This window comes from Manacus candei, unplaced genomic scaffold (assembly GCF_025592945.1).
Source record: "Manacus candei isolate 608988 ecotype Guabito, Panama unplaced genomic scaffold, ASM2559294v1 h1tg000124l, whole genome shotgun sequence".
NCBI classification, from domain to species: domain Eukaryota; kingdom Metazoa; phylum Chordata; class Aves; order Passeriformes; family Pipridae; genus Manacus; species Manacus candei.
In genome coordinates, this window is record NW_026138172.1 from 1,669,083 (window position 1) to 1,957,440 (window position 288,358).

Sequence of the window (288,358 nt, forward strand, 5' to 3'; positions counted from 1 at the left end):
TTATTATATATTTCTATGCACATGGAAACATAACAGTTGCTGAAACATTTAATGAGACCTGTGTATGATCCTTTCTAAAGCTTCTCCGGACAGTGGCGACCTCAAATAAAACCTAGACTTAGCACTAACACTGACAAAGCGCACCAGATGTGCCTTTCCTCACAAGCCACAGGTGGGGGGCCATGCTGACCAGGTGATATGGCAAAGGGTGATGTTGTAGAGGTGTTGTTGCTGGAGAGCAAAGGGATGAATCCCGAGGTGGTGGCACACGGCGCTCTCGGTCAGCGCTGCCCTTTTCCAGGCACTGGGACGCCCCGCGAGGCTGGCAAACACCCTCCCTCCAGGAGGGGAACTCCCTCAGTGTTGGCTGGGAGAAGAAATTCAAGTCTTTTCCCTGTGTCCTTCGAGAAAACAAGAATCTCTCAGTTTGTGTTTATGAGAAGATTTCACATTTGATTCCAGCTGGAGGGAGAAAGAGAGAGAAAAAACACACCCTTCCCTTAGCCAGGCTGGAGGTTGTCTGCACACACAGGCTGGGACTGTGGGTTATCCCACAATGGTTTGAGTGTGCCCCACTTCCCAGCCCTGCCGAGAAAGCCTCAGTCCCAGGGGAAAGCAGCACATCCCAGGGCATGAAGGCCTTGGAGGTGGGCAAAGCGTGAGGTCTGGCTGAGACAGGCTTAGTGCTGCTCCGTTTGGCACAGCTAAGGATAAGGTTCCCCTTTGGCTGGCCAGGAGGGGCTGTTGCCTGCTGAGCACCTTCAGCGTGTAGCTGGGCTGTGATAATACACATACTTGCAAAGTCTGCTCGGGCCTTTCATCACCAGTTATTAGCTTCATGAAGGCCAAGGCATTTTTGAGCAGAATCAAAAGTCCTAGAAAGAGTACCAAAGCACAAAGTTGTTCAAGACCTGAACTATTTCTGAGGGAAGAGGCTGAGTTCAGGCCATTACAGACAGTGGATGCCAAGTCTGGATCCAGACACAGCTTTCTTGGGAAAAGCTCAGGTCTGAGACTGCAATCTCTTCCCTGAAGAATATAAGGGTGAGATACACAGTTCAAATTTTGCCACACCTTTTGTGTTCATAAATGTGAAGCTCCAGGTGAGCTTCACAAATTCTGTTCAAATCAACCAGAAACTACCGAGGTGGAGACGCAGGACAAGAGCCAGTGGTCCAACTGGCCTTAAAGCCCTCTTTAGCTTTGAAGGACAGGATCTGCTTTGGAAATGAATGGGAACCCAGATGGGAAAAAGATGGGAACCAAAATGAGAACAAACTATGCAGGAGTGTGAGAAAGCAGGAGGATCCAATAAATGTTGTCCTCTCCAGCTAGCTTCAGTTGTCTTTAACATGCTGCTGTGAGCAAGATACCTGGAAAACACTCTTTCCCTTCTCCTCCTGCCTCCCCACCATCCCTACATCCCTCCTGGGTAAGAAGAGAGCATCTGTTACAGCAGTCTGGTCTGCACCAGTGGGTGGGTAGGTGGTTTCCTACAACACCAGCTGTGGGCTCCGGTAGGATTATGTTTAAACTCCTTGATGTTATTTTCTTTACCTTCTGTTGTTATCCTACATTCTGCTGGGGCTTGTGACAAGGGCAGGGAAGGGGGCAGGACAATTAGAGTCAGAGCAGTAATGATCATGATAAGATGAAGAACCGATGTTGAATGCAATTCCCATTTCTCATTACTATGCTACTGTAGCTATGGTTTGGCTCTCCTCCTGGCCTTGGCAAACACGATCCACTTCTCCTGCTTCTCCTGTTGGCAGGGCTCCCATCCTCCTCTTGGCTCCTACAGCCAAACTCCTGGCTGGCTGCAGTAATCCCACATAATATTTCACGCAAATTTATATGAAGCCCGTTACAAAGCTCAGCAAGGAGACACTGTTTCTTTTTCTTGATACAATTAATCATTTGTAGCTCTGCTCCAAAGACCAGCCTGTCTCCCGTGTAACTGCTCCCTTCTGTCCAAGGGTAAGAAAGCGCAGTACCCTGGGAGGGCAGGGAGAAACTCAGCTTTCCCTCCCTTTCCCACACAGCCCCAGGTGAAATGACCCTCCTGCAAAGCCCCTCTGCCTCCTTCCTACCTGTGTCCCCCACCGAGGCTGGCAGGACTACTTTCCCACAGTCCACCCTCCCTCCCTGCAGCCCAGGTTGCTCCCCTGGCTGCAGGATGTCTTGGAGAACATGCTCCAGCTGCTCCCGTTTCCCAGCCCGCACTGGGAATATTGCACCGGATTGCTCTTGCCTCCCTTGGTTCCCATTGCTTTGTACTGCCTGGTTAGTCTTCTGGTACAACTTCTCCTTCCCCCCTCCTCTCCTCCTGCTCTTTTGAACTATTTCTAGAGTTGTGGCTGGGTTTTGTTTTGTTTCTGTGGCTAAACAGAAGACCCAAGTATCTGAGCTTGTCAATCCAGGACCTCACACTAGTACTGAAATTCAGAGAAACAGAAAAAAATGGATCTCTTTTCGGCTTGTAACTGTGGGTGTCCATCTCTTCACTTGGCATTTTCTCGCATGAGTCCAGCTGACACATCTCCCTGTTTCTCCTCCGTCTCCTTGTCTCAAGTATGGCATCAAGAAAATAATTAAGAAATAAGTGCTTAGCAAAACCTATATCCCTCTTCTTAGCATGAGACACAGAAGGGGGTTGAAAGATGCAATCTGATTTGGTATCTTTTTTTTACTATTCCTGCAAAATTTGGGGTAGTCTGCTTTAATAAGATATAGTAAAGGAAAAAGTAGTTTAATTATGTGTTTAATAATTCTAAAGACAAATGCTAGAGGAACTGGCTTTAGTTATTTTTTAAGCTAAGTACCCAGAAGGTTCCATTTTCCCTCCCAGAGCAAACTCAGGCCATGTGTGGTAAAAGAAGGAAACTAAATAAGAAGCTGACCTTTTTCTCTTCTTTCCCACTCCACAGATTCATTATGGGAATATTCTCTATTCTCTAAAGCAGAACCACTGATTGCTGTTAAGTGAAATACTCTTGCCCAATAGCTGCAGTTCCTGTCTTCAAAGCATATTTACAAGTTCCCAAGGAATTTGGGGAACAAATTTATTATACTCCAGGAATATTTTCCAGTTGTCACAGGCTTACCTGCCAGAAAAGTATTTCCTCCCAGCAGACAGGAATCTTTCACTGGTTCTCCAAGTTGATGCATTTTAGGATCTTATTTGCAACCTGAGATAAGATCTATAACCAAACCGATAGGAAGTGAGGTTGCAGTCACACCTGGAAGGTAACATCATTTCTGAAGGTTAAATTTGCATGACAGCTTTCTCACACCTTTTTTTTTTTTTTTTTTGAAACAGTCATTTCCCTATAAATTGATTCAGTATCTGAACAGCTGAACAGGCAGCCGTGCTTGGTAGCATTTATTTAGAAATTGTGGCATCATGGTGAATAAAAGGGGGGATGCAACAGCCTGTGGAAGAAAGCGCTGATATGAATTTGATGTTTAGTAACATTTCATCCTCTGATCGGGAAATCTCCAAACCATTGGCTTCCAGAGGATGAGATAGCACACAAAGGGAAAGGTTACACCTGGAAGAAATATGTACCTGTTCATATTTTTTTTTTGTAAGTAAATAATACTGTAAAGTGCCAGAGACAAGATACTGGGCCTGATATTTTGGCCAGTCCCATTTTCTTATTGCCAAAGCTACAAAATCACTGGGGAGTGTGTGTGTGTCTGTGTGTGTGTTGTTTCAGCTTTTGATTGTTTTGGTTTTATTTGTTTGGGGATTTTTGGGGTTGGGTTGTACATTGGGGGTTTTTTTAGTCAGCAGCAAAATACTTTTCTGTCAGTTGAATTTTTTTTTTGCTATTGAACCTATATTTCATTCACAACATTTTCAAATTTTACTAATTTGCATTAAAAATAAAAGTGATAACTCCTTTTCAGCTTCTTTCATGTCTTTGTGGAGCACTTTTTACCACCTTCAGGAGTGGTCTACACTGGAGATTTCTATTTGAACAGTTAAGGTAGAGAAGTGAATTTTCAGGACCGTTTTCATAAAAGAGGAAGGAATTGAAACTAAGATAGACTTATATACAGTGTTGTATATTTTCCCTGTCATGTTTTTGGAGGATAGCAGTTTCTTAGCACTCTTTTAGTAAAAAAATGCCCCAATCTTTTACTTTAGACTTAGACTCAAACAAAGTTAGGATTGAAATTATTATTACAGGACCTTGAATCAGCCAGAAGTTTGAGGGAGACTTGCTTATATATTTTTCTTAAAGCAAGAATTGCCCCAGAACACCAGAAGGAATTCCAAAACTCCAGAGCTGGGATTTATGAGAACCTAAACTAAAGCAGGGATCTTTTTACAATACAGAGCATTAAGATCTTCAGGGTAATTTGAATGAAAAGAAAGGAATTTGGCAATAATTCTCCCTGCCCATTGTACAAGGTGACTATTTCCCTCAGTTTTGCTTATGGCACAACATTATTTTGATGTGCAACCTCTCCTTCCTGGAATACAGTGGCTCCAGACAGACTTCTGTGGGTCCCAGAACAGCACCTTTCTTTCCATCACCTGGGAGTCCTGGCACTGTGCCTGTTCCCTGATTCTCAGCAGTCCATGATTTTCTCAGTGACTTGGAGTTGATGTTTGCAGTCCCCAAATCAAGATGTGTCTGTTCAGGCTCTCCCAGGGAAGGAACAATCTTCCCATTTTCCCTCTTGTCCAGCAGCCAGGGCAGGGAAAAGAGGCAGTTCTCCTTTCTCTTGCCCAACCACTCCGTCTGAGAGATATGCACCAAGGAAGGCTGTCTTCTATCTGGAAATAATAAGTTGCTAACAAACAAAATCAGACTCTCCTGTCACAAGAGAGTCATGCTCATTTTTTACTCTTTTAAAATAGTATGCTCTATATAGAACCCAGTCTGGTGTCTCACCCGCTTCCTTCAGCTTCTAACCAAAGTATCCAGCTCCAAGTATTCAGATCTTTGCAAGATAACTGCCTGGAAACTGTTTTATATATTGGAAAGTTCTTCAAGAGAGAAAATGGCACCGGTGCCTGTGTCCTCCTGCCCGGTGTCAGATGAAAAATTGCCATGACAAGCTCTGGCTCCTGCTTTCCTACCCCTTGGCCCTGAAACCTGCCAGTACACTTTCAAGGGTGAATTACAAGATGTCTGGTCTTCACGAAAGAGTTTTAAAGATACTGTTATGATATTTGAGATTTTTTTCTTCTTGTGTGGCAAAGGGGAAAGGTAGCATTGCACAAGGATCTGTTGATCTCTCAGCTGGAAAGGAGCAGTAATTGTCTTTGAACACCATGGTTGGGGCTCCAGATTCCTGGAGAGTGAATGTTGCCAGATGTGCTTGACCTGGACCATGTATAGGGAAACTGGGGAGGGACTCCTGAATGTAAACCAGTCAGTACAGTGTGAGAGGAAGTAGTTAGCCCAGCCTCTATTTTTGAGCCAACTGTGTGTGATTTCAGGGCTACCCAGAGACTTAGCTTGAGTGTTGTCTTCCGTACATCAAAGATGTGAATCCTGACTGGATGATAGGGAGAGCCATTGCCTGCAATATGATACACAAATCCACTTCAGACAGGCCAGGAAGCCCATCTGTTTGCTTAACTTTTCATGTAAAGCAGTTGGGAGGAAGAGCTTTGATTTGACTGTAGTTTTATTTGTTTACGTATTTGCTCATATCTATAGAAAATAAGTACAAATGATGTGAAAAAATTCAGTCTTCTGGTAACAGAAGTTATCAGAATAGTCTTTCAAAGACCAGTGTGTAGCAACAGTAGCAATACCACCAAGAATTCACCCTGAAACATAACCCACCACTGTTTGTTTCTAGCAAGTTACTTTTACAAACTGCACTTTCTCCTTCTTCTGCCCTCTTCCTTCCCTGAGGCCATCTTTTCCCAAGACATAAGCTAAGCTTTGCCAAGTTTCCAGGATGGTCATAAACAGGATAATGGGGAAGACTGGAGGCAGGAACACACAGTACCTCTCCAAGGAGAGAAAAGCACAGGAGAGCTGATGTGCTTTCACAGGCTGTATCTGATGTCAGGTCATTCAATGTGGAGGGACCATGGTAGTTCAGGAAATGGAGGGGAGTTTCAGTGGAGTTTTGAAGAGCAAACTTCTGGCAGTGCTTTTCAATACAAAGCTCTTTTTAGGGAAGCATATCGCCAGCTACAGTTTTGTGCTACCCCTTTTTCAATATTCTGGGAGCCACAGGCTCTGTGTGTGACTTTGAGCAGTTCATGTCATGCTGTAATGTTTTAATATCCCATCTGTCTCTGGACACTGGCAGAAAATTCCTCTGGGCACAAGCTCTGGCAGTTTGAGATGCTAATTCTCCCATGGATGACCCATCCCAACACAGGGAATTGCTACTCTGAGGCAGAGGTAAAAGAATGAGCTACAAGTTGCCTTGCATCGTCTTCACTGGTAATCTGTTGTACTCAGGAGAAGGAAAGCTTCCATTAATATGCTGGACCCTGAAATGAGTAGTCTGAGCCATAGACATATGTCCTGTCCCACCTTTTCCTCTGCTTGGCAGCAAACCTGCCAGATGGCCATGGCAGGAATGAAACCATGATGCACGTGGGTCTGTGCCTTGGATAAACCAAGCAGTGGCAGCTGGTTGCTGCACTGAACACACCACCACAGTCATAAAATTTTAATGAAAAAACACGCTTTTCTTTATATCAGCACCATTTTGAAGAGCTCTTGGGGAAAAACAGAAAAGGTTATTGCTGTATTTCCAGTAAGAAAAAAAAAAAGGAGTTCACATTTGCTGAGATGTAACAGGATTTTGGCCAGAAAAGAGGCTGTAGTTATTTTCACAATTTTACTTGTACAGACACCCAGGTACAGATGCTTTCATGGAAACTCTGGCTGCATAACAGAATTAATTTTCTCTGAGTCCTGAAACTATTTCTGGGAGCTTTCAGAAACTTACAGGAAGTACCTTTCCTTTTTATTTATGTACAGATTTATTGTTTTTTTTGTGTATCAAACGAATAAATGGAGACATTTTACTTTGTTTTTACTAGATTTCACACTAAGAAAGAAGGTGCAGTGGAGGGGAGAAAAATCTTGGCTTACCTAGTTCAAAAACAAGGCTCACGGCAACCCAAAACGCTCTTTCTAGAAAATCTGGCCTTAAGAGCAGTGGTCTCCTCTGAGACTGCCTGGGCTACAGCTTGTGTTGTGGCAAAGCAAACAAACAAACAAAGAGTAAAGTAAGGATGAGAGGATCCCCTGAGACTGGGGTCTTTCGCTGTCTCTTCCAGGAGTAACGAATGTGGTGACCACACAGACTTGGAAAGCCCTGCGATGCTCGAAGCTGCTGCTGGCTTCCGAGCAGGCAGAGCGAAGGTTTATCTGGGATTCACTGAGAGTGTCAGGCAGTCAATTAGAGGGGTTTCAAGGCAATCCAGGAGTTTTTATTTCTTACACAAACACAGGGGGGAAAAAATGTAACAGCTGCTCTTTACTCTCACCGGTGGTATGGAAGCAGAGACTTGAATTATACAAGAGAGTCCTGAGAAACTCCTGGAAAGGCCCTCTCTCCAGCTTAGGTGTCCAGGTCTGCTGTTTGGAGACCCTTTTATGAGTATGAACTCAATTCTCAGCAGCAGAGGGGAAACTCCTGTTCATCTGGCCTGTTGGAGGTGACCATATATCCAGAGGTACTTTCCCATACACCTGGGTGGTCTCAGTCTCCCTGAAAGGAAGAACTCTACTGAGAAATGACACCTGAGGTACGTGGAGCACATGTTGGCCAGTGTAGTGATACAAGGTCTCCAAACACATGCTGTGTTCCACTGATCATGGCCCTTTGTTCTGTTTTCTCCTTGAATTCTCTCAGCTTGTTCTCGGGGATCTGTAATTAAGGCTGTAAGGACTTACTGGAGCAAGTTCTTCCAAGCTACGCATGGAATAACAGGAAGAGCTGTTTACTAGGCAAAGGACACCTAATCCTGTCCTCTGTGCCTACCAGGGAAGACAAGACAGATCCTTTTGACTGCATCTTGTGTCTACAGCACTGGTTCCCCCTTTGCTGCCAGCAAATTACTTGGGTATGGCCTCTGTTTCCCTATTTAAGTTCCTTCTTTTCTGCTTCATTGCCTCCCTTGAGAGGGTATTAGCAAAGCTTTAAATATCATACACAGGCTTTGGATGTTTCTTTATAATTAATCAAGACCTCCACATGTGCTGTTCATGACAGTAAAATATATTATCCTTTTCTTAGCATGTGGAGGGTTCTATGGTATTTGAGGTAGTTGTGAGAATGGTTAGAAGTGCTTCATGCTGTAGAATTCAAATAGTTATCTAAGGACAGCAGAAAGAGAAGATTTCTGTCTCTGATGCCACCATCGACTGGTACCTTTCATGAGCAGCAAATACATTTTTCAAACCACTATAAAGAATAAAAAGTCAAATCTGATAAACTTTAAAAAAAAAAAAAAGAAAGAAAGCCAGCATTAGAAACATGCCATGAGAGAAATCCAATTCCCTTGGAAGCAGGCAATAGTATGATAAAGAGGGAAAAGTATATGAAAAATGGAGAAAACTAAATTAAGTCACTAATGACTAAAAGAAAACCCAACCCTAGAGCTGAAACAAAAGGAGGCTGCATGCTGAAAACTGTACAAGTTAGAAGAGGAATTAAAACAAAGCCAAACAATAACTTTGCAGTCTTCTCTACCAGCACAGAGCTTGTCCTGACCACAATGCTCTGTGCCTGGTGGGAATGCAGAACAATGGAGAGCTTTGAAGATTAATGGTTGTTAAAGTCAGAAGGGACTTGTTGGACTTTCCACAGAAAATAAGTCATCGATCCTCAGCCAGCAAGAGGCCACAAAATGCCACTCAATATCAAGCCTAAAATATAAAGACTTAGGCCTTAGATTTGTTCTGTTTTCAACTAACTGTAGGTTTCCTGAAGGAAACTAGATAGCTAGATATAGGAAATTTACAATAACCAGAACTGCTATTTATGAAGTGAATCATAATGACTAATCCTGAATCCATTAGGCTGGCTTTAGTCCTTTTTTCCCAATTGCAAATGGAAAAGATGTTTTTTTGTTTTGGTTTGGGTTTTATTTGGGGTCAGAAATATTTGGCTTTCAGAAGAAAATCAAAGTTGCAGACAGTCATAAAATTTTGAGGCCAGATTCGAGACAGTATTTTGAAGAACTTCTTTTCCTCTAACAGATTCACCTCACTAATTGCTGAGCTCAGATGAAGATCAGCTAAATCTTAGCTTAGAGGTAGCTAATTATTCATGTCTACTGTGAATAGTGGATCTTTGCTCTGAAAGTAATAAGGAATAGTGGATCTTTGCATTACTGTTTTATGTTGCCATCAGGAACACCCTCTAATTTTAGAACAAGGTGATAGAATTACATACATGCTTTCAGCTCCCAAGGGCTTGGGAGAGAAGGAGAGTTTGGTCATCATAAATCTGAGAAAGGACAGAAACAACCCACAGAAATCAGCTTTCTCAGCTTAATCAAAACCTATTTCCCTGAGGAAGGCCTATATGAAATGCTGAGGAAAATCTCAGCAGTGTAGACACCCTGAGCCAAATATTCTCCCATTCTTGCTCCTTCTTCGTCCTGAGGGAAGTGTGTGCTTAAGAGGGCTGGCTGTACTGAGCTGTGGATAGCCATGGCCGTGGTTAAGCTGTGTAGTGATTTGCAGAGCAGCAGGTTTTACATGCTGGGTGATAACCAGCAGCAAGCAGTTCATTGTTGGGTGCTGTGGAGGATGAGGAGCAGCTGTAACTGTGGCGGGATTCTTGAAGGAGGAGCTGATGTTCACCCCTAGTAAGAGGCTCAATGCTCTCCTCTCTGTCTCTAATCAAAGGTCCAGTGCACAGCAGAGTCACTTTTTCTGCAGTGTTCCTATGACTTTCTGCTCTCTGGACCAGCTGGATGCAAAAAAAGAATGGCTTATGTTATCTGGCATACATCCATTGTCCACTTCCAAGAGTCCATCTCAAATGTGGATGATTTTCTCTGAAAAGTGGGATGTAAGTTTTATCCTAAATCAGATGCACAAGGCCGGTGTCCACAGTACACAGCCTTGCTGCAAGTTGGAAAGGAAACCAACTTTTATTTCTCAGAGCTTGCTGCCTGGCATAACATCTTGACTTGTTCCACATGTTCCCTACACTATAAACAGAGGCCTGAGTAACCTGAAGCAGTGTCACAAATTAAAATAAGAAATACCACTTTAATTAAAACACTAGAGTGAATTTGTTCAATAATTAGCAGTTGGATTTGTCAGGAAGGTGGTGGAGTCTGCTGTGTGTGTTCAGAAAGGGACCACAGGCTAACATATACACTGTCTCCCTTGAGGGCATGAAGTAAATTGATTAAACAGTGCCACAGGTCATGCCAAGATTTATAGCCAAGGTCTCTAATGTGTTTTTTGAATGAAAGAGTAAAACCCCTATGGTTTTCACTTCAAAATTTTTGGCAAGCTCCCTATTGACTCCACTCACATGCCAGCATGGTGGGCAGTACTGGGAGGGCACTTTATTCTAAGGTACTAAAAACTGTGATTAGGCAATGATTTATGGCTTTCCTTAAACTCTGAAGTGACTTTTTTTTAATAGGAGTATTTTTGGCTGGGCTAATTGAAGTAAAAGTTGACTGATTTATGATTTAATTTACAAAATCTTTTGCCACACCTTTAATGATGAAACCTCCTTCTTTTTTTTTTTTTTTTTCCACTGAGGCATATTTTCCATTACTGTTATGCCAGTATGGCATTAAAAAAGCAGTTACCATCTCAAACATCACTGAAAGACTCCATTTCTTCTTGGAAGCTGTTTAAATTATATATTTAAACTCATCTTTCCTCACCTCCCTCTCCCTTGAAACTGTGAAAGAAGTTATTCCTACAGCATTTTTGAAGCTTGCATGAAGCCTTAACTTCTGTCTTGCATAGAGCAAGTCAGTGAGATTAAGGCTTGCTTTATTCTTTTCTTTATAAAATGTGTGAGCTCCTCATGCTATGGTACATACACCCAGGGGGGTGAAATCACCCAAGAGCAACCTTTTAATACACCACTTCAAGCTGCTGTGGAGGCATAACAGAACTCTTTCTTCTCCAAAGCCAGTTTAGCATGGTCTGAGCTATTGTCATTTAGGGATTTCACAGTGGTTTGTCTGAAGCAAGAGGAGGGCACAGGCAGGACACCAGGCTGAAATCTGCCAGTCCCTTTGGCCTACAAGTGAAGCTCTGAGAAGTCAGGCTTGGTATGGCAAGTGCTCTCCTGGAGAGGGACAGCGACTCATCCCTATCCGTGCCTTTTCCTGAGAGCTGAAGTAATGGAGGATGACATGGAATGAAGGATGCAAACACCAAAATCTCCTGCTCTCCTACTTCAGCTTTGTCAAGTCTACGGCTTTTGAAAAATCTACCCAAACCTTTTGGAAACCAACCCAGTTTTAACTATGCTGCAGGCATTTCAGACATCACGTGGTGCAATTTTACTGTTTTGAAGACTTTTCACTTCTTACTACACATCATCGTTGCTGCTGTAACCTTCAACATTCACCACCCAGCCAAACAGCCACAGGGATCCCCACTTTACAGAGAGTTCTACTTTCTAGTTTTAGTGGATTTTTAGTTTTAGTGAATTTTTTGGTTATGTTTTGTGCTGCCAATAAGATGGCATTTGAAACAGATTTCAGTGTTGGATGATACATATAGTAGCAGCAGTAAAATTAACTGAATAATTAAAAAAGTCAGAGCAACTCTGGTCAAGTAAGGCTCTCCTAGTTGTACGCAGAACAACTGATAATATTTTGAACAGCACATTAGTCAATATATGTAGACAAAAGACACCAATCATAGAGACACCCTCAGATGATAATCTGATGTTTTACAGTGATTACTTTCATGTACTTGCTACTTTCAGTGGTTTCTGGCTATTTCATTACAGAACAGTATTAAAAACATGAGAAAGGGAAGGACAATCAAAAAGGTTTAAAAACAAAGCTATAAAACTTGTTGGTTGACTCCTCTAAGGAAAGCTCCAAAGCTGTAAAAAATTAGCCCAGGGGAGTATTGAAACAGGGATTTATGGCAGAATGCCTTGCAGAGCTTGTCAAAAGTCACAAAAATCAGTAAACAGATCTGTGACAAGACAATGATCAGCATTTGGAGAAAGACAAGAGAACTCAGAGATTTGACTCTCAAAAATTCACATTCGTCAGACAAATTCTCATAGTCAGAATTTACCATGAGCCTGCAAATGAAACTAATTTCTTTTTGATGATTCAGACAGACAGGTAATAAAGCCACAAGGTAATAGAAGTTAAATAACTGAAATTGTAGACTAACTCACACTGAAGCATAATATCAACTAAAATTAAGAATGCAGCCCTCTATATGATGATGTGTATTTGGAGAAGAGCCTGGTTCCAAATATTTTTCTGTCTTCTGCACCTTTATATGCCTGCGACTGTTCTTTGGAAAACAGAGCATCCACCTGTGTGCACAGAAAGTTCCACTTCTGGACAGCACTAATGAGGCACTGTGGCAGTAAAGCATAAAAACTGAACTGCCTGGGAATATTTCCGGAGTTGAACAGCACAAATGGAATTAGTAGATTTAATAGTTATTTCTGGTGGACAAAAGTGATCCTGATGCTTTAGGGGGACCTGAAGGCACACATAGCAGTGCAAGATACTGCAGGAGCTTTACTAAGCAGTGCTCATTGGCTACTGACTTGACTGGAAAAAAATAATGTCTGGAAAATTATATCATGTTCAATCTGACTGTTAATTCCTGCTTTTGTGACACTTGCTCTGGAAAAGAACATGTGAGGACACTCCACAATCACAAAGCATCAGTGTGAAATTTTTGGAAGCAGCTGTGGGAGGCTCTAGCACATCAGAACAGCTCCAGGTCTGACCCTGAGTGAGACTCTCAGTCTGTGTTCACTTTGCAGGTATCCATGTATCCTTATGGTGAGTTTCTTTGCTGTAGTTGTTATGGCCTCAGAAAGGTAAAACTCAAAAAAACCCTGACCTGAACAACTTAAAGACCTGTCTGGCTCATCAGTGTTAGTGAGATTTAAAAATCAGATTGTCTGGAAAGAGGAGTCTCAATTACTACACAGTTACGTGGGGAAAGAAAGTCAACAAATCTTCAAAGCCTATATCCCTTAATTGGCAACCTCAGAAAGTGCATCAAGGATAAAGAACAGGAATGTCTTACTGTATGCATGCAGGTAGTTAACTCTCTTAATTTGATAATTACTGACCCATTATCTCAAACTTGGCATTATTTACAAAATTTGACTTTAGGAAGTAACATGCCTTGAAGATTTTTGCTTCAGTCATTCTTAAACTTCTTCACAGAGAAAGAATAATCAGAATAATCTCTTTTATCCTTGTGTGTGTGTGTGTGTGTAAGAATTCAAGAACTAGGGGGTCAAACCCCATTTCTTTATGGCATGAGTGTAAGTTTTGAAAATTTCACTATCAGAAAATGAATGTATGAGCATCTGAAAAATAATAATAGGATGGGCTTTGGAACTTGACTAGAGCAGATATTCCCTTCACCTGTTATATTTAACAAAACAAGATTCACTTTAAAGTACTATGTTTACCTGCTGCTTCTCTTTAGAGATTATCCTAAATGATTGCAGATGTGGGATGTAGGAGAAAAAGGGAAGACAGAGGAGCAGCATTGTGAGTGTCAACCAAAAAGGGACCACATAGTTCATAAAACCATGTAGTGCTGTTGGGTAGAAAACTTGAGTATGATCTTTCAGACATTGGTGGCAGAATTCCCATTAGTTTTTATGCTGTTCTGACTTCACTCTTTCTAGTCAACAGCTATGCTCAGATCTCAAATTTTCAACATAAATTTTGCCCCAATTTTATTTGGTAATTTTGAAAGATTGTAAGAACCAGTTTCGTACCTATAAGTCATAGTTTTCTAGTTACAGAGGAACAAAGAATGATCTTTTTTTCTATCGTATTTTTTTTAAACAAAAACCTGCTTGCTACAAGTCTAAATAAAGGTCTTGCTACAATATCAGAAAGAATACAAAGAGAGAGAAAAAATGGAGAATTCTGATCATAGGATTTTTTTCTTACTGATGATGGAGAGAGCTGATGATCAGTCAGTATTTTCATAGGACTTTACCTCCAGAGAGTGGAACAATTCACATGTTTTCCACTCAAAAAATTCAGTTTAGTCTTCGAAGGAAAAATTTATGTGAAGTAAATGGAAGTGTTCATAATAAAGTCATAACGATATTTTTTAATACATTTTTTTTAAAATACAACTCAGTGAAAGGAAATCTGAAATATTTGCTGAAAATCTCTTAAAAATTTCAGAGAAACCAAAAATAATTTCCCTTTTATCTGCACTTTTCACGGCAGAAAAGTCACCTCCAGCTAGAGGCTCTTTGAGCATACGTGCAGCTACAGTGATGCACATCACCAACACGTATATTTGGGCAGGCACAGGCAGATTTAGCCTTGGGTAAGACACACATCCACATCAGAGGGGCCCAAGAATGCACAGAGCATTTGGGTAGTACTGCAGAGCGAGAATTACAGTTCCTGCAGTCTCTGGATAAATTCACACAAAGTGGTGTTTGATGGCACTTTGGCTGATAAACCTTATCAGTGCCATGTTTACCTTAGAAACTTTCTGCAGGATACCTACAAGCCTGTGGTTACAGTGGATAGAAACTACTTTCTCACTTGGACTTTTATTGGTCCTTGGAGTGTACTGATTCTGATTTTTTTCTTTCTTCTTTTTGGTGTGGGTCCTACTTGCACTGCTGAAAAGAGTCTGCCCAGATGCTGTCAAACAGGTGTGCAGTGAAGGGAAAGCCCAACAGGTAGCACACAACAGAGTAGGCATCTCTGTGTATTTGCAAGCAAGTGAAATCTATACTAAGACTTCTTTGTCTTAACAGGCAGCTCTTCTGTAAAGGCTTTTCTAATTTTCAGGGGGAGGATTAATTCAGCAATAGTTTTTAGTCCTGTTGTTTCCATGCTTTATCTGTGAAATGAGAAGTTGCTTGAAATCTAGACCTCGCTTGAAATATTGTAGCAAAATACTATTTATTAAAAGGTCTTGCTGCTGAAAAAACTCAGTGTTCCCTGTTACTATTAGTAGTAATCCTGATGACAGTAGGGAGCAAGACAGGCCCAAACAGGGCAATTTAGCAATCTAGGAATTTTGTGATGCTTTAATTTGTACAGGGCCCATTTGTCACAGGGGATGAAAGATTTGAGTTGAACCTGCCTTTGTATTTAAAGAGGGACAGCTAATTTCCCATCTCTAGGCAGATGGGACTCAGAAAAGAGGAATGGGAATGGTCTCAGGAATAGACAAAAGATCAAGCAGGGGATGGCTCAATACGGAGATGGGACAAGTGGGAATGGCTTAAAACTGATAGAGTAGGTTTAGATTGGATATCAGGAAGCAATTCTTTACTGTGAGGGTGGTGAGGCCCTGGCACAGGTTGCCCAGAGAAGCTGTGACTGTCCCATCCCTGGAAGTGTTCAAGGCCAGCCTGGATGGGGCTCTGAGCAACCTGGGATAGTGGAAGGTGTCCCTGCCCATGGCAGGGGGTTGGAACTGGGTGGCCTTTAAGGTCCCTTCCAACCCAAACCATTCTGTGATTTCCAGTTCAAACAGGAAGGAAAGCCATGGAGGGAAATGCTTTCTTGTTCCATAAACACACCCCCAGAACCAATTCCCTGTGCTCTTCTTACTCTTAGCAAAGCACCAGATCATGTACATCACTGTTAACTTTCACTGGTGGCCTTCGCTGTCGCATGAATTGTTCTTGCAGCTGAAGAAGTGAGAGATGTTTTAGTTAAAAACATGAACACATTGGCATAGTTGTATGGAGATAAACTAAAAACAAAAAAAAAAGTAGATTAAAAGCACTCTATGATGTCCCAGTGTGACAAAGAACACTTTTGATAAAAGATCTCTTCATGCCAGTCAATTACTAGAAGCTGCTCTTTTCTTATATAAGTCTCGGTGATCTTTCTCATGTAATTTCTGCATCATCCTCCCCACACTCTAAAGAAAGAATTTATGACTCCTATTCTCTATCTAGGAGAAAGGAGAACGTCCTCAAAGGAGCTTCAGAGTGGATTTTGGATAGGATCTTTAAGAAGGGCTCAGCTTTGAAAGTTAGATAGATGAGCACCTTTGAAAACGTTTCTGGGCAATCTGTGCATATTTTTGTGACTGTATATCACAAAAAAAAGGACTTGGCTTGAAATGAATTGACTACCATCGTGCAGAAAATCTTTAGCAGGACAAGGCAAAGAAAATAGGTAGTCTCCCAAGTCCAAAACCAATTGTCTTCTTTCCTGGTATTGTATCTGTCAAAGAAGCAGAACATTTAAAAACTTCTCTGTATGTGTATCTAGCTACCTGTATTTGTCTATGTCAAAAACATAGATTTATAAAATCCTTTCTAGAAAGTACGAATCAAATACATCTCTGCCATACTTCATAGATCTGACAGAGGTTGCACAATGAGGCACGATGAAGTTCAAAAAATATATTTTAAAATCGTTTTAAAGGGTTGGATTTTTTTTTTTTTTTACTTTATTTGTTTGTTTCCTCCAGATTTTAATACAGCCTGGAGATGTGTCAGCTCCTTGCATTTGTGCAATTTAAAGACTAAAAAAATTTCTAGGATTAGCGGGACACTCCCGGCTAGGTCAGAGCATGTTATTATGTGTCAAAGTCTGAAGCAGTGAGGAGCAGTAATTGCTGAGCTTTGACTGCATCCTGTCTATGCTTTGGGCGGTTCAGGGTGTGTATACGTGTGTTTGTTTTGTGCGTGTCTGTCATAACTTGCTTTAGGGATTCAACCAACCATTTGTCTGCAACCTGGCTTAGTAATAAGTAAGTCACGGGAAGGAGGGGGACCAGGAGGGAAAAGGTAAGACCCTACAGGGGCTTGAAAAATATAAACACTAGAAGGGAAAGAAATTACTTGGAGAGTTTACACTGTGGAGTAATAGGATTAAATTCAGCTGGGAAAACTGATGAGAAATAAGGAAAGTATTCCTGTCACTAAAGTGACATTTACAAACTGCTCTGGACAAAAGTGTTACTAAATGTACAGTGTGAAGCCAGTTTAAATAGATTGCATGATCTTCTTATACAGCCTTTATTATAATTATGGAGACCCACATTGAAACAGAGAGATTCAAGGCCTCTTTCTTTCTCACAGTCAAACTACTGTCCTGCAGTTGTGCAATTGCTACATCGTCCAGCTTTGCTTCACCATCCAGCCTTCACACATGGCATATTTGCCTGTCAATCCATCTATGGAAAAACACTGGCTGGTGTCCATCTCTTACCTCACATAAAAAAGGCTCTGTGGTCTAAATGTTTTCAAACACGCATGAGACGTAGAGTAAGTGCCCTGCAGGGTTGCTCTTCTGCTTGCCCCAGGGTTTTGTAATCCATCTATCTATGCCACAGGCCTTTTTCATCTGGGCAGCTGCACTCCTATGGCTGCTCCTGTCCCTTTCTTAGACCTTCTACAGTGATGGTCTCAGGGGACAAGCTGAAAGCATGTCTGTTCTATTTCATGAATATATACCACTGGATATTTTGATGGCCAGGGTGGTCCACCTCTTTGTTCATGCAATATCAAATAAACCAAAGGTTTCTGGTGAAGTTTGATGAACAAAAGAGCAGGCACAGTAGCTCAGCCAACTGGCCCAGTATCTTGTCTCAACCAGCAGTCAAACTGGATGCTGAAGGAAAAGTATAATAACACAAAGCAGTGACACTTCCTCAGAATACCCTCCCACGTCTCCAGCAATTCGTGGTGCAGAAGTTTCCCGAGCCAGAGGCAGTGGGGAATGCAGGAGCTCACAGCTTGTCCTGCAGAGACAGCCAGCAGAAGTGACAGTGATGCACCACAGCTCCCCAGACACTCTAATGGAAGTGAGCACTGAGGGAAGTAAGGAAGAGAAAACAGATATCTTTCCCTGCAGCATGCAAAATAAATAAAATCTGGGGAGGTAGATGAGGGGAAAAAATATGAGACTGTTTGCCTTCTTCAGTTCTACCATGAGATGTTTAAAATTTGTAGTATATTCACACATACAGTAATTGATTCTTTCTTCTACCATTCTGGATTTTATGCTATCTTTCCTGCACCTTCACACACAAGGGCAAGTGTACTCACATGCATAAGTTAAGCATATAAAGATTGCATTTCTTTCTCTGTGTCTAAACAGTGTTTTATCTGCATCATTCCCCCTCCCCCCCCCATTTCACAATGACACAGAACAGTAAGAAATTTTAATTGTCTTTTGCAAATAATACAATGTGCCTCCATGAAAACTAGACCAGAGGCAAGGGAAGGGTCACTCAGTGGAATTACAAAGTGGAACCTTCCATAGGTTTGCCTCCTTCAATTACAGACATTTGTCTCCAGATGTAACAGTCATGGAAAATTTCAAACCTAGATGATACCCAGGCTACCTGAATGAGCCAGGGCTAAAGTCTAGCTCTAAGTCACCAGGTGTGTGGAAAAAGGTGTTTCATGTCCCAGGTTGCACTTGCTACATGTCTATATTGAAACAGTGAAAGTCGACATCTGGAGTAATATCTTTGTAAATTAATGGAAATATCTAAAAGTACATCAGAAATGATACTAATATCCTTCTAACACAGGTCCTTGGGACTCATCTAGTTGTCATATTAGTAGACTGTGCCCTGAACTCATAAGTTCAGCCAGCCATGGCTAGAAAAAGCAGAAGAGACACTGTTAAATGTTTTGGAGAACCTCTTGATAGTTTTAATAAAGTGTGAAGTTAAGTATTGTTGAGGAGGAGAACTAGATACACTCTTACAGGTATGCTTGATGGGGAAAAAGTGCCCCAGCTGGAAACTGAGAATCCCTGAGATGCAGCCAAGACTGAGATAGGTCTGTCCTGATCTGGGGATGAGTAATTTTCAGGGCCTGACTGACTTGGCTGTCAAGTGTAGGGCAAAAGTTTTATTGAGATGATCAGGAGGAAAACTGACGCCAATCTAGGATGCAGAGTCAAATTTAATATGGATATTAACTCTGCCCACAACTTTGCTCAAAACCTTTTAATAGGTCAGTTGCAGAAAAAAGGAAAAGAAACAGTCAAACCTTACCACTTGTTTCTGCCTCCATTGGCTCCTTTGAGAGGGTGCATTCGACCTCGTCATACTGGGTGATTTCTTAGGAACTTTGCACTGAGTATAAGTAGATCCAGACGGTAGGTTTCAGGAGGGCAGGGGGAATGTCTTCTTATTCCTACTGTGCCAAGAACACTCCTACTGCCCAACCAGTAAAAATAACACCTAACAGGATCTTCGATTTCCCAACAAACTGATGTAGGAGCCTGGATATACACAAACCTTTGCTGCATGGCTCACCTGGATGCAACACCTTAGGATGACGTTGCCTGAATGGCCAACCTTTCTATGAGCATCTAGTTGACTGGTTGGACCCTATTTCTTAGTCAAACTAAGCTCAGAACCAGTCAATCATCACTGTAAGTATCTTTTCATGGTCTTTAAATTCACAGACATACATGGCATGATACAACAATGGCTAAATCAGCCCCAGCAAGCATTAACCCCTAAAACGTGTTGTTGTTTTGTTTAATTCTTTCTATGAAAGGGAAGTTAAGAAATTAGGAAACATCACAAAGAATTAGTGAGATTTCCTTATCTGTTGTCTAGACAAGAAGTTAAGACTAAAGCTGCATTTATTATCTGTTCAGTCCTCTTGTTTTAGGAACTGGACGTATCACTGCTATGCAATGTGTTTTCTTTCCATAAAATTATTTACCCAGATACAGACTTCCATATAGTAGGCAAAGTAATATCAGCCATTGTTTCTAATCTTCTATGTATGATGATGAACCTGAAGAAGCACAGATAATTTATTGATGCCTCCTTCATCCAGATGAAGAAGGAAGCAATTTTGCTTTTAAAGAATAAAGTGAAATTCCTCAAACCTCCTGCATTATGTACATCCTAGATTATTCAGAGCTCTTTAAATCAAAATTCAGATATACAACAGTGGGTACTTTATCGTAAGCATTAAATTATTCTGTCTGCACTGCATAATTTCTTACATTGCACTGATTAAACTCTCAAAGACTTGCCCAAGCATGCTTTGAACTTAATTAGTAGAAAACTTGAGAGGAATTCTCTTGAGGGGCAACCATTTGTTTGTCTCTTTCAAAGTCAGACTGAGGAATTAGAAGGAGATATATTGAAAGCATTGTGCTTAGAACAGGAAATGACCATGATATATGGTCATGACCATGATATATTGCCAATAACAGGCAACCTATTTCTGAGACACAGACACGTTGTGGAAATAGGGAGAGAGAAGGCAAGGTAGCAAATACTCTAATATGGCTTTCATTCTATCATTCCAGCTATAGTGCCACCTATCATTGATAACTCTCTTGTGCTTCAACACTCTGAACCAGTTTGCAAAGGGTTCTGTAGAGCTAGAGGTTTATTTCCTTTTTTATTTCTTTGGTAGAGAGAAAAGGAGGGAGACGATGGGGGCACAAAACAGCCTTAAAAATGCAGTCAGTGCAAAATGGATTGCTACTTTTGGAAAATGCCTAACTTATAAGTTCTATCTTTACAGTGATACCAGTTCAAGGGACGTGAAACATTGACCTAGCACAACGAAGTCTTTTAAGACTGGTTCCACACTTCAGCAAGTAATGAAGGCCAAGTATCATGCATCCAACTGGTAATTTTTTTGCTTCTGTGCATGTCAAAATACCAGATATGCCACTGGCACAGGCAGGGCAGGTTTGATAGCATCCGCAGGAAGGAGGCCACTTATTTTTTCATGCGTAATTTATCACCACAGGTATTTTTGCCTACCTATGTGTCCTCTGCTTAAACTCACGGTAGCACGTACATTTGCAGCTGGACGTGCTGTTGCTGTAGCAATCGTGCCCCACCCTTCAGTTCACTGGCAGATCCTGAAACAGGATGTCAGCATGAGTTGCCTCTCTGCAGAGCTTCTGTCTATCAGAAAGAGACAGTCTTGAGACACCCTGTGGGGCACTTTTTTAGAGGAACATGGGTAATTACTTAGGATATTTAAGTATAACATTAAATATTTACTTCTCCTGAGAAAACATTTAAAGTGGCAGTACTTTATACGATTCCTGCAAATACAAACTCACAAGCTTGGCCGGGACATTTTTCTCTCATTCTTCATAAAAGTAAAGTTCCACCTCTTATTTCACATATATCTGCATTTTTAGAGTTTATTGCTTCTCACTAGCCACCTTACCAAATTACTTTTTTTGTGTAGCAAAGAGAACAGTTCTGAAGCCCTCTTTTCATCCCAGTCTTGAACCTGTTTGACAAACCTCTGTGAGCTTTGGGGTGTTTTGCTTCTGATCCGCGTGACAAGCTTTTCGTTCTTTTTACTTTAGATGTAGACACACGCACCCTGTAATTACTGCTGTGCAGCTAATTTTGCCTTGCCTCACTGCTTTTGGCTTGCCTTATCATGAAGAGGCATGGGATGGAGCTGTAATGATTGCTGCAAAGGAGTTGTGATGCATTTGAAACACAACTTGAGGCTCCAAGTACGTGTGTATGTGCACACACCCCTTTACTCCAGACATAACTCACTGTTCTTTACAGGTCTAACCAAATATCACTGCACTCTCTTCCCACACACGCCAAGTACTTCCAGTTCAATGTGTTATCTGTGTACAGCTTCAGCTGTGAACAGCAATTCCCCCCCTTGTATTAGAGATTTTAATAACTGGTGTCTGTTGTGACAGGACGTCTGACAAGGAAGACTGTCATAGCACATCTATTATGTGCCTTCCTCTAACTAGGAAGATTTTCTTCCATCTATTTTTTTGGTGACTTGGCCTGTGTGGGAAGATTTAGGGAGTGTTGAGACATGGAAAGTTAAATCTCCAATTATCCAGAGGTCATGACAGTCAGCCAAATTGTGTGCTTCCCTTTCCACCTCTACACCCAGTGCACTGTCCTGCTGCTGACCCTGAAATGGAAAGACCACCCTCCTTCGAAACTGAAATCAAATCCTCAGAACTTGCTCATCCTTGGGCCTCTCCCAAAAGCTCCTGCTGCCAAGCATGCCTAATTCTTCAGTAGTTTCATAACCTGGTGGGCTTCTACTCTCTTGCGACCTGAGCTGAGGTCACTGCATTCATTTCCATTTACGAAGTTGTCTTATGTTTAAATCTATGTTGTCCCAGAGGCAAACGTGTGTCTGAGTTTTTCCCACTGCGTGTGCGCTGCCCTCCTCACACAGATGAGGTTTTTCTGGCAGTCTTCTGTCATGTTGTTATGCTTTGAATAATTATTTTTTTAAAACTCCTACAGTCCAAAGTTCACTTTTTTCCCTTCTCTCATGCTTTCCCCCCTCTCTCCTTCTTGACTCGATTGCCATCCTCAACCCCTCCAATTTTTCTCTGTGTTATTCTTGGCCTGTCTAGGTGCCAGTTGGGAGCTAAGTTAATTTAGGTACTTGTCTGCTTGACTGTCAGTTTCTATCAAGAGTAAAAAGAAAGGCAAGTTAATAAATTCCAAAAATATATCAGGCATGAAGCAGACTCTTATCCCATGCTGTTTATATGGCAGCAGGTGAAAAAAAGACCAATAAAAGAGAGGAAATACGGGCTTACACACACACACACACACACACACACACACACACACACACACGTGTGTGTGTGTGCACATGCTTTGAAAAGAAGGTGAAAGGCTGCCTGTTACTGTCAGGTGGCCAGCACAGAATTAGATGGTGGTCTAGGTCAGACTTTATGGGGCAGGTGTCCACATTACAGAAACCACAAACACCATTCACAGACTCCTTGGCAGCTGCCGTGCAAGGACTGACGCGCGCTCACCAGGTCAGGTGGGTCACTCGGTGAGAATTCCAGAATGGAAGCAGGGAGCAGGAGAGGACAAGTTTGCTGTGCTGCTGTTCAATCACCATTAATAAAAGACATGGCCTCCACACGCAACAGCCTGGCCTCTGCCAGGAAAATGAGAGCCATGGAATTGGGCTGCTCCTTAGAAGAGTGTGCTGTGGATTTGTGAAATTTGTAGTGAGCACTATTGTACTAGAAAGAAAAATGTCAAACAACACTATGAAAATTGGGCTTCTGGCATCTTGGGGATTTTGTCCAGTTTCCTTATGAAAGATAAGTTAAGCTTTGCCAAGATATTTTAGGTAGTTCAGCACACTGTATATCGGGATCCATTGTAAAAATGATACTCTAGGATGGCAAAGTTTAGGAATAAGATGGGTTTGGAGATGTCTAGAAATTTCCCTAGATTCTGATGCAAATAACACAGAATCACCTGAATGGGAGGAAGGGAAATCCTCCCTTACTTTCCTCTTGGTTTGCTTTACTGAGCTTCACACGTGTAATTTCCCTTTCTCTTCATCAGGAGAAGCTTAAACTCCTTCCTCCCAGGCTTCAGGGCATGGGATTTCTCAGGCTTAAAGAGAACCTCCTTCCCTCAGCAGATGTTTTATTTGTTTTTCTTCACTCATACCCTCTTTCCCTACTTTTGCTCCTGGAAAAGAGTGGAAAACTGTGCCTTTCCATACAGCTTTGGACCAACATGATCTTGGATGAGACTGTCACTCCTGCTCAAAGAAAAAGCTATGACTTCAGACAACCAAAAAAGCAGCATATTTTTGGTTTCTGAGTTCTTTTCCCCTTCCAATGTCTCCCTATTTATCTGGAGTTATCCTAGGCAACTGACTGACAAAACCATAGCCTTGCAAGTAAGTGAGAACATCTTAGTGATATCACTGCCAGTGCATTCAGCTTTTCAGGACTAAACTTCTGAACTGCACCAAGAATCCAAATTTCCAGTTGACTTAATTGAATGCAAGATCAGCATTTAACAGCTGAGTATTTACTGAAAAATTAAAGCCTTAATATGTGAGAAGAAGACTTCAAAGGTTTCGTGTCAGTAGTGGGTGGCAAAATATACATAATTAATTCATAGATCGCAACATGCCTTTCAGCAGCACTGAATATTATGTTTGATTATGTATTTTATCTGTTTATATGAGTATTTCTAACAATATAAATTAGACTTGTGTAATTATGTGTAATTACATACTTTTGTTTACAGATGTGACTGGGAGTTTCCCATAATCACTGCTACACTTTTGAAGTCACACATTAGTTGATAAGGATATAAAAGCTCCAATACCATCTGGAAGTTTTTATAGTTTAGCTTTCATTTAGACACTGGAGGGACCTTCTGAAAACATTACCATTTCGTTTAGTGTGCAGTGGACAATTGCATTCAAACCATGAAGAAAATGTACATTTGGGATTTTTATATATTAAACTCCTACTTACTATTAATATTCTGCTTAATGCTTAAAACCTGACAGGTGGGTAGTAATAGCCCCAAGGGCAAACCACAATCTAAATAATTCTTTTTTTTTTTTTCAATGTTGTCTTTCTGTTTATGTTTGTTTTAGCTTCTTTTTATTTGAATTCCTTAACTTTATTGATTTTTTCTTTCCAGTTCCCCAGCTATGTTCTATCTGGTCATGCTGATCCTTGTTTTTACCCATACCATGGCTTAAAAGTGAAGAAATGATGTTGTTAAAATCCTCCCTATTCCAAGTATTGCTGTTCAGAGGGGCTACACATTTCAAGCAGTTCATTAATAATACCTGTCTTGGTAAACAGGTATTATTATTATTTGCTCCAAAGGCAAAAGTGAAGGAACAACCACAGTGAATGCTGTCTTACCTCAAGAATACAAACTAACCTGGTTTTCTAAGGAAATGGACTTTTTTGCCCATCATACCCGTTTGACCATCTGCATCTTTCTAACAGTCTTTGAACCCCTGGGCTGAATCCATCAAGTAAACTTGACAAATGGTCTCATTATGGACATAATGGACAGTAAGCTACTTTTACTTGGGAAAGTTGATATTTTGGGGGTAGGAAGAAGGAAGATACCCCGACAGAGCCCTGAAGGAAAGACTCAACCTTCACTCACTGCCTTTGCTACATGTAGCAGTCAGTCCAGTGACCAGGAAAGCCATAGCATGACACTCTCACAGTACTTACCATCTCCAGCTGAAATAATGAAGCTCCCAAAAGTATGGAGGAGGTGAAAAGGGCTGAAGGTGTCATGGAGGTGGGTGGTTTGGCGAAGGCAGAACAAGTTACTGTCACTTTTGGAAACTTCAGGGGAGTGGAGAAAGCTGGGGTTACTGTGGTGTGAGGATATAGAACACGCAGAGTATGTATTAATAAGAATCTAAACTTCATCAGTACCAGTGCTCATAGACCAGCTACTGTTTCCAAGTTGTTGGGCCCCAGTTCATCACCACACTACGGTGGGTGATTGGCTTTATGCAACTTAATGACAATAGTGGCAGCAGTGGGACTGTTCACTGCTTGCAGGCATTCTGCAGAGCCCTGCTGGATTAGGGCTCCAAATGACCGCAACAAAGAGCTGGGATGTGTCCTACAGATAAAAGACATCAGTTCAGCATGTGTAAACAAGCACAGTGTCTCTTGCATTGAATTCCACTCTTATTCAACATATCGTTTACAGCACCAGACCTCATCCCTGCGGAGCAATTTCTTTCCCGCTTGGTCTGCTTCTGATTAGTGTGAAAGAATGACGTATAGAAATGACACTGTAATAAAGATGATGGATAGCCAGTGAAGCAGCTGAAGATTAGGAGAAAAGGAAGCTGACTACTGAAGGTTGGCTTAGCAAAATCCAAAAAAACAAAAACCACAAACAACAATATAAGGTTCTGACTGTGCATGCAAAAGCCACTTGAAATTCTCCTACTGGTATTCTTACTGGCGTGCCACTCAGAGCATGTAGAATAGTAATTTCCCAGTGGAAGCAGACTATTCAAAAGCATGTTAGGGGACTAAATGCCTTTTAGATCTGGCCTTTAGATCAAGCACTTACCCTGAAATGCCTTCATCTCCTCTGAAATTCATACTTCACAGGGAATAGGAAAAAAAGATGAAACAGCTTTGAAATAACCAAACAACATTCTCTTTAGATAAAGCTATTAGACTGGGGCATTAGTAAGTCTGTGGCTTCCTTAAGCTCATACATGGATTTTACAGACCAGGTTGAGTCAGTCCAGCGTGGGATGACTGGATGACTTTATATCCTTAATCAGATTTTGAGTGAATACTTATTTTCCTTCTGTTTGCACCTGAGGAAAAGCTTACAAGTGTTTGCACCGCCTTCTAAGCAAACAAGATGAATTGGGCAACAGCAGCCTGGAATACTTTACTGTACTTCTGATTCTGCAGGGATCTTTCCCACTTTTGCTGTCTTTCAAATAAGAGGTAGTTTTCATTTCATAAGGCAGTTAGCATGTCATTTTGAAAATGGGGCAGTGGAGCAGAAGACAGGAGGAGACCGGGATGAGAGTTGGGGGTGCCACAGAAATTTTTAGTTAAGGAGTCAAATAGCTCAGCTGTCCAAAAATTTCCCTAAAGATGTTCACTTCTTATGCCTGTGTGAGCTCCTACAGAAAGAAATGGAATGTGCCGTAGTTTTCCATAAAATGCTCCAAAGAGAGGATTGATCCACTGCTCTGTGCTGTGTTTGTCCTCTGGCTACAGTAGACTGCAATACTTTAAGACCACTGTCTGTTTATTGAGTTTCTTGATTCTGACATATATTCCCATAAATGGATTTGATACTAGGCTTTTCTGCAGAAGAATTGAAGATGATGGTAGCTCAGTTCAGGTTTTTTGCTCTTTTTAAACCTTTTCAATGTACAAAAATAACACAAAATCACTCTCAGTCTGCAATCTCTGGGTGTATTAAAGAACCAAGTGTGCCTGACCATGCAAGGCAAAGAACCACACACCACATTCAAAGGAAGGACACATGAAAGGAATAGGAAGCCTCAAACTATTTTAAATAAATCTTTTTGAAGAAAGTAGTTTAATTCCTGAGAAAGAAGGTGGATTGACAGCCCAAAGACTGACATCTGATCAACAGGGTAAGGTATCAGGCATTGATTTTTCAACTGTACCATGAAAGTATGCCACTGGCCAATTTACCTCCTCTGTGAGCAGCAAGTCTTTCTCCAATGGAAAGACTGTAGCTAAGATATCATCTATTTATTCTTGCACTTTCTCTTCAGTTTTCTTATGACAATGCAATCTGTTGTGCTAATGATATTAATGCTAAGGAAAAAAAAGGCCTGTCTTTAGAGTGGTTTTGCCAGCTTTTATTTCAGATAGTTTACTGGATCATCATCATAGATTGCTGCTTTTGAGTCATTAGTTTATCTGAACTTAATTAAAACATGTTAATTTAGGTCCCTTCTGTTCAACCAGTTAGCTCCTAGTCCCACAGCTGTAATAAGTTTTGACATTTTAGTGGGGTTTTGTGCAGTTCACAAATTTTCTGTAATTTCTTATTATGCACTCTAAATAGCTGAGGCATTGCTTAAAGGTTGTTAGTGGTTTCTCTGTTATGATTTTGAAATCAAAACCAGTGCCAACCAATGTGTCATGTGTCTCAGCACATGTAAGCAGTCCCTGAAGCAAATTGATCTTCACACTCTAGCACACATGAACAGTGTTACAACAGCCCTTGAACAGCACGCCAGCTGGGAACAACCCACTGCTTCTGGAGCAGTACTTCAATGACAGACTGATGTGTATGCCCCATTGAAATAAAAAGTTATTTATAAAGACACAGATTTTTCAGAGCTGTTATAGAACAGCTGAGGGTGAAAAAAAATCATTAACAATTTCATGAAGAATAAATCAAAAAACCCTTTGAATGATTCTATACATCAATAATGAGTAATTTTAATGACTAATTTTTTGTTGTAGCCAAAACGTCACTGGCATTCATGGAAATTCACCTCATGAGGCTCATGGCTGTTAAAATTTTGCCATCATCATTACTGGTTTTGTTCATATGCAGAAGTGGTCAAAAGTGAAAAGACCAGCCTACTCTAACTTCTAATTTAAAAATAGATTTTGCACTACCCAGACACTAACCACTCTTTTGTTTCTTTCTCCCCCTACTGGGTGGTTGTAAAAGGTCCCCGGGGTGGGGAGTGGTTTTCTTCTGTTCTTTGATCCGGGAAAGTCTGAAGTGAATGGAAAGTTTATCAAGGTGTCAGAAGTGTGAAACTGCGTTGAAGATAAAAGTCAAGAGACTATTGACCTTACTGTACTCCAAGTTCTGCCCCGTGACCTAAAACATACTCCTCTAAAGCGCTTCAAAGACTTTTTATCTCACTGATCACGCATTGGGTTTCCAATACAATTTAGATCTACTATCTGAGAAGACAAAATTAGATTTACAGGTTCTGTCATAACAAACTGGAGCAGAACAAGTGGGAGAATAAAGATCATTGAGAAAAACCCCAAATGTGCCTTCCCTTTCAGGAAGGTTTGTGTTACATCCTTCTATCAGTGCCTTGCTCCTTAGTCCAGCCTATTTTTGAAAGTGGCGGGAAGAAGAAAGTTTGAAGATTTTTCTGGAGTAGCTACTGCAAATTTGATCCTAACCTCACAAGGAAGTTTACTCCTATAAACCATCCCTCTCAACTCTGAACAACCAGAAAGGCTGAAAGCCTTGAATAAACTGTAAAGTTGTTGAAACAAATGTTTCAGTGGTTCTTTGAGCTCTACCTCTAAATCTTTGTCAGGTCATTCATTATCACTGCTTCCCCACTTATGAGAACAGAATGAAACAGATCCCAATGGCTAAATCAAATTATGTGAACCTTAGTGACACATTCTGTCTCATTTTCCTTCAGGGAATATTGAATGTATCACTGGAAAAGACACAGAAACACCATGATTTTGGAAAATAGAGGGGAGTTTTTCACATTTTATCTGTCCCATAACAACATTAAAATTTGACACTGCGCCTCCTGTACTGATTAAATGCTGTTGAAAACAGAGGGGTCTTATTTAAAAAAGGTCCTACCTCTCTTTAAGGAAAGTCAAGGGTGTCAGGGCTGAGGCCACCAGCCTGAAATTTTCAGAGAGAAGGATCCTGACACTGAGGTGCTCAACCTCTACCAATACCTAAGTGACATCTCATCTGTATAGTGACAAGTACTTGACAGCTTTGATGTCACCAGCAGCTAGCTGCTTAAGAACCTGCTTGTTTGACAGTATGGAACCTGCTTTAGTATCTTAGGCATGATCCTATGCTTCACATTTTTTACAACCTTGGCTGATGACTACTGGCAAAAGTTCTATGCTTTCAGTAAGGGAGGTGGAAAGGGTCATAATTTGGTCATCAACATTTGATGCATCCCAGAAGAGGACATAAAAAGGTATCATGCTAGGAGTGATGTGTTGTTGTTGGCTGTCCTTGTTCCCAGCTGTGATTGAAATGGATTCAGCATTTTAGGAGTGAGAATAAAAAAGTAAATTAAACCTTCTAGCTGTTTTTTTAATCTGGTTTTTAAAAAATTATGAACTACTGTGATTTTCGGTCTAAGAAGAGACTATTTTGTCTGTTTGATCACTTTGAGTAACTGTCAGTGAGATTTCTTTCAGTGCAAAAAAGACCATGGTAAATGTCTTCTTTACATACTTAGATTTTAAAAAAATCAGACACCTTTCTCCCATTCTGAACTCCATGGTTCTCACCATCTAGATGTAACTCGTGGGCAGAAAAGCAGCCAACAATCTAAAGCACGAAAACATAATCCATTCTTTCCACATCTTCTAAAGCCCAACCTTCTCCAGAATTCTTCACTTTGCCTGTCTCTGCAGTGCTGTGTAAGTACTATGTGAAAGCAGAAAGTCTTGTTTTTCATTAGTGTCCAATGCACTTCTCTGTGTTTTTTTTTGTTTTAACATATTTTTAATATGTTCCTGATGAAAAATACCAAGTCAGGAGTGATGGTCAGGCAGGCCAGTTCTCTAGGAAGACCACTTCTAGTTTTTGCATTTCAAGGTTGTCTGAAATGATAGCCTGAGTATATCCCCCTTATCTCGACTTCTCCACATAAATCCTTTTACTCCTTCTGTCCCCTCAGCAAACATGCTCAGTAAAGGATCAGACAACCTTGTCACAGCTGTGTCTAGCACTCAAATTCCAACCTTGCTGCACACGTCCCAGAAGGTGGGTTTGCACCTATAACCACCTCTTTGAGGAAGAAGTTTGGTAATTCCTCTGGTTTCTTCAAAGGAAGCAATCCACGACAGTGGCTTAAAGGAAAACGCATTTGTTCAGATGGAACCAAGTTTGAGGTCACTAATTGACTTCACATAGACCAAACAGGCAAGTCCTTCAGACACACCAGTCATCAAGTTGTCAACAACATTTGAACAATCTACCAGGACCTCAAGTAAGGAGTAAGGGTGAAAAGCTCTACACCAGTGTGGAAGTCTCATTGCTGACTACCTAGTATGCTACAGGGTGGCTGGGATTGTATGGACTGGTCAAGTCACAGGACTAAGAGTTCAGTTGGGGCAAGAAACTGATTTATCTCAATTATTTGAAGTCAGTGTAGAGTAGAAACATGGTTCATAAATCCTCAGAAACTAGAAGAGTGTAAGAGACAAGGATCTGTTGCAGTGGCTACAGGTCTAAAAGATGATACATTTTTTCAGAAGGGTAAGAGTTCAATTCTTTAAATATTCAATTGACTGTTGTCTCTTCAGATCACTTATCTTTGGCTGGGAATCAAGAAGGACTATGCAAAATGGTTAAAAAAACGCTATCCTGGGTTGCATTGTCTTTCCCATGTTGCCTTTCCCTCTGAGGGATCCTATGATGTATACTTTCATGTGAAATCACTTGGTCCAGTTTCTGGGATGAACTGGAGCAGGAAGCTGTTTCTGTGTAGGTCAGATTTTACTTCTTAACTATTTTTTATATCATAAATGCAGATAAATCTGTGCAATTCTTAAAGAATTAGTTCTACTTAATTTTTTTTTTCGGTAGAGAAGTGAGCTCAGTGGGACTACATGCACTACATAAAATCCTATCTGAACATTCAAAAAAACCCAAGTTCAATTAAAACTTTGAGTGAGCTTTAGGTAGAATCGTCACAATTACAATGGTAACATCCTGGGCTCTTTGGTTGAGAGATATTATAAATTGTGGTCAGTACTTGAAATATTCCATTATAATCAAAAGAATGAACCCACAGGAAGCTTTATTGTATTAATAACATCCCTGGGCAATAATCTTGGTGGTTAGTACCACCCACTCAAAACCTTCTCTACAGTATACTGTGGTTTGCTTAAAAGGCCAAAGGATGACATGCACTTGGTTGGTTTGTTGGATCTGAAGAGATTCTGCAGTGAAGTGGACGCATAATAAACTTGTTTGAAATTTTGGACTTGAATCACAGAAGAAAAAACACTTCAGTTTGAGTATTGTATATGGAGTTAGTATGCAGAAATAACTTTCATTTCCCACCTCATCTGCCCACCCAAAATCCCCTCCTTCTAGTCTGGGGAAGGTAAACAGATTTATTTTTTTTTAATGCCAGTAGTTCATCTTGTCTCGCTTGCATGACAGCAGATGTGCTGGGAAGGCAGTAGCCTTGAGGAGCAGAAACTCAGGTTGGGTAGGAGAATGGATGTGTCCAAGCTACAAAGACATTCTCAAGGCTTTTCAGCTTGGGGCTTCTTTTTAATCCAGTGCATGTTGAGTTGAAGGAGGGGGAGTCAGGAGACTTCACATGGGGACAGGGAACACTGCTGGGTTACATTTGGAGTTTGATAGCAATGCTGCCTTCAGTGTACTGACTGGCAATGCCCTTTGAGGCCCGTTTTTTGCTCTGTAACCTTCTGTGCAAGGTGCAGGGACGTCACAAAGTAGGTAACCAACTATATCACAAAGTGAGAGGTGGATGAGATTCTTGGGGCTGTCCAGTACAGGGCCAGGATTTGGGCTACTGTGATCCTTGTATGTCCCTTCCAACTCAGGATATTCTATGATTCTAGGTGCTTACAGAGGTACTTGGGCAAGTACAGGCCTATTTGTATGAGAACCAGAGTCTAAAAGCTTTTCTAATCTCACTCTCCATCACTGAAACTTGTCTAGTGCGAATTGTGCCAACAAAGGAGCTCTGCTCTTCTTGCCTCCTCTGGTGTGCAAATTCCCCCTGCTAACCTCTTCCACCACCCACTGTGTTTTCTATTTCACCATTGAAAGCAAGACATACTCAAACTAGAAATAAAACAGCAGGAATCAGTGGCAACACTAGATATCTCACTGCCCATCTGTCTGCCTCTGCAAGTATTCACTTTGCACCCCAGACAAAGTCAGGCAAAAATGGTCCAACAGCCCAAAAAATGTTCTGGGAAAAGAGAGTCTCAGCAAAAGACAGTAGGACACAGACTGAAAATGTGTTTGTGCATTGTCACAGTGACACTTCTGAGAAGAAGGCAGTGGTGCAGGCCAAAGATCCTCAAAGCAAGAGAGCATTGTCTAGCGAAGGCACAGCATGGCAAGAATAAACACATGGAACTCCAGCTCTTGTCAAGACAGCTACTAATTTCTTCAAGACGAGGATATTCCTTCTTTAAAATGAAACCAAAATGTTGTAGTTGATGTCACAGAATCATAGAATGTCGAAGGTTGAAAGGGATCATCTCATTTCAAAGATCATCTTGTTCCAACCCTTCTACCATGGGCATGGACACCTTCCACTATCCGAGGTTGCTCAGAGCCCCATCCAATCTGGCCTTTGACACTTCTAGGGGTGGGACAGCCACAGTTCCTCTGGGCAACCTGTGCCAGGGCCTCCCCACCCTCACAGGGAAAAATTTCTTCCTAATATCTAACCTAAATTTCCCCTCTTTCAGTTTGAACCCTTTACTCCTTGTCCTGTTACTGCAGTTCCTGCTGGTGAGTCCTTCTCTGGCTTCCCTGTAGCCCCTTCAGGTACTGGAAGGTGCTGTGAGGTCTCCACACAACCTTCTCTTTTCCAGGCTGAACAACCACAACTTTCTAAGCCCGTCTCCACAGGGGAGGTGCCCCAGTCCTCTTATCAACTTCATGACCTCCTCTGAACTTGCTCCAACAGTTCCATGTCCTTCTTATTCTGGGGACACCAGAACTGTGAGCAGCACTCCAGGTGGGGTTTCACAAGAGCAGAGTAGAGGGGGAGAATCACCTTCTTCCACCTGCTGGCCACACTCTTTTGGATGCAGGCCAGGACACAGTTGGTTTCTGGGCTGTGAGCACACACTACCAGTTCATGTTGAGTTTTTCATCAACCATTAGACCAGCCCCAAGACCTTCTCCACAGGGCTGCTCTCAATCCCTTCTCCATCCAACCTGTAGGTATGTCTGGGCTTGCCATGACCCAGGTGCAGGACCTTGCACTTGGCTCTGTTGAACGTCATGAGGTTGGCATCAGCCCACCTCTCCAGCCTGTCCACGTCCCTCTGGATCCACCCCTTCTCCCTAGAGTGTTGACTGCACCACACATTTTGGTGTCACCAGCAAACTTGCTGAGGCTGTCATTGATCCCACCTGTCTGTGTGGGACAATGATATTAAATGGTATCAACCCAAGTCCTGACCCCTAAGGGACACCCCTCATCACTGGTCTCCACATGATGAGTTAACAACTAGTTTCTATCACTTTTAGTTTTTTCTGACTTTCTCATCTCTTTTCAGTAGCTTGCCTGTTGGAAGAATGTAAAGATATTAAAAAATCAGCTGCAAGTAATTTCTCCATGTTAAAAACAAATAGAAATTCTGAAATTAATCCCAAGGCAGCAGCAGGCTATGAACTAAGAGCTAGTTCAAAGCCGGATCTCTATCTGTTAATACAGCCAGTTCAGCCAAAATAAATCTTTATCTTCACCAGATGCTACATGTGGCTTAAGTATTCCCACACATCTGCATTAGAATAATGTTCAGAGAGAAGATAAGTCCTTTCTTGGACAATATAAATGTAATATTTATGAGCTGGTCTTAAGATGATCCTTGATTTTCCACTCTTTTACACAATACTCTGGCCTTTCAGGGATTAGCACATTCAACATAGGTGGGGTCATCTGCTATACAAACTTGACTGTTGTGCCCAAATTATTTCTAATCATGAGCCAGACAGGTTACACTGTGCCAGCTGACATACACAAGTGTAGTTGAGTGAAGCAACGTGACAGAACCAAGACTCACCATTTTGGTGTATTAGTCACTTTTTCTTGAAGTGTTTCATGCATTGAGACTTCTAAGTTGTTCTTATTTTTGATACAGAAGGAAAAAGTTTCTGATTTACTTAAAGGCCCAGTCCTCAGTGTTCTATTTTCTTATTATAATCTTAAATTGAATGGAGAGCAATTCTCTTCAGGCCACCATAGTTTAATAAATGAAAAATACAAAGTCTGAAGGCATTCTTAATTGGCTCACAACCTTAGAAAATTAGTCCTCAAAACATATTTTCTTTAAATCACTGGTTTCTTAAGAAAGGAATGTTACTTGCAGGACAGAGGGAATGAGGCGAGAACCTGGGAAAAACTGTGTTGGTTTTGACGATGGGAGAGGGAGAGCTGGAATAGCATTCATATGTAGCCAATAAGAGTATCCAGGACTTCTTGTTCATTTCTGTCTGCCCTACTAGTCCAGGGCCTTCCTTTTCAAGGTGGGAACACACCGTTGGTGTTTGCTGCTTCACCCCAGATTTTAGTATGTTAACACTTATCCACCACAGGGGCATGGAAAATTATCTCTAGTTGGATGTGGAAGGCAAGAAATGATGAAAGAAGCTGAAGCTGAGGTAAAAAAGACCTGATTGTGTGTTAGTGTTAATGCCAGAGACACTACACAGAAGAAAGACACAGTGTCTGAATAACATGAGCTTTGTAACCAACTTTAATTCTGTGTATGGAGCTGGAAGGTGGAATTTAGAGACAATCTAAAAAGAAAACCCAGAAAACCAGCAATTTTGACTGACAGCATTAGCAGTGAATGAAAATCCCCAACCCTTCTGCAAGATGTGGTGACTGGAAAAAGTAAATATTAATGGAAAAGTTAGAATGAAGGACTTCAGGGAAAAGAGGCAGTTGTCATCTATCCAAAATGTCTGTTGAGTACTCTGAAAATGCAAGTTTCAGAGTCCCCAAGCAAGACTTCCAAGCCTCTGGAATGGCCCAAGCCACATGAATGTTAGGGAAGTGTACAAAACCACTGCTTTCCTTTGGCCCATTCACCTAGAGTTGTTAGAGTTTCCTGCCTAGAGAAAAAGAATCTGCAACAGGGAATTCAGGAAAAATAGTTGCCTGGAACCACTATAGTTTTTTTCCTTAAACTGTAATGATGCCCAATTCACCAAAAAAGAATGAAAGTGTTTTAATCAACAGCAGTGGATTTCACTGACACCAACACCAGCCAACACAAAAATCATGCACTTATGAGGAATCCTTCATAAATAAAAATAAGATATGCCCCCACAGCAATAATGAAATGGAAATAAACATTTAATTCTGTCTTTTGCACTCATAAAATGCTGTCTTTCTATGAATTTCACTTCCTGCCTTTGTTTTATATTTTTACATGCTTAAATATGAGGCCACGTTCTCACAAATGTGGCTCAAGAAAAAGCTGGATGAAAAAGGGGCTAAGGGAGAGAAGAGGGGAGATATAGACTGCAAGAAAATAAGGTACCAAACCCTACATTTTTACTGAACAGACTTATTTCCAAGAAGTTTTTCACATCAACATATTATTCAAGGAGACAGTGCAGGATTGCTGGTCGTGAAACCCGTTTGTAAATCACACACAGGCAAGACAGGGAATGGTGACTCCGGTTTGCTGAAAATGTTGTCTTCTACAGCTCTTCCCTTTATCCAATAAAGTTCAGTGAAAACAGGGAATGAAAGGGACCATCTGTCAGAGATTCATAGAATGTGCCGAGTTGGAAGGGACCTACACTTGGTGATTGCTTTTTTGGTGATTCTTATTCCCTCCTCATCATTGCATGGACAGCTTGCCTGGATACTCTGTCCTCTGTTCCCTGAACTATCCCTGTAGCTTTCACTTTATTTAATTTCTATACCAACTTCCTTTTCCTTCTCCTCTACCATTCTCCCCTTCCTGCCTTCCTGATGCTACGTCTCCCACAGATTGTGCTTCAGGCAGGCCAGAAACTACTTTGGAAATATCCTCCCAGTCCCGCTCCCACAAGGAGTTAAACACAATGCTAAGGGGAGAACTTCAATTTTAAATTTAAAATTCTGTGGCATTCTGTCTGCTTCGGCCAAAGCTCCTGAATGAAAAAGTTTGTTCAGAGGATGAGGGTTAGCCTGTGATAGCTTTTGATTTCTTGCTGGGGAATGCATAAACTCGGGCTGAAATGGGAAGCTGCAAAAACGTGGCAGCAAAAATGCACCTCTGCAAAAATCATGTGTTCACTGAAGGGGAAACGAGGGGATTGCCAGGAGGTCCCAACAGCCTATTGATACGCAGTCAAACTTTTCACCCTTGCCGTTCCACCACACCCTATTTTAAATCCCCACTCAGATTATTTTTATTTTTTTTTTAATAGCTCATGATTTCGTTGGGCCTGCAGCTCACGGGGACTGGGTTGCCACTAAAAACACACAGCTAAACACAAGCGGGTAGAATTCAAAGGAACGAAGCAGATATATTTATTTATCATTTATTAAAGGGCTCTGAATACAGATTAATGTTCCTTACTCGATACTTTTTTTATTGTTTCACCTGCTATACAGTGGGAATTGAAAAGGCTGACCGGTCATCTAATCTGGCTGTAGCTGCTTGAAGTGTCTGAGGATTCTCTGAGGAAATATAAACTAAGAAACCACCCACAGTAATACTTCCCAGCTGCCCTCTGAAGGTCAAGGCTCCCTGTGAGGTTGCTCCAGGCTCTCCCAAGTCCCAAGTAAGCAGCTTCCCGTGCACCCGATGACAATCACCCCTTCTGCTGATGTTTGCCTGGTTGGATCAGAGAAGGAGGCACAGATATATCCTGCCATTCATGCAATGAGCCAAAAGTCTTATCCTACACCCCCCAAAACTGCCCTTCAACTCATCCATTACTTTTTTATACGTATGTATATTTTTGATGAATCCTCTTCTCGTTCTGTATGTTGACCATCTGGAGGCCAGAAGCAGCAAGCTCAAATATGTTTTTTCCACTCATCCCAGCAGGCACAAGCAGCACACAGGGCAATATTTACAAAATCCCAAGTGGTGCGCTTTGTTGGGAGTATTTTGTTAATTATCCTGTTATGTTCTTGCATCTTTCCTCCAGGCTCTCACTCTTTTTTTGTTTTCAGATCTGTCCTACATAGTTAGATGATGATGGCTCCTCTATTGAGTCTTTCTAAGACTACAGTGAACCTTATTTTTTCTATTTTCTGGGCCTTCTCTCCTATGAAAGCCTGTGTTGCACTGTTCCTAAGGCCAGAGTGAGATGCACTCTATTTGGTAGGGGAATCCGATTTTTAGTATAATATTAAAGGCTCTGCATGCAGCCATTGTTTTGATCCTGAGAACTCAGTCTGTGTAGAAAAAAAAGGTCAGATTAATATTTCATTCCACAGTGAAACATTTGCCCCACCAAAACCAGCCTGCAGACACATTGCCCTCTGGGCACACATGAAGTCTGTATACTATTTTTATCTCCTGTTTTCAAGTGCCAGCTGTCACCTAGTAGCTGACCTTGAAATTGGCAGAACATTCTTGGCTTTGTCTGGAGAGGAATCATCCATGTCATGATCAGGCTTCCAATGGTGAACAGTATTTCTTAATTAGAATAAGGAAATATCATCAATTAAAATCATTAGACCCCATTCCACTACGGAAAAAGTTTGGCTGGTAGAACTGCATGTTGCATATCACATGCTAGCAAAGCCAGGATTTTTGTTAGAAGCAAGCAGTCCCCTTTTCCTTTTGTTCTGGGACTACAGAATCTTATATTAGGCAAACAAGTTTTACAGAAAAAAATTTAAAACTATAGCATAAAAACTAATTAAATGTCACTTTTGGGTTCAACATATTCTATAAGAACAAATTGATCTATGGACACTTATGCTCAACTGGGAAATTACAATTTTTATTTTTTTTTTTTAGTACGACAGAAAAAAAAATCTCTTGTGAACTTTTGAACTTTTAACTTTTTTTTCAATAAAATATCTAAGTTAACAGGGGAAAAATAAAGTTTCTAAATAAAGTCTTCCCCTAGGACGGCATTTTTGTCTTGCCAAATTAAACCAACCAAAACTTTTGTTTCTCTAGCAATTTAGCTTCCCAAGAAAAATACACCTGCAGCTATCAGGAGCTTTGCTTGAGCCTTCAGACCTTCTTTTTATGAACAACATTAGAGGGCACTTCTGCATTGTGGTAGGTTTTCAGTCAAAGGAAGGGACAAGCCTGACCTTACCAGCTGAAACGCTCTGGAATTCAGAGGGAACCTGAGATCTGCTCCAGCCTTACAGATTAGTAACTTATTCTGCAGGCAGCCTCTTTGATCCCATCAAAGCTGATCCTGGAGGAAGGCATGACCTGTTGTGGGGGAAGGTGGGACCTGGTGCTTTATAAGTAGGTCAGTGATCGTGGGGGGGTGAGTCTGAGTCTTGGGCTCAAGTCCTGCCTCACATTCCTGTGCCCCTGCACTGAAGTGGCCCTTGTGAGCTCCCACCCAGGGCTTCACTGATTTCAAGTCTTTCAACATTTGGTGCTTTCGCAGCTTCATTTGACGAAGGCAGATGACTAAGTTATAATCTCTGCTTTCACTGATAAAAAAGACACCAAAACCCCATTTCCAACCAGGGTGATTATAGAGCAAAGCTTGAAAAGGAGACCTAAAAGATTAAAAATCAGAAGGTCATTGGGAGGGGAAGTGAAAACTCAAGCTATGTTTATTTAATTATTTTAGAAATACCATGACTTTTAAACTAATTTCCTCATTTTGAGGGTGCTGACTCACGTTTTACGAAAGTTTCAGGTTAGCAATGCTGACGTAAGCAAGCAAAATTTATCAGTGTAATTAAATAGCTCTAGTTTACCCAAAACCCTCTAAGTAGCCTTTTCAAAATGTGCTTTTCTTCAATGATACGACGTCTTCGAAAGAGTCACACAAAATTATCAACACATGCACAGAGGGCTCACTCAGTTTATTTTTCCATTTCCTGTTCTTCAAGACCTGATCTATAGAACTGAGTTCCTGAACCCAAACTGCTGGGGAAATGTCACTGCAATTTACTCTAAGCCACTATATCCCCATTAGGAGGCAGGATTTCACAATATGACTCAAGAGCAATCTTCAGTGTTTGTTATTGTAAAGACTAATTAGGCAAAGCATGCTTGGTTTAGGCATCAAATTCCCCTGTTTGCTTTGAACCTCCCATTTCTCACTCATAGTGCTGGGGAAAGGCTGTAGGAACCGTTTGAGTATTTTCTCCCAACCTCACCTCAGAGGTGAACAAAGTGAAGACATGAACAAAGACAGACCATAGAGAGGCCATTGTGAAAATGTCAGTCATTCCTTTCTGGAGTGAACGACCATGACCTCTTCATGGTCAACTCAAAATCTAGGCCTAAAATTCAGTTTGCACAGTTGTATTCAAGAAAAAGCAGTTTCTTACCAGAAATTCTTTGTGAACCATTCAAACCACTCTTAACACTTAACCTTTCCTCTAACACTGCAGCTACACTTTCAAATCAGAGAATCACAGAATGGCCTGGGTTGGAAAGGACCTTAAAGACCATCCAGTTCCAACCCCCTGCCATGGGCAGGGACACCTTCCACTAGCCCAGGTTGCTCAGAGCCCCATCCAACCTGGTCTTGGACACTTCCAGGGATGGGGCAGCCACAGCTTCTCTGGGCAACCTGTGCCAGGGCCTCTCCACCCTCACAGGAAAGAATTTCTTCCCAATGTCTCATCTAAATCTCTCATCTTTTAGCTTTAAACCATTCTCCCTTGTCCTATCACTGTGTGCCCATGTACAAAGTTGCTCAAATCAGGAGCCCTCACAGATTCCCAGGGGGATGTGTTTTCTTGTGTGCTACCTCATTTGTTGTTGGGGACTGCATCCCACCATGCATCACTTGTACCACATCCATCTCATAAAGAGAGAGCTCAGTTTGCGTGGCAGGTCTGTGAGTCTGTGACATATCCAGGGCAGAGGTACAAGTTTCACTGTGGTAATGATGATTCAGGTTTAAGATTTTTCCTGTCCTGGTCTTGAAGCCATCATTCCATCATTTAGAAAAATTTGGAAAGCACAGTGAGGCAGAGGTATGAAGTCTCTCTTAGAAAGAGGTCAACTCCAAAGACCTTACTGTGTAACTGGTGCCTGCATTCACCCAGGAGACAGAAGTCCTACAGAAGTAAGACACAAGCAGCAGTCCTGCAGAAGAATGGGGCACCTGTTATGGCCAAGCACAGAAGTGAACAACAACCTTGTAGCTGTGTCACTAACGTTTCCTGGTACAATGCACACACCTCTGAAGGAGCATGAACACTTGTGCATCTGTTCATGTCCTCCCCTCCTCCCCGTTCAGAGACTTGTCTGCTCCTCATCTTGTCAGCCACTCTCTTCAAGTTTCAACCGTCTGATTCATGCAACAAAAAATCTCCCCACAGAAAACCTATTGGCTGAACCGCTTTGTTTTTCTAGAGCAGTGCAAACAGTTATTGCAAGGAGAATTTTAGGAAGATTGTGCCTGGCAAGGAAAACTCGCTAAATAAATACATGATGTTAATTATCCTTTGCCTATTCCAAGTGAGCATTTCAAAGTGCTTTGCAAACCATTAATTAAGTTGCAATTTAGTACTGTGAGGTAGTTAAATATTATTAACACTGTTTTCTGCAATTGGGAAAGTATGACACAGAGGGTGAAATGACCTGGATGAAGCCTGTCAGCAGCTGACCTGAACCCCAAACCTACCAACTGCAGCTCACCAGCTGCCTGTTCCATTAGGCCTTCGTATTGTGAAAAGACGTGATTACCTCGCAGACAATGATGAAAACATGAAAATTTGAAAGCACACGAAAATTTGACCAGCAGACCCAGAAACCATGTGGCTTTCACCCACATAGCAGAAGTACGTCTGGCAGAAGATTCCTGTGCTGCTTACGTGGCCTTGTGCCATATGTTTCCCAAACCCTGGAGCAGTTCTTGACTGCAGCCTCTGTAGTTCATTACAGACCTGATTCTGCTCTGCCCAGACTCACATCTGGTGCCAGGTTTCAGCAACAGGCTGGCTCTGTGCTTCTGACAAATTGTTGTGCCCCTTTCTCTGAAATGGCTCTACCTTTTTCAGGTGCCTCACTCAGCCTTTCTCTCCATGCTTCCAGTGAACCCATCCTTCTGAAGAAGTGGCCATGGTGAAGTGTCTCAGCTGAAATAGTTGCTGGTGCCAGAAACCAAGGCACTGAGGGATGATGCTGAGAGATGCTCCCAGGACCATCTGTGGCCACTGAGTCACAAACAAAGGACGTGAGGCCCAAAGATGAAGACTCTTTGGAAATGGGTACTAAACCCTGCTTCCCAAAAGCAGAAATTGGGTAGTAGGACTGTTTCACCCACTTCCATAAGAACCATGTTTCATTATCTGCTTTAAGTCCTTCCTTAGACACTGCATCTCCCATCAGATGCTCCATTAGTTCCTATAATCTAACACCCCCTTAGGCATTCTTCTTCCTTTGTTTAATCACCTGAAGTCTATTCTCAATGGAAACTCTAAATTAATGAAAGAAAAATAGGACAGAAAAAGTTAAGAATGAGACATTCAATGCTGAGCTCATCTGTTCAATAGACATTTATAGCAAAGACAAGGCTGCGGAGCTACTGCTGTATTCTCCCATCCTTCTTTACCCCTCTTGGCTTATACCATTTTGAATTATATGGATATAGGAAGATTTGGATTAATTTGGTATATGCATTATACCATTTTGGTACAAATTAATTTTTACTCCTTTTAAGAGATTCCTTTAAGAGACGCATAACCCCTGTGGCACCTTGAAGCCACTCATGATCTACTGGGCAAGAGCTTTCTGAAAAGTCAGCACTCCTTTTTGAGGCAAGTCCATGGAGCAGCAGTGCAGTCAGCCCCAGCTGCCAACAGCCCTGAGCTGTGCCCAAAGGATGGCATTTTCCATGGACCTTATAGACTCTGTGATTCAGTCTATAATCCTTCGTTCCACCGTGGGGGAAATTTGTTGTCTGCGCACCAGCAGCTGCAGATCACCTAAATAATGCCCGGGGGATGCTTATGAAATCCAGAGGTGAAAATATGAATTTGCTTAAGTGTGTTTCTACACTGCTGTATGCCATTATTTACACATTTCTGTGCAGGGACAGGAGCTGGACTTCGATGATCATTCTGGGTCCCTTCCAGTTCGCAGTATTCTATTATTCTGTGGTCTCTCCTTCTCATGTGCACCTAGACGGGTGACATGGCAGACGTACAGATGTGGGAGCCACTAGATGGGGCTGCAGGAGGAAGAAGACAGATGTGGGATCTTAGGCAATCCGTCAGGATAAAGCCAAGCTGTGTGTTTAGTATCCTGGCCTGTGTGGGATCTTTATTGGAAAAGATCAACCATAATAGCAGTGTGCAGCACCTGTGCTCTCACCACGGGAAGGGAAGGAAGCATGCTTTCCAAGCCAAAACGCACAGTATTCTACCAGGAAAAAAAAACATTGTATCCCTTCAATTGTAAACTCTGGGTGAATGTGCTTATACATTCAGAGCATGAGGCAGATGGTAACAAACCACATGCTTGTGGATTATCCCACTTTTTCCACATTTGCATTCTCAAAACCACTTTTGGTGCCCGTGGTTTAACCTCTGTTTCCCTAACTCCTGTTTATGAGTTGAGTGGTCACATGTCATCATGTTGAGTGGGAAAGTGTGTACAGGGGATAAGGAGGTAGAAGTGGTTCCATATGGTGAAAGAATCGAGTATGCCAAAGTATTAAAAAAATATAGGAAGAGAGAAAAGCAGGAGCAAAATCTTTTGAGGAGATCAGGAATCCAAAATGCTTGTGACCTCATATGAAGAAAACAGTTGTCTGCATCTGAAAGGGAAACTTATGATTTGAAATGCTGATAATACAGGCTTCAGTGTCTGGAGCAGGGGTGAAGGTTAAATGGATTTACCTGCCTCTGTTCTATGCCTAATTCAGGATGAAGGATGAAAGATTCCAGGTCAGAGGATGGGAGGCCACTGAGAGACCCTGAAACTGCAAGCTTCAGTTCTTCTTCCAATTGTAAACTGTTGATCAGAATGAAAAAAAGTGCATCAGAAATTTTAGCTCTGTTCACAATAGTATTATGAAGTTGCTGGCATGGTATTAAGTATGTGCTTGTGGTTTCTAGAGACAATTCTTCTAGCAAAGTCAGAGTCCTTATGCTTCAGGGAAAGGCGAACAAAACACAACAGATGCACTCTATTGAGTGGGTAGCAAGGGTCAAATTTATTATAACAGTAGATAATAGATGAAATACCACGAAAGTATGGAAAAAAAACCCCAAACCAATGAGAAATTTTTTTTTTTTTTTTTTAATCCCAACTCTAAATAAAAAGCAGACAACAGTAAAAAATCCCTCATTGATGGGTGGGAATATAGTGTATTCTGTCCTGCCAAGACCAGTTTTGGAACCCCTTTTGCCACCAGAATACCTTACCAGTCCTGGTAGTTTTATTTAGAAAGCCAAACCAAAGAAAGATGACTGAGAATTCAAACCCAAAGCATACTTCTACGATGTAAGCATTCACTGGTGTTGTGTGCTGTAAAAATTTGATAAATTAAAGGATGTTTCAGTTACCAAAAGTGACTGAGAAATCCAAACTTTTTATTATATACCATGAAGCAATTTGAGAAGTCAAGATTTTTAGAAGTAGGGACCCTTCTGAAAATCAAGTGTGTCTGACAGACTTCCAGCTGAGCACCCAAAAGGTAAAGCATTTCTGAATATTTAGGTGAAAGGACTTTGGTTTTCAGGATCAATTACATAATTATAAACCAGTCCCAAAACAAGGTTCAGAGACCAGATCAACTGGAATTTATACAGTTCATTATTGGTGGCCCTGAGGGTTGCAGTCTTGAGTTGGGAATGGTTTTAGAAGCGAGACTAAGAAAAGCTGCATGTGGTTCAAAAGCTTAACTGTCTTCAAGGGTAAGCAGAATTTGTGATAGTCTTTGCCAATAAAGCAGATGATGCATAGACATCGAGGTGAAATTCCAATTTCTTTTTGCCATCAGCTTCAGTGTGGCCAGGATTCAAACCCAGTTATTTTAGGGACATGTCCAATACTCATTTTATCTCCTCAAAGACTTCCATTGACTTAAATGGGGAGATGGATCGTGCTCTCAGGAGTCAGTTAACTCATAATCACAGCTCAGGAAAAAGTGCTTTGTTATTTCAGAAGTGGAAGTAGAGCAGATTAGACTGGAGGAGGGAGAAAGCAGAACGACAGTCAGAGGTCAAGACTACTCCAGTCAACACCAGGGTGGCAAAACCAAGCCTGCCTCATCACTGTGAAAGAAAATTGTATTTCTCATAGCAGGTCTGAAACTTTCCCTGAGGCGGATTTAAACCTGCAAATAGTGCAGAAACACTTTCCATCCAACAAGACATCCTATTACAAACCTGTTCTATATTCTGTAAGGCTGGTGGTGGGTGGCTTTCAGTTGACTTCCTCCCCACACACACTCGCTGGCCTTTGCTGCCAAGTCAGAAAGACGAAAAATCATATATACTTGCATTCACCAAGTGATCTCCAAAGCAACTTAATATTGGTTCAAGTCTTCCTTGTCTTATAAATTGGATTCTTTCTGTAGATTGTTTACCTACCACTTCTAGTGTGTCTCCAATAAATTAAATTCTGCTGAAGTGGTAAAATATACGAAAGATATATTGAATGGTCTGCAGGCTGCACAGAGAAGCCATTATTTTAAGAGGAAGTAGGAAAGGCAATCATAAAATTTTGAAAAATTATGCAATAACTTTGTAGTTATTGCCCATCTGTATTCATTACAATGATCTACTTCACAGGCATATAAATAGAACTGGCAAGTAAAAGATGTGCTGTTTGCCTCCAGACGTGGCACTAGACTTCAGCAAATGAAATTCAGTTGAAGACTTTAGAAAAGGTGCTGGAGGTGTTCATCAACAGATGGGATCTAATCACCTCTCTCTCCCACCCCCCCCCCATTGTACATTCCCCCATGCTTGTTCTTAACTCCACTCAGGACACCTTGTAAGAAAGATGAAAAAATTTAATTACTTCATTTGCAGGGAAACCCTGATACACAACATGACTTCATTCTCACAAGGCAACAAGTCTCATAAATCACACCTACTGAGTGCACCCATTAGAGCTCCAGTATGACAACGTCATGCCTAATACTCTCCAAACAAGGACCACACAAAACTAAGACTGTAAAATTGCTGTTGACTCACAGCAGCTTTTATAACATGCACTCAGCTTGAAAAGACTTAACTTATATGGGTTTTAATCGTGTTTGGGCATAGGAGACTTCTCACTGATTCAAGACAACATATGTTTAAAAAATAAGAAAAAGCAGAATATATTTGACAGAGCTCTTTCCCTTGCAGTTCCCACAGAGAAACACGGTCAGAGTAAGAGAAAAATGACTGTTTCATTTTGTGAAGAAAGAGGATTCTGAGAAGTGTTGCTTCCTAAAGTTGGAAATCCCAAAAGGTTATTTCGCGTGTCACCATAGGTAGGGAAAGGTGTAGGGAAGGGGGTGTTCCTAGGTTAGATACTCAACTGATGTATATCTCACGAAGCCATGGAAGCAGTCAGAGCTACACATCCTTGTTTGGGAGTCCCAGTGCTGCAAGATGATGTGGCTTAATCCCAGCTGGCAGCTCAGCCCCACACAGACACTCACTTCCTCCTGCTCCAGTGGGATGAGGCAGAGAGTCGGGAGAGTAAAAGTGAGAAAACTTACGGGTTGAGATGAAGACAGTTTAAAGGTAAAGCAAAAGAGGTGCATGCAAGCAAAGCAAAACAAGGAATTCATTCACCACTTCCCATGGGCAGGCAGGTGTTCAGCCATCCCCAGGAAAGCAGGGCTCCATCATGTGTAGCAGTGACTTGGGAAGACAAACGTCATCACTCCACATCTCCCCTTTCCTTCTTTTTCCCTCACTTTATATACTGAGCATGATGTCATATGGTCTGGAATATCCCTCTGGGCAGCTGGGGTCAGCTGTCCTGGCTGTGTCCCCTCCAACTCCCTGTGTCCCCTCCAACACCTCAGCCTCGCTGGTGGTGTGGGGTGAGAAGCAGAAAAGGCCTTGACACTGTGTGAGCCCTGCTCTGCAAGAACTAAAATATCCCTGAGTTACCAGCACTGTTTCCAGCACAAATCCAAAACACAGCCCCGTACCAGCTACTATGAAGAAAATGAACTCCATCCTAGCCAAAACCAGCACACGAGAGCACATTCTGCCCCCATTCTGTCCCACTGTGGGCAATCTGCACTGTAATGGCCCCCTCATACCAAAGGCGAGCAGAGGCACAGCTGCACTGGGAAGCTGCAGCGCTGTGCTGACAGAGAGGAGCGGGGCCCAGCCAGAGAGCTGACTGATGCTCTTCACAAAGTCAGACAAACTGCTGAAGTGACACCCTGGGTATTCGAAAATATCCTGGCAGACCTGCCCCGTGGAGCCTGGAGCCTCCAGTGCAGAGGCTGTCCCTGCAGGATCCCGCATGAACAAAGGGTTTGGACGGGGCTTGCAAGTGTATCCAAAGATTTTTATACGCTTCAGAGCAGGGCTCCCATTGCTTCCCTCCAAAAATGTGACATGCATCACTGTATTTCACTGAGAATCTCTTATTTCTTTGCACAATAGCTTTTTTTTCCCCCGCCCTCCCTACGGCTACAAATGAGACTGGGGGGATGAATCTTACACGCTGTCCAATGGACTTCCTTGCATTTGGAAGGCAAACCCAAGAGTTTTATGTAATTGGGATAACATGCAAACCAATTGAAATTACAATGGTGTGTCAGAGTATATTCCTTAAGTATTCAAACCACAGCAAAAAAAACCCCAAAACCACCAACAACAAATTCCCTCCCCTAAACTGCAAGGGACAGACTAAAACCCACAAAAGCTGGGAAACCTGGTAAGGTCTGACTGAAAGCTTGTCCTTACTTCACCCCTGAGGAAAAGAGTAGAGAGTGTAGATAATATTGTCTGCTTTTTGGTGGACCCTAAATACATAGGAAAGTTATTAAGTTTCACAAACTAAATAGGAACTCGCCACCATATCCTCCCTCCCATTCTCGCACAACCACTCCTCTAACTCACATGCTTGCAGGGCAGCTGCTTGCTTTCTGTCCAGGACCTTCCTCGTTACAGGCACCAGCCTTGGCTCCTCTATCCTGTTCTAAAAGTTTTTGGTTAGCACTTGCTATGCTTTCCTCTCTCCTTGCTCTCACCGAAAGAGGTTCTGATAGCACCAACACAAGAAAAAAAAAACAACAAAAAAAAGTACAGAGAACAGCTCTGGATGTGTGATTTTCCTCAGGAAAAGTGCTAATTTTGACTTTTCTTTCTCTACCTAGCTACCCCTTTTCATGAAAATTCACACACACTTGTCTTCACATCCACCCCACTGCTGAATTGATCTGAAATAGAGTAACTAGTTCAAAAGTTATTGGGAAGGATGGATGAACCTACTGTATGCTCACAGAAATATTATTTCTATAGAAAACCAACCTAAACTTAACCCTATCACAGACGCTTTTAAGACCAGTATTAAATGAACCAAAACTTTGCAGTTATCCACAGAGGGACTTCTAAGTCAACTCTGCAGGCACGGTGTGTTTTGTTTCCATGTAAGATTCACATAACTGAAGTTATTCACCTGTGTAAGCCTCATCAAAGTTTCTCTGAGTCTTCTGAGGTTGGCTACAGTGAAGAAGGGATTAGATTCCTTCAGGAATCTAAGAATACATTAATATGTGCATGCATCTGCCTCGTGCAGGTGCACGTGAGGAGAACCTAGTCCTTACTTCTGCAGGTTCCAAGTTCTTCACCACCGTTTTCTACAAATCATATTTTCTATCCTGTAATGTAGGAAAGTAGTTCCATTTATGTTGGTCATCTGAAGAGCTGAAGGCTCCCAAAGATCAGGGTCCTAATAAAGTAACCAGTTTCTTTGGCTTTTGGGAGCATTTAATTACTTATGTACATTTGAGAAATTAGCATCACAGGCCTCAGCTAAGGACTAAGGAGAAATTCATGGAAAACAAAGGAGCTGGATTCAGTTCCAGATTTCAGATTAATGCCCTAGTTCCATCCTTTTCCATCCATCCTTTAATGATCTATAAAGTAAATAGCTGAAAGTGAAAAGAAAACCCCCCAACCAAATATATAGGAAGAAGAGATAAAATATAGAAAGATTTCTATTTTACTTGTAAGTTTGCCAGTCCTGTGTTGCCTATAGTTTAGACTCAGCAGGATGCTGAGGACATTTTAAATCGCCCTCATTAGAGAGGTCTTGAATAAGGCAAAGCAGAGAGGCCTTGGAGAAGACAAAATCACTTTTTGTCTCCTCAACCCCTCCCACTATTTAAAAATTAATGAAAATCAGATTTTAAGTTTCAAAAAAACCCCAGACTAACATTATTAGAGTATATTTTTTCCATGGTGCTATCTTCTGCAGGAGGAGCAGCAGGCTGTACGGATGGAAGCAGCTTCAAACTCAGCTTGAAGCTGGGGAACAGAAGTGTCCCTGAAAACAAAGAAACATAAATTAAATTTAAAAAGCAACATTTCACTTGCTTTATGGGTTGGCATGAGCCTGAAGGCTCACGATTTGAGACATTAAAACCGTGGGTGCACTCCATGAAAGACAACCCAAAACTTCTGACACCGAAGCATAATGGTTAGAGCTGTTCAAATATTCCATCTGCTTTGCTCTGTTTTTAAATGAGTACATGAGAAATACTTTGGGGGTTTTGTGCCTTTTTTTTCCCCCTCAGAGCAAGAGAGGGTATTGTTTAGCTGTTAGACAACAGAGTTGGGCAACCTAAGGACACGTGGAATAAATAATGCAGAAATTGGTATTAAGCCACTTATATCACATGTGGTCTTATCTATAATCAGCTCTACCTCAAAAAAAAGCTGTCAGGTAGCTTCCAGGTTTGGAAAATTAGTGAAAAAGAAAGGATTTCTTCATTTAGAGAAGAAGTAAATAACAAAAGAGAAGAGTATACAGTATCACATATGCTCTTTAAAGGGAGAACAGTCATGTTCAGGGAAGTTTAAATGTGAGTTACTTAAATATGGTGAAAATAAATACTTTTTAGCAGAACATGCAGCAACGTATGTGAAACAAAGAATTTAGCAAGATGTAAACAAGTTATATATATATATATATGAATAATAATATGAATAACAATCCTATCAGTTATTTATTGATACAAGGGCTAGTGGTACATTTTTGGGGATTGGAGAGCTGGATAAACCTGATTAGTTTTTCACATGTTTAGAAAATTTAAAAGCCACAAGAGATGACTGAATCTTCTCCTGCATAGTTTTGCTTATTGTGACCCAAATCCCCTCATACTGAGCCCAGACACTTGAGCTGTAAAGTTTCTGTTCCCAAGGGATCAGTCTGAATGTGGTGAGTGGAGACCAGGAGAGCCTGAATTGCCACCAGTGCCTGAGGCCCTTGCAAAGACAAGGAGGTGAGGACTGAAACTGTTATCAAAGTGTAGCTGAAGTGCTAAACCACAAAATTGGAGTAATTGGATTCCATCTCTTTGGGCGTTTGCCCTTCAAAAATGTTCACGTAAAAGGGACTGGGGAAAGATATGTAGCAGAAATATGTTATTTACTAAGAGCTCAGTGCTTATTGGGATTTTAGGAGGGTTCTCAAGACAAACATATTCTGCAGGGATTTGGTCCTGGCTGTTGTTTGTGTACCATACCCAGAGCTCCTGGAAGATCGGAAACAAGGATATTCCTTAAGACTCTGCTTTTTACCTGCACCTTGCCCCACTTTTTATGTTCTGTAGCCTCAGTAGATATTTTTAACTCTACCCTGAAAGAGCTGCATTTTTTAGCAACCCCTACATGCAAACAGGGAAAGGAGAGAAATCATCACTAATCCTTATCTAGACAGAAGAAAGCACTCCAACATGCTTGCTGTGCTGTAAATGAATGTATAAATATTCTGGGAGGTACCATGCCACTGTTGCTGACACCAAAGTTTAACAATATTAAATCAGATTCCTAGATCCCAAGCCTGGCTGAAAAATAATTAGCTCCTAAAAGGTCTTCCAATGCTGTATTTGGGGCTCAACATTACTGCTTTTTCTCATTAAGCCTTTTGAAATAATTTTTTCAAGCTATTTTTTTTGCACGAGGAACATTGATTACATACTCATATATATATTGTTACCTGTAACAACAACAATAAACCAAGAAGTAAAGAGATGATGCTAGAAGCAGCATTGTTGCCTAATTCCTCTAAAACAGGAACTTCTTTCTGAGTGTCAGACACTCCTTCAGAGAGCAAAGCCCTTTCCATCCATCAAGGAGCACATAAAAAAAGCGAGGGAGATACACTATTTGTCACAGTACACCCTCTTGAAATGAGTTTTGTACTACTTAAAACACTTTCAATTGAAAATAGTTGATATTTAAAATATAGACCAGTTTTCAATTGATCACAACAGCACCACTAAGCTTGGTGCCATCTGCAAATTTGCTGAGGGTGCACTAGATCCCTTTATCTCTGCCATTAATGAAGATATTACAGAATCACAGATTACAACCTGGGGTCATAAGGAGAAAGATTACAAGCATACTCACTGAAAAGTGCTATGTAATTAGAATAATATTTGCTCCACTAGGAAATCACATCTAAAGTGGAAGAAAATGCTTGTGCATATTTGTTGAAGCACTTGTGCAAAAGTCTTAGAAACAGGAAAGAGAAAACAATGAAACCACATGATTTGCAGGCTGACTCAATGGACTGTACAGAATAGGTGTCTTCTGAAGAGAATGCCCAGAACTGCAGTGCCCAGACCAGTTTTCTCCCAGCATGTCTTCACAGCCAGCAACGTGATGAATTAGGTGAGAGTCAACATTTTTTTAGCAGATAAGAGTGAAAAACTGTCAGTTTAATCCATAAAGAAGTGGTTTTCACATTTGAACCATTGCATTGGGTTTGTGTGGCACAGTTTTGGTAGTGTGGGGATTTACAGGGGTGGTTTCTCTGAGATGCTGCTGGAAGCTTCCTCCGTGTCCAACACAGCCAATGCCAGGTGGCTCCAGGATGGATCTGCCACTGGCCAAGGTTGAGTCAATCAGGGATGGTTGTAATGCCTCTGGGATGATGCATTTAAGAAGGAGGAGTAAAACAGCGGCACATTTTGTGGCTGGAGAGAGGTGAGAGAATATGTGAGAGGAACAGCTCTGCAGCCCCCCAGGTCAGTGAGGAAGGAGGGGCAGGAGGTGCTCCAGGCACCAGAGCTGGGGTTCTCCTGCAGCCCCTGGTGCAGCCCATGGTGAGGCAGCAGAGATCCACCTGCAGCCTGTGGAGGACCCTACACTGGAGCAGGTGGATGGCCAAAGGAGGCTGTGACCCTGTGGGAAGCCCACTGTGGAGCTGGCTCCTGGCAGGACCTGTGGACCCACGGAAAGAGGAGCCCGCAGTGGAGTAGGTTTGCTGGCAAGGACTTGTGACCCCATGGGGGACCGGTACTTGGAACAGCCTGTTTCTGAGCAACAGCATCCTGTGGGAGTGATCCACACTGAAGCAGCTTGTGTAGAACTGCAGTTCATGGGAAGGACTCATATTGGAGAAGTTTGTGGAGGGCCGTCTCCCTTGCGCGGGACCACACACTGGAGTAGGGGAAGAGTCCTTCTCTTGAGGAGGAAGGAGTGGAAGAGACTGACCACCAAACACTTTCCCCACTTCACTGCACTACTGTGGGAGAGGAGGTAGATCAAATTGGTAGTAAATTAAACTAGTTTTGTCTCCAAGTCTAGAGTGTGACGTTAATTTGTGAGTGATCTCTCCCTGCCCGCAAGCCCTTCATTGTGTTTTCTCTCCTCTACCCAGCTGAGGGGGAACTTTGGTGGACACCTGGCATCCAGACAGGGTCAACCCACCACAACCATTTTCTCTGTGTTTGCAGCATTCCTAGTGGACTGCTACAAGTCATGTCAGAGTGTGGGAAGGAATATTGGTACCCCATTGTATTCAGTAGAAGATTTACAGCAAGACTCACCCATTTTTCCCTTGGCGTGCATTATGACTTCCCGACACTCTGGAATCGCCCTTCTCTGGGACTCTCCCTAACCACTTTTGCAGTGTACAAGGGCTGTGTTGTTCCCCTTAAAATGATATTGGGTAGCCCAGTAATGAGCTGTGGATAGAGCCCCTAGCAAGTCTGTCTTTTAGACTGCTTGTAAATGTCCCTTATTTCTATCACACTCCATCCATTCTGCCTGCCCTGGCTTTGTCAACTCTTCTGTCTGACTCAGAAGAGTCCTCTGCCTGGTTTTCCTTTGGTGGTCACTAGAGAGTTAGAGACACAAGACCGGGACTGAGCCACATCCGAGAAGTCCTTACTAAAAAGCTCCAAACTCCATCTGCTTCTGGAAAGTTTTGCCTTGTTGACAAATGCAGAGATATATGTTCCCCTTGGAGTAACATAACCTCACTCTTCTTGCAAATGGTTGCAGGACAATGAGAGAAGTATCTAGGGACTTGTCTCTAGAATTGAACCACCCTTCAAAGTCTAAAAGTGCATGCCTGAAGAAGGGAAAAAGTCCTGGCAGACAAACTTTAAGTATGAGTGAGTTTGTAAAACCTCATGAATAGCCCTGAAATATTTTTGGCCCTTTGGCTACAAAAAAGAACCCTCTGCATGTTAAATGGTAGATGTTTGCGTGTCTAATATGTCCTATATGTTAGATGGTAGATCATCCTCACAGACATACATCTATCACCTCCTGTTTAATACCACACAGAGATACCACACTTCATTTCTGCGGGCTATGGGAAAAACAGCTGAAAAAACCCTACCTGTTTAAATCCTACAGATTGTTATAGGGATATTTTCTGATACCTCTGACTACACTCCACCTTTCAGAGAAAGGGTGGGATTCTTCTCATCAGGATTTAAAAGCAAGGTGCCCAGCTGAAACACCTTTTGCCTTTGTGTCAACAGACAGACATATATATCCCAGAGCCCTCTTAGCCCCAACGTGTATTCTAAGCACCTGTTGAGTGACCATTTCTCTTCAAGGAGCACAGAAAGACTTGAGACAACCACTCTAGAAAAGATTATTGGCATAAAAAATGGCAAAAGTTAGGTCAGACAAAGCTTGTCTTTAATGCGTGATGTTGCTTGTGTATTATATATTACAGCGTAGCTCATCTCCTGCTGGAAGAGGCTGTGGCATTTTTTTACCCAACCAGTAATCCTTCCAAGGTGGATTTTATGTTGCCGGGAGGGCATTATCAAGATGGGATCTGCCTTCTACTAGAGACCTCTGACCAGAGGGTAGAAGGACCAGCTGTACAGAGCACAGCAGGAGAACAGTCACCAAAGTTAATCATTCAATCAATAGTACCTGAGAAGGCCCCTCCAACAGGAGAAGGAAACTAATAGTGGAAATAGTGACCTTGCTACTACCTCTCTGGAAGGCACTTGCCAGTGCCCCTGATTTCAGGTGACACGACTTTCTAAGAGTAGATTTGGTCACCCTTGCCATGCTCTGCACAGTCGTGTTGATTTGAGGACTGGTGCAGAGTGCAGGGAGTGCCCCACTGGGAACTCCGGGGACTTTTTGTCCAATAAACCAATTTAATAAGGTACAAGTCAGTTCAACCTGCCTAAGTAACCAGCTCAGTTGTCAGACTGGTGAAGGATTAAAAAGAGCCAGAAAAAACCATTTGCAGTAAAGGGCTGTCAAAGTTTGAAAAGATCCAAATACTTACAAGACTGACAGTCTTCTTTTATTCTCAGTCATATCAATGGTAGTAAGGGCTGCAGGATCCAGCTCTGTGAAGGCAATAGCGTTTTTAATGCTCAATTATTTTTTTTAGAGAGATTAAAGAGCTTGGTCTTTCTCTCCCTATGTAAAATTGTGCTTCATCCATCATGCCAATAGCATCATATTAATAAATATACCCCGGTGCCTGGTGTTTTCCACTGCAATTGGCAAGTACACTTAGAAAGAAGTGAAATGAAAATTTCAGGAATTTCCAATCGGGCTTAGCAAGTTGTGAAAAAAGAGTGATGACTGCTATCAATGTAAAGAGTTATGAGCTGCCTGGTTCTTCTGTTTTATGGAACAGCTTAGCCATAGAGCACACCTACTTCACTGCCACTGTGGCCTGGTCCTGGCCATGGCCTTAATTTTTCTGAGGATGTTATTCATAAATGTTCTCTTAATCAAGCTCAGGCCCAGAATTCTACTGTAGAGGCCAAACTAATTGCCAGGATACATGAGAAGCCAAACCCTAGAAGGTAAAGCTAAAATTTGTGTGTCCTGGCTCAGAGATACCACTATGTTTCAAACCTGAAATAAAAAGTGGGTTTTACATTTCTTAAATAGTTGATTTTTCCACTTCAACAATTAGAACTCTGTGCTTTTCAAAGAATTCACACTGTGGATAAGTACATATCCTTCATTTTTTAATTTAACCACAACAAAAATCTCTCTTTTTAAAGGAACTTTTTTTTTTTTTTTTTTTTTTTTAATGAGAAAGAAGTAAGGATTTATTCCAAAATTATCCCTGGCCAGTGTGCTTGGTTACCACACTGAAACAGACAGCAGTTTTCTGGGTGAAATGGCACTGCCCTGAGTGCCAAGACCCACATGGAAGGTGTGCCAAGGACTGTGAAGATTTTTATGTCTCTCTTGCCATCATAAACACGAATGTTATATCTTTCAACTAGGCAACTGGTATGTTCCCCATTGATTACACCCTTTAATTGAGAAAGGGAGAGATGAATGATTTTCTGTATTCTTTTCACATGTAAAAGCTTCTACAGGATTAGCAATCTCTTGATTCTAGATCAAAACACAGGCTCCAACACAAAGTGCTGTAAGATTTCATAGTATCTTAATAGTACATTAATAATATAACAAAATAATATAATAAAATTCTTATACTGGATTAATCTCACCCACCACTAAGGAACTGAAATACTATTCAATAAGCAACATTACAACAACACTGTTTTTTTTATGTTCAGGCTCTGCTAGCTCTCACTTCGTGACAATGGGAAACCTTTCCCACATGTAAGAAGAGGTGAGATGAAGAGACATGAGATTCAGTGTCTGGACAGAGAATCTGATGAACTTGAAAGCCTACACACTTTTTGTAAAATCACATGGTTTTGTAAAAGAAGGCCAGAGCTCCCAGCAAACAATTCACCAGGTCCCTGAGTGCATCTCCCCACCTCGAAAAGTTTTGCTCCCTGGGCTCACAGCCAGCTCTGATGCAGCACAGTTGAATTACCCACTGGTTCAGATGGTTATGAAAGAGCAGCTTTGGAGAAAAAACTGTCAGAGCTGTGGGGCTCTGACCTTCCTTTGCCCTGAGGCCCTTTGCCACTCACCTGACTTATGTTGCTGGTACAGCTATGCCCAATTTATCACCCTTTTAATTTTGGCCCTTAACCGAGCCCACTGATTTTACTTTTAGCTTGTTCTCATACTCACCTCATCATTACAGACTTTTTGGCTGGCTGTGGTTACTGCCACTGGGTTTGGGTAGGGTGGGGCAGCTCCCTTGGTGAGGTCTGTGCCCCTGCCTACCTTGCTGTGAGTCCCGGCTCCCTGAAGAGCAGCCTGTCTTTGCTGCTCCGTGATGCCTTACATCACTTCATCCTTTGATCACCATGGTTATAAAGTACTGCTATGAGAGTGTATAGGATTCTGTGACCTTTAGTAAATGAATATTACTGATGCAATAGGAATCCTGACCTGTCATCAGGAAAGATACGCTATCCAGCAAACTGCTCTGCAGATACATTAGATAGATATTTTCATCCTAAGGGAATTATTCCCACCCACTCCGTTCCTCCACAAGGTAAACATGAAAAGTTTTGCTTGTCCTCTGGAGCCCTGAAGAAGACTCTTTTGTGTTGGGCAGATAGTTCAGGACTCTAAAGGCTGGGTTGGGTGAGGGAAAGCTGAAAGAGCTTAGTCAATGAAGGAAAAAGCTGCAAAAAAACCCCACCAAAACCCAGCAGAGAACAACAAAAAACATAATTCAATTTCCTTTAATATCAAAGCCAAAAGGAATTTTGCCATAGACTTGACTAAGAACTCTTGAATGTAGAAGCATGTTCTCATCAGCAGTTCTTAATTCATCCTTGCCTGTATTCCAGAGCAGTCATTTAACATTTTGACACTAGCTGCAGGATTGGATATGGTTGAGTATCAGAAGCCATTTGAGGAAGGCATTAGTTAGACTTCCTGCATGTCAGGAGCAGGCTGTGTCTGAGTTAGATCCAAAGCACTCATACTGAATGTTATGTTCTTCTACAAAAAAGTCCACTCAAGGCAGCACTGCTTTCCACTGCTGTCTTTATCTTAAGAAGGGATGTCCAAGCCTAAAATCTAAGTTCTGCAGTGATTTTAGATACATGAATATTTAAATTGCAGATACCCTTCCCACAAAGGGTCTAGAGATAACCAAAATTCCATTTTAGTGTCTTAAACCGTTGTCACATCAGACTTGCTCTCAGCAGCAAAACCAGGCTTCTCCTTTTCTGCTGCCACCTCAAACCCACCCTACCACTACTACAGGGTCATAATAAAACAGAGGAACTAAACTGGGGAAAAGCTGCAGATTGAAAATAATTCATCAGGGGAAAAAAGAGTTGGCTAAAAAGGATAAATCGAGAAAGTCCACAAGTAATTGTACCAGACTGATTGACAGGGCAGTCAGGGAATGGAAATGAGCAGTTGGAAGGAAGGGCAAGGAATGGTCTAAATTGATTTTGTCAATGAGAAAAATGCCCATGGAACTGTAACGTGACAGTTGACATTGACTTCTTCAAGGCTTACAACTTCAGGCACCATTTTCAAAATAAATCTACAGATCCCTGTTTTCTTAAGGGGGTCAGAAATGTCACTCATTTGCCACAGAAGTAAAAGCATATATTTGTGCTCACTATGCAAATTGTGATAAAGCATTTAAACAATCATTTTACCTCTTTCTGTTTTTACAAGATAGAGTATCATAGAATTATAGAATATCCTGAATTGGAAGGGGCCCACAAGGATCATCCAAAGATGCTTGAGAACGACTTACAAAATTCTAATCTCTGCTTTAATTCAAAACATTTGTGGATATCATCAGTAGACTGGTACTGCTGTGGAGTATTGTATGCAATATACATAATTTCCATGTACATTTTCAACATTAGACACTACAAACAGCATGGTTGAATGGAAAATTGAAAAGTCACATTGCTTTTGGCTATTGCAGTTAAAGATTCTGGCGGACAGCTCAAAATTCAAACTACAGTAAAATGAATGTGTTTTCCATGAGAATTCTGCTAGGTAAGCTCAAACACTCAGGAAAAGTGTACAACAAGGGAACTGAAATACACTTTTGAAGTTAAATGGAGAGCTATATGACAGATTACGGTTTGTTTTATTCATTCAAGTCTAGAAACATACATAATACTATAATTGATGACTATGAAAAACACTTTTGTGTTTTCTTACCCAGATATCTAGATCATTTGGGCATGGAAAAGCTGGGTGGGGAATTGCATGAGATCAGGGAAGAAGAAAGGAAATCTCATGAGCATAGAGCAATGAGGATTGCTGCTTATGGTATTTTGGCAGTTTCTCAGCCCAGAAGCACACAGCAAATGAAAAACAGCAACAACAAGCTCCAGATATGGTTGGGAATTAACTGAACTGCCAAGAACAGGGCAGTTTCTGGGACCCTACACACAGATACAGAGGGCTTATGGCATACCACCTTCCACTCAGCTGCTCGTGTAATTGTACAGGGGTGGTGTTTACTGCTTACTCATGCTGGCAGAAAGACCTTATTTATTGCAAGCATTATACAAGAGGGTTTGGAGTGTGCTGTGGAACAGAGGAAACTTGCAGCTGCAACCGAGGAATCCCCTAGAGAAAGCTCCAAAAAAGTGAAGCTTGAAAAGAATAGCTGGACTCAGTCCTTACTGTGGCTATTGAAAAGACAGAAGTCAGTGAGCAGGTTTGCCTCAACCTGAAACACAGAGTCTGTTCAAAAAGGGTGGGAGCTTTAGCTGCACACAAACACTTTCCTGACCCATATCACTGAAGTCTAACAAACAAACTAATCATTTGCAAAAGCAGAGTCTGCTTGTTCGTTGTCTACTCTAACCTTTTGCATCACTCCAGCACTGATTTAATTAGCTTCAGTTGCTTTCCCTCTGACACAATCTTCGGTCATGTTGGAAAGGGCACTTTGAGCATAAACATTCTCATGTGTTTATTGTTTTACACTTGTCCTGCATTGAGTAGAAATCATTACAAGAACTATAGGACAAGGAGACTCAGGATCTGAGGGTGTCTCCTGGCGATGTAGTAGCTTTCTAGTTTGGTCTTCAGGATCTGCCATGGATCTCTTGATAAATATTCTTTGCAGAAGGAGTTGGTATAAAAGGAATTTGCCCTTGCATTGGGTCTTATTCTAAAGTGGCACAGGTTGGCACAGCCCCAAGATGTCAGATGGAGTTACCAGATGTGCAGGAGCCCAGTGGGTTTTCAAGCAGTACATTAAAAAAACCCCTCCCACTAACAAGGTGAGATCATAGGCTGGCATAGTCTCAGAAGGTAAAAGATGTAAAAGACCAAGCTGACGTGTTACAACATGTTACAATGAATAATAGAATGCCCTATGTAGAGTGCAGCCAGTAAACACACACTAGATGTATGGACAGACCACTGGCAGCTGTTCTGCCTCTACCACCAAAAACCGTCAGCAGAACAACAGCTCTTGGTCTCAGGGATCAGCAAGACTAGGGCTGCTCTGTGAGTCAGAATGAGCCCAGAGCCACGGACAACCCCAGCTCAGGCAGTGATGGTGCCCTCACCCACCTGAGCACAGTTCCAGAGGTCTGAACCCCCCCAGTCAGAGCAAGGTGCTGTTAACAGGGTCCATCAACAGCCTAAGGCAAGGAAAGACAAGGTGATGAGTCCTGCACCTGGGATTGGTCTGGTGAGACCCCCCCCTGCAGAGCTGCCTCCAGTTCTGGGGGCACAGGAGGGGCATGGAGCTGTTGGAGCGAGTCCAGAGGAGGCACCAAGATGATCAGAGGGATGGAGCAGCTCTGCTGTGAGGAAAGGCTGAGAGAGTTGGGATTGTTCAGCCTGGAGAAGAGAAGTTTTGGGGTGACCTAATTGTGGCCTTCCAGTACCTGAAGGGAGCCCACAAGGAAGATGGAGAGGGACTATTTACAAGGGTCTGGAGTGCCAGGACAGGGGAGAATGGCTTCAAACTAAAGGAGAATAGGTTTAGACTAGATATTAGGAAGAAATTACTCACTATGAGGGTGGTAAGGCCCTGGCCCAGGTTGCCCAGAGAAGCTGTGGCTGCCCCATCCCTGGAAGTGTTCAAGGCCAGGTTGGATGGGGCTCTGAGCAACCTGGGATAGTGGAAGATGTCCCTGCCCATGGTAGGGGGGGTGGAATGAGATGATCTTTAAGATCCCTTCTAACACAAACCATTCTATGATTCTGTATCCAAACCCATTCAAAATTAGCAAGATAAGATCAGAAGCAGGAGTGTAGAGGAAGCTTCCTAGAGCATTCATCTAGAGCCCTTCAATCAAGTCCCATGAGTAAACAAGCACAGCCAGGACTGGACACACAGTAGGACTGGGAGTTTAGGCAGAGCTGCTAGGACAATAGGCAGCAGGAAGGCTGGTGGAACACTTTGGTACCCTCTGGGCATGGATCCTTGGATTACAGCAGTAGACAAATCTTCCTGTGAAACTGTGATAGAAACCTAAAGCAAGCCAGTAAAAATATACTTCTGAAAATTTGTCCCTCTCTCCAAAAAGGACAAGATGTTCTGCTCCTAGGTTTGATGACAGATTGATAGTTTAGAATAACTTTAAAAAAATGGTTAATTTGAAAATTGTACACACAGCTAAAACCACATCAGTTTTGGGCTATGCCCAGTCAATCAGCACATAAATGGCATGGAGCAGCAGACAGGGACTGTGTGCATTTAATCTAGCCTTCTAGTGTTTGGCACTTTTCATTTTATAAAACAAATCCAGTACAACTTGATGGAATAGTCATTTGATGACACTTTACAACCATTTCTATTATTTGGATCTAAATGGAAGCTTTTTGTGAGCAGCCAGTACAGCTTCTTCAGATGACAAAACAAATCACCTCTTATCGCTAATTTTTGATGCACAGTAAGTCAATTTATTATTAAATAAAACTTCAGTGCTCTCTTCTGATATAGCTACCAAATCTAAGAGTCACTTGGATTTGAATGAGAAATATTCTCCTTCACATTGTCCTTCAAAGACAAAATTGTTATGGCATATTTCAGGCAAAGAGATTGTCATATATGCTACTTCTGGTAGGTGATTGCAACACTTTCAAACAAAGACATCAAAATCAATGGAGCAAGGAGAGAGAGAGAAATAATCTCTTAACCATTATTGCAATATAATATTAATCTGAAATTATTGAAGGCATAACTCAGAAGAGCTAAATTAAAGGATGCATACTGCCTTTGAGAGTGCATTGTGTAAGAAACAAACCCGAAGTCACTTAATGCAGAACATCAGGTTTTGCTTCCATCCTGGAAAGGATTCTGTGAACCAGGACAGATCTCAGGACATTAATAGAGATCTGTGCAGCAGAAGCCTGGTCACCATGCAAAACACCACTGAAATATTTATTTTATGTTTTCTGGAAGGAACTATGCTTCACCCTGCTGAAATGGATCATAGTTTGGCAGCAGGTGTTTGCATCATCTGGGGCATCATATTGCAACCAGATCGAACAGCAACACACAACATGTGACTCTTGATTGAACCCAAGGCTACAAAGCAAAAGACAAAGAGCTGCTCTTGGCTCCCAAAATCTCCTCTCAGAGATACCTGAACAGAAGTAGCAGAAAATTTGACTAAGTAGTAGGTTGTTTTTTTTTTTTTGGTGATTGACAAATCTAAACATTGAGATCATATCAGCTTTGGTGAAAAATTTCACAGATTTTAGAATAGGAATTCTGGACAAAACAAGCAAAACCAGCCCCTATTCAGGAGATGTGTGCCCAGATCTCTAATCTGTTTTCGGGCAAGGACATTATGCCACATTGCAATGTCAAATTAGACCCCCCAAATTACAGGGTAGCAAGGAATCAACTGCCATAGCTTCTGTGAAATAATTTTCTCCGACTGACTACAAAGTCCTCCTCACAACTGTAGTAGTTTCTATGCTTACTTAGCTATCAGGTACTTGGGGATCGCTCTTGGGGAAAAAAAAATTCAGTTTGTTCTGGGTGAAACTAAATCAGAAACATGAGCTCAGGGCTAACCCAACGGCAGCACAGCTGAGGGCAGCCCCTTTGGGTGATATTGGGGAGCAGCTCCCAGGCTACTTTACTGGGAGGCAGCAGCCAGGACTGGACCCCTTCCTCTGAGAGACACTTTAAACTGAAGCTCTAAGTACCTGGACTCTGCCTGAGCTACTGCTCCAGTTTAGACATTTTCTTTTCCAAGTTAATTTTTAGACACCCAGTTTGTGAAAAACTGTCTTCCCTCTCCCTGAATTTAAGACCCTAAAGACAGAAACGATCAGCCAGATTTTAATTTCCAAAGGGATTCTACCTTGCAGGCATTATATAACTCTGTGGTGATTTGGTAGTGTATCTCTTCTACTATCAGAATATTGATATGGTGTGTGTGGGGGGAAATGTCATTGCTGTTTTGTTCATTAATTTAATGAATTAATAAATTAACTGTTCAGCAATTTTTCTATGAGCTGACATGGTGCAATTTTAAACACAGTCCGTTTGAATAATAAACATGCTTATTGTTTTGGAGACAGAGCAAATCAGGTTGTCAGACTGTTCTGTATGGGACATTAAGGAGGTATCTTCTATCCTGTAGTCATCCAGCATTGGTGTGTTTCTAGGAGTACTCACAAGCTGTGGTTGTTTCCAAAAGAACCACAGAGTTTTTGTGTTATTTCTAAGCCATTTCTAAGCAAGTGACAACTTTAAACATTCTGTTTCTCCTGAGGTAAGAATAGGTACATTTTCTTCAAACAAACAACATCTGGAAGCTTTTCCCCACCTTTGAATAGGTCTGCCTGAACAAATTTCATCTTGATTCAATAAAAAAGCCAATATACCAACAATTTATGGGAAAAGAATAAAAACCTTAACACTGTTGGGTTTTATGCTTTCTTACAGTAAATCACCACCAAACCCCCATAGCAGTCTTAGTGAGGCATGGTTTACAGCAGGTTAGCCCTTCAGCCATTTATGTGTGTGATTCCTTCTGCTTGTGGGATATATTCATCCCTTTGACGGGACCAGAATACAATTATTTGAAATATTATAAACACGCTGTGTCCCTCTCCACTCATGAAATCTGAGACTACGGTGGTCAAGATGCCCTGCCATGCAGAAGATTTAAAGTGGAATTGGCATTTGATCTGAATTGTCCTGCCTCCTGGTGGATCTCTTTATTCCCCTCCATTACTATGCTTTTGTGCTGTCAGATCTAATGAAAACAAATTGTATTTGTCTCTTAGGAATGCTTTGGAAATTTCAAGCCTTTTGCCAGTATAGGAAAACCACGTTCTACCCAACTTTACGTTTGTCTCTTTCATGTTCTTTTTTCCCCATCTTGTTTTGGAATTGGCATGTTTTACTTTACATGGCCCTGTCAGACACAATGACCAAGACTGCTTTGCCTTCTTTCATTGCCAGTTCCTGCAGCTGGTTGAATTTTGTACTTCTACTGAATGCCTGGCCTAGAGTCCAAAGACCCACTGTTAACCCTCCCCTGAGTGGAATAGAGTTAATTACTAGTCCTGCAGAATAACAGGAAACCCACAGAATTTCTTACAATAAGAAATCATAATAATTTTACCATCTGAGGAAGTTTTTTGAGCTGTCCAAAGGCAGGATTTCTGATGTAAGGCCACCAGGTATTCACGGTTTTTATTTAATTAAAAACTGTAAAAGCTTTTACTCCACTGGCTCTGGGCATGAGAAAATCTAAATTACCCATGCTTTGAAAATACAGAAAGATCAAATGAATTTCAGGTTGTCATGGAAGCAGGTGGTTGTGGCAATAGCAGACCTCTGTAGTTGCAGATAATTAACCTTAATTACTCTGACGTACTGTTGCCGAAAATATTTGGTTACCTATGATGCTTGCAGTGCATAAGATGGACAACTGGGCTCACTTTGAGCTGTGTGGTTTGATAGCTAAACATGTTTCACTGGTAGACTTGACACAGAAATTTGATAGTCTGATAGCATTTTAGCAGGGTGCTCAGTCTAACAATCCACCTCCTGGCATCCCTGCATCTGAACGCCCTGAGCTCTACATGTTGAGGCATATTATTCAGGGAAAAAAAAAATAAAGTGGTAGTTTCATTTATTATTCTTGAGATTTTTTGCCAACAAATATACACTACACATCACCTAATTCTTCTTCTTTACTAGCCTGGCAGAATGAAGAGGAAAACAAGTTTTCCAAGTTCCAAATACCAACATGAAAAGCCTGGCAACAACCCCCCTTTTTTACTTCAGTATGAAAAAAATGAATTTCACATTTAAAGAATAATGGGATAGTGACACAGGAACAACAAAAGTCACACAGCTCCCAGCTAAGACCAACAGCTTTCCTACTGCCATTCTGAAGATCTAATTATTTCTTTTCCCCCTTTTCCTCCTTTGCATAATACTCCATTTCAAAGGCTGGCATGTCAGTCTAACCCCCAAATTTTTATGGATTGTGCAGAATTGAAACACTACTTTTATGTGAAATAAAGATGTTTCAGAGAATAAAGTTTAAACTACATTTTTAGTACCCAATTTCTTTCTTTTTCTGTGGTGGGTGGGGACCAGTAACAGAAAAAAAGAGTTTGGGATTCAGGTCACATTCCTGATACTGAGTTTAGACAAAAGATGGAACCCCTACTAATGTTAGTGGAGTATTTTAGGTGCTTGGTCTCTGTTTATGTCTTCCTCTGCTTTCTAAAGAGTTCAGAGGAATGACTGAGATTGTGATTTGTGCTGCATTCTGTAATTTGACCTGAGATTATTACACCCCAGGTCACACTCACCTCTTCTCCTGAGGACCCTTATTAAAACTTTTTGTGTTTTCCTGCAAAATAAGCAGTTTCTGAGCCACTCCTGCTGGGTGCCAAGATAAGTCATTCCTTCACATGGTCACAATGCAATTGTCAGTTGTAATATTCAGGCCCCCAAAATACCAAAACTAATCTACAACTTTAATCATTGTGAGAGGAGGATCAGCCTTGTCTTGGAGTTTCTATCAATCTTTTCATGTGTTTCAGCACATTCCCCAGATAGTTCTTATGAATTTGTAAAGAATATGGTAAGTCTCAGGAACGGATTAACTCAAGACTTTCTTTTAAAAGCTGCACTATTAATTATTAATATGCTATTGTTTTTATATTATGGTAAACTCTAGTTAAAGGTTTCAAGTTCTGAAATCAAATCCAAATATGGGAAGAGTATTAGAAAGATTCTACTAAAAGCCTTGACTAGAGCAGAAAAGTTATCTGCCACTCACTATTGGCAATGAACAGAGCTGACAGCTGTCTGCTGTTTAGATGAACATATTGAAAATAAAACATATTTGCAACTATGTTCTGGAATATTGCCTATGACTTGCCTTTCCTTCTGCTTGCAGTGAAATTATCTTCAGTGTTGGTTGTGATGTTATTTTCCAAGCTAGGCAAAGTTCAGAAGGATAAATGCTAAATAATGGTGAAAAAATACCCCAAACACAGCAACTGGTCATGGAGTAGAAGCCATAAACTAAAACACAAGAAGTTCCACCTCAACATCAGGGAAAACTTCTTTACACTGAGGGTGGCAGAGCACTAGAACAGGCTCCCCAGGGGGCTCGTGGAGTCTCCCTCTCTGGAGACATTCCAGACCCACCTGGACACTATTCTGTGATTCTGTGATCCCGTAAAATACACTCAAGAAACTACACTACTACAGAATTCATTTTGACCTTTGATACTTTCATGGGAAGGTAACACGCAGTATTGTAGCCAACCACTCCTGTGGTAGCACCAAGTATTTTATATAAGGGAAGATCATTATCACTCTAGGTCACTAAGACCAAGTCTTTTACTTTATTGCTCACACATTTCTTCCATGGAAACAAATGGACTTAGAATATGAAGAACTGGCTGTAGAATTTGAGCCTCATTTAGTTCTTCTCCCTCCTGGTTCCCCAAATTCCTGATACTCTAATCCACAGGACAGCTTTTCAGTGATGATCTAGATTTCCATACTATTTACAGAAAGGGGAAAAACTGAACAGTTTAAACTCTTGAGTCTAAGTTCTGCCATAAGCAAAGATGTCTCAATTTGCAGCATAAATTATTCCATAATACCAGAATATCTTAAAGTAGATGTCACTTTGAAATGAAAGACATCTACATCCCAGAATAGCTGGTGTACCTTTAAAATGGAATCGTTCCTTGAAAGAAAAGCTCCCTAAGCCACAATGGCTCAGAAACTCTTTTTGATGCATGTCAGAGAGTGTAGCATCTCTGGGACAAGAAACTTGTCATTTTCTAATGTTGTAGAGAAGCAGGGAATAGCAGCTTTTGGAATGACGTAAAATGGTGTGGTAATTGAATCCTGAAGCAAGTAGTAGTTATGCAGATAAAATGACTTGTGTTGGGTACAGCACTGCCCATTTTTGTTTCTTTCATATGAGTGTCCATATGAACACAATTCGCTGTCACAAACATTTTCAAGAAATTTTGAGGAATGCTGAGAGTATTCATAAGAAGCAAACTCCTAATTCTAGCAGATTGAATGAATTCAGAATACTCATTCAGCACAGACCTACTTGAGACCAAACAAAGCTATGTCATTCATGCATCCAACTAAAACTGCACAACAAAGATTAAATTTAATTTTTTATCAGGGAGCAACTATCTAAACCATTTATAGACGTGACTTTACAGTCCAAACAAGAAACAAACAAACTGAAGGACATTCAAAATTTCTCATGGATGTACCACAAACATTAAGAAAGAGGAAATTAGGTTAATAATGATTGTTCACAAAGGAATAACACATTACAGCAAGGTTTTGATTCAGACAAATAGGAGAATTTGAGGTTGAGAAAAAGAATCATGCAGAGTGATGCAAAGAAAGCCTAGCTTCCAGCAGCCTTGTGTTTCATGGTTGAATTTCTTGGTGTTTAGAGGGAAGGACTCACAACACATCCCTTCCCTCAAAAAAGGCTTTTTCTAACCACTGGCAGGAGACTTGGTGCAAAATTCCTGGGGTTAAGACTTCTGCTCCATGACTGTGCTCCACTCATGATTTCTTGTCTGAACTTAAAGGGCCCTGGAAAACATAGAATCACAGAATGGCCTGGGTTGGAAAAGACCTTTAAGATCATCTTGTTCCAACCCCCCTGCCATGGGCAGGGGCACCTTCCACTATCCCAGGTTGCTCAGAGCCTCATCCAACCTGGACTTGAACACTTCCAGGGATGGAGCATCCACAGCTTCTCTGAGCAACTACTGGATGAAAACACACACATATTTTTGAAGGTGAACTTGGATGCACACCGCTGAACAGTGCACAGAATAGGAGAGACCTGATTCAGATGATATCCCTCATGGGGATGCTTAGGGCCCAGGTAGACTTCAGCTGCTCTCAGGCACATGGTGGGATTCTTGGGGTGCTCTGTGTGGGACCAGGAGTTGGACTCAATGGTCCTGATGGCTCCCTTCCTACTCGGGATATTCCATGACTCTGTAATTCTATATTTCCTTGACACAGTTCTCATTTGTGCTGACATACAGTCCTCCACGAACCCTCCATATGTTAGTGACATTTCTTTTTCAGGACAACTCATTCTAAGAAAGAGGTGAAGTAAGGTGCAAAAAAATGTGTATTTCAAGCAGACAAATTTATGGATCTGAACTCTGAGTTGGCATTGCCACAAACCTGGGAATGAGCTATTACTGCTCATGGGAGAGACAGTGTTGATTTTCTGTTAGGCATTTCCAAGCATTAATGTTCCAGGCAGGAGACTCTTTCATAGTTATTCATTAGGTTGGCTGCTTCTTGGGAGGGCAGTTAATCCCTCCTTCACCTCCATGTTCCCTGTCTTGCTCTCAGCCTCCCATGGAGCTGTCTCCAGCCAGCCAGGATGCTCTGCCTGGGTGTTACCAGATGAAAACTCACAGAATTCATCCACATACTTTCCCATAAGTGTAGAAAAGAGCAGGCATGATGGAATGGTTGCAAGATTACAGCTTGAGAGAGGGAGAGCAGTGTTGGAGCAGTGTTGCTCGTGGAGGTGGTTAGTAGCATGTTTTCTACCACCTGCAAGAGTCATGCAGGGTATCCTGCTGGACAGGTTCCATTTTCTTTAATATGTCCTTCCATAACAAATTTATAAGGCCACCAGAGGCCTGTTAGTCGGAAACAAATCTCAAATCATTATGATGCTACAGCTATTTGCTCTTTATTATGGAAATAAATCAAAAGCAGGCCTTCAGCAAAAAGACCCTGGCTGGAATAACCACTGCTGGGTTCCTGAAGATGCCAATGCCCCAATGTCTTTAGCATTTCAGTGTATGTTTTGGCCACTGGAGGCTCAGTTTTTCAATTAAGGATCAAAAAACCAGCTTTGAGTAAATTTCCCAACCTAGACAATGAGGTTCTTGTTCTTCATGAAAAAAAAAAAATGTATTTATTTAAGCTTTAAATTTGTGTTCATATTTACTTTTAAAGAGTGCAGTGTAGCTGTAACTGGGCTGCATCATGTCTAAGAAAAAGAATTATGGGAGCCTGATTGAAAACAGAGCAAGAGGTTCATGTGAAGATGCTGACAATTATGTATCCATAGGACAAGTGGCCCCAAGGAGAGCAGAAGTTCAACTGAGCTGTAAGTGAGGGTTCTTTTGTTTTCTGCTGTCTTGCTGGCTGGGCTAAGAAAACACATTCCTTGATCTACCCCGATCTCTAGCTCCTTACAGCCTATAAGGATTGCTTTGTATCCTTGTCACTGACAAATAGGCAAAAAAAGAGGGAGGGTTTGTGTTTTTTTCAGCAGATAATGGGGCATCAGGAAGAGCCAACCTATCAGTCGGAAAAGTAAGTATATTCAAAAATCCACACTGGGACAGCTCTTCAGCTTCATGTGCTGCATTCAGGAATAGAAAGTTTTCACTGTAGTTTATGTAGTTCCTGGTGAAGCAAACCAGGTTTTAGTTACTTCTGCTGTACTAAATACAGGCCTCCTCCCTTCAGAGGAATGTTAATAGTGCACTATGAACTGTAAACCATTTTACCTGATTTTTTTTACCTTTTCAGGATGATTCTTTCAGTTTGCAGAGACACCTCTGGTCCCCCTCCGAGCTTTTATCAATCTGCAGCAGTAAAATTGAAGCAATCATCTCCCCTTTTTCACTTTTTATGTTAAAGTTTTTTTTCCGGTCATTTTCCAGCAAGAGCAGGAAAGCTGCAATGCCAAGGGAACACTGGTCAAAAGTGGAAGAGACAGAAGCTAATTTATTTATGGTTATTATGAAAGTCCCCATGATATCAATGAGTGTAATACAGCAGAATTAGGAAAGAATATTTTTCCCCTCCACTTTAAACTCAAGAAATCTGAGTATGCAAATGCTTACCAGAACCAAGTGAAAACACAAATAATTGTGTGTAAGATTAGTAAGCCCATTAACTCTTTCCTAACCTGAAATATTCTGTTTATAAACAAAATACTTCACTTGGCTTTGGTAGCAAGTATTGCAAGACACCACTGAAATGGGATTTCAAGCCTGCTTTGAAGCAACTACTGATATCTCAAGTATCTGAACATATAAAGTATAATTCTCATTTGCAGACGCTCAGGAATTCCAGGTTCTTTACATACTTTCCAAGTGAAAAGTTCCAGTATCCATATGAAATAAATAAAGAGATTGTTGCTGTGGAGAAGTCAGTGGTGGGTGATTAGAAGTAGAAAGAAAAATGCGATTATCTGTGTCATTGGTTGCGCGTTGTCTAACTGCGACAGTTAATGGGACAGGCAGGTTAATGTGTACCTTGCTGCACTTTTAGAAACAAGAGCCCAGTGAAGAGATGCTAAGGAGACTGGAGCACTGAAGATGCTAAAACATAACCAAGGAAGGTTGGAGTTTGGACTGTAGAGACAAGATTCCTTTCAATACAGATTTTTTTTTTCAAAGGAGCTTGCTAAAGTCTTTTATTATTTAGTATAGAATAGTAATTAATACTTTTTTTAGAATATTGAAAAAACTGTGCCTTTCAAGACTGTCTGCTAGGCAGAATACTCATTGTATTTGTACAGCACACTTTAATTATGAGGAAATTCCCTTCCCTACTTACTGTGTCCTCTTGCTTCCCAAGTCACCCTAATTTACTTAGCTTTTTTGGAATGGTGGATCATTTGTTAGGAAAAAAAAGAAGATAAAATTCTATATTACATTGAAGGATATTCTGTGGTTCTGTGATTCTGTGATACTCTGTATCCATAGTGTGACTTTAAAGGCGAAAACTGAACAAGGTCAAAGAAGTAAATTCATTGCATTAGAGTTCAATTCGCTGCAAGAAAACTACATACATGGACTCAGTGCAGCTTAAAAGTGATGGCAAGCAGGAATTCTCAGTCAATGAGGACAGGAAAGTGAGCATTAAACAGACACTTGGTTTCTATAGTAGTTTGCATTTTCTTGATATATTGTACCTGATTTTTTTCAAAAATTTCTACAATTGATATTCAAAATATTTTTGGACTTTGCAAGTTTTATTCATGTAGGATGTACTCTAATGAATTATCAGATACTGACTGCTTTATCCTCTCTTGTTCTCTTTTCCTAAACATAAATACAAGTAACTTATTTAGATATAATTCTAATTTTCATTATATTCTGTTGATTCGTAATGATTTAAATCCTACTTCTTTACTTACTAATTTAATATTACTCATTGCTCTAAATCATTACTCTGTTGGTTGAGGTGAGTAAACTGTGTTCTATGCAATAATTGCTGAATAGTTATTTATAATTAAATAGTAAGTCTAATTTAATGAGAAGAAGCCTCAAGGAAACAGATACACTTTCTTTCTGAGGGGTAAATAAGAATAAGTTCAATCTTGGGTTATTTTCTAGTCGTGGTCCTGATTTAAACATGTGAACATTCTGATTGTGAACAGCCTTATAGGTTTTACTGTAAAGCTGTTTTTTTCCCCTTCCTCTTAATTACATGACTATCATATAGGTATCATTTAGGCATCTTGGAAATAAGGAAAAAAAGATGAGAAAAGTAAGGAAATACCTGACAAGAACACTTTATAATCTGGAAAGAGAGGAAGGATTTTTTGCTGTTGTCTGGTGGCTTGCAAGTCTACAAATTCCTCACGAGAGAAAGAGGAGGGGCAGGCACTGATCTCTTCTCTGGTGACCAGTGACAGGACCCAAGAGAATGGCCTGAAATTGTGTCAGGGGAGGGTTAGGTTGGATATTAGAAAAAGGTTCTTCCCCCAGAGGGTGGTTGGGCACTGAACAGGCTCCCCAGGGCAGTGGGCACAGCACCAAGGCTGCCAGAGCTCAAGGAGTGTTTGGACAACGCTCTCAGGGACAGGGTGGGATTGTTGGGGATGGTCCTGTGCAGGGCCAGGAATTGGACTCAATGATCCTTGTAGGTCCCTTCCAACTCAGCATAATCTGTGATTCTGTAGCTATGGAAGATTGGGCTCAGTGTCCTCCTGGGTGGTTCCTCCAGATGCTCTGTGAAGATGTTCTGATCCCATCTGACTGTGGAGTTGGCTGCTGTCTCCCACTGAGTTATAGAGGACAGAAGGTTTGCTGAATACATCTGATGAGCAGCTTGACTTCTGCTTCTTTCAACCATGCAGGTTTTTGTCTGGGGAGTCACGCTGCCAGCACGTTGAGGGCCAGAGACTGGGAGTTCAAGAACTCGGGCTTCGTTTGAGCCTGGACACCTGACATGGCTCTCTTGGTTAGTCTGATGGTCTGGCAAGTCATGGTTACCAAAGCAGCTCATCCTCTGTGTATTTCTAGTGCAGCTTCATGTATTGCTAAGAATGTTTTGGACCCAGCACCCTCTTAAAGCCTTTTTAGGGGCAGAAGAGTGCTAATACATCAAGGGCTATCAATACAGCTATTAAATAAACTATCAAAATTCTTTGAACCAATTCAATGTCCATACATTCAGGTTTCACCGTGTACTGACAGATGACTGCACAGTGACCAGGTTGAAAAATTGGAAGCTGTCAGCCTCAGAATATAAGCAAAAAAAGAAGGGTTTTTAAACAAGATTTTTTTTTTTCCTGGAAAGCTAACAGAGTATTAACATGATTTGAATTTTATTTCAAAAGTTGCTTAAAACAAAATTGCTTCCCAATGTCTGAAATACAGACTTTTGGGGAAATCTAAGTGAAATCATCTCAGTCTGCTACCAAACTAATTGGTTTGATTTTTTTCACACTGTGCAGACACATAACAAAAAGAGAAAGATCTCAATTTAAAAAAAAAAACAAGCTGACTTTTATATGATCACATTTGATAATTTGAGTAGTTCCTGTTATAAACGGAGGTGCTTTTTGGTTCTCCTGAATGGCTTTGAACATGAAAGAGATTATGGGTTGAGCCACAGTGACATGCAGACCTTGCTCCATCTGTGTTCTGTTCAGTCTAAGCTCCATGCCTATGACTTACGTTTATAATATCTCTTACTCGTTTGCATTTTAAATAAGATCAAACTCTAGTTTTTGTACTACAGACACACAAAATTAACTCTGAGAATTTGCATGGATTTGGTGTTAAATGCATTATGTTTCCATTTAGCCTGACACCAGGCCAGGTGCCTGATGGCGCTCCTAAGCAGAGATAGGCTAGATTGGATCAGGGTTGTCCACATTTCAGGGCTCTGGGGAGGAGAAAATAGTTGTTTGCTGAAAGTGAGAGACATCTGTAATTCAGAAGAACTACGTTTGTCCCAATAGTTTGGGGTCAGGCAAGCAGTATTGCAGCTCCCCAAGTGAACCATGAACAGCAGTTCAAGCACACTTTTTAAGCTTTTTCCTGTAAGTACAGCTGTAGTAATGAATCACTCAACAAGGGGTAGCACTTTAACAAAATAAGCCTCCACATTTCACTGCTAATAGACCCTTGCCTATGTCTCTTCATGCAAAACAGCATCATCTCCAGCCAATAATGTTCCGGCACATATGTCCTGTGAAGTCACCTGTGGTGTGACTTAAGTAGCTCTGTATATGGAGTTTGTACAGCTATGGAGCACTCCCAGCAGGCTTCAAGTACCATGAATCACAAGTCACAATTGCATGAGGTCACTTGGGTATTCAGAATAGGAATGATATCCTTATAATAGGGGCTATAAAGTTTCCAGCCAAAACATTTCCTTATTCCAACTAGCAACTATGCAACGATTACTTGCTTATTTAAATGGGGTAAGAGAGCAACAAATAAACAAACAAAGAGATGAGAGATTATCTGTATTAGCTGGTAAGATTTTTGACACAGATACTCCGGCCAAATTTTTAGTGTACCAAGCCCTTTAATCCCTCTATAGATTGCTATTGGATATTTGCTCTCTGTACTTCATTAAAAAAAAAATACTCTATGTGGCCAACTGAATGGATTACTTCTTTTCTCTCACTTTCCCTCTCACTCTATAAAAGATTAAAGTTTGGGACAACGCTGGTGGGATTGGCACCTATTTCTTCCAAGCAACAATTTGTTTGGAAGTGGATGCTTAGAGAACTGAAGTCAACCCTTTAAGTGCCCAGTTTGGGACATCTTATGCAATGTCCTAGAAAGCCAATTCTCATTCTATAACCATAAACATGTAACCTGCAAATTTTACTTATACATTTGAAAACATACAAATTATTCCTGGAACCCTCCTTTTCAACATCCCCTGCTCCCACTCTTTGTATAATTGCTCTTGAGAAACAGAATAGTTTTTTAGATGACCCAATCTTTTGCTCAACTACCAGCCAATGCAGTCTGGCAGCAAGATGCATTCTTCAAGTTGAAATTGTCCAAGTGTGAATAATGAGCCCAAAAGTGTTTTGCTTCAGAGGTGATTTTTTAGTTGTGTATATGTAAAGAAGAATAAAAATCCTGGCTGTGAACCCAGTGAATAATTTCTTCAGAGTTTTTTTCTAACCTAATCATAGTTTTATAGACAAAAGAGCCTTGCAGACATTCAGGGCTATATACCTAGATGTTCCTGCTCATAGAATTGGTCTCTTTCCTTGGCAACATAGTCATGGAATGACACAAAGCAGACCTTCTTTTCGCAATCTAGAGGGACATGTTAATTATTTATACCTCTCCTTAATGGACCACCATCATGATCAAGCTATGAACCAAGCTGTGAAAACACCATTGACTCATATTAAACTCATGTTTAGACAGTGGAAGATGTAATTTTTAATAAGCCTTGCCCCGTCTGTGTTTTTCATTTAATAATGTCGCTTTTCATTTATTAATGTAGCCATAAGTCTACGCTTGGAGCTGTAGAAGCTGTGCTCTGTGTAAATTCAAGTGAAACACTGCCTCCACAAGCAACATTTCTTAAACTAATTTTTTTTGGTTTTGAAATAATAAAGTATTTCCAAGAAAATACAAAACACAGTTGGTTATCATCTAAAAAAGGCTTCCACTCTGGATTTATGGCTTATTCTGAGTATGAAACAGTGCTGGCAAAGGCAGCTTGTAAGAGAAGGACAGGATGTGAAAAATGTCCCTTTCATTACAAATGGACTTGTCTGCCTTCTAGCTGTGGAATGCTAACAGTGAGAACAATTGGGGTCCCTCTGGTCACTGTTCAGACAGGGACAGATGAATGGAAGCAGCAAAGAATTTCCTGAGTGAGGAGGAATGAATTCATAGTTGTGAGAAACAGGGAGTATAAATTTGGAAATTGGAAATATGACCTAAACACCTGTTTTCAAGCCCAAATCTCATTAAGAATGGAAGCTGGAGGGAAGAGATGCAATAAATGGGGAGAAATTCTGATTCACTGCAATAATTTCAAAGACAAGTCCAGGATGGGAAAACTATCTAAGTAAAACTTTGTCTCACATGAGGTCAAACAGTAAAAAATCCCCTTACCTTCGCTCTTGGAATATTGCCCCACTTGGACAATCCTAGGACTGTAAAAGCTGGAATAGGGCAGGCTGGTAAAGCTTAGGCAAAAGCCTCAAAAATGTCACTATAATAAAAGTATTTTAGCTTCATGACTTTAGCAGACCTACCTCAAAGCAATTTTAAATTAATTTGCCTTCCCTATTGGTAAAATCAATGCATTGCAGCAGAGAATTTCCTGCCCTTCTGCAGCTGGTGTGACAAAGCAAATTTCAAAACCGGGGTATGTGCCATAAAGGCCTGGATGGCAGAGGTTACAGGCTGCCTGATGAGCCTTGGACTTGGTTAAAAGAAAGGCATCTTGGTTTATTCAGTGTAGCTGTGAATGAGTGCATCAGTTTGGATAATAAAAGTATATACCTGAAACTTAGCTTGAAAGTTAGACTTCATATCCCTTGTCATATCTCTGAGGTGTAAAACTCCCAGGCAAAGCCCTTCTTTGGAAAGCTCTTCATGTTGAAAACCCAGCGAGGGCAAACAATACCTCAGGTTTGATACTCAGGGTGCTCTCGAGTTGATACCTGGACGTATTTTTAGAAATGTGCATTGGGTCTGGTTGGGATGGAGTTAGTTTTCTTCCTAGCAGCTTGTATGGTGCTGTGGTTTGGCCTGGGGACTTGAACAGTGTTGATAACACACCAGTGCTTTAGCTGTTGCTGAACAGCCTCAAGGGCTGTGTCTCTCATTCTGCACCCCCTCTGAGGAGGTTGGGGGAACAAAATCAGAACAAGTGACCCAAACCAGCAGAAGGGATCGTCCCCACTATATGACATCATGCTCAGCAATAAAACTGGTGGTGGGGGAGTTTTTCCAAAATAGCCATTTTTCTGAGACTGTCTGCACATGACTCTGCTGGTGGTGACTACTTTTTCACCACTTGTTTCCCTTTCCACTTTCCCCCACTCCCTCAATTATTTAATAAACTGCTTTTCTCTTGACCCACAAGGTGTGTGTGGGAGGATTGTCACTTTCTCTGTCCTGATTCTCTCCCTCATCCTCCTTTGGAGGACTGAGAGAGACTGGGTGGGGGGTGACCTATTAGCTCGGGTTAACCCATCCCAAAATGCAAAGTTGATAAAAGCTTCTTTTAATGGTATTGAATTACTTGATGCATAAAATTTGGTTTGTCTGGGCTTTTATTGATTTAAAGTAATTTTAGACAATGAGCTAAATATAAGACTGTAAGGTGAGAACTGCTTTAAGAATACCTGGAGTAACTTCATCAAAAGTTCACCTGCTTCTGGATTTTTGAGGATGTTTAGGAATGATTTCCATAGATGTCATTAATGCTGTTATTGCTGTGCATCTAGATGATGTCAGGGGCTGACTCATGAATGACAACATTAAGTGCAAAATGCTTCCTTTCATTGTAAGTTTGAAACAGTGACATTTCCAGTGCCGAGTTTCAGTCTGAATATGCAACTTATTGAGCTGGACAGCCAAGTCCTCCTCTTACCCACAGAACTGACAAAGCAGGGATAACACTCGTGCAAGTCACCTCTTTTTTCAGTACATTTTGCTGATGACCTGGATGAAGGTGTTTCAAAGACAGTAGGGCAACCCCATCCATCAGGTGGAATCAATTTTCTTACCTGAACCAGATTAGAGGTGACCAGTTCCTTCCCTCATGGCCAGTCTCACAGCTTGTGTGATCCCACTCAGATTTCGGCCCTCTGATATTAGCAACATCAACAACAATCTCTCCTCTTTAAATCAGAATTAAAACTTTTATTTTTGTTTTTATTTTATTTGAAGAACAACAAAGAACACGTGCCAGCAGTGGATAAGACACGGGCCAAAGTCTACAGGCTTCTGGCACTGTGGCCCTGCTTCTTCCAGCTGAGGAGTAATAATTTGACACCTCTGAAGCAGCAGGACCTCATACCCCGACAACTGCAGCCTTGTTCTACAGCTCTAAGACATTCGAACACATGACAAAAATCACAGTCAGCAACATCCATAGTGGATTTTTTTCCCACCTTAGCAGTTCTTTCTTTCCTCTGATGTGGGCTTGGAGATATACTCTGTGGTATCACTGTTAAGCTTTTCATTTATTTTTCCATGCTTACCTACACAGAATGAAACACTCCCTTTTAGACGCCAGTCCAAATTATTCAAGAATACTTTTGACAGCTGCCAAGTAATTTAGAATGATACCTTCTTAACACCTTCTCAAAACAGGCCTGGCAACCCAGAAGAGTAAAGTTCCCCCAACTTTTAACCATTCTGTACATGCTAAATTTACCAAAACTATCAATTTTATTGAAGCACAGGTTTTTTAATTCTTAGTTGAGTGAACGGGCTTCGTGTTACTCTGGGCTAGAATACACATTGCTATTTACAAATTACTATAATTTTCTTGTCACCATGAAAATCCACACTTTGGTTGATAAGGCCTGAACACAATGTGGAGTGTTTTAAAGGGTATAATTGCTTTCAGAGGATGACCCATTAAAACGCTTGATGGGTTCTGCAACAAATGTGGAAGTTACTGAACTGGTCGAACGAAAGTCTTGCTTTAAAGGGTCTGATGGCACCACTTTTACAGTTACAGTGTGACAAATTCAAAATCACCTGATTAGTTTAATTCACCTTCCTATTTGGGTTACCCCTCATTTTAGGATTCATTTTCCCTGCATCAGTCCAGAGCAATCTACTAAAAATAAGGTGGGATTGTGGCTGACTCCTTTTGCAATCCTGAGAAGAGGTCCATGGGTAAAGCAGGAAAAACCTGGCATGTGTTCAGAATTAAGGCTGTCACAGAGGGTGGCTCACTATCAATAAATATTAATAAAATGTGTAACTTCAAATGGAGCCCCCCGAATGATCCAGTTAGAGGGCACATAGCCAGGAATGCTTTTAGGTATGTGGTCTTCTTTTAGTGCATGTGGCTATGAGCAGAAACCCTTGGGGACATGGGTATTTGATTCAGGAAACAACCCCAAACTGGGGAAAAAAAAAAGCTGCATCACTTACCTAAAACAATATGCTCCTGTGAAATGTATGGACATATAATACCTAGGCAGCATAAACCATGTGTTCATCATTATGGATAAATACATCTCTCAGCACTAGACATTTTAGAAACTAGATTAAAAAAGAAAGCCCCAAGCAGTGTTAAAAAAAAAAAAAAAAGCTGAAACAAAGCAAAACAAAAAACCCAGGAAGAACCTGCCAGTGCTGCAGCAATTAACTCTTCTACCTCATCCCTCACTTGTAAGCCCCAAGAAGTAAGAAAATTAATTTAAATAATATATATATATATCTTTATGTATATATTATATATATAGTAATGAGAAGCAGGGCCAGGCAGGCTTAGGTTTAATTTTTGGAGTAGACATTGCCTGTTGAGCCAGCCTCTCCCCTGAAGGAAGCTGACAGTTGACATGGAGGTGTTAGAAGAGTGAGACAGTAGCTTGTACTTCAGGCCATGTCCTGAGAGCCTCAAATCCTGTTCTCAAACAGGAACACAAGCTTTCATTATTGCAAAGGATGTTACAACCAGAAATTCACTCCAAAGTGACCAGTACTCCCAGCCTATGAGTAGCAACAGCTACAGAAAAACCAGGGGCAGAAACTTTGATTGCCCTGTTTGACCAGACGGGACAGATTGCTGGTATCTGCTGATGGCCTGTTCCCCTTCCCTGTCCCACAGGGAGTGTGCTTGTTAGAAATCGTGTTTCAAGCACTCCTTGTGGCACAGGGATCTCTAAAGAGCTCTGCAGAACAGCTGAACCAGGCTGACATTTGACTTCATGGAGCAGAGGAGTCAGGATGAGGCAAGGCCTGGGGATAGCCGGGCGACAGTGACACAGCTCCCCTCCTTATTCCGTCCTCCACCACCAAGTCAGCATGGCACTCCTGGCCATGGTGTGATCAGATGTTTTAAAGGCACACTGGGATCATGAATATTAGCAAGTTGGGATTTGCCTCCCTTTCTAATCTCGAAGTTGCAATACCTAATCAGATTGCTCCTCTCGTTCAAGGACCCACAGGGTCTGACTGAAGAGGCTCTTCACTGCCACAGTCTCCCTGGAACACTGCCTACTTTTCCAATAACTACGGAACTGACAAAAGCCAATCCAGGGCTTTTGTCCTTTCATTATGCCAAATATTTTTTGTTTCTTTGATTTTTAAACTGACACCTGTCCTAGTCTGTGGCTACTCATCTTTCAAGGTTGTGGTTAGGTGTTCTTATCCTGAGATCCAGGATGCATCACAGCTTGCCTTTAACTGGATAGCGTGTTCTTTGCTATATGCTTCCAGATGCTGCATTCCTGTTGACTGCAACTGGATAGGCTCTTCATGAAAAACCACTGATTTCAGTAATATTAGGAATCAATTATTTTTTTTACACACATTCTTCTTTCTCTAGGGCTGATCACTCACTGTGACCACACACACACACCAAAACCTGGCACAAGGTGGTAGTGGAGAGAAGGGAAAGAGGACGGCAAAAGTATTTAGAGGAATTGTAGAGATCAAATATTTCATGTCTTTTCCATGTGGAAAACTCATAGCAGACTGGAAATTAAGAGTCCAGCAATATGAATGGTGAATGTGATATATGACTTTCAAATTAATGTGAAAAGTTTGAAAAGCTTGAACCAAAAAAAAGGCATTGATTAAGAAGTAGAGTGGGAGTCCATATAATGGACATTCCCAAGAAGTGACTTTGGCATAGGATGAGAAGCATGATTACAGAGAGCTAGGAAATGAAATCTAAATCCTTATAGCTGCAATTGGAATAAGAACTTCATGACCTTAAAATTGAAATCACTTTTTAAAAGAACATAAAGGGGAAGTAGGAGAGAGGGGGGAAAGGACAAACCACACCCAGCAGAAGAAGGGGAGTGTCTCAGCAATGCTTTGAGCTGCTTTCCCTAAATAGTCAGCACCTTGGAACAGCTATATACTGCCTGAAACTGTGACAAGATAAAGCATATAATCTTCACAGAAGTCCAGGTAAATCTGTGTGAATTAGAAACCTCTTGTATTTCAGTAACCAAAGAAGGAGTTAGGGAATAGGGATATCTGAGGCTCATGGTACATTTCTTAGTCTTCTTGAAAAAAAATAACCTGATAAGGGTTCACATCATAGAATATAGAATCCTCAAGGTTGGAAAAGACCTTCAGAATCATCAAGCCCAACCTCTGACCAAACACTATCATGCCAAACAAACCACTGATTGCCACACATTTCTCGAACACTTCCAGGGATGGCCATCCCACCACCTCGCTGGGCAGACCGTTCATCGTGTGCAAGCATTGCTCAGTGCTCCTCCAGCAAGAAACAGGCAAAGCTGAAATAACTTATGGACCTTCTATCCTCTGGTTTTCAATACAGAAATGCTGTCAGAGATGAAAAATGAAAGCAGGGGACTTTGCACTGGGAGTAGGACACAACGAAATTAATCTTCTTCCGTTCATCTGATGATTAATTCACTGGCTTGGGATAGGTCCCAAGAAAACTGTAGCACTTGCTTAAACCAACTATTTCAGAGCAGAACTGCTGAGCAGGTGCTACCAGAATTACTTTTGATATAGCTGTAAATTAGCTGTAACTAGTTAGCTTGAGAACAGCTCACGATGTAGTACTGGCATGCCAGAGCCCCTGATGAACTAGAAAGAGATTATTTAAACAAAATGGTTTTTTTTGTTTTATTTTAAATTTTTTTTCCCAACCTGTGCCACAATCCTGGCCAATGCAGATGCCCTGATAGCAGCGTGGTCACTATAGGTAATAAAGTGCAACTACACCCAGTGCATTCTGTGAAGTGCATGTTGTTTAGCTGGTCCCTTAGATGCTCACATCTTTGAATATGACTGTAAATGTGTAATTTACAGCGACATACATTGTAAATGTATAAATACATGAAAATGTCTCCAGTGTCTGTGGACAATCAGCACCGTTTTTCGTGCTGAGTCCTCGTTCCAGCACTGACAGAACATGTGTGAGTCCTTGATTCAAAGAGCTCTAATGACCTTGAGGTTCATGGGTGCAGAAGAAGGCTGGACAAATGTATTGAGGAGAACTCTGAACTGGACAAAGTGCATCAGACTCAGGACTTAACTTAAGGCTGGGAAAGCACATGGAGAAAGTATAGTACAATTTGATTTTGGCTTGGCTAGTTAGGCATCTGTTTATGGCCAGTATTTGAGACTAGTACCTTGCTAGAAGCCAAGGTCTCAGATGACCTTTAGTACAGCCATTCTTAAGCAGTCAGATGAACATAAAAAGCAACGTGGATTCTCTGGAAAGGATAACATTATTTTGTAGACAATGCTCAGAGACATGGAATGCAACTTGAGACTGAATGGACTTCATGCAGGAACAGTCCTCAAATGCAGGACCTCATGGGCATCAGGAGCTTCACTGGTTCCCCACACCCCTGTGCAAAATAGATAAGAATATGCTGATTAAACACCTAATGTTCTGAATTACACTAAGCAGATGAATACATTTAATAAATTATTGATTCGTGGCTTTGACATCTGAAAGGAACATTTAAAATGGTTATGGAAGTGCTTTTTACTTCTGGATAAAAAATACTAAAAGGTCTGACTGAAATATTTGAGGAGTTTGCTTTGTATTAATATTTAAAGGCTGGATTCTTATCCCAAACTTTTTGGATATTTTTGGGCAGAGGATTGTATGTGAACAAGTTTTCCCATGTGGTTTATAGGACTCATGCTTGGCAGTGTCAAAATTACCACAGAAGAGCTTTTTCTCATGGCATTTTGGCTTCTGGTCACAATCATAGCCTGGAAGTCAAGAGGCATGGGAAATTAAAATAGGAGGGGAAACAGTTAACTAGAATTCTGTGAAAAGACTTTGGATTCACTGGAAATCAGGGGAAGGTCAGTCCTGATTGCATCCAGATCCATTCTCCCCTGCCTAATAAATTATAGGATTAGATCAACAAAGTTCAGCATACAAAAGGACACTAAAACGTCTCAGACCTTTTGGTTTGCTAGCTGAGGACTTTTTGCCCATTCTGTAGCCTCTAAGTCAGCTGAGACAAATGGTTAACTCCCCAGTTAATGGAATCCTTATTTATTCTCTTGGAAACTATGTCGAAATTAATAGTTTTTAGTGCCTTGATGCTTTTTTCTCCTGATATTTAGCAATATTAGTTAATTTCATTATTGTTTATTCTAGTTACTCCTCTGAACTCCTTCTGGTTTTATGGATTTAGCTTGTTAAGGCTCTCTAAAGTGGGGAGAACATGCCTCATGCCCAATTAAAAAATGGCATAAAATGAATATTTGACATGCTGTGGACTACACATAGAATCTGAGACAAATCAGGCAATAGAACCCAGTTGCCCAGTTTTTGGACAAGTATTTTAACTCCAAGGTTATCCATGTGCTGTTAGGAGTAGAGCTATCCAGTTTGGTCCAAACAGTTGTTCAAAACCCCTTCTGATTTGGGAATCAGTGGCTCGGAAATGAGGTGTTCTGAGCTCTCCCAGTGTATCCTCAGCCCAGGAGCATTCCTTCCCCCCGTGCTGCCCCTTCAGGGCCTGGTCCCTCTGTGTGGAGATACACAGCTGCTGGTTCTTCACCAACCCTGCTCCACTCTCAGCACCCTCTAACCTGTTGATAATCCCTTTGGAGTGCATCCTTAAATTCTACATGTTTTCCTGAGAGAAGATTCACTTTATCCTTAGTGCCGATTCTCTTTGTTTATTCAAAGATTGCCACAGAGCAGCTTTTCAGGGCTCAGATCATTTTGAGTCTTCCTTTTTTGATCCCCACCTCTGCCTTTTACTGAGAAGGAAAACAACCTTATGCTAGAAAGAGCATAAGAGGTAGTTCAACCTTCAAGTTTAATGAAAACTTGAAATAAGAAGTGTGAAAGCTTCAGCCACGTAACCCAGGTCACTTGGTAAGCTTGAGCATTCCATCTGAGGTAGGAGGCCTTATCAGAAGGGATTATGTTCTCTGTTCATCAGCACCCCTGGCACTCGGATATGGTTGTACTTGTTTCAATAAATCAGTCACTGAAGAAGTGAGATATCTGTTTTTGTATGGTGGGAGCTAATTTTAGAGAAGTGGATTTTAGGTTTGGGAAAGCAGGAAAGCATAGATCTGATTCAGATTCACGTTTACTGCCACAAGTTCGTAATCTGAAAGTCCAGCAAAGAACAGTTGATTTCACTTTCAAGCATTATCATCGATTTCATTCTGTAGAGGGTAATGTTTTATTAGTATTTAGAAAAGGAAAAAGCCAACCAAGGGACAGAGTCAGTATTTGCCTCTTCTAAAAAAAAAAAAGTATAATTCATATTATGTTAGGGAGAGCTAACTTACATGAAATATTTAAATTCCATAAAGATGATTAAAATATACTGAGTTCACCTCATATATGAGTTGAAAGACAGTGACAACTAAAGGAGCATTTCAGTAGACCAGATTTTGGGCCGTATCCAAGGGTTTCTGCTCAGCATAATGAGCTAATGAGATCCTGTTCAGCCCTGTCCTTTCCCACATGAGAAACAGCATCTTTCTGTCACATCCCCAAGCTGTTAAAATCAGCGTAAGCTCCTGACTGAGAACTTCATCGGCCCAGAAGAAAGGGAAGTGGTGGTACAGCTATGTAATGACAATTTTCCTTGGGACATCTTTAGCCCTTTTGATTAGTGTTTGTCTGTCTTCCGGATTTATTGCAACAACCATCTTTTAGAAAAGATTTTCAGGGTCATGGGATATTGCTCACAGGATACAGGTGAGATAAGTGGATCTTCTCTGTTGGGGAGAAGGTGTGGAAGAGGGAGGGTTTCTATACACTTTGTTTTGGTCTTGAGCCCTGTGGCAGTTGGAATTATTGGTGTACGGGAAGCACTGTCTAAGCGAGATTTTAGTCTTTGACATGGCATTGGGAGTTTGGGAGAGGCATCCCTTTAAACTGTTTTACTGTAAATCAAATATTTGTATATGGAAATAGCATTTGATTAGAAACTGTCTACTTTTCTTCAGCAGACATATGGGCTCTGGTTTCAGAGCATCCGTCTTAATATGTTTATCTTCAGAGACATCCAGAAAGTTTTACCACAGAAAAGTGATATGCAGAGATTAAATGACTTTCCCAAAGTCATATAGGAAGTCTGTGGCAGAGCAAGGAAATGAATCCACATCTTCTGAATCCTTGGCTACTATCTTAGCCCCCCCCCCTTTTTTTTTTCCCTGCAAAGCAAATCTTATGTTAGAATTTAAATTTCTGGGTGTGCCTCAAGTCTCACTGGGAGTCCAGCTCCATACATTTAGTAGGGTCACTGTGAATTTTCTCCAAAGCTCTTCTGACTCAGAAAGTGGAAAAATAAAGTAGGTCTTTTATGTAACTGTGTCAAGAGGCAACTTAGACAGCAGCCAAGCCTTTCAAGGAAAGTGGATTTCCCTTGTGTGTTCTGGCTTATAAATCCTGTCTCTTTTATTTTAGGAGTATAATTGTTGCACCTTCCAAAACAACACACAAGAAGCCAACTGCAACAGTCAGTGTCTTGTGTGCCTGTAATGATCTTGGCCAATGCAAGGGAAGAGGAGTTGGTATAAAATTAATGAAAAGGAAAGATAGAAAAACCAAAGCAAATGGGTTTAATCCCTACAAATAACTAACTTTTGGCAAGACATCATCTGTTGGGTATACTTAAATGAGTCATTTTGTCTCTATGATCTCTCTAATCAAAGGGGAGAATTGAACCCTTCCAGATGCCGATTAGTCCTCCTGAGATAGGTTTCTAAAATAAGTGTGATGAGTCATTTTCTAGAGACTCTTGTCTCCCTTTACTGACTGTAGAGGACCTTACAGTAGATACGTGCCTTTGACACAAGAGAAAAGCCAAACATTATTTCTCTTGTGTTGGTGCCAGTTGCAAAGCTCTTCCTAAATTGTAGATAAAGTGGTTAAGGCATCTTCCTATTTCTTTGCTCTGATTTGCTCCAGTCACAATTTCATTTGGATACATTGCCTAAGATTTGGGGGAAAAAAAAAAGTGATGCAGGAGTGCTCAAAAACTTTAAAGTATGCAGGAGATATTTTCCTATACATAAACATCACTTCTTGACTCTGCGTACAGTTAAAATTCCCCATGAAAATAAAGTCTCTTAAACCACTTAGTTGTATTTCTTCTTCAGTCAGGAAACTGATAAACGTTAAGTAAAATCAGAATCTTCCTTGGAAAATCTTGTAGAACATTTTACTTCTCCAGAAAATCCTGTTTGCCACTTATCAATACAGGGAAAGAACATCAAAACTCATAAATAGATGAGGTGTTCCGTCCTGTTACCAGGACATCAGTGGCCAAATGTTTCTGCTGCCTAATGTAAATAATTTCTTATAGGCAAACGAAAAGAAGTAGTTGCCTCTAATTTCCTTTCAGTTTCCAGGTCAGCTTTCACCCAACATCATCTTTTAGGGTATCCATTTAGGACATTTTCCACCTCAGAATCTTTCTTCAGCTGTGTGATCAGAGAAGAAATGTTTTACTGTTATGTGGCTCAATGTCTAGCCCAGATATTTCTGAGGACTACATATATATTAATAATTAATTAATATTAATATAGATTAATAGGTATGTATTAATTTTATCAATAGTTCTCTATATTAGTATGTCAAAAATAAAATTTTTATTAAAATAAACCCCAGGAATCAAATAGATCTACTTCTCCTTTGAGTTCGAGTTCCTTCCTAATTTAGAAATCTTGCCAGTCAAATGACCAGCATTACACTGGTGCACATGTGATGCAGGAGAACCAGGTTGTGAATTTGAAATATGAGATTCACATACCAGCAGATGCATGTACACACATAGCTAAAGAAGAAGCAAATTCTACAAACATGAAGCAAATGACAAACCTAAGTGATAACAGTACCCACAATGCAAAAGCCTAATTGTTGCAACACTGAGAACCAATTTCTATCCTGTGACATTTGGAGTCTCATTCCTGCTTTGAAAGTCTACATGTTTTTGTAGGGATTTAACATCAGATTAAACTTCGAGGAAACTTCTGCAGAAGCACGCTTAGAAAGAATGTCATTATTTCACTTTAAATTCCAGAAAAAAAAGAAAATCATACTTTTTCCATAATGAGTGTGTGTAACTGTAGAATAATCACATAGTTCTTTGCTACTAGTTGTTTAATAACCCTATTTTCCTACAGAACTCTTTCTGTCTATTTTTTTACATTACTTACATTTTTGTACTTCATTTCTTAGCTGTTCTACTGGGCTGGTGCAGGTTCTTGCACCTGAGCAGCACTGGGAGCCACTGGGCTGCCCATGCTGACTGATGAACTCATCAGTCAAGCTGTTGACTCCAAAACATCCTCCAGCCTCAGGATTCCCTCCTGGCAGCACAGGAGCTGAGCTCACGTCGTTGGGCAAAGACAAAACAGGAACCTGGCTTAAAATAGTAGATGATGACATATAGATTGTCTGGATTTTATTTTTAACTGGGTCAACCTTGTGCCAGTGAAAGTAATGGCTGAGATGTCCATTTAAAGTCATAAAGTGATTTGGGCTTGCTGGTGGGCTCTATCTTCCTCCAGTCTGTGCCGGGGTAACCCAGACCAGAGCTAATTCCAACTCTGACCTCCATTCTTTCTCCTTACACTTTTCCATAGGTTACTTTGACCATATCTGCTACTGTCTTTGCAGTGTCCCTCAGTCCCAGCTCGTCTCTTCTGCCTGCTGATCCTGCCCAGACTGTCTCCCAAATCCCATCTTCTACCTCCTGCTAATTCAGCACAGCACTCTCACAAAAATAAATGAAGGCACTTCCTTTTCCATTGCAGGGTCTTTTGGGGTAAAGAACTCCCAGTTATTTGGTTTGCAGCACTGGGGGTCACTGGGAGATGGAACTGAAATGTTCTAATGCTGAATGGGGTCTGGTAAATCCTCAAGCTTGGTGAAGAAAAAGCTGTTGTATACAATACATACAATGCACCTGGGTTTTCTTCATTAGCAAAGCAACAGGCTTATGCTCTTTTTCAATGAAAATACAGTAATTATCATTACTTTAGACAATAGACATTAAAGTGTGACAACTAAAGCAAAGTGAAGTTTTTACTTGCAGGAACAGATAATTTACGCCTAAAAATATCGAAAAAATTGTCCAAGGAGATCTCATAAGTCTTAATAATATTGATTTTTAAGAGAGACTGGAACACTAAGAAATTCTAGAGGTTTGATAAGAAACAACCACTGATAACAGTTGAAAATTTGATTGGGTGAACCAGGACTAGATAAGCCTGACACTGACCTTAAGCAAAATCATAGAGAGGCTGCTATGTGACACTATCCCAAAGAAATGAAGAAATTGTAACATCAAGTGGAAAGATATGCTGTCGTAAGAAGGTTGTGTTTGTTTTCTGATTATTTCCTTTCTTTTCAAGACTGAAGTGTTGATGGTTACAGATAGTTGTGCAGATACAATGCTTTTAGTACTCTGTAAAGCATTTGATGTAGTCCTGTGTGACTTGTTTTTACATCTGAAAAATGTATAGAAAATGCTACTGAAAGTGAACATCAATGTAGCTCATGTAAATAGATCAAAGGTTAACAGATTGCAGCAGTGTTTGTGAAAAATGGGATCATCATCCAATACTGTTCCATAGGCTCTTTTTCCTGGCTGACTGCCAGTCAGTGTCTTTATCAAAGATATCAAAGATTATCAGTAAAATAAAAAATATGTGTATTAACAGGTATTGGAACTGCAAGTGGTACCGTAAAGAGATCATATTAACCTGGATACAAATTAACACAGATCACAGGGTAAACTTGGATTACTAAAACAGGTGCATTTTGAAACCCTGTGATGGAAAAATGGAGAACATACTTCTGAAATAGCCACGTGAATACTGCAAATTAGTACCTCTGAAAAGCATGAGAATTCTAACAAATGGTCATTTGTGAGTTCTAGTGAAGTATTAAAATGTCTTTGTAGACATAATTTCTGGTTACAAAATGAGGAGACAACAGAGTAGAAAAATAAGAGGAATATTGCCCCTCTGTCTGGCACCAGGGAGAGTTTTTTGGGAGTCATCTATCCAGTTTGATGTCTACTCTGCCAAAAGAATGTAGAAAAACTGGCAAGTGTTTAGAAAGAGCTATGAAAATGACCTGAGATTACAAATACTGGTTTAGAAATATCACAACCTGAAAGTAATTTCAGATAACAGATAGCTTTCAAATCCAACAGAAGACAAAGATTCCATCAGAAACAAGATTCAGTGACTAGAACTGCAGTTAGACATAATCCAGACTAGGAGTTTGCCTTTTTAGCGGGGTGACAAATCAGACATCGGGATTATGGTGCTTTGTCTTTCAGCTGAGAGCTCAAAATTCAACCCAGATCTGAACACATGGGATCAGTCAGCTGGAGCTCTGGGCTTGAAGAAGGAATTTCTGGGTGAGACACTGTAGCCTGTACTATGTAGGAGTCAGTACATTTTATAATTTTCCTGTGCAGCTTTTGATACCTCTGAAAAACTCAGTTTACTCGTGGAAAACAGGACCGGAGTTCTTGTGTCTCTAGAAGAGATGTGGCCATCCACTGAAGTGCAGTCTGCAGAACAAGAGATGTGCAAGATTTATATGAGGAAGGCGCCCAACTAGATCGTTTAAACTCACTACATCTGTGGCAGACCTGAATGAGGTTTTAATATACATCAAACTGGTTCCGTAGGCAGTTATATACTGTGAAGCCAAAACATTTCCTTTCTTCCCCCTTTCCCTCCTCCCAAGCCCTAAGGCTTTTCATTTACGGTAGAAAAATGGAGCCAGTAAATCTATACTGTTCTATAAACAGGGCAGCACAATGTGTGTTAAAATTCTGGGCAATTTCTTGTAATCATATGTACTTAAGGAAAGTTTACATGACCATTATGGGCTGCTCTTGGGCAATGGCTCTTAGTCAGCCTATAGTGATTAGCACATTGGTGCTGCCAGGACAAAATTCTGTCAGCACCACAAGAAGCAATTTCGTCAGGTTTCTTTTTACACAGGCTTGTGGCTCACACTGGCCCTGCAGCCTACTAGACTTTTTTTTTTTTACTTTTCCCTAGCCATGCAGTCTGACTCTTCAGATGGAAATTAAAGCAATTTCAAGAATGAGGAGTTCTATCCTGTTTCTAAAAATAGCCCTGATCTTCAGCAGGGGATGTGATTCCTTAGCCATGTGCAACAAAGATGACCTCTTTGTCAGGTCTAGCCTGCAGCAGGAGGTGTCTGCTCCTGGTCTACTTTTACATTGGTTCAAAAATAAACAGCAAGTTCCTCTGGCTGGTCTCCCTTGCCAAGGGCAGGCAAGGAACATTCTGTACAAGGAAGCACTCACAACCGTTCGAGGGGCCAGCTCTAATGAAGTTAATTGATGCACCAAGGACGTGTGTTAAGCATTAATGCACTGCTAACATGTTCATGAGTTGCACAGCTACATATTATGTTAGTGCACAGTAAACACAGAACTGTACATTTGGGGTATCCTACGGACGTGAGTTGAAAGAGAATGCATTTATTTTTGCAAAATGGAGTCTTTGTGCTCGGATCTGAAACTTATGTAACATGCCAGGGACACCAGAATATATAACTTTTCTAAAAACAGTTGAATAAACCAGAAATGTGTGTGATATTTTACAGGAAAAAAAAATCCCAAATAAAAAAAGGGTCACTTGAGTCCTATATGAATTACATCTTTTGGAAAAACAAAACAGGGAAGGGAAAATTTTAAAGTAAAAGTAGCATGAAAGTCATTGCAGTAGGAGCATGGTGGAAAATTAACCCCTTTTTTAACAATTTTAGTATCCAGGGATTAGAAAACTACATTGCAGTGCAGGCACATTGGGAGAATGGAATTTGAGGTAAAGAACTGGAGTCCACAGCCCCATTCCAGCAACACAGAAGACTTAGATGGAGTAAAGAAAAATGCACATTAAAGCATGTTTTCTTTATGAGAGAGATGTGCAGTATGGAACAACGATCTGGATGGATATCTTTGGTCTTGTAACAGCACATGCACTCTGGAAATGAGTGAAGTGCAAACACTTACACACTTCACACTGTCCCAGCTGTATCACCACATTGGGATTAATGAATTCAGGGACACAGAATAACACTGCTGATAATGTCAGCTTTAGAGCCATCATTTGGGTTTAGAAGAGAAACATCAGAGGAGAGACAGTGCCGTGTCTCTCTGTAATGGCCTTCCCCCAGCACATTATCAGTGACATACAGTGCGAAGGCCTCCATAACACCAGAAAAGAGACACAATAGCTCCAGAGACAGAGTAGAATTTAAAGTCAGGGACGTATTTCACACATTAGAGGCATTTAAAGTGAGTGATAACACTAATAGTGTATTTCTGTTGCTGGCTTCTGTGATTAAAGCTCATCTCCACACACACAGAGGCACAAAGAGGCAAAGGCAGGCAGAGGAACCCAGCTAATACTCTGGCATGGCTACTATCCCAGGAGACATCAGTGGCTCATCCCCACACACATGAAGGAGCAGAGAGGCACAACAGCAGGTGGATGCACCCCAAAAATCTAGTCAGAGAAGTGAACCCTCACCCTGGTCCCTTCAAGGGCTGCCATAGGGGATTATCAGCCCTATCATCCACCAGTGACACCCAGCAAGATGAATCACCCAGAGCATCCCTCTGGGCTTCCTCACAGACTGAGGGAGTCACAGCCTGGGGCTATGGGGCACTTTACAGGATGCAGGGGAAGTGCATCTCGTGTTTGTACAAAATTTACTATGGGCTGTTTAGTGGAGGAAACAAAAACTGGGAAAGGGAGAGATCAAGGTGGTTTGGGAAGGAGGAGGTGTGGAAACTAGGGGAAAAGGGGGACAAAAGAGGCTGAAGAAGTGTAAGCTGTTCCTAGTCAATTCTGTTGTCCGTGCACTCTGCCTGACCAGCCCAGTCTGTCCTGCCTTCCCAATTCTGTGGGCATGTGGGCGTACAGAGATCCAAGGGGCAACCACTGAGAGGATACCGTGGGCCCATGTCAGAGGGACTGCTTGGTACTTCTTATGATGAGAAGCAAGATCAACTTTTCCCATGAGGAACAGGTTATCTTTGCTTTAACAGTGTTAAAATCTAATCTAAATAATTGAAGAACCTAATTTTCTTGAGTTATATTTGAGTAAAGAACTTGACCATGGGCTTTAATTGACAAGATATGGAGAAGCACCCTGTGGTAGTTTAGTCTAAGCCTTCCTTGGTGACCAGTTTGTAACCAAGGAAGTGCCCAGATTTACCCGGTATTCCCTACAATTTTTACATAAGAAGAAAGGAGGAGAGGCCTTTGCCCTCTTTCCTTCTGGCAGCTTTGGAGGTGCAGGTTCCCTGCTGTTGAGTCTGTCGGGTTGGGGAGTGAGGCCTGGTCAGGCCTTGCCGACCTTGGGAGACGGAGGTTGCCGGCGGTCGCTCCAGTGTGACTCTCCATTGTCCCAAGGAGAGTAGTAAGATATTCTTTGCTAATTCTTTTAGTTGCTAGATCTTGGGCTACTGATAGGGATATATATATTTTATTTTGGTTTTGTTCCCTTTTTTTCCCTTCCCTTTCCCTTTTCCTTGTGAAATTGTATATATATTTCAATTGTATATAACTGTAATATAAGTGTAAATATATTTTTATATATTGCTTTAGCTGTCTCTCTCTCGTTTCGGTTTTTCTTGGTTGTTTTTTTCCCTCTTCTCCCTGAGGTTTTGGAGGGGGGGGACGACTTCTTGTGGTAAGGTTTGGAGACTTGGCAGGGAGCCAACTTCAAACCATATCAACCCAGAAGAGTGAATGTGACTGTAGGTACATTATTCAGTGATCTGATGGGTCCAGCTAAGTACATTTTTCTAAAAAAAAACCCAAACAACCAGATTCTGGACCACTGGGCCCGTCATGTGAGAAACATTCAGCAATAAATGTTGGTGTCGTGATTCAGACCTTTGTATGAAGAGACTGGTAGAATGAGTCCCTTCCCTGCCACAGTCTTCTAGCGTGACCTTAGTTCTGCTGTTTAATTTCTCCACACCATGGTTTTCCCATTTGTAAATACTCACAGGAATTTTTTAGAGCCTAAAAGACTGTATGGCAAAGTGCTAAAAGCTGTGCCACTGTGAATGACACAAGTGGGTAGGTGAAAGGCCAGTCTACAGAGAAAGCAAATTCTTCACTAGTGAACTTATTAGAGGGAGGTGTTTGGGCAAGTTGGACAGATAGAAAACTAAGTTCTTCATTGTTGATTATTATTTTATCAAGTTTCTGATTAGTTTTTGTTCACTCAGGGGTTCTGTTTTTCTCTGTGTTTCCTGTCTTCTCTTTCCCATTTGTTCTGGCACTGAAGTCGCCATTAGACAGGCATTTGAGCCAGAGAATCCCAAATCTGAACTGCTTCAAAGACTGGAAGATGAGGGATGAAAACAGAGTTTTGGCTCCCAAAATGTAAGGTCAGCTGGGGATTCAAATTCCACTGAGTTTGGGATTGTGTGATTGTGAGATTCCAGTTCAAGCCCATCTCTCCAGTCATAAGGTGGAATTCATGACATTAAAATTCTTTCCACAGCACGAAAGGGATGTCATCATAAACACTGTATTATGACTTCCCTACAGGTTGCTGCAAAAGAGGAAACTAACCCAGGAACAGCAGAGACATTTAAAAAACATCATGACCTTTCAGTAACAGAAAACATGGGAAAATCTAAGTCTTAAAGAAACTAATTTGATTCTGGTTTGGCACTCAGTGCAAATCGCTGCATAAAGAGAAGTTTAGGCCAGGGATTTCTGTGCTGCCTCCTTAACTGCAGACACAGTTTTGCATATACATGCTCTAAATCCCAGATCTTCATGTTCCCTAAACCAGGCACTGATGCTTGTAAAGTGTAGGGATTAATTAGGAGAGTGTCATTGTGAGAAAGGCAACCACAATAACACCCAAGCTCTGAATGTGGACATGGGAAAAATAACAAAGCAGAAACAAAAACAAAGAAAGAAATAGAGTCTGTATTGGAGCCTTTCTAAAAATCATATGCGAGAATCCAGATGGAGAGAGTTCTGGCTGCTGCTCATTCCTAACATGATCAGCAGATAGATGAGTGGCTTGGAGACGTGAGAAGGGAGCTACATAAAGTGCCAGACAGCTAGCTGGGATTTCAAGGAGTGTTTGTGGTAAACCACACTTCAGATCTTTTCTTGCTGTGGCTTGAGTGCTGTCTTAGAGACCATGAATGGAAACTTAAGGACCAAATATTTTGGGCCTGGTCATGATTTCATGATAGTGATCCCATTTTCCAACTTGTAAGCCATTTCCCTCTTAAATCTTGTGAGCATCATTGGATCAAAAAAACCCCAAGTCAGTCTCACTGGCTCATAGCATGCAGACCAAGGTATTAGTAAAGGAAAGAGCTATCAGGTATTCTTCTCTCTCCAAGCTTTAAACTTTTCTTGTAATCATCTTTCAGTTCTCCTCTGCCTGAACTACTCCAGGTTTTGAGCTGGGGAAGCTTTCTTTCTCTTTGTATTTCCCTCCCTGCTGCTACTGATAATGCACTCAGCCTCCCATCATCTTCTCCAAGTGGACATTTTATGTTTCAGTCTGTGAGGTTCCACCCAGGCTTGTCCAAGTGGTTTAGGCTACTTCCTCTACCTATTCCCCACTGATGTTTTGTAAAGAGTCAGTGAATGACAAACCTGGTAAAATTCCTGCTGTGAACATGTATGGTCAGGCTTTTGCGGATGAAAGCAGTGGTTTACTATTCTCAGAGTTGTTGGAGTCTAGAATTAAAAGGATGAAAGCCAAAAAGGACATGCAGTGGCTATGCCATCCAAACCACCTCAATGAACTTTTTTTGGTTTCAGGTGTGTTGACTCAAATTACCATTTAAGAGGTAACAGTGTTATCTCCCTTCCTTTCTGTATTTTCTGGAATATCTAATACTGCTCCCATAGACCATAAAGGACCCATGCCTTGCTACACACTCTGTCCCAGGTTCTCAGCACAAGAACAAGATCTGGAAAGGATTATTTGATGTTCTGATTTGCATCAGAACCTGAACTAACCCAGAAAGTGAGGATCCAACTGGCCTGCAGCTTATGCTTTTTTAATCTGTTAAAAAAACATATATCAAATGGGAAACACCAGTAAAGGCAAGGTTCCCAGATGTTGGAATGGTGTTCCGTAGCCCTAGGGAAAAAGGGTCATTAAGGCCTGAGTATATACTGCAGATGTCAAATTGTTTTATAGGCTTGATTCAATGACCATTAAAGTCAAAGAGGATCCTTATCCTCTTTATGGAGGGTCTTAAGTGACAGCTGGCCTGAGCAGGACTGATAGAAAGTTGTTAGAGAGTGACAATCGTGGAAAGGGATTTCCAAGTGGAATATCCAAGGAGTATTTCTGTCTATACTCAAGTCATGTGTTAACACTCCAGAAAAGTGCCCAGCACTCTGTGCCTCTTACTGCTCCAGCACAAGCTACAAGCTGGATAGGGAGAAAAGCCCTTTTCCGGTTGGATTTCCCCTTTAGCACAGCTTTATGTGCTTGTATAATAGGAAACAGCCTTTTCTATTTCTGTTCAAGCTCTGGAGGCTTGGATTTTCCCCAGAACTTTTGATTAACAGCTGAGCATAAATCAGCTGCCTGGGGTCTCCTTTGCCTTACTGACACATCATAATATCCTTTCATCTGCTATTCCAAACCAGTTCCTAGTTCTGTCAAGCAGCTCACTCCCTCTGAGAAAGTCCATGTCAATCCCGCTCCCTTTCTAAGACCTTTCTGAGCTGTTTCAAAGCAGGACTTCCACCTGCTTTGAGAAAACCTCTTTGCTTGACTAACTCAAACCAGACTGCAAAGGACACTAGATTATGGACTGCAGGTCACAAGATGGATTTTGTTCAAGGTGATCATGTTCTGCATGCTCAAGCCCACTTTAGACTTCACCTGAATGGCTCAGAGGCCAAAACAGTAGAGCCATAGGAGTGACATTTCACAGTATCTCAAGTAAATTAAAGCACTCCTACAGCACTAGCTGGGGTCTGTATGTTACTCCTTGTCATGAGTCATACATAGAAAATCCCTCTGTGTGGCTTGAACTGAGGAACAGATTCAATCCTTGGAGGTGGAAGATACAAGACTAAACCAAATAAAACTAATTTACAGTTTTAAATGGACTAGCATTTATTCATCTCTGAATTAACTGAGTCACAACAGGATTTTTCTTCTGTTTCTGGAAACTTGTTGCCACCTGATAGCACTAGCAAAGAGCAAAATGTTGAGATTATACATGCCACATCTGCATGAGCTGCTTGGGCAGGAATGCAGTCAGGACAAAGCCAAAGCTCAGCTGGAGTTGGAACTGTCAAGGAAGGTAAGAATCAGCAGTTTTTGTATTTACATTAGTGGAAAAAAGGGCAAAGACAGTGTGGATCCAGTGCTCAGTGGCTTTAGGGACCTAGTGACAAGCTATAACGAAAAAGATGTATTTGCAGCTCATATTTCACATGTAAGACTTGTGCTTAGGCCTCCCAAGTTTCTGAGCCTACTGATACAATCTGTCAGTACCCACAGGAAAAAGAGTTGGGGATGCCTTCACCAATTGGATGTGCACAGGCTTACCAGATCACATAAGGGGCATCTGAGGGTGCTAAAGGATCTGGCACAGGATGTTGGCTAAAAGATGTCACAAGGGGGTTAATTTCTATCACCTTTGAAAGGTTATGGCAATTAGGAAAAGTGCTTGGAAGAAGGCAGATGGTGCATCAGCCCCAAAAAGGGTAAGAAGGATCCAGGGAACTTGTAGCTGGCCACCATAACTTCAGTCCATGGGCAGATTGTGAAGCAAATTCTCCTAGAAGTCACTTATAAACACGGGAAGGATGAAAAGGAACTAGCATGGATTTACCAAGAGAAGGTGATGCCTGCCCACCTTCATGGCTTTCTATGATGGGGTGCCTGACACGTGGACAAGGGGAGGAAGAGGGATACTGAATGCCTTGATTTTTACCAGGGCCTTGAAACAGCCTCTTGTAGTCTCCCAGTCATCACCACTGGTGAGAAATCCAGACAGGCTGGATAAGTGGGGTGAAAAATTGGATTGTCAGGCTCAAAGAGTTGTGATCAGTGCTCCAGCTTGCGGTCAGTAAATAGGACAATCTGTCAGGGATCAATACTGGGACCATACTGTTTAGTGTCTTCATTAATGACCTGGATGATGGAATGGAGTGTACTCTCAGCAAGCTTGCAGATGACACCAAATTGGGAGGAAGAGTCTTTGTCCTGGAGGGTAGGACTGCTATGCAAAATACTGGAATAGCAGGAGCAGGCTGAAGAAAGAAACTGATGAGGTTCAGCAAGAAAAAGCACAAGGTCTTGCATCTTGAATAGAATAGCCTTATTCAGTGATGCAGGGTGATGACTGACAGGTATGAAACAGTTCTGCTGAAAAGCATCTGAGGCAGAAGGTTGAACATGAAGGTCCTTTGTGCCCTTGAGGCAAAGAAAGCCAGAAGCATCCTGGGCTTTATTAGGAGGAATGTAGCTGGAGGGTCCAGAGAAATCCTTTCCCTCTATTTGACTGTTGTAGGACTGTATCTGAACTATTGTGTCTAGTTTTGGTAGCCCCAGTAAGAGAAGGATATTGATATGTGACCTAGAGTTTAGAGGGGGGTCCACAAAGCTGGAAAAAGGTCTGGAGCACATGGCATACAAGGAGAGGCTGAGAGAGCTGGGTTTGACCAGCACAGAGAAGATGTGAAATCGTTGGTTAGATTCCTATCTTAAAATCCAGTGATAACAACACAAATGTCATAAATGAGTTACGGAGATATTGTGAGATACAGCTGAATAAGAAAATTAAGTAAGTTTTTACTGTTGCTCTTTACCCTTCAAGCTCAGCATACCCTGTAGGACCTGCCACCTATCCGGAGTCATGTGTAGACAGTGCTATGGATGGATGAGGATGGATGTGGATGAGACTAGAAACACGCTTTGCCCTCTCATTATCCTCAGTGAACGCTACAGTTCAAAAGAGAATTTGGGCCAGAATAATTTTATTGACTTAAGCTGCTGTAAATGTCACCCAAACTCATCTCTACCTCCAAGTCAGCACCAGTTAAAGCTCGGGGGAAGTAGCGATGAAGGAGAACCATCTTCTTCCCACTCTAACAACCCAAGCTCAGCTTTGAGCTGTTATGTCCATTGCATATTCTTCCAGAATGTCACATTTATGCTTTAAATGATGTTGTCCATGTTTTTGGATGTTTTTCTCTAGGTATACATGAGATGGTAAGTAATCCTGTGGCATGCGTAGGATACATCTTTCCATTCTGCCTGCTAATGACTCTCGGAAGCTTCAGATGTTTTGTTAATAAATCCATAATTGAAAATTATACTGCTCCTTTTTACACAAAAAAGGACAACAAGGTAAATGACTTCAACCATCAGCTCGCTCAAATTAACTGGAATGTAAACAACAGAGACATAGGACAAAACTATGGAAAGGAAAAGAGGAGTAAGAGCATTACTGTAGTTTTAAATTTTATCTGGGTATGTAAGCAAAAATAGGGTTTTTTTCAGAAAAAAATTGTCTTCTCATTTGCTATTCAACACTTCCATTACATAATGTAAATATGTCAAAACATCTCCAGATTCCATCATGCTGAAAATCAGGTTATACTTAAACAAAGTTTGTGTGTGTCCTTCTCTGGCAGATACAAATTAAATGTCACTGTTTTAAATACCATTTTTAGAATGGCTTTTATATGTTGCCAGATGAGGTCACAACTGCTTCCTGTCAATGGCTAGACATTTTGCTAAGACTCAGAATTGACAGCAGAAGTGCTTTCTGTTGTTTGCTTGATTGTTTTACAAACAAACAAGGAAGTGTTTGGGGAGAAGGAAAGCCGTGGGGACATTCATCAACAGATTGGGAAGTGTTCATCCTCTAAGCAGTCCTTCCAGCACAAGACAATTTCAGCCACTCCATCCTCCAAGCAGACAACTATTTCATTTCAAGTGTGGATTTTTCAGGATGTCAGTGTCCTTTATCACCCATGACAACCCTTGCCACAGCACAGCCTTCATGCAAGTTTTTTTGCCCAGTATCAGACTCCTCTATAAATCCCAACTTTTGCCCACAGGACAGCACCACAGAAGGGCTGTAGTCTTGTGCTGCAAGTACAGCCTCATGATGTGACCCTGGGATACTTCCAGGGGACTCGTATCTCTCAGCCCTGGCAGCACCCCATCACTCTCAAGGTGGGCAGGAGATGTCCCAGCATTTTCCCACTGATACTTCCCATGGTATTTTCACGTGAGGACCTTCTGTTTATTCGCCAGAGCCCCTGTGTAAACTAACACCAGCCCATGATCCCCTGTAATACAGGCAGCTCATAACTCTCACAGACGTTGGAGCAAAGGGTATGGGAGCATTTGCCAGCTGAACCAGCTGATATCCCCAATCAAACCCACACTATAACTCTGACAGACCAGGTTAAGTGTGATATTGGCATTCACTAAAGCTGTGAAGGTTGACAAAGGGCTTGAAATTATCTGAGACATCAAGATGAGATCCTTGTCAACAGCATAAAGAAATAGTGTTTTTAAAAAACACAAGAAAAATTAAACCCTCAGAGCAGTTTACATCATTTTCTCTGGGAAAGGGAACATTTCCCCACCCTCAGTGCTTTACTATCTGAAAAAGAGAGTTAATCAAACTCGGTGCCTTGTATAAAGCACAAATCAAAGTTTCTCTGAAAGCAACAGTTACCAAATTTATTCTGTACACAAACTAACCTCTCAATGAGAACGGCTTAAGCCAGTAAGTGAATGGAAATAGGACAAACTAGTTTGGTGATCATCTGATCCCAATCAACCCAACCAGCTGAGATTTTGTGGGATGCTATTGTGGAGACAGAGGGTTTTCTATTTGGTGTTTTGGAGGTATAGTATGTAATCTTGAAAAAACCTTTGCAGTATCATTGCTCAGCATTTGCCTTTGGGCAGAACAGCTTAGACCACATTGTCCTTCACTCCTATCATAACAGTGATGTTTTCAAAAATGAAGCTGAGGAGCTTTCTAAGAAATCAGAAGAATAAAGTGTTATTTATGCCATGAGGGATAGCTAGACACTACTTTCCCTCAGTCCCCTGCACACCTTTGCACATAATTAATCTCGTCCCCAAAACAGCTATCAGACCCAAATCCGTACATTGAAGAGGAGATCACAATCCAACCTCACTCTGAAGGCAGAAATGAGGGAGATCTGGAGGGACTACAGCAGCCGAGTCTTCAGTCCTAAAGCCTGTCTAGCAGGCAGTGAGGAGTGTGTTAATCCTTACAGGTGGAGTCTGAGTCTCAGAAGCTGCCAGCTAATTCCAGCACCCAAAGAAGGCTACAAAGATGCTGAAGGGTCTGCGGGGGAAGCCATATGAGGTCACTTGGCTTGTTCAGCTGGAGAAGACTGGGGTCAGACCTCATTGTGATCTGCAGCTTCCTCATGAGTGGAGGGGCAGGTTCTGATTTCTAATCTCTGTGGTGACCAGTGATGGACCCAAAGGAACCATCAGAGTTGTGTCAGGAGAGGTTTAGGTTGGATATTGGGGAAAGGTTCTTCCGTCAGAGGTGGTTGGGCACTGAACAGGCTCCCCAGGGCAGTGGTCACAGCACCAGGCCTGACAGAGTTCAGTAAGTGTTTGGACAACACTCTCAGGGACATGGTGGGAGTCTTGGGGATGGTCTTGTGCAGGGCCAGGAGTTGGACTCAATGATCCTTGTGGGTCCCTTGCAAGCCAGGCTATTCTAAAATTCAGTGAACTCACTGTAATACCTACCTCTATGTATGTCAAAGAACATCCCAGGTCCTGATGCCTCCCATGCTGCAATGGCTCTTCTCTGTTCAAACCAGCACCGTGCACCAGCACAATCCCCAGTTCTCCATCACATACCAAAAGAATTTGGCAGCACTCACACTGAAGTTTTAGGTCAAATATGCCAATCTCATGTTCCTTTTGGTTACCCTTTGGTTTCAGATTGTGTGTAGTTTATGGCAGGAGTACATCAGCTGTTTAAGGACCACAGTGGATGGCTGTGTAAAGATAAATCACACAGGACCTCCTTTGTCTCACATACACACCAGGCTTTTCCAAAAATCCACTAAAACATACTCACACATTCTGAACCTGGGATTTTGGGAATATCAGGGATTGTTTTGTTAAGGCTCTTCATTCACTGACTTCCACAACATCTCCTGCAGTAGATCAGGATCTCTCACTGAAAGCTCCTTACAGCAGAAACATTGATCCTTTCACTTTTTCACAGGTCCTTTTGTTTTACTGGAAATACTTTTTTATTGTAAATATACTTGTCTTACAGTTGTCTTTCTGTTCGCTTCAGTCACTTTTAAATCTCTCCCTGAATTCACCTTGGATGCATATGCAGTGACAGGGTGGCTGAAGGAAACATCCGTGCTGGTCTGAACATCTGTGAGATGTGAGCAAAAAAACAGAGCAAGTTCAAATTACCCCTCCTAAAAAAAGTGACAGATGTGAGTAAGAGGTACCGCTCATGAGACACCTCTGTGGAGTAAACATTTTGGAATAATATTCCAGGCAACAACTACAGAGGCTCTAACAACAGATTGACCAGCCATCTATTACATTTCAAACAAAATGACTCAAAGGAAAATGTTCCAAACAGGCACCACTGGGCATTTGACTCAGCCCAAGCAAAGTTTTAACTGTTTCTTTGCCACAAAGTGTACACACGCCTCCTGCAACCCATACCCTGCTAGCCACTGTTCTCTAGATTTATAGCACATCTGACTAGTTTTCCCACCAACTTTCTAAAGCCAGTAGCCATGACAGGGTGCTGTGTGGGATGCCAGGTTCAAACTAATTATTTAGCTATTTTAAAACTTTTTTTTTCTTTTTCCTTTTTCTTAAATAACATTAGTGTTCTGGGTTAGCTGAAGGGCTAAAAGCTGGTTTTAATTTAAATATAAATAAAACCAGGAGTGCCTGTGTGATTGTACTAAAAATAGATTGTTTTCTGTTCTAAATGTTTCACTGATCTTAAAATTGGGGAGGAGGGGAATGGGACAGGACATCCAACTCTTTTTCAGTCTAAGGGTGCCTCAAATCTGTGGCTTCTGTCTCTAGAGAAGTGGGTCATTTCTGAGATACAACTAGTTTATCTGGAAATGTATTTACCACAGTTTACCAGCACATCTATTCAGTATGTGGTTCAGAAATCAGAAGGGGAAATCACACACTGTTAAGACGAAGCATTCTTGAGCGAGCCCCAGTTATGGCAAATTCAGCAGCAGAAAAAGAGGCTGTGGTGAGTGCAGTTACTGAAATTTTCCAAATAAATAAGGCAAACAAGTTGCTCCAGGAACAAACTCATACCTATATGATTTATAATAGCAGGAGTTAGGGCATGAAGGCAAGATGAACCCAGTGAACCAGCAGTCACAGGCCACCCATGGGCTGCAGGGCTGCCCGCAGCGCCTTTGCTCCTTGTAGCCAGTTCGTGACAACTGGGAAGGACCTCATCTGCTCCGAGGTGTGTGTGGCTTCTAGCAGTGCTCAGCAACTTCTGCTGGCTTGAAGGCTGCTGATGAGCTCCAATGTGGGTTAGTATCAACAGGGAAAAATATAGGGATCCTATTTACAGCCTGCTGGCAGTAGATAGGTAAAAAAAAAATAAAAAAAACCCTTCTCCAAAATCAATGTTTGCTTTACTGAGGGCCTCCTTAGGTGTACATTGGAAACAATTCTGTCCGTCTTCCACCACAGTTCAGTCACCCTACAGTTTGGTGTGCCAGCCAGTAGTAGTTAGCAGTCCAGAATCAACAGGTTTCTGCTATTGAGCAGTACCAGACCACACTGGCCAAAAGCAAATGGAAAATATTAAATGTGACGTCGCACCTGATGAATGGTGATAAAGAACAAAAAGTCAAGTAGGTACCATGGGCACCTTGGCCCTTTTTTACCCTATTTGTGGCACAACATAATGGTCAGCACCACTGATGTGGGGAGTGTTTTCAGCAGCAGGACTCCTTCCCTCCAGCATAAACCAGCACCTCCTCTCACTTCTTCTCATCATCCACTCTAAGCTCAGAGGAGGTCGTGTCATGGGACTGTTCCTCTAGTCTAGTCACTGGCATCCTGTACTATTATTTCATCCTGGACAAAGCCAATAAAACACAAAATCAATGCGAACCCTCAATAATTTTCCTTTGATAGAAGGAACTTTATCCCTGCTCTTCAAACTGTGGTTGGCCATTCAGGGCACAGAGAATGAGTGAGAAGTGCAGCCTCTGAAGACAAGATGAAAGGAGGACTTGAATAGTTTGACCACTTTCTGATTATCCTGTCTACCTGTAGTAGTCTACATGTAGTTCTCTATGCCTTCATCTCTGCACAGGAATTTTTCACTCTGATGGGCTCCAACATCCAGAAACTGTGTGTTACTAACTGCTGGCATTCTGACTTAAGGCTAGAATAATTTCTTTTTATCACTTTATGTCAAGTGATGGGGTTCAAGTCCTATGTATTCCATGTCCACTCTGACCTCATTCTTATGGATTCTAGGTGCTAATTAAAAGGTATTCTTAAAGCCCTTGCTAAGGGCTGTCTGGATTTTCCCATCAAGTCAGTGGAGTGACCTGACCCTTTCAGAATCATGAACTCTGTCATGTCAGATTTGCTGCCTGGCTTTCCAAGCAGCAGATTCTCCTCAGACACTTTGCATTCTGTAAAAAATGTTTTGTGTGGGCACAGTTATCTCTAACACAACATCAGCAAAACACCCGAGAACCAAACAGCTCCAGCACTGCTGGAGATGCTGCACACTTTGGTGAGGCTACCTGTTATTACTAGCTTAATGTATACATGGAATGAAACAGGTGATGGATTTCTGTAGCAGGTCATGAAGCCAAGCAGCCCTGGGCAGTGAAGGCAAGGATGGATTTTTTATCATTAAAAGCAGAAGGGCAAACAGCTACTTGCTACTTAAAAGCTATTTGCCTGCATTACCTCTCCTGCCACACAGCCTTCTCTGCAGCTAGTGGATATATCTGCCATTCCAGAGAGACTGAATGAAGTCAAAGGGACTCTACTTCTGCCCCATTCTACCCTCAGGTAGAACCAAGTGCGAGATCAGGCTGAAAGTGAGGGAGAGTGTTTGTGCCAGTGGACATTCTGTGTAGCAGTTTGGAATTTCAGTCCCTCAAGCAAGGAATAACCCTTGCAATGCAAGCTGTCAACTAGGAGTGGATTCCTCCTCTGTACTTGGAAAAACTCCTCCCTTACAATGTACCACCAAAGAAGCAAAAATGCACTTTGGTGGACAGAGATGCTGCATTGTTTAAATAGTTATTTCATCTCCAGCTAATGGGTGGCACTGCACCCACCATTCCCTTGGTGTTCTGCTGGAGCTTCTGCTAACAAACAACACACATCTCAGGGCTTGACCTTCTCCAGGCTGGCTGGTTCTACCAGGGTTTCATTTATGCACCTGGCACATACTTCAAGGAGCCACACCAGAGCAGGCAGCTAAACCAGGTTTTTTTGCTCCTCAAAAAGAGAAGAAAGAGTTTGTTGCAAATCATTCCAGTACCAAATCATTCCCACCCACCCCCAACTCTTACTAAAAGGAATGTGCATAGTTATTATACTCATTCCATGTTTTCATAATTAGATCCTGAAAAGAGTGTGAAATGTGCTTTTCCACATAATTTACTGTTTTCCTGTGATTCATGAAGCCTCTTTTCACATGAATAATTGGTCACTTCTTGTTTATGTATCACCATGGTAAATAGCTCCTAGCAGGTTGAAAAAAAAAAGACACAAAGCTAACATTTAATAATTACAGCTACATGCAACCTTCCCCCCACTCCCAACTCCTTGCTTTTTACCTCCTCCCATAAAAAGAAGGCACAGATTTTTTGACGGAGGAAATGTTTCCTAAAAAAAAAAAATCCCAACAGTTTTACCTTTCTTAGCACTCATTTGCAATTATTTTTGCTTCATGCTTATTTTGTGTTTCACATTTTCCAGTGTAAAGAAAACAGCTGAAAAGTCCCTTTCAAACAAAGTGAGAAGGAGGAATGTTCTGAGTGTGTGGCTGTTGGGAATGGCAGCCTTCCAAACACCAATTTGTTTATTTCTTGAGGGAGATACAGTCAAGACAACACTTATCAATGGTCACCTGAATTATAAAGCACTCCAGTATGTCCTCAGAACAGTATTTCATCTTCTAAACACTTTAACTGCACTTTATTTTTACAGTGCAGTAAACTGAGGCACAAATTAATTTATTTACAGTGGCTACCCAGTGAGTCACACTGCTCAAGCAACTCTGCAGGCAGGGTTTGATTTTCAAAACTCCTCCTCTGCCTTCAACTACAGCTTCCTAAACAGACTGTATGATTAGCTGGATGTGACAACATTTGTGATGGATGAGTGTGGATCTCCCTATGTGTGTGTAGATATTGGTGCTTCCTGCCTTGAAAACTGAGGGGTACCTTGTGAAATATTTTGACAGTAGATAAAAAAGAAAAATCAAACAATTATATTTCTGTTTGACACCATGGCAATCCAAAAACACATCAGAAAACAGAAGTCAGCAGGAACACTTAAGAGAATAGGGAAAAAACATACTGGCATAAGACTGGCTATCAATCCAACCCAGTACGTTGTGTGATTCTGCAGAATCAGTGCAAAAAACTGAACGCAAAAGAAAAGAGAATGTTTGCTGTTGGGAGTATACGAGGACATTAATCTTCTTTATACCACAAACCCAAAGCAACATCAGGTTTTAAGGCTGGGGAAAAAAAACAAACTCAGTGTTTTTTACCTCGTATAGACATGAGACAAAACCAAAGCCTCAAAATCTGATCCTGTTAAAAAAACAGAAGAGCTGTGACGTTTTTGTTTTCCTTTTTTTTGGCAGCAAGGTAGAGACAGGAGGGAGTGAAACTTTAGTGAGTGGTGGGGGTTCGGACAGGGGAGGAGAAAAGAGGACAAAGGAGAGAGAAAAACAACTGCTTGGAATCTACTTTTCTGATTCAAATACACCTTAGCAGCACTCATTGGAAAGCAGGCTCAGAAGTGGAAAGAATTTCTGGATCCAGATCAAGACAGCAGAAATATCTTAATCTTTGCTGGGCCATAATCTCCTGAGAAGGCTTGTGAGAATTTGATCCTATCATTCCCAAACTAGAATCCTAAAACTGATTTGGACCAGAACCAGTTGGTTTGAAAATATTATTACTTCTTCCTGTGGAAAAAAAAAAAAAAGGAATAAAAATGGAAAAAAATTCAGCCAAACCCAAAGTGCATGGACTCATTACAAGCTCAGGAAATCAAATCTATTTAAATCTCTTTCAGCACCACTCTCCAGCTTTAATAGTGCATGTGTGGAAGCAAATATTACACAGAAGTTCATCCTCCCCTCCCTGGTCCCCTGCCTCCTTGTCCCCACCCCAACCCTTAGCTCTGCATCTCAGTGGTCACTGTTTGTTTTTTCTTTCTGATTAGTCTCGTCAAGACTTTCCCTCACTAAACCACCATTTTCATTCTTTTCAGTATTGCTCACTCCAGTATTTCTGTGATCTCCATTATCGCACCCTCGCACTCCTGTGTTTAGCCCACTCCCTGCTTTGCTGACTTCTCTCGTGCCAGCTCCCAGCGCTACTCGTTCCTTTCTTATCAACCGCTTTGCTGTTTCCTTGTTTTGTTTCTCTCATTCAGCCTCCGAACCTTCAGGATGGAATATCTCAACGCTGGTGGAGTTCACCCAACTCTCTGTTTGCCGTTCTCTCGCACTGCCAGGACTTTCATCAGGAAACGGGTGCTTAGGCAGGAAGAACTTGCTGTCCTGAGAGCAGTCCCTCCTCTGGCACTGGCACTGCACGACAACCTCTTCCTGTAGACTGTGCTCTTTCTCCCTCCCTTTCCATTTTTATGCTTCCAGCTTTTGATAACAAGGTGTGAGATGAGGAAAGACCTATGGGATACTCGCACTGGTTTTCCAGCCCTGTTGACATGACTGGAGCGGGTACCCACTTAAACAAGTTGTCACTGAGACCTCAGGGTCAGTGCATGTCTGGTGGCTTCACCTTGGCCAGCTGTTGGATGCCCACCCAGCTGCTGGCTCACTGTCCTTCCTCAACAGAACACAGGGAGAAAAATAAGATGAAAAGCTCATGGGTTGAGGTAAATACAGGGAGATCTCACTGTCAACAGACAAAACAGACTCGACTTTGGGAAATTAAATTTAATTTAATGCCAATTAAAATTGAGTTGGATGGTGAGAAAGAAAGGCAAAAATTAAAACAATTTCTCCTCATGTCCATGTGATTTTTCCCCAGGCTCAGCTTCCCCTGTGGGGACACACTGTCTGGCATGAGGCAGCCCCTGCAGCTCCCCTTCACCAAAACCTTGCCACCAACACCCAATACAGTATGGATTTACTATTGTTCTATTATTATAAAGTTCAAAATTCCAGCGTCTGGAAGTCCACTTTTTTTTTCTGAATCACCAGCTATATCTTGTGCAGGTGGATTCACTGGATCTTTTAAAAAAAATTGCGGAGAATTTGCAGAATTGCAAATTAATAGGAACTTTTACACTTGTTTCTTTTTGAAGCCTACCAGCATGTTTGTTATCTTGGTTACAATTGCCTAGCCTTGCTATTTTTATATCACACTTATTGCAGCATTGGCCTATGCCATTTTTTTGGCCTTGGATTGTCTTTATGTCTACACAGATTTTTTCTTGGATGCTTTTCACTTTTCTTTACTGTTTGATATTACTTTCTTGTGGTATATACACACAGCATTCACTAGTCCAGAAAGTGCACCCTGGATGTTGATAACTCAAGACCACTCTTTGCAATCATTGCTTTTTTGCCTCACTTACCAGGTAACCCTCAGGCACTGAATTCACTTTGAAATGAGCAGACTCATACATGAGTAAAATCCACATGGCTCAGAATTATCACAGCAGTCCATTGTCTGATCTGGAAGTGGAGAAGACAGGTTTTTTCCCATGGAACACTGAAAGTCTGATCATTCTGAGCAAGTTTGCCTAGTTGTTTTTAATGTTCCTCTAAGCTATTGATGGTAAGCCATTTGTTTCACCATCCTCCTGCCCTCTGCAGTGCTGCTCTCCTTGGGAAATGTGTAGCAGCAGACCTAGAAAGGACAATAAAAATGACTCTCCATGTCATACATTATCTTACATGCCAAATATTATGGCGTTGGAAAAAAGAATATTCATATTTCACATTATTAACTTGGTCTTAGCCCAGTATGAAATCATTATTTATTTACAGTACTAAATTAAAACTTCTTACAATGCAGATGGATCATTATTCTTCCACAGATTTCCCCTTTTTTCCATTCAGACACAAGCTGCCTTTTGGTCTTGATTTGTACAATGAGAACCAGCCATTTTCTACTAGTTTTCCAGTTAATTGAGGGCAGGATACTCTGTGCTCTGATGGGTCAAAGTCCATGCATTGTCTTTGCTTTAATAAACTTCTATGAGGATACAATAAGCTTTAAAAACTTCTATCTCTGCTGAGAACCTGTGATTAGCCACTTTTATGCTTTTTATTTTTAACCTTAGTTTAGAAACATCCACAGGGTAACCAATAGGAAAAAAATTACTACTTTTCCTAAGAAGTACCAAGTTCTCCTTCTATTCATTGGCAATCATATTTAAAATACAACTGCTGAGATTCAAGTCCTCAAATATATGTTTTGACCATATCAGCTCTTCACATTTTATCATGTTTTACTGTGTATGGGAATGAGGTAAGACTTGGACTTTCTAACATGAAGAAACTTTCCTGTAAACAGGATCATCCACAGAGATGTGACACGTAGAGCACATGGTGGTTTCCACATTTTTGCCTAATCTGTGTCCAGGTTGCCTAGCAACCCGTTAGCTTGGTATGTAATAAGCCAAATAATGTGGGAATGATTGATTCAGGGTCTGCATGACTTTATTCTCATTTGTGGCAGACTGTCAACAGGAATCAGTGAGGACTCCATACACTGAACACAGAGGCTACTGCTCCAGTAACTCCATCACAAGCAGTCAACCAATGTTTTAGACAAAGTTAAGTCCCTCTGTTTTCTAGAGTATCCTACAGTAAGGCCATTTTTTTTCAAGGAAGGAGAGTTATTCCTTTCCTTCTGCATAATAAAAATTGTTTGCCAAGAATTTTGAGGTTATATGATGTAGGACAACTTGACAGAATGGCACAATGCTTATGTTTTCTCATTAGTAAGACTGTAGGATCACAGATGAAGATGGCATTAGTGTAAAGCCAACCTGAGAACCAGCTCCAAACCTTCACCCTGAGGGGTGAGTGAAGTTATGACCATGAAACTGAAGTTAACAGCAGGACAGAAGAAGCAGGGCAGAAGTGTGACACCCTCCTTCAGGGGAGCAACTCCATTCCAGCCATGGCTGTTCCCTTGGGGATTTTATCACAATATTTGAAGTTTTCTTTAACATCTTACCTCCTGGGGCCCTGTAAATCTTAAGTCTCATAAAGGAGGAAAAAGTTTTTCTAGCACTTGCATTTCCAGTGGGAAGCTTGGAGATTAAGGAGTCCAAAACCATAAAGCACACTAAAAGAGCGTGATTATTTACTATTAAAATGACAAAAAAATCCACTCTATGACTTTCAAAAATAAAGGAAGATCTTGGAATATTTTATTATAATATTTGACTAGGGTTTTATAGCATTGTCAAACACATATACATTGGGGCCCTAGTTCACAGCTCATTTAATGAGAGGGAAACACAAAGGGAGAAAGTACTCAGCTCCTCAGACATGTCAAAAGAACTGTATACATCACCTCTCTACCAAAGCAGAACCTAAAGCTGAATGATATGTCATGCCATTTCTCAAAAAAACCACCAAATGTCTAAATTGAGGAGGAGGATGAAAACCAGTCTTCTGAGGAATTCTGTCCCATCAGCCAATTTTAAGCACTGAGGGCATGGGACTGGTGCTTGAAACACGCCCTAAATCCACACTATACCTGTAATTAGAAGAATGCTGGAAGTTTTGCAGTACAGGCAACCTCTTCCTCTATGGAAAGACATATCAGCAGTTTTCACTAATGAAATCAAACATAAAATTCGAGATCTTTCCATACATTCAGCTTCCTTTCAGTGGAGTTTAACACAATGCACAAGAGGCAGCCATGTAAAATTCAATGTTAAAAGGCCAGTACAGTAGCACAGCATGTGAGGAACCACTGCTGAGCACCAGATGTATCCTCACCGTGCAAGTGTGCTAAAACATTTCCCTCCAAGATTCAGAAGACATTATAATCTATGGAAGTTGGGGAGTTCTCCCTGCAAATTTGGAGTAGAACAATAAATTTGGCCAGAGGAACTGACAGGATGACATCTTTGGAGATGGAAGCGCCATGTTCCCAGCTGTACTGCAGGCTGGAATACTTTTCAGTGGTTCCCTCTTTCCTTGTCATAGAATCCTTTTTGAGGGTGGTATAGCTGATTTTCCCACAAAGGTCCATTGTCAAGAAAGCAGGGCATTGGCTAGAAACAATGAGAAAAATCCTGGTCTTGTTGTTAAACAGCAGGAGTAAAATCCACTAGCAAACTTTGACTTGCAAGTCAGCAAACACATGGGTTCTGGTTGATTACTCTAGGGTCTTTCATAATAGTATAATATTTTTTCAGAGCACTGTGAAAAACATTACTGACCAACAGGGTTTCTTAATTAGTTAAACCAAACCAGTTGGCCCCCCAGTTTTGTCTTCTTGAAAGAAAAAAACATATTCATTGCATTGAACTCAACAACAGAGAGTCTTTAAAGTGTATATATAACGTAGAAAACGTTATATTCTCACTATAACGTAGAAAAACTTTTTTAAAGTTGTCAACTGGCATTTCTGAGCTCTGTCCTGGAGATGGATGTAATTAAATTATTCATTACACCAACAGTATACGAGGCATATAAAAGACTTCAATCCACTTAGTAGTTTAACCAAGAGGAAAAATAGGAGCAAAGCATGTAATTGTTACAGATGAGTGGGCTATATGATTGCTCTGTGAAAACCAGCATGAACTTCTGGATGCTTATGCACGGGAATAAATATCAACATTTGGCCCCAACATACAATAAATCAAACAATCATCCATTTGAATCTTTCTTAGATACGGTGAACAATGACCATGTCATCCCTTCCTTCAACTCACCTGTTCTTTGAAGAATTTGTTGAAGAAAATTAGTCTTGAAAATGTGAATACACATTGTGACTGTGATATTTATATTACATATGGATAGAGTCAAATTGAATGCAATTTCATGCTCACCATCCTTGTAATAATTTGCATTCTTCTGAGTATAGTTTTGTAATTCATGAGCTGTGTGACCATCAGTTTTTTGTAGACCTTCTTCACTGCTGCATGGAGCTTACAGGAATTTTTATTCCAATCTCTGCAAATGAAAAATTATTTCATTCGAGACCCAAATACATTTTTTATTCCCAAGAAGATGCTTAGATGATATGTTATCTTTGGATACAACATCTGGATCCCTTTCCATTTTACTTGGCAGACGTGTAAAGACTTCTCCATTGTGCATATAGCTTCGTTTTTAATACTAGAGTAGAAATCAAGCAAGACTATGTACATCATCCTGATACAGTAGTATCCCCAGTGAGCATCATTCCTCCACAGAAGTTCCCAAAACATTCTGTCCAGAATGCTCAGGAACCTCTATTGACACTTGTCAGCCTAATGTTTTGGGGTTGCAACATGTCACCCTTGCAATGCTTTCAAGCTTTACAAAGCTTAAACTTTTATTTTGTATTATTTTATTTTATTTTGGCTGTTTGGATGTAATTTTGAAGTAAAGATTCTCATGTAATACTATTTTCTGAGATGAGGCCTTCTTCTTAGCAGCAGTATAGTAATAATGAGAGACACATTTTCCCTCACCAAGGTCTCAGACAACAGCTCATCTGCCTTCCCCACTATTCCAGGAACAGAACAAGTGCTGACATTTTTTTCAAAGAACTGATCATGAAATCTGCTTTTGATATAATTTCTCAGTATGTTTCCAGAGCCATACAAAGACAGAATTGTGTGCATGATATTCATTGTGGCCCCAAACGCAAGAAATGCGAGGAAGGACGAAATATTGACTGCAAATAACCAGCAGCAGAATTCCTACCGACTTCCTGGGAGCCAGCGCTCCACAATCATGCTCCAAATATGTAATCCATGGTCACAGTAAAAGAGTGGGATGTTTAGGTAACGGAATTTTTAAAATTATTGCCACAAAAATAGAGACTGACCATGCATCACCATGACCAGTCATCTTCTGGAAAATTTATGCAGCACAATCGACGTGAAGACTTAACCAATGCCCTAATTTGGTAGTAGTACAAGAACTGAAACACCCTTCAAATTCATTCAGTTGTCTTTCTCCCTTGGCTTAAGGGCCTCCTACAGTATTCTGTAGCAGGGATCAGTCAGGATGAGCTTCTTTTAAATGGAGAGGGGTGCAGCTTTTGAGAGAAGACAAAATAGTTTAACTTGAAGAAAGAGAATGAATGGCAATGATTTGACACCTGATAGTGATCTATACCTATTCATACAGACTGACTATCAAATCTGGAAAAAAAAATATACATTTGTAGCATTTTGTTGATAATAATATTTTTAGGATACGTATATTAATAAACACCTCACTTTTCTCCTAGTGTTTACCGTCAAACTGTTTAAAAATGTCATCTGAAAAGAAGTAGAATAGTTTGACTCTTTATTCAGTAACACGTTCTTGGTGCATTGTATTATCCTTGCTGGACAATGGAAAGCATCTAAAAAATGCTGGTTTTGTAAGTCTGAAATGAGAGGAATTACAGGCAATAAAAACAAATGTGAATCTCTGACGCACATTAAAACTGTTATAATTACACAGCATGTAAGACAGAGATAAAATACTGATACCACATCTATCACTGAAAAGTACTGTTATTTATATTACCATAGGAAAATAATAATTATTATCACAAGAAAGTCCTATCACTGAAAGGTGAAACAAATACAAAACTTGAGCAACTCAGCAAATACAAAACTTGAGAGAACAACTCGGGTGGTTTCAACTGTTCACATATGACCCTAATTCAGCAGCAGGATCAGTTTTACGTAGGCTTAAAAATTAATGAAGACAACTTAAATGATGCTAGCAGATGAGCCTTCTTGAAGCCTCAGAAGAACAATATCTCAGAAGAACAGATCACAGAAAAGAAAATATTATTTTGTCAGTTCCTGCAAGCACATTGAATTGAAGGCTAGAATTGTCCCCATGTAAAAAGCACTTTCCAGTCCAATGTTTCTTCGGCATGTTTATAATCCATTGACGAAAAATTAATGCCACAGATGTCATAAAATCTTTCTATACAGCATTCAGAACAGCCAGGTAAAAAATTTTAAGACAGTCTCGTCCACAAGTCGGTCACTCCTGCAATGGAGTTTAACAGTGTAAGCTAGCCGTGTGCTCTGGCACTCAGAAACCCCCTGTGCCCTGGACTGCACCCAAAGCAGCGTGGGCAGCAGGGCAGGGGGGGATTCTGCCCCTCTGCCCCACTCTGGGGAGACCCCCCTGCAGTGCTGCCTCCAGCTCTGGGGGCACAGCACAGCAAGGACATGGAGCTGCTGGAGCGAGTCCAGAGGAGAGACAGCAAAGTGATCAGAGGGATGGAGCAGCTCCCCTACAAGAAAAGACTGAGAGAAATTGGATTATTCAGCCTGGAGAAATTGGATTATTCAGCCTGGAGAAGAGAAGGCTTCAGGGTGACCTAACTGGGGCTTTCTAGAACCTGAAGGAACCCTGCAAGAAAGATGGAGAGAGACTGTTTACAAGGGTCTGGAGTGAGAGGACAGGGGTGAATGGCTTCAAACTGACAGAGAGTAGGTTTAAATCAGACATAAGGAAGCAATTACTTACTGTGAGGGTGATGAGGCCCTGACACAGGTTGCCCAGAGAAGTTGTGGCTGCTCCACCCCTGGAAGTGTTCAAGGCCCGGTTGGATAGAACTGAACAACCTCGGATAGTCGAAGGTGTCCCTGCCCATGGCAAAGGGGCTGGAATGAGATGATCTCTAAAGTCCCTTGCAACAGAAGCCATTCTGAGACTCTGTGATAATTTAGACAAAGGAAATTATGGGCTTCAGGTAGCTCAGTGTGGAGTGCAATGAAATGGGAAAGCAGGAAGATGCACATGGCCAGTTAGACCAGGTTGTGCTCTGTGCGTTAACATTTCCCCATCTGGCATCAAGAAAGCCAGTCAGCTGGAAGCTGCATTGGATATGCCCCAACCCAGCTCATTTTATATTTGCACTTAGTCCATTTGATAACTGCACTGACACTGCACATGATTGGAAAGTGAGCGTAAATTATATCTGTCCCATTGATGAACAATCTCTGTGGGTGGCTATCTCTTACCAGGAAACCAGACAAAATCTTATCACATATTCCTATTATCCAAGGGGTAGGGAAAAATCTGTAAACTCAAATATGTGGACATAGGAAATACACAGGGGAAGAAGATCTAGAGTGTTGTAAGGGAGTTTTAGTGTGAAAAGGAATTAGGCTCTTTAAGATCATGTCTGCATGGACAATTTCAGACAGTCAGGAATTAACATTGCCATTTACTGAGCTGGCAGGACATGGCACACTTTTGATCAGAAGCCAATATAAAGATGCCCAAAAATCTCAAAATAATAATGTGATCTCAGCCTTTGGAATGACAACTGCTGCTTTTCCTTTGTTCTGCCGCTTAACGAGGGAGTGAAGGAATTCAGTGTTTCAAGGTATTCAGGTGTAATTTGTCAATGAGATTCCTACAGCAAGGCAAAAATTCAAATATTCCCATATCTTAAGTAGAGGTAGTATACAAAAAACTTGTGGCAAATGATTCCCTCATTGTGAAGGACTTGTACACGCATAGTCTCAGAGCCAATCTAGAATCCTGTAACAGAAGCAGATAGGGAGCCAACAGAAGCCTACAGAAATGTAACACAAATGTGTAGGACTGTATGATATCACAATATTCAGTATTAACTTAGTGTAAACTATTAGCTACAAATCACACTGTTCTGTTCTAGAGCTTCAGGTAGAAGTGTTAAAATAGAATGGACCCAATTGACACCAAAGACAGAAATATTTTATACACTGGATCTTCTGTTATCTTGCCTTTTAGGTCACTTCTAATACACTAATGCACAAAACTGATTGTTTAAACCATGCCTTTACATAACAAGATTTATGGTTTATTCCTAATATAAAGTACATAATCATATCACGTATATTATTTGAGCTTTGGTGATTTAGTTCTTGCATTTTGATTCTAAAGATTAGTTCCAGGATTTCTTGTTCTTCCCATTACAGTCTTGCCAAAATAGTAACACTGTCAGCCAGACCTCAGAGGCAGATGGTTCTACCCTGTAGACCTTGAACATGTTATTTTCTCTTATACGTAATTCTTCAGTCTGTATGTAGGAATAAAAAAAAGAATAAAATAAAATTGTGATGTCACCTTCTAGGAGCTAGATTGGGTTTTGCAAACTTCCTAGTTTTAAACTGAAAGGGAGTAGGTCAAGATTAGATATTGGGAAGAAATTCTTTCCTGTGAGGGTGGTGAGGCCCTGGCACAGGTTGCCCAGAGAAGCTGTGGCTGCCCCATCCCTGGAAGTGTCCAAGGCCACATTGGATGGGGCTCTGAGCAACCTGGGATAGTGGAAGGTGTCCCTGCCCATGGCAGGGGGTTGGAATTGTATGATTTTTATTGTCCCTTCCAATCCAAACCACTCCTTGATTCTACGATTCCCTCCTCCCAAATTTCCACAAACTGTATTATCCTATGGTTATACAGAAATACTGAAAAATAAAACCAAGCTTTAAAGCTTTGGATGCAATGTGGGAAAGGTGGAAGTTATTGCATGCTCCAAAGCTCGCAGACTGGATAGGTCTGTGTGTGCTCTATAACTAAATTTCTCCTCTGAGACTTGGAGTTTCAAATGTAAGTCGAGCTCCAAATATGATCTTTTATTTCTGTGGTCTAGAGTGCAATTTTGCTTGCAGGGAACAGAGGAAGACTAAAGGACTAAAACTGTCAAAGGTAAGAAAAAAATACCTACAGTTCTCTGTGACAACCACAATATTCAAGAGCTGAGATTAAACAACCCGATGTTCCAATGGGAAAGATACCAACATGATGTCAACACCACAGTTGACAGCAAAATCTTACTAAGCTTCTTCAGAAAGTGCTTTTACATACTGTTGCAAGTCAGAATACAAACCTCTTTATTAGGAGAATGCTGATAGACTCCTAAGGCTCTGGCTTTAAGGGGAACACTCCGATGCCTTTAGTAAAAAGGAATAGTGCCTCATGTCCAGGCCTAGAAGTAAAACCAAGTTCATCTAGGAATGTGCTCATACCACATTTCCACAAGTACACATCTATTGTGAGACAGCACTAGACAACCTACTTCATTTGGTACTGCCTCTACATTACAAAAAGATCCACGTGTACATCTGTGTCATCTTTGGTGCAGTTGATGAAGACAAGAATTTCACTGGCTTAGGAACAATAAATAAGTAGATGACTTGTTAACACTTTTTTTTTTGTCTGCCAAAAAAAAATAGAAACTGATCAGTCAATCAAGAAGTATCAAAAATAAGACCATATTCTCATTCATTTGCAGGGTATTTTTGTGTACACAGAAGACAAAACCTTTGGCTTTGATTACAAAAACAAAGCGCAGAAAAAGATTTAAATAAAATTCCAAACTTTCTGTAATACATATTTCACACTGTCAAATACTTTATGCAACCATTTGGTGTTTCCTTATTGCTCTACGAGACCAATTATGAAAAGTGACTGCTGGTGCAAAAAACCAGCCAAACAAAAAACCCCAAAGTACTGCTGAACAACAAGAACCACACTAAAAAACGCCCATAAGTCCCCCACTGAATCACAAGCTCACCATAAGAGAGATCACTCTTAGTTTATTTACATACCTAAGCGTGAACACTTATTTTCCCTTATTTCATTCAGCACTCTTTTAAAACTAAGGCCCCAAGTCTACAATCAATGGAGTGCAGGCACAGAAATTCCACTCCATCTGCTGTTAGCAAGACTAGAAAGACCTATGACTTGATCCAAAGTCCAGTAATGTCTGTGGGGAGCTTTCCTACTTCCTTCTTGCACTCAGAAAGGGCATCTGAGGTCAGCAAGCTGCTCTCCTTATTCTGTCAGAAATTCCACTGAGGCAGTGCAGTATCAGTCTCCACATAATTACATACATCTTCTTCCTGAAACTGAGGTCAGTCACATTAATTGTAATTTCATGAGAAAATTACTTTTGGAATTGAAGTAGCTCTGTAAAACAGAAACAAAATACATACTATACATTGGCTATGGTAGTGTTTTGCACTACTCTAAAAAGATGCACTGTTTAGTTTTTAAATTTTTCTGTTACCAGAGCTGAAGTTCTTTATAAATGATTAAAGAAATGCCTGACAACACTCTTATGTTTCAGCATTGATTCCTCTGTTATACATCAAAAATAGTAAGAAATAATAAGCTCCTCAGGCTCACCTGAGGCAATGGACTTGGGTATATACTGTGGAAATAGAGATGGATTTATATCAATATTCAAGTAAGTTTGTCTCAATTTTTTAAAATATCAAAAATAACGATGAATCACATCAACACATGATGCCAAATTTAAAACAGACATAACAGGGAAATTTTTTCATCAGTGCTACAAGTTACCTAACACTTCAACCATGGGTTACTAGAAAATGTAATGAAAACAACATCATAAAAAACCCAATTTTTTTTCTCATGGATTTTTTCCCCTTCCATATTTGCAATCTGATAAAAGCAGTAAAACAAATAAATAAATAACAGAACATCATCCACACATTTCTATCAAGCATAGTTTCAGATCAACCTTGAATCAATAATACAATCCCAAAAGATTAGAATATATTCATCACTTGCTGAATCGAGATTTGCAGCTTCACAGATCACACTGTGTCAGTGGTACTGGGAATGTCAGTCTCTGTTTTCTTCTGTGGTTGGCTCTTCCTTTAATAAAACGTTTAACTGTTTCTGTGCACATGAAAGGAAAAGTTCCAAACTATGCAGATTTCTCTGACGGACAACTTGATCAAGCTGTAGAAATAAATAATAATAAAAAAAAAGATAGATCAACTTTAAAAAAACCCTGGAAACAAACGCCAGGGTTTCTCAGCAAAAATTCAACCATATTAAACAACAACAATTCAACAATCAAATGTGACAACAACAGAAGAACCTGAGTAATTTCAGTGCATGCAATTTAGTAATAACTTCTCAATGAAGTATTTGAGTTTCTTCAAAATAAAATGTACATAAGGCTAAGAGTATCTTTAAAGCTGTCAAATGCTGCACAAGATATTTAAGAATTCTAAACAGCCTAGCTGCCATACCAGGAAAATCCCCCCGGAATCTTTTAAAATTACAGCTGCTGCTTTTATAAAAGATACTACTTCTGCTTTAAAATGGCCAGTACTTGCAACCACATATTCAAAACTTCAAAGCCCACTGTGAATTTAAATGGCAGCATGTTTAAATAGTTCCCAGAGGAAAAGTTGTAATACTTTCTGCCTACTTTGTTTACTCCTACATTTTATTGGGTACCCTACTGTCAGACAATGTGAACTATACACTCACTTGCAGTAAAGACAACGGCCCTTCCTTTCTCACCAAAAAAGATAAGAACACCATAACAAGGCTTAGTAGGTTATATCATATATATGACATAAAAATAGGGTTTACTGAAAAGCATTTGAATTTTCTTAATAGCATAATATTAATACATGAAACACACTGCAGAATTCCTTCCATTTGAATTTTGAAGTTCAAATGTCCAACAGAAAATATCACAACTGAGAGATGTTTTCAACTTGACTATCCTTAAATTCAACCAAATACATACATAACAATGACACAGGGGGAGACTGAAAGGTAGTGTAACATAAAAGTTATACCATTGGAGAGAAAGGAAGTAATGGAATTTTGAAGAAGTCCAGCACTTCTGTCAGACTGCTGTACACAAGTCCATATGCAATATCTTGACTGATGGTAAATGGATATGCTTTTCAAATATCGTGCCTCTTTTACCTCACACTCACAGCTTTAATTACAGCTTTCAACAAAAACTGGTCCTGTGGTATCACTCTGCACATATATACTGTTCAATCAGCAGTCCAGTTAGTTGCTCTAACAATCACTTGAATGGACATTTTGTTTTATAACAAACTATTTTTTTACATATCAACACAGAATGCAAGGCAAAGTTAGGATAGCTCGCACTTCACTTTGAAAATGCACTCAGGAAAAAGCTGCACTGCTGTGATTTAACACACAAAGGGAAGCATTTATATGAGCCTGTGCTTTGCTGCTCCATAAGTTGCTCTAACATGCAAAAGCAGGCTCTGGAAGCTGGAATATTTTGGCAACTTGTTTCAACAAAGATGAATGTGTCAAGTCTAGTCACCAGCAGAACACACATGTATTTTCTAGATGCCACACAATCATAAGACTCTCCTTCAGCAATAGAATCATAGAATGGTTTGTGTTGTAAGGGACTTTAAAGATCACCAAGTTCCAACCACCCCTGCCATGGGCAGGGACACCTTCCACTATCCCAGGTTGCTCAGAGCCCCGTCCAACCTGGTCTGCTTGGGCTTCTACAAATTTCCAGCTGCTGTTCCAACTTTTGCATCTCAGCAAAAGCAGGCATTAGTGATCCATGCATAGCCTGATGTGAACCCTGCCCACTGATTTACAGCAGATTTTACAGCAGATCTAGTTCAATTAAATTTCAGAAAAGTCTGTTCTTGATATATTCAAGTAACAGCTGCTACTGACATGAAAATGGAAGAAACAGCAAACTGACCTCTAAGAAAGCTGTATCTAGAATGGACAGCCTGGAACAAATGAACAAAATAAACACACTGCTGTGACGGTGCATTTCCTCTGATTTGAAATGTACCTTGCCTCCTTCCCATTTTCTGGTCCAAAACATACAGAACATTTTGCTCGGGGAAACTTGAAGATGTTTTTGTGCTTGTGATCTATATTTCTTTGGGGAATGGGCAGATATAGCGCAATTCACATAATATCATCTGTTATGTCTTAAACATGAGAAACCTCTTTCAGTACACATATTATGCCATCAGATTCTCTTGCTTCTGGTATATCAGCTGGTGGAGCTTAGAAACTGAAATTCATTGGCTTCCTTTTATTGTGTATTATATCATCTATACTCCTAGATTTCTATCTATTTTCTGCTCTTCATTGAGCTTAGACCAAGAGCTTTGGCTCCATTTTTTTTTCTTGCAGCCCTTCCTTGCAAATTCCGCTTTAAAGAGATCAAAGTAGCTCACCAATGTGTGTTCTGATTTGCTGCTGTTAACTTTCTTTACCAAGGCAGCAATCTCAAATCGTATACAATTAAATTTATTTCACCAAGTACTAATGTAAATGTTTAATGTGTGGAGTATGAACAAAGTAGAATTTCTTCAGGCTTAGCAAGATTTTAAAAGTCTCAAATGAACTAAGCACACATTTGAGAAGTCTTTGTTGAACTCGTTAGTTGGTAGTCTCCATTTGTGCATAAGAAAAATTTATTGCTTGTTAAAAGTTTATGTAAATTCAATAACATAAAACTTCACAATTCAGTTCCCCCTTGTTTGCTCAGCTTATGAGTAAGCTTTGCCTTGAGCAAGACCTTTTAAAAATCTTCCATGCTACAATAAATGACAAAACAATCCAAAAAGACTTGGGATCTTCACATTACACAAAACGAGAAACAACAAAATGATGCTGGCTTTGAAAATGGTACATTTGAATGTATTCAAAAGGAGAATATTCTCATTGGAGAAATTGGCTTGGTTGGGAAATAGAAACAAGTCCAATGAAGCTTTGTTATATAATATATTGTTTAACTAACTGCTAGCAAAGGACACAGTTTTTTTGAAAAGTTCCTCAACACTGCTGTGCTCCTGCTTGCATAATATACCCTAAGATGTGAAAATATGTAAGTAAGGCATTTTAAATCTCGTTTTTCCAAACAGTCTTCCCTCTATATTTTTAGGTTCTGTTCACCTCATGGAATGATCTCATTATTTAAACAAACATAAACGGACATCTGGCAAATTCAAACTGAATGTGACTCATATGCAAATGTGATCAGTATGAATAACGTATTTGGGATGGAGCACTCACACAACCCACTCGACCCAACTGCTCTAATTTTATAGATACTGAAAAATACATCAGGTTGGTTCAGATCTACCAAGAGAGGGCATTATTTTACATCCTACCATCACTGTTCTTATTACTAATCATTGTTTCTCTTCCACCATATGAAATCTATTAGTTCAAAGTTCCCAGTTCATTAGACTGTGTCCTACTAGCACGGCTTTAATTAGCTCAGTTGTAATGGTCCTGAACTTCATTATTTTAAGTTAGTCAACAGTATCTTTTTAACTCTGTACAGATTTTTTTTTTCTTCACAACCAGAGGTTGCCTCTCTAGGCACTTGTATGGACCCTACTGAGAAACTGGCTATGAAAGATTGGGAAAAGCACTTCCCGAACTCCATAGGGTCTAAACAGTCCTCAAATTCCCACAATCATTCAGTCATTGTATTTACCAAAAAGGAGCTGAGTCTTGCAGGGCATTCTAACACATTCACTGCTGGTTTTTTTTTTCCCTTCAGTTTAAACCTTCAGTCCACTTTTGAGGTCTAGGTGTGGTTCCACAAACCCTTGTGGCTAAAGATGGCTGGATGAGACACACCGTGGGGTCCCACCTTAGTCACATCCATGGACCACCCAGGATGACATGGCTTTGAGCCATGCAAGGCTTGACCTAAAGGGAGGCACAGCCTCAGCAGAACTCCTATCAAGGGATGCGAGAATTCGACTTGGGAAATAAAAAAAAAGGTTCATGCCTGGTGCATTGCCACCAGGCAACTGCTTCCATCCCAGGTTGCTCTGTTTTCCTTTAAGCCATCCCATCTTCCCCTCTATCATTTCATCCATACATAGCTCAAAAAACTCCAAAGTTAACAATTATTCTTAGCTCTACATTTTCTTAGCTTAATCATGTCATTCAAATTTTCTGTGAAATGGAATGAAAGTCTCCAGGGCTGATGTCTAAAGCAGAAATTAGTTTCTTATACAATTAACTACACATGCACATCCTCCATACCTTCCCCTTACAATATCTACCTGCAAATAGGTATGTTTTCGTGGCATACATGCTCATTTTCCTCTAGTGAATATTCACCAACCCTGTAAATATTTCAAATTTCTAGAAGAGAAACCCAGTCAGAACTCTATAAATTATGTCAGAATTATATTATCCATTTCTAGGAAGTAATAAAACATCATATGGAAAATATAATTTTAGGTTTAGCACTGAAGGTTTATGGATGATCCTGATCTCAACATTGCAAAGATATATTTCATTATTAATTTCACTGTGACCTGAAGTTCACCCAGAAAAGTGAAGAAAGCAACATTAACGTTACATTTGGCTCAATAATTTTCCCTTTTGTATAAACTGTTTAAAAGTGTATTTTTCACAACTATTTTTCAGATAATACCATTTTCCAATACCAAATGTATTTGCAGCTGTAGAAATAGTAGCTACATTTATTTAAATATGTATTGAAAAAATCACCTGTACTTCAAATGTTCATCTGAGGATTAAATGCACTTCTGCTCACTACTCTGGCTCTGTGATATTAACAGGAGTAAAAATTGCAATCTTCCTCTTTACCACGAAATTCGACACATACAATGACCAGAGATTAAAAAAGGCCAAAGATGTTGAGGAAAAAAAAGCTCTTAATTTTACTTTTATTACTGGTATTTTCATAGCTGATCTCACATATGTAGACTGTAAAACAAATAAAAAATAATCATGCCACTATAATTTAGTGAAGCAGAGCAGTTTCCCTAAGACCATAAAATAAGAAATAAGTTTTTCAGTTCTGATGATTTCTTAGGAAATACACTAAGAAGTACATCAAGAAAACATTTTAGCAGTGATATATATGTTTATATTTGCCATATAAGGGGGAGGGTCAGTGGGAGAAGACTTAAAATCCTCAAAAGTATCCTTGTCACTCAAAGAAAACCATGCAGACAGGAAATTTCAAATGCAAAATGAACGTTTTGGGGAATTGAAAACACACAGAAAATGGGTAAAGAGAATGGGTTCTGAAGATGGAGTTAAGCAGGTCCAGGTTAGCGAGGCTAATATAAAGGTCTTCCATTTTCTTTTCCATTTACTGTTTACAAATAGCTACTTCTTGGCTGTTGAATAGGTAATTCTTTGAAGCTGACTATTGATTAGCCACAGGTTATTATTTAAAGACGTTGTCCTGGCATACTTCCATTTTTTCAAAAGACTCAGTAGTATAAGCAAATCTACATATTTCCTGTCCCCTATCTAAGGAATGTTCAGTAGAAAGGGGACATTTTAATATTGTGGGTAAAAGCAGTTGAAACTTTGTTGTAATATTTGTTAAATTTTGTCTCAGTTTATTTAGTGTTAATTTCTCTATATATTTTTATTATTGATAAATATACAAAAGCTTTGTCTACTTGCTGTTTGCAAACTAACTGTAATTTCTATTTCTCATTTTATATGGTTTTGTATTAGATGAATTTACTAACTAAAAAACTTTTTTTAAAAAAGTAAATATAAATTGAAGAATGATAACAAACATACCTCAGATTATGATTTTTTAATAATGTCAAAAAACATCTTTGCAGAAAATGAATATAAGTCTAAACTAACAATAAAGTGAACTTACATTCTTCCATGAAAAGACTCCAGAATAATATTTCCTTTTATTCTATAGTTTATACTTAGCACTGTTTGATCAACACTTTGATGGATGTGTCCATGGAGAAGAGAACATTAGACAAAAAGCATTGATGATGACAGACTGCTTTCCTAAGGATTTATGTACTTAATTATTAAGGACTAGAGGGACAAATTCAAGTCTCTTTGAAATCAGTGGGATCTGGAATATGTGTTAGTTAAGTATAAGGAAGAAACTATTCTGATGTTTGATTTGTTCATGCACATAAGTAATTTACTAAAAAATTCTGTCAGTGGCATTCTTTCCTCTGTGCAGGGAATCATTCCACAGAGTCAACAAGATGTTGAATATATCCTATGTTGCTCGTGGAGCAATTAATCCAGATGTAACACAATTGCTTGTTTAGAGTCAACCATTGATGTTGCAACTGAATTTGCCTTTATGTATTTCTGTTTAGCCTAAATACATGTATATTGTAACAATATGTAATTTTTAAAAATCATTTTAGCATCAGTTTGCATTATAAGATATAGTTATGGTCCTTCTAAACAATGGTCTGAACTTCAGTGCTAAGTGAATAAATGACTGCAATTTAAATCTGTGGCATTTTCTAAACATTTTTAGAGAGAATTTTTTTTTTTTTTGAAAAATCATGGTTTTTCTTGTATTATTAAAACCTTAACTCTTGTAGACTCCTCCTGCCCCAATTCATGGTGTGAAGCAAACCTTGAAATGGACTGTTGTAACTTAGGATTCTTTGCATGTACTGTACCAGATATTGGCCAAAAAAACCCTGTGTTCAGCAGAACATTACATGTCTTCTCACAGCTTAATTGGTAGATGTCCCTCTTAGAGGAAAATCCAAAGACAAGGGGTTTGTTTGGTACAATTTTTATGATATATAGATAGGTTTTGTTGTTTCCCCCCCCTAATTAACCCACACTAGTGAGTGATCCTGACATGATCCTGAAATATTCTGTAGTTGCAGAAGTTCAGCTACATGACTATATTTTCTAGCAAAAGTATGGGCCTAGAACTCTTTCCCAATGCACTAATGTGAACTTCTCCCCACAGAATCAACAGAAGGCTTTAAAAAAATTCCCTAGCACATTAAGTAGACCATATAAAAAAATTATTACCTTGTGGAACCTGCAAATCTGAGAGCTGGATGAGGAAACAATGAACTGCTTCCTCTCATTTCTGTAATGGATGAGAAGGAAAACAGATCCATATGGTACATATGTGTAGCAGAGCTTATTTTAGAGTTAATCCCAGGACAGGACATTTTTGTCTGTCCACCTGTGAATTTCTACTATTGATAACACTTACTAAGTATATAAAAACAAGGTTCTTCATGGTTGTAATTTATACAGTATCTGCTACACATTAGAAAGTCATCAGTGTTCAGGACAACCTCCAGGAAAGAGTGATGTTTCATAAATTATATTGCCATGTGAAAATGTTTTTTTCTCTTTAAATAAATAATGCTGCAACTTCTAAACCGTAAGGATTTTATGCTCTGAACTTGATCATTAAAATAATACCATATGTTGGACACATCTTTAAAACATATTTCCCTAGTTTCTGAAGGTGGTGGGAAAACACCCTGTCAACCCACTCAGAATCTCCAGTCTCCCAGCTGGACACATGAGTGTAAGAAAATACTAACTTTCCCTCATACAAATAAGAGAAGGAAATTTGCTTTCAATCAAGGAAATTAGATTGAGTGCATGAAGGACTAAAAATGGTTGCAGCACCTGCTCAGACTACTGGAGAAGGTGAAAAATAGGCACTTTTTAAGCCCACAAAAATAATAATGGGAATGTTTATGTGCATTAACACATGAGCAATGTTGGGAGTGACCTACCTGCTGAACAGATTATGAACATGGGGTTCCTTGACCAAATTATTTATAGACTATCACCACACACTAAAAATGTGGAGTTACCGTAATTGCTACTATATTGGTCTAGCAATCCAATTGTCCTGGTTTTAAGACACAGATTTCAAGATTCTTGATAAACATACAGAAATACAAGAGAACAGCATCCCTAAAACTGCTGAATGATAAATGGTGAGTGTTTGGCCCTGGTAAGTGTCTGCACAGCTTCAGAGACACACTAGATTACAGTCTCCACAAGGCAGGCACGAGCAGGAGACTAATCACAATGTGGCCAAATTCATCAGATCACCTCCTCTGACATGGAAGAAAGAACTAGAAAAATAGCACCTAAATAAAGGATTTGTAAGTGCTTTCTATCCAGGCTTGTCAGACCCTCTGTGCTCATGGAGCATAGAAATTCTCAAGAGTTTTCTGTTAATCTTCAACTCTTTTAAGTACCCAAGTCAGTCTTGGGCACCCTCACATGTTGTTTTAATATGGCTACAAATGACTTGGCAGAGATTACACAGGGCCTCTGTGGAGCATCATAACCACAAATTACCATCTCTCCAGGAAAATGCCTGAAGACTATCAGACTATGCTTCCTGAAAACCCTGAGTGTAGGGCTGGGTGATAGATTTGGTAGCAAAGATTTGCTTAATTTGTAAGTATGCATACATGTTCCAAACTAATCCAGGGTAACCGTGCTTTGTTAAAAGCAACAGCAATCTTCCTACATGTAAAAATTACTATTGTTATCAAACCAAATAAAAAATTGTTATCTGATGGGCTCATGTTGAGTCATGCCCACAGAATTGCCTTACAGTACCAAGATGATATCTACAGAACTGGATTAATTAAGCTTAACTGAAAAGTCAACAGCAAATGCAGGCATTAATAAGAACATATTTTTTTTATTACTGAGAGAATGTATTTTGCATTCTTGGGGGATAAGTACATAAAAGAGAAGTAATTATTGCATCAAAAGCAGTGTATACAAACTGAAAAAATCTACTCTAATAATGAGCATGACTGTGAAACCACAGGGTAAACCTTTCCACAGTTGTATAACTGCTATTCCATTGCCACGAGTGCTTTCTGATCCTGCATTAAAAGGAGGTTCACCAGGAGCACAACTTCCTTGCCTCTAAGAAGTACAACAGATGGTTAATAACACACATCACAGAGAATCAGTCCTTTAGGCTGGGAGCTGCAAAACCAATGTTATAAAGAAAGTTTAAACTACAGACAACATAATGAGTCAGACTATATTGAGTCTACTTAGACATCAAGGAGACTGGAGTTGTATCATGATTATTTGAAGGTTCCTGTGAAACTGTGACACTATATGTCACTGGCTGTCTCTAAAGGAAAGTGTCCCCTAATAACACACTGTAGTTTGGTACACACTGAAGTAGCATGAGAAAAATCTTACCTCTTGATTTTGAGCATCACTTGATTTAACAGCCAGATTTTCATTTTAATGAAACTTTAATTTTTAAGATGTGACAGGATGAAACAGTATATTCTTGAAGGCACAGGCAAAGATGATATCACATGAAATACAGGTATCTTTCTAAAATTACCATTGTAGATTAAAGTTGATGGATTCACACAAAGAAATTAAACAAAGAAAATCAGCCTGCAGTGAATCCGTGATAAAATTAGCATTAAGTCAGTGGCAAGCATATACATGAATTAGGATAAGTAATTAAGCATTAAGGTTCAGGGAACACAAAACTAATTTTCTGCCATTCAGACAGAAACTTTTGAGACCACATTTAGTATTGGACTTCTTCAATATTGAGAAGACTGAATCTTTTGATAATGATTTTTATGCACAGTCACATTTTACTGGAAAACTCAGTCGGAAATCTGAAGCCAAACTAGTGCAGCAAAATTCAGGACAGCTGCTAGAGAAGCACTTCACAGAGCTGCAGCTGCAAAAATGTTATCAAAGACAAGACCTCCTTGTTCCAAAACAGACCCAGATTGAGTACCCACAGCTCTCAGCAGGTTATCACTTACAGCACCACAAGCAGAAGATTCTCAAGGAGGAAGACAAATTACCAGCAAAACATAATAATCTGCAGGCTTCATGCTCCACACAAGTCCAAATCCCTTTTGCAACCATCAGCCAGTGGAGACTTCTCAACAGCACAGTTACAGTGTATTACCCAAAGCACTTTGGTTACTAGACTGGCTATTCTGCTGCTTTTCCAGAGGCAGATCTGTATTAAGGCTTTGGAGTGAAATAATAACATGAAGGACATACAACCACAGATAGATGAGCAGTTTTTTTAACTCAGCAATACCTCATTTTACATTTAAAAAAAAAAAAAAAGGACAAGAAACTGTTGCTAAGCAGGGTGGAGTGAGGGAAAAGGGCAAGGGAGGGAAAAATACACTTGACCACAATAATAATAATGATATGAGTCAGTAGCCTGCAGCCAAAGCAGAGAAATAACATATATATATATATATATTAACTATAAGTCATTGAAGCATCTTGCTAAATTTCTAACACATGGATAAAGACTTGAATAAAAAAAGTAAACAGGAAACCACATCGTTTTGCTTCATCTCTATAATCTTACTATTGCTGTAGGTAAGAAAATTTACTTTACATGTTTTTCAAGCATCACAGACAACTTGATTAAGTCTCAAATTTTGATCCCACTAGGTTTGCTGTGGGAATCCAATTGCAGGAAATAATCATAGGAAAGATTCATCAAAACACATATGGTAAGGCCAACTTTCCCACTTAGTTTTTCAAATCAAAGTACATCAGAAGGCTAAAAACAGCAAAAGACATACCTGACAAATGGAACAAAGAAGCTGCAAGACTTGGGATAAAAATAGCTTGAAAATTTCTGCATATAAGCGGCAATGAAAAATCTCCAATAATTCCCCAACAAAAAAAGTAAGCAGATAAAACTACTGAGGTCCAAACATCTCCACATAAAAGAACTTGGGTGTAAATGAGAAGCAGTAAAAAAGCCCAAAACCAAACAAACACTGAACCCTGAATATTCCTCAGCTGTAGCAAAGCCCACTCAGAATAATGCATCCTTATGCACAAAGGTATCTCCTCATTTTATTTGTGCATTGAACAAAGTAAAAAAATAATTTCCCCTCAAAACCATACAGCCAATAGAATCTGCTAAGGAAAGGGACTTTCTGGTGGCTCTGCAATTACTCTGAGCTAATCTATTCTGGTACAGGGACAGAGAAATTCTACAGACCATCTTATTAAGATGAGTGTGATTTTTGGATCTTCACAACACAAATCAAGAGACCACAAAACTGTCCCTGCATGTCACAGAAACACAAAGGAGAAAAGGGCCTTCTGTGTTCTGTCCCTGTCTCTTTGGGGCTCAATTCCAATGTAATTGAAATGGTATCACAGAAATCTAGGGATGGACGAGACCGTGACCCATCTTCTGATCTTTGCAGTGGGAACTCACAATAAAGTCAATCAGAGTGGAACAATTGCCTGTTCTCTTTTGCAGTCTGACAGTCTTGCAGGTGGATGCCAAAATGCCTTTGCTGAGCACGTCCGTAATTAACTTTCTAAGACTCTTTGGGATCCCCTTGGTGCCAAGAGAATGGTACAGCAGGGACTTGGAAAAAGCCAAGAAGTTGACCTATGACTAAGAAAATAAAATTGCAGATGATATTCTTAGCTTTAATTAATCCAAGTTGATCATACTGAACTGATTAAACTTTCCATCTAGTACAAAGAAATGTGGACTATACTAACTTAAAGAGCAAATTTGTAACTGCTGCTGTGTTAGCAAAATACCTAGTTACATATATTCCAAAATTCTAAATTAAGAAATGACAGTGAAATACAAATCTGGTTACAAGAATATAGATGAATTTGAAGGACAAAGACAGCAAATGAATAAAGTTTTTATTTTAATAGGAATGACAAAACTTCACAAAGTCCTCGTCCTCAAAAGATTCACTTATTCAGTCTACTAGAATATTAAATGTTTAACCTTCAAAATTCAGCTGACCTGTCTAATTTTCTCATTAGGATGGCAAAATAAGGGTATTCATGTTCATTTACACACATGGATGCATAGATTTTTCTGGGTTTTGTTGTTGTTGGGTTTTTTTTGTTAAATTACCTACTCTTAGTTTATCTAAAGGATTCTTGAAAATGCCTCTGGACAAAAGTCATGAGTTGCATTGCAAAATTAGTAATTCCACAAAACTAATTAAGAACTTTGAATTTGTTTCCTCCACTTAATATCAAAATCTATTTTGAGAAAGTTGCACGGAACACAAACCACCAAATCTTCAAACAAATGATCTGGTTACAATTCTCACATTTCCAGAAGTACAGTATAAAATTCTAACACTGAAGGAAGAATCAGGAACAATATAGGAGAGCCTCACTTACAGGGGACCAGAGGTGTGTAAGGATGCCTCGCTTCCTCCTGTCACACACAGCCTTCCTAATGGACAACAGAGAAATATAGAAGTCTTTCTCCTTTCTTATCAAATACTTGCAGAATAGAGGGACCCTAGATGACATTTTCCATTTCCCCTGGACCTCAGGTGTTGCTTAATCATGTAATGATGTGAAAACCCACAGCACTATCCACAGACAGATACATCTGGGTGACACTGTACAGTGTACACTGCAAACCTTTATTCCTGTGAACAGCCCATACCCACAGAGCAAGTTGTATAATTATGTGATTGCAAATCCAAAGTTACTCTCGCAGTAATTGTAATGATACACATTGGACTAAAAACACAATACATCCGAATCACAAGAGTAGCTTTGAAATAGGGTAGTACCCACTCATCTCGCTGCGGAACATTATAATTCATCCTGTTATTTTTTTCCCTTTTTGGCTTTGATAGCACAATATTTTCTCAGTAATAACACCACTTGATTTCAGTTTCAACTGGAATCTCGCCTGACTAAAGAGTACAGGCATAATCTCAGTCTTTGTAGATTTATACACTGAGGCACAAAAGGACATATAAACCAGTTTTAACTAAAGTAAAGAATTTCAGACTCTGGCAGTTTTACTCTAAAGTAATTGCAAAAAACATACAATAGGTTATGTATGTAGTTTCAAGTAAATCGCTTTCATCAGCATAAGTGATCACTCAAAGAGTTTGAAAATTATAATTTTGGTTATTTAACAATTTCCTTTGGATTTCAATGAACCTAAGTGGCAGAGAATTGTATTCTTTTCCCCTTTCCATTTTTTAAAGACAGAGTACTATAATTTCAAGGAAATTAAATATTCCCTTAAATGTTTCACTATTGAAAAGCTGCAGAAAAGTGCCATAATACTCTCTAAAGAAAAATGTCTAATAGGATCGATCAATTGAAACACTATATCCCTCCATCAGGAACTCTCATTTAATTTTAATATTTAGAAACAATAGTTTCAAACCTTATAGAGACTTAAAAGTTCAGGAAAAAAATGCCAGGCTCACTTCCACATCCCATGCAGTACTGCTTCAGTATTCCTTATCCACAGAGGAGAAAAGGAGAGCCAGGTGCACCAACTCATCTTACACTACAACTTCCCATAAATCCCTTGCTTAATCCTTTGGATTTATACTGCTCTTTGAATTGGGTAAAGGAGTAGTGTGAAAATGCTCCTAAAGCCTCAATGTAAATGTTTCTTTAATCCTATTAAAGCCACAAAACAGGCCCAGCTGAAGGTGCAGGAAACTGAGCTGAGGAACTCTCAGTGACCCCACCACTACTGTCTCTCTTGGCACTGACCTGTTGGTCACAAGTTCATCCTGGGCATGGCACAGATGTTCTGACATCAGGAGGATTCAGGACAGCAACACAGGGACCCCTACATCACATGCTGGATGCAGGTGTGCTTTGCAGTAACATGAGGGGTTGCATTGGTAACCTAAACCTGAATTCTTCAAATAGCTGATACAGAAATAGAAGACAGGATTAAATGTTTTTAAATTCAACTTTGTTGCATGTCACAGAACTTTATGTTCACCAAACATGACACTGAATTCAGCCAAAAATGGTACAGCTTCATTGCTTTTTTTTAAAGTCAGAAGAAGGGGAAAAAGTTGAAAGAAAAATACTCAAGGTGACACCACACTTTAAAAACTGGGAAACTGGTCTGTTAAAATGTGTTGGTGGTAACATTTAGGGTTTGGACTCTCATTAATGTGGCCCAAGGGAAAATATAAACACTCTTTCTGAAATTAAATCTTGAGTTTGCCCACCGCAGTCTTGTTTTCAGCTTCAGCTGCTGGCACGTCAGCCTGCAATTGAGGCCTTGCATCAAATGCCAAGCCAAACATTCAGGAACAAGAATGGTAATGACACCCTATTTTGTTCTAAGGCATATTAAAATATAACAAGTATTAAAAAAAAAAATCTAAAATCACTCGTTCGAGATTAATAACTTAAAAGAAACTGATTTTCATGACCTCTCCCACTTGCACTTGTCTTCAAATAATAAACCTTCAGAGGAAAGCTGAAAGTCTGAAATCAGGCACACTTGCAAAACAATGACATATCAAAATTCTCATAATAACTGGTTTACACTGAAGGGCATGAGCTTTACCTACAAAAATCCACAACTACATTCTCTGGTGTTGATCCATGATTTTGCAAGTGACTTAACACAAATGGATCAATACATGACAGTTACTAATCTGTAACACAAACCTTTGCCAGCGGGATCCTTCCTATTCACAATTGTAAGATACACTAATATCAGAACTCTGTCACTGGAACATTTTCTATCAGCCTCTGTTTAAGTTATCTCTCTTATTCCCACCTTCTTTTCCTAAATACACTGCATTCAAGGTAAGAGTTTTTTCCCTCTCTCTCTCTCTCCTGAGTCTCTGGCAGTATTCCTCCGTACTCTCACCTCGTAGATGGATTGAGAGTACCAGATGAAATGGAAGATACAGCCTCTGTCCCAGGTAAGGAATTGGACCTCTTGCCCAAGAAGGGAATGTTCAATCCTGTCCATCATAATCCCAGGTTCTGTGATGTCTCATTACATAGGTACTATCCCCTATACAGGAAAAATTGCAGTCTGGATCTACAGGGGATGTATGGAGTATCTCATATAATCACTGCTCTAATACACTTATCCCTGATGGAAACCAGGGTTGCAAATTAATCTGACTCTGAGAGTAGATTGTGAATCAAACCAGAGATTAACAATAGTTTACCTGTCACAGGAGAAATGGAAGCTACCAATTCAGCAAGGAGACAAAGGAAAGAGTGTTCCAGGAATTGTAATAGAACTTGTTCCACTACTAACAGTGTTAACTTGAAGAATATGAGATATAACATAGTCTAGTCTGCCTACCCAAGAAACCAAATTCCAAGCTTTATCATTAGAAGCCGCTCCTTAATATGAATAACAAAAGTGTGACAAAGTAGGCATCAATTCATGGCCTAACCTACACCACTGTGCAGAAACCCTCCACCTTTATTTGCAGAGTTCATGGATTTCTTTAATCAAAGGGTGGTGAGCCACTGGGGCAGGTTGTCCAGAGAAGTTGTGGATGCTCCATCCCTGGAAGAGCTCAAGGCCAGGTTGGATGGTGCCTTGAGTCATCTAATGAAAGGTGTCTCTGCCCACAATGGGGAGGGGTTGGGACTACAGGATCTTCAAGGTCCCTTCCAACCCAAACCACTCCGTGGTTCTATGATTTTGGTCTGAAAGCAGGTGCTATGTGTTTGTTGTGCCTTCCCTGGAGTATGTCATTAGAAGGAACACAGGGTGCTGGATCCTTAGTCCTGTTCTAAGCAATAGCTGGAGGTAGTTGGTAGCAAACACTTTTTAACCATGCAAGCACATCACTACTCAACATGGATCACACCAGCACTCCTCCTGGAACCAAAAAGTCAACCGTGTATTTTGAAAACCTGAATATATAATAAAAAATTAACAGTCTAGTTACTGAAGTTAGTGTAGTACCGGGAACAGTTCTTTTCTGTTCAATCTGTTCAATCTGAGACATTAGTAGCTGTTTTAGAAGCCTTTCAAAGTACATTAATTTCACATTCACATGCAGTACATTTCTGAAAGAGAGGTAAGGAGGTTTCTTCTTTTATTTCCATCATCATGCCAGTCAGTTGTACAAATATATACTTTATTAGAAATAGTGAATATTTGTGTGAATTTACTTATAAGAAAATAAATACTGGATGTGCCCAGTTAAAAACTTTAGGCATACTTTATATAAATAAAGTAGAAGAATTGGTTTATGATCTTAATGTAATTATCACCTCAAGGATCTGAGCTCTTGGATTTAAAGCTACATTAGGAGTGAGATTTTGAGGGAATAATTGGTTGAGTTTCAATGGTTACTGGCAGTAGCAGCAGATGTATCAAAAAACTATCATGCACGTATAGAAGCACAGAGAGGAAAGCAAAGGTGCAGTCAACAACAGAAGGTCAGGGAATTCTCAGCTAAACAGAGATACCTATATAACAAAAGTCTAGAAAGCAACCAATTTAATAATTCCAGGAAAGAAAAACTATAGATAATCAATAGTTGAACTCTATGTCAGCTCTTAGCTGGACAGGAAGACAAAATGCTATGAAAAAATTGCTTAATATGCAACACACCACAATTACAACAATGAGCGTGAAGACTTGTGTGTGGGTGAGATTTTTCTAGAAAGATAATGTCACCTTTGTAAATAGAAAATTACACATCAATAGCAAGAAAAAAACCATGGAATTTTATCTGTCTCACAAGAGGGTCCAATAAACCTTTTTTATTTTCTATTAAATTGATGTTTGAAGGTGTTTTCTGGTCATAACATTGTTTTCAATTGTTTTACAGTCATAGCCAGTTTCAGCCTCCAGACATCTTATTTCTCTTCTACTGTACTGATCTTCCCTATTAATTTGATCTAGTTCTTCATACAAAAAGGGCTATAAATTACAAGGTCCTTATTAAGACTGTATGATCTATATGCTAACTAAGGTGTTTATGCCAGTATCGTAAAAAAATAAAGTTTTCTTTCAACTGCAGCACTAAGATATGTAAAGGGAGAATTTTAGTCTGATTTTTTTAAAGACAAACTTCATTGACCATTTTCTGTGATGATTTTGATGGATGAATAACAGAGTAACTAACTACCACATATCTTCTCATATGTTCATGAGTGAATTACAGTTTCTCAGACAATCTGAACAACCCAAAGGAATTTCCTGCCTCTCCTTAACAAGGTGGATAAATCTAATTAAACTTGAACTTCATGCACTCTTTACCTTAAATAACTGAATATAAGACACTAGTTTTCATCACAAAATCTTCTCTTAGAATATTGAAAAATGAGGAACCTGCAAAGAAAAGACTTCACATATTAGGAAAAAATCTACACAGATAACAAGGGTTAGTAGCAATTGAAACATAGATCACCTTCCACAATCTATATTGGTAAAGGTGTTTTTGAGATAGATGTTATGGGCTTTGTAGCTCATCTACAAAATCAAAGGTAAACAAAGAAAGTTCTAAAACTGCATTCATGATAAATCAAATCTGGATGACTATATTTAATTATGAAATGTAATACGTGGCACTTAAAAAAAAATGAACTGGGATTTTGTACCATAACCAAACCAAAAAGACAGTGTATCAGTTAGAAACCTACTCCAAAGGGAAATTAAAGGTCTAGTTGTTTGGCTTCAGACAAAATAAACATACAAAATACACAAATACACTCCATAAATCCAGTAGACTATTAAAAATAACCCTGATAAACAAGGATAGCCATGGGGAAAATTAGCAGTGTTAATCTGATTTACTTGTAGGGATTTTCTGCTGTCTTGATCATTTTGATCAATTGATTGCTATTTTTCTTCCCTTAAAAAGCATTGTTTCTACAATACATCTGTGCACAGAATGAAAAGCACAATTTCCTCTCCAAATGGTAAATACCTATTTCTTTCCAGAATAATCCCACTGAAACTGGGAAAATGTATGCCTTGGTCTTACCCAAGAGGAGCTGACCTTATACAAAGGTGTTTTATCAGGATAAACTAGTATTTTCCAAATATTCCAAGTCTTTTTGAGAAAAGAACAAAAATAATTCTGGTTCCACAGAGGGAGGAACCTCCCACACATCCTGTTGGCTGGACAAAGCTGCACAGAAAGCACCTGGTCAGAGAAGCAGGAAATGGGCCTGGAACTGTAGTTTCCAAAAATACCTGTATTATTACCAAACTAAGGGAGTAATTTCTCTATGCAGACTCAGAAGAGAAAAACTTGGCTTTTTCTTCATTTTACTGTAAGACAGACACAGCTTATACCAGCTTGCCAGTGATCCTTAAATATAAATACTGTTGTTGAAATAGTCCTTAGTTTCCACAATATCAGAAAAGAAATGATCTATTACACACTGAACCCCAAAAACATGACTCTTTAGCTTTTGCAACTCTGAAGTGTGCACTTACATTTTGGTAAACATTAGTCAGAGAAATGCAATGCTTAGTTATGTTTTCTTCTAAAGGTTATGAGGCACAGCTGCACAAATCATATGGGAACACACAGTAGTACAGTGAGTTTCATTGTAATGGTGACATCTTTGCTCCCAGTTTCTGTCCCTTAAATCAGGATGGGAGTGCATTTATGACAAGTGTCTGACTTTCAGGGAAATAGGGGCTGCAAAAACAAGTCTGTCATTCAAATGTTTACTCAAGTCCTCACTTGTGAGCTTTCCCTGGTAGGTCAAAATACGCCCTTTAAAGCCAATGAAAGCTGTTTACAATGAGCAGACAAAACGTGACTGCTTAATATACTTAGTGTTGCTGTCAGAAAACAAGCAGTACGTTTTCCTGAGGGAAGATGAATGCCAATGTAAATAGGAAAAATTAAAATTTTCTTGCTGACTGGTTATGTTGGTTCAGAAACTACAACTATAAGAAATGTTTAATCTAAATATTTATCTCATGGAGTGAATCTTTGTAGTTTAGAAAATTTCTTTAAATAACCTATTCAGCACAACATTTATTTGGTAGGAAACTCTCTCTCATGACTTACTTTGTTCTATGTATGCCACCTTCAAGAATTAATTTTCTTCTCTGCACAGCTAATTAAATTAAAAATTAAAAAGTAGATAAATAGTAGGCACAATAACATTAGACCACTACATTTTTGTCTGCTATAAATATTCAAACTGTAACATATTGAATGACTATTTTTTTAAGCATTGAATTGCAATGAATAGGTTGTAAATTACTAAACTATGAGATTTATAAACAACTTCCAACCTGTAGCATAGAAAATAAAACACTGAAACTGGACAACAGAATACTTTTGTAGACCTCCATACCACAAAGCTTCCTAATTTGTGTGATTTTAAGAATTGACAGTGCTTAGTTTTTACAAAAAAAAGTAAATAACATCTGCAGATTATGTACAAGAACTCCGAACACTGTTTAAGTATGAAAAAAAAAATTAAGTGAAGAATTTCCTGATCTTTCTAACAGCAAATAATTGGAAACAGATCTTAGTTTGAAGTACAGTAGTGACCAATTAATTACTTCGATCATTAGAATTTTAATAACACACCTGGATATATAAAATTCAGGTAGGACTCTTTAGGTGACTGTGATATACACACATATACTTGTTTAAATCAGTATTACACAGCTTTCAATATTTTCAGACTTTCTGAATTATTGAAAAAATGTTTTTATTAAATTGGGGCTTTTTTTGCATTCTATCTGTAAATAATATAAAAAAATCATCCCTGCCAGTCATATAAAATAGAGGAAACTTCTCTTGTTCTTCCACTCACATATTTGGAATGCTTTTAACATACCTCTGAAATTTCAGTCAACCTTGTAATCACATCACACACAGAAGCAAATAACAATCATGAAAGTTCCTCAGAACTGCTCACAAACTGCACTTTAGGACAAAGCTATGTTTATATTCACTTCATTCAGGACCAGCAAATTAAGGAAAGTGTGTTCGGCGAATGGGCCAAGGCCCCACGTGAAGTCCACACGAACTGGAGCAGGGATAGGCCCAGCCTTTCTTTATCCTCCTAAAAGAGCAGCATGTAACCATCAATCAGGTTTTAAGCAAAAATATTCCAAGAGCATTACAGTTGTACAGGGAACTGCTATGTCTGTGCCTCACAGTCCAAGGATCAAGGTTTTGGAGCTCTCATCCCAGGCTATAGTTTACAGCACATTAGGCTCTACTTCTTGCCCTGATCCCCAGGTAATAAATACAGGTGTGAGTCTATACACACACATACATGTAAGAGCCTACATCAAGCCATGTGCATGTATGCCACCACGTCAGCATCATGTTTTAACTAGCAACCCTTGAAAAAACCCAGAACTGTTCCACCTAATAAGAGGGAACACCTTCACAAACATTCAGTATAAAACCAAACACCAGAATTTTTAAACAATTAATGCAAAAAGCTGATAAATGCTCCCCAGCATTTACTACCATAGGCATGGGGAGCCTCAAGGGCTGAAATATGGGACTTAGTACATCTTGGGCCACTTAATGTGCTGGGGCTTGTCACAGCACTGGATGTTTCCAGAGCAGTCAGATATCAGGGACCATAATGCAGGGCCAGAGGGGCAGGACTGTGAACATCAGGCAACAAAAGATGATAGTGACAAAGGACTTCAGGGAATCTTGAGCTTACATCGAAATGAACGGATTCTCAAGGACAATAGTTTTCTTACTCTTTACTCATCTCACTCTAAACCAGACTGTAAGATTTTGCTTCCCCCTCCATCCATGTCTCAGATACAGGTGGCACACATATATGCACTGGATACAAAACAAGAATAACATTTATTTCTCTGACAGAAGTGGAAGCAGTGGCTTGCCATTTAGTCATCCTTCAGTGCCCACCTCCCTTTTACCTGTGTGCTTCACTTCACCTCTGTCCCCTCACTTCCCACCCCACCAGCAGCAAGGTAAAGCATTGTTTTGCCTTCCTGACACTTATGTGCAAACACAGGCATAGCAACTCTACATGGTGAAATATACCTTCAGGCAATTAATAAAGATAAATTTCTGGACATAATGTGGATGTATCTTCGTTGGAGAAAGCAAGTGTGGCTAATAGTTGTAGCAAGTGTATTCAAATTTGACTTAGAACAATTCTTCAGCGTGTTATGAATATTTATATAAACCTCTACAAGTCTGATAGGTATAGAAGATGTCTTTGAACAGATAGAACAGTCTTACTCTAGTTCAGTTTCTATGCTTCATAAAGGTGACTGTTACAAAATAATCATGAAATAATAAAGAATGAAATTCCTGACTGTAATTTCCTTCACGTCTTAGATACCCAGATTCTTAAGATGTTACCTGTGGCAACATAAAAATACCATTTTTCTAGTATCAAATTCTTCACATAATACAGAATGGAGAAAACAAACTAAAGACTGTGGTACCTAACTTAAATTGTTGCCAATACAGTGCTGTATATCCGTAAAAACTTGGGATTATATTTGAAGTATGAAATGGCATAATGACAATGCATGGCTCATCTTTCATTTATTGTTTAAAAACACCTGTTTCTATCCCAGTTTACTGGGTTTTTTTAACTTGCAGTGTTCTTTATCTGAAGGTGAAAACAAGTGCCAGCTAATTCTCTGCCAGCTTAAGTGACTTTTTTCATTTCAATACAGAGGAAGGTAGGTTTGTCCTTACCATCATTTTAGCACGATGATATTCCTGTTTTTTGTTAAGTAACTTTCTACTAATTCAAATAATCCCCTGCATTTGTCCATTTTCTTCACTAACTGGCTGTTAAGCTCTATATACATCACTGATATGCTGGTTTCATGGTTGGTAGGTCTCAACACTTTTGGAAATGCAACAGGAATTTTCTATGGTTTACTTTCAATCTGTACGTTATGTTGACACAAATGATTTCTACAAATAGTTACCAAATCAATCTGTTTTTAAAAAGACTCGTTCACAATCCTTTCCAACTCAAAGCAAATATTAATATTATTTATTTACTATTATTTACAATATCATGTTGGACTACATTTATAATGCACTGCAGATCTTGTGGCATTGCCAGATCCAACTTCTATAAACTGTTATGGAAATTCTTCCAAGAGTCCAAGCACAAATACAGCTGTAAATACTCATTAATATTTTAAAATATTTGTAGCAAAACTCTAACTGCCAAAACCACAATTGTATTTCTTAAACTGATATCACAACTATTTTATAATAGTATTTGTCTGTTAATTTTTTTATAAATTATATAACACTTACTAAAAAAAAGCTTTAATAAATAAATTGCTAAGCAATTACAAGCTACTTTAAAAATTGATATATTGATGAAATGTAATTTGTACTATTAGAAAACAAGGTGGATAAGAATCAGTTTATGGCCCCTTTTCTGAAGCACTTAACCACTGCTAACCAGGTACAAACACTGGTGTGCCCATGTCCTGTGGTTTGAAAGATTCTACAAACTGGTTTTCAAAACAACGATGAAAAGTACAGAGGGCATGTTACCTTTGCAAGTTTATAACTGGGATGCCCCCATCACTCAAAGGACAACAAAGGTCACAGAATCCCGGAGAAGAAAACAAGGCATTTACCCTTAGTTCTTTCTAGGAATTCCTTCCATAAGCTGCTGCATTTTAGCATAGTCCATAAACTATATTTGTTACTCTTACAGGTACATGGGCTTTCACCAAGGTCCATTTCCTCTGCCTGTTATGTAATCATATAAAAGCTATTATGCCAAATGATTTGAAGTTAAATACATCTTTCACTCCCAAATACAGGCAGTCTTTCTAAATCCTATGCCAGAAAAATCTAGATGATTTTTTTTTAAAAACTAAATGGATATGTGTCAATTGATCAATATGAGAAAAAAAACCTGACTGAAACACTTCGGTATACAAGAACTCTCTAGGAAATTAATGGAACTTATGTTCCTTCAGGATAAACCAAAGAGGATTTCGTTTTTTTGAAGATGATATTTTCATTGTTTCAACGCTTTGTGAAAACTTCACGAGGGCAAGACAGGTAAACAGCAGCCAGGCAATGACATAATGGCAATGAGCTCCAACTCTGTGCATTCTGGCAAAATTCCATTCCTAGCAAAAGTGGAAATCCAAGAGATTAAGGACAGATGAACTGCTATTGAAGTATCTGCAGGAAATGACTGTCAATTCAACATGGTGTGATCTGTCAGCATCTGTGAGGAGCCTGCAGTAGATGGCCTGGATGGTCTGCTCTAGAGGTCCTATTGACCAATTTATTTATGACACAAGTTATTTTAATAGTAGACCTACTTTCACCTTCCTCACAGCTTATCCTTTGTCAATAGCTGACTTCAGCTATGCTCAAACATCCTTATGGATCATGTTTTGCACTGGATTCTGTTTAAGTGTCTTTGCAAATAAAACAAATCCTGCTAAAAGGAAATGTCTCCACACAGAATTATGGGAGGCACTCACCCAACAGTAAGGTTAACTAGTAGCAGAGTGAAACTTCTGAAGGTAAATCCTATTTACCATAATACTACTCAACCCATAAAATCCGGGAATACAGAGGCAGTGGCCAAATGCATTATTTCTATTTCCTTCTCAGGACAACATTACCAATTAAATTCAAGTAGAGTGATTTTATTTATTGAGAATACTGAAACTGTACCTTGGGCTGCTACTGCTGTATGAAAAAGGTTTTTAAAAATTACATTTTGTTTGTTTTTTTATAAAGAGCTTCAAAGGGGAGAAATGTATTATATTTTTCTCCTCCAACTGAACACAAAACAAAGTTCTTTGAGTTACATTTTACTGTTTATACACAAGCATTAAACTACCACTATATAGCATTAACAGAACAACTGAAAACAACTTTCAGAACATTACAAGATTTCATAACAAGTCCAATGCACTGGCTATAAATCACTCTCAACAGAACACCAGTACATTTTCAGGTTGTATATACCCTTATAATGTGGGTTGAGAGTAAAAGTTAATGACTTCTTTGTGCATGCAAACTGCACAATAAAGTCATCTGTTAACATAAAATAGCATCTGTTAGTTATACTGAAATGTTTTCAATGAACTGAACTCAGATCACAATTTGAATCTGACAGACTGTATTTATCCCCCATCTTTATGTTACTCTAAAAAGAAATGTTGTAAATTTTAACCAAAATGATAATTTCTGCTTTTTGGCTTGAATGAATTTAAAGGTCTATAAATATATGTATGAAAAGAAATATATCATAATAACAAATTGTTTGGAAAAAATGAGTGAAAGATCTGAAAATCTAACTCCTGATTCTGTTTTCCTGTGCATTTTAAGACTTTACCAATTTCTCACTGCATGAAGTGAAACCCATTAGCCACTGGTAACTCACCCTTTTCTGTTCTTTAATATATTCCATCAGTTCCTCTCTTGTCCTTTTCACTGCTTCTTCAATTGCCTTTTCACTTCGTTTCTGCTCCTCCATTAATGCTTCCTTGACAATTTCCTTTTTAAAAGAAAAACATTTTACTGTAAATGTAAACAAGTCTTTCACAAATGTAATGAGTCATCTCTTTTCTTCCTACTAAAATTATTATCACCTCCACTCTCCTTCTTCAATAATAGTCATCCTAAATATATGCAGAATCTTTAAAAAAAAATTACAAATTCAGTATTTTAAATAGCGAAGGGCAAAATAAATGAGGAAAAAAGAGAGAAATAATAATTTTAAAGGTGTATTAATAGATGCATAACGTTCCCTGAGAGCAGAAAAAAATAAAGCAGTACAGGTATTACTTTCCAACAGAAGCAGGGATGGCAGGGATGTACTAGCTGCTGTTACTAGACCAGACTATTTCAGCTGGAAGAGACCTACAAGATCATCTGGTCCAACTGTTTGAGCCCTTTGGGGCTGACCAGGGATTTTCTAAATGCCTCTGACACACTGACAGGCCTGGGGCATTGACCACCTCTCTGGGAGCCTGTTCCAGTGTCTGACCACCCTCTCACAAAGAAATGCTTCATAATGTTCAGCCTGAACATCACCTGGTGCAGCTTTGAAACATTCCCACAACACCAAAGTTTGTTTCAAAACTGTAACCAGAAAGTTTGTGTCCAAGCTTTGGGAATTGCCAGGGACATTCTGTACACAGCAGTAAAAAAAACAACAGAGGATACCCACCCAGCCCTGCCTCTAAATTAGCATTACTCTACATCAAAAGCATTACAGTAGAGAAAACCAGGAGCCACTTCTTAAAACATCTCTATCACCTGCAGCACAACTTATCTGGTTATCAACTCAGGAAACAAATTCCTCCTCTAAAGTCACTGCCCCAAAACTTAAGTCCCAGGTTCCCAAAGCCACTCATGAAATAAGTAACAACATTATTGAGCCAAAGGGTTCTGCTTCCAAGATTCAGGAGAACAAAGTGACAAACTGAGATTCCTATAAATCCTGAAAATCTAACGTTCTCAGAAACCATAAACATTCAGTAAAAATAGTACCACATAGTATTAAATGATTTGTCAGGGAGATTCTTGAGACAGGGAGATGGAGAAGTCAGAAATGTCTCAGAAATCAGGCAGTGGTCTTGGCAATTCCTATGCTTTTGTCCTAGATATTCAAAATTGGAAGTAGCAGAAGCACAAGAGGTGCACCTGCAGAATTAAGGAGGAAATGATGGAAAACCCCCAATGGTTAAAAAAAGGATCACAACAGGACTTCTAGTGTATTTATTCACACACATTTATTTTCTTTTAAATCAAAATTTGCAGAAAATGAGAGGTAAATATACATGGATTCCTTATTACTCTTCACTGATTAGACATAACACTGTTACCCATAGGTTTGTTTATAGGTTTGCTTGACTGCAGAGTAATATAGACATTTTATGACACATATGTACAACTTTGATTTGTGGGAGAGAGGAAGGTTGGCTGGAGAACAGGTGGAATTCTAAGGTTTTGGAAGTAGAAGATATTTAGGAAGTTACATAATTCATCTGTACATTTAAGATCAGAATTTTACAATATGCTATTTGTGTACAAGATGAAGAATATCACCACTGAATTGTATAAAACTCCATTTCTAAAAGAAGTCTCTTCAGTAGAAGCCTTTCAACTGAAAAAGAAAGTTCTTTTTCTTACCTTTGGCTGTTTGCTCCTTTTCAGCCAAAATGGAATAGTTTCTGCAAAACTACACTTTTGCTATTTTTATAACAGAAATAGTCTAAAATGCCAAATTTAAAATATGAAACTATGTAGTCCCCACTGTTCTGGAATCCAGCACATATGAAAACCATAGTTGTGAAAGGTGATTATAATTTTTTTCTATTTTAATTCAGTTTACCAAATAAAAATCCTGAGAAAAAGGTTTCTTTCACTACAGAACTCTGGCAAGACTAACAAAAAAAGTACAGAAAGTTACATATTACACAAATATGCTGTTCTTGTAATTATATTCTCATGCCAGTTTAATTTGTCAAAATGTCCCAAAATACTGTCCTGTATTAGAACGTAAGAAAATCCCATCATGTATTCCATTAAAGTCTTCAATGCACACTAAAGAACTGATAAGGTGCTGTATCTTAATATATAGAAAATTTTACATTAATAAAATACTTACAATCAATTAAAGTATCCTTGATATGATAAAGAAGGTATCCTTAATATGATACTTGAAACACTATATTATCCAAGTAGATATTTGGACTATAAAATCCAAATAAAAATACAATTAATTCTACAAGTCTATTAACAAAATGCAAGAAAACAGAAACCACTAGCAATACCTTTACAGAAGGCTAGTCTAATACAGCAAGAAAAAAATAAAACTTGAAAGAATTCTTTTCCATTTCCAGTGACAAGTTCCTAAAATTAAGACCAGTATTAAAACTCTGAAAAACACACAGCTATGGATAACAGTGAAAGCAAAGTTGTATAACATCCTGTGGAGGCAATGAGCAAGGCATACCAGAATTATGTTAATTTTTACTCTTTGTTATCATTATTTATTTCTAGAGTAAGAAGTTGATAAAAAATGTTATTTTCTAATATCATATATCTTTACTTGTTTTACCATTAATAAAACATTACTGATTACTTCTGTAGTGTTAAATAAAGAAGTTGCCTTAACTTTTTACTTTCTTTTTTTTCCTTTGGCAAATTCAGAATACTTAGAAAATCTTATAGTAGGGTTTTATAATAAGGAGATCTAAAGGTTCTCCTAGCTTCCCAAGAAATTCCAAAGAACTGAAGATCTAAGAATTCAGACAAGTCCCTCATTGTTTTTCAGTGCCTCACTCTACAGCATAAATATTAGATTTTTCTATATATTCCCATCATCCAGCAGTTCAGAAAAGTTTGAATAATCCATCATACTCAAAAAGTCATAGTGCTCAGGTGACCCAGATGCTCCAGAGACTGGAATTGGGAAGCATCATTCCTATTTTCAAAGAGGGCAGAAAGGAAGACTTGGGGAACTACAGACCAGTGAGCCTCACCTCTGTCCCTGGGAAGGTCATGGAACAGATCCTCATGGAAGCAATGCTAAGGCACCTGGAAGACAAGGAGGGGATCTGAGACAGCCAGCACAGCTTCACTAAGGGCAGGTTGTGCCTCACCAGTCTGGTGGCCTTCTATGATGGAGCAACTGCACTGGTCAACAAGGGAAGACTAACTGATGTCACCTAACCAGACTTCTGCAAGGCCTTTGACACGGTCCTACATGACATCCTTATCTCCAAACTGGAAAGACATGGATTTGAAGGGTGGATAAGGAATTGGCTGGAAGTCCAAGTACAAGGTACTACACCTGGGCCAGGCTCAACACCAGACATAAGTACAGACTGGGAGAAATCCTGCCAAAGGCTCTGGACAGGCTGGGGGTGCTGGTGACAGCAGCTGGACATGAGCCCAGGTGTGCCCAGGGGGGCAAGAGGCCAATGGCACCTGGCTTGGATCAGCAATAGTGTGGCAGCAGGACCAGGGCAGGGATTGTCCCCCTGTGCTGGGCACTGGTGAGGCCACACCTCAAATCCTGTGTCCAGTTCTGGGCCCCTCACTGCTGGAAGGGCATTGAGGGGCTGAAATGTGTCCAGAGAAGGGCAATGGAGCTGGGGAAGGGTCTGGAGAAAAAGTCCTGTGAGCAGCAGCTGAAGGAGCTGGTGGGGCTCAGCCTGAAGAAAGGGAGGCTCAGTGAGGACCTTCTCGCTCTCTGCAACTCCCTGACAGGTGGGGGTCGGTCTCTTCTCCCAGGTAACAAGACACAGGACAAGAGGAAACAACCTCAAGTTGCGACAGGGGAGGTTTAGATTGGATATTGGGAAAAATTACCAGAAGAGTTGTCAAGCATTGGCACAGACTGCCCAAGCAAGTTGTGGAGTCCCCATCCCTAGAGGTATTTAAAAGATGTGTAGATGTGGCACGTAGGGTCATGGTTTAGTGGTGGACTTGGCATGTGGTGGATCTTAGGGTTTTTTTCTGTAGGGAGAGGTACAATTTTGGAAGAATTTGTGACGGAAAGCTAGAATTCGATTTTGTTTAGGAAGACTGTAAAATGCCTTCTCAAATGGGTTAGATTTTTTTTTCCTTCCTTCTGCATTTCAGGGAGAGCTATGAGCAAGCCATCTCCCTGGTATGCAGAGATGTAAAATATTTGCAGACATGTACAAGGCCTCCTTGGGCCAGAGATGGTGGGGGAGGAGAGAAAGAAGACACAAAAAGCCTTGGAGAAGTCGGGGCCTTGCCTTTTTCCCCTGGGGCCTGGTGTGCAGGGCAGTATTGTTAAAAAGTGGTCCTTCCATCTGAAATAAACCTTTTTTTTATTCCTTCCACTGCCTTGGCATTCTTGGGAAGAATACCTGCATATGTTATACCTTACATTTCCAACCTAAATGACTCGATGATTCATCTACCACATTCCAGTTAACCAAAATAAATACTGCTATATCTTCCAAATATATAAACATTTCACTGTTTCAGATACTGATTACCTATATTTACCATCTGAAAATCATCCCAGCAGTTACTGTCAGAGACAGATCATGCAGCCATCAGACTGGACACTCTCACAGGACTGCAGAAAAAGACTCGTCCTTTAGTGGGCTTCATCCCAACACTTGTATTTCCCAGCCTGCTGGCAATTCTCCACAACACTTTTTTTTTGGTGATTAAACTTCACCAACCATACTCTAGGATGAATCATGTGGATCTATTTCTCTGTGATCTGAATGTCTGTTTCTCATCTGAGTATAAATGTTACCCTGCTTGCTAAATTCAGGAGAAATTAAACAGTGCCATAAAACATACAGCCTTCTTCCAGGATATGTCTTAAAAAACAGGTACTAGAACACCTGACAACACTACTGAACTGACTGACTCGGTTTGGACTGTCCCTTACTTGCAGTTCAAAATGGGCAAGATCCTGTGCAACAATGACAGACCCCTCAAGATTATCAAAAGACAACTTTGCTTTGATATCAATAAACTGGAAAGAAAACTCCTTTATCCCTTTCACCCAGTTTTCAGAAGGCTTCAAAGCACAACCATCATACAACACCCAGTTTCCTAGTCAGCTCATTTAGGTACTTCTGACCTTAATCAGTGATATTAGTTTTTCCTTCTGTGAAGGAAGGAAAAACTCACTCCTTCTTCTATATTATATTTCACAAAGTACTCTTCTCTAAGTACTCAAAGTCACAGTCTTTGCTCTATTTCTGTCATTAAATATCAACTATATAAAGGTATTTAAACTTGGATACTACCTATTACTACTGTTCAACAGTCTTCACTGCATGTACACCCGTCAGCATGCGCTTACTTTTACTTCAACTCTTTCTTTGTTGTTTCCTATTATGCTATATTTACCTTTAGATTTTATCCTAAAAGATTTCAGTTGCAAAGGTAAAAATTGGCCCTTCCTTCATCTTTAACTAAAGAGGGTACAGCATTATTTGAGGCTGTTAGTGAGAGTCCAGGAAATGGGAAAACCTCATTTCCCATAAGAAGGTGGGGAAGAGCACTCCACAAGCTGCACTTGAGGTGCAACTGAGGTGCAATTCTTTCCCCCCCACACCCTGGTTGTTTTTTAGTATTTGATCAGAGGTTGGAGTACTAAATTATAGTCACAAAGTTAGCTGCTTTACATGACTGTATATATGTGCTTGACATGACACCAGTTAGAAGATTAGAATACCTAATAAAAAAAAAAATACTCAAGTATCTTTTTAAGTACTCAATTGATAAATCATATTCAACCATGTATTAGGAATGACAACCACACAATCACAATATATAAATCTGCAGGAAGACAGAAAGAAAAAAACACTGTACTGTATATACCAGAGAACTCCAGTCAGTATTTAAAAATAAAGCAAGCCATATGTTGGTTTGCAATTTATAGGAAAATTCTTTTGTTTCCACACAAGGATCAGGTGGCAGTACTAAATTTTATCTAGGAAATGCAGCCACAGACTGCAATGCTTGTGGTTTTTCAGAAAATAGTAACCCTCAAATTATAATGTCTGTGGTTATAACTACTACAATCTACTTCTGAAGTCAGACATGGTTAAAGTCTGCATGCAGTGAACTGTGCCTCTTCCAGACTTCGCAAGCATATTAAAAAATAAACTCATCTAATGGCAGGGACCTCTTTCCACTCAGTGCTCCTAAGTTGTGCCATTCCTCACACACTCAAGATTACACAACATTTTCGTTTAAAGTGTCTCCATAAACACTGGCCACACTAATGTTTCTGCAAGAAGGCGGAAAAACCAAGAAGAAAGTGAAGCTGGAAATAATGGTTGGCTATCCTCAAGAGAAATGCAAGCAAACACTCCCACTGCAAAGTGAACAATATGTAAAGGCAGTAGAAATTGGAGATGTCCTTTGAAGAGCAAGTTCTTCTCCAGTACATCATTTGATTATTGACTGACTATTTGGGCAGGAATCAAGATACAGAGAAAAAACTCAACAACTTCTTGTATGAATCCACTAGATATCGGACATGAAGAGCAATGTTACAATAGTCCAAGCCTGTTGCTGAAAAAATACCTTTTCTTCTTCCAAAGATTAACACTCTCCCACCCCATCAAAATACTACAAAGTCTAAAAAAGTTGTTCCTGGAATTACATTACAAAATATGTAATTTTTCTGAGTATTTCAGAAACAGAATAAATGGAGTATTTCAATCTGACTCCTCCATCAGCTTCTACAACCCTTGTAAAAGATGGAACAAATAACAAATGGACAAAGAGACACTGATAAACTATTTTGTATTCACTTAACTGGCAATGTCCTCAAAGCTCTGTATCATAGATGCATCATAGATGCATCATAGATGCAAAGAGAAGGAAATGAAATTAATACTGTATGTCACATGGAAATCCTCCCAAGTCAAAAAGCATCACAGAAGAAGGGCAAACAATGCCAATATCATGAATATTTTATGGGTAAAAGTTGGTTTTCTGGTAACAAATACTATAAATATTGTGACTAATGATGAGAAAGAGACTACAAACCCCAAAGCAGAGACAAAAAGCAGTTTATAGCCTATTTAACAATGAAAAAGTGATGGAGTAAAGGGATGGAAAGTTATAACTATAATTATGGCAGTATTTTGAAAGGAAAACCTATAGTTAGGATAGAAAAAAAAGATGCATTAATAAAAATATAGGAAAAGTGGGAGCTTGGATGAAAACTGTACCTATGTTTTTAGATATGATATGTCATCTCCTACACATTTGATGCTTAAATACCCAGCACCCAGTAAACAATTATATTTACAATTAGATCTGAAACAAAACTACTGTGTACAACAAAAAAAAAAAATAAGACAAATAAGTAGATACACAATATGAAATTAATTCACAGATTTCAAAATCAGGAAAGGTGCATGAGCTTGCAAGCCATGTTCTCTGTTTTTTTAAGATAATGAGTCTGTGGGGGCAATAAACAAACTTCCATAGCTTTGACACCTAAAAAATGATATGACAAGGAATCTATCTGCAAAAGTAGTTTTATTGGAAAATAAAAAGTCAAGACAAATGTATAGTCTCCATGTATTTTATTTTTTCCCTTATACTATCCATCAAAATATTCCATACATACTTACTGATTTGATGCAGGAAAAAAAGAGAAGTGTTTTTTACACATTATAGGGCTAAGAAAGGGCCATTCCTCAGCTAATAAATCTGACTGAAAGCTGGGGTGGGAAATAACTTTGTAGAAAAACTTTTTTTACTTATTAGTTCTTACAACCTTCTCAACCTTTCTCAGTGAGGGAAAATATTTAGACAAATAATAATTTTCAAGAAAAATTTGACAGTTAATTTTAGCACTGGCAGAAAAGAAACAAACCCCGGTTCTTTAGGTATAACAATGGCTTTGTGTTTTCACTTAGATATCTTTTATTCCCTTACATATGACTGGGTGTGGAAACCCTTGAAACCTTCAATACAATTGATTCAGGCTTGCCAAAACTATCAAGAGAAGCACTCCCTCAAGCAGATGAGCATAAGAACCAAAAAGGTTTTAATAATGTAGCAGGTAAGGAGCCATTTATCCTTTAAGATTAAGCACCAGCTGTTCTAGATGTTTTGCTTTTACCTTCTAAGCAATGGCATATTCTGGTATTCATCAATTCATAAAAAACATTAAACATATTTTAAAGAATATTTTTTTTCAACTACCTATGTGTTTACCATTAAAATTTTATTAATACATTCCAAGTTCATAAATTCCAAATTTATTGTTCTGCTAAAAACACCACCACCTGAACCTTCAGAAGTGTGGACATATTCAATTGTCTTTAACGCTTAGAGATTTACTCAGCACAGACTTTGGGAAGTTCACTTCTTTTTTTTCCCTTTTTTTCATAGGCCTTTTAGTTAACTTTTCTTGCAGAAATATTTTTTCCTTGTATATCTCAGTATATCTCAGTTGTGGCTTGGCTGGATGTAACACCGCAGCCTCAGTTTTCCTGAAGTACTTTCCCATTGGTAAGATCATTTTGCCTTAGTGCTTTTGCTCATGTCCAAGAGGAAGCAGAGTTTATGTTAGTTCTTTTAATAAATTAAAGGCTCTTTTTTTTCCCCCTAAATATTTGCAGCCTTCAGAACACTTGAGTCTCTAATGGATCTGCTGTGTGGATTATGGGAATGATGAACTCAGGCTCTTCTCCCCCTGAGAATCGGGGTAAACTACACTAGATTATCTACAGTATTTTAAATTCAAGCCTTCAGGAAATGACAAAGGTGATTCTTTGCTTCAACTGCCTTAGCAGAATTATTAATTTCAAGCTATGAGATAGACTTAAATTTCTAGGGCTCACCCTGCAGCTGCCAGCTTTCATTTTACTTTTAATGAATTTATTTTAAAACAAATATAGTGGTGCTTTAGCTTCTTTTGTTAATTCTCTCCCCCCCACCACCAATTTTGCCTCCTTTATGTAACTGAGTATTTAGCTTTGTAAAATGATAACAACTGTCATGCAGAGAGCTCTGTGCATTACAGCTATGGGAGGTACAGCTACTCTGCACTGCCCACAAATTATAAATACAATATAGCATCCTTCTACTTTATTCAAAATTGTATGGATCTCATCTTCCTATATCCCCAAAGAATTTTTGGATTTTAGCTTTTTCAAAGAGTAAAAAAAAAGTAAAGTAAATGACAATAGAGAGCATTGTCCATTGTTTTTTCACTGAAGTTTATAGTTGCACCCCAGGAGCTTCCCTGCAATTTTGAATTCTGTGGGGAAATGCTTCTGCCTCAGTCAAACTACCTTTTATACTTTTTCCTTATCTAGAGGATATCCACTGTTTAGTCAAATAAGTGTTCAAGAAAAAAACACCCCACTGGAAGAATTTCCCCAGGTATTCCTCTCAACACTGACAACTACCAGACATGTTAAAAAAGGGAAGTTGCCACTGTAAAAAACACAATACATTGTATGGAAAACAGAAAACAAACTACTGGAGACATGCCAGGCTACATCTGCCCTGCTGAATAGATGAGTTCCTAATCTGTAATGAGTTTCCAATATGTTGGAAAAGCATCATGAGGTTTCTGTGCAAAAGAACATTATCTTTAATTAAAAGACTACTCATTTCTATCAAGGAGAGTTTATTCCTCCTGATTTAAAATGCAAGCCCACCTTTCCCAAACCTAAGAATACTCTTCTAAATCAAAAAAAACAAAAACAAACCACCAAATAACTCTTTAATAAAAGCACAAAGCACCTGAATAGCATGTGTATAAAACCTGAAGATGCTGCCTGTCTCAGGGAAAAGGAAAGTAATCTGGACTTTTAATACCTTCCAGCCTCATGAGAGTGCTCTAAAAAAATTTTGCCATTTCCCTGGTGATGTAAAATATCTCATTTATCCCTTCAGACCTGAAAGGTTTCAAAAATAATACCTTCAATTTAATTAAAAATCCTATGTCTCTACGTAAAGAGCCCAAGCCACTGAAACAGTCAAAGCTTTCATGAGAACAAATGCAATATTCATGTTACTCTAATCCTTTAATTTCTTAAAGAAAAAAAAAGAAGGGGGTATGTCAAGGTTGTTCCATCAAGTTGAAATATTAACTCAGTATGTCTTAGTTCCTACTTTCACTGTAAATTTATCTTTATTCTGCTTTTTCATATTTGGTAAAAAAAAATATTTGATATTCATCATGATTTAGTTATTAAACTGTCTCCAAGTCCCCAGAATTTTCTCTGGTAATGTTCAATTAAGAAAATAAATCTTGCATGGAAGTAGCATCTCCTTATCTGCAGACTTGACCTCTATCTGACTAAGGACAAGCACTTCTTTTAGGACAATGTTTTGTCAAGCATGAATATCTAACAAGTAGAAGCAATCTGCATAAACCTCCAGATTTGCATCCACTATTCTCCTTCCTGGCCACTCTGCAACAACACCACAAAAAAACAGTCTAAAAAAAATGCCTGCATCATCCCTGCAAGGTAGATTCATCTTTTCTCCTTTTAAATACATTATTTAAAAGATGAAGGGAAATTTCACTACCTGATTCTGCACAAGTGTGATGTTGAAAGATTTTTTGCTCTTATGCTAAAATTGCCTGACCTAAGAAATGCTACCTACCATATTTAATGTGGGGGTTTTGTCCTTTTGCTTTTTCATATATAACCATATAACTTCCAGTGACTGTTTTTAAAAACTGGTGAAAAAACCCAAAATATTTTATTTTATAAAGGAAATTAGTGGATAGTAAATTACTTCTTTAGAACAAAGAATCAAAACTCCTAATCATGTTTTTCTGGTCTAGGAAGTAAAGGAGAAGCCAACAAATTAATTCCATTATAACACAGATTTTTATTTTCCCTTGTGTTCGTAATTTAAATGTTCTGCAGATACACAGTGGTGCTGTAGTTTTTAAAATATGTCTTCTATCAACTCTTGTCCCATGCATATGACATGGAAGTCTTAAAAACTGACATCTTACCACCTGATACCTTTACATTCAAAAGAAGTAAAGAAGCCATATAAAAAGTAAAATCACTCTATTTGCATTAGAAATGTAGCAAAACAGATATAATATTGGCATAGCATCAAAAAATAACTTTTTTGTGCAGCTGATTATGTAGAGTTAATAATTCTGTTTAACACAGGAAAGGGAAATGGGATCAGTTTCCAAGGACTTAATTTTTAAGTTTGTGTGATATGCTATTTTACTTCTATTTTACTTCAAATTCTAAACTCTTATTTTGTTTTGTTTGTTTGTTTTTCTTATTCAGTACATAAAATATAGTCATGTCAAATTCCAACACGTGAATGAAACAAAAATTCTTTACAATTCTGATGATTATAACATTCAAGTATGTCACCAAGAAATCAGTGAATTTACAGGCTGTTCCTCCAAACATTTCCAGCATCAGAGACTTAGAAATCAACTTTTGGAATAGTAATTTAACTGCTATTATAACATATTTAATTTGCAATTCCTAAAATTGCTAAAAGCAATGTTGGGAATGTCCCTCCCATTTTGTATTAGGTGACATACAATTATCCTTATAGAAGCACCTCTCTAATGAGTAACTCTAGAAATTCTGGTTCATTACTGGCTTAGGCTTCTGATTTTTATAACCCTCTCCTTATTTTGTACCTGTTCTATAAGGACCACATGTAACATCTTTACTCTTCCACAGGTATAAAAAGTCACCTAAATGGTTTACAGTACAAATGCCACTCTGTGAGTTGGTTCCTTTTGAAGTCAGGGGACAAAACAGGCACTTAGAGGGCATGATTTATCTCATTTCAATCTGTGTGCCTCTAAGTGTCCCAGGAATTTTATTCTTTACGTGTCAGCCTCTCTCCACACAACAGTCTAGATGAAAATAAACCAAAAAGATTGCTGTGCATTGCAAAGATCGACTATGTGCACTGATGAATGACAAGATGCCACAAGAAAATCTACCACAACATTTGGAAGCCATTGAAATGCAAAACTAAAATACATAAAGCAGGTCCACTGGAAGGGTAAAATATACCAACCTGATTCTGCTTTCTTTGTTCCTCCATGGCTTCCGAAACAGCCTGGGCAATCTTCTCTTTATGACTATCACGTTCTGCTTCCCACATTTTTCTTTCTTCTGCATGAATCTTCTCCATATTCCTTCTCTCCTCCTCTACTGCTTTCAGAACAGCCTCCTGCACTGCTTCTTTCTCAGCCTTTCAAACAAATGAGGCACAACGAGATGACCAACACACCCAACACAAGTGCCTAACTCAAATATATTACCTTCTCCTAATGAGATCTACGAGCTGATAAGATATTGGACATGAGCATTTTCACTTCTGAACTGTGAACTTAAATTTGTCTGAAGTAGGTATTGCCTCCAGACAATGACTTGTGTAGTTACAGAAAGGAAAAGGAAGTTACAAGTAAGGCTCTTAAATTCCCCTCTACCAAAAGTACAGTATCTCATAACTAGTTTGCTTAGTACAAAAATCATGCAGCAAAACCCCCATAAAAGTAGGCACATCATGGGCCTGCCATGATATTCCTGTGTAGGAGATATTCCTGTTCTTACCTACAAACTTCTGAAGTGCCAAAAGTCTGAGCGTTTTCTGTGGCAAAGTAGCCACACAGATATATCTATCAGCATGATAACTATTGCATAATATCTACAAATAAATTATAGCAAACTGAGGTTCAAAATAAGCAAATATGGGCCAAAACCCACATTTGCAAACCCCTCAATTTAATAATCTTACGGGTCTTTCCAATGCCCCTTGGAGGTGATTATAGATCTGGGCAAGTGAAGTCAGAAATGGCAAAAAATATGATGTTCATCAGATACCTCCACTTACAAATAAAGCTGTTTCTTGCAATTCACTGGCACTTGATTTTTCACTTAGATATTTAAAAATACAATATTTTTTTAAAAAAAGCCCTATTAAATCAAGGTATTCTACTGTACACATCTTCCTGTAGATGTCAACCGTGTAACAAATGTTTCTTGTGTTATTGAATGTTATTCAGAGAGGTGCTCAGCTAGTGTTCATATAATACACATAAAAATATACAGAAAATTCTAATATAGCCTTATGAGCTGCACTAGGTAATATACATCACTAGTTTTCCCAGATCATTACATGCAACTGGATTCTACAACAGCATTAGAAATGAAAGATAGCTTCACATCTACAAAATTACTGTCCTAACACCAATGCACTTACTAATGAAGAAGACAGGAGAAATCATATTTTAAAAACTGAATACTCATTTTTAGTCAAACATTCACTTAAATAAAATAATTGAAAACCTGTTAAAATGTCCCTGTTTTAATGATTTATGAAATAGTTCTCTCCTCATTGAAAACAACCATATTTAACAAAAGTTAAGTAAGACACAATGATAATTGTCTTACTAAGATGAACACTTGACCTCCTACCCAGCTCTTCAAATCGAGATGCAATGATGTTGAAAGACCACAAAACCAGATATTTTGGGGATGGCAAAACCTGAAATGCAATATTATGACTTCTTGTCATAAACAACTGAGAGGTTATCCCCCATAGAATTTACACTGACTCTCTGTATCAAGGCATAGGATATAGCAGGTATGTTCATGATTAATGGAATATATAGCAGGTATGTTCATGATTAATGGAATTAGCTTCTCTTAAACACAGATGAGAACGCAGAGTTTGATAAATCTGGTTGTGAAATAAAAACGAGTTGCTGAACTTGGCATTTCTAATGACACACGTGGAATCCACATTGCACATCCACTAAATTAACAGGAGATACCTTGGCAGCAGCTGCCACAGCCTCCTTACTTCTTTGTCTTTCTTCATCCAAACATTTGTCCAGCACTTCCTGCAAATGTTGTGAAAAATTAAACTGCAATACACAACAGAGGAGTGGCTCAAAATAATTTCAAACTGTCAAAGTGCTTAAGAAAGTTTCCTCTTCCTGTCAACAAGTGTGACAGGATCATTCCCAATGATCTCCTTGGTGCTGATCAGATCGCTCTTTTTTGTTGTAAACAAAAGCAATACCTTGTGCTTTTGTGACTGCTGCATCAAAGCTTCTTCTATCTTTTCTGATAAGACTTCCTTCTCTGCTTCCAGAATGTCAAGAAGTCGTTGATGCTATTGGGAGAAAACATTCATATTATTGTAACCACAGTCTGCTACTAAAACAGATGCAAAAAACTCATCCAAGGTTTCTCAGTTGCTTACAAAATGCCTTTCAATGTAGATTAAGTTAAATTACATAAACAGCACTCCTTTAAATGATTTCATGTAAAGAAAAAAAATACAATAATAAGAAATGTTTAGCTTCCTGAATATCTAATATATCCTCTAAGTCTGAAGAGCATTAGGAAAGAAGTCGAAAAAAGCAACACTTACCCAAATGATACAGATGGTTTAAGAAACACCAAACTTTAAATATTTTAAACAGCTGCAGAATTTAAATCACGCTTTTACTACATCTCAGTTATATGTACAGAGAGCAGAAGACAAATGTATTCTTTTCAACCATTTGTGATATCATGAACTTTGAAAACCAGGGAGAAAATGGACACTGAAATAAAGTGACCATGTAGTCTATATCACAACTCACTTATTTGGTTTTTTTCACTATATAAAGTAGAGCATTTGAGAGATACAGGTTCTGTCTGTAAGAGCAAAGCTATTTTTCAAAACTAAAAATTATTACTGGAAATGATTGATGCTAGGTATTTGTCATGAGAGAATTTCTAGCAAGCCAGTACACTTTTTTACATGTTATTTAAGAGATGATATATCATAATCTTAAAGTACAGCATCATTACACAATAATATTTTACAAGATCACCAAAAGGAAAGTGTTACAGTAGAGTTCTTATTAAAATAAGTGTACATAAAGAACATAAATTTTTTACACAAACATTATGCAGGCAAATACCCCTTTCACCAGAATTTCTAATAAACAGTCATTTCTGTTTTACAAATTTTATTATTTTTTAATTTTAAGTGTCTCTAATGGCAGTTAGAAATACATTACCAAACTGCACTACTATGTTCTGAAAAATATTTTTTCATTTGAAGAATAGAAAACTTCTAGACTGCTTTATAAAATAAAACACCTATCTGCCTTTCCAGGATAAACATGTAAAGAGGCATTTCCTTGTGAATTTACTTAAAATAGGTCTGAATGTGGCAGACATATTCTAATGGAAAACACCTGTGGAAGGAATAGTGAAAGTCATGGTTCTACTTAATGATGTGTAGCTCACTTTTCTTGTGGACACAGTATTTTCAGACATTACCTTGAACTATCAGAGCACTTACAGAAATTGCTTTTTTCCAGTAATTCAAAGGTGAAAAAATGAACGGATTTTATTACCTGAATGATCTCCACGACTCTTCACTTGACTAACTGCACAAATGTGTTATTTCACAATGACACAATATAAAACAAACATATGCAAATATTTTCTCAGATATATCCACAAAGCTTACTAACGTCAACTAGAAGACTGAATCTTTATTTGCTTGTCAAGAATCAGCACGGGACTTTCTAAGGAGAGTTTGTCAGAGAAAATCACCTCTATCCTTAAAGCCCCTTCAAAAGAACAGCAGTCAGCTTGTTCAAGCACGATGAGAGTTTCTAGACTAAGCCTATCAGCCAGATAATTCCAGTTTGACTCTGACCATCAGATTTCCAGGTTAGATATGAAGACTGTAGCCACATTTCAAGTTGCCATAGTGGGCCAGCTACAAGATGTATTTCACAACATTCTCAATGGGACCACAATTTTCAGCTTTTAAACTTCAAGGCAGTTTTTAAGTTTTATTTTATGTGTATGTATAAGAAGACATCCAAGCCCGTCCTGGAAGTTCTGAAACAATGCAGACATTTGCATTAATACAATATAGAATATTTATACATGGCCAATGGAGAAAACTAATGTTAATCCTCCTTGCTGATAAAAACAGTTTTATGACTACAGCCCTGCATGTCACTGCACAGCAGTTCACTTTTCATAAACCTGTGGGAGACCTACAAACCTGAAAAATGCAGATATTGGGATCAAAACTTTTTATCATACAGACACCTGAAAAATCCTGATCTCCCTTGCTGCAAAGAGAATGCACAACTAAATCACAGAATGGTTTGGGTTGGAAGGGACCCTGAAGTTCCCCCCTGCCATAGGCAGGGACACCTTCCACTAGACCAGGTTGCTTCAAGCCCCATCCAACCTGGCCTTGAACACTTCCAGGGATTGGGCAGCCACACCTTCTTTGACCAACTTCTGCCAGTTCTGACCACAGAAACCACTGTAAAGAATCTTTAAAATTCAATTTACTGCTTTTGCTTGAGACTTCTAACTACAAAAAAGTTGCGCAGCAAGTAAACAATTACCACAAAAATGAAGGCTGCTGTGACTGTATTGTGATTAGTTTGACTGAGCAAGGCTCTCCTATCCCCTTGGTGGATTAGATCTAAATGGTATTACATTTGGAGATCTGTGCAATTCACTGACATTGAGTAAGAACTTTATTAAGAATTGTATCTGTTTATAAACACATGCTAGTTCATATTTTTCAAGATAATAGAGGTAAGTACTTGTGAGCACATTTAGAGTGCTTTCAAAAGAACAGTTAATGACTTCTGCCATAATTCAATGCAATCTACTTTACATTAAATAGCATCCCTACTTGTCATGGAAATACAAAATTTAGCATTTCACAACTGTAAGTCTCTTGTGAAAAGCTTGGCATGTCCTTTCCTATTATAATATAAATGCTTATTCATGTGGAATAATCCTCCCATAGACGATTGCCTTCATATCTGAACTTCCAAAAGTTCATGTATCATCTCAAATATTGCAACAGCTGTCCATAAAACCTCGTAAAGCAAAATCTCTTTTATTAGACCTACACAAATACCTGGGAGAACTGTTTACTTGGCTTCAGAATCTCTATTGGGTCAGTTTTGCTTTTCAGAGAGAAGCATACCCTAAGCTATTAAATTATATAAATTAGATGAAAAAATAAGCAACCAGAAACAGAGAAAATGGAATAAAATATTGCACAAACTGCTCCTCCCTGAAAAAGGTCTTGAGTCCAGAAAGCCTATATGGCATAGACAGCATGGATATGACATAAAAGCTTCCATTCTGCATGTAATTAACATGCAATTTAATTACTTGTCAAGCACTTTTTTCCCAAGGTACTATGCCCCACAGTTTTATCAGCCTTCATAGGGAGCCATAGAATCTCCTTGAAAGTTGTGCTTACAAAAATGATGTAAAGCAAGCTTGGTGGTATTATTAACCCATGTTCTAAAAAGGATGCACCTCAATGCATCTGAATTCCTCCTTACAAAGCACAGTTCTTTCAAAGGCATGTTCAGGGATCTTGGTTATGCATATCACTTGAGCAGGAAATCTGGGAAATTAGGGACAGTAAAGGTTTCTGTGCCTTCCCTCTTCTGACAATGAGAGAAATTTTAGTATTTCTGTATAATGACAGCAGTTTGACCGACTTAGAAAAAAAAGCAGTAATTCTAGGAAATGATTAATGAATGCATGAACAGAATTCCAAGCTCTTAGTTTAAATGTCTCTGCATGGAAAATTATTGTAGCCCCTCTGGAACTATTCTTTAATTAGGGCAACCAGCTTTGCTTTCAGATTTTAAAGTAATCTATATACCCTCCAAGAAGAAGTTACTATACCACAGAATCATGTGGTAGGTTACTTTTTTAGATGTATGAAGAATGACTTTGGAGTCTGGGACTTAATGGCCACAATGAACTTTATATACAGTCAGTGCTTCCTCAGTTGGTTTTTCAGATGACTTTCATTAAAGGGAGTTGAAGGTTAAAAACAAACGGAAGGTGACAGTTTCACTTCAGCACTTACACATTTGAGACCTTTCAAGTGCCTTTGTATTTTTAGCTAACAGGAATAGGATGTTTTAGGTTCATTTACTTGGTTTGTAGATTTTTGTTGGACTATAGTAAAGGCCTCTTAACCACAGAAACCATTGCTGAATTAAAGATCGTACACACCAAATTAAATGCCTACAGCTAAGCAGACTTATCTCATAACCCCCTCCCCTTCTCATCACTAAATAAAGCCATAGGAATGATGTGAGATGGACCAATCTCATTCAGCATTTCCAGTTTCCACAGGTAAGAATTATGAACATGTTCCTCTCTCTGTTAGACAGTATTAAAGGAATAAAGGAACAGCTTTGAGACTTTAAGTACCACTCTGAGCTACATAGACACTGAATTTTGATTCCCAAGCATTGGAGAGGCCACTTTCTCTTAGGCTTATCTGGGCATCCACGTTGGAGGCCTCCTGGTAATTGTGCCTGGATAGGCACAAATGTGTCCAGAGAATATTGCCTATGCTTCAAAAAGTAAACCTAACAAAAGCTTTAAAGAAAGATTGATCTGCCTCCTGTAAGTAGAGCAATGAGTTCATCAGACCTAACAGTCCTATGAAAAATATCCAAGTCTCTTCCAGGTTTCCTATGAAAGCTGTGATGAGGACCTACTCATGGAGCCTTCCATTTTGAAAAAAGCACCTAACCTGTGCAGATTGTCAGACATTGTCCAAGAAGTTTATAAATGGAAGTTGAATTGAGGGTTTCCTTTATCAATCAACAATCCAAGAACCAGAAAGCAGGTAAAAAAATTTATAAAAATGGAAACTGATAAAAGTTATGGCTATAGATGAAAAACAAAAGATGTCCTGAACTGGAAATATGATGCACAAATCAGTGTGAGACTAAAATAAATCTCAGTGAAAACTCCAGAGCAACAAGAAAGTTTTCATCCAGTGCAATTTTGCAAGGCTGCACATTCCCACTGTTGTCTGTAAGGCCCAGTAGATAGTGGAATATTATGTAGAGATAGTCAGAGAGACGTAAAAAACCTTTAGCTTAGGTACAAAAAATTGCATAGCTCTTTAATGCATGACTTTACCTGATTTCCATAGTATAGCACTCTTATTCTTCTTTCTTAAAAAGCTATGTTACCTCCTTTTATCCCTTAGTCAGGGAGTATAGGGTTAAGAGTGCAAAATTCTGAGCTGTAAAAAATTCTGAAGAGCAAATTCTACTGGGACATCACGACCCGGTGAGACATAAGAGATTTCCAAAAAAAAAAAAAAAAAAAGAAAGAAGAAAAACCCCAAACTTTTCAAAAAAGTGGTATTCCAAAGTGGAGGAAAATACTAGTGTTTCTAACCTACTCTCTGGAAAGTAGCATGAGAGAGTCAAGAAGAGTCTTGTGAAAATTAACTTAAAACAAAAGGCATTCAAAAATAGGTTACACTGTTTTCCTCCCTGCAAGAAGTTCTCTAGGCAATGGTTCCAAATGAAAATCGTTTGATGTAGATTCAAATATAAATACAGAGGTCCTGTGGTTTTTCTTGATTCCTGTAAAAAAGAAATCAAAAAAATCTTTCTTTTTTTTTCCTGGAATGTGAGTCACAGAAGACATTGTAAACAGATTTAATCACAATAGCAACTAGTCAGTCTATTTTGTTATTTTTATATATTCAATTTATTTCTGAAGAATTGTGACTTTTTTCTTTCAGGTAAGTAAAATTTGAAGGATCACATAGTATATATTTTAAGAACCCATGGAGTGAATGAAATAATGCATGAGATGAGCTGTTTTACAAGTAAAATGCTGCATTAAAGCTATTAATACTAAATTCTAATTTAGTACAGTTATAATTCCTTCCATAGTTCTATTAATCCTAAACTACAAATTTAAAGTTAAACAGAAAATAGGGTGCATTGCATGAACTGAAATGCCTTCTTAAAATATAGTTTCTGGGTCCTGTACTGTTTCATTTAAAAGGAAATGTGTATAGGATTTCATCCACAAATAAAGATACAATTATTTTGCTAAAATAATGGGCATCCAATTTATGTTTCTGAAGATTGGTTCCTTCTCAATATTGAGTAAATCACCATGCATGGATCACCAGATTCTGCATGGATAAAATCATTTTTTAGCTGCTTATAGTAGTCAGTTAGATAATAATTCAAAAACAAACCAGCAAAGAACATCACAGAACAATCAGAGTTAATATGAATATCCTTATACTAAACAGGACCAAAATATCTTGCACTATTTGTAGTATCACTGCAACAAATTAATCGTATTTCCCTCTTTCACAGATCTTTCATCTGAGGAAACAATTTTCACACACTAACGAAATGACACTTGGAACCTTCTTTTAATGACATCATGACAAAAAACAGTATGTTGGGACATTGATGTGTCCAATTCACCCTCAGTGAATGACCAGTTTTTCTTGTCACAAATATCTACTGAACTTTTTAATCTAATGAAACTGCATTGTAGTAGTTTAATAGAAAAAAACCAGGCATAATCTCATCTCCAGTATTTTATTTTTTTTTGGTACCTTCATCACATATGAACACAGAACTATCCCCGTCCCTCAAGACGTGGGAAAAATCATCTTCAGAAACGTTCAGCAGATGTTTCATCACTTCATTCACCAGCAAGAATAACAAACCACTGGATGGGGCTTTTTAAGAACTCACCAATTCAAATCTGCTCACCTATTTTAACAAAGTCCTACTTTTATTTCTGTCTCTCATGAAGGAACCTAACAGCAGGAGGAAATAACACAAGTCATGGGAAACAGTATTATCGGTGCGAGAGGAAGGTGACGCAACAAAAACACACAGTGAGAGCATCATGATGCTGTAATGTTATCAAAATATTCCCGCTCCTACATCCTATCCAAAATATTATCCTGAGGAAAAAAGGCAACCTTATTTAAACACTAACAGTAACTTTCTGCTCCTCTAAAAAGACTGGCTACATTCAGCAGCATATTCTTTTATACTGCACCTTTTCTTCCCCGCTGCTAAACTCTGTCTAAGTCAAATGACAAGATCTGGTAACTGTAACTGGTTTCTTACACTGTCCTCACTATCTGTGGCATCTGAGTGTTTGGCAGTGCAAGGTGGAAAATCTGCCTGAAGAATTCCAACATCTGTTACATATTTCCACTTCCTCAAATTATAACTTATTACTGCATGGTTGAACTGTATCTCTTTGCCAGTTTGAGGTCCAAGGGGCCAACAAAGCAGCAAAGCTTTTCTAAGAGAAAGCTCAGGAATCAGCAAAACATTATTAAACCAGAGAAGTTAAAACAATAGTGAACATAAAGAAAAATTATAATAGCGGTAAAAAAATAATTAAGAATATACTTATACTCAGGGTTCCACTCAGCATCATAAAGAGTGTGTAAACTGTACAATTTGAGGCACATCAGAGGTTGAAACTAAGCTTAAAACATTTTGCTGCATAAGTGCTTCATTGTTTTTATAAATAAAGTAAGAAGCTATATAAAGGCATCTAATAATGAAAATACTTTTTTTGGAAAGAGTACATAGTAATAGAGACTATTAAAAAAACCACAAACTTTGAGGTCCTGGGGATACAGAGATAAGGAACTTCATAAGAATATGAAGAAGAATAAAAAGTATCAACTACTCCTTCTATTTTGTTATCTAATTGATTTCACAGCCTGTATGAGTTCTCACCAAATTGGTCCATCTATCAGGAAACTTAAAGCAAAGGAACTCCTAAAATACAAGCAATATGAACAGCAAAACAGAAGAAAAACAATTTTTTTTTCAAAAACGGCTGACAGAAAAATAGTTGAGGAGAAAAATCATACTAACATTACTTAGCTGTTCAGTATGGACAAAAGCTGATGGTTTAAATTCATAACAAGTAATGAAGGTTTCAGGGTAGCTAGTTATATAAGCAAAAGACAGAGAGGGGAGAAAAAAAAAATCACTTTAAAGAGCTGCTCTCAAGTGCAACTTGACAAATCCAAGAAAGCAAATGTAATTTCCAAATAAGATTTTTGGTCGAGACTCTGAAAGTATCCTTGGCTGAGTTAACAGGGCAAAGGGACTGCAAAATCATCCTCCAACTAGCATGTGATAGTGGGCATATTTAAATGAAGTTAAAGGTCCCTCTTAAGGGTTTACATTTCTTTTTAATAAAAATAGATATGCCTTTTTGGACCTCAGCAATGTGACTTTTACTTTGGGAGGTAAATACTGAGCAATAGTGGATACAAAGTCAACACACATACAAGGAAAACACAGAGCAAAGACACATCAGACTTTTTATTTTAATTCTCTCTATATACGAAGGTACATTGAGGTATTATGAATTTAGGAATAAATTACTTAAATTGGGAACAGGATTCTAATAAATAATACATAATCAGGAACTACCAGAGAAGTTCTGAGAAAGTGTAACTTTGCTCTTGGCAGAAGAGCAGCAGACCTGGAAAGACACATCTTGATGAATTATGTGGAAGTGACTTTGATGAAAATGTAACAGGAATGACTGATAGGAAGTACTTGGTTTTGAAGGGAATGAATAAACAGATATTTCCACAGCAGCAAACTATGAGATTTCTGAGAACTGAGAGGAAATGTCCAAAGAAGGGGACATGGTAAGTACTCTCAAGAATTTCCAAACCTATCATAGTTGGCATTAATGAACCAGAAAGGTTATGCCCACCACACTCCTCATTTTTTCAGTCTGCAAGTCTGGATTTACTACTCTTACTGCAAAAATTGGCTAATGTCTCCTAAAAGGGCAAATATTCACAATTCTCTAAGAATCTAGTTTGCATATGTTCCCTTCAAGATCAGGCAATAAATAGATTCCACAATTACTACCTACAGATGGGAAAAATAAAGAATCTCTTTTGTTTACAAGAGGACAAAAAAAAAATCAAAGTTCATAAAATAAGGATTATTATAGACACATGCTGCACATTATGAGTAGATATAAAAACAATATTTGAAATCATAGAAAATTATACCTCCTGACTAGGGAACTAAATTGAATGAAATAAACATTTTCTCTGGCATACAAACAATCACTTGCTATATAAGAAAATCACTTTTTACATTTTACATTTTAGGAATTCTGGGGGGACATAGTGGTAGTTTTCACAAAAAGTTATGCAAAACACACCAAAATGCATCATTCAAATACTGGTACCTATCACATTCCAGCAGCTCATGACTATTGTCACTCCAGTTTTCTGCTTGTCCTCAAGCAGTCCTTGAAAGCATCATAAACTTTAAAAAACTGAGTTCCAGCATATGGAACTTCTATTCTGACTGACCTTTCAGCAAATTGTTTTCAAATTGAAGATAAACCAGTACTTCTCTAAGTGTGCCTCAAAAAAAGGGCAAAAGATTTCATGCACCATCCAACAGATTCTGAACTACTATTTGTCATACAAATGACAGCCAGCTTCATGATAGTGTGGAAAAGAATTAAAGACATGGGGGTAACTACTTACCTTAAATGCCTCATCTACAAACCCAGGATTTGTTTCACAGCATAACATAAAATCATCACGAAAAATACCAATGTGTAAAAGTGCAAAGGAAGCGTTTAACTGAGTTCCTGAGTACTTTCCTTTTTGTGTGACATTCCCAGTACTGTTCTGTCTCAGCAATTACACTCCTTTGGCTTCTTAAACCACAGAAAAGAATTCAGCACATAATATACACATATGCTCTATACTCTACACAGAGGAAAACTGCAGGCCACACATCCATCCTTAAGGCAAAACCTTAAGGGTTAACCAAGAAGAAAAAAAGCAGCTCAGCCCAAGAAAGGATGCAACTGAACTACAGAATTAAATACTTCTAGTCCTTGTCTTTCTTCATCCTTCTTTTACATGAATCAAAATGGAAAATATGAGACCAACATAACTAAGGACCACAGTAAAATATATCCTCCTTAACTACGTTCAAGCATGAAAACACTATACAGAATGTCCATTTGTACCTCTGATTAATATTGTTTAGTCAGGAAGACATAGAGGAGATCAGGAATATCGTCAAGTCATAACTTAAGATGGAAATGTGTGCTCTGAGACTCACTTCACATATATTTTAATCCCTCCCCATCCAAGAACTCCTGCTTCAAACTGTTTAGAAGACAGTAAGGAAAGACCATCAAGATAAGGAAAGAAAAGTGCAAGATAAATAAAGGGAAAATGATTTATCATAAAGGTGATTTTGTGCAAGTATTTAATGCTTTATTTTACTTTAATACACAGATCATTGACTGCTTTAAGAAGAATAAAAAAATCTATCTCAAAATCTACCTTTATATAGTCCCATTTTTAACATCATCTTCTTTGAATAGTGAAATTTCGTAGTATTAAAAAACAATTAAAAAGTTTTATGATCGTGTTTTTCAGCATGTATTTTCACATAGCACGTGAGTTAAACCACAACATCAAAGTTGGGGTTATTTTCAAAGGCAACATCAAATGTTTGTGTCTCAGAAAAAAAATAAGGATGACATTTGTGATTTCCGAACTTGTAATAAACTCATATGGGTTTTCCAATGACATTTTCTGATATCCTCAAAAGCTAGAAATGTAAAACTGACATGCATAGCTTTCCTAAAAATTCAGTGTATGACATTAATTTTTAGCACAGAGGAGAAGAGTTCTCTTGTCCTATTCATTGATTAGGGATATTAGGACACTGGAGCCCTTGAATAAGTCACAAAAATGCCTGGTTTGCTTTTTCAAATGTTGGCATCATAGAATCACCAAATGGCCTGGGTTGGAAGGAACCTTAAAGATCATCCATTTCCAACGCCCCTGCCACAGGCAGGGACACCTTCCACTATCCCAGGTTGCTCAGAGCCCCATCCAACTCACCTTTGGGCACTTCCAGGGATGGGGCAGCCACAGCTTCTCTGGGAAACCTGTGCCAGGGCCTCACCACCCTCACAGGGAAGAATTTCTTCCTGATATCCAATCTAAACCTGCTCTCTGGCAGTTTGAAGCCATTGCCCCTTGTCCTTGAAAAGGACCTTTACAGGCCCTTGGAAATAGTCTCTCTTCATCTTCCTTGTGGGCTCCCTTCAGGTCCTGGAAGGCCACAATTAGGTCACCCCAAAGCTTCTCTTCTGCAGGCTGAACAATCCCAACTCTCTCAGCCTTTCCTCACAGCAGAGCTGCTCCAGCCCTCTGATCATCTCGGTGCCTCCTCTGCACTCGCTCCAGCAGCTCCATGTCCTTGCTGTGCTGGGCCCCCAGAGCTGGAGCAGCACTGCAGGGGGGTCTCCCCAGAGCAGGGCAGAGGAGCAGAATCCCCCCCTGCCCTGCTTTTGATATAAGAGTGTATTTCCTTGAAAAAACCAGCAGCCCTGGAGATTGTTCCCTGGGAAGCATCCATTCAAGTGATCATCATCCATAATGTTACCTGTAATTAGCCAGTGTGCTGCAGAGCCTCACACATAACAATCCCAGATGAATTGCAGGTATTTGTCCTGCAGGAAACTGGAATAGAACCCCAGAACCAGGCCTTTCACTCTTCCCTGTCATGGAAAACATGGCCTTGTACACTGAATGTATAGGCAGGGTGGTACCTCTCTAGGCAGGATTTTAACCTGCATCTCCACCACAGGCACAACACTCTGATAAAATAAATCTTCAAAAATCAAAAACTTCAATTAACTCCAACAAGAGCTTAAAGACAAGAGGAGAAAAACAGCCTTTCCTCCTTCTTAAAGACACTTTTGGGAGGGAGAGGGATGGGAATTCAGGAGAGAAAATGAGATTAGGAAGAAGTATGAGAAAGGATTTATCACATGAGATAAAACAGCATGAAATTCAAAAGGAATGGAAAATGAGGACAAAAAACTATGTGGGTTGACAAAGTTTTACATGGGCTTTAAACTTGGAAGGCAAAATACTGCTTGTAAGGCAAGAGCATTAGAAGGGAACAAAAAAAAATGTGATGTTTGCTTAGAGAAGATACTTGCAGTGTGTGACTTGTGCTCCACCAAAAAATATTCTTTACAGTGATACAAATACTCATAACTCTCCATGTAAAGGTGGTTATGCATGTACAATCCCATAACAGAATATTAAGCTATTTGGTGTGCAAACATTAGCAGTAACGTCATCAATCTCAAATCACCTAACAAAGTGATTTGAACGAAAAGAAATGTTAAACAAGCACCAAAACATGCATTTAAGAATTCAAAAAGAATAAAACCATACTACCCATTTCTCAGATCTCTTCCAACAAAGATTTATGAGTGAACAAAATTTGCCAGTATAAATCCCACTTATTTAAACCTGATAGTTCTACCACCGGTACCCACACTTGTCTGTTTGATTAGGCTTCAAAATCCCAGTCTCATGTAACAATTAAATGTGAAAAACCTTAAATTAGTTGAATGAGAAATGACTTGGAAGTTTGTGAACAAAATTTAAACGTATTCTGAGATTCAAAGGGGTGTTAAATGTCGACATGATGTGAACTGGACACTCTGTTATGTCATAACTACCCTCCCATCCTAAGACCACAACAGTTCCTTTACACTGCCGGGTTCTCCCCAGGTAAATCTGAACCTCTTGTACATGTTTACACATTTCTGTGGCTCTTTTGGGTTTTGATGCAAATGTAACAGATCACGGGTGCAAATTTTTGCTCAATCTATATGTGCACTCTCAAAAGTCTTCCTATGAGAAGACTTCCAGATTTCATGAGATTCACTGCTTTTTAACACTCAGAAAGAGATATCAAGCCAGTAATGATATGTTCATTTCAATAACACAAAACATTTTCCTAAAATTAATTTTTACTTGCTTTTAAGGCATAGCATTTAATAACTGTAATTCTGTGCAATAAACTCCTCATTCACAATGGAGTAGATTTCTCCAGATTATTACATCAGTTTACACAGATGCTTTTGTATTTAATACATGCTTGCATTAAAAGTTAATTGATATGGTCAGAACAGTCAAATGGTCTTAAAACACTTTTGGAAATGGTGGAGTGCTTCAAGTGGACTTTAGATCTGATATATCCCAAGAAAATGGAAAAAAAATATTACCCTTTGTATTTTTAGCTGAACTGTTGCTAACAGTACTTAAAAGGTAACTGTAAACTGCAATGTAAACACCTTCAGGGTGCTATTAGAATATTAGCTTTTTCTTTCTTTTAAACTTCTGTACTAATGGTCATTATTATTTTGGTTCAAGAGCTGTACTTAAGTCAAACCAAGATCCTATTGATAGCAAAACAGGTTTTGCTGTTCAGATACTCAACAGCAATTGATGTGATTTCAAACACCTGCTATGCAGTGTATTTTTACTCAAGTCATGGTAAGTGAACCAATTTACACCTATTATATATATAGAATACAGTATTTCTGGATATTATATAATTCCTCATAGCTAGTTTTTTATTTTTTAGATAAGATTTACATGAAATAAAAATAGGGGTGGACAACAGATGTTTGTGTCTATCACCAAAGAACTATCAAAAAATTTGAATCAAAAATTCCTGCAAATGCCTTACAATTAAATCCTGCATTTTAACTACATAAATTAAAAACGACTGCATGGTTTCTCCGAGACTACAGAAAATGGCAGCTGTTAAAGGAGTAAGTATTAAGTTGATCCAAGACTTTTTCTCAGTGCTAAAAATTTTTGAATCTGCTCTAAGCAGGTTTCAATGATACAGATGAAGAGTCCTTATTTATTTTGCATTTTTAAATACTTGTGTTTACTGGTAGGCTGAAGACTCGAGGTGAAAGATTGATTATTTTCTTTGGGGATCATATATGTTAATATTTTTTTCAAACAGAAAAGAGCTGAAACTAAGAGAAAATCATGAAGGTTTTTGCATGTGCACATCCATACCTGAGCATTAAGAAGCTTTTCACATTTGTGAGAGTGTTTTTCAATTGCTAGTATATACTGCTTTTCAATAGCTGCTTCTTGCTGCTGAACTGTAGATTGTAGCAGTGCCTGCAAAAAGAAAGCACAGAATATTCAAGAAAGATATAACTGGGATGTTTATTGGTAACTGCAGATCCACTAAGACTTGTCCATAACCAGAATGTGGAATGCTGTTATAAATTTGGAATGTGCAACTATTAAAGTACCTTTCTGTGTAACACTACCTTATTTTCAGTCAGGACTAACATTTTTTGGATCTCAGATTTCTTATACAGACTGCCTAAAAGACAGCAGCACACAGAAGATAGAGAGGGAGAGTATTTCTGTTAAATATACCCAGTTTAGTGGGACCACACAAGAAGAGAAGCATATGAAAGCTGCTGAAGAAAAAAAAAAAAAAAAAGCCAGACATATTTCCCTGGCTGACAAAACTCCACATCCTCTCGGCACTGTGTAAGATCCCATGGGCCAAGCATGATCTTCACAACCACAAGTCAAGTAAAAGCAGATGGAAATTCTGAGTAACTGAAAACATAAAAGAACGCCCCCCCAGGATGTTCACACTCAAATGTGAAGCAGTGGAAGTCGAAGTGTGGAAAGTCAAAGTTACCAAGGCAGTAACAAAGACATGCTACGACCAGGAACTCTGCGTGTGAGCACGTGTGTGCACACGTGTGCATTCACACACGCCTGGCTCGACTCTGCAGGACTTCCGAAGGCAAAAAGAGAGAGACAAAAATTTAAGACACGCGAAAAACCGAGTTACTGTTTGTGAGGAGTTACGCTCACGGTGCTGTTCTGACGCGGGGCTTACTTAACTCGGGCTACATAAGTCTTCTTCCCTAATATTATAAAATATCCATGCCACTTTTCAAATATTCTTCAGGCTATTTATACACAACGTAGCTAACTATTTTTAACTAGTAATCCATACAGAGAAGTAGTCAAAATGACTGGGTAAGTTAAAACAGACCTAAGTTTTGCAGAAAACAGACCTTTGGCCTAAATGCAGACGAAGAAAAAAAAAATCCCATCTTTCAGATAGTCTTTATTTCAGAGATATATTCCATTCATGGAACACAAGACACACATTAAATAAAATTTTGAATACTTTAAAATAAAAACCAAAAATATATAAAAAAAATTAAATTCTTCTGACAATTTTTGAACTAACTTTTCAAATTTTCCACTAACTGTCCTCTTATGCTGTTATTCAGTCATGTTATAGTATGGCAGCAGTTTTCAGCAAAAGTTCAGTGATTTAAAAGGTTAAAAATTGTGCTTAACATATGCTTTAATCAAAGTGTAAGAATACACTTACTGGTGTTTGCATGGGATTTCTCTAACCATAGGTTTACTTTCAAAAAAGCCAATTTATTTCCAACTAAATTTATTTCTTTTATTGATAGAAATTCAAGCAATAGGAATAAACTCACTTCTCAAAGAAATACAACTTCTATATATGAAACTTTATATACTAAATCTCACTCTGTATAAAATAGAATTGCCACATATCACTGGCACAAATTAAACTTGTACTTTGGGGTATGGGTTCTTTTTTGTGCCAAAACTATTGTGGCAAGAAATGTTTCATGTAACTGGCACAAAAGAAAATAAAAAATTCTGATATTAGGTAAAACAGTAACAGAATTGTCATTAAGCTGCAATGGCATTTCTTGCTCATGCCAAGGGTTGAGTCACTTTCTGCACTTTGCTCTGTAAACTTTACTGGCAACTGTTAAAATCCTATTAAATGGCATAAAGAACTTTCAGTTTTCAAGGAAATAATTATTATTCATTGGATGGCATGTAGAGGTTGTTAAATTTTTAAATTTAGTTTATTATTACTATTTTTCTTTTTAGAAACAAAAGCCTTCTTTTTTATCATACACACTAGTAACACAGTTTAAATAGTACCACAGGACCGATCCTTTATTTGACTATTCCACTTGTTGGCCAAGTAAGGAGAAGGAGAGAAAACTCCTCCTGTGTAGCACAGTACTTCCAAGAATCAGGTTTCTTGATGAGAAATACAGAAGAGGGGCAAGATATCCATCCAAAGCCTTTGAAAATTTCAAGATAATCAACTACTCAAATTACTAATTAAAAAATAACTCAGTGATTTACTCACTGAACTAAAACATACATTTGGCTACTCGATTATAGGCATCTCTAACCTTCTTCAGTACAGTGACACTAAAGTCTTGTCATTAATTGCTATTCTGGGCAACAATTCTTATCAATGCTGAAGAATCACTTTCTTAATTAATTAATTACATGATTACCCTGGTGGGCTAATGTTCCACAAACCTATGGCCAGTGACCTGATATCAAGCTGGCATTCTTGAAGCAGACTCCTTTTAATGGCTCATTGAATCATTTCAATAAGGTTACAGCAGAATGTAGCCCATGGCATCTGTTGAATGAAGTTAAAAGGTAGGATTTCAATATGGGTGCTCTTGTTAATTAATTAATCCTTCTATGTATCGTGCAATGAACCTCCTTGACACTGGGTGGCAAGGGTCATCACAGAATCATGGAATGTTAAGGGTTGGAAAGGACCTTAAAGATCATCTCATTCCAACCCCCTGACATGGGCAGGGACACCTTCCACTAGACCAGGTTTTTCAGAGCCCCATCCAACCTGGCCTTGCACACTTCCAGAGATGGGGAAGTCATAATATGCTCCTCTCATCTTAACAGGACTAAAGCCTATTGAATTTAACAAAAAGGAAAAATTAGGAGCCTTCATACTGCCTCAGTCCTGACTTTCACAAAGCTCTCAAACCATTACAGATGAAGCCAAACTAAAATTTCCGAGATTCGTTGATTATAGTTCTTATCCTAATATCCATATCCCGGGGGGTTTGTCAGTTAAGCAGCCTTTACAGTGCAATGAATGACAATATCTGAATTGTGGAATGTGTTAGAACCTTGTAGATCCTTGCAGGAGAGGGAGGTAGAACATGTTCTAGTGTCTGTTTTAGTTGTATGACAAAGTAATCTAAATGCTAGAATTTATTTGGGAGAAGTTCTACATTCTACTTGCTATTTTGCCACTCGGAAATTATTCATATTCCCAATGCACATTATACTCCATCACCAAACTGTCTTAAGTTTTCTGTTCATTGTTTCTGACATATATTCATGAACAACTCTGGGAAGGTTTTTAAAGAACAAATTCACATTGTCAACAGGAAAGCTAAGGAGTAACACATGGATGTTCATATTTAACAGGAACAGTGTGGCTGCTCCCAGGGAATGGCCCAAATAACAGGACTTGTAGGACAATAATGACAGCAAATCAAGTCATCTTCTACAGCTTCGACTATCAGAAACATTTTTAACCACTCAAGAAATCCTGCTTCTTCCCCACTCTCTGATCTCTCTCCTAACCCAAAAAAGCTATCAGAGAATTGATCCTGCTTTCCCTTCGATACTCAAAAATGCCTGGTGGCTTCTCACAGAACAAAGAGACTGAAACAACTTAAGAATAAGCTCTCTACAGAGTCTTCATATTCATTTTATTTTCATTTATGATGGGTTATGAAAATCACAGAAACCATTATTTCCTCAAACTGTTAGAAAAATCTTCCCAGATTTAAATGACAGTACAAAATATTTTTAAATTAAACCAAGTAAACTAAGTAAATTAGTCTGAACCTGTTTGAGCTCAGATAAAGAACTAACCTTAGCTTTAAGTTTCATACCTTAGAATAATTTTAGAAGACCCTGAATTGAAACTAGATCCAGCCATCATAATAAGATCCATAATCACCTTGGGGCATCCTCAAGGGAATAAACATCTTTTAATTACATGCTTTAGCAATCATCAGAGAATTAAGTAGCCCTGGAATGTAATTCACAGCACACTACCTGTATGGTGGGAATACTGGAGAACTTCATCCCTGCCTGCAGACCAGAGACTAAAACATTGTACTGTACCCAGTATGAGACCAAAAGTTTAAATATTAGAAAAGACAACTGATCACAAAAAATTATCCCATATCTCTACAGGCTGTGTTATGTATTGGGTACTAGATCATCTCCAAAATTTGTCCTCATACTTGAAAAAGCAGAAGTGCAATGACTGTGGTTTTGCTGAAACCATGGCACAGACCCTCCGGCCCACTTTTAATACAACCCTATTTGCACAGCCCTAGTGCATACTGTCTTCATTCTACTGAGAACTGAAACCACAGCTGCTTACCCAGAGTTTGTTGTATGGCCAGAAGCTACAATTTATGAGAATCCTTCATGAATTAATTAGCCAAAATAGAGACCGTTACCCCCAATTCTTCAAATTCCCAAATTCCCTAAGAGCAACAAATTACCAAATCTCTTTCTTTCAACTCCCTCTTCTTATTGGAGAAAAAAGCTAGTGAGGAAAAAAAGTCAAGAAGAAAAACAAAGTAGATTTTATTACCCCCTCTTATCTGTTCCGAAAAGCAATATAAAAGTAACTCTGACCCATGCAAAACACAGGCCTCCCAGATGCACAGCATTGTTTGAAAACCCACATGTAACATCAGCATGAAACCAGCATAGTGATGTACATGCTGCTGGATTATGTTCTAGAATGCTACTTAAAAGCACTGCATCAAAACCCTTAGTCAACCCAAAAGAATATCCTGCTCAAGCATCATTAAGTTGCTTAAATAACTAAATACAAGCCAGTATACCCAACATCTTCTTTACTTCAAAACTGCTGAGTTAGGGTGACCAAAACTAGTTGTCTTTAAAAATAAAATTACTAATGAGAAGTAAAGTTACCATACTGTGTCAAACATACGAACTATTTTAAATGTCAGCATTAGCTTCAGCAATAGAACATAAGAATTTTTATGCTTCATAGCATTAGACAATGAGTCATCTGATTCAGCAACCTGTCTCCACCAGTAATTACTTTCTACTACTTTATTTAAGGGTGAAATGCAGTTAACCACTTATTGAATGAGTAAACAGAGCAGAGGACACAACTGAAATTCTTTCCTGACCTGCAGAAAAGACACATTATCTCAATAAAAAATGTACACTTAACTAGTTGTGTTATAATTCAGCTATGAGCTAGGATACAGACTATATAAATAAAACTATTTAAAGATTCTCGAAAATGTCTTTTTCGACAGAATTCAACTTATCCACTTCATCCCAAGATATTGCACATTTTCACCATTGGGCTATTTCCAGGTGAGACTCCCCTCAAGTGATAATGAAACATGTCCATTCAGGTGCTATGGATTAAAGGGGGTAAAATACAAGAAAAAGGCAATGCGTTTTTTGCAAAGTGGTATAAAAATCTCAGCTTCATTTTCAACTGCTTGTGGTATCCCAGTAAGGATCAACAACTCACACTTTGAATATTATGATGGGCTTATCTACATAGCTCAGCTTTACTGACATGTGAGTGTAAAGGATTTATTTACCACAAAATACTGTTCTCACAGACTCCTGACAGAAACAAACTGGAAACTCACTCTTAATCAAACCTTTCTATTATTATAATATTTAACACTGTATTTATTGTTTCGTACTCATAAACACATATTAAAGTCATCCTTACTAAAAGGGGAGGGAGAGATTTCTTGCAATTTTTATAACTACTTTGAAAATATAAAGATGTTTCAATCTATAACAAAATATTTTTGGTAGCCAGATCTTTGGAAGATTGAGACTTGACTGCACCTCACTTTTATCTGAATTCTGGAGAGAGACTTTCATAGCACATCACTGATATATACATGAGTACTCCCATACTGTAAAAATCACAAGGAATCTCTCCTTTTCCAGCCATCAGCTCTTCATGACAAAAAACAATGTTGTTTTATATTCAAGGCTCACTTGAATTCTAGTGTGACTTGCACATGAACAAGCTTAGAAGTTGGAAGTGAAATACAAACCCTTGCAACAACTTTTGAATTTATCCTTTTATTCATGTGTCAGTACTTTCTGAGCCAGGATGTCAACTTGGAAACTTAATAAACTAAGCTGATGTTTTAAAGAGCTGAGAACTGGCCACATTTCAGAGCTTTCCCTCACTAGGGATAAACTATGTCTAAAAAAAGATATCCTGATTCTAGATTAACTTCTTTTGTAATGAAATCTTTTTAAATTTCCTTTGTTTATTAGAGGGTAACCTTTCAGTTCAGAGGTCTATTATTGACACAAATATTTTCAAAAGACAATCTGATTGCCCCCACATATTCCATACTTTGCAAATCTGGAAATCTGAAAAATCCCCACCACCTAACACTGAAAACTGACAGACAAAACTCTTACTGCAGCAAGGGCTGGAAGGAACTTTGCATCTTAAAGTTAATTTCTATAAAAGGAAACACACATCTGATTCATGCAAGTAAGTCTTTTAGAAAACTAATAATTGCCTAAAATAATCTAAGGAAATAGAAATCATCTAATAAATACACCTCCCTGTAAGCTCATATTCTTTAAAGCTTACATTAGAGGATATTTTATATGGTGAGAAATATAAACAAAACAGATTAAAACTCTTAACTCCTCTATTTACAGAACTATGACAATTTCAGAACAAAAGCCTGACTAAACAAGCACAGAAGAAATTCTTATGTTGCTTGTGGTAAATATCGTAAAATGTGACGTGATCCCACAAGCATAATTTCCAAGATCTACATTTACTTTTCTTTACTGTGGTTAATTACCAGGGATAAAAGTTTAAAAAAATAATGACATGAAGGACAGAAATTAAACAAAATTAGGTAAACATGAAAAGGGGAAACCTGGCCTACACAGAACACTGAGTTAATTTTAATTGTTTTTCTGTGTTTTTAATACAAATTTTGTGACGATGTTGTAAGTGGTTTATTTGTTGAAAGAAAGATAAGAATGTGAGATGTTTAACAATAGCCAAGGCTTTTGAGGGTTTGTGCTACAAAACATCTCATGGTCTCTGTTAGTGGATTTCCCAATACACTGAGCAAGTGAATATTCCAAAGACAACTGCAATAATTCTAAGGGCTTTGGTATATCCAGGTCCTTGAAACAAGATCGTTCCGTGTTTGACTGCTTGTGTAAGCTGCATTTTCAACACTGCTGCCATGTCAAGAAGGACCTACAGCAAGGGTAGGAATTGAGAGCATTTGGCCTCAAACTTGAGCGCCTGATCTGCCTGGGGGTGCCATACCAGTGAAAGATCTGTGTGGAGAAATCCTGTTCCTGTTGCAACAAATCCCTGCCCAAAATACAAGGAAGCTACTATCAGAAAGTGTGACCCATTTTCAAACGCAGAAAGATACATCAACACCAGAAGTCTGCTGCACTATGTCTGTAAGGAGTGCAATCAGCTCTAAAGGGGAGAAAACTGTGAGTTTCTGGTTACTAACTTGGCAACCTTGTACACAGAAGTGAAACAATAGCAACCCTCTTTTCCTTTGTACACCAAAGTAAAGGCACTTTCACAAATCTACCAGCAGTAACACTTGTCTGTGCCAGGAATACAGAAAACCCAAGTCAGTCAACTTTTTTCCACTGTTGTTCAAGTCAAAGTTTCAATACCTAAATTAGAGGATTTGGAGTTTAAGGGATTCTGGGGATTATTTCCTGGGGCTAATGACGAGCAGTTCATGTTTTTACACAGCTACCCTTAACCAATGCTGGGCATTACATTCAGTCAAGTCTGCTTGGAGAAGCATTACAAAAGTATAATTGACTGGTATCAGAGAGGATTAGTCAGAATTCCAACAGTCATGACTGCAACAGAACCTAATTTGGGCCTGAGGAATCCCTTGATTGGAATAATCTGCATCAGTTCATTTTACCAAACCCCAAGGAATGCAAAATAAGACTGTGTTCATCATAGGCAAGATGCTCCTTTCCATACCTTTTAAACAATTCAGTGGACTTGCTTAGGTGAATTTCTACACTCAAGGTAATTTTGGGAATGATTAAGTAGTACGTACAAAATCTACCGAAAATGGAAATCACTTCTGCTTATAAATGATATGTATTACTGTAACACAGCCTTAAATCCTAAAGAAGACATATTTTGGCATAAAATTAAGTATGGCAAATCATTAGTAAATTAAAAGAGTCAGTGAATCTCACAATTATGTATTTCACTGCAAGGATTAGTCAGATTAACTTTACAATCTTAAACAAATGCTACATGTAGGACTCCTTACTTGGTTATCTAACTAACTGCAAACATGTCTGAAAAACAGAATATATTCCTAAAGACATAAGCAGTTAAAAAGTCCTACAAATGCAAAATATTATTTTTATAATTACAAAAAGACATTTGACTGATTTATTTAAGGGGGAAAAAAAATCTTAACTCTGCTCCACATTGAAATATTAACCATGAATTAACATTTTAAAAGCATCCATGAGATTATTTTCTCAAACAAAACTAGAGATCACTTTTTCCCTTCGGTGACTTCGTTGATGATTCACTGCTATCTTTTTTTTAAAGTACACGGTAAAGGGTTAATGAAAAGGTTATTAAAGTATAAACAACCAACAAAAAAAGTTGTTTGGTTTTTTTTAAACCTAGCAATCTTTTTTGATTTTTCTTGCTCCCCTGAAGAATAAGTCGCTGCATGTTTGCAGAGAATATTGATTGCAGTAATTTACTTGGAGGCTGGTATATCTGATATTTCTCATTAGAGTGCTCAAAATATGGCAACTAACCACATGAGGCAACAGGAAGGCTTGTATGAAGTACATTCATGTCATGGTTCCCTGGTATTAAAGAATGTCTTTATATAACTTGAATATAAACATTCTATGAGAAAAAACATACTAAATATAAATGTTGTTTAGAAACACAGTATTCAATTAACTTTCTAATCTTTTGTGCTGAATCACTGAAACTGATAAACATAATCCTTATTTTCCAGATGGAATATCAGATCTTCCCAGCTGCTGCTGACTGGTAAAATAGTTTTCAAAAATCCATATGGCACATAAATATATTCCTTTACCCAACTGCACATGAAGAAATTATTCCTTAAAAGGGCCAATATCACCCCTGCAAAACTCTTCGTTAGCTCACACAAAGGCATTAAAGTGGTGAAAAATCATATCTAGAAAACATTCAAAACTTTTATTCAATACTATAAAAATGTTGCATTTCACAATTTGTTTTGCATTTTCAGAAAAAAAAGGAGGAAACATAGGTCCAGCAATTACCAATTGCTCACAGGTTTTTTCAAAATTCAAGTTCACAAAGAAACAGCCAGATATTTTCTACACATCTGGCACAGAACAGACATGAAAAATGCTGATATTGAAGATGTTCAGTGGTCCATACAAAGCAGCACAGTCCAAAGAAAATTTCCCTTTGAGAACTTCTATTGCAAAATGGTCCCCAAAGAAGTAAGGCAAAAGAAACATTCCCTTAAAGAAAAGAAAAATTCTCTTCAAGAAGTGAAATGAGGGAGGTATGCAGAAGTGGGACACCACCATTGGCCATGCCTAAGTTTTCTCAGGAATGGAAACTTTCAAAGCCTTTTTCTGGATAGATTCCCTTTAGATGAAATTAGTATAAGTTGCATTAATGGACACATATTTGTGGAATTCTTACTAGATAGTTTCCATAACAGAAGAAAAGACATGGATTTATCCATGGTAACACCCAGTTCATTTATGTCACTAGCTGACAGGAACTAGAAACAACAAGAAAGAATTACACATTCAGCCTTATTCCATCCATAACTCCTTCTCTTAGGGCTGCATTGATAAAAACCTGCTGAATTGCTCTGTCATGCTGCTTTCCTGAAAGTGCAGCTCTTGGGACTGAAGAGATCCAACATGTGGATTCGTGATAAGCAATCCAAACCAAAGTTCACCACAATTGACAGCATTTTTGGTTTGTCCTGGTTTTAAGTTTCCTTACTGAAAATGGCTAACCAACTTTAGCTGAAGTTTCCCAAAGTGCAGGCTGAGAAAACATGTCATGCAAGATTTCAGACCAAACAGTCTAAATTGAAACAGAAAAGACAGTCTCAAAGTGAAAGAGGTTGAGCAATCAGAACAAGCAGAGTATACTAATAAGTTTGTACTGTAGGAAGTCATATATATTATTACAATAACATTATTTGAAAATTGTGTTAGCTTGGCAACTCATTTACCTTGAATTCTTCAACAATAATACTCAAGGCTTCATGTCCAGCTTTTCTCATGTCTTCTAATTCCTGCTTATGCTTTTCCTGTACAAAAACATGGAGAAGATTATATACAACATAAGCACCTGACATAACAATTATAACTAGTAAATACCAATTATTTTTCTCATTTTTTGGTATCTTTCATGAAGAAATGAACACAGCTTGACTCTTTAGATATATATATATGCTAAATTCAAGTAGGTCCCAGTATTAAACATATTTTTATTTCTTAATTTTAAGAAAGGAATCAAACATGAGTTAAGAAGTAAAACCATCTTCAGAGGACTTCCACCCTCCTCTTGTGCCTTTTGATGGACAGAATATCACACAGAACACTGACAGTAATTTAACATAAGCTTGGAAGTAATTTAACACAAGCATCCCAAAGAGAATGAGGCACTGTGTGCACACAGTCAGAAAGCAACAGGTAATTAATTGCTCAATAGTTATCAATGTTTCAATAGTTTTGATTTAGTGACTCTTATATGAGAAAACATGTCATTGCAAACAATTTATTCAAAAAAATACACGCTCTAATTGCTACCAAATGCATGTACCTTCAGAGATGTATCAAATAAAAACTTAAATTAGAAGGATGAGAAGATGGCATTGAACTTTCAGAATTTTCTTACAATCTAAAATTCAAGTGACTCCAGACTTCACTTCTCTTCTGTCAGACCCCTGTGAACCAAACCACTGCAGAGGCAGATGGATCCAAACAGCTGGTGAGTTCCTGAGAGGAGCAGTTCCCAAGGACACCATGGGGCAGAGAAACCTTGTGACAGCAGGAAAGGTTACAGAGCACCCTCCCTCCAGCTTGCCACTGCCTGACAACAGCCTTAGCACTCTTATATCTTTTATTTGAATCATTTTGACCTAAGTGAGCCTTTGCTAGTACAGACATTTTAAACAGGGTTCTTAATTAACATCCAACATTTCAGCAGAAATGCCAGGCATGAGTCTGCATGTACTGGGAAGTGTAGGGGCAACACCTCTCAGCAGAGATCCACAGCAGAGGATTTGTGAGGTCTGATTGGGGAAGAAGACAGTAAAGACCTCAAACTTAGTTTATTTGATTATATTTGCTCACCCTTAAGCTGACACCTCTTTCTGCAATGTTTTAAGAAGCAGATTGTCTTGAATTGTTGGGGGGAAACGCGCTCCACGCACAAACTCTGAGCAGATTCCCCACCAACCTTTGCTCTGGCACGCCTGCATGGCACACAGATTGTAACAGCAAGAAATGAAACCACACACAACTGGAAAAAAGGGTACTCGCTGTCTCACTTTCTCCTCAGGTAATTTAAAGCAACTGCATTATCTAAAGTGGATGCTTAGAAAAACTATTTTGCATCACTGTCCTAACACGTGCCAAAAACAGCATCAAAAGAGTCTTGATACTACAAATTAGGGCAAACAACCATAGCTACCTGAAAAGAAAGAAGTGGCTGCATATCAAAGTATCTTTTGATAATTATTATATTGGACTCTCATTACAATGAGATTTTCATCTCCACAAAATCATCTTTCTTTCAAAGCATCATTTAAAAAAATTGTAACAGTCAGCATCATAATGACTCTGTTAATCATTATGATTAATATATCAATTGAAGATATATATATTTCCTCCAATTCATGCAAGTATAGAGAAAAAATAATAATAATGAATGCAACAGAACTAAATCAATGAAAAACTGAGTTAAACATAATGACAATCAGCCCATAATGGCTAATTAATATACACACTAGAGTGTGCTATTGTATATAAAATACAGATTGGTCACTATTTCTATTCACGTGAAATAAGAATGTGAGCTCTCCAGAACTAAAACACAGGGGTGTCTCCAGGTCTACAGCAAAGCAAATATTTTCACTTTGGTCATATCATCAACACCCTAGTGAAATATACAGCTAAGAACTTAAAGATAAGGACAAATACAGGAAGGAGAGAAAGATTTCTGATTCCCCTACATAACCAAAAGCATGCAGTATGTAAAATCTTAAGCTCACCACAGGAACCAAGGAGGTAGTATGATTTACTTTATACAAGTAAGTATCATTTATACCTGGACTATAACAATGGAAGACTTTGAAGTGAATAATGAAGTGAGGTAGCAAGCAAACTTTCATGAGCAACTGCCTCACATAGTGGTGAAGACATTTCCTGCTGAGTTAGATCTTGGTTGAGCCAGAGCTGAGTGACTGTGAACATACCAGTCTGCTGGGAGATATTATGACTGATTAAATGTGAAAAACTATGCAAAGGAAATAGTACAGAAGAGCCTGTACATGCCCCAAACTGAAACATAATTATAGTTCCCATACCACTCTTCAAGTATTTGCAGTGTATAACACGGCTCTCTACCCTATCATATTTAAGACATTAATATCCTATGAAGAAAAAATACAATTTAAATCTGCTCGTTTTTTTTCTACAGGATGTGAACAGAGACTCTTCACTGAAGAGGACATTAAATAAGAAAAGCAAGAGCTAAAACACATGCAGAACAATCTGTTAATTAATACTCAGTGTTCCTAGCATTAATATACATTTTGCTAGCAAAACTGTATGATATGGTAAATAGCACAGGGGACTTGGCTCAGAAGCCTTCTCTGTCTGCCTTCAAGTTTCTAAAATATTATACAGATAGTTATTTCTTTGGGATAAAGTTGCCAGGGCAACTTAGGCCCTGTATGCTTTCCTACTTTCCCATAAAATCTAAATGATGGGACATGATAGCAAAAGAAAGTAAGGAAGAAAGAGTGAACAGGAGAGCAATCCCAGGGAAGCTGACAGGAGAGTGCTTCCATTAAACAACCCAATAAGCATGAAAGGAATTCTTGCCTTCATTAGGATATTCTCACGTCTCTTATCTGAAAAGCATCAGTTTTTCAGATTTAATTAAATTCTACCATTGTTCATAAAGAACAAAATATTAATTTGGAAAGGGTTGCCAGCTGCCATCAATAGCTACTGATACTGAAGCCAGTTACAATACCCAACACAATTTTATATACTGCATGTATTTAAAAATATGTCAGCATATATGTAGTTCTCTACTACAGTATATTTTATTACTATATATAAATATGTATGAAAAAACTACACTAGGAGAGTTTTCCTTCTTCCTATAAATAGGAGACCAGCCAGAAACCAGCAGTGTACCCAAGATGTAAATGCTGGGTCTGATTCTGGTCAATACCTTCATCTGGATGATGAGGCAATGTATATTGTATTTTCATAGAGGTGTACTATTTGTAACATAATGATGTTCATAGCACATTCCTAGAGGACACCTTCAGTTCTTTTAAAGTGTTTAAAAACCCAAGACAACTACAGAGAAACTTGAAACTCAGTCCAGTATCTTCAAAAGCATGCAGGTAGAAATGTTATTTAAGCATGAATAAAAGCTTCCTAGGATTTAGTTCTAGAAGACATAAAACAAGAACTCATAGCCTCATTATATGTAAATACTCATTGTAAGACTGTAAGATTAACATATCTTTGAAATTTTTCCAATGTAAGAAAAGAATGAATTGTTTTCCTCCTTCCTTGTTTTTGCAATATAGAAAATTAGTTTAATTATAACATAAACAGTCCTATTTAGCACTAAATCAACAGAAACAGAAGTTATATCTTTACATTTGAATCTCCTTTTCATTTTCAGTATCTGAACTATTTTCTTTGGCTGCCTCTTGATACAAAACTCCAGAAGCAAACAGTGGTGCTATAGTTACCTCTTCCTTGAATCTTCTTTTTCTGGTTTGTAAATACATTTTGGAACACTAAAAACATTCCAAAGCAGATATGCTATCTGAAAACTAAATGATCAACAGCTATTTTCCCATCAAAGCACAAGCAAAGCATCTTCAACACAAAGTGGCTGCCATGTTTATTCAAGGCTTCAAATGCTTTTTTTGTTTGTTTCCTGAACACAAGGGATGACATGCAAGCTGAAAAAAACCTGACAGAGCCTGCAGGACAACCAGAGACAGAAGTAATCATCTTTTCATTAAGTTGCTGTATTTGCTTCATTAGAAATGTGACAAGAATTTAGATCGGAAGACAAAATAATCAACAGTTTGGGAAACTGAGCATCAAATCAAGGCTAGGTTTCATAGTACAAGCTCCTGTTCTAACATGGCAGATACATTTAAAACAATCAAAAATGTTATATTCCATACAACAGTGATTTAGATTTACAGTAACTGATTTTCTGACTAGTTTAACATTTCAAATACTGCATTAATCAGATTTTGGTTCAGGCATTCCTGACCCTGCCCTTAATTGGCAATGAGGTAGGCCAGTTTGGAGTAAAATGTTCCAAATAATTCAGCTTGGGGAATATCCCCTGGATTGGAGTTATGACTTTAGTGACTAGGAGTGGGATATTTATTTTTCTCAGTTTATGACCAAAGTATTAAATCACAAAATCACACAATCATTCAAGTTGGAAGGGATCTCTTAAGGTCATCTAGTTTAACCTTCTTCTGAAAGCAAGACCAACAGTGAATTCAAACCAGATTGTTTAGATTCTTGTCCAGTCAGACCTTGAAAAACTCCAAGGATGGAGATTTCACAACCTCGCTGGTTAAGACATCCCAGTGCTTATCTTCATCATTAAATATTTTTTTTTCCTTATACCAAGTTGCAACCTCTCATGTTTGAATTTATCATCATTTCCTCTACCCATCTCTGTAGAGCCTGCCTAGCTCTATTTTCCTGTAGGCATTGGACATCTGCTATTAGGTTCCCTCTAAGCCTTCTCTTCTCCAGATCGAGGTCAAGTTATACAATGTACATTGCATTCCTCTCATCCACTCTCTAGGTGTTTCATCACAGAAGACAATTGGCTGGGTCAGGCATAATTTATGTTTTGGTAAATCCACGCTGGCTATTGCCAATCACCTTGTTCATGTGCCCAGAAATGACTGCCAAGAGCACTTGCACCATGATATTCCCAAAGCCCAAAAGGCTGGCAAGCTTGGATCCATCCATCATCCTCCTTGTCTTTTTCCAATAGTCAGAGACTTCCCTCAGAACTCTCTCACAGTGACTCTCATCACTCCTGGACTCTCTGGTCTGAAGCTGCTCATTGTTATAAACGACAACTCTTTTCTTCCATGGCTTTTTAATGAGCTGGTACTCATCTGTACTAAAGATCCAGCCACACAACATACCCCAACACATCCCAGTTACTTCAATGATGTCAAATATAACACATGAAGCTCCAGCTCCTCCTCCTTGCTTCCCAGACTCCACGTATTTGCATATGCACAGTTGAGAGGGACCCCTGAAATCAGTTCAATTGTTGCGCTGGTTGACACATGAGAGCCTGGTTTGGCTTATTTCTTTTACCACCTCCCATCTCTGGGGTGACTAAACTCACACTTCTTACAAATAAATAATGTTAAACTCGCAGGTGAGAGAAGAAAGTCTTGCTTGACTCCTTTTCAAGCAACACGTAAGATGGACCATACAAGACGACAGTATTTAATTCTTAAATGTGTGTTTAAAAACTTTGGCTTGATTAGCAAAGACAATGACAACATCTAATTGCCTGTCAGCAACAAAGTTCCAGTTCTACAGTATTTGTAACAAACTGAAGCCCCCCCACGACACCCTCCTCATACTTTGGAGATATGAACCTGGACACCTAAGAGCATTCCCATGTGAAAACTCTAACATTCATTTATTTATTTCTCTATTTCACTTTCCATGAAACATGGATGCTACTGAACTAAAAGCAAAACTTACTCCAGAGGAGAAAAGCTTTGTTTCTGGGGGTGGAGTAGGTGGAAAATCTAACCAATCTCTTAAAAGGATGATATATTTAACCTATTCTCTTCCTCAAAGAAAAGCAGTCTCACCAAAATCCCAGTCAAAATAACCAAAAACTAACCTTTTTTTTTTTAATTATTTAGGCTAGAAAACATCAGATGTAACATTACAAAAGAGTAAGCAAGATTGATAACACCTGAAGTTACTTAAGGGTAACTAAAAGTTATGTTGGATTTTAATTGGGTTTTGATGTTTTGTTGGGTTTTTGTTTGTTGGTTGTTTGTTTTTTTTAAATTTAATTGCAATTTGAAAAACAGACTGGTTAGATTTTAAAAATTATAGATCATTAAGCCATGTCATCTATTTTTAACAAGTCCTACTATTGGTCACTAAAGGCAAATGGATTCATACAGATAAATATTCAAAATTCTAAAGCTATAGTGCAAGCAACAAAACTAGACATATACCTGTGCTTTTTCAAAAATACTCCATGAAGAATACAACTTGAGATTCTCGACAGTGATGTGGCTGTTTAATTTATTTCATATACTCCATTTACTTACTGATCTTGATGCTATTAACACTTAAAAAAAGAAATTGTAAGAAAGATTGACAAATGCATAAATTTGAGACAGGGACTGACTTTTCCATTGCTGTATCTAACACTTACTCACTCCCTAGATCTTTTTCATGTTGCCATTACATCATTTCTAGAATACACTCTTGCACTCCTCACTCTGTCCTTCCCTTCAACGATGGTAAAACCACGGTTCTTATCTTTGAATTATTTTATTTTGAACAACAGTAACTCCATAGCTTCTTCTTTAATCTATTCAATATGCCGCAGTTAAAAAAACAAACAAAAAAAAGCCAACCTCCCTTCGCCAAAAAAAAACCCAAACCAAAAAATCCCACCAAATATCCCCACAGCAGAAAAAACCCTGCCCCCCAGTAAGAACCCTCTTGATGCTGAAAGAGTGCAAGGGAGAAGCAGAGGGGTTCTAATTTGGACACAAATATTATTTCCTCTAACTTCACAAACCAAGACCTTACAAACATCGCCCCTTTCGAGAGTCCCTCGGTTCCTTTTCAGCCAAGCCAGCTGGCAAGGATGCAGAAACAAACTCAGTCTGTTGTATGTGAGAAATTAAAATGTAAATACATCTTAAAAGGCTGTAGCATTAAGACTGAATTTGACAGAAAGCTTTAGCTGTATTTTAACTTGGTTTGAAGCTTCTGAGTTTTTTATACTACGTCAGACCTCCCACAAATTGGCTAATCCAGATGAGAAAAATCATGATTAAGGCACGTTCTTGTTCTGAGCAGCTCCCCTCTTCAGAGGGGCACAAACATCGCTTACAGTAAGGCTCTTGGCTAAAAGTCTTTTCAAAAAGGGAAAGCAAATCCTGTTGGAATATAACCTTCCTCAACTGGATATACGCAGATTTATTAAGCATATGTAAAGGTGTTTGAAGGACTGGAGGTCACATTTAAAAATGTAAAGTAGTGCAGCAGCAATTAAGAATACAAAATATCAAAAAAGAACCCAAATAAAAATTTGATTCTTCCTTAAAAAATACTGTTTCTGTTTGTGCAATGGAAGATTTGTCAGCTATGGCAGTGATTGGTATATGATAATTTAACTGGTGGTGACAGAACAGGACTGTGTTGAAAGTTGATAAAATACTGTCACAGGAATTGCAACATGCCTCAAAGAGCTGCTATTTTTATTTAATAAATAATCAGTTCTCAAAGAATGTGCAAGTAAAGACAAACGATGTAAGAAGGAGGGCAAGTGCCAGTAGAGCCTTATCCATGTGAGAACTCTTTAATGAAAATATTATGGGAAATATCAGATTTCTTCAGACTATTCCTGTAGTCTTTGTTAGCTACAGTATCCTTTTTCGCCCTGCATGTGAGATGTCCACTGCATTTTTGGCTGAATATCACAAAGGCCTGAATAATTTTCCTCAGTTAACAACTGTCACCATATTCAGAGGAAATAACAGTATAGGATATGTAGGACCAGCCTAATCTATCTTAAAACAATAACAGCGGACGTGTTAAAGTGACACAGAGCTAAAATGCACCTCTATAAGCAATGAGTCCAAGTCCCATTCACTTAAGGAACTCCTCAGCACTCCAGCTGAAATGCAGCTGCTCTGGGACGGGGCACTGGGGCTTCCTGTGCAGGTGAGGGAACTCCCAAGGGGCAGAGGTATGATCACACCCCACATGAAACCCAGGAACTGTCCTCTCCAGTGACCTCTTTTCAGGGCTGTGCTTTATTTAATTCTTTAAACCAAATAGTTCACAAAACAGTGCCACAAAAGCAGGCATCAAACACTGTCTGAAATGATGGTTTAGCTCAGAAACATGGAAACGGATTTCTCCTTAAAGAGCCAATCATAAACCATTCACTTCTAATCATAAAAAGTACTTTTTCAGTTTACAGTTTGAATGTAAGGGAGGTTCAGAATGTTTTACATTATATGTCGCTTATGAACACAAACTAAGTTTTCCTTCTGAGCTTGCCTGAATTAACCAAAATTTATTTCAAATTTTCTACCCATCAGATCAATGGGAATTTGCTTTTCAATGACATGCTCACTTCTTACTTATCTCAAAAGTCAGACTACAAACTCAGGCCCTTGAAAACGCAGCACAGAAACTTGGATTGTTCTCTCTAAATAGAAATGAAGTACATTAAGTGCACACTTAATAGCAGAAATTATTGTTAAAATATAAAGAAAATTATAATACATGAAAAAAATTCAAAATTTCTCTCAGTCCTTTATTGCAGTATGTTACATTATTTTTAAGCATTACTCGGACTTCCGTTTTCATAATTCCATTATGATATTTATTTCTGGAAATTAATGTTGACCATCCTAAACGATTATTTGCCTGAGAACGCTCAGATTTGTAAGGTGCATCCAAAACCAAAATATTGTATCTGTTTAGCAATACATTTGAATAATAGATTTATTTTTAAGGAACTAGGAAAGTCTGTTTTATTTCAATATCCTTCAGGTTTAAGAACAGATATTCTAGTTTTCATTAATATCAGTTTTCTTTGAGTGATAAACCTTCAGCCAAGAATAGTAAAAAAGTTCTCATTAGTTTAAGTACGTGATTATTTTACATGTCACATGCTGTTCTGGACCCTTTAAGCCTTTAATGAGGAAAAAAACTTATAAAACAGCAAAACCTTGTTTATTTATTAATTTAAGAGCAGCGACAGTAAAGTAACTAAAAATAATTTGTGTCACTATGGCTATCTGTAAACAAAACCAAAAATAATCACTGTAAGAATATACACTAGAAAACTGCTTTGACCTTATAAACATGCATTTTTATTTGAAGGAAAAAAAAAAAAGGAACAGCAGTTTAGTTATGTTGATATATGACTAGAACTGAATTACACCTTTTCTTATCTGTATCACTTCCCAAACATTATTTTATTGTTCTTTTAAAACTTCTCATAATCAGATGGTAGTTTTCAAACCTTGATGCTACATTTATATTCTATTGTGCTCACTGCAATAACTAATACTTTACCACTGGAACTGCTTTCTCAGTATCAGGAGCTATATAGGAGTGACCTGTTAGATGTCTTTGCAGTAGTTTAAAATACTAGTTATTTGTTGACATTTTGCCTATATATTAGCATTTGGGCAGTTTACTCGAGTAAAAAGTGCCTAAAACTTAACGACATAATTAATAAGTAAGTTTCCAAGGTAACTGAGAATGCAAGAATAAATTTAACTTTGATATGTAAGTCACAAGAGTTTGATGGTTGTGTAATAACTTCCAGTGTGTGAATTAGTTAGATTAGAATACGTTTATACAAATAAATTTTCTTAATAATTGCAAATTATACATTTCAGTGGATCACTGTTTCAATACCAAATTTAATACAGATTGAAGAACTCAAAGGTGTAACAGGTTAATTAGGTAATAAAATGTTCAGCAATATAGTTAGTTGCATTCTGCAGTCATTCAAAGTTTATAAATGAACTATGAACCAAATCAGATGATTTAACAGTTAAAGGGCAATGAAGAGACAATTCTTCAAAATTCTCCCAAAATATCAACTTAATATTTGCTGTGCATCTTACTTCTTCCAAGTATATAAACACTGAATACAAAAATGCCGTTAAAGGTATTGAATAATTGTGACTAATTTGGCAAAGATTTACTATTTTCATAGTAAGCAGTGGTCAAGTACTCACAATAATTACAATGTGTCAGATGACTCGATTGAACACAAACAGGACTTGAGTGGATCCAGGGACATGGAGATGCTTTGGAACTGTTCCTGACATTTTTAAAGGAAGTTTATACCAAGTAACAGGTATTTGGACTACAAGCATTGTCTTAAGAGTACCATTATCCTAGTTTTACTCTACACAGGTTTCTTAATTTTGAGTACATTTTGCACATTTTCATTATCCCCTCAAAAATCCAGTAAGACACTATCCCTACAAAAGCTAGATCTTGCTAAGACAAGCTTTTTGGTAAAGAACTCCGACTGGTCAGTGTTACATTTACCTGGACATTTCACAACTGTTTTAATTAGAATTTCCATATTAAATAGAAAAAAAAGAAAAAGATTAATCATCCTGAACACACTTGCTGCGAATGTGCAAATGGAGATGGGCAGCAGCTGTTACAGACTTCTGACACACTAAACATAAATTAGCAAATGCATTCAAAGAAATCAAGGATACACTGGCATAAAACAGGTCAGGACAGGCAGAAAGCAGTCATGACACAAAAACTGATTAAAAAAAAAAACCTGTTTTACTTATACCTACTTGCACATCAAGAAAATGAAAGTTGTTTAAGCCCAATTTTTTGGATATCTTTAAAATCAGGGAGCGAAAGGAGGCACGTAAGTGTAAAAGTATAAATGCTAGGCACACTTCATGACTGTAACTGAAAACTAGATTATAAGGCAAGTCAGGGATCTCAAAACTGTTACGTAAAAGCACAGCAGCATAAGAGAGGTATATTTGAACACATTTTTTTAAAATTTTTAAATTTAATATTTTAAAAACAAAGTCACTATGCTTAGTCTTATAACCAATCTTCTAATAATTCTGAAACAAACCAACAAAATAATTAATAAAAGAAGAATTGAAGTTTAAAAGGAAAACATAAAGGCAAGAGAGCAGAATCTTTTCCTAAGAGAAATAAAAAGTTATTTTTCCTCATATTTGGAAAAATAATTTCGAGGAAAGAAGACATCAAAACTGGGGGGAAAAAAACAGGCCAAAAGATAAACAGCTCTGAAATTACTAATAAATAAAGACTTTGAATAAAAATGAGTGTCTGAAAGAAGAGTACATAGAGTAATATTAAAAAAAATTAAAGGTGAATAAATAAATGTGAGGTATCTGGCACTCACTTGAAAAAGAGGTGGGCAAGGGATTGTTGCCATATCCATAAATACCTTTCCCAGTTCAGCAAAAAGATGCACTGCTATCTGTTAAAGTGTCTTTTCTGAAATTCCCCCTTTTTCTGTGTTCCATAATTTTAAACCCTGCTGTGACCCATGAAATTTCCTGGAATCTCATTTAAAAATTTGTTTGCAGGTACAGTACATAAACTTTTTTTTTCACACCTATTTTTTGTTATTAGCATTCTGTCTCCTCTATGTCTGCACCTAAAACCAACCTAAATATTTTCTTAGAAGATGGTGTTTAACAGGATGTAAGTCATATATTAGTTTTGTAAGAAAACATACATTTTCTAGTACTCCAGCCATAAAAACCACCTACCTCCAAGACCTGTTTCCAATCTCCTGCAGAACACCTTTTCCAGAATCATAAATGCACTCATCTGGAAGGAAAGACCAGGAAGGCGACGACAGGGTGTTGCCTCTTATGTGACAGGGGAGTTGGAATGCCTGGAGCTCTGTTTTGGGGTAAGGGATCAGGGAAGAACTTGGGGATGAGGAAGGAGCCTCACATTCACAGGTCCTGGTCCTCGGGAGGAATGTCATCAACCCCACTATTTGCTGAAGGGACAACACAGAGATCCCGGAGATTCCTCGGGCACACTGACAACAGCTGCCTAACACAGCAGTCTCCAAGGCACTCCACTGAACCTGATCCTTAGAAACATGGAAGGACTGCCTGGGAATGTGAAGATTGATGGCAGCCTGCCTTGGCTTCAGTGACCATGAGAGGGTGGAGTTCAGGAGAGGGGGAGGAACGAGGCAAAAAGCAGGATCACAATGTTGGACTTGAGGAAAGAAGTCTGTTTGTGGGACTGCTTGGGACACGGGACACAATCCTAGAAAGAAGGTTCCAAAAGAGCTGGTTCCTACTCAGGGATTATCTCCTCCAACCTCAGCAATGGTTCATTGTGACAAGCAGGAAGTCAAGCAAAGGCAGCAGGAGGCCTGCATGGGTGAACAAGAAGTTCCTCACTAAACTCCAACATAAAAAGGATGTGGAAGCACCACCTTCAAAAACAAGGAGGCAGACACACCCAAGTCTGCATCCTGGTGTATAGGAATTTGTGTGATATCTGGGTCCAATATATTAAAAAAACCCCCAAAGTAACATGCAATATTAATCACAATAAAAATAAATTCCCTCTAAATTAAGAGGGAAGAAACAAGCCCAAAACCTCACGTTTACCTTTCCTGTCCTTATGTAACTGCACTTTAAGTCTTTTCCTCATAATTTGAAGCTGTACAATTTAAATGTGACATTTGTACAGCTACTCACATAAAAAGTTCCCCAAATATCAACAGTTACAGAAATAAATAAATGTAATAACACCTAACACAGCAATGATTTTATTTAAGTTATCATTCCCTTTAATCCTATCTGGGTGTTATTGCATGACCTAGTGAAGTTTCTTTGGATCATTATGTGCTGATCTGTCAATGTTTTCTTCAGTATAAGCTTCCTCTCTTACCTTTCTAAAACACCACTTAAAAAGGAGCCTATCTGACCTGCTTTTTTACACCCAAAACTGTTATTTGAAGTGAAATTACAGTACTAACCTAATTCATTTCCAATCACGACTCTCTGCAATAACAGTAATAGTGCTAAATATAATAAGCACATTAAAGTAACTTTTTCAATAAAAATTTAGAAGATTTTTCCCTAAAAAAAAAAATGGCAGAACAGAAACAAAGGTTTCCAAAAGAAAATGATTTTGGTGTTTTTAAAGCAACTATAGATTTGTTAAGTTAGAAGAAGTCAGTTGCCAAAAGAAAAAAAAAAGAGTTTATTTCAAAAAGAAGGATCACACCACATCAACAACATTGTTCTTTAAAAAACCAGCCTGTTTAAGTTCCAGAAAGGGATGATGATGGGAAAAAATGTGTATAACCACAACTAGAATTTTCCAGCAGCAATGCAGTATTTCTTCAAATGTGACTGTGTGGTAAATCAGAGAAACAGCAAAGTATGATCCAGTTCTTAGTGAATCATCCAAACCAGTTGTCTGCAGATAGACCAAACATCAGAAGTCTTATCAGCTTAACAATCTGTCCAAAGAATCAAGTTCCTACTCAGAGCATTAGAACCCAGGCACAATCTTCCCTTCACAAATTAAGTGTTCCCTCACTGTTCTGCAAATAAGAGAACATCACCTACTAAGCAGGAATGTTCATTTCACTATTGATGGATTTTCACTGTAGTAAAAATTAGGGTTTAGTAGTTTTAAAATGCAGCCTTTGTTCATTTCTATAACATATTGTAATGTGGCTACAGCAAAATTTCAGACTTACAGGATTAAAATGACCACTAATTCTGCATTATAGTCAAAAACATTTATTACCTACTAGCTCTAAATGTCTTGAAAATATGTAGCACCTCACATCTAGAGGAGCTGGTGTTAAAAGTTGGGATGAACATATATATATGACCATGTGATCAAAAAAGTGACTGACACACCAACAAAGAAAATATAAAAGTCAGACATACATTTGCACCTGCTTCTTTCCTGTCTAAAACAAGCAAGGAATTATAAGGCTAACATGGCAACTTTACGGTTGCAATGACTGCACACAAGTCAAACCCCCTAAAATTACACTTCCCACAGCAATTTTAACTCAGCTCCAATTCATAAGCAAAGAAGTTAGAAATAAAGTATGTTATTTTGCCTCTTAAATACTAAAAACACTGAATCAGGAATGTGGGAATCATAACTCCAATTTTACTAGCTTATATGAATTCAAGATCTCAAAGAGACCATTGCATTAAATATCCAAATAACTCTGTAATACTAGTTAATACCAATTTGTTTATTCTATTTATGAACCCACTGCTGCCCCTTTACTGTCTCTGGTTGTTGTAGTAACATATGGAAACAACATTAAGAATGTGAAAATACTATGCGGTCTGTTCAATCCTGATTTTTTAAAAGCTAATTATATTTAGATGAAACACAGAACTTTTTACTTTTCGGTTTTACACAAGTACAAATGTGGCAATGTTCCATTGTCATCCATTGGTTAAATGCTAACACTATACCAAAGACTTGGAATTCTGCCTCCCATGATTAGGAATAATAATTATCACAATTAGTTTCAATTCTTCCTTACTCAAGCCATTCTCTATGATTCTATATCAAAAAAACCCTGAAAACATATTTTATTGAAGCAATTTTGTGACAACAAAACCCTGAAAACACAATTGTTATCCTTGACTGAGGCAGAAATCAGTAGAAAAAGATGAAAAAAAAATTACTGGTTTGGTTGACAAAGATTAATGAAATCTTCTCTCAGAACTAAGCATAATAAATTCACAGAAAAGAAAAGAGTCTTATCTAAATATGAGACCTTGTTAAAAATGCAATTAACTGACTGGCTCTATTACCTCCAAAGCAGCTTTTGAGAATTCCCTTTGTCACAAGTGCTGGAAGTCAGTTAATTAGTAAATATAAAGGTGAATGATATAATGAATGTTCATGTAAAAGCCAGTTAGAACCATCTCCTGAGGCCTTTGTTTTATTCATTATACTCAAATATTAACATAGCAATTTCATTTAAAAGGAATTAAGTCAGTGCACACCTACAGCTTTGGATGCCAAAATCAGTTCTGTTGGAAACCTTATCCTGAGAGTTCCCAAAGCCATGCCAGAGTCACCACTGCAGTCTGCTTTTAAGTTTTTCAAGTCAACAGCACTAATACCCAGCTGTTTCTACTGGGAAAGGAAAAGCCAGCAAGACAGACATCTGTTCTAGGGAGCTGCCAGGTCTGCTCAGTGTGTGGCCACAGGTGCTGACCCTCGTGTTGCAGGAGCCAAAGGAGCAAGACAAAAGAAACTTCAAGCTGTACTAAAAGAAGACATCCAATATTCAGGTCTTATGAAAGGAACTTTAACAGTCAGCTCTCAGAAGCATGACTAACTTTCCTGCTCTGGTTTGATTCTGTCTGTATCCAGAAGGCAACAAGAGGAAGTGCTTGAGCATTTCTACAGAGTAAATTAAAGGTTATGACTCTTATATTGCTGTTTTTGAAAACTCTAGTACCTGACTGAAAGAGTTATGACAGACTGATACTTGTAAACCTCAGTAACATTTCCACTATTTAAGTACTTCTGCTTGAAGAGCAGAGTAAAAGCATTAAAACATCAAATCCACTATTGTTCGTGATGATCAAAAACATTAGCCAGTATCAGCAGGTTTTTAAGCAAAATCAGGAGGTTTTTAAGCAAACCTTACTTTTATATCATAGCTAAGCAAACATTTCTTCCTGTAAGATGTTACACATAAAAAACGAAGAATCAGTACTACATGATTTTATTACTGTAAATCCTAAGATGTACTGCCACCAGGAATTCAATACAAATTACTAGAGCAACCCAAAAGTAGAAAAAGGAAACAATGCAGTAGCAATTAAAATCCATCCCCAGCAGCAAAAAAAATTAAGTGAAGATGAATTACCAACAGAAACTTCTGAAATGTTGAAATTTTGTTTGACCTGCTATAACACTGGGAGATGACAGAAAATTTCAATGGAAAAATCTGTCTTGTATGTGAGATTTCACACATGTATTTAATGAATGATGTTAACTTCAACAATGGAAGCAATTTTAATTACATCGTCTAGCATCTAATGACACTTTACAAGTTTTTATTATGCAACACAAACTGGTCCATATTCAGGTTAGGTGACCCACCATAAATAATTGGCTACTTCAGAACACCCTAAGTCATGCTGTTAAACACATTCATCATAGAAAGTGTTTTTCTTTTCATCCATTTTATGAAATATATCATAAGAAGGATGAGTGATCCCAGTTACAACAATGTACTTAGGCAAGAGAGGTTTTAAACCTGTATTCCCAGTAATGTCAAGAATCAGACTCTGATCTTAAAACCTTAGAAATTCTTTAAATTCAAAGGGCTTTGGAGCAGGCCTATAGATACTTAAAAAAATATTTGTTGGACATAAACATACTCCATACAAAACCCCCCTCAAAAATAAAGTAAGATACTACAAGAAAGAAATTACCTGGAGTGTCTTGTAATGATCTTGGTGTGGTACTTTTTCTTTTTTTTCCTTCAGGAAATCCATTTCTAAAACACTATGTTTTTCCAGCAAATATTCTAATTCCTATAATGTTTGCAAAATAAAATACATGAAATTACAAACATTTGAGGATTGTGAAAACACAGATTCAGTTAATAATTCCAACTAATTTAATTTCTGAAGTGCTATGACACTTTATATCATAATTTACACAGCGATTAAGGGTTGTGCAAGAAAACTCTCATTGGAGGTTTTAGATTGAGACAATATTTTAAAGAAGTTTAAGGTATTTAAAAGCCAAGGCATGTCCTATGTATGAGGAATGTCCTGTGGGAAGTGGCCAAGGTCACTGGGATTGTCTGGGAGAGAAGGAGATTAAGGGGTGTCCTCCTTGCTCTCCACAGCTTCCTGAGGAGAGGAAGTGGAGAGGGAGGTGCTGGTCTCTTCTCCCTGGTATCCAGTGACAGGATTTATGGGAATGGCTCAAAGTGGCATCAGGTGAGTTTTAGAGTGAACACTGTGAAGCATTTCTTTACCAGCAGGTGGCCAAGCCCTGGAACAAGGTTCCAGAGATGTGGTCAATGCCCCAGGCCTGTAAATGTTTCAGAGGCATTTGGACAACGCCCTCAATAACTTTTGGTCAGCCCAGAAGGGTTCAGGCAGCTGGACCCTTCCCATTGCAACTATTCCATTCTAGTCCAATTATTTCCACATTTTTAGTATCTTGCTCTGTCTTTCTGCACTTGAAAAAAAGCATGTTAAATGTACTGTTAGTAAATGTTTTCACTAAAAAGGTAGAAATCCTATGGCATACACAGATCTCTATCTACATCTCCAAAATTAATAAAATCTTAAAATATCCTGGCATCTTGCAGAGAGCCAATCTGGAAGCCTGCCCAACATGAACCAAGAGAGAGGAAGGAGAATAACACTGCTGACAATAAACTTCAAAATTGTTCACTATACAAAGAGCTAAAGATTTTTTATTTTTCCTTAATGCAGCCGTTGTTCCCACTAAACTCATTCCTATTACACATAAGTTGTTGGCACCCTTTCAATTGCTCCAGAACAACTTCTTGAAGCTGTGCAGGAAGCCAGTATAGAAACAAACGACCTGCCAGGTCACGGCAAAGCTATTCAAACAAAGGCACAACTGGGAGGGTCATAAGCAGGACACAAGGAGCAGGTCTGCTTAGTTCAACCCTGCTTTGGGACAAAATCATAAAAACAGTTCAAGAGATTATAAGTCTCTGATTCCACTGTAGAGACAGAAACAGATAATGGAATACCTCTTCAATTCAGAGTTTAGCTCTCAACCTATCTCCTCTTACAGTCTGTATTCATCCTTCCCTCCCAACTTCCCTCTATACACTTAATTCCTAGAAAAACCAGCCCATTGCAGTCCTCCTCATCTTTGGCTCCAGTTCCTCAACCTCACTGTCGTTTCCAACAAGCTGTTTCCTCCTTCCCCAGCAAACCTTGAGAGCTATCAAGAAACAGTATTAAGAATGGCAGAAACTAAACTCACTCTCCCATGCCTCAGTGACCTTTTGCCAACTCAGATGTGTCAGACACAACACTGCTTGGTGCTCTTATTATATTCCTGTTGGAAGGAATATGAAGAATTTAGCTACCAGAGCTCCCAGAAAAAAAAACAAAACAAAACAAAACAAAACAAAACCACATGGTTCCATGCTAAGAACACTTGTCCATTTTTTTTTCTTTTATTTTTTTTATCCCTCAAAGAAAAAAAAAAAATCTTGAAAATTTAGAAAAATTTAGCCTAAAATAGACACCAGACATGAAAAAAAGGAAGTCCTATGTTCAGTTCTGGCCAGTCTCTGGAGCATGTCCAGGGACAGGCAATGGAGCTGGGGAAGGGTCTGGAGCACAAGTCCTGTGAGGAGCAGCTGAGGGAGCTGGGGGGGCTCAGCCTGGAGAAAAGGAGGGTCAGGGGGGACCTTCTCGCTCTCTGCAACTCCCTGACAGGAGGTTGTAGCCAGGTGGGGGTCAGGCTCTGCTCCCAGGGAACAAGTGACAGGACAAGAGGAAACGGCCTCAAGCTGTGCCAGGGGAGGTTCAGGTTGGACATTAAGAAGAATTTCCTCATGGAAAGGGTGGTCAGGCATTGGAGGGCCTGTCCAGGGGGGTGATGGCATCACCATCCCTGCAGTTGGTAAAGGAACAACTGGCACTCAGTGCTCTGGTCTAGTTGACAAGGTGGTGTTTGGTTAAAGGTTGGACTTGATGATCTTGGAGGTCTTTTCCAACTTTAATAATTCTATGATTACATGGTTCTAAATTGGGTCAATTTCTCTGGATTTTGGCTAATTTCTACCAAAAAATGAATTTCAAATCTCTGCCAGCTCCAACCATATTTTAATCCCATACAAATGCCAACTGTTCTAATTAAAAAAAAACTATTCATACCTTTTTAATTTTCAATTTTTCTTCTTCAGCAGTGCAAAGTTTGATTTCCAGGTTTGCAACAGCTTGTTGAAGGCAGCTCTTCGCTTCATTTGTTCTCTGTGTCTCAGCATCAATCAAAGCAGTGGTTGATGTAACTAAAGTCTTGCCTTCAATTACATTTGAAGAGGCGACTGGAATATCTGATGGAATCTAATCCACAGGAGAAAAGTGAGTAATCTCAGTACATCAGGTTTACAGGGAAACAATCTCCCCTTGGATAAGTCACTCCATGCTTTCACCCAATGCAGGCTGCAAACAGCAGTCACAGAAAGGGAATAAAAGGGTTTTTTAATCTCATCTTGAGGATAGATTAACAAAACAAGAGTAACTGGGAGATGTTTACAACATTTAGTTAATGCTATTTCAGTAAAGTGTAGAAGCACAAGAACTGAAACAGAGGTTTCTAGAATCCACAATGTAAACCAGATGAAACACTGATAGTAAGTCTGTATTTTCAGAAAAGCACAAAATAAATAAGGTGAGGTTCAAAATACTTTGTGGTATAATTAAAAAAAGCCAATGCTTTTTTTTTTTCCCCTCTTAAAAAAAATAATAAAAAGGAGGGGCAAAAACTTGTTTATTTTGCAGCCAAGGAACTTCAAAGGAAAAAGCTGGTAAATTAATTCAGCTACCACTTTTTCAACAATTTGAAAGCCAAACACACTTGAGATTTGGGTAAGGGTGGTGGAAGGAACATCTCAATGTGTTTATTAAAGAGAGGTTTGATTGATATGATTTAATCCACTTCCCTAACACCTTTTATCCCACTCAGATAATGTATTGACTTTTCAATAAATAACTATCTCTCAAATAATTCAAAGAAAGTAACAAACAAAAACAGCTGAGATCTTGACTGCACAGTAACCCATAAGAAACTGTAGTTTGTGCTCTGAATTCTCCTTGGCAAAGAGAAGCCAAATGTGCTAATTCTATTTCTGAGTCCTAAAGATTAGAGTTTGGCATCGCCAAAAATTGTGAGTGTAGAACCTAAAATGGTGAAGTTTTTTTATTACATGAAACCTCAAGAGGCCCTGGAGATGCAGATATAAAAGAATACAGTTCTCCTAACATTCCCCTCGAACAGGTATAAGAATATTTTATTATAATTTTATGCCCACCATTTTCCTTCTTGTTTAATCCTAAGTGCAAAGTCTCATCTCTGAAATAATGTTAAAGGACATGCTCTCAACTCCTTTTCTCCCTTTAGTAAAACTTGTTAATATATTTTTTAGTCTGTACCATTTCCTGCACTAAAGAGAGACTTTATGGGACCATGGGTGTGTCAGTAGCTGAACAGAACAAGACAAGAAAAACTGAAACATGGCCTACAACTAGAATTTATACAAATACTTAGTCAGAAGTAAAAAAGTGTATTTCTTATTTTTCCGTAAGATTACCCAAGTAAGTTAATTTTTAGTTTTAAAAAATAAATCTTAGTATTCTGGAATATCCCAAGTGCTCTTTCCAGAGAACACAAAAGCTAAAATTGCTGGCCAAGCTCAAAGAAGAGAGGATGCAGGTTATTCACTGTTAGCCAAAATAAAAAAGGGTAGGACTAGGACCTGTGGTGGCTAAAGGAAAGCATATCATGGTCATTCTACCAGTAATAGAAATTTACTGATCCAAACTCTGTCAGAGAGGCAGAAGAAGAGCCTTCAACACAGAAAATTACTGTGGCTGGTATCAGTCAAAAAAAAATAAAATAAACACTCTTCCCTCTCAAGAAAAAAATCCACAACTTTTGGATTTCTAAGAAAATTTCTTTGACATCATTTGCATCTGGGCACATCTCTTTGCTTTTTATAGGCTTTCCTCAGAACATTAGGCTGGGAACAAATACAAAACAGTAACTAATTCATTCCTAAGACTGGACGATTGGAGCTGTACTAGCCACAGTCTTTCTGGAAATGTAAGTATACAGATGCTCCTCAAAGGAAAAAAAAGAAAGACTCAGTTTAAGCAAAACAAGTATTTTGTACAAGTTCTCTGTATAGTTCTAAAGAAATGCTTATACCTGGTCAGACAATGGAAATCTGACTTAACGGTGAAATTCAGTTTTCACCATGAGTAGCCCTAGACTTGATGAGACTACTTGAAGGATAAGAAACAAAGGAAGGTTTGCAAACTAGCCCAAAGTATTGATTAGTTCACAATGAGGCAAAAGCACTTTCTAATTCAAGTATGTACTACTATACATCCTGAAACAAGGAAGTTTATAATCAATAAACTTGTTCAAATAGGTGCCACTGCAATCAATGGCAATAAAAGATTCACTTGAGAGGGTAAATCTATATAATTCTCAGCAATCCAGCATTCCTCTGCTAATCTCCAGGCAAAACTTTTTTTTTCCCTTCCGTGCTCATATAATAGTTTAGTCAAAAACTAAAACACTTTTACTCCCAAAAAAGAAACAAAGATAATTTTTCAGCAGTAGTGCAGCCACAAGGAGAGATTAAGATTGCACAACTAGGATAATGTCAGATCACACAAAAAAACATTAAAGAAACAACTTTAAAAGTAATGGGGGAAAAATAAATTAAAATAAAATAAAAATAAATTTAATTATAAGTAAGTAAAGATTAAATGTTAATTCTCTAATCCTAAAGTCACAAGAAAATATACAAGTATGGCATATATGTACAGCTATAATCTTTACAGTTTTAACAGAAACAAACTTTTTTGAAAGAACCTTCCTGGTATTGTTTCCTACATGCATGCCTAGCACTATCAGCATGCCTGTAAGTTTTAATAACTCTAACACACTTGTCTCTCTTACAGTTCATACCAAAGTACAGTGCAGTGCCTCCCAGTTGTAGGTCTTATAAACAATTTTAAAATTATTTTACTTCAAAGTCTTCGTCACAGAAATCCAAGGAGCTGTTGCCCTTAGAAGGCATTTCAACCTACATGTGCACAGAAAAGATACAATGCTAACATATTAAATACATGAATTCCCATACTGAAGCTCAAAAGCTGTGGGTTTACCTGTTCTTCAAGAACAGCTGGATTTATCACGCTGTTGGCTGTTTGAACAGCTGTTGCCACATTATCACTTGACAAAATGAATGAGTCAGAAGGAGCCAGGCAGGAAGAAGGCACAGAGTGCTCCAGAAGAACATCAGGAGATCTGTGGACTTCAGGTACTAGAAATAGAAAGCACACACAATTTGAAGAAGCACTCAAAAATTAACTGTTTCTGGAGTCTGTGCAACAAGTGTAGTCATACTAAGGTAATGTTATGTACCTCATATAATCTAATTGCACTGAAGAATAATTCCATACAAAGTGGTTTTGAGCAGTATCAACTTGAGGACATTCAAAATCATAGTCACCCTAAATTTAGACTCGTAATTTACACAGAGGTTTTAGAAGACAACTGCTATCAAAAGGATCCATTTCAACTTTGTTTCTTTCAATTCACACAACCTTTCAGCTTCAGCTTGATCTTTAATCAGTCTAAGTCAAGTGTAAAACCCATGCTTATAGTTTCCTAAGTTTCATAAATTCTGAAGTTAAAAAATCCCCAACTGTCTTAGAAGACACAAACAAACCAAGACACACTTAAAAAAACACTTACCAAGACACATGATAAAGCAGTTTTATATGTTATAAGATATAAAAAGATAACGAGGTAAATAACTCTCTAGCTAATAAAACTCCAGTGGAATTAATACTGGACTGAGAGCTCTTCCATACCAATTTCCAGTTATGCCATAAAAATCCTGAACAGTGGATCATCATTATCAACCCAGCACAACAGAAACTTGAGCGCTCTTATGAAGGACATAAACTAAATAGACTAAATAAACAGAAAGGAGAAGAGAAAGCTTGGCATACATTTTTAATTTAACAGTCCTACAAACTTTGATATGTTCAGCTACAGGTGTGCCTTTGCAGAAGGTAAAAAAAGTATATGCAATTGTTTTAGGAAAAGCAGCTCATATCATCAATACAACTCTGGTAAAATGTAGAAGATGCCACTAGCCTGGACGAGGCTCAACCTCCCCATATCACTGTTGAATGCTGCACAAGTACACAGCACAAACATTGGCCTAAAGGACAATTCAAGAGGACACATCAATCTGTGGATCCAGTCCCATCTTCTTTACTCTCCAATTCTAGGATTCAGGTATAACATAGAGGAACATGCAAACCTCAGCTACTAAAAAGAAAGACAATGGACTGTGAGGCAGAAAAATATGAGTATGCTAATTGCAGTGATAGTAGATTGGGACATATGGCCAAAAAAAAAAAAAAACCATGGAGAAAAACCCCAAAAAATCACAGTGCAGCAGAAAATGGAAACTTGGCTGAAAGGCCTAGAGGACAGTACAGCAAACAGAAGAGGAACCAATTTCGGTAATCAGGACCAAAAACAGATCTGGGACACAACTCCACCTTTAACAGAAAACTCTTCCTCAGAATTGGAAATGGGACTTTTTCAGCTTCCTTTATGCACTATATCAGTAAAACTCCCCTCCCAATCCAAATGTCTGCTTTTAAAGGCAGCTTCTCATAACAATTACCTACTCCATTAGTTCAAGTGGCAGTGAAGTGACATAGATAATCTTTTTGTTTTTAAAGAAATATTAAAGTCTCTGTTTTATGCTATCATTTAATACCCTGAATCTCAATTTTAAATCAATCCCCATCTGATGGAAAAACAACTAAAATAATATACCAGGCAATTTCTCACTGAGCAGGCAAGCGATTCTCTTACTAAAACTGTCAACTCACATGGAAACCTGAGATGACACTGCTCCTTTGGATGTCAGTGTTCACCCTTTAGTGAGGATCACCATAGCTCAGGCATAGTTCACATATAAATAATTTATCACAAAAGTAAAAACAGAAACTGAGACTGGGTACATATGAAAAATGAAGACTCACTGAAATAAAAACTTTTGGTATTCACATATTTTGGGGTATCCAATACTAGACATAAGACTCCATTTTTCAGGTAATAATCTGGAATCTTCTACAATCAAATTGAGCTTTCAGGGATTCTAGTTATAGTAATGAATGCTTGGCAACTTGACGGGAAAAAAAAGAAACAAAATCTCCACCTCTTAAGTTGTCAAAATGAAGTCTAGGAAATGAGGAGCAACAACTGGTGACCACCTCTGAACACTGGGGTTTAAAATTTTAAACTAAATACATGACCTTGCAGAAGACAAGAAAAGGTGGCAACTCTCCATGGTATCAATCAAACATCTTTTTTACAAATCCTTCTTTTCATTTTTCAGCAATGCTAAATATTCGTAAATTAGACATTCCTAGAATTACACGTGCTACGGTTGTAATTCAAGCTCTCTTAATTCATTCCTCTTGTGTATATACTGGTGAATTGCATTAGCATTTTAGTACAGCTCAAAATTCGCTTATAGAGACGACCCCTAAGTCATTCCTGCTCACCACACCTTAAGTTACCAAAATGGAACAGTTTCACAAACCCTGAAACAAAAACTTGCCTCTGATGAAACTACCTGATTGACTCCAACAGCTACTGGGAGTTCAAGCCCACAGGACCAGGCTAACACCACTCTGAAACAACACTCCTGAAGCACATCCAACATGGATATTGGGTTTTCAGAACCACTTAAAGGATCCTCTCCTCCTCAGTGCTGCTCCACTGCTGTGACACACAGTCATTCTGATCATAACAACAAAATACTCTCACACAGTACCCTGCCCTGGTGTGATATATCTCCTCTAACTTCTTCAGTAAGCAAGTCAAAGTCTGATAGTCCTGAGGAAATTCCAAATAAACTTATTGTTCATTGGTCAAACTGGTCTTAGAAATAATCTCTGATTTCTGCCTGCACACCGAGAAATACTGCCACAGGCTTCAGTGCTTTGGTTTGTAACTTAGAAACATCAGATATGTAGGAAAGTCATGAGATGAGTAATGTACTCCTCTTCCAGAGAGCTCACAAAATCTTGTGTGTATATAATGGCATCACACCTCGAATTTATCAAAATCATCTCAGTGGCACCATAATACATTTGAATTTTTCAGCAAACCTCACCGAGAAATTTCTGGGGTAAGACAAGAACATCTCATCTATAAATAGCTTGGGCAGACAATTCAGTTATTTCTGTTACTAAAAACATTAATTTACAAGTCAATGCCTAAGAAGCATTTTGACCAAGACTATTAAAATCTTGCCTCTTGCAATAAATTAATTTATTCACAGCAACATTTGCATGAAAAAGTCATCTAAAGATTTTGCAGTAATAAAATATTCTGAATAAAGGTGTTTTTCTTTTAATTTTGACAAACTTAAAATACCTTGGTATAACTTACCTTAAGACTTCTCTGTCACTTACAATCATACAAAAAACCTCTGTGTTAGTACAAATAATTTGAATTCTACACACCTTATTAGATTTAAAATAGACTTCATGAGGCAGACACTGCACAGTTATATTGGATTTAATTTACTAAGCACATCCAAATATGCTATTGAATTTAAGAACTAATAATAGTCAAAATGACAAGATGAATAATAAAGCTATTTGAAAAAATATAGTTTCATTATTATATGTTTTCCTTTATTTCAATGACACATAAAGGCAATTATTCTGTAACGGATGAAAGCCAGTAGTGCCAGAAATAAATCAATAAAAACATTCTAAGAACATGACTTATGGAGAACTCATATTGAGAAAAATTTGTGCCTTACTTTGTATAATTTATTCTGCATAATAATGCAATAGCAGGCACAAATCTTTAGTTCTTGAACAAATAATAAACTGTGTTGGTTTTCACCCTAATGCTGCTAAAATGATGTTTGTCTTTGTGAAAACAGCAAAATCTAGACCACAACAAAATCAACTGCCAATCAGTAACACCTCCTCAGTCTTCTAGTTCTACTGATATTGTACATCAATGAACTTACACTGATTTCTTAAAATCCATATGGGCCACAGGCATTTGTATAAATTAATACAAGTAGCTCCATAATGTTTCTACTTCTTCTTGAGATAAAGGTTATGTAATATATTTTTTAACTTTATAAACTGCTTAAGTAAAAAAGACGATTCTCATCCATCCCTCCTTCCCCAAAGAACGTAGAAGAATCTATCATAGTCCTATTTTCAAGTTTACTTTTTGGGTTTTTTTTCCACAATTTGCAACAGATCTTCCACACACCAAAGTAAAGGATATCCTTTGAATAAAGAAGATCTGTTTCTTTTCAGCTGGATAAACTGTACTTCTCTTTCATTCCTCAATAAAACTTTACTTTGAGAAGTGCAGCTGCCCAAAATAATTATTCAGGAACATTCTCATGCTCAGCTTTTCACTTCTGGCTATTCTTTTATTGTGTATATACACCCTTCTGGGCACTAGTTTTTACAGTGAATACATAAGAACAGCAATACAATATTAAGATTTTTTTACAGTGATTTTATCAATACCTGTAGGAAATGCTGCCCAAGCAATAGCAGGGGATGTGGTCTGCTTTTCACCATTTCCAAACTCATAACTCTCTGCTGCCTAGGAACAAGAAGAAATTATTAGAAAAATTTTACAAAACATTTACAATCGTTTACAATCAATTTCCATATAAATAGTTAAAAATAAGCTTTATTTCAAAATAAAGTAATTTAAATAACATACCTCAAATCCTCCAAAGTCATCATCATCCATCTTTCAACTGGTACTAGAATATAGAAGAAATGTTGATTTAAAAAGAGGAAAAAAACCCCATTATGTTGCTATATTGCCTTTACTTGTAAAATAGCAATAAAAGCTTTGCAAAACCAAAGGTATGGTGTTAGTTTTAAAGGACAGACTTGGGTAAAACAAGTCAGTGTGATCAAACCCTAAAAGCCCAGCAGTATGAAGCAATAGAGGGTTCCACACAGCAGGAAAGTGGGTATATTTCACTGGCCAGTCTTGTAAGAGAGATGTGCTGATTTTATGATCAACCAGCAGTCAAAAGACAAAATGACTTATCTATTTGTACTTCAGCTACATGACAGATGAAAAAAGACCTTCACTTGGATCCAACTGCTACCTTGCTCATCTATATGCTTTGCATAACCACCTCATCATCCACTCATCTAGAAGTGAATACAGTCCTTCACCCAAGTCCTCATCTCCACCCATTACCCGAAATCTTCATAATTTACAAGTCCTACAACACACCAAGGGACCTAAATAAGAACTTTTTCACACAGAGGATGCAAGGGCTAGAACTGGAAGATCTCAGTTAAGAAGCTTTTTTTTTTTTTTAATAATCAAGTTAAATGCAAAAAAATGGGTATTTTATGATAGAATTTGACTGTCTTCAAGGGTAAACACAAGCAGTGCCCACTGTCAAACATCTTTTGAAAGCAAAAATGAAGGAAAAGCTTTCTAATATAAGAAAATAGAAAGATGGTCCTTTAAAAGCTATATCTACTGATCTCAAGTACAGCAGTCAAGTTCCCAGGACCTCACAAATGGTACTAAAATCAGCAAATATTCTAGTTTGGATATATATTAAAAAAAAAATGTCTAGGAAGCAGGATTCTGACCACCAGATTCCAAAATCAAGGGTTATCTTCATTCATGATGAAGACAAACCGATTTAATGCAAATATGATTTATCATGTATCTTGTATAATTCTGTGTTTCTGATTTAAAATATAAAAATATTTTCCATTGTGAAGTTGCTTTTCCAAATCAGCATTGTGATTAAATCCAAAAAGATTTCCTGCCTTTCCCATCTCTTCTTAGCTGTCTGGCAACATCAGAACAAACTGCAACTTGGAAAAAGACTGTGGTGAATTTCTGGAAATTCTTCTGCTACCACAGAGGTCCTTCCCTAGGTTTCATGGAGGGTCTGATTTAGATTTTACAAACTGATCAGCATTTTTGACTTGTAGCCCTGAATTCTGTGGCATTTTGATATATTTATAGTCAAATTGCAGTTCCTTTTACAAAAATGCGGGCTAAGTTACTCAGCTAATGAAAGTAACTCAAGATATACAAAGCTTTTCAAAGAAAGGTATTATATATTTAACTATACACTTATATATATATATATATATATATATATATATAAAATTCTGATATGTGAATGAAGGATGATCCAAAAAACCTTTATGGTCTTTACAGAATGTTAAAATGTTTATAAAACTAATTGACTTCAGTTAAAGCAGACTATAGGCTGGATAAACTTTTATTACTAAGAAAACACATGCTCAGAAACAGAAGAATTCAAAGGATCTGGAGGAAATCTCCAAATGGATGTATTAGAATGCCAGAAGGGGACACTTTCAGTTCACATCCACCGCTGAAAATCACTACCAAGACTGATTTCAATTCAAACATCTTCCAAAGCTTAACTAATTAATTCCCCAGTTCTCACTGATGAACTTAGAAGGCTTCAGGGTGATCCAACTGTGGCCTTCCAGGACCTGAAGGGAGCCCACAAGGAAGATGGAGAGAGACTATTTCTGAGGGCCTGGAGTGACAGGACAAGGGGGAATGGCTTCAAACTGACAGAGAGGAGGTTTAGATTGGATATTAGGAAGACATTCTTCCCTGGGAGGGTGGGGAGGCCCTGGCACAGGTTGCCCAGAGAAGCTGTGGCTGCCCCATCCCTGGAAGTGTCCAAGGCCAGGCTGGATGGGGCTCTGAGCAACCTGGGCTAGTGGAAGGTGTCCCTGCCCATGGCAAGGAGTTGAAACTAGATGATCTTTCAGGTCACTTCCAACCCAATCCATTCTACGATTCTATGAAAAATCATCACTATCACTGTGTTAGCAGACAGATTTGGTCAAATTAAAGAAAAGTATTGTTCAGTATTCACATGTGGTATAAAAGAATCTTTTTAGGTACTAACAAGGAATTTTTGGCTTTGTGTTGGTTGAATTTTTCAAGAGAGAAAGAAGGTAGTTGGGTATTTTTCCCATCAATGTTAAGGTTAATTGGTCAAACATTCATGCACTCCATTAACATTCAGAACTTTAACATATAACTCAAAAAAATAGCACTTGGGTACACAAATGATAGTGATGGAAGTTGCACAAACAGAACATGACTGCTGAAGCAGACAGCAATGCACAAGCTGAGAATATCAATGTATTCATGCCACCTACCACTAAATACCACCCAAACCAGGCTGGTGATTTATGTAATTACTGCAAAACACAGTGTTCAAGTAGCAATCAGAGCAGTCAGGTGGAGAAAGTGAGCCTTTAGAAAGGCAAACAGGTACTTTATCTATACACTATCACATCAACAGGTCTTACAGGCTCTACACAAAGTTCCTTCAAAGCACATTTTCTCCACAATGTGCAGGAGACATTATCCCCATCATCTCAGAACTGGTTATGTCTCAACCAGAGAAAATACATTCAGCACTGTGTTTTAAAAACACAAACTGGAGCAATTTTAGAGGAGTACAACAGGAATCAAAGCAATCTTGGAAAGGTATGCTAAGATAGAGAGGCTTCAAAAATTTTTTTGAAGGAAAAAATATAAAATATGAAAAATCATGTTCTAAGAAGCGATTAACTATTTTGATTTTTTTTCAAAGGCAACAAAGGACAGCAAGCTCTGTAAGCAAACTATATGTTAAATACTTGTGAGGATTTCCATTTCCTCTACAAGAAAATTTAGAAGAACCTGTGTATAAATAAAACAGAACTTTTGATAGAGAAAAAGGATGTAGGGCAGAAGAAAAACTGGAGAACAACCTGTTACTGAATCCATCATCTTTTTTATTGCATTTCAAACAAAGTTTTCATAAATCTGGTAACAATCCTAAGGTTATTTTGACATCAGATTACCTTACTCCACAAATTTTAAACACAGACTTTTCGTGGCTGTAACAACATGATTAATTTATTAATTATTCCACCTATCACTTAAATGGAACAAAAGAGAAACAGGTTCCAATCAAGTCTCTGTAGTATCAATGGTGTTTTCACACCTAACTGTTAATCCTCCAATTTCCAGTTCTTCAGAAATCCCACAGGAGTTCTAGACTAAGGGATCCTCAACCAGTTAGGTTATAAATGTTATACATACACAAATAGCAAACATTAATTCATGTACACACACCTCTGATTTCGAAGACAAAGCTCAGTTTCTACTCTACCAAAATGAAATCTTGATTTGAAATCTAAAAATACCAGAATCTGGCAAAGTTAGCAAGCATCACAAATATGCAGGCAGCAGATTAGGATAGAATGCATGGATTAAATCCTGAGGGATGTTAATATAAGGCATTTCAAAAACTCAAAGGTTGAAGTGGTCTCTCCATAGAGTGTTAGTCCAAGAGTTCTTACTAGAAGATGTCTTTCCAAAATTATGATACCTTCTTGCATAAAAAGGGTGCCTTCTGCAAGGAGAAGGGAAAAGGGTCACACCAATGTTAAAAGAACTGTTTTGAAAAAAAAAAATTGAATCAAGTCTGTTTTTAAATAGGATGCTTTCAGAGCCCTCAAAAGCACATGTGCATTTAGACCTAAAAAAATATTTGAATAATTAATTATAAATTTAACATGATAAATTTAACAATCCTGAAAATACAACCAAATACATAATTTCTCTATTCTACCCCTTATTCTCATGATGGAAATGCATTTCTGAAATGAATAAATAACAGAACTAGCCTAACACCATGCTGCAACAATTTTAGGAGTAAGTTCTTTTAATCAATCATCTATTCCAAAATGGGTAATCAGACTTTTCTTTCCTCACAAACTTGGAACATTATTTGTGGCACTGGAATAGGAAAGAATACATTAAGTGCTGACAATCTTCAGGATTTAAAAAATAACAGAAAAAGACAAAACAACCCACACAGTCTTACCATGACTAAATGTGGTCTCTTGAAATATGCCTGATACTGGAATTAAGTAACTGTAAAATTGGGCAACAAGAAGTCAACCTCAAAATTACAGAGTCAGAAATTCTGGTTGGAAAAGGCACAGTAGGTCATCCAGCCCAGGTCATTTTCATAACATTACAGTTCTCAGACAGTTGTGCCCAAAAACACTCGAGATCTCCAGTCACACTCTGTGAAAAGGAGGAAATTTTCCATGGATAATGACTGGGCAGGCCACTGCATTTTGCATATATTTTATCAACGAGTTTGTATTCACACAATGCAACAATAATTTATACCAAAATTCAGACCAACAGGTCATCCAATCAAAGCTGCTGCCCAAAGCAGGGTCAACACCACATTCAAATGAGGTTGCTCAAGACTTCCCTCTGCATGGCTGGTAAGGCTGCATGATGAATGGATTCAGAGAGCTGGGCATATCTGGGAAGCCTGCAAGCTTTTCTATGCAAAATGCAGTCACTGAAGCCTGACCAGCAGCTTAACACAGACCATGAGATGTAAAAGGCACACTGAAATCATATTTTTATATGCAGGAAGATCAAGAGCGATTCACAAGGAATAAGACAGAAAAATGTAAGCTGGGGAAAAAAAAAGCCCCTCTTCCCCATTCCAACTGTTAAGGGGAGATGGAATGTTGTAATCCCACCAGAAATCCCAGTATTCTCTATATCCAAAAGGTGAAAGTGGTGGACACACCAAATGTTGAATTAAGTAGAATTCTTCATTCATGTCTACCTCTGGTTAGTGAGAAATCAAATTAATCAAGTCCTGATCTTCTATTTGATAATCAAGTCTAACTTTGTCTCGGTAATAAAAAGAACTGATTTTTCCAGGTACAGTCAACTGAATGCTGCATCACCTGGCCTGTAAGTTTGAGTCTGAAGCAAACTTACAGGCAGAATTTTGTACATTTTAAAGGAACAACTTACAGAGCATATTGCTGTTTGTTTTGTCAGAACAGTGTGTGTGGAGCTGGCATTTGCATTTGCATTTCTGGCAAAGCCCATGGGTGGGTAACCCCTACCTATGACAACTTATCAGTTTTACTTCTATGTTCATCCTTATTAAATACTTCATTCAGAGTGTTCAATCTAGGAGATGCTTATTAGCTGTTTCTACACTGGACATGACAGAGACCACAGCATTTGAAGAATAAATCTTTGGTTGAAACTGCTGGTTCCAAAGAGTCTACCCAAGATAAGTATGAGATTAAAAAAAAAAAACCAAAACAATAAAATAAAATGAAGTAAAATAAAATTAAACAAAATAAAATGAAACAAAATAAACCAAAATGAAACATAACAAAATAAAATAAAATAAAATAGTAGTGATTTAGAAAGTGTGTATACTGGCAATACCTCTGTGATAAAGAGTAGAACAGATCTGTTTCACCAAGTTCTAACCTGCTTACATGTACTTTTCCTCATAGGTCTTCCACTAAAGCACCTCTTAGAAATTTTAAGACAGGTACAAACTTTTTTCTTTTTACCCAGCTGATGCAGACCTTTCTCCTGATCTATATCAATTACAGCTGCAGGATAAGCATTTGGCATATTAAAAACTTGCAGTAGCTACTAAGTCATTAATTAGACAATTTTATTACAGTATACATATATCCCAAAGGTTACACAGACCAAGAAAGACCAGAATATGAATGTGGAGCATAATGGAAATTAAAATGAATTTAGAACGTGTCAGCTCTCATGGTGAAAGGCAAGCGATATGGCAAGTAACAACCTTGAATACATGACAGAAGCATTCCCAACCACATACTGAAGGAAGATACTTCAAGGTTATGGGGAAAAAGAAGACAAGGCAGAACATGTCACAGTGATTTTTTCCTGGGAAGTGAGGCTGGTTCATTTAGCCTGGAGAAAAGGACCCTCGGGGGGGACCTTCTCGCTCTCCACAACTCCCTGACAGGAGGGTGTAGCCAGGTGGGGGTCGGGCTCTGCTCCCGGGGAACGAGGGACAGGATGAGAGGAAATGGCCTCAAGTTGCACCAGAGGAGGTTTAGATTAAATATTAGGAAGGATTTCTTCACTGGAAGGGTTGTCAGGCATTGGAACAGGCTGCCCAGGGCCGTGGTTAAATCACCATTCCTGGAGGTATTTAAAAGACATGTAGATGTGGCACTTGGGGACATGGCTTAGTGGTGGGCTTGGCAGTGTGAGGTTAATGGTTGGACTCCATAATCTTAAAGTTCTTTTCCAAACTAAATTATTTTATGATTTCAATGCCAGTACTGACTTAATAAACACTTACTAAATTCTAATAATACTAAAACCTTTCTAATAAAATCAAAGAAAGCAGATGCAAATCCAACTATTTTACAGCAGTAGTTGCTTATATTACAATTGATTCAACTGAAAGCTATGGTACTTTTAAGAAAAATGAAAGTCTGGCCCTTCGTAACTGATTTTCTTTCCCAGCCCAAATAAACCAATACAACATCCAAGAAATCACAGAATAAATTTAGTTTGGAAAGCACCTCAGGACACCTTACACAGCCCAACCTGAAATTAAAAAAACAAAACCAAACCAAAAAAGAAACAAACCAATAACAACATTTTTTTTTACCACTTAGTCCTTTTCTCAAGAGACACCTCCTTGACCAAAAGATCCAGAACCTGGAAGAAGCATGTAAGATTCTATATCCTATGAGGTGATATTTCACACTCAGCACCATCAATAATTTCAAAATAATTTAACTCTACTTTTACATACCAGTGTTGTAAGTAGCAAAACAGTACCAGCAAAAACTGTGGCCTTTGTACCAATTTCATGTAACAAGACCATCTTGTGCAGTCTGTAAGACTTCTGTAACTGCCTTTACACTGTTACTTTAAAAAGCCTTTTTTCAAAGGACAAAGAATCATAGCATATTATTAAACACTAATAAACACACCTTTTTCTTTAGCTGTATATAGCCTTTATTAAAGAAATTAGAATAAAAATAATTTTTACAAATAATATTCTTGTCTGAAAAGTACTGAATTAATATGACAAAAAAATCCCAGAAATTCCACAAAAACTGGTATTAAGATAATCTTCAAAACCAATGCCACAAAAATTTGTGGTTTAGAAGCTGAGGGCGCTCTTCTTCAGTAAACACTATTGCCTTTTTTTAAACAGTGCTTAAATCAGGAAAAAAACAATAAAGTGCAGATTCCAAGTCCACTTCATTTTTGTAGTTCAGACACAGCTATTCAAAAAAGAAAGCAAGAGTTCCACTTCTACCCACAAGAGGAGACTGGGCTCTGAGAGCTTCTACGGGGAAGGCAGGTACCAGTATTCAAATTCACTTCAGACACAGGAGAGAAAAAACAATAAAACACCACCACCACAGCCTTGTGTGGAAAATGTGTTCAAGAGCTGGCACCTCCTCAGAGATATCCTAGAAGGAACTAACTCATAAAACTAGAAAAACCACGTTCTGTGAAATCTGTGTACATGTAAAATCATCAAACACATGGTGCACAATTATGCACAGGAAAAATGAATATAAATTGGGAGAGACATGCTTTTTCCTGGATCAGTAATCAGGTGTGAACCCGAGGCCAACATCTGAAATGCTGCTCCGCCTGTGATTCAGCAATAATTGCAGAGGGCAACTGCAGAGTATTTCCTGAGGTGGGAATCCACCACATGCATGTACCATTTTCGTCTCTCCACCAGCCCACAGCCCATGGACCACATGGGGATTCCCTGTGCAACCGTCAGTGTCATCCAGCAGGAAAGGCTTTGCAAGTGTCGCAGTGGGACTTTCAGCACATATTTTCAGTTTAAAGGCTGAAGAGAGGAAAGGCTTGTATACTTTGGCTTCCAACGTTTTGGTCACTGAGATCTATCCATGGCCAGGGGAAAGAAACAAAATAAAATCTCTAACAAGACAAATACGGATTTAATTTCAGAGGGTTACCTATTGACATAAGTAATTAGAGTAACGAATGTACTTCTTGACTGAGGATCTTTTTTAAATTTTAGCCCATGATTCTTTGTCAGCTTCTCACAACTTTAAGAATCATCTACTTAGAAAATGCCAACTTCTTCTTTCTAGATGAGTTCAAATAATATCTTAGAAACTCCAGCAGAAGTATAAAAATATGGTATTATTCAGCATATTTCTTTTTTTGCACAATCTATAGACACTTTTTCAAGACAATTCTAACAACTGCATTAACTCAAGATTTTATACAGAGTCCTTTCTACATCTTCAGTCTTCACCATAATTGGTTTCTTGTGACCAGAACACAGAAAGGCTAGTTTTTGCTTCATTACGAAAATAATCACACAGAAAACTAATTTTTAAATTTCTCTAATGGCCCTCATTAAGTTTTCCATATCACAAAGATCTTTTTACTTCCAAAGCAACACATTCTTACAAAATGTACATAAACTGCTGTGGGAATTCTGATGAAGCTGATACAATTCAAACATATTATGCCTTGAAGGAAAACCCCCTTCTCTCACAAAGCCTTCTCTCCATGCACCTCCAAAAAAACCTCAGAAAGTAGCTTGAATTCAACTGGAATTAAACTGGAATTAAACATTTCTGTTATGTACAGCCAGGCAATACTTATAATTAATCAAGTCCAGATCAACAATCTCTTAAATCCTGGTTCCAGATCAGAAGCCCTGGAAATTAGTTTGTGTTTGTATTCTACACCCCAAAAAAAAAAGAAAAAAAGAAAAAAAGGTAAGAAAAGCATGACTTGTCATATGCTAGGTCAGAGAGATCAGACAACAAAGGCAAATGCCTGAGTACTGGTAGAGTGAAAACTCTCATATTTTAAGTATTCTCGTATTAGAAAGCATAAATTGAGCACAATCCTCTAAAAGACAGAGCCAAGCTGTTCTCATATCTCACAGGGATTAGGACAAAATCCATAGGACAGAAATTGGAATAGTGAAAATTCTGACCAGATATTGGAACAGGCTGCCCAGAGACAGGGTGGACTCTTCATCCCTGAAGATAATCAGAAAGAATTCAACTTGACAGGGCACTGAGCCACCTGCTCTAACTGGACCTGCTTTAAGCAGAAGTTTGGATTAGAAAACCTCCAAATGTCCCTTCCATGGATGTTTCAATGGAGCAGGTCAAGAGAAGAGCAAGGAGGCTGGTGAAGGGACTGGAGCACAAGTGCTATGAGGAGAGGCTGAGGGAGCTGGGGCTGTTCAGCCTGGAGAAGAGGAGGCTCAGGGGAGACCTCATCACTCTCTACAACTCCCTGACAGGAGGGGGGAGCCAGGGGGGGGTTGGTCTCTTCTCCCAGGCAGCTCTCAGTAAGACAAGAGGGCATGGTCTTAAGCTCTGCCAGGGGAGGTTTAGGTTGGATATTAGGAAGAAATTCTTCACAGAGAGAGTAATCAGGCACTGGAATGGGCTGCCCAGGGAAGTGGTGGATTCTCCATCCCCGGAGGTTTTTAAGATGAGACTGGATGTGGCATCAGTGCCATGGGCTGGTAACCACAGCGGGGTTGGATCAAGGGTTGGACTTGATGATCTCCAAGGTCCTTTCCAACCCAGCTGATTCTATGATTCAGTTTTATCTAGAACAGTATAATTAAAAAAACCCAAGTGATCGATCTTTGAGATTGTTCTTCAGCTGAACTGTACTAAGAACTACCAACATCTATCCCAGATCATTTATGATTGGGTTTGTTAACGACAAATGAACCAACTTCAAGAGAGAAGCATGAAAGGGAAAGAGTACCTCTAGGATCTTCACTGTTGCAGGGACCAAAATAGAAGAAGCCTAGTGAAATGTACCTGAAGGGAGCCTACAAGAAAGATGGAGAGGAACTATTCACATATAAGGGCCTGGAGAGACAGGACAAGGGGCAATGGATTCAAACTGACAGAGAGGAGGTTTAGATTGGATATTAGGAAGAAATTCTTCCCTGGGAGGGTGGGGAGGAACAGGTTGCTCAGAGAAGCTGTAGCTGCCCCATCCCTGGAAGTGTTCAAGGCCAGGCTGGATGGGGCTCTGAGTAACCTGAGATAGTGGAAGGGGTCCCTGCCCATGGCAGGGAGGTTGAAATGAGATCTTTGAGGGCCCTTCCAACCCAAACCATTCTGTGATTCTATAACTCTATTATATATTTTCATCCTGATTTCAAAGAAAAAATGTTTTACTCTCTGCACTCAACAGAAATGTTTCTTGAAGAATGCTGAGGTGAACTTCTAGCATCAAAAAAAAAATCTTGACAAGAAAAAAACTGCATGGGGATGTTTCTTCTTTGGAAGTAATAAAATACTTCGTTAATTCATTCAAAACCCTCCCTAAGAGTCATTAAATGGCACAATTTGACTGTGAATATACGAAGATATCTACAAATAATTTTTTTTCAAAGAGAAAAGTCTACCATTTCATAATGAATGAATGGCTCTTTGAGACAGCTTCAGTAGTCTCAGTCTGTATCTTCCTCTTTGCCTTGATAGATACAGTGCTTTGCTATTTATTGCTTCGCTATTTATTGCTTCCCTCTCATGAGAAGAGCTAGATATCAGTTCCAAGCAGTTCATGCAAGTGAGCCCTCCAACTATATGCTTAATTTTTGTACAGTGCTTATTCATGAACACAATCTTTTTACTTAGAAGCAAATAGATAAATGGCACAGAAACACCTACTGTTAAGGATTTGGGAATGCTAGGTAAAACAGTGGTCTTTCTTCTATAGTTCATGTTTGATAAACTTAAGAAACTGAGGGTTTAAAAGTAAAATAGAAGCATCACAGGTATTTGAAATGCATTCCCATTTAAAATATTATTAAGCTTCAAGAATTCAGACTAACAACTGAAATATTTCTGCTTCTCCATTTTTTTCTGTTAATATCCAATGTTACTAAATGTAATTAATTCTTTTTACCTGCAAATCACTATAATGTGTTTTAACAGAACATAAAAAGAGGTGTCTGTACAAGACAGAAGTTTTACAAGAGCAAAGGCCACCAAGTTCTGCCTCAAGGGAACTTTGTCACAGAACAGGTATGTGAAAATAGAAAGTTTGACACATTCTTAGTAACAGTAAGAGCATCGTAGCAACACAATTTAATATAACAACATGTCAAACAAAAACATAAGTCTTTGAATACATGCTCATATGGATGTGTGGTAACTTGCACTAATAAATGTCATTAATGTTATTAAAAGAGCATCCAAGACCTTTCATATTAAGAAGAAATGTATTCTTTATAGGAAAAGAAGAATTAGAAAACCCAACTAAACAAAGCACAGGATAATACCAGGGGTTTGGCATGATGCACTACCTAGGAAAATCTGGTGCTGAGTGAATCACTAATGCTAAAAATCAACACCACCAGAAAAAGAATCTTTCCCTTAATTAAAAAGAAAATAAAACAGTAAAGGTCCAATGATAAAGGATGCTCAGTAGACCTGATAGTAAAATATTATGAAAAAGACTTTTTTTTTCCTTTAACTTGTGTATAGATAGTTTGCAAAAACTGCAAAATGTCAGTTTGTAGCATATTATTCTAACTTCATGTTAAAAATGGTGAGAGGTGACCACGGACACTTGGGGGGGAAAAAAACCAAACAAAAATTCCAAAAAAACTAGTTGCACATGGTACCTCTATCAAACAAAACAGGATGTGATAGCAATTACACTCAGTAAAAATATACACCATTCCTTTATTATTACTGTATGTCTCCTAATGGACAGGAAGACTCACTTTTCCAATTAAGAAAACTCCTCCCCTCACTTCCTCCAAACCCTGAAAGTACAGTAGATCTCACAGGGACATGGTACTAATTTGAGGTAAGAAAAAAGATATTAACCTATTTCTCTGAGGTGAGATGATATTATCAAAATTAATAAGATTATGTCTCAGATTTACAAACCTTAGTGATCTTATGACTCAGTTGCTAGTCTTGAAACAGAACACCTTAAATAACCATAATAATATTTGTTTCCCATCAATCACCCACTAGAAAATCAGATTCTGTGAAAGTTAAATCTGAAAAACTAAATAAAACATGACTGGTCATTTAAAAAACCCTTCTAATCCTTTGTTCTGCAAGCTCTGGATATACTGTTAGAAGCAGAAAAGACCAGGCATTATCCATCCCATGCAGAAAGAAGAATGCACCATCACTGCACTTTTTTCTCCCTTTACTAATACTTAAAAAGAAGACTTATGACTTTTTGTTCACATATTGAGCAGATTAATTTGATTTTTTCATACTCTCCTGAAGATATGGTTCAATTCATGGAGAACCAACTCAAGATGTGATTTGAAATGCATTTCCATATGGTTCTTATGAAGCAAATTGAAAAGGTTTTACATTGCCCAACTCCCAACTCATAAACAAGTAAAATAAAAATGCTAATGTGCTTCCCAACAGAAAACATTACTGCCAGAAGGTCTGTGCACATAACTTTTCTTTTTTTTCTTCTTCATTTTTGGTCTACTCCTAAGCTTGCAGCACAACACTTTCATCACGTGACCTTTGACCAAACAGATGTTATCATAATTATATGTCTGCTGCAATAAAAAAACACCAAATATTTACTTCTCACAGAAAAGGCTGATTGCCATCTATGCCTTTGTTATACACTGAGGAAGCTGGGAGCAGGGATCCCAGATCAGGCCAGCATGAAAATGGGATTAGGGCTCAACACCTAAATCCTTTTCTTTTAATCAGAACACAATGCTTTAAAATAATTTCTTTCTCCAGGCTGATTCTTTATACCTACTACGCATTTCTAGAATATTCTTCCTCTCTAGTCATAAAGCTTCTGACAAGGACCAGTAAGCACTACCATGCCCATTTCAGAAAGAGGAAGACACTTTCTAAGAGGTCCCAGCAAGTTACCAGCACCAAATATGTGAGGAGGGCACTGATATCAAGGATATTACACATCAGTTAACAATCAAGAAAAAGTTTTTTCTCATTCAAAAAGAGTTAAACTCCCCACACTCCCAAGCAAACAGACAACAAGATCCCAGCCAGATTCTCCACCCATTCTATCATCCCTTTAATTTTGTATCCTTCCCCAGCTGGCCTACAGACCAGGCAGGGAACATGCCCAGCAAGCAACAATTTTTTTCCAAGATCTGCACAACTTCTCCTCAATTTTATTATCACTTACAGTATCACCATATAACAAGGCTTAGCAAGCAGATCCTTCCAGAAACAGGAAAAAAATGCCCATATTCTGCTATGTCATTAAGCAGACACTGATCAACTCCAAAGTGCCGCTGCCTTCTCCAGGAACTGCTCTGTGCAGCAATGATGGCATTCATGGCAAAGTGGGTTCTGGATGAGTAAGAACCTCCACCCCCATATTACAGTACCATGCACACACCCCAAAAGCCTGAAATAATTCCTAAAACATACACTGCCTCACGGCTAAGATGCAGAACAAATTGGATGCACAAAGTTGATGAAGATAGGCACCATATGCAGTCAGGGTGGGCCTAATTCAAAATGCCCCATGTCTTCCCAGTCTAACAGAAACCAATTGTTCCTTCTCCCTTGCAATTCATTCTAAATCACAATTTTTCATACCCTCCAAGACATTTGTTAAACTGGAAATAAATGTATATGACTAACAGATATCCATCCTAAAGTATAAAACTGCCATGCATGTAGGATACATTTAAAAGAACAAAATAATAACAAACTGGGGAGGACATTTACTTATTTATATATGCACATAGTGAAATTGGATATAATATATTTGAGAATGCACAGAATTATTTAAGGTAACAAGGGCCTTATATATTCACAGAGCTTAATGGTTTTTGAAACCAGCACTGTTTAAAAAGAACTACTGAAATTTATCCAGAAATCACTATGCAAAAGTATCCCTTCTGGCAGTGCTGAGAAAACCAGGAGAACATTCAGGTTTCACAGTGTAAGCTACATGTAGAGTGATATCTTTTAACTACATTAATTACTGTGCAATTACACAGTCCTCAGTCAGCAAAATTCCCAACAAAAGCAACTTTTGCTTGGCTGAAGTCAGCAAGAAAAAACTTGAATATTTGAACAATAACCGTTAATACCCTACACTTACACTCAATAGCAATTAAAAAATAGCATTTGGCAATTAAAAGTTTCAGGTGATAACTATAATTTTCTGTAAAGACTTTGAGGAAAAAAAAAAATCTGTGTGAATGGACAACTTCAGCTGATCCAGTCACCTTCCAAAATATACAATTATTAAAAAAAAATCAACAGAAACAATCACATCTTCCGTCACATACGAGTAGTGTGTTAGATTACTCCTATAATCAAATTATTATTGTCTCCAGGACAAATATTGCTGACTGCACAACTTACACAGAAAATTACTATCATAAAACATAAAACTAAATAGAACAAAGAAAACTCTTCTTTTAATACAAAATGCCAAATTAATTTTAAGAAATCCAAGCCCATTTCATGAGAGCAGCTGCTCAGAAAGAGCCTGGCTTGGTGGCACCAGGATCCTGAACGGGAGGTGCAGTCTGCCTGAAGACTTAGAACTAAATTCAACTCTGTAAACTTTTGGTCTTCTTTCACCCTTCCCTCACTTTTTTATTTACTATGTGGTTCTATAGTTCAAACCTAATGGAGGAACCAGGACAGGATTAATAAGTAGCTCCTGCTGTAAGAAAGACACTGTCAGTGTTCTGTCCTTATCAGTTACTAACTCCATGTGTTCCATGGTCATGGAGAGTTAAACCAGGTGAAATGCACATGTGCTCATTTTTCCACGGGATTCAACGCTGACATAAAATTTAAAATTAAAAAATACTTTTTTAAAAATAAAAACTCTTATTTTTTTATCTAGACTTCTAAGCTAGGCACTGCAATCAGATCACAGTGTATTTTACACTACGAGGAACAATTTAAGCACAGCTGTTACCAGAAGACGACCATTTAAAACTAAAATGCAGTCTGCTTTTGCAACAACTTTGTTAACTTTTTTCTTTTTTTTAATAAAAAATACTCAAGTATGTTAGAAAGAGAATCACTCAGTTTCTGACTGTGTTTTACATATACCATGTAGATCAGCAGTAATAAAAAGTGACTGAATTTTTTTATAACTATATTTGAGCATTCTCGCTTCTCAGTATTCATCCATTTTACTAAAAACATGTCTTTAATACGGTTCACATCACAAGAACTAGATAAAGTAACCTACTAAATCCTTCCTAAACACAGAATCTTCCTAAATACATTATGGCACTCTAGCAGGTCAATATCTTTACCCTCGTAAAAACATTTTGAAACCTTTTATTGATAAGTTCATGTTCTAACAGTGTTCCCTTGGCCCCTTTCAAATGCATGACAAAGGTGGTTTGCTCCTGAAAGTGTGCACTGAAAATACTAAGCATTTACACCACATCATTTCTGCCTGCTATAATTAAAAAAAGAGAAAATCAAACACAAAACAAACCCCAAAAGTCAACTTCTTTGTTCAACAGTGCACACAGCACTAGGGCAACATACATGTATGTACATATATATATATTAAGAGAGAAGCATGCACTTACATTTAGATAGTAAAATGAAAAGGATCTATGTATAGCAAACTCTTCAGGGCATAGAGTCAATTTAAATTTAATAGTTTCCAAAAAATAAATGCAACTTGCCAATTTGCCTACGTTTTTGAATTTTCAACCACATTAATTGCTGTCTGTTATCCTTTTAAAGAAAATGTGATTCTTAAACCGATATTACTCTTTCAACCCCAATAAAGGGCAAGTCAGGCCTCTTTATAAACATTAGAGGTAGTTCATGAATTCATTTATAAGGATAACTTCATCAAATCTCAGGTACCTTCAATATCAATAAAGTTTTATGGCTGTAAGCACCCAATAACTAGAAAAAAATGTATTCCCAAAAATCCTAAAGTAGAAACTATTTTTTATTTTCTAATGATAAAATTAATCTGATCCTCATTTTATCATTCATAATACTAAATTTCTGTAGGAATCATTTCTAAGTGGATTAAACAAAAGTGGTTCTAAACTCGGTTTCTGAGACCCTTTCCACAGTCAATTTACAACGCTGCTGTACATCAGTGCTAATCAAATGTCCAGGAAGAAAATAGAAAAAATAGAGAAAACCCCAAAACCTGAAAAGAAGTAAACCAAACTTTCCCATGAGAACCCACAAGCAGAACACATCATAGGGCACAAGACTTTACTGAAAACCAGGATTTCTCACACATGTGGAGGGCTGCAATGGATGGCTACAAACTCATCATAAGGGCCAGGGACAGCAGGAGAGGTGTTGGGGCAGCCCTGTATGTCAGATTGTGTACAGCTCCATGGTTCTGTGACAGGGTTGAGTGTTTTGGGTAAGAATCGGAGGGAAGGCCAACAAGGCAGATATCCTGGTGGGAGTCTCTTATAGCCCACCCAGCCAGGACGAAGAGGCAGATGAAATACTCTGTAAAGGACTGGGAGAAGTCTCACCATCTTGCCAACATTCTCGTGAGGGACTTCAGCTTACCAGGTGTAAGTGGTAAATACTGGAAATACTATGCAGCAGAAAGGAAACCGTCCAGGAGGTTCCTAGAGCATGTGGAAGGGAACTTCCTGACACAACTGGTGAGGGAGCCAATTAGGGAAGACACCCCACTGGACCTGCTGTTCGTGAACAGAGAACTGGTGGGAGATGTGATGGTTGGAGGCACAGCAAGAAATGACAGAGTTCTCAATCCTTGGAGAAGTTAGGAGGGGTGCCAGCAGAACTGCTGCCATGGGCTTCCTGAGGGCAGGCTTTGGCCTGTTTAGGAGCCTGGTTGACAGAGTCCCTTGGGAGGCAGTCCTAAAGGGTGAAGGAGACCAAGAAGGCTGGACATTTTTCATGAGCAAAATCCTAAAGGCACAGGAACAGGCCATCCCCGTGTGCCAAAAGATGAGTTGCTGGGGAAGAAGAGCAGCCTGGTTGAACAGGGAGCTTTAACTGGAACTGAGGGAGAAAAAAAGAGAGTTTATAAACTTTGGAAGAAGAGACAGGCCTCAGAAGGACTGCAAGGATATCATGAGGTTCTGCTGGGAGGAATTTAGGAGGGCCAAAGCCCAGCTAGAACTTAATCTGGCTGCTGCCATAAAAGACAATACAAAAAGGATTTTATAAACACATCAGCAACGAAAGGAGGGCTAAATCTCCATCTTTTATCAGATGCAGGAGGAAACATAGTGACAAGGGATGAGGAAAAGGCTGAGGTGCTTCATGCCTTCTCTGCCCCAGTCTTCAATAGCAACACTAGTTGTCCTCAGGGTACGCAGCCCCCTCAGGTGGAAGACAGGGAAAGGAAGCAGAATGAAACCCCCACAATCTAAAAGAATGGTCAGTGACCTGATATGCCACTTAGACACACATGAGCCTATGGGGCTGCATGGCATCCACCTGTGGGTACTGAGGAATCTGCTGAAAGAGCTCACAGAGCCACTGTCAATCCCTTATCAGCAGTACTAGGTAATTATGCTAATTAAGCTTTTAACGTGTTAACTGGACATCAGCAAATGTACCTCCCATCTAAAAGTAGGGATGGAAGGGGGGTCTGACCTGATCTCTTTCTGTGACAAGGTGACCCCCTTAGTGGATGAGGGAAAGGCTGTGGATGTTGTTTACCTGGGCTCTAGTAACATCATTCACACCATTTCCCGCAGCATTCTCCTGGAGAAACTGGCTGCTCATGGCTTGGACAGGTGCACTCTTTGCTGGGGAAAGGAACTGCCTGGATGGCTGGGCCCAAAATGCTGGTGAATGGAGTGGCTGAGGGAACTGAGAATGCTTAGCCTGGAGAAAAGGGGGCTCAGGGGTGACAACACTCTCTACAACTCCCTGACAGGAGGTTGTAGCCAGGTGGGGATCAGGCTCCTCTCCCAGGTAAGAAGTGACAGGACAAGAGGAAATGGTCTCAAGTTGCACCAGGGGAGGTTTGTGTTGGATATTAGGGGAAAAAAATTATTCTACAAAAGCATTGTCAAGCACTGACTGCCCGGGGCACTCACCAGCCTGGGAGGTATTTAAAAGATGTAGATGTGGCACTCAGGGACATGGTTTAGTGGTGAACATGGCAGTGCTGGGTTAACAGCTGCACTCAACAATCTTGGAGGTCTTATCCAACCCTAACAACTCCATGATTTCTAACTAAGTACAACTGTTCTTCAATCTATGGTTGATCAGGCCAAGATACTGATTTTTCACTCTGGCAGCTTATAAACTAAAAACGAGTCAACTGTGGCATACATCACATGGAAACCTCTTCAGAAGCTCATTATTATACTATTTCAGAAGTTGCACCCCATGGAAAGTCCTTTCAAAAGCTTAACTGGCAAATCTATGCTAAAATATTTTGTTTTCCATCTAAAACTACACTAAATTCCAATCCTCAGAGACAGGATTTCCAGTTTATTTCTCTCTATACACACACACTAAGCTCAGGAATGGTAACATAGTAAAGTGTTGTTAAAGTTTTGAGAAAAGCAAGCCTAGCACAAAGAAGTTGACTGTAGATCTCTTTTCCTCAGAAATTTAAAAAAAAATCCCAAACATCCCTGTCCTGTGTTCTGCAATAAATGAAAGATATTTAAGTAAAAATGTAGGTATTTAATATAAATGGATACTAAAACAAGTCCAGAGTAATACAATTCCAATATTTCTCTCGAGCCCACCTCAAGGTAAATCAATTCTAACAGTGTGTTCTGGCAAAGTATTTAATGAGGAAAAATTTCAACTGTAAAGAACTACAAGACCAAGTTTTGGCAGCAATGCACAGAATATTGGATAGCTTTTACCTTTGTTCACCTTATTCAGAAACCTTAGGGAGAGACAGAATAAACTTATATTTACTTATTTACCAGCTAAGAGAAGTTCAAAATCTAGAGCATGTACAGAAAGCTTTGTCAGCAACAAAATGTCTTCATGGTATTAGATGACAGGTTTCAAACAGATCAAACTTTTTCTAATTATTTTTTTACATATATTTATTAGTGTCCCTAATTCTATGAAGATGTCAACTGTAGTTAAAATAAGAAAAGATAGTTCTTTCTTATTCTTCTCCTCACAATTTGTTGTCTTTGAAACTAATTTGCAGCCAAATACTTCTTCTAAATAAAAGGCTCTCTCACTGGCATCATGGTTCAAAACCACCTTCTTATTTACCAAACAGCCAATTCTGTGCAAGACATTACTGTAGCAAAAACGAAAGTAAATACAATTAGGAACAAGCACCGCATACAAGTTGTCTGCTGTCTTCTTTGGCTCTGAAACATTAAAAAATAAACCATTCCATAGGACCTCGAACAGAAAGCAGGACAGGAGTGGCTTAAGAGTGAATTTAGCATTTATTTTTACTTATCAAGGGGATCTATACATATTTACACAGACATCAAGGCAATTTCAAAAGTGTATTGTTAATCTGGGCTTCTAAATCAATGTTCAAAACACTTCAGTTTTGGTTTAGCAGTTCTGCACTTTAATCTAAGTTTTCCAGTGCAAACCAAGTTAAGGACTTGCTATCATATGAATGACCACTAAATAACCTCTAGGTACAAATTATCTCAGAGGGTTTTCAGAAATATTAACAGAAAATCACAGTCAGTGTTCTTTTCCATTGTATAAAAAGCTGCCCTTTTGCAGGCCTGGAAGAGAAAAGAATTGACTAGCAATGAATAAGTACTATTTTTATGTTCCCTATTTGAAGTTCAAATTTGGTCCCTCAGCTATCTACAACAACCTGGCATCACAAAACCATTTCCAAATCTTTGGAAGTTTTGTATTTTGAATCTTCAAATTTAATGCTGAATTACTTGAATTGAATAAAAACCCAAGGGAAGGAGACAAAAAAAATACTTATGAAATTCTAATTTTAAGGCTAGTAACATTGTTACAGAGAATCCTTTCATAACCTTGTCTATTGAGTGCAAACTGTTTATGAGTTGCTACAAGGCATGGTTAGTTTCTGCTTCTCAGATGAATGGGGTTTGTTCAGTTTATTTTTTAAATGTTAAACTATTTTCAAGGTGAGGTTAAGCAACCTGCTTCACTGCAGGGAATTATATTCACTTTTTGCAGTTGATTTAAGAGTAGCCACCATTAAGCAAACATGAAGACTGCTGCTGTTTAGAGAATAGAAAGGCATAAAACACATTTCAAATGGGTACCAACCGTCCTCATACTTTTCTTTGATCCATGTTTGATGACACATGTTTTTCTTTGAACCATGTTTGATCTTTATCTTACTGAAAAAGTCATCAAAAAAAATAAGCTGTCAATAGTGAGTATATTTTCTAAATTCATGTTAGCAAACACTTCTCTAAAGTCAGTTTGTAATTCCCCTAGAAGCGAAGCATAGAAAGTTTTCCTTGCCACACAGAAGACTGGCATTTTTATAACAGGACTGTCATTGGCCACAAATTCCTACCACACCAGAGATCAAATCCTTTCCATTTTTTTTACTACTACTCACACAGTAACTGCAAATCTAATATGGAAAAGGAACGAAAACTGCCTTTCAAAGATCTGAGGGAAAAACACTGCCCTTCTGAAATCCAGGTGTTCCAAACAAGGGCTAATGAACCAAACAAGACAAAAGGTATACACTTACAAGAAAATAAAGAACTGTCTCAACAACAGATACAACCCAATCTGGAAATCTAATTATAAAATCATAGTATAATCTGTTCTCAGCTTATGCATAAAATATCTGTTTATATTGTTTAACTTATATTTAACTATTTTCTTTACATTTAACCATTTTCTTTATATTTAACCAATAGCAAATTATTCATTCTATTCCATAAAAAGAGAACTTCTGTTTGACTGAGAGATATTTATACCTTCTGCAGCAACATTTATCTGGTTTTTAATATTGTGAACATTTTCATTACAACCATATTATAAAAACTTGATGAGCATCAAAAATAGAAAGAAATAAACTTAAAAAACAAAGTCTCTTAGAACAACTTCAGTCATGGAATCATAGAATGGTTTGGGTTGGAAGGGACCTTAAAGATCATCTCTTTCCAACCCCCTGCCATGGGCAAGGACACCTTCCACTAGCCCAGGTTGCTCAGAGCCCCATCCAGCCTGGCCTTGGACACTTCCAGGGATGGGGCAGCCACAGCTTCTCTGGGCAGCCTGTGCCAGGGCCTCCCCACCCTCCCAGGGAAGAATGTCTTCCTAATATCCAATCTAAACCTGCTCTCTGTCAGTGTGAAGCCATTCCTTTTTGTCCTGTCACTCCAGGCCCTTGGAAATAGTCTCTCTCCATCTTCCTTGTGGGCTCCCTTCAGGTACTGGAAGGCCACAATTAGGTCACCCTGAAGCCTTCTCTTTTCCAGGATGAACAATCTCAATTCTCTCAGCCTTTCCTCAATGATGATATGATCCTACTAATGCTTTCTTGTATCTCCACAGGCAGTTAAAAGCAAATTACAGTCCATATCCTGCTTCTCTATAACATGAGTGGTCCTGTAAGTTTTAACAAGACAGTGAGCTGGCTAAACATTTTTAAATTTACTTTTTTTTTTTTACGTTTAGTTAAAAAAATATAAAATTTAATAAAAAATAATAAAAAATTACATTTTTTGATTTAACATCTCATTACTTCATTAGTAGTAACATTAATGATACATAAACACATTAGCAAAGCATACTGGGAACACTGACAGAAAGTGCATATTCTACACTAACAAACTGAAAACTGAGATCCACCAGAGTCTCAGGAAACAACTACTGACTCTGTGGGACTCCACAACCCATTTCTAAAATGGAGTCAGCTTATCTCAGAATGTATTTGTGTGGGAGGAAAAAAAAAAATTGCCTCCTTTAAATTTTATCTAATTCTTTACCCTATAGCTTGAATCAAACTGGGATCAGTTTATATAATTATGTACTGCAGGATTGTGTTGACTTCATGTTACCATTCCGTTAAATGCTGACCTAAAAGCCAAAAGAAAGCCCACTTATCCATTGACATTTCCAAAGCTTTCATCAGCACTGCAGCAGACACTTCTCATGTGGATGGAGAATTCAGAAGCCCAATTCTTCATTTGTGGGAGGCACCTACATGCCATAATCTTGAAGAATATGCTTTGCCCAGTGAAGGCATAGGGCAATCCCTGAGCAGTTTCCAGAACTTTAAAAGTAGCTGTTCCTGACAGAGAGACCCCCTTGTACATGACAAAAAGCCCTCAGCAGGGATTAATGAGGCTTCCCCAGAAAGCAAGTACCTATTCTGGGTATGTAACAACAGATGAAGCATCTCTAAACCTGCCCATCTTCTTACATATTTCTTCTGCCCTCGCTCAGTTTGCCCAAAAGGACATGTGCAACAGCAAGTACATCTACAGCAGTTATTTTCTTGAAAATAGCTTAGGGCAAGTATCTGTCAACCCTTTCAGCTCATACGAATTCAGTGTCCTCACCCACAGCTGCATCTCTTCTCCAGAGTGTTCATAGAACAGAATAATTACAGCAAGAAGGGACCCACAACAATCATCTGGTCCAACTGCCTGAGCCCTTCAGGGCTCAGAAAAGTTAGAGCACATGAAGGGCGTTGTCTAAACTCCTGTGGAAGGCCCAAGGCACTGACCACCTCTCTGGGAGCCTGTTCCAGTGTCTGACCACCCTCTCAGTACAGAAATGCTTCCTCATGTTCATTCTATAACTCCCCTGATGCAGCTTAGAGCCATTCCTATGCATCCTGTCACTGGATATCCTGGAGAAGAGACCAGCACCACGTTCCCCATTTTTCCGCCTCAGGAAGATGTGGAGAGCAAGGAGGGCACCCCTCAGACTCCCTTTCTCCAGAGTGGACAAACCCAAAGTCCTTGGCTGCTCCTCATAGCACGTGCCTTTCAGCTCATAATGATCATACTGAAATAAACACAAAATTTTCACTCCATTTTCATACATATTTATTGCTACTTGAATGAGATGACTGCAAACTGTGTATTTTTCTGCTTTTATTCAGATTAAAAGACTACAGTGCCTTGGTATGGCTGTGCTGTCACACAAGAGCTCTCAAGAATGCAATGCTTCATAATCAGAGTACAATTTCTTCAATATATACAAAACCTGAAACACAACCAGCCAGCATATTCAAACATTGATAGTGATGCCACTGTGAACTGCTTTTCTAGAAAAAACATAGCACATTAAACCCCTTTGTTGGAGTAAAATCAACAGCTCTAGTAACAGATCCAAGGCTGCAATTACTACTGGAATAATTTGAGTTTGGATGTTTTGTACCTTAACATGTGCTTGCACACCCTATATCCTTACTCTCCAAAGAAAATAGTTTTAAATGCTGTCAGCCCTTAGTGCCAGATTCCAACTGTATTCCATGGATTACAAGTAATCCACCCTTCTGTACAGATTGCTTTGTCCTGTACACATCTGCTACAGCCTTATAATCCAAAGGAAAGATGAATAGAAGCAAAAGTCAAAATTTGGAACCACCCCTTAAACCAGCATAATTATTTTAATTACTTTTTTCCTAAAACAAACAAACAAAAAGGCCCAACCATTTCTGTTGCATAGTCACCTAAAATCAGTTTTTATATACGCACAAAAATTTGCCATCTTTTCTAAAAGGGCTGCACTAAAATGAGAGGCAATATTCCTGGAGTCTATCTGAAGGTGGAAAAATTGGTCAAGACTTGACCAACATTTCACTGCAACTGCAAACGTACCTAACTAGTTAATATTTGAGTATTATGGTCAGATAGGGAGATTCACAAAGATTAGGTAAAACATTCAAATTTGGTTCTTTGTTCAAGAAAAGTGCTAAAGAGGTGAAAACTATTACCAGAGTTGCTAGTGGGAACCCTAAAAATCAGAATTTAGCCTTATATAATTTTCAGTAAGTGAGGGTTTTTAAAGACCTCAGAGTTCCATAAAATGCCTGAGACTTCAGATCTTTTTATTTGTACTAAGTTAGCACTGTAGTTTAGACATGCTTGATTTTCTTAGAACTTTGTGCAAATATAATAGAAGAGACATTTTATACTGACTGGAATCAACAACTTAAACTCATGTCATTTCCCAGTTCTTCTCTGAAAGATACACAAAACCTGATTTTTTATCACTTCAATGACAAATAGCAAAACCTGTTTTTCTTTTATTGGCATTATACAGGTAGGATAAATATTTCTCTTTCTGAGGATTCAAAATGGCTTTATAAATATTATGCCCATTTATCTAGCTCTGATTCAAAGGACTGGAAAGTTTACTAGACAGTGTCTGTAACAATGTGATCACAGGAAATATTAGTGTCATGTATGCAAACAAACTTAAGGTAGACACAGATGCCACATCCAGTTGCTGGAAAACTGCAGAAGAGTTCAATGAAAATGACATCCCAAAAAATATCTTTAGAAATATCCATCACCACTTGTACATGTAAAGTAAAAAAAATCAATTCACTTTTTTCTTAATTTGAAAGGTCCTCTGTGATTGCTTAGAAATAAATTTATGGGTAATTCTGCTTCTTCTAGCATACCCTATGATGGAATTTACATTTTTAATGGTTTAATGGTTTCATTGAAAGATTGGACAGAACTCCCAGAATTCATTTAATTCTCATCTGTAAAAGTAGCACCACTTTTGGAGACTCAGCTCTGGAGAGCAGGTATCTTTGCTTAAGGGATGCAAAGAGATAAGGGAAGACTGGGGTTGCAATAGGACTTATCAGAAAAGCTAAATCCATCCCTCAAATTTAAGGTATTTATTTTTACTAACACAAGCAAAGATTATTTCCACATAAATCTTAAGTCCTTAGAAGTACAAGAGAGACAAAACAGAAAAACAACCCCTGCACTTTGAATTTCTGGTGCATTTTTGCAATTATAAATATCAAAGTAACAAAGTAAAGAAGGGTAATGTGATAAAATACATCTGAAAGTTACCCTGCAACACTTAGATAATCTGCCACTTACACTGCACTTAAATGTCTTAAGTGTCTAATGTTTTAAGTCTGCATGACTTAAAATTTAGTCTGCAGCCCAAAACCTCAAGTGTGCTGGGGGAAAAGCCCAACACAGAAGAAAAAACATAGCTGAAAACATATCAAGATTGGTTTAAGAAGATTTTTTTTCCCCTTCATTATTATGATCAAATCAGTTTTACATAAGCAGAAAGAACTTTCTTGTAAAGGGCATTCAAGCATCAAACATTGCACAACTGGACAACAGCAGATTACAAAACACACCCAAGCATATCAGACACAAACCTCGTGTACCTGGATGGACTCAAATGAACATGAACAAGAAGATGGTGTGAACTTTACATTTAAAGATTCACAAAAAGGTTGTTTCCATCATACCACAAACTTTTTTCCATTTGGTGTTGCAAGCTTTCCTGGAAGTTGGGTTTTCAGTAAGCCAGGAGGAACCCAGCCAACTGCTCAGATAGACACCATACTTAGATGTCTCAGCAGTTCTGTAAACATTTGGAGAATGCCAGTTATTGCCCTTAAGATTGCAATTCCTCTGGACCAGAAGTATGCTTTCCAGCATAACTCTGTTTTGGCACTTCCAAATCAATGTAGCTATCATCAGCCTGACACCACAGAAACAGCCAACAGTGTCTAGGCAGCAAGATTCTTCACCAAACTCTGGCAGTAGTTGTGTCACTTGGAAAGAAACATGAAGCTGGCCTGACAGTCCCTGGTGTCAAAGACATGTAGAAAACAGTGAAGGAGCCTGTAATTAATATAAAGAACTTGAACTGCACTGAGAGTTCTAGTGGGGCATGGACTGATCAATGTCTCCAAATCACAAAATCAGAGAATATCCTGAGTTGGAAAAGACCCACAAGGATCATCAAGTCCAGCTCCTGACTCTCCACAGGACCATCCCCAACAATCCCACCATGTGCCTGAGAGTATTGTTCAAACACTCCCTTAGCTCTGTCAGCCTTGGTGCTGTGCCCACTGCCCTGGGGAGCCTGTTCAGTGCCCAACCACCCTCTGGGGGAAGAACCTTTTTCTAATATCCAACTTAAACCTCCCCTGACCCAACTTCAGGCCATTCCCTCATGCTCTGTCACTGGTCCCCACAGAGCAGACCAGTGCCTGCCCCTCCACTTCCCCTCAGGAGGAAGTTGTAACTGCAGTGAGGTCTCCCCTCAGTCTCCTCTTCTCCAGCTGAACAGACCAAGTGCCCTCAGCTGCTCCTCACACAGCTTCCTCTCAAGGGCCTTGAGGAAGTTTATGTATGACCATGACAGAAGCAAATGTGTCCCCAGGTATGCTCAGTTTTCAATAATTCTAGGTGGAATGAAACTTGAAAGAAGCCTTAAATTAAACTATAGCAATGATCAGTTAACGATTTGGATAAAAACACATCCAAAGGTGACAGATCCTATTTTGATGCTCGTTGTCTCAACGTGGTGTGTACACAATTCACCTACCTCCTCAACTCAGCTACAGTAAGACACCCTCTCAGCTTTAAGGTAATGTCCCAGGCTAACAGCAGAAGGCATTATTGGTGCAGTTCTTCACAAGGACGTGTTGAGGCACAGAGCACATAGATTAATCTCCTAGTCTCCTGTATTTAATTGTCTCCCTTTCAAAATAGCACCAGACTCTCAAGAATCTCTTTAAGAGGTTCTGAAAAAGGCTCTGGGATTATCTACTATCCATTGAGCATTCAGGCATCACCTGTTTGAACAGTACTGTGATTTTGTTATTTCAAGTCCTACCAGCAGGAAGATCACCACTGCACTTAACAGACATTGTCTGTCCTGCAAACTGTGTTTGAGAATGGTCAGCAGACCATTAGGGACTGAGGAACTGACAGTGAAGTATTTACAACAACAGCACCAACATTTACTTTAGACATTCAATCCATGGATGTGGAGGTACTCAGAACAAAGTCACAGGTTTAAAAAACGTACATGGAAGAGTAGAAAGAAAAACAGCCAAAAAGCAAAATGACCAGAAAGCAACGAGAGCAAAAATAATTAAGCAAGTCTATTGAGAGAGGTGTTCAAGCACTGTGACAAAAACTACCCAAAGCTCCATTAAAATACTGCAGTGAGGGGCCAAAAGATGCACTCACAATGTGCAGTTCATAGGCAAAAAGGAATTGCTAAGACAGGAAAGGAAAATTGCTTATAAACTGTAGTGTCCTGAGAAGAACCAAAGCTGCAGTAAGAGTTCAAGAGTATCCCACTGAAGCCTCTCCTCAGGTGCTGAGGTATCAGGAAGACACAGTCCACCCTACTATACATATCAGAAGCCTCAAAAATTAATCTGTTTAAAGACCAGATTTGTAGAAAGTGTTTTAGGTGCCTGAAGATTCAGAGAGATCTTCAGGAATACTTCAACACCTAACTTCATCTATAGTAACAGATATTAGGCACCTCTGAAAAATCAGACTAGATAGTTCACCACAATTAATGATTCTGGACAATGTTTGAAAACTTGGCCATGTACACTTCAGTCTTGGAAAGCGAAGAAACAGAGAACTCACAGCCAGGACTTCCCAACCTCTGGGCTAGAGAACTAATCACAGGGTTCACCTTCCTGTTGACAGGGATACCAGTTTTCTGGTGCAGGGAAAGCAGGCAGGCCCCTGCTACTCCTCTAAACTACTTCTAAAATCCCCTTTGGCAGTGACCCTTACGCCACATCACTAAGAACAGCCACCACCGCACATGGGTATCTGTGCTGTGGCACAGGGAGGGGCTTGGAGGGGGAGTCAGGCAAGTGAAGGCAGGAGAAGGCAGGTGGAGGAGGATGGAGGGGGAAAGCAGGTGAAGGCAGACGGCAGGGGGAGGCAGGTGAAGGAGGGGGAAGCAGGTGATGGCAGGTGAAGGCAGAGGAAGGCAGGTGAAGGCAGAGGAAGGCAGGTGAAGGAGGGGGAAGCAGGTGATGGCAGGGGAAGGCAGAGGAAGGCAGGTGAAGGAGGGTGAGGTAGGTGATGGCAGGGGAAGGCAGGTGAAGGAGGGTGAGGTAGGTGATGGCAGGGGAAGGCAAGTGAAGTCGGACCTGGCCGGGACCACCCCCCGCACCCCCTCTCCGGCCGGGCTGTACCGCCCGCTGCACGCCCCCAGCTCCGTTCCCGCATCGCCGGGGCGGGCAGGGGGGGATCCCGGCGGGAGCAGCCCTGCCCCGCTCCGGGCGGCCCTGCGGAGGCGGCGGGGGGCGATTCCCGCCGCCCTGCCGGCGGTCCCGGCGCTCCTCACCCGGATGTGCATTCCCGGCGCTCCCCGCCCGCCTCCCGAGCCGGGGTCACCTTGGTGCCTTCGAGCTGAATTGGCTGTCCCCGGGAGGGATTTTCTCACCTTCTGTAGACGTAACCGATGTCGTCAGATAACTTCTACAATAGGAGTTGCTTAATGAAGGAAAGAACCTTGTGTTTCGGGCATTGCGTAAGATTACATCACCCAAATAAATATGCATTAGGTAGGCGGGGAATATGTATTAGATAGGCGGGATTATGTGAATTTCACTGTATAAGTGGTGCAACTTTTTACCCCGTGGCGTGCTTGAGCTGAGGAAACCTTCACCTTGCACGCTGGGCAGAATAAATAATGTCTCTTTTCCAAACTAGACTCTGTTTCCGTGTTTTGAGAGCTCCTAAAATCGGCAACAACCTCCGCACCCCGGCGCAGGGTCGCGGGAGGGGCTGCTCGTCCTCGGCCGGGTCGGGGCCGCCCCCGCTCCTCATCGTCCCTTCCCGGGGCAGCTGGAATCCCGACGCCGCTGGAATCACCGCCCGGCGCCGGTGTCGGAGCAGCCCCGGCCTTGGATGGAGCCTTTGCCCCTTTGGTTCTCGGGCAGTGTTTGCTCACCCAGCCTGGCCTTAGGCTCGGTGCCTGGCACGCAGCGGCCAGTGCGGGCAGCACCGGCTGCCTGCCTTCCGTGTCATCCTAGGAAATAGTCACAGAATCCGTAGGGTTGGAAGGGACCTCTGGATATTGTTTAGTCCAAAACCCCCTGCCAAGGCAGGGTCACCTGGAGCAGGTGACACAGGAACGCGTCCAGGTGGGTTTTGAATGTCTCCAGAATCCGTGCCCTCCCTGGGAAGCTGGCCAGTGCTGTGCCACCCTCAATGTAAAGAAGTTCTTCCTCGTGTTGAGATTAAATGTCCTGTGCTTTAGTTTATGGCTATTGCTCCTTGTCCTGCCGCTGGGCACAACTGAAAGGAGTCTGGCACCATCCTCTTGGCACCTGCCTTTGAGATATTTATATGCATTAGTGAGATCCTCTCTCAGTCTTTAGACTAACCAGGCCCAGCTCTCACAGTCTCTCCTCATCAGAGTAGTGCTGCAGACCCCTTATCATCTTTGTGACCCTTTGTTGACCCTCTCCAGTAGCTCCATGTCTTTCTTGTACTGAGAAATATTGAAACAAATCAGGAGCAGGCTGGGCAGTGAAGATCACACCAGCCCCGGGGCTGGGCAGTTGGAGGTAAGCCTTTGTGTCCTCTGAGCAGTTGCTGCAAAGTGCTGAGAGGTCATGGCATAAAGTGGCCAAAGTAAGGGGAAGCAGCCAAGTCATGAATGACACACCACACTGGGATGAACCGGGGAAACAACTGGTTCGTTTTACTACTGAATCTGTCTTGTGAACAGAACGCTGTCATACCTAACAGAATACTTACTTAATGAGCAGAACATTAAAAGGCATAGAATGAAAAAAGTTTAGAATTATGGTGCTGGAACAGTATCCTGCAGCAATTTTCATATTCCATACTTCGTGAAGAAACTTAAGATCACAGAATGACAGAATCACAGAATGGTTTGGGTTGGAAGGGACTTCAAAGATCATCCAGTTCCAACCCCCTACCATAGACAGGGACACCTTTCACTTGACCAAGTTACTCAGGGTCCCATCCAATCTAGTCTCAAACACTTCCAGGGATGGGAAATCCACAGCTTCTCTGGGCAGCCTGTGCCAGTGCCTCACCAAAATATTAGTAAAAAATAAAAAGATATTTTTATGGCTCTATGTCCCATTACACCTGACTGCAGAGTTCCCAAAATGGCTATAGAACGTGATTTTTTTCATAAATAACATACATCTTTATATCTTTTTCCAAGCTATGCTATGCAAAATAAATAAATAAATAAATGAATAAATAAATAAATAAATAAAAGAACCGAAACTTATGCCTAGACATTACAAAATTTGACAGTTTGAGGGAAGTTTCTGAAACATTCATCCTCAGCAACCAAACACAATTAAAGGCTTGTCTTCTGCATTAGTTAATCTACTGAAGTATTACCCCAGCTAAAGACCATTATATAGGTCAGCCAGATGGTAGAATTTCTTCTTGGTTGTAAAAGGGGAAAAAAATCTCACTAAGAAAAACTTTTCATTATTTTATATTGATAATATTACTATTAATAATTCAAGAAGTTCTTTAAAGTTTTAGTCAGTAGTTATCTGGTTGGTTTCTGTAATACTGAAAGTGATCATTCAGATTCTCAGAACTTCGGAAGATTCTTTCTGGGATGGTTTTCAAACATACTGTGAGGCCAGAGGACCTGCTCTCATTTTGTCACTAAACCGAGGATTTCACTTTTTTTGACTATCAAGATATTATTCACTTTGTACAGATTAATGCAAATTTCTCTTCCTGAAGGCAGTAATCCTAAAGTATGTTACATTTATAATCAATGTATTTTTTAACTCTGTAATGTGTTCCTTTTTTATTTTAGAGTTTGCTACACTGTTTTTGCAGAAGGAATAAATGTTTTCTGGGCAAAAAGCCAAGAAAAAGTAGCTCTTACCAAGCTAAATTACGTAATTACAATTTCACTACTGTGTCTTTAAAGCACAGCTGTGTCTTTTGGGTTGTGAGAATTAGTATATAATACACCTAACTTTACACTTTTCTTCATATATAAAGGAAAATGTCCCCTCAAGATGCAGACTCATCTAAATAGCCCATTTTCTCCATTTTGAAGTAAAAGTAGATGCATTTATTATTATTATTATTTCTGAGTTTAATGTTTTATAGTGGCAATTATCAGACTTCTCTTACTTTTTCTGTGTCAGAATTTGGTAGGTAATAAAAAAATAAAAACAATTCTGTTTCGATTTTCCATGAAAACGATTGCATTAATTTTGTATCTCAGCACTTTTCAATGCTGTTTTAGCGACAGGTGATAGATATCAATGAAAGATGGCATAGAGTTACTCTATCCTTAATTCATGTATCAGCAGCATGAGAGCAAAGTGTCCGTGCTATACTAAAATAGTTCCAAAAAGAATCCAAGTATTAAGGATTTTCATGTACAATGATGTTTAGCTTGTCCAAAAATCAGTTCCAACATCTCTTCTGCACAATTTAGATTTTCGTAACACAGACCTCTATCTCTGGTTGTTTTTTTTTTTTTTTGCTTGATTGGTTTTTTTAAGGCTATAATTTTCTAAATATCTGTATTTTTGGTTTCCTTGGGGTCTGATGTGGTTTTGTTTTGGTAATCATCTTCCCTGCAGAGTTGCCACACTGTAGCCCTTGAAATAAGCTGCTACTGGTGAATCTACTTTGACTTTTCTTCAGCTGACCTGTCTCAAGGCCCACATCAGTTCACTTTGAAAATCTACCTGGATAATGCTCCTTATATTTTGGGAGTATTTCCTACTGTGGTGCACCCCAAGTAAATAGACTTAAATTTTCTTACTAACTACAACCTTTCCTAGTAACACTGCAGGTCATTGAACGCCCCAATTTGAACTGACCATCTCTATAAATTAGTGATATTTTTTCCAAAGCGGAACTGATTCTTGACAGCCACCATATTGAAAAACTAAAAGGTGAAGAAACAAACAAAACCAGAAAAATTTGTCTCTCTCACTCTCAGACTCATTCCTTGAAGCCTGAGTTTGACAATTTAATAAGTGTAAATTCAGCAGGCAAAGGAAAAAGTAAGAGGAGGAAACACATTGCAAACTGATTACAGCTTTTAAAAGGCATTAGGAAGAAGCAGCTGTATGGGAGGTTTGTATTTTGACTTAAGCTTGAATGTTACAATTAGCAAAAGATTGATTGTTTATGTTTGGTAGCTGTACTCAGCTTCAAGCTATGTTCCTCTCTAGAGCTTTATGAACTATGAAAAACACCTTTCATAATACTTTGATTACTGAAAAACAGAAGGCCCAGTATAATTGCACGCAGAATGGTTTGAACCAATCTAAGACCAAAAAACTTCTTAATTTGGGCTGAATGTTATTGTTATGTCTCCTAGAGAACAAAGTTTATAGAGATTCCTGTCAATTCTGGAACTTTTTTTGCAATTCTTTCAGCCTTACATGGCAGCATTGGGTAGTGATAAATAGGTGGGTGATACCTCCCTTCAGTCGAGCAGTTTGTGTGGTATGAAGCCAGTCATATTTGTGGGTCTTCCAGAGGAAACAATGGTTGTAATGCTATTGGACTGGGGGCTTTTTTAAAATCTTAGTGGAGAAATAAGAAACACTGCTGAACAAGCATGATTTATAAAGTAGATATGTGGATTGTTTTACCATTATTAAATGCCATAATTAATCTAAAGAGCTGACTTCCTTACTGAGGGAAATTGGTAATATAACACAGCAAAATGAAGCATTCACTTTTCTTATGCTGAAGCAGATTGAAATAATGGGACATAGGACAGTAAGATTCTTAATGTGAAAGATTACCACTGTTTTTTTCAAATACAGTCAAGGCTTATAGCATCTAAAGTCGTTATGACCCGTTGTTTGGTAATCCAAAGGAAAGAATGGACCAAGTTCAGCTTGTACCACACTACCATTTCCATAATGAGGACCAATCTACTCTCATTCTTGTGGTTGTTATTAGGAGCAAGATTCAAAAGAATGGACAGGAGAAAAAAAAAACTGTGTCAATACTGAAAGTAACCATCATGTGTAGAATAATTGAGTCTGTTTCGTTACCTTAATTCTCTGATTTCTGCCATATTAAGGTCACTACTGGCATTGCCACCTACTTCAGTCCTCACTTGTATTACCACAATTGGCAATAAAGCATATTTGTTGGTAGACTACAATCTGCCTGCTTAGAAAAATTCTACCACCTTTTTCCACCCACTAAAAAAACCATAATCAAAGCATACTACACTCGTTTACCTTTTAGGGTTTTATAGGAAAAATCATGGTATAGAAATCATTGTGATTTCCTTTCAAGAAAATTTACGAAAAAGTAGACATTTAAAACTGTTACTCTTAAACAAAAACCTGCTGTAGAGTACCTTTATTCCCCTAACTATTATAATATATTTCTCCTTTTAGATGACAATAGCAGAATCCAGAGGCCACGTTCTAAAGTGGTTTTTTTTCCCGTTTATAGAATCCATTTATTGGCAGAAATGACGAGTTTTATCCAGGTTCATCAAGTAGACATTCTGGTAATGTGTTGTACTGTATCTGCCACCTCAAGTCATGCAGTCTTGTCTGTGCAGTGTATTAGTAGTATCCACTTTACTAACTTTCTCTAGCTGTCACAGCTTTTGTGCATCTACACAGACACTGTACTGAGTGACTTGATGTTTTTCTGGGTTGGGTGTTTTTGTTTTAAGTATTTAATCCTGCTGGTTTTTTAAATCATATGGAAGTACTTTTAAATTTGCAATCAGTGATCTATTTTTCAGCTACCTTTTTCCAGGTTTAATTGATTTGCATGTTAAGTACATTTGTATAAGCAGGAGTGCTACGCTGGAGGCTTCTTTGTGAAATCATGTAAAAAGGTTTAAGACAGATTTTTGATTCACAGGGCAACTTTTTTTGAATCAGTTTCTGCATGCATCTGCAAGAGCAATTTATGAACAGTGCTCTTACTTCAAGTAGTATTTTCCTATGGTATTTTACTTTCCCTTATTTGAAGTTAAAATAAATAAATATTTGAGTTCATAGAAATTCTAGAGTAAACAATAGTGCACAAAGAAATCACCTAGTTAATCACAGAAAGCTGTGCAAGTGCTGGAACTATGGTTAAACTGTGAGGGAAATATCCAAGTGGTCCTTTTTAAAGCCATTATGAGCATACTTGCAGCACTTAAAATCAGTCAAACCTCGTCAACAAGAACTGGATCTACATTCTTCATCTGGTAGCTACTGTACACACATTTTGTGGGAATTTGAAAGAGTGGACAAACAAGGTCCATAAATTCTCTCAACACCAAGCGTAAGAACTCTGAACTTTACCCAAGACAAATAGTTTCTGAGGACAAAAGTATTGCCATTTGAAAATAATTCTGTTTTCACACTTTCTTAGAATTTCAGGATTCAAGACTTGTATGGATCACTCTGAAACATAATTTTATTTGTAACATAATCAGTACCCTCTCCGCAGTGTTGCTGAAATACATGAAGTTAAGCCTATGTTATGAGTTAATGCCCAGTAGGAGATAAATCCAATGGGCCAAAAATTTTCTTAAAGCTTTTGGTCCTCTTCCTAATATTTTGCTGTGGTTTTGTATTTTTGTGTTTATTTTAAATTTTAATACATACATAAAAAGACAGGTTTTGTGGCTCTACTGGATTTATCATATCAGCTTGGTTTTGTGGAGACTACTTCAAGGAATGAGAGAGCATCCAAATCATGCTACTTCACTTACATTTAGCACCTCTACTCAGAGTACCAATATTCAAAAGATAGAGCTTTATCATAAGAACTGTGGTTGTTTATTAATATTTTGATAAAGTTATTGAGAAAAGGTATAATAAGTCTGATGTTAAGAGTAATAACTTGATACAGGCATTAGGTAATCTAGGAAGTCATGCAGTCAGTCCTGAACTTCCTTCAGCAGGAACTGCCACAGCTCTCTCTAAGCCATGGAAATCCAGAGCTGAGTCTCAGAATCTCCAGGCAGATGATCAAACACTAAAAACTTGGTGCAGAATTTGCCAGAGAACCCGAGTGAACAACTGCTCCAACTACTGAGTCAAGGGGTGATCTGATCTGGAAGGCTCAAAAGACAGGATTTTGTAAACAAGGTCATAATCTGCACCCCAAAGAAGGACAAACACTCATGTTTTGGAACAGCTGCTTGGAATTGCATGTCCTACCATGCAAAGCATGACTCTAGTTCTGTAGTTGAACCAGATGCAGTGCCACATTAGTCAGTCCTGGAATCCTCTCTGACCAAATTTGCTGGAACCAGGTACTGCTTCAGATTGTTCAGTATATTAGTATATCATTCCTTGTATCTTAATATCCACTCTTAAAAATAGCTTGCAGTAAGACCTAATTGTATGGCAGATGAACTCCAAAAATCACTCCAAGAAAGTTCCTAACTATGTCGTGTTAAAATCTTCAAGGCAGCCTCTTCACAATCCTGGAGTTATTTATAATCACTTATGAATCTGTTATGTTTGAGACAGATGCAGGCAAACAGCCAGAAAGGTCCTGGAACGAAAATTCCTCGATTAGTTCTCTTTGTAGAAAGTGTGGATCCTTTCCTGAGACCTGGACTTTGTCAGCGGGTCGCCCGTTGTTGTTGGACAGCTCTTACACAGGGAATGACATTCCTTCCACCAGCAGTCAGAGGGACTGACCATTCCGTTCTTCAGCAGTAATCCAGCACTGTCAGGCAGTTGCACCAAATGAGAGCCCTGAAGGAATGTTGTATCCATGTCTAGATATAGCCAAAGATGGAGTTTGAAATTACGATACTTAAAGGAACATACATATTTCTGTTCCATTCCTGTTGCCTGAATGAAGACTTATTTTTTCCATCTCTTCACATTAAAGTTTAGGGAGCCTGATCTGTCTCTGGAATTAGAAACCATCAATCATCTCTGCTGGCTGACCACATGCAAAACACCTTCAGTAGGCATTTGTTCATATTAGAGTTCGGAATAACTTATTTAAAAATGCAGGTAGTAGAAATGTAGCAATGGACAAATACATTTCTCTTTTAATCCTGGATAAATTAATTAATTAGCTTTAATGCTGCTAACTGAAGTGGTTTAGCCAAGAACTTATGTAACCAATGTAGCTTTGTTTCATTAGGGAAGGAAAAAAATTGTGGAATGAATATCTGAAATAATAATTATCTTTAATGTTACTGTCTGATACAGAAGAATCATGCCAGGCACATAGCAAATGTTTTGCATAATTTTTTTTCTCTGTGCAACATGTGATCCCTTTTTTTTCCGGAACATGTAGCATTGTAGTAGTAATTATCAGGCAAATAGGTGATTACTGTCCAAATCCTGATTATTCATTCATCTACTGGAGCTTGTTTTTCCATTAGCAGCACTCTGAAGTAATCCAGCTGCTATGCAAAAATTCAATTAAAAACATAAAAAGATAGTTTGACTAGATATTTTTATTGAAAAGAGGTAAAGTATCAAATGTTTGCTAATGTGGAAGGGTAACAAAGAAACTGCCTGATGAGCAAAGAAATACAAGTAGCATTGGAGACTTTTGGTATCCATAAATTACATTATCACATTGGGGAAATTAGTACAAGAAGACACCTCCAATTTTTTCTTTTTGAAAAAAAGTTCATTGGGCAAACCTGGGAAGTTGCTGAGCAGGTTATAAGTGCTACCAACTCTTACTGCTTTCAGTGGAAAAAACTGGCTGTTAAACTGGCTGTTAAATACATTAATGGAATCACAGAATTGTCTGGATTGGAAGGCACCTTAAATATCATCTCATTCCAATTCCCCTGCCATGGGCAGGGACCCCTTTCACTATCCCAGGTTGCTCAGAGCCCCATCCAACCTGGCCTTGGACACTTCCAGGGATGGGGCAGCCACAGCTTCTCTGGGCAACCTGTGCCAGGGCCTCGCCACCCCCAGAGGGAAGAATTTCTTCTTGATATCTAATCTAAATCTACCCTTTTTTAGTTTGAAACCATTCCTCATGTCCTATCACTATACTACATGATAAATATTTCAACCCCATCATTCCCGATAGCCCCCTTCAAGTACTGATAGGCAGCAATAAAGTCTCCACGGAGCCTTCTCTTCCCCAGTCCCAAAAATCCCAACTCTCCCAGCCTTTCCTCACAGCAGAGCTGCTCCATCCCTCTGATCATCTTGGTGTCCCTCCTCTGGACTCACTCCAGCAGCTCCATGTCCTTGCTGTGCTGGGCCCCCAGAGCTGGAGGCAGCACTGCAGGGGGGTCTCCCCAGAGTGGGGCAGAGGGGCAGAATCCCCCCCTCCCTGTTGACCACTAAACAAGTATTGAAAAGACAAGATAAAGTGTTTCCTATGCTATATACTAAGACTTGCTTGCATCTTATCCTCAAAACTGCCAATTAGAAATTAATCTCTACTCATAACCTGCCAGTGGTAATTTAAATACTTGGCAATTATTTTTACCAAAACAAGCAGTTAAAAAACGGGACTGTTTGCCTTCTGGGGAGATGTTTCATCAGGTAAAATTTAATGGCCACTACTATTGGTGGGTTTCGTTAACCAACATTTTCATTTTATTAATGAGCAAAGGAATATTCACATTGCAAATGCATTCACAGCACCAGAAAGTTAGATCCCCATATACTGCATTATCATACCCATTAAAATCATAGAATCATAGAATGGTTTAGGTTGGAAGGGACCTTAAAGATCATCTGTTTCTAACCCCTCAACCATGGGCAGTATTAGTTGCATAGAATTACTTTGGGCAATCAAGGAACTTGTGAGAAAGTACTGAACACCTGATATGGCTTGAAATGTTACAGACTCTGAAACTTCACTTACAAGATGCTTGTGAAACAACTTATGCATATATCCAAAGTTTGCATTTCTCAGTTGCACAAAATATTATTAAACTTTTAAAGTAGTGGAAACATCTGTCTTTTTGAAAATACGTATTAAGAAGTGTGTCCACATGTTGAAAAAATCAGATGAATACTTGCAAAATTACTCAGGAGAATTTTGACCTTAATCCATTTATCCACATTTTAGTGTACTATGTACATTAAAAATACCATTATTTATTAACATATTATAATGGAATATCATACCAGTATATTATTTGCATGAGTGAAGAAAGCAAAAGCATTAATTCCAAACCTGAAGGTTTTCTGATTTATTGTGAGTTGCTATGTATAAGGGAGAGAAATTTGATTTACATTTAAATAATTTAGATAAAACACATACCTTTCTTAAACATAGAGAAATCAGGCACGTATTGACTTTCTTTACCAGTTTGCATATTTGTTTAGAAATAGGACTTCTATTTGGTAGAACAGGGAACTGACATTGTACTAAATGTTACTAATTTTGAAAAATTAATTTATGTACTACAAGTATCTTTGTAAGATACTAATTTTGGAAAAAAAACACAAATAACTGAGAAGTATCCTGTGGGTATGTCCATATTAACACATCAGTTTAGATCAGGAGTGTGCTTTTGAAGGGAATCTCTCAACTGTCCCCACTTACAGCACTTCAGGTACCATTGTGGAATAGTCGTGGAACACTAGAGCTGAACTCCTTTGGAACAAAACTAGACTGGAAGATGCCAGGTAGTGCACCTAATATCCCCAGTTGTTAATATTTGTTTGGTGTATAAGACCAGATAGATCTAGTCATAGAATCATAGAAGCATAGAATTATTTAGGTTGGAAAAGGCCTCTAAGGTCACCAAGTCCAACCATTAACCTCACACTACCAAGCCACCACTTACCCGTGTCCCCAAGTGGCACATCTACAGGTTTTTTGAACACTTCCAGGGATGGTGACTCAACCACTTCCCTGGGCAGCGTGTTCCAATGCTTCATAACCATTTCTGTGAAGAAATTTTTCCTAATATCCAATCTAAACCTCTCCTGGTGCAACCTGTTACTTGAGAGAAGAGGCCAACCCTCACCTTCCTACAACCCCCTTCAGGTTGTTGTAGAGAGCAATAAGGTCTCCCTTGTGCCTCCTTTTCATCAGGCTAAAGAACCCCAACTCCCTCAGCCCCTCCTCATTAGACTTGTTCTGTCATGGTTTTGCACCTCTTGCCTGTACTCTTAAACAAGAGTCTCGGAGAAGCAGTTGTGCTGGAAAAGATGTGGGAGTTCTGGTGGACAACAAATTGAACATAAGCCAAGAGGAGGCTCTTGTGGGGAAAGAGGCCAACTGCACACTAGCAAGAGTGTTGCAAGTAGCTTGAGGGGCACAAATCTGATTTTATTAATTGGGATTTATGAAATCACTGGGAAGTTTCATATTATAGTGATCTCAGACCATTAAAAAAAGACTGTGCTAGCTGCTACTGCTGACACACAGCAGGTACTTTTATGTTATGTAGATTACGAGCTAAGTAATAGGACAACCCTGAAGTTTTCTTCGTTGTGACAGAATGACTCCACTGCTCTCTTTGCAGCTGTGTATGGAAGATTTCTTCTTCCAATGCCCCTAAGCAAGTAATACAGAACAGCGGTTTTGTGGCCTGTGCTGAGATGGAAACAGGACTTGGGTTTTAAATACAACATAATCAGATCCTATAACACATAATCACCTCAAATACTTAGTTACTATCAAATGTCTTTGTATTGCTAAAGGAAGGGGATTTCTGCTCATTTGTTAGAGAATGAATGAATGACTCTATTGTTAATTAGAATCAGATTGCAAAAGGTGTTTGCATTTGTATGAAGAAACTTCAATTTGAAAAGTCACTGTTCAGTCTTGCCCACAGTTTTTGCACACATACTTTTTAAAATCAGCAAGTGTTGGCTGGAATTGGAGCAGATAAATGACACATCCATGTGTGTCTAGGGGCAAGATTGACCCCACAGGCTGTAAGACTTGACACCACCTAACTTTTCACATTCCATAGACATGGTGTGGATAAACCTAATTCACACTATTAAGCGTTCCTCTACATTTTAAAATTCTGGTAACATTATTATAAACTGTTTTCTACATAGTTTACACACCTCTTTATAAAGCAAAATGTGACTTCCTATTCTATGCTGATTTTCTATTCACTCACCTTTACTTTGTGATGGTTTTTACTTAATAATGGTATTCTAACTAGATTTATAGAGAATTCATTTTCAGTCATGTCAAGGAAATTACCAAATGTATGTAAGATAGGAATTTTTACCAGATAGCTGCTTAAATGCCTGGTTTCTATAGTATGATACCTATTGCCTTGTACTTTACCATTCTAACATGTCTTTACTTTTGTGTTTCGCAGAGATATGAAAGATCTGCAAAGGCACAGCCTCAGGAGTTGTGCACAGACTGACCCCACAGCTTATGTTTAGACTCATCCTGGGCTCAAACAGCTGGAGAATTTTCACAGTGAGATCTTGGACTTGCCAGTTATACCATATGTACCACACCTTTTGTGACAGATCTTCCATCTCTACTCAACACTGCAAACATCTACATTATGCCTGGGTCGTCAGCAAGAGTTGATCTGCAAGACCTTCAGTAATGGTCTGCAACTGAAGCATGTGTAAGATACACAACTGTGGCAGTGGGATTTCCAAAATCCACCTCTTGTTAGGGGCCAATGCCCTGTGTACTCACACCTTGAATGCATCATGAAGGCTGTGGCCTAACCTGTCTAGTTCATTTGCAGTCATGCAAGCGAATCCCAGGTGTTCAAGAATTACATCATCTAGATTAAATCCAGTCTGCTTTCCATGGAACAGGCAAGTGTGTCCCTGCAGGGCCAGCTGAGGTTGAGGTTCCATATGTACAAATATAAATTCTTAGTTTTTTAATCTTGTAGTTGTATTCTCCTGATGCATCCAGATCAGAATCATATTCCCTCTGTGGCTTTCTTTGTTTGCTGGTTAGAGATTTGTTCGAAGAAAACTTTGTGTTCCTCTAAATATTTCCAGAAATTTTATTTTCCTCCTAGGCCCTTACAGTTCACTTGTATATTGTTATTTACTAACCCGTTTCATGTAATAACTATGTGATCATATAAATAGTCCCTCAGGGAGCAAAAATGTGTTTCAGGCCTAGCAGATTTTTAATAGAACACTGGGATTATGTTGGCACTGAGTCATGACGGAAGGACGTGGCAAACTGATATGGTTGTGGAGGATCGGCGCCAGGACAAATTAGTTCAGCCATGCCCGTTACCTTCTCTAACAATAGAGCTGAATCATAAATCAGATCCCAATCCTTTGTTCTTGCTCCTTCTCCAGCACAGAGTTTCTCTGCCTGTGAGCATCATGGTATATGCTAAAGTTGAGTCTGAACATGCATTAACACGCAGATAATAAAGGTGTTGCAGAAACTAAATCTGAAGCTTGAGATTGTGCACATATGACTGTGCAGATGTATCCCAAGGAAGCAGGAAAGTTTATGTTCCACTACAGGGGCTACTGACAGAAAACACCCTTTATTTGGGAGGTGACTGTCATTCTGAAGTCCACTGACACATTTCAGATCTACTGCTTTGTTTTAGCAGGTATTGTAAGAAGCCATGAGAGTAATTATGTGCTACTGATAGAATCTATCCAGCTTGAGGAACACAGGACCAAACCTGTTCTTAGTTTTGGGAAGGGATTCATTCTCATGGATTCCGTTTTGTTTAGGGTGGGTTGGTTTTGGCTTTACTCCAATAAATATCCTGAGGTTTGACTGAAGTCAAAATTTACTTTTTTTTTTCAAAAAAGCACATTTATTAAGCGCATTCTTTTGAAACAAATGTTGAGACTACATCAACACTGCCAGTTTTGATTCTTTTGTGAAACAGATATGAAATAAGAGAGGAAAACCCTCATGAATCATGTGTAGACAGTGTCTGGTTGTGAAAGATTGGCAGTGGCAGTCACGACTTCTTATCAGGACTTTGAAAGGAGTGGAATTATCAAGTTATGATAGTCATACCATGGACACTCCTAGAAAATTGTCAAAGGCAGGGTTTTTAGTGGGAAATTACATATGGTTTCCAGAAATGGGTAGTAATCTTACTCTACTGAAACTGAAGATTCTTCAAATTATTCATGTTCTGTACTTTTACTTACCTATAATTTAGCTTCTTTTTTTTTTTTTTTTGGTTACTACAGGTCTGGGTAGTTGAAAGTGTCCTTTCTAGTTACAGAAAAGCAAATATCCTGCCCACAATCTTTCAAAAGATGCTCTTCTTCCATGTAAGTCTTAAAAATAGGATAAGGCATTTGTAGGACAAGCAAGTGGTGGCTAATGATAACAGAACTGCTGTTTTTCTAAAGTGGTTTGTCTTACCAGCATGGAACTCAGATATCATTAGTAAAAATTAATTAGCAGTGAGCTGATTATGCTCCCCTGCTCAACCTGAACTATCAGTAGTTTAGCAGCAAATAACATAGTGCTGTAATAATGATTATACCTACCTACAGTTCAAAATATTTGTTTCCTGTTAGGTATGTTTCCCTTACAAATTACTTTTAAGGTGCGTTATTCCCATAGATGGCCAGAAAAGGAAACATTTTATATGTGGGTATGGGTGTGCCATAATAAAGGTATTTGATATTATTAGACCATTCCCTAAGGAAACTCCAGGGGTTTTGAGCCTAATTAAAGTAGATAATAAAATATGCTGCTGTAACAGTAGTAAAATAAGTTCCTTTTTTTTTTCAAAGGGAAGGGAAATGCTATTATACTAAAAAGAAGTATACTGTTATTCATATTGCATTTAACATTATTCGTGTGTAATTGCTTTCCTTGATTGCTTCTACAAGTCTTTCAGGGAGCAGCAAAAGAGAAAAACATTGTCAAAACATGGTTATGAATCATTATATATAACTACTAGGATTTCAAGTTCATTCTAGAAGCACATTGAATTTCATTCAGTTTTGTACATGGCACATTTAGCTTTTCGTTTCCCCTGGAAGACAAAATGATCAGGCTGTTTGTGAAATGGTTTAAAACAAATCTGAATTGCAGTTCCCTTTTCTGAACCCATTTTATATTTTCAATGGATGTGTTATCAAGTTACATTTCATTTTGGATGCATGAAAACAATTTTAGCAACTACTTTCTACCAAAACAAAGAGCAGTAGAGGTAATTTGTCACAGAATTATCTACTCAGCCCACGCTGTTATCTGTGTAGAAGATGTGTCTGAAGGGCTTCCGTGGAGCTTGAGAATGCAGCATTTGCCTGCAAATATTTTAGTTGAGGTTTTAATTGAATATAAACATGAACTGCTTGAACTTTGGCACTTGAAGGACTCCTGAGAGAAAGCTATCACTAGGAATATAGGACTGGAAGTGCTCGTGTACTGTAAGGACATTGCATCAAAGCTGTCACTTGGTAAGCAAATCAGCTTTTCACTTCTGTCTTGGAAGCCAACAGGATGCTATCTAAGTGTGTTTAGCCAGCTGAAAGCTATCAGAGAGCTCCTCCAAACAAACATTGTTTGAATTAATACGTTATTTCCAAACGAGTTACATTGGCAAGGTATAAGGTAACATGTGGTTTAGAAAAATAAACCTAAATAAAACGAAAACAGAAGCAGCAGAAACTCTGTTTGAGTCCTGTATGAACTCTATGTGGATTTTATCTCATATGGCAAATGACCGAAAAATAGAAGTAATATTCTAAGGAGAAAAGGTCAAGACACAAATGGAAAATTTAAATATAGTGGAAGCACCCATTAAGTCTTAGCTAAGTGTGTAAGTGTGCATTTGGTAACATCAGTGACATTGCTATACCTTATTATAGAGCTGTTTTTCAGTGCTCATGACACTAATGGCATCTGTTTAAACACATTTCCCTTACATTTGAGACCCGATCCAAAGGCCACCAATGTCCATGGGCCAGTTACCATTTCTGTGAAGATTTGGAGAGCTGGGAGTATTGGCTGCAGATCAAGACTGACTGATGTCAGCCAACGAGACTACAGCCTGGCCACCCGGGTCCTCTGCAGATTCTCCAGTCTTTCAGCTTTGTGTGTTGCAATGTATTCTCTGATAAAACACTTATTGATCAGAGACTACTCATGCTGGTAGCTGTGAGATATGAAAAAAAAGGGATTGTGATGGTAACAGGAAACTACTTAAGTGCAGATTACAGTGTTTTTTTCTTTTTTAGAAAGCTCATCACCATGGGATCTGATCATCCTCAAGATCTATTCTCAGAACAGTCTTTAAGTTAAGAAATGCTGCCTGTATTTTTCAAACAGAGGGACAAGGCTTGTGGAAAAATGGGGAGGATGCTGATAGGTGAGGTTTGGGCGTAACTGGGGAATGAATCTACAAGTTCACATTTGCTTCAAGATACTGTTTGTTTGTGCTCTGATTTTTTGAGGTGCAACTTGCAGAATCAAATCAGTAAGTAGTCCAAGAAGTATGGGAAGTGAAAAATATGACATATCTCCCTTTCTTACATAAAGGAATATTAATATGGGAGAGGTTAATGGAGTGAGAAATTTTACTAGACTTAACTGATTTTCTATTTGCATGTAAACTCACATTATTACTAAATGTTAATTGTAATACTTATACAAATAGTTAAACTTTGAAGGGTTCACTGAAAATAATTCATATTCTCTGAAAGTCACTACTCATTTATTTTTCAGAAAATGATATCACTTAAGCATTTTTCATTTGATGGAACCTGTTGATCAATGGCAAGACATTGTTAGCATTCAATACATGCCAGTGTTCAGTTGCTGATAAATACATAAAAGCATATTTGTCAAGAACAAGGCACAGCCTGGTCTTCAGGATCTTTTGGGGTTTCAATTATATCTAGTAAATCACAAAATTTTGCTCCTCTCCATTTCTTGAAGAATTACATTTTTTTTCATGGCCATGAAAGTCACAATACAGACAAATCCTCAAAACAGTCTGTAAAAAACATCTATTTAAAAAAAGAAATTGTGTTTGTATTCTTAATTCACAGACACATACGTACCAAATGGATATTTATCGTTTTTTGAAACACCTTTACTCTTCTCCATATAGCATCTCCTACCACAAATAGATGACATTTAGAAACAAAGTTTTTCTACAAATTATTTAGATCCCTTGATGACAAATTGTGTTTTAACATTCTTAAACTATTAAAATTTATTGTAATGTGTTTAATCTGTTGACTAAAAATTGCTTCTTTTCTCTATAATGAAATCCAAGCAGTGAAAATATGTTTTAGTTTGTTTTTTAAGTAATCTTCCTTGTTTGATAATACCATGAACTGGTAAAGTATTAGCCAAAAAAGGCTGAGAGAGCAATTCAAATAAACAACGATGAAAGAGTTTTAAAGTTTCATAATCCATTTTCCTTAAAGTTGTTTAAACACCAAAGGTGCCTATTTGGAGTTATACAGCAGGTACCAGAAAGGACCGACCCCTCAGCTTCTGATTTGCAGTCACCTTTAGTCCAAACTAAAGTCTAGAGGGAGCTCAAGTTTTGTTTTGTTATTGCCTCGATTGACATTATCTGTATTTATCTAAAGACTCTCTTATTGTCAAGGCTGTAGCCATGATGCTTCCTTTCTCTGCAACATTTCTCCTCCCGAAATCGTGGGAGTTCAAATTCATTGGATAAACATGTATGCTCAATAAATTTTCAATGGAACTGTCCTTGGGAACAATCTTAGGGATAAGAGAACATATTTCCAGTGTCCCTTTATCCTGCCAGAGCATACCTCCATTATATTTTATACCTTCAGTCTTAAAATATCTCTTTTGTGTACAGGCTAGATAGCATGATCTACTGAAGAAACCAATTAAATGCTTCACAAGATGAGAAAACCCAGGTAATTACAAAGAAGGCTGTTCTTTATCAATGTTGCAGTTACTTATCCAAGCCTTATAGGCATGATTATATGTCCACACAGAGTTTGCATACCACTATTTTCATATAATCTTCATGAGAATTTAAGAATTCTCTGATAAATAATTGTAAACAATTTATCAAGCATGGCAAGTTTATAAAATCTTCTTTTCTTCTGGCCTGTATTTAGTGTTCATTCACTTTCATCTCCTGTTAGAAATTAAATTTCGGAGAAATTTAGACCAACCAGGTAAATTCAATTAAAATTTCCAGCATCTTCTTTCTAGATAATCTGTTTAGTCCTGTTGCACATTATAGTCTGTTACTGTGGAGTGATAAGTGTACAAGTAATTGCATGTCATCTAGTACATGTACTCTGGTAACAATGTGCATCTAACATTAAAAAAATAAAATTATTAGTCTTTTTCTGCATATGCACGAGTACCCTGAAGATCTCTAGGAACTGCATGTATGTAAGCCGATTTTTTATGTTAAATGTAAATTATCTCTGTATTTAAAGAGGTTGAAAGGACCTTGGAATGAATGACCAGAATAATTAGAATTGTACTCAGCAACTAAAATTGTAGCCAATCTTTAATTTGTAGTCAAAAATTGTGAAAGCTTCAGTTTGAATGTGATATTTCACTGCTCTGTCCTACTTTTCAGAATGCTGGTTTGATTCATATCCTTCTTTTTTAGTCAAATAAAACCTATTACATGTTGGAATCCACATATTTAAGCATATTGCTGCCATCATATGGTTATATACTTATTTGTCAGAATAATATAGTGAAAACAGTTCTCCATTTTAAAAGAAAGGTTTTTATGTAAGGAAGTAAAAAGTTGCACAGTGAAGTAGTAATGAGGGTAATAAAGCTTCTAATCCTTTCTCATGTTTAGGCTGTAACAGCTCTGCCTGTCTCTGAGTATGAAATACATTGTCTCCCCAAGCCAGGTGAGTAAGATCAATGTCTGTGTGATCCATACAAGGTGACATAAAGATAACCTACATAAGTATTAGTCAGAAAATATACTGTGGGACAGAAGTGAGTGGGACTTTTGCCTGAATAAAAAAAGTGAATAAAAAATAGGAAAAGCTGTCAGAATTTACCCCAGGTGGTTACAAAATTAATCATGTGAGTGTGTTAGAGTGTGTTAAATCAAATTCACTCTTTCTCCTTTTGTCTCTGCTCATCCACTTGTTGGAGTTTCTCCTGCAACTTTCATCAATTCATATGTTGGCAGTCCTTGACTGGTTTTTAAAAATGAAATAAATTGTCTTCTTAATCTCAGGCCCATATTTGTGCTGGCAGGCACAAGTCATGTCCAAGCAAACACAATTTTCCTTTCTCCTTATTTGTCCCATAGAGATGGTAAACCTGTCCAATCTGGCAAACACACAGTAACAGTGTGGCTAGTAAGGAAAAAAAAAAAAAAGAAAGGATGGGATAGGAGAGGAAGAGAATATACCCTGATGAATATATTATATAAAAACTTTACTTGGGCAGGGGAAACTAGTGCCAAAATTAATGCAATTTTGGAACATTTTTGGAAAGAGTAAGTATTGGTATGAACAAAAACTGTCGATATTTGAAGAAAAATGTCACCTCTTAACTTTCAGTAGTATAAAATTCCACATGATCAGACCTGTTCAACTTCCCTCAAATCATCCATCCCACATTAATTCCTATGAAATACTTCTTATTTTGAAATAATTCTACAGGAAGTGACAAACTTAGGGTTAAAATAAATGATTCATAGTGTTGTAGGAAATATAACTAAGACAGCTTATTCAGTCATAATAAAATGGATTCTGACTCTATAATCATAATAGAGGAAAACAGCAGAAGAAAAAGTGATAGAAAGGACCATAATTAAATATTTTTGTCCATCAGTGTAATGAACTTTATCAAAAAAATGTCTAACTTCCCCAGCTATAAAATTAGGATGCATCATTTCCAGGTGTGCTGCTTTGTATTGGTCCAGAATTTTAGAGCAAAACAGTATATTCAAAGGAGATTTTAATCCTAAATAAAACTGCCAGACTGCACTAGACAACAAAGATAAACCCAGTTCTCATATATATTGGAAACAGATGTTGAAAGGATGTAACAGTTTTACAAATACGAGTTTGAAATTACGACATGGCTCATAAGTGATGAAATGACAAGGGCAGATTCTCATAACTGTGCAGGGTTTTATTGATCCAAAGGAAGGAATGACAGGAGAAAAAAATGTATCTTTTCCTATAGAATCATTCCTATAGAATAATTTCTTTCACCTTTTTTTTTTTTTTTTAATGCATGAGGTTGAAATCTGAAGCTGGTTTTGCACCTTCTGTGGCCCGAGAACGTCCATTTAGTGGTGCAGGCCAGAAGTTTTCTGCCTTACAGGTATCTTTAACAGTTTTGTTTAGTAAACCTTACAGAAAAGCAAAAGAGGAAGACTATGAAGTCTCTGGCTATCCCTGCCATCTACAACTAGAAGTGAAGTCCCGAATCTCCCTTGAAATTGCACTCCTGTGGCAGTGAAGTGTGCACTGCATCTAGTGTACAATGTGGGTCAGTGGAAGAGAAAAGCAGGTCTTCCCAAAGCTCAGGCATGCAAACAGAGGATACTCTGTGTGTAACCACCTGTCTTGCAAGTCAAAAAGGATTTTCTAAGAGTATTTCCACTGAGACAACCTTTGGTGACTTGGCCCAAAAATACACAGTGTGTTTACTCAGGCCACAGGCCCTCAGGACTCACAACCGATACCTTAGAGCCAAAATCAATTACTTATATTCCAGTTAGGAATCATTCCACAGCAAGGAACACTGGGGGTATATATTGCTGCTAACAGAAGCAGCTCTTCTTTCGGTATGCTGCATTTTGTAAGCTTTTGGATTGTACCCCACATAGTTGACTTTGAAGTAATCCAGTCCTGAGGTATGAAAGCAAGGATCTCAGCAGGAAATTTCAGTCAAAGGTAATGTTTCAGGCATAGGCAGTGCAGCATTTTTGGTAGCTTCTGCTACATGATCAGAGAGCAGCTGGTATCCAACATAACTACAGAATTGCAAACGTAAGTAAGAAATAGTGAAACAATGAAGGATTTAGTGGTTTTACAATTCAGTTGCAATGCCCAGCCGTGCCATCAATTTAATCCCTGTTGCGGGGGATTTCAGCAAGATTTCATTCTTCTGCAGTTTTCCCAGACTTTTGGCAAGACACTACTACACTGATTGTTAGAGGAGTGATAAAATTGTGATAACATCCTAGAAACAATACCTGGATCCTATTGCTCCCTCTCACCCAACACTCTCTAATACAATTGAACAGGAAAGGTGACAAGGCAGATCTCCAATGTAGTCCTCCCTCAGGGTGACTTAAGGGGAAGGAAATGACTTTTACTCAAGACATTCTGGGAAAAGCAAATTAGGGGAGAAGACACCAATTTAAAAGCAGTGTTCCATGACTGTTGTGTAGTATGAAAGTTAGTGAAACTTGGAAGAGAGGTCTCATAGTATTGCCTTAGTCATGCACTCATAATTCAGTCTCAGACTGATGGAACCAGTGCAATTTCCGTCCCATCCCTTTGCAAATAAAGGAACTGAGAAGGATCAAGGGGCCCTGAGATAAGTACATCTTTGGGAATTTTATTTGTCACAAGTCTTGATGTGATTTTAATGGAAAATAGAATGCAAAAATAGGTTGATCATTAATCAAGGCACTCAGCATCAAGTGTTCATTGTTCTTTTTTACAAAAACGGTTATTTCAAATGTCTCAAACAGGTAAAATTGATTTAAAAGGCTTAAAAGATCATGTAGGATGGTGAAATCATAAAGTACTCAAACTAAGGGAATGTCAGAACTTTGGGTCACCTTTTGAATATCCACTGGAATCATGAGATTAAAGACTTTATTGTTTTTTACTTTCTCCAGGGGAATCTCTGTCTCACTGAGTACACAAGGTGGACAGACTTCAGTTGATGAACAGACGTGGAACATCTATAATAGAGAGTTTCTCCAGCAAGTGATTTCATTTATTGGAACCTCTTGGATCCATGATATGAAAAGAGAGTTAGTTATTTCTCTCGCTTTTCATTTAATATTCATGCCTACAGTTTATGAATGCTTCACAAATATTGTGGTATAATTTTCACAAGACAGTGTCAGGGAACTCAGTATTATAGGTAGAGAACAGAAGCACAGAGATCTCAAGGTCAAAAGTTTTCCCTGGTTCTGTGTGTCAGATCTTGCATGCCCAGGAATAGATCTTTTCAGAATGTAAAGAACTGTCTATGACAATGTGTTCAAAGAACGATTCCCATACATATCAAACAGGGTCTTGAGCTTCAGGCATTTCTATAAGTCAGGCAGACACCAAAAAATATTGAGAATGTACTTGCAGATCATCGGGGAGAGACAGATTTAAGTCAGCTGTCTGATATGAAATGGGAAGTAGTACAGTCTGGAAGAGAATCCTCTAGGTCAATATCTGATAGTCATTAAGACATTCTTTCTCTTACATTGTGTTCTCTGCCTTATGACTTCCTTTGCCTTAGACTTGTACTTCAGCTAAAGTTTCCTTCGTTATACTCAAAAAACCCTGGGATCTTGTGTGTAAATAACTCTTCAGCTCTGTAATTAAATATGATATTGCAACTATGTATTTGGTGGCCAAATGAAGGTTGCATAAATAACTCTAGTTTGGGCTTTTCATAAATGTTAACATTTGACATTATGACCATAATGCATAATTGCCATGTAATGTTTTATTTCTTCTTAAATTTTTTAAGAAATGAACTGGAAAAAAGTACTGTATTCTGGCAGCATGTGAAATGTCAGCAGGATTGGAACCTAGATCCACTGTACTGCTTTGCCCTGAATAAACTGACAGAATAATTGATTGCAGGGTGACTAACCATTGTCTAGGTGAACCAGCATAAACAGAAATAATACATTTTTTCTACCACAGTAAGAACATGATGCCTGGTAATTTCTGGTTCCTCTCAGGACCAGTCTCTTGGCCTTCCTTTGGGATTTTTCTGTTCCAGACTGAGTTTCCTTTTATGTCTTCTGAAAGACCCAGCTGATATTCACTGGACAGTTGTCCAGCTCTTCTTTCTCCTCTCACTCTTGCTTGTCTTCATCCAGCACACTGGGAACATCTAAGCCCAGCTTTCCTCCTGAGCACTTTAGTTGTAGCTTCAGTCAGTTCCAGTTCTAAGCTGATGGGAATGACTGCTTATCAATCCCTTCTTCTCCTGTGCCCAGACCTCACCAGTGTCTCCCAGTGCCTGTTTCCTTCCTGTCAAAGGCCAGTTCAATATTATATCCTCCTCCAAGCTTTCAGAACTCAATGCCTCTTCTTCTTCTCACTATGTATTCAAACATCTTTCTTCCCTCTTGTGCCTTTCCTTGCTAAAGGGACAAAATATTTCAAAATGTCTCTCCAGGTGCCTGAACCTGACACAAAACCTGTGACTGACACAAAGCAATCATGGCAAATGGAAGAATCTGGCCACTGCTTTTCGTTCCAGCACATCTCTATTTCTCACAAGCTCTGTAAACAGATAATCATAGGTTTGGGGTTGTTTTTTGGTGGTGGTGGGGTTTTTTTTTCCCCCTCCTGTGCATTTTGATCAGCTAATTTCTTGTTTTAACTGTAGTCAGCACTATTTTGGCTTATCTGTTTTCAGATGTGTACAGAACATTTACTGTGCTGTGGAGTAAAAATGCATCCTCAACTAGATATAATCAGAGTTTGATTTCTGCCTCATACTGTAAGTTTGAGCAGGACTGGTTCTATCAGTCCTTCTAGTCTCCACCTTTACTGCAAGAGAATAAGATTTTACATGCAGAATAATAGTGTTAAGTTAGAGGCAATGGAATGTTTTGCTATTATGGGATTATGTTTATAAGGAGGTGCGAAGAACTCCCACAGACAAAATCTGGTGATTAATTGGGTATTGTGGGTGCTTGATGTTTTTAATTTAGGCTTTCAGAGATTAATAAGCCCTGCCACCCTATGCTAAATAATCTTTCTTTATCATAAAATAGTAAATATTCGTAGCTTTTTAGCCTGTATAGTGCTTAATTATGTAATTAAAACAAAAGAAATCTTGGGCTCTGTAATTGGGAGCACTAGCCATTGCATTTATTCCAATTTTCAACACAACTGCATTGAATAACTCTCCTTACCTGATATTATTATTATTATTATTATTATTATTATTATTATTATTATTATTATTATTATTATTATTATTATTATTATTATTATTATTATTATTTTAAGTGAATGTGATGTTATTCATCTGGTTTGAAATCCTGTATGTTGTTAAATGGCTACATTTCAGTGGACTTGCTTTATGAACTCAGTTTCTTTCCCACAGCAAAAGTCTATGAACAGCTGGGTCACAGCCACAGGAAGGCCTTTTGGAGAAAGCTGGGGGCAGAGAATGGGAAACGATGTCAAAGGTACCCAGAGGAGTTTTCCTCTGCTCCAGGGGACCGGCCAACTCATCCTTGAAATTGCTCAGCAGAGTGAGAAAGTGTCCCAATTTACTGTACATCCTGGGCAGTCTTGGCCAGAGCAGGTTCTCTGGGACCCCACCCCTTTCTTTATTCATGGCAACATTTCATTTGCTTTTGATTGCCTTTCCACATTAAACAGATGTTTTTATTAAGCTCTCCAAGGTGACACACAGGTCATTTTCTTGGGTGGTTACTGTTAATTCAAAATTCAACAATGTGTGTTAGTAATATCCTTCCAACACACCTTATTTTGAATTTTCCATCCTGAACTTCCTCTGCCATTGTGCTGCCTAATTGCTGAGGTTTGTCTTGACTAACTTAAATAACTGCTCAGTTAAATAATTATTACTGGTTAAAAAAATAGTTACATGGCAAGTCTTGCCACCATGCTGATTAAACCCTTTTCCAGAACATTAATGAATATAGCAAAGTTCTCTTAGTCTTATACTGTTCTGCTGCTAACCATTGCCATATTGAAAACTGACCTTTTTATTCTATCCAGTTCTCTTTCAGCCATTTTGTGATCAAAACACAACTACAACCCCCACCTTACAACCTCCTAGTTTCCTTACTAGCCTCCTGTGAGGTATATTGTCAAAAGTGCTTTAAAAATCCTAGTAAATTATGTCAGTGAAACAATTCTTGTTCCTCATCCAGCTGAATTCTCACAAATGTTCTCTGAAAACTCTCAAAATCTAATTCAGAAAAAGAGTCAGGAATGCTAGTAAATCATGGTTGACTTGCTTGTTTTTAGTAGTTGGCAGTAACTGTATTGATGCTGTGTCTGGCTCTAAGCCATTTATATTCCTGTCAGAAAAATTAGTAGCATTAATTGTTGCTCTGGGATTCCCTGAATCCCAAACAGTTTCCGGTACCAAAGGGAGCTCTCCCTGCACACCTGGTCTGTCTGGGAACTCCGTGTTCTGGGCAGTGGTAGCAGTGGAGATGCTGGGCTGGAGGTCAAAGAGCACTTTGAGAAACTGGATGAGGTCAAAACTCTGTGTGAAGCAAGTCCCATCACATCCCACAGTGTCTGCCTTCCTGCTGCCAGAAAGCTTTAATTGATTCCATGGAAACCCTCTCACAGCTGACCCAACCTCTTCACTGCCAGTTTTGTATGTCTGGGGGACAGGAAGTATTTTTGGCAGGGAGAAGGCAGAGAACATGCTGAAGGTAGTAGAGAGAAAGTGCAGTCAAAAAGGGATGAAATTATTTTATTGGAGTTTTTAAATTGATGGAGGGGGGGGAGTAGAAAGGAAATGTATCAGATTCTCAAAAGATAAGATAGGAATGATGGTATAATCTTATGGCTAAGAGACAGAGTAATCTTTATGGAGAATGCCTTTTGCTGTCTATGAGACTAAGGTCCTTTCAGCCTTTCAGTTTGCAGTATTGAACCGACATTGCACACCTCCCTCAAAGATCTGGCCTGGAATATCTGCATCAGATCAGAGTGAGCTGAAGAAACAATCACAGCTCTTTTAAAATTTCATTGTCACTCATCAGTCTGCACATTTGCTAATAAACTTTCCTAGCTGCACCAAATACATATATTCTAAGCAAACCTCAAAAGGGAATAATTTAATATCATGGAAATAATTACCAGCAAGTCATATTATGCTTCCTGCCAGTTCACAAAGAACCCTGTTTTTCCAAAATGTGAATGTTATATTGCTGCTTAATAGAGTCTAAACTTCAAAAGAAATGGTGAAAATTTCTCTTTTATCTTGGCAGAGAAGAACAGGAGCACTGCCACACTCCTCAGATACGATCTAGAACTGCTTTAAAGTTAATGTGTGATCCAAACACTGTTAAAAACTGTAAGGTGAAAATTGGCTAGACTGGGAAGCTCTTTCCATATACCTGTAGTTTTGCTGAAACCAGGAAACACTGCTCTCACATTTCAGATATTTGCAGTTCCTATTAAGTAAATTTTCCCACAGATTTAAAATTACCTTTTATTTAACATAAAGTTGGTTGCTACACTGGTCAAGTTTCGTCTCTTTAGGTCTCATGGAAGCAGTTAAAAACATGGGGGTTAAAGTCTGTCCTGTCTTCTGCTGAGGGGAGTTGCACCATCGATTTCTTTTGAAATGCTGTTTATCAGGGGATCAGACTTTGAGTGGTTCTTGTGCAGTGATGTCAAGCAGGAGCAATGCCATTGAGGATCTTAACGTGGTGCCAAAGCAAAGTGGGTGAAAACCACTGCAAAGCACAGCTGTTGACTCAGTGGCATTTGTTTTTCTTTACTAAGACATCTGCAGTTTTGTCAATAAGAAGCATGATAAATTAGTGTTTGTTGAAATATTTGTTGCCCTATGTTACAAATTACTGGCAGAGAAGCTGAAGTGCCACTAGTTCTTACTGCAGGGCTGTTTCAAACCAGCTTGGGAACACCTCTGTCATGCTGCAGGCAATGGCTATGATGGATTGTCGAATGTCCTTTATCTCTTTTATTCTTGTTTTAACACAGACTTCTTTCATGGCCCACAGATGGCACCTGAAAGTACAATATCTGTTCCAAAAGAAATTCCAGGCTCTTTTTTTCCCCTCATCTTCTTCCAAGAGAAAAAAAGTACACATACTTTTTGTGTGTTATGGCCTTATGTGGGACACCACCCACAACCTCACCCTTTTTTCCCCTTCCATGGATAATCTTTTCACAGGGTGGAGAGGGGATGGGATGGGATGGGAAAAAAAGAGTTGCTTTCATGTTTTCTAGCAATGATTTTGTCTACAACTATTTCCTTCTTGACTTCTTACTCACTGTTTATGAAATCTCCCTGTACTTTAACAATAGTATTGTTGCCACAGCTGCACTGATTATATTTCCCTAACTTCTCTCATTTGGGGGTTTGGAATCAGTGTGGTTTGTTTTCATACATGGTAACTTGGAACAGCCTATAATAACATTACAGAAAGCCCTGATAATATAATTGTAATGTGCACACACACTACTTTCTCTGCTCTTTTGTCTGCAGGATCAAATACCTAATTTGTTGGGGTTTTTTTTAATATTCTGTCTACAATAAAAAGCAAAGAGCTGATTTCAGATAGGAACAAAAAATGTAGATCATTTACAAGGATATTAATAAGGGGTCAGTGTATTTAATTGTACAGCCACGTATCTCCACATGTGGGGTTTTTGTTGTGGTGGTTTATTTTTAATTTGTTTCATGTGCTGTATCCATTCTCCTCTTTAAAATAAAATAAAATAAAATAAAGCACAAGAAAACCATTCAAAATGTGTAAAGTATTTTAATTATTTTTATTTTAAGTTATTAAAAAAATCTTATGACCTTCCCAGCTGATACTCAAAGATTAGTTTCTTGTTTGTGCTAGAGCCTATGTGAACACTTTGGTGAGGCAAAAGATCCTGGCAGTGCAAGGTTCATCCCCACACTACTGAAGTTCAGCCTTTGAACTTCAGGACAAGTGTTCCTTTTTCTGGAACACCAGTGTTCTTGATGTCCTTAAATAAGAAGCATGTATATTAAATATGTCAGATTAAAAAGTCCTTCACTTGCTGGATTATCACCTGGAGGAATACAGGTGTATGCAATGAACAGCTACTGCAATCAGCAGTTCCCCAGCATAAAAATATGGGTTATGGGACATTCATTTAGACATATCAGGTAATTAGGATTGTCTCACCTTTAGATTGCATCAGATACCCGTGCAAGTCCTAACACACTGTATACTTTCCATTGTTTCCAGGGCTGATTTGTGCTGACAGAAGATGGCTCACTCTCAGTCAGGGACACAAACACTTCCTTAACCTGCAAAAGCCAGACAGGATGAAATGTGGAAGTCAGGACATCACCCCGCTTTGCTGCACAGACACCATCAGAGAGTTTTAAGGGGTTGGGCAGAGCATGAGTGGAGTGCACATGTTCTGAGCTGCCCTGATCCAAGCCTGGCCCTGAAATGGGCACTCAGTGACAAAAATCTTGGGCAAGCTGGGCAGGCCCCTTGTTGTCTACAGGCAAGACAGAAGAAATTCTAGCGTTGTACTCCATGAAAAAGTTCTCTTCTGAACACTAATGGCACACAGAAAAGCAAAAGGAAGTAGACACTAATGGTATTCCCTTGTTACCTCTGAATCAACCAATCTCAAACAAGCATCTTAGAAGCAAAGCAGACTGGTGGTTTTTTTAATTATTCCATCAATTATTCCATTCCTCATGTTTTACATAATCCATCCCAATTACAATATTTTTCCTAGCATGTGGGATATAAATAAGGTAGTTATTAAATCCAGAGTTGATGAACAGTTTGCTTGGCACCATTTGCTGTTATAGATGCTCCCCATATGACGACTTCTAATGAACTTGAATTGCAGAATTCACAGTTGCTTTTCCTGGTGTCAATGCATATAACTGATAAGAAGCAGGAGGCAGCATGCTCAGATTCCTGATACATTAAAGGAGAAAGTGAATTTAGAATCCAGAAGACAAGTTTTTTTTGCATCTCGATAGTAATTGCTTTTTGGCAAATTATATTTGAAAGAAGAGCCAAAAACTCTTTAGAACCAACCCTGGGAAACAAGTATATTTCAAGGTTAGTCAATGCTCTCATCATCAAATGCTCTCATGCATTGTCTGTTAGATCCCAAAAACCCTTAACACAATTAAAAAGTAGGATTGCCTGCAAAGGCCACAATAGATTTTTCTCTCAAATAAGTAGATGGTTAAAAAAAAAATAAGTGATGTTGAAAGAAAATGTTTGCACCAAACAAATTAGAGAGGTCATCAGTCAAGACTGTTTAATACCAGTCAAAATAGCACCGTCGCAATAAACTGGCAAATTGAACAGCACTTTAAATTATCTTTTGTTGTAAGCATACACATGCCTAAGGGAGTCTGTTGCAATTTGCATATGCTTAAATCTGTTTCAGGTGATGTTTTCATTTTATTTTGTGAACAGATATTTCTGTTTCAAGATTAACTTGCCTCTTACCTTATCAAACATGTTTGTGAGCTGCCAGATGCAAGTCTGAAAAGAACCCATGCTGGTGACTGCAAGCTAAAGCCAAATGATAAACTTCTTGTGAAATCAGTGCAAGTTTAAGGGATATCTTACACAGAGTTGCTTGATTTTTACTGAAGTCAAGAGCTTTCTTTTAGTAATTGTATCAAAGGTTACAATTGTGCATTGAATGCACAACTGTTGTTACTCCGGTGGAAAAAAATCCCAACTGCCACCTGTATTTTACACTTGTAATTTAAGTATCAACCAATTGTCTTGAGGTTTGAGCATGGCCTCAGTCCAACAATGAACTCTGAGAAATTCATTTCCATATTTTTCTTGTTGATCCCTATTTTTGCAAGCATCCATGCTTCCACCTAGTATAAGAATCAGAAATACTGAGATGCGCTGGAACACCGCAGAGAAGGCAATCCTACCAATTTGTGTGGAAATATTACTAATTTTTTCCCCCCCTAAAATTTCAAAAGTGCCTGCCCAAGATATTTGGGAAATGTGTACTTGCTTAAGTTCTTCCCTGAACCTAAACTGCCAAACTCTGACACTGACCAATTGTAGTAACGTAGGAGAATTCATCCGGCAGAGATGTTCTTGCAGAGGTTAATATTTAGGTCAAGGTGAATGAAGATCTCAGTCCTGTTGCTTCCTCTTCTGATGTGCTGAAGAGAAACACATGTGACATCTCTAGGCTGTGTTCTACAACCCTGATGTTGACAAGTCAGGGAACTGTTGCAAAATAAGGTGAGGCTCAGTGTGAATCAAAGGGCATCAGGAAGTTTCTCTTTACCGGTACATTTTTAAAGGCATCCTGGCACTTTGAGTCATTGGAAATTAGGTACCTTTGTCCCTTTTGTACTCCCCAGTGTGCCCCTCTGAATTTTTGGGTAACTAAACCACTTAAAAGAAAACACTGATATCTTAGATTTTGGGGCTGTAAGTATTTCTGTATGTGCTGAGCTTTAAGCATGGGAATTATTACCTGATCAGCACATTTATGTTACCTGATCCCAGATCTAGGTTTATGCAACTCAGAGGTTTATGCAAAAATATAAATATTTGAAGGTCAGGAGCTTTATTTTCCCAAAATCAAATGATATTTAAGGAGTTGGGGGGTGTTGGGAGTTATGGATTAATGTGGTGAATGAAGGTGTGGTGTGATCCATACTCACAGAATCAACATCATTTGGTGTAGCTCTTACACACAGGACTCAAATTTGTATTCAGAGGTTCTACATAAAATGATAACAACTTCTGCTATTCTGTGCTTCTGCTTAATATTAAGCAATAAATTGTAATGATTTATATCTACATTGGTTTTCTTGATGAGGAAGACCCAGCTTGCTAGGCAGCCTTAAAGGAATATTGTCCATATTTGTTTCTTTTGGTATTTGAATGTGTTAAAATAGTTGCAACATGATAACAGGACTGCCAGTTTTAGAATGAAAATAACTACTACTGTCCTTCTTAATCTGTATTAGCTCTGAGTCAGTCTAATCTATGGCAAAAAATGTCTCTTATGCTCATATAAGTGACTTGACTGGGAAAATATCCTCCTGCTCACATTACAGAACTTTATCAAGAGAAATAAAAGGTTACTTAATATGTCATTTGAAGATCAAGTCAAGATGTTCCAAGTGTATTGGTGTTCTTCCACTGAAAAGGAGTTCTTCAGTTATTAGATAATTATCCCTTCCTATGCTGTTTTGGCACTTTATTCAATATTAGTTGCACGTTTTGTTTTCTCCAAAAAATACATTTATAAATTTTAGATCTATTTTCTCTATAGCTGTAAAAATTGCACAACTTGATTTTGTAAAACAGTAAAGTAGTGCTTTGCATCTTTCAGTGCTTTACCTCTGTTCCTGAAGATATCCTTAAGAAAGACAATTGTGCAACCTACATTCCTGCAATTACTGAATATTATATTTAATTGGAAAGAAACAATCTACTGCTTATTTAAAACAGCTATTAGACACTTTGTCAGGTTATTTTGAGCCCAATCAGAGAGAGGTTGCAATTTTAACTTTTTTTAATTTAAATTGTAAAGGCAGAGAATGGCATTTTCACTAAAAGATAGGTGTTAGTTCCCCAGGAGAACTCTGAAATTGTGGAAATTGCTATCAAAAACTTTAGCCTTAAGTAGTAGTCACAATGTAAGTAAGTAAGTAAGTAAGTAAGTAAGTAAGTAATGTAAGTAAGATGGCTTTTGCTTTGCAAAACATGGGGAAGCAGGTGATGTTCACGCAGGGTAGGAAAAAGGAATTAAAATGCAACATCCCTGAGAGAGAATAATTGCATTTTAGAGAAGTTTCTGCAGAGAAAGGAAAGACCTGAACTGAATTTATTGTATGCTTCTGGGAGGACACTATAGCTACTGCTGGCAGCCTATGGGAAGCTTAACAGTCACCTTAATCATCGTTCCTCTGTATTTCACTCTTCAGACATCCAGGCTTCGTCAGGAGAATGTTATGACTCCTTTGCTCCATCGTTAACTTTGCCAGACTTTCTTCTATCAAACTATCTGTCTTTTTTTTTAAACCGAAGGAAGACAAAAGCCAGGGATGAGTCTATTCACTAGAAATCTATTTTACTAATCTCTAGCTTGTTTGAACAGGAATCTGCTTTCCAATAATGTTACCGCTGGGTCTGGTTTTTTCATGTCACTTATGTTGCCCGTGGCAAAGAATATACTAGAATTTAGACATACCACAGAGGTAGGTCTCAGAGCAACTTGCAATGCACTAAATCACAAAATAATCTAGAGTGACTACTTTAGAGCACGCTTCTTCTTGGAGAAAAACATCATTCTTCTGTGCTGTCTTTATGAAGTTAAGGACTGTAGAGCCTGCTGGTGTTCTGATAGCTATATTTTTTCTTCTTTGTCCGAAACAACATGGTTAAAAGTTTCATTTTACCTTCACCCTTCATTCAGTGATGATAAAAGAGCACTGGGGGATCTAGGGTGGTCAGGCAGGGTAGTGATTATATTTTCATATGCCATCAATAAGCATTAGCTCTTTTTTTTCTGGAAAAAGAAAGATGGTGCATATTGGACATGTCAAGAAAACTTAAATACTCCAGTAGTACTGAAAGTCTCCTCAGACATGTTGAATCTAAAAAACATATGAAGAGAGGGCATTACTCAGTCCAAACATTATCAGCCTGTCTGCTGCCTTGCAGAGAGCCAGATCACCATCAGTAAGTGAGGGCTTAGCTTTCTCCTGAAGTCATCAGTTGCCATTACACATGGACAGGAATGTTACTTAAATGGGCTTAAAAGATTTTTTTCCTACCTGGAGAAATAGTTAATAAGAAGAAGTGCCTCTGAGAGATTTTGGCACCTACCTCAAAAGGGTTTGACGAGAACCATTGAGAGACCAGACCTTTTCCACATGCACATCCTTCCTTCTCCAAGAACCATTGAGAGACCAGACCTTTTCCACATGCACATCCTTCCTGCTCCAAGAACCATTGAGAGACCAGACCTTTTCCACATGCACATCCTTCCTGCTCCATATCTGGCAGAGATCTCACCTTGGCCACATCAGAGGAAAGAAGACAAAAGACTGTATCTCCCTCACTGTCTATTTGTGTTCCAATCTTACTGGCTACCCCAATGAAAGGATGACTTGCAGAGAAGCTGTGAATGAAGGCCTTCTCCATGTTCTGGGTACCAGCCAAATGGCTTCCTCACAGACAGCCAATAGCAGCTGGAAAATTAGGGTATTTGTTCATTTGCACATGGCATACAGTGAGGACTCCCACCTGCTCTACAGGTCTTGCTTTGAACATACCTAAGGCTGTGATTTCAGGTGGGAAATACCAAATACATGGGTTTAGTTTGAAGAAAGAGATTATTCTTAAGAAGCAATGCAAGCAATGCAGTCTAGTGATTTCAGGGTGTTTTTTATTTTTAACTCCAGATCTAGTTCAGATATGTTTATAGTACTGATGGAGTAGGGTGATATCTGAGTAAGAGACTCATCTTTGTTTCCACATCTCCTGGCAGCGATCAGATTTTCAAGAGTTCCTGTTCCAGCACTGTCAACATTGGCATCACTTTCAAGTTGTTTTTTTTTCAGTCCTTGTTATCCCTTCATGATGATCATGGAATATACTACTCGCTCTGTGGGAGGAAGAGTGAAATCAGAACAATAAAGACCAAAGGGGTATGTAACAGAGATGTAATGCTAGGATAGAGTGAGGGGAAAAAGTAGAGCAAATGGTGAATGCAAGAAACTTTCACAGTAGAGTGGGAAAAAAGAAGTTTGCAGTATTTGAGGATGTAAGAAATTATATTCTTATAATTATCATAAGGAAAACAAACCCAAATGGGTGAAAAAGAAAAACAACTAAAAACCCACCTCCCTTCCAAAAAAAAATGCAAGGACAAATAACACAGTGAGAGTAGGTTATTTATGTCTGTCATGCCATGTGAGTTGTGCTGTGTATCTTAATTTGCATTTAATATTTAAGAAATTGTGCTACTTTCTAACCCACAACAATTTCCTCCTCTGCTTCAAGGGGATGGCTGTTGTATGGCCACTCATCGCTTAAGATCTGAATTCTTTCTGAACAGAATAAAAAGCAATAGTGAAATTCATAGATTTTCTGACACGTGCTTAGAGTTCTAAAGTAAACTGAACCCCTTTTTCTGGATACAAAGTTTACTTTTCCCACACAACTTTTAAATTTAAGTGAGGATATGCAACATGTTTGTACGACCTCACCTCTTTTTTTGGCTGCAGATATTAATATTTTTCATTAGTTATTCTATTAGAGCAGTTCTTTGATGGCCCTTTCTATGAGACACTTCATGAACACAGAGCCCTTGTCCTAAACAACTTCCAAGCACTGGATATTTGGACTAACCCCAAGTAGCAAGGAAATAATACCACCACTTATAACGCTGAAGAAATTCAGGGTGGGAGCACTGGTTTAGAGTTGTTATCAGATTTTGCCCCAAGCCTGCACATATACCCAGTTACATTCATATACTCTTAAATGATATGAACTTCTATAAAATAAAATCTGGCAGGAGTTTTTTTTTCAAATGGAATTAGGAACCCTCCAATACTAACATGTCTAGCATGCCTGTATCTTGACAAGTATCTTTCATGATTGGTGTACAAAAAAAGAGCTTTCATGTTGCCCAGAGCACCTCAAACAAGGGGGACATCAGAAAATAATAGTGGACTTGTTCGTATTAGGGCAGAATATATAAACCACAGTATCTTTGTGAGGAAATAGACTTCCTGTCTGCTGGTTTTGTATGTCTAATTAAGTACAGATTTTTTGGCTACTAAAACATTTTTCCAGAGCTACCAAGAAATAAAACCTAAACAAATCCAGTAAAGCCATGAATGGATAAATACTGTGGGACTCTTTCACAGTAAACCTTGAAACCTCCACATGCAGGTGAGGCCAGATCTTCTAACATGGCTATTTTTCAGCCATGATATTTCTAACAAGCTCTTACTTAGCTCTTCTGGAAAAAACAGCTCTTAGCAAGTGTTGTTTTCACTTTCATGTGCTCAAGAAAACGACTGTAATTCATATTTTGATCTTGCAACTGTCTCCATTTAATTTATTTTTTTTCCAAGCAGACGATCATGCAAGTGTCTCTCAAATCACCTTGCTGCTAAAAGAGAAAGAAGGGATAGAAATGGGCAGAGAGGATGGCTGGAGTGGAGAATTGGGACCCACAGCACTGCAGATTGAGGTTCTGCCTCACTTTGTGAATTCCTTGCCAGGGCTCCATGGCAGCAACTACACTCACATTTGCCCTCTTTAATTGACTGACCTCCCATGGTACAAGGCTGTACTCCCTGACTCCTGTGAGAGCTATGAAGGGTGCAGTGCTGCCTGGTAAATCCTCACAAGTCCTGGTGCATTTTGACAGTGGGACTTTGACTGCACACCACACTCCTGTAGCACTTCTGCACATGTGTTTTGGTCCCTGAGGAAGGAGAATCATGTAACCTCACAACAGAACTTTACGCAAGTCTGTTCTTCCCTGGGGATCTGTCTGTGGCCCCCAGGCACATCTGACTTACAGATGAGGCTGGGCAGTATATGCAGAGATTTTCAGTGAAGAGAAAATGGCAGTGTTTCTTTATGGAGATGTGGGAAGCAGAAGTGTTTCCAGGAGAGCACAGATGACATTAAACTGAAGGAAACTGTTTACAGACATTTTAAGAGTACTATGAAACTTGGGAACTCTGCTACCAATCCTGACCACTGTCTTCTAGCAACTTATCTGTTCCATTTCACAGGCAGAGTTTATAGACTCCCTTTTCTGTCGAACAGGTAACTGCCTTCAATCCCCTCAAAATATTTGAAATGCTTTTTATGCTGTTTTCCCTGCCCTCTCACCATGCAACAAGGACACCTTAAAGGTAAGAAAAACTCAGTGAACAGGTCTGCAAAAACTGATGACCACCACTGGCTGATGAGAATATTTCTTATGGAAGGAAATGATGCAGCAAAGTGGCTCAGAAAACATCTGACCTGACCGGGACCTTTTACAGGAACTCACACACAATCCAAAGTAAAAAGGCTTAAAATACTGGTAATAGCAGTAGAAAGCCCAGTCTTGGGAGACTCTTACCAGAGTTTCCAAAGGGAGAGGCTTAGCAACCAGGTTAGGCTTGATTCTCAAGAGGGATCTGGGAAGTGAAACGTGCAGAACCTCAGACAACTGAGAGAATTCTTTAATCCAAATGGTATAAGGAGTATTTGGAGAGTTTATGCAAAGCTGGCAGGTCAGGGAGGCACTTAGTGCTTATGATAAGAATTCAAAGGGTGCTGTCATAAAGAAGGAAATTACACCAAGCTAATTTTCTTGCTAGTTATTCACCTTGCAATGTTGTGGGATATCCCTACAGCCCTTGTCACAGCAGCCCAGGGATTTGTGCTGCACAGTTTCATAGGGGTCAGGCACTACTGTTGCTCCTTAGTGAAATGTAATAAAAGGTAGCTGCTTATTAACTCTTCCATTTCCAGATCCAATTTATTTGGAATACAATGGGCTTTAACATGAATCTTTAACAAGATTTTCACTACTGGCTAGAAGAACAAGTTCTCACATGAAAGTTTGCCTCACTTGCTCTGTTGATGGACTGAGAACTTCATCATATCTCCAGCTCTCAGTCTTTACAAATGGGAAAACTGTAAATAACTACCTTATCCTGAAACTTGGAATTTATCTATTCTGCATCCAGTGAACATCAACAGGACAGTAGTCATAACAGTCAAGCTACTAATTTCATTTTCAGATAGGAGTAATTTGAGAAGCTGGATACAAAAATATGGGATTTTGAATATGTGTGGTTAGTCCAAGAGTGAAATAAGATCAAAGGTTCATCTTATTCATCTTAATAAATGCAGGGAAAGCCACAAATAGTATTCTCATGTTCTTTTGTTTTTGAGCCACAGGCCTAAAGGGTATTTTTAATGCAGAGGAACTTAATCATGCTTGTCCAATGTATTTTCCATCAGCTTGAAGTTATATATCACTGTGTACATTTACATGTATTGAATCTTTCTGTTGTATCTTTGTGGCTGATAGCCAGTGGGATTAATGGAATGTAAAAAATACCAGAGAAACTGTGTAGATTGAATCCCAAAAACAAAAGCTGAAAGGCAGGGTGGTCCTCTGAGTTCAGTTTTCACTTAATCTACTGAGTCATTTAGTGACCTTGGGCAAGCAAATTGACCTTCTGGCACCATGGTGAGGCCAAGTGTAAAGCAGTGTAAAACCAAACATGGAAGATTAATTGCTGCAAAAAAAGGAACTGAGTCAGTATGGTCTGATAGTACCCCCTAAGCACCCCTGTTGCTCATCAGAAAAATCCTAGATAATATGTTAATTCGTGTTTGCTTGTTCCTTTAGTGATGAAATTTGGAAAAATAGTTATTCTTTGAAGGTATTTGCCAAGGCTTACAAAGCTACTTCCTCTCTGTGCACTGTTTCTTTTCTAGACTTCTTCATTATGAGATTGGGTTATAGGCTCAATGAAAAAAAAAAAAAGATGCATATCTGCCACCAGGCCTTTTGATGATTCCAATTTTTCCAAACTTGGGAATCAGAAAAGCATTTTGGAGGAAGTTAATCACTAGTTTCTGAGCCTATTCTGAAAGCAAAATTTTGAGGTTTGAAGGGTCCCTCCAGTTTTACTTGTTTTTGGTTTTGATTTTTAATGCGTGTGAGGTGAGCCCAAGGCCAGACTGAGGATTGCATCAGGAAAATGGAAAGATGAAGAGAAGAGAGAAAGAATGGCCTCAGCCCTAAAATAGCATTGTAAAGGGCGTTTTACTTGGAACTTTATTTCAGCTGACATCAGTCAGAGTAAGAAAAAGATATTAGTTCAAAAGTGTAAAGCTAAAACAGAGATTTAAGGCCGGATGTAACACTCATATCCATTGGGTGTTGTGGAAGAAAAAAGAAAAAAAGGTGTTCCACCTGGACCAGAAGCTTAATGTTTTTTTCAACTTCAGAAACATTTGGTTTGTTTTGATGTCTTTGACCCTGGATAAGACAAAGGCAGCACACAACTAGAGACACACTCAGAAAAAATAAAAGGAACTGAAGTGCAACAGCAGCTATTGGCTTTTTTTTTTCTTTTATTCCTGGTGAGCTGGAAATTTCAGGAAAAGCTAGTTTAGAACAGTGGGTTTTTAAGCCAGGCTTCTGATAATCTCTGATGTTTAAAGTCAATGCCGGTGGGAAGTTTCTAGCAAAGCCAACAGCACTGAAATTTTTCAGTGTAATGTATAAACAAGAGACTATTTTCTTTTTGTCCAAAAGCTACAGTTTCATCCATGGAGTTCTTTCAGCCACAACTTGTAAACCAAAGCAGGTTTTTATGCATATTTTCACTAAGCAAGACAACATAGTAGGCCTTGGAGTCACTAAGGCTGTGCTTTTCATCAGGAAATAGGTTTGTCTGAATCAATATTTGCAGTGGTGCCTCTAAGGTCTACCCCAGTCTCAGAGAATTCAGTGAAATTATCATGTTACACAGGCAAAGTAATCCCTTTCTTCCACCAAACTGTTCTGTCACAGAATGAGATTGTGGTGCATAAAACTGACAGCAAGCAACTTGCACATGAATTTTCACCTAAATTTCAGCAGTGAACATCCTTTTGCCATCTACAGAAGTGGGTGGGGAAAACAATGCCAGCATCATGTACATGATGGGAAGAATAAAAGTAGGATCTTGGGCCAGGTGATGAGACTCCTCAGTGATGAGGAATAAGAGGATTGGCTACTTATTCATTCTGGTTTTTTGTGTTTCTCATATGGTTTTATGCCATTAGAAATGGTTTTCAGGCCTCAGTAACTCTCAATAGCCTAACTCCAGCAGGAAAGGAATGCTGGAACAAGTGTTCTCAAAACAGCCATATAGCACAGCTTCTTATTGTAAAAATTAATTCTATCTCCAAGAGATTGGCTTCTTTAATGAAGATGACTTGTGTGGATGAAGTGGTCCACTGGCAGGCAAAAAAGTTGGATTATCTACTAATCACTATTCTAACCACTGTGCTACTTAAACTGTTTCATCTTTGTACTAACATTAGATAGAAAAGAAGGAGTGAGGGAAAAGAAAAAAAAAAACAAGCCATTTCTCCAGGCAGGTTTGTACATGCTTAGCCAGCTTTTCTGTTCTGGTTTTAGGGCAAAAGAAAAAAAAAAACACTGAAACATAAAGCAGTGTGGATTGTATGGAAAATTTGACTCAGATCAAGTGCCTGGCCAACACCACAAAATGGACTGGAGACAAATCTGATAATTAGAAAAAGCAGTGAATAAAAAAATATTTTTGACTTATGCCATATCAGGCAGCCTCTGAAAACTCTCAGAGGCAAGAAAACAGGATTTCATTCCCTGCAGCTCATTACAGTTTTATGTAGAAGCAATGCCACTGATTGCAAACGCATTATACTGGTGTAAAACCAGAGCTGGCAACTAAGCCAAAACTCACCTTATCCTTCCATGACAGTTCATTTTCACAGCAATTTACTCGAATTGCACAAACAACCAGGTAAACCAGGAGTGACCAGACTTACATCAGTTTTGTACAACTGACATAAACAATATTAGAAACACTCCTGTTGTATTAATCTAATTTACAGTGCCTGGGGTTTGATTTGTTTTGTTTTTAGACCAACTGGCCAGGGTAAACACATATGCTGAGCAGTACTCAGCAAGGGTGGGATAAACATGATGACCATCACACAAGGGATACCATATAGAGGTAAGTATTTCTCGATGCCTGTTTTTCATCTGGTGCTGCCACTGCCAAGTCCAGCAGGTTGTGGAGGTTGGAGGGCACAGTGATAAGGGCTAGAAAAGAGAAATTTGCCAGAAAACAGTCAAATAAGAGCAAGAGAAGAGTAATGCCTGAGAAGGAGCCAGAGCACAAAACAAGGCCAATACCAGGTAAAAGAACCTAGGAAATAGCTGGAACAAGTGGTAAAGTGCAGAGATGAGGAAAGCCCAGCCCACTGGAGGCATTTAGAGCTTGATTGTAGTGTCAGCCCTGTAACAGCTTCCACCCATTCCTATTTGTCCTAATATTCTCATTGTGATCCATGACTCTTTCAAGATTTCAGTCCTCAGCATGATGTGCCTACAACAATGTCAAGTTTCTTTTATCCGGACTAACTTGAGGTACATTTCTATCAAGTTAACTAATGACTGGGTGGTTACCACTAAAACAATCAAGGTTTTCCATCAGCTGCCATAAAAGGATACTAGAAACGGATTTTTATTTCTACTTGCAATTATTCTTAATGGTACTTAATGCTTTTGTAAGTAATTTGCTTCTGTAGGATCTCTGTTAATATTCTAGATAATGAATCATATAGAATGTGCTGAGTTGGAAAGGACCCATTAGGATCATCCACTCCAACTCCTGGCCCTGCACAGGATGCCTCAAGAATCCACCATGTACCTAAGAGTGTTGTCCAAGCACTTCCTGAGCTCTGTCAGCCTTGGTGCTGTGCCCACTGCCCTGGGGAGCCTGTTCAGTGCCCAACCACCCTCTGGGGGAAGAATCTTTTCCTGATAAAACTGAATAAGAGTATTTTCAATAAGAGATTATCAAAATAAATGAATTTAAATCAGTATGAATAAGTCTTGCATTAATTTGTTTGTATTTTCTGCATTTTAATGTAGTAATTCTTTTCATGACTCATAATTTTAATCCCTCCAATGTCTGTATCTTGGATGACCTTAGCTTCCTGATGTGTAGTAGTTCTATTCATCAAACACTGACAAAATTACCAATATCATAGAATTAGCAAAGCTGTTTGACTTCATTCTGATTTGGATCAGAAACTAAGCATTTGAAAATTCTACATGAAATGGAAACAAACTCTAAAAAAAGGTTATTGGAAAAAAAGTAAAATTTGAAATCTGAAAATCCTCTCTGAATGATGTCTGTCCAGATTTATGCAATGAATGTTACTCATGTAACATCCAAAGCTCACTGAAGTCACTGAAATGGTGGGAGTTTTTTCACTTATGTCACTAAAATTTGGATGCCACCCATAACACTTTATTAGCATCTATAAAATGCTTTAAAAATAAATGATGTAAGAAAAATTGTTAGTTCAGCTATGGAGCTTTTCTTCTCATACTTTGTGTCACAAGTAAAGAATGCGTTTCTATGTTGAGAAGTGTTTTATTAACATATGTGAGGGGTGGATGGAAGTAAAGGTTTTAAAAAGCAAAGAATTTGTACTATTCCCAAATCAGGAATTCCAGGACAGAAAGTGGTTCTTTTGTGACTGGATGGAAAAGTTGCACTAAATGGTCCCTTTCGCTATGAGAAGCAATATTAGGCTAATTACCACTTGTGATTTGACATTTCAGGATCACAGGATCTTCTTAAAGAGGAAGCATTTTGCAAATATTCCTGCACTGTTCAGATTCTTGAAATATGGCAGCCTGTTACACATTCATTTGTGTATTCCCAAAGCAGACAGAGAGCTTCCTAAGCTGCAGCTACTGGCACATCACAGGTAAAACACATTTCCAGTGCCTTTTAGAGATCAGGTTTAATCAGGCCAAGAATATTTGGGCTTTTTAAGGTATGTCTAGTGTATAAAGAAGCTGCTGGATTCTGGTCTGTGACACTTCTGCTCTTGTGATCTTTAACCTTCACATGGCTTTGCTGAAGTGTCATGATTTTAGCCAGAAGATAAATCAGCTGCCGTTGAAGAGTCAGATACCACCCGTGGATTCTCAGATGGCTCTTTCTTACATTGTAAAACAGAATCATGCAGTTTATACCAAAAATTATATACATATATATATCTATACTACACACGTTACTACTACTTTTTCTGCACTTTATTTTTGCTGCTTGCTGCCATTTGGGTTACTATTCAGTGAACTGCTTTAAATGATGGTTCCATGTGCCCAGCTGTGATAGAGTTATACAGTTACAGAGGTGGAACCAGATGGAACCATTTATTTGTCCAAATAGTTAAAATTACTGGGCATGATTTTTTTTGTGTGTGCAGAAAGTCAAACCAAAACACTTTTCTAAAAATAATAGTAACTAAAAAAAAAATTTTAAAAAATTTAAAGTTTTCAATGTTCAAAACTTTGCCAGAAGGTACACATGCAGAAAAGAGGAAAAAGTATAAGATCTGTGTCACCTGCTGCAAGATTTATGACAGTAAGATAATAGAGTCAAGATGTGTTTCAAGTTCACCTTCCTTGCTCCTTTAGCCACCATTCTATTTCACTAATGCCCAGCATTTACTGAATATCTTAGAAATTATACCTAATTACACAATTAAAAAATCTCAACATTGCTTACATTGCACTATTTACAGATGGTAATGTGACTGGAAAGGACAGTTATGATGATGTATAAAACTAAAGCTGGTAAAGTGAGAAACAAAAAGCTGAATGTTTTTTATATATATTTGCACAACCTCTATTCCTACTAGTTATTTCCAAGCTCTGGTTAAAGCACCTATTTTTATTTCAGCTTAGGGCTGGCCTTTTTCCTGTACAGAGTTTGCCAAATGTGACAAACCATAAACTGTTTGTCAGCAATTTAGAACATGGTGAACACAGTGCTCCATGCTGAGTTTATGGGTGAGTTATGCTGACTGCTCTATTAAAGAAGTCTGTACTCAATCATTTAATCAATTGAAAAGAGAAACACTTTCAATTTTCGTGTGATCAAGCCCACAGTTATGTCAGACTGACAGCAGCATTTGGCAAGAAACTCTTCCTTCCCTTTGGAGAACTGTAAAGGAAAAATGAAGTGAGTTGGAGAGCAGGGCTGTTTGCATTGTCAGTGAACAATGGAAAAACAAGGGTGAATTCTGTGCTTGGGATACAAGAATGACCACGAGGGAGTTCTAGATGAAGATACTCTGCTTGCCTCAGCTAAGATTGAAAACAAGTTCTTAAATAATAGATTTAAAATCTACTTCTGGCATAGGGTGTACAGAGATCATGGGAGATGCAATCCCTGAAGGATAGCCCTGCGATTTTTGTACTGGCACTGCTGGGACAGGTCTCCAGCTGCAGTTTGTGACCACCCAGGACACACACTGTCAGTAGCACTGAGGTCTCAAATCTTTGTGTGCTGTTTTAAGGACACTCTCACAACTGGTGCTCTGCAAACAGCTTTAGTTCATTGACTGATACAATACTGTGGCCTCCTAGGTTGCATAAGTACAGCTGTTTTACTGTAAAGCAAAAAAAAGCCTGGAGAAGTCTTGGAATAAAACACCCTGAAGCTGAAAACCTTTCATCAGTTAGCAGTAATATTTTATACTGATGCTTTTAAAGTATTTATGTTTACCTGTCCAGCTCTTCACGTTACTCCACAATGTCCTTACAACTGACTTTCATTTTATGCTTCCAGTTACTCTCTGAGGTCAGAGGCTGATTTATTAGCTAGTCCTAAATAAAAATTGAAAATGTTTGGTGGCTGGAGCCTGTCAATTCACGATTATGGAATCAGCTACTTATTTATATTTGGAAATCAGAATCTGATTTCGTTTTTGAACCAAAACTGAAGAGGCATGTGTTTGTTGCTGGTTTTAATTAGGCCAGATCTGTGAAGTTTGCTGGGACTTTTTCTGAATGATGGTGTAGAAAAACTGTTATGAAAGATCATTACCTTCTTTTAATGATTAGGGCATTGTCAGACCTTTGAAAACATACCGGAACACAGAAATCACATGCATTTATTTGAATAAAATTTATTTTATGCAGGAGGAGGTAGTGAAATGAGATACAAGAACTGTAATACATAAAAATTACATGAAATATAGCCCCTTAGTACATAGATGGAAAAGTTTCTGTAATTCTGGGTCATTCTGACATGAAATTAGCCTGCCTTCACAAATAAAACCAATACATCAAACCTTAGCAAAACCTTGCCCTAGATTCTTATCTTCTTGTTAGCTATCTCCAGCCTCTTTTCTCCTCAGAAGATTTCCTGGCCTCTTGTTTTTCTCCTCAACTTTCCTGTTTTTCTGCCAGTACAAAAATTGAGTATCATTTCTGTTGGTACAGAATAAATAGCATTGAACCACTGGAAAGTCTCATCTGTGAACCTGATCTGCTCGAGTACTGACTTGCAATTTCAGCATAATTTTTTTATCTTAGAATTCAGTACACATGTCATTAGGGTCAACTTTTTTGTTTGAGAGTTTTTCCATCCTTGCTGATTGGTGATCCTCGGTGTGGGAGTTGGTGGGATTCCAGAGGAGCAGACAGGAGAGAAAGGACAGCACTCACATGACCCCAACACTGCCTCATGCCATTGGAGAGACACTGAGTTGTCAAATAGATTTCCACAGGCTAACTAAAAATGATCAAATAGTGATAGTGAATAATTACTCTTTCTGCTGTGGAAGGGAATCTCCACCCAGCTTTGCAACTGCTGCCAGAGACTTGCCTCGAGCTTTCTGTCTTCTTGTAAGAGGGAAGTTGAGAAGTTAATGACTAATTCCAATAAGGTATTTACCTCCATTTCTGCTGACACATTTCCAGGCGTTAAAGGCAAAACAAAACTTTCTTTTGGGGTAATATGCTTCTTTCTAGCTCTTTTTCAATGCAGGATTATTTTTTTTAGCCTGCAGAATAAATTCTTTAGCCCTTTTCAGAAAGCTGCTCCTCAAAAGAAAAGAGTGATTAGGCCTAACAGAGAGCAATGTTGAATAGAAATGTAACATGTAAAAAACAGATGATGAAAGAAACAGCTGTCACTGGGCTAGACTAAGTAAGTCCTTTCTAAAAGGCCTCAGGCAGGCTTTACTGGGAGTATATGAGGGTATAAACTGAGCTCACTGAATTGCCTCAATTACCCTTTCCTCCTCCATAAGAGAAATTGCCCATTGCAATCATCATTTGATGGCAGCTGGTGGTAGCAGGGGGAAGAGGCAGAATGGGGAAGGAGCTGCTTCAGAGGGTGCATCATGTACTTTTGTTAAACTCAAGACTTCAGCTGTTCACCCCAGTGCTCTTTTTCAGCTGAAGAGAGCAAGCCTCATTGTTTCCAGGCTCTCATTTGGGTTTGGTGTAACTCAAAGTCTGAAGTTTGTGCTTTCAAAAGAATATTTAAAGTGTGTACTGTGGGCTGTTCTGTTCTGAAATAAAGTTACTCCTGAACACTGGTGTCCTCTCCTTATGCAGAAAATCATTGCTACAAATGCAACAGAAGCCTAGAAAACACTGAAAGCAGGGAAAAAGAGAAAAGGAAATCTCTTACACTCTACTACAAATTTCCAAGACCAATTCACCCACTAGAGGTGTGTTTATTTTCACCTCCTGTCTCAACAAGACCTACAGAAAAAAGTAGAATGAGACTGTAGGAATGCTGGAAGCGTTTGCTCATGGAAGAACTTTGTTGGTAATATTTTATGACGACTCCATGGAAGATGCTCTAGACTGAACCGTGTTTTAGTTCTGCTGAGCTCTGCATGCAGCTAGACCCAGCTGATAAAGTCAGCGTGCGTTCTGTTGTTCCAGGAGAAATGGCAAAAGTACATTTTCCTCTTAGGAAAAATAGACAAGAGTTTATGAAAGATTTTTGGGTCCAACATGCGTAATTTCCCACTTAATAGCTTAGCGCTGCCAGTTGCTCAAGAACAGCTGAAGTCAGTGAAAGAGTTTGTCACTTCAGAAAAATCTGCTGAGAAATCTGCTGAGCTTTGTCTTTCTCACTATCATTTTTTGCCATAAGCTTTCAGGAAGGGAAGGGAAGAGCAGCAATGGCAACTCACTCCCTTGCAGTTAAATGGCTGATGTTCCTTCTGACACTTGTCACACATCTGATATATGCAAATCACATTGGAAACCATGGAAATTAGTGTGTATACACTGTTTCTTTCAGTGTGTGTGTGCATGTGTAAAATATATGTAATACTTATATAAACATATTAAACTATTGATAGTGAACTTCTGGACTGGAGTGAGCTGTGGCAAAAAACAGATCCCAAAAGCAGATTTGGCATCTTGAGGAAGGAGACTTAATCCCTTTGTCCCTTCTTGCCCTGAGCTTGCTGCAGTCAGAAGGGTGTGCAGATTCAGGCATGTTATGATTCATTCTGTATGTGTCATCTGGTAGAACTTAGCTGTAAATGCAGCAGTCCAAATTACCACGTAGTTTATAATATGGCCTAAAGCGCTGACCTATACTACTTTTACCCCTGCTTTTCCCCCCTTATGGCTTGTTACTGAAGTTTCTCTTGAGTCTGAGGGAGCCAGATGATCACTCAACCTACTAGAAGTAGGTAAGCAACTTAAGGTATGGGTATTATGCCACCTGTCGAAGTCTCAGTTTGTTTCCCATCAAGGACAGCTAAGATACAAAACCAGGTCAAAGATTTCTCAAAGGAACAAATGAATGCCCTGCCCTAATTCATCACAGGAAAATTACCCCATCTAATACTTCCTGTCATTCTGTTTCTCAAGGTCTTTGAAAAACAGCAGTAGTCAGTCCACCAAGGTAGAGTACCTGTATGATAAGAAAGAAAATTATTCACAATCACCCAACAAAAGGAGCTCCTAAAGACATCATGATCCTTTCCATGACTTGGTGGATGGGGAGTACTGTGGTGATATTCACATTCTCTTCAATATCTGGTCCTTACTGGAGAATAAAAGGGAAATACTTGAACAAAATACTGCACAAAAGCACAGGGCAACTGTACCATCGACTCGGCCTCAAATTCTGCAGTTCACCTCAACTGCAGGATTAACACATACCCTTAAAGTAGGAGATTGTTGTACTGTGGCTTGCTCTGAGGTCTCTGAGTTTGGCCTCTCTTCCCACTCCCTGGGGTACATTTGCAAGGATCAAAGAACAGTTCTTTTCCACTTGAGCTTTGGAAACCACAACCTGACCACAGGTAAACTTTGGAGCAGCCCACATTGTTCCTTAACTGGCTGGGTCTTCAAGTCTTCACCCATAGCTTTTGGCTCCTCCTGTAACTTTCAGACTTTGCCTTTTGACACCAGACTCAGGTGCTTTTTGATTCCTGCTTCGTTTGTTCCGTTTCCAGAGAAGAGCAATGGACTTGGGAAGGGGTCAAGAGAACAAGTCCTCTGAGGAGTGGTTGAGGTAGGCTGGAGGGGGGTTGTTTAGCCCGGGGGTTGTTTAGCCTGGAGGTTGTTTAGCCTGGAGAAAAGGAGCTCCAAGGGGACCTTATCGCTCTCTACAACTACCTGAAAGGAGGTTGTAACAAAGTGGGTGTTACTCTCTGTTCCCAAGTAGCAAATGACAGGACAAGAGGAAACTGCCTCAAGTTGTGCCAGGGGAGGTTTAGATTGGATATTAGGAAAAATTTCTTCACCAAATGGTTGTTAAGCACTGGAACAGCTGCTCAGGGACGTGATTGTGACACCACCCCTGAAGGGATTTAAAAGATGCGTAGATGTGGCACTTGGGGACATGGTTTGGTGGTGGCCTTGGCAGTGTGAGGTTAATGGTTGGGCTCGATGGTCTTAGAGGTCTTTTCCAACCTAAACAATTCTATAATTCTATGATATCATGACTTTCTATTTCTACCTTGACTCTGACCCTAGGTATTGTGAATTAAAGGGCTCTTCCTTTCATGACTCGTTTCTGTTGTCTTCCTTTCAGATGACACTTGTACGTGTGTTTTAATATTTCAAATCAGTTTTTGGTATTTGCCAGGAGCCTTGGAAAAGCACTCTATAGAAGACTTTTCATTAAAGCACTCTGGCACAGCAGTGGCAACAGGCCCAGGCTGTGTTTTTATTGACTCACAGATATCCCTTGAACAGAGAAACAGCGGGACTGTGCCTCAGAGAGCCTTGGGGAGATTCGTTCAGTGTTAGTATCCACTTTAGGGAACGAAGATTGGCAATTTAAGCACTGATATTTCCCTGAGTTTTGCTAGAGAAAAATTGAGCTGATTCACAGTGAAAGAAGACCATCTGATAATCCCAAGCTTTATGCTCACAGGAGCTGTGTGACACAGGGAGCAAAAGCATACATGCCCTCACCATTATTTTGACAATGCACCTGTGACAGACCACATCCAAAGAGTAAAAGAGTCATTTATTCCCCTTGCTCATTAAATTATTGTTTTCTCTGAGGCTGCCTGAGGAGAAAATAGCCCATTTCAGCATAGATCATTTGATTTATGGTACAGTCAACCTTGTACTAGAACTTGAATAACTTCTTGCAGGTTTCCAAATAGTTGTGAAGCAATACTTGATATGAGAAAGGGAGTATCAAAAAGGAGGTGAAAGTGCTCTGGTCTTTTGATAGACATAATAATCCATCATTTTCTGATAGGTCCATGTAAATGATGTTTTCGATTCCTTTCCTCCTTGAATTCCTTATCCTACTGCTCATTTCTAAATTAGACTGACATTTTTAAATTGGATAGTCTAAATCTGAAATACTTCAGATATCATTTTTAAGAGTGCAGTACTCAGCATCTTTGCAATGGCTCCATGAACTTCTAGAAAACTGATTTAAATCAGATGCCTGTCTCTATTTACATGTCTTAGGAAAGAAAAGTCACCTTATTTACAATAAGTAAGTAATGGCCAAGCACAGGTGTAACTGGGCTGCAACTAGTTAGAAGTCGAGAGCTGTTTGCACGTAGATGTGACATGAACTTGAGCATTGCCATTTACAAGGTACAGTCCAGAGTTTACAAAAATGCTGTTCGAAAAGGTGACATCCTCCTTGCTTTATCTGGAAATGTGATCTTGTAGTCACATGGCCTCAGAGAGACACGAGGCACACTCGTTCTTGAAAAACTGTCCCTTATGTTCATTCTGACAGGGAGAAGTCAGGTCTGACATGTATCTTTAGAAGCTGTGGTGAAAGCTTTTGATTGGTAGGACTAACTACAACTTTGTAAACAGAACTTGTTCTTTCCTCTCTCGTAAATTACTGATATTCTTACATTGCCTCTCAAATCATAGTATATAACAAACCTATTATTTCTGAGTGCACGCATAAATTTGCCCTTCTCTGTTAAATGTTTCTATTGACTCTCTGCAGAGATTTTTTGAGGCAGTATTTATTGAAAGAAAATGTACTTTCTTAGTATTCTTAGCTTTAACCTCAAATCATTCTATAACAATATTATGGGTTAGCATGAATAAGCAAGTCTAGTTATAATTGTTTCTACTGTTGACAATAATATGTAGTTTACACATCCTGAAATAAAATGGTATATATTGCTTCAAGGAGTCATGCCAAGCACAAAAGTAAATTGTGTCACCCTTTTAGCCACAGTGATTCCAAGAAAGCACTTTTATGGATTTAACTTATGTGTCCAATTACCAGAAAAGAGCCCTAAAGGCCTGTGTGTCTAATAAACCCCAACCATTCTACTTAAAACTAAGACTGCCATAAAAATGGCACAATATCCCACACCTTGCATAGGCTGTACTTATAGAATGACTTTACTTATGGTGATTTCATAATAAGAATCCATCTTATGCAAAGTAATTTTTTAAAAAAGTCCCTGATATTTCTTTCAAAATAAAAGTGCTTAAAGGCCTATTCATCTTCAAATGTGTTGAAGGTTTAAGGGTAGGTCCTGCTCCTGAAAACCTCTGCCCATGGGTGGTACTACACAGACTGAGAGATCCAGTAAAGTAAAAGAGTTTAGCCAAGCTGATCCACCAGCAAGTTAAATTATCAGCTACCACATCATAAACTTACATAATTTCTTGAATTTCCCACAAATACAGTTGACAACAACAGCAGAAGCTCTTTAGGGAACTCCATTAGGCACTGCCTCACCAGCCTGGGAGTGGGATTCTTTCCCAAGTTTCCAGGTGCACATGGGAATTGCAAGTTCACTGCTCTGACTGTTTTACTTGTGCAGCTTACTTGACAATCTATAAAGGACTGAGTCAGCTCCACAGACTGACTCACAAGGTAATCCTGATCAGAGCCACCTCTCTTCTGACCCTCTATGGCTTTTCCTCAAGGATATGAAGTCCTCACAAAGAAGTCTTGGCTTGAGTATATCCTTTACAGCCACCTCTTTCCATCGCTCAAAACAACAAAGCACGATCTGGTCCACTTTGGAAAGATAAAAAAATTATTTTAATTTTTTTTTTTTAAATATTAAAAAACTATATAGAGTGTGGAATTGGGTAAAATGTTGATGTAGTAACAATCTATGAAGAGTCAGAAATTTGTGAATGAAGTCATGGATACAGCTCCCATTTCTAGGATGTGAATGGTGCACAAAACACCTGATTTCTAATCTCTTGACTTGTGCTTGCACTTTCCAAATGTGAGGTTGTTTTAATTGTGAGAGAGGGAGGAGAGAAAGATTCCAAATTTGGAAAATGTGAAGACAAAGAGGAGGAGGATGAGAAATTCCCAAAGAACTATGTGGCAGTAACCCAGGGACACTTTCAAAGAGTACCAGGATAGTTGAGGTTGGAAGGGACCTCTGAAAGTCTCAAGAAAAACCTCCTGTTCAGACCAGGGCCCATTTTGAAGCTAGATTCAGTTGCTCAGGGACTTGACTAACTGAGTTTTAAAACTTTCACACATCTTGTGTTCCATGGACGAATTGCAATATATAAACATTTTTTTGCATGGGAAGCCCACAACAGGACCTGATGCTTCCGGAGCTGCCCCACAGGGGCAAGGCAGAAAGGAGGAATCACTTCTGTTGGCCCGCTGGAAATACTCCTGCTAATACATCCCTTGATGTCTTTGGCTTTCATCATGATCAGAAACATCACCAGCCACAGTGGTAGTACCCCAGATTTGGTGTGGAGGAGGCAGGCAATGCTTAGATACCTAATAAGGGATAAACACTTGAGCTATTCTATTGCTTAGAAAATTTGAGGCATCAAGAAGAACTAACAGAGGGCATTGTTACGGTCCTGTCAGCACACCTTTATCTTGTAGGGCAGAAATATCAATTTCTCCAATCAAGTGAAACTGTACAGCAATGAAAATAGATGCCTTCTCTGCAGACACATGGGCATGTCTTTCTTCTGAGAGAGATCAGTTTAAGACAGAGATTCCTCTCCAGTATCAGGAGGTAACAGTTAAATTCATTATTACCCTTCATGAGTTCCCTTTCCCCCATCCGGCTGCATAGGAATTATTTGTGCTGAGTCTGGTTATTCCATCCAAGTGTAAACCTTAAATTAGAATAACTGAAACTCAGGAAGGATGATTATTTCAGGCCACAAAAATAAACATGTCCAGCTTTATTGTTTTCAAACTTAACTCTAAGCTTTTCAAACACAAACACAATAACCCTGAGAGGCCATATCTACCCTATAAACTAAAGGCTGTAGTGAATTAAGTGTCTTTGCTTTGTTCTGCAGATGTTAGAAGAATTGCCCACAAAATGTGACAGGTTCAGTTAATTTTATCTTAGACAAATGTAATGAGCATCTGTTTTGATTTTTCTCAGTCATTGATATGATTCCTTTTAAACTTGATACCAGTTGGTTTATACAAGTGTGCAAAAGTTGTAAACAGCCAAAGATGAAGCTATTCCAATGCATCTATTCATTTCACTGTTATCTTTATGCTAATAAATATAATACCAAATTAACACTAAAAAAAGCCAGGAGTATTTCAAAACACAGCAGGATATATATCTATAAATAGGGTCCTATTTACAGAAGAGTTTTATGTTTCTGTGTAAATACTATATACAGCATATGCATAAATATATGGATGGTGTTATCCTCATGGCAAGCTTAGAATCCTAAGATAAACTGCAGAACCATGCACTAAATAATATTTATTACATGGCTTCACAATTTATTAAGTGCTTCTGAAAACCTCATCTGGCCTTTCCCTACTAACCTGGCTCTTCTGGGACTCCTTCTACCATTCCATACTTCTCAGCACCTTCAAACAGCTGTTCTCTTCTCTCTGGGCAACCCACAGCAAAGAGGTGTTTGTTTCTCAGAAGATATATCTGCAAAATTGTGATTCCTGCCTCTCAGCTCATTGAGGTGAGATAGGCAGGTGGCACTACTAAACTCTTCAGAGGTTTCTGAGCACAAGTGCCAGCTCAGCCTACTTCTCTCATCACTCTTCCACTCACACACCGAGATGGAATCGGAGTGTCATCCCCACTGCCCAAGACTTGTCAGCACTCAGCAGCACACACACAGAAGGAAGTGGAGGGGCTGTTTTTCATGTAGCCACAGAGTCTGGACTCTGCCTGGTCAGGGATGTGAAACACCACAGCAGGGCATGCTTCGTGCTACTGAATGTAGCACAGAAGGGTTTTGACATGATTCCAATCCCCCCGCTAAAAACAAAACCCCAAACCTCCTATACTATTCAAACTGTGGGCTGAAAAATGCCTGTTCCACAATTATGAATCAACCAAATGTAAACTGAAATTTTTGGAACCCACAAAAGGCTCCTCCCTAACTCTGGATTTATCCTTCCAGGAAATTTTCAATCATACTGCGAAAGACAGAAATATTAAGACAATAAAAAAGGGTTCAGCTTATTTGTGCCTGCATGCATGAAGGTGCAAAAGTAAACAACACACTTCTAACAGTATATACAGTGGGAAAAAGAGGCACTGAATAGCTTCCCAATGACTTGTGATGCAACATCAGCTCTTACATCAGATATTGCATTTGTTTGCCCAGCGTTTCAAAAGCTCCCAGTTAGAAATCTTGACCGCATAGCAATTTCCAAGTTCCTTTGTTGCATATCTTTGGGGTAAGGAAAGCTCATTAGGTTTCCTTGGATGCACTCAGCTGTTGTAACGAGGTACCATTTTTTCCCACATTTAAATTCCAGTGGATCTTGAGAATAGCTCAGAGGTAAAATGAAAGAGAAGACAGGGAGATGGACAACTTGTAGGAAGATGAAGATAATAGAGAGATCAAGGGTGCTAAACTTGTAATTCAGCCATGATCCTACTAAACTCCTGTATTTCATAAAAAAATTAGCTGCAAAAATATTCTTGTGTAACATTAATAGAAATACACGATGAAGGCACTTCAGGGAATGTATCTATACCTATAAAGATCTTATCATTCTTACTATGATAAAGCCAAAGAGAACCCTCCATGGTTGAAGAGCCACTAGGATTTATTTCTACTTACAAAACAATAAAAATAGACCCAGATGCACCACAAACAAAATTTTTCTGACATATTATCAGATGTCTTAAAAAGCTACTTTAAATCATGTCTTTGTATTTAGTTGTGCACTAAACACCTTTTGTAAAGGTGCTGCTTGCTTCCCTTGCTAAAATTACACAAACTAATTCAAGGTAAGGTGTTAGGATTGTTCTAAAATTACCCAATAATTTGCTTTTTCCATTGATGTTAATAGGCATTATTTATTTAGCAAAACAACTTTCAGCATATTCTCAGTTTCCTCCAGTTGAGGTAGATTTTCTTCTACATGTTTGTTGCACATGGCATGGAATTTGTTTGTTTGGGACAAGTACAGTCTCGCATAGGAAGAATCAGTATTGGATCAAAGGGAAGGGATTGTGTAGTATTTATTTGTGTGTTTCTTAGGTTTAATTACTATGGCATTACTTTAAATCTGTATGGTTTTTTCCTTTCTATTAGACTTGGTATGTAATACCTGCCACAATTTGGCCCAGTAATTTTGCTTATTGCTGTGGAACAAGAAATATATAGATTGAAAGATCAACAGATTGATTGGCACAGATTAACTACCAGAAAAATACCTCTGGTCCTTTCTTCTGGTTTAACCACCTATGGGACAAAAGAAATATGTAATAGAGTCCTATGTAATATACAATATATAATCCTCTCTATATAGGACAACACAAACAGTCACAATCCTCAATTTCATGTGTCAGCATAATCAATTTAGATTCTCAAGGGGAAAACTACTATTTATTTGTGATAAGATGATAAGATGATAATTCCTCAGAACTTTTATAGGCAAATATTTCTTTTCTCTCTCCCTGGAGAGCTTTTTTTCTTTAACTAAGTGTTGTAAATGGTCTTAAGTGATTACAGGGTGATATACCTATTAGTTGACTGTATACTTGACAGGAGCTTGAAAACTCCAGAATGTGAAATAATGGAGCTTCATTTTGGTAAAAATGTAAATACAAGTAGCTGAACCAAGATCCCAGCACTGCAATCAGGTCTATGCAGGTGGTCAAGTGTTCCTAAAATGCATTCATGTGAAAAAAAAAATAAAAACTGGCTTTGCCATCCAAGTTCACAGGGCTCTTCAGACAAGAACACTTGATGAAGAATAGAAGTATATGATCAGATCTTATGCTAAGAAGCAAGACAATTTTTCATTGTGTTTCATATGATCTCTCACTAGTCTGTGATAAGATGTGGAACATAGGAATATATCTTGATTCTACTTGGACAAGGCTTAAGATTAATAAATGTTACTCTGATGGAAAAGCCTTTCACGCCTCACCTAAGGACATACTCCCCCCTGGTACAGATTGCAAGCAGTTTGAAATAGTTCTGACTTACCAAAAAATTCAGGTAAACAATCAGATTAGTAAAAACTGTGGCATCTTTAAGCCTCTGTTTTAATCACTGGCCGATGTTACCAGCAAACACTTTAAAACCCAACAGCTGTAAGAACAGAGTGATGTTACCACAGCTTTTTGTGATTTATCACTGTAGCAGTCCTGTTCCCAGAACAGCCAACTTATTTTAATGAAATGTAGCTTTCAGTTTCATACTGTAAAGCAATCAGCCTCTTCTATAAATTACAATATTTTTTGGAGTAGAGACTTACATTTTCTACAGGGGGTGTAGTGAAGGAAACATATCTGGAAAAGGCATTCTCTTCCCTTTAGTGGCACTACATATGTGACTTTAATAAGAATGTAAATCTTTAGACAAGTTTAGCAAGCATATTCCACTTCTTTGCATTTATCTTCAGAGGCTGATAAAATAAGAAATGCTATAATATTGGTATTTCAAATCGCCACATGAAATGAGGAATGGGAAAGCAATATCCATCTCTCTCTCTCTTTGTAAGGATTTTTGACTGATTGTTATCCAATGATTTACACAATTCCATCCATAGATGTCTCTGATACACTGTTTATAAAATTCTCACTCAATTTCCAGGCTTCAGTCATATTCAGTTTCATCACAATAAAATGCTGTCTTCAGGAGCATGTTCCCTCTATTAGCAGATATCTCCTTTCCATTCAGGTGCATATAATCTGTTAACAAGTCTTTCCATTTCATTCTTCTTGGTAAACTGAGCAATAGGAGATCCTTTCTGTCAACCATTCATCATTCTCCTGTCTCCTGTGTGAAACACCTGATTTATCACCATAGTTTTTATCCTCTGGCCCAGACATAGTGGCTGTTTCTGGCCTCCTCTGCTAGAATTGGCCTCTTAAAGAAACACTATTGAAGGTATTGGCAAAAGCAGAGTATAATATGAATTTGTGAGAATGTGACTTT

General features: G+C 38.8%; 1 protein-coding gene across 8 annotated transcripts; it reads right to left on the reverse strand.

The window, feature by feature from the left end:
* Positions 1-106,384: 106,384 nt before the first annotated feature.
* Positions 106,385-233,697, reverse strand: CCDC91 (coiled-coil domain containing 91). Of its 8 annotated transcripts, none has more exons than XM_051770700.1 (13): positions 233,581-233,697; positions 205,082-205,124; positions 204,880-204,958; positions 200,443-200,600; positions 197,419-197,607; positions 194,971-195,072; positions 178,666-178,743; positions 168,521-168,628; positions 154,805-154,897; positions 154,554-154,622; positions 152,792-152,968; positions 140,664-140,777; positions 106,385-106,647 (listed from the first exon to the last, which is right to left on the reverse strand). In XM_051770700.1, the coding sequence occupies exons 2-13, from the start codon at positions 205,109-205,111 to the stop codon at positions 106,567-106,569; spliced, it is 1,278 nt and encodes a 425-aa protein (XP_051626660.1). In that variant the 5' UTR covers positions 205,112-205,124; positions 233,581-233,697; the 3' UTR covers positions 106,385-106,566. The 8 variants fall into 8 exon arrangements, with proteins under 8 accessions (XP_051626660.1, XP_051626659.1, XP_051626665.1 ...); XM_051770699.1 differs by lacking the exon at positions 106,385-106,647 and adding an exon at positions 115,182-116,693; XM_051770702.1 differs by lacking the exon at positions 106,385-106,647 and adding an exon at positions 132,591-133,623.
* Between the last annotated feature and the right edge of the window lie 54,661 nt (positions 233,698-288,358).

Bases quoted from the DNA above. Each gene is read 5' to 3' on its own strand.
- CCDC91 (XM_051770698.1), bottom strand. From the start codon at position 205,111: ATGGATGATGATGACTTTGGAGGATTTGAG. The intron at 178,744-194,970 runs GTAATTTCTTTC...GTTTTTGTACAG, and splicing joins ATCATTACAAGACACTCCAG to GAAAAGCATAAGCAGGAATT. The intron at 152,969-154,553 runs GTATCTCCTGTT...TTTGTTTGAAAG, and splicing joins CTGTGGCAGCTGCTGCCAAG to GCTGAGAAAGAAGCAGTGCA.